This window comes from Hypanus sabinus, chromosome 4 (genome assembly GCF_030144855.1).
Source record: "Hypanus sabinus isolate sHypSab1 chromosome 4, sHypSab1.hap1, whole genome shotgun sequence".
Taxonomy (NCBI): domain Eukaryota; kingdom Metazoa; phylum Chordata; class Chondrichthyes; order Myliobatiformes; family Dasyatidae; genus Hypanus; species Hypanus sabinus.
In genome coordinates this window covers 16,234,051-16,522,408 of record NC_082709.1, presented here as the reverse complement: position 1 = coordinate 16,522,408, position 288,358 = coordinate 16,234,051, and the positions used below count along the sequence as shown (strand labels likewise).

The 288,358-nt window shown below is 41.2% G+C and overlaps 3 protein-coding genes across 4 annotated transcripts in view; all 3 read right to left on the bottom strand.

Annotated features, from left to right (window-relative positions):
- The window catches only part of marchf7 (membrane-associated ring finger (C3HC4) 7), a 57,623-nt gene extending 25,948 nt beyond the window's left edge, over positions 1-31,675 (bottom strand). Inside the window, exons 1-3 of the mRNA XM_059966474.1 lie at positions 31,524-31,675; positions 15,096-15,258; positions 13,279-13,423 (exon numbers count right to left, since the gene is read on the bottom strand). Coding sequence (XP_059822457.1) covers positions 13,279-13,423; positions 15,096-15,257 — 307 coding nt within the window. The 5' untranslated portion in view covers position 15,258; positions 31,524-31,675. The remainder of the gene's footprint in view (positions 1-13,278; positions 13,424-15,095; positions 15,259-31,523) is intronic.
- Positions 31,676-51,752: 20,077 nt separating this feature from the next.
- On the bottom strand, positions 51,753-86,932 carry LOC132392520 (CD302 antigen-like). 2 transcript variants are annotated; one of them, XM_059966472.1, is made up of 6 exons: positions 86,764-86,932; positions 80,150-80,257; positions 78,199-78,312; positions 62,465-62,641; positions 57,545-57,571; positions 51,753-52,356 (listed from the first exon to the last, which is right to left on the bottom strand). In XM_059966472.1, exons 1-6 carry the CDS (start codon positions 86,846-86,848, stop codon positions 52,157-52,159), a joined length of 711 nt encoding a protein of 236 aa, XP_059822455.1. In that variant the 5' UTR covers positions 86,849-86,932; the 3' UTR covers positions 51,753-52,156. The 2 variants fall into 2 exon arrangements, with proteins under 2 accessions (XP_059822455.1, XP_059822454.1); XM_059966471.1 differs by having other exon boundaries at positions 57,545-57,574; positions 86,764-86,930.
- A 17,476-nt stretch (positions 86,933-104,408) lies between these two features.
- Positions 104,409-262,162, bottom strand: ly75 (lymphocyte antigen 75). The gene is made up of 35 exons (XM_059966465.1): positions 261,981-262,162; positions 260,551-260,928; positions 232,749-232,919; positions 220,888-221,052; positions 220,546-220,656; positions 219,328-219,471; positions 215,281-215,469; positions 210,059-210,216; positions 202,360-202,473; positions 200,160-200,248; positions 194,853-195,022; positions 190,310-190,506; positions 188,487-188,629; positions 187,113-187,194; positions 184,458-184,529; positions 178,970-179,084; positions 176,465-176,500; positions 171,405-171,580; positions 167,452-167,516; positions 162,361-162,455; positions 158,185-158,327; positions 156,690-156,795; positions 149,429-149,583; positions 142,036-142,159; positions 139,902-140,128; positions 138,685-138,853; positions 137,870-138,037; positions 137,500-137,616; positions 131,691-131,888; positions 129,985-130,208; positions 124,552-124,726; positions 120,964-121,128; positions 113,733-113,855; positions 109,179-109,352; positions 104,409-107,264 (listed from the first exon to the last, which is right to left on the bottom strand). The coding sequence occupies exons 1-35, from the start codon at positions 262,075-262,077 to the stop codon at positions 107,059-107,061; spliced, it is 5,241 nt and encodes a 1,746-aa protein (XP_059822448.1). The 5' UTR covers positions 262,078-262,162; the 3' UTR covers positions 104,409-107,058.
- Positions 262,163-288,358: the final 26,196 nt, after the last annotated feature.

Genomic DNA, 288,358 nt, shown 5'->3' with positions numbered 1-288,358 from the left:
AACCCCCGGCCCAATGAACACTGGTGCTTCTACCACCAGCAGTGGGGCGCAGAAGCCCGCCGTTGTCGCCTGCCCTGCAAGTTCCCGGGAAACGCCAGGGCCAGCCGCCGCTGATGGCTACGGCGGCTGGCCATCGGGATAGCCTCCTGTATGTGTGGGACAGAAGGTCGGGACGCCGGTTTTTGGTCGACACTGGTGCCGAGATCAGCGTTTTACCTCCGACGAGTTACGACACCTGCAGCAGGGCACCCGGGCCCCCCCTGAGGGCCGTGAACGGCAGCACAGTAAGGACCTATGGCACCCGTCAGGTGCAGCTACAGTTCGGCTCCAGCCAGTTCACGTGGGACTTTACACCGGCTGCCGTAACCCAACCGCTTCTGGGTGCGGATTTTTTGCGGGCTCACAGCCTATTGGTCGACCTGCCCAGGAAGAGATTGGTACACGCCGAGACCTTTCAGACGTTCTCTCCCTGGGTGCAGCCCAGTTGCCAGCCCCTCACCTCGGCTCCATCACGCTGTCTGACAACGACTTCACCAGGGTCCTGGCGGATTTCCCATCGGTTCTGGCACCACAGTTCACAGCGGCCATGCCCCGACACGGCGTACAGCACCACATCCCTCCACGTCCGCGCTCGGCGGCTTCCCCCGGACAAGCTCCGACTGGCGAAGGAGGAGTTCCAGAGGATGGAGGAATTGGGGATCATCAGGCGGTCCGACAGCCCATGGGCCTCCTCCCTGCACATGGTGCCCAAAGCGATGGGAGGCTGGAGACCGTGCAGCGACTACCGCAGGCTGAACGAGGCTACCACACCGGACCGCTACCCTGTGCCGCATATTCAGGACTTTGCAGCAAACCTGCACGGCGCTCAGATCTTCACCAAGGTAGACCTCGTCCGAGGGTGCCATCAAATCCCGATGCATCCTGACGACGTCCCCAAAACGGCTCTCATCACCCCGTTTGGCCTTTTCGAGTTCCTCCGCATGCCGTTCGGCCTGAAGAATGCTGCACAGACATTCCAGCGGTTAATGGATGCGGTGGGACGGGACCTGGACTTCGCGTTCATCTATTTGGACGACATCCTCATAGCCAGCAGCAGTCGTCAGGAGCATCTGTCCCACCTCCGTCAACTCTGCGCCCAACTGAATGAGTACGGTCTTACAATCAACCCCGCCAAATGCCAGTTCGGACTCGATACCATTGACTTCCTGGGCCACAGGATTACTAAAGACGGGGCAACACCTCTGCCCGCTAAGGTAGATGCGGTCCACCACTTCCCCCGACCCACCACGATCAAAGGCCTTCAGGGATTCGTAGGACATTACCTGGGACGAGGAGTCTGCCACCGCTTTCGTTCAAACGAAGGAAGCTTTGGCGAACGCCGCAATGCTAGTACATCCCAGAATGGATGCCCCTACCGCCCTCACAGTGGACGCATCTAGCACGGCAGTCGGTGGGGTGCTGGAGCAACTCATCGCAGGTCGCTGGCAACCCCTGGTGTTTTTCAGCAAACACCTGCGGCCACCCGAGCTCAAGTACAGTGCTTTCAACCGAGAACTGTTGGCGCTCTACCTGGCAATCCGGCATTTCAGGTACTTCCTAGAAGGTCGGCCCTTCACCGCGTTCACGGACCACAAACCGCTTACCTTTGCGTTTACGAAAGCGTCTGACCCCTGGTCGTCCCGCCAGCAACGCCACCTGTCCTACATCTCTGAATACACGACGGATGTCCGGCACGTCTCGGGTAAGGACAATGTCGTGGCGGATGCACTCTCTCGCCCTACCGGTCATGCCTTTTCCCAAGGGGTAGACTTTGAGGCACTGGCAGAGGCACAGCAGGCAGATGAGGAGATTCCGAGTTACAGAACCGCAGTCTCCAGGTTGCAGCTCCAGGATCTCCCCGTAGGCCCGGGTGAGAGGACCCTACTCTGTGACGTCGCCACCGGCCAGCCCCGTCCCGTCCTCCCGACAGCCTGGCAGTGCCGTGTTTTCGACTCCATTCATAACTTGGCGCATCCCTCCATCCGGACGACTGTCCGGATGGTTTCCAGCAGGTTCGTTTGGCACGGACTCCGCAAACAGGTCAGTGAATGGGCCAAAACGTGCATGCACTGCCAGGCGGCCAAGGTGCAGCGGCACACCAAAGCCCCACCGCAGCAGTTCCATCCCGCCCACTGGCGTTTCGACCACATTCATGTGGATATTGTGGGCCCACTGCCAGTGTCGCGCGGAGCGCGGCACCTCCTGACTATCGTGGACCGGTTCACAAGATGGCCAGAGGCGGTCCCGCTCACCGACACCACCTCCAAATCTTGCGCCCGAGCCCTGATCACCACCTGGATATCTCGCTTTGGTGTACCGGCCCACATTACCTCCGACAGAGGCACCCAGTTCACCTCCAGCCTGTGGTCAGCTATGGCCAGCCTTTTGGGGACTCAGCTGCACCACACAACTGCCTACCACCCACAGTCGAACGGGCTAGTGGAGCGTTTCCACCGTCACCTGAAGTCGGCCCTCATGGCCCGCCTGCGAGGAGCCAACTGGGCGGATGAGCTTCCCTGGGTCCTACTCGGCATCCGCACAGCGCCCAAGGACGACCTGCACGCCTCGTCGGCCGAGTTGGTATACGGCGCGCCCCTGGTTGTCCCCGGGGAGTTCCTACCAGCCCCGCGGGGGCAAGAGGAAGATCCCGCAGCAGTCCTGGGCAGACTACACGAGAAGCTCGGTAACCTGGCCCCCATACCCACTTCACAGCACGGGCGGAACCCGACCTGCGTACCCAAATACCTGCAGAACTGTAAGTTTGTGTTTGTATGAAGGGGCGGGCATCGGCCACCGCTGCAGCGGCCATACGAGGGGCCGTTTATGGTGCTCCGGAACAACGGGTCCACGTTCGTGCTGGACGTTGGGGGGAAAGAGGAGGTTTTCACGGTGGACCGACTCAAACCGGCCCACGTGGACCTGGCGCAACCGGTCGAGTTTCCGGCACCTCGGCGCAGAGGCCAACCTCCCAAGCAGGTTCCGGCCCAGACTGTGGACATTGGGGGGTGTATCGCTGGTTCTGGGGGGGGGGGGGGGGGGGGTGTTATGTGGCGACCCATTTCCTGGCACATCCGAACCGGCTCACAATTAGCCAGCTTTCCGGCTAAGGGAGATAGCCTACGGGGGTTTGCGAGCACAGAGCTTTGGAGCCTCTGCGCCACGGGGGGCAGGTTGAGGGAGGCTTAAAAGTGAGGCTGAGGATTTCAAATAAAGTTTTTCCTTTGACTGCAGTTACCGACTCCGTGTCGTAATTTTAGCGCTGCATGTAGCACACCGCTACAATCTTGTACAATCTAAATAAATCGTTGTGGCGACCCCATTTCCTGGCACATCCGAACCGGCTCAAAATTAGCCACCGTTCCGGCTAAGGGAGATAGCCTACAGGGGTTTGTGAGTACGTGTCTTTTGGAGCATTCACGCCCACAGGGGGCGGGTTGAGGGAGGCTTTAAAGCAAGGCTGTTTCGTTCGAATAAAGTTATCTTTGACTGCAGTGTCGTTATTTTAGCGCTGCGTGTAGCACACCGTTACGTGTTTTTTTATCGCTATTAATATACATCACCACTGCCAATGCCTGACGCCCGCCAGTGCGCGATTTCTCTTAATTTTTCGATCCAAGGTAGGCTAACTATGGAGTAACCTTCAACCCAACGTCTTTTTTTCGGAGTTCAAAATGTTCTTGTTGCATGCAGAAATGTAATTTCATTTTCTCTGCAGGAGTTCATCAATTTCATAAATGCAACACATTATAGTTTGTTTATACATAGCATAAAGGCAAAAAAAAAAGCCTTGTGTGCAGTGTTATTTCATTTTAAATGTCAAACGGGTTTTGTGGCTCCCAGTGTTTTCTTTTCTGTGGGAAATGGGTCCCTATGGCTCTTTCAGTGGTAAAGGTTGCCGACCCCTGGCTCAGGGTGTCTGACACTCCGAGGGAGGAGTTGTAAACTTTGATGGCCACAGGCAGGAATGACTTCCTATGACGCTCAGTGTTACATCTCGGTGGAATGAGTCTCTGGCTGGATGTACTCCTGTGCCTAACCAGTACATTATGGTGGATGGGAGTCATTGTCCAAGATGGCATGCAACTTGGACAGCATCCACTTTTCAGACACCACCACCAGAGTCCAGTTCCACCCCCACATCATCACTGGCCTTACGAATGAGTTTGTTGATTCTGTTGGTGTCTGCTACCCTCAGCCTGCTGCCCCAGCACACAACAGCAAACATGATAGCACCGGCCACCACAGACTCGTAGAACATCCTCAGCATCGTCCAGCAGATGTTAAAGGACCTCAGTCTCCTCAGGAAATAGAGACGGCTCTGACCCTTCTTGTAGACAGCCTCAGTGTTCTTTGACCAGTCCAGCTTATTGTCCATTTGTATCCCCAGGTATTTGTAATCCACCACTATGTCCACACTGACCCCTTGGATGGAAACAGGGGTCACCAGTGCCTTAGCCCTCCTCAGGTACACCACCAGCTCCTTAGTCTTTTTCACATTAAGCTGCAGATGATTCTGCTCGCACCATATGACAAAGTTTCCCACCGTAGCCCTGTACTCAGCCTCATCTCCCTTGCTGATGCATCCAACTATGGCAGAGTCATCAGAAAACTTCTGAAGATGGGAAGTCTCTGTTTTGTAGTTGAAGTCTGAGGTGTAGATGGTGAAGAAAAAGGGAGACAGGACATAGATTGAGGAATCAGTTCAGTATTGGGGTGAGTGAAGTTATCCCCTCTGGTTCAAGAGCCTTATGACTGAGGGATACCGTAATACCTATTCCTGAATCTTATAATGTGGGACACAAGAGGCTCCTGTACTTAGCAAGGAGGTTAAGCAACGTTAAGTAATTATACAAATCCATAGTTCAAAATAGCTCCTTTTGTTAATGGTAACTGAAAGCATGAGACTGATGTACAAGCAAATTAATTAGTAGACTATTTTGTCATTTTTACTCTATCTCAACTCTACTTTCCATTTCCCTTTGCTATCAATATCACTTCTGCCTTTAAAGATTTTAATCCACTACTCTTCAGAAGGAAAGTGAACCAATGATGACTTTACCTCAGCTGCTTCAATGGGAAGGAAATCTACTATTCTTACCTGGCCTGGCCCATGTGACTCCAGACCCACCAATATGGATGACTTAGCTGCCTTCAGTTCAGAGCAATTAGGGAAAGACAATAAAATGCCAGCATTGTCAATGTTGTCAACATCCTGTGAACCAATATGGAATAAATTACCAACCAATTAGTCCAATACAATGCAGTTAAGTGATAAAAAGTATCAGTGCTATCAAGCTGAACATTCAAATAATCTGTTCAACCCTCTTAGCAGGTTTGCACACACTTTTCTTCTTGTCTCAGCTCTGGCCCACGGCAAGAATGACTGTCCTTTAACTCTAGATACATTTGATAAAGTACGGCACAATGCAACCCAAGTGTTCACTGACTGAGATCATACTTCACATAAGACTTGTAAGTTTTTCCAAGGTGATGCCCTAGGCCAAACAATTTTCAACTATTTCAAACGACTTTAATCCTAAGGGGAGCATCCAATGTTCAACTCTCTTCATTAACCTTTAGAAAATAAGGTAGCACATAACTGCATACAACATTTAGATAATTACTAGGCATGAATCACCTCCTCATGAAAACCTGCAGCTGAAATATCTCCAAATGCTCCACTATCAATATCCTGCAATTGAGGAGGGGTTGACTACTGAAATCTACAGTATTCTTGAGTAACTATCATACCACAAGAGCAGAGACTAAACTGGCAGCCTGCCATTTAAGAGCATGGGAATGCAAAATTACCCCTCAATTCTCAGCAAATGACTTCAGAATTATATTACCACATCCATTGTTGCCAAGACTATATCCGATAATTCTCCACCAAAAGAGTGTGTATATCTCCATCGGAAAGGCTCAAGCCTCTACAGCAGGGTTCCCAACCTTTTGTATGCCAAGGACCCCTGCCGTTAACTGACGGATTTGTGGACCCCAGGTTGGGAATCCCTGCTCAATGGCAATTCCAGAAAACAAATTCAGGCTTTGCTAGATTATGCTCAGCAGTCACTAGCGAATAAAGCATTTCAGAAGTAGATGCTGAAAACTCAGGCAAGTCATCGCTGAAGTTGTTTTGATGTTTCAGGTTAACAATTTTTAACCATAACTAGAAATGTTAACTAAACAAGTTTAAAGTTGAAGAATGTTGGAAAGATAACAAAAGCGAGATGATGGGAGTGGAGATTGGAAAGTAACAAGTATTGGTGGTGTTGGCTGAAAGTGGAGTAAAATGGAATCACTGAACAAAAACCATATTACAAGGTGAAAAATCACAATCACTTCTTGCCATTCATGCCCTCCCCTGCTCCATCATAGGCCCTCATTTCATTTTGCTCCTTTCTATTCTTCACCTTTCCACTTAACATCAAAAAATACAACAGATTTTTATCACTTTATTCCTTCTCCTAAAGACAGACAGCATTTCCAGAACGTGCAGTATTCTGCTTTGATACTCATCACTATTTTATATATTGTTGTGCAGTTTGTCAGAAAGAAACATCTTGTTCAGGGAAGCATAGAAGGATTTGAAACACAAGAGATTCTGCAGATGCAGATAATGCAGAATAACACACAAAATGATGGCAGAACTTAGGTCAGGCAACATCAATGGAAATGAGCAAACAGTTGATACTTTAGCCTGAGTTTCTTCACTAGACTGGAAACAAAGGGGGAAGAAGCCAGAGCAAGAAGGTGGGGGTGGGAATGAAGTAAGAAGCTGGGAGATAATAAATGGAAAAGTCAAAGGACTGGGGAAGGAAGAACTGAAAAGCAGGTTAAGGAGAAGAGGCAAGAAACCAGAGTGGGGAAATGAAGAGGAAATGAGGACAAATTCTTTTACCTGGAAGTTTGAGAAATCCATCAGATTGGAGGCAATCTAGACAGAATATGAAGTGTTGCTCCTCCAACCTGAAAAGTGGCCACATCATGGCAGAAGAGGCAGCCAACGTGTTGGAACGAGAATAGGGATAGGAATTGAAATGGTGGGCCACCAGGTGATTCTGCTTTTTGCAGATGGATCCAAGATGTTTGACAAAGTAGTCCCCCAATTTATGTCTGGTCTCACCAATGTAGGAGAGGCCACATCGAGTACTGGATACAGTAGACAACCCTAACAGATTCACAAATGTTACTTCACCAAGGACCATTTGGGACCCTGAATGGAGGGAGGGAGGTGGTGATTGGGCAGGGATAGTACTTCTGCTGTTTGCAGGGATTAGTGGGAAGGGATGAATACACAAGGGAATCAGAGGAGTGATACCTGTGGAAGGTAGAGTGGGGGGGGGGGGGGGGAAGGGTAAAGATGCGCTAGGTTAGTGATCACCAATCTTTTTAAGCCCAAGATCCCCTATCTCAGCCTTAGTGAAAGGCAAGATCAACTCCAAATCGAATAGTTACACGCATGCGCACTGGGGCAGAAAAGACCGGAAGTAAAACCCCCCGCAACCCGGGAGTAGAAATAATGTATGAACACCAGGGGTCACCAACCTTTTTTGCACCGTGGACCAGTTTAATATTGACAATATTCTTGCGGACCAGCCAACGGAGGTGGGGAGGGGAGGGTGTTAAACATGACGGGAATACAGCGATACTCGGAAGGGGGTTCCTTATGTTCAGTCTATTCCGCAATTTAGTTTACGTGGTTCTCAGCACTTAGCTTCTTTCTTTTTCCATCTTTTTATTCATTATTAATAACAAAATAAAATTGGTACATAGATAATGGGTTACAAACGTACATATTTCAACTAACTATAAAAGATTACAAAAACAATTACAGTATAAATGAGTATTCCCACATCGTAAAAGATACAATATACAAATAGATAAGACAAACCTAGGTTTATCATAATATAAAATAAAAAGAAAAAAAATAAAAAGGAAAAAGAAAAAAAATTCATTATGCAAAAACTAATCTAAAAATCTAATAACTAATAGAAGAAAAAAGAGAAAATAAAAAAAGAGAGAAGAAAAAGGGCTGTTTATAATATCTCACAAAAATACAAAATCATCAGTGTCGTCAACCCCGATCCTCTTGACATATATGAAAGCAAAACTGGAAAATCAAATAGGCCTGGAACAGGGTCCTATTACATCATATGAAAATATTGAATAAATGGTCTCCATATCTTTTCAAATTTAGTAGAAGTGTCAAATACACCACTTCTAATTTTTTCTAAACTTAAACATAACATAGTTTGAGAAAACCAATGAAATACAGGAGGAGGATTAATTTCCTTCCAATTCAACAAAATAGATCTTCTAGCCATTAGTGTAAGAAATGCAATCATTCGACAGGCGGAAGAAGATAAATGAAGTGAGTCCATCATTGGTAAAACAAAAATTGCGGTAATAGGATGAGGTTGTAAATTAATGTTCAATACCGCAGAGATAATACCAAAAATATCTTTCCAATATTTTTTCAAAAGCGGACAGGACACAGAACATATGAGTTAAAGGCGCTATTTCAGATTGACATCTATCACAAATAGGATTTATATAGGAATAAAAATGAGCCAATTTATCCTTGGACATATGGGCCCTATGTACGACCTTAAACTGTATTAAAGAATGTTTGGCACATATAGATGATATGAAGAATTAATTGAAGAATTCTATCCCAATTCTCAATAGGAATACTGTTAAGCTCTCTTTCCCAATCATTTTTTGTCTTATAAAGGGGCTCTGAACTTATCTTCATAATTATATTATAAAGTTTTGATATAAGCCCTTTCTGAAAGGGGTTTAATTCTCCAAAATACCTGAAGACACAAAATTTGGAAAAGTAGGAAGTACAGTATTTAAAAAATTCCTAATCTGTAAATATCTAAAAAAATGAAATCTAGGCAACTTATATTTATTAGATAATTGCTCAAAAGACATAAAACAATTATCCAAAAATAAATCAGAAAATCGTAATAATCCCTTAGTCTTCCAAGCCGAATAAGCTTGGTCTATAATTGAAGGGAGGAAAAAACAATTGGATACAATAGAAATATTTAAAACAAACTGAGTCAACCCAAAAAATTTCCGAAATTGAAACCATATACGTAAAGTATGTTTAACTATCGGGTTGTCAATTTGTTTCGGCAATTTAGAAAGAGCAAAAGGGAGAGAAGTCCCCAAAATAGAACCCAGCGCAAAATCTGGTACCGATTTAATTTCCAGGCTCACCCAATCAGGGCTAAAAGATCCATCCCAATCTTTCAACCAACATAACAAATATCTAATATTAACTGCCCAATAATAAAATCTAAAATTAGGCAATGCTAATCCACCTTCCTTCTTTGGAAGTATATTTTGGAAGTATATTTTACCTAACCTGGGATTTTTATTCTGCCATATATATGAGGAAATTTTTGAATCAACATTAGTAAAAAAAAGATTTCGGAATAAAAATTGGTACCGCTTGAAAAATATATAAGAACTTAGGTAAAATAACCATCTTAATAGTATTAATCCTACCTATCAGAGATAAAGATAATGGTGACCACTGAGTAAACAAGCATTTAATCTGATCAATTAAGGGTACAAAATTAACCTTAAATAAGTCTTTATGGTTTTTTGTAATTTTAATCCCCGAGTAAATAAAAGAGTCATTAACTAATTTAAAAGGTAAGTTTCCATAAATTGGGACCTGTCTATTTAAAGGAAACAATTCACTCTTATTAAGATTTAATTTGTACCCAGGAGAAATAGCACTTAGCTTCTGTCCCACTTGCTCATGTTTTTTCCTGTCGAAAAAACTCAACGTGTTTGTCTTTAAGTGCAGGGTGCTTGGACTCAAGGTACCAATGCAGCTTTGAGGGCTTCATTCCTCATTAGACAGCCTCCGAGCCCGAACTCCAGCCTTTTGCCCACCCGCCGCCAGATGCCTTGGCCAGGTGTGGCTGGTCGTGGGTGGGGTGAGAGGACAAGGTCAGGGCTGGAGGTCCCCATGCTGGGGCCGCAGCGGTCGCAGTCCAGAGAGGATGACCGATTGAACGAGGAGTGCGACAGTGTGCCCACCCGCCCCCCCCTTGTAGGATCTATCAGCCAACAAAAGTTTGGCTCGAGGGATCAGTAGATCGCAGCGAGGTAGTAGCTCTGCTACTTACAAAACCCTGAGCCCGAATTAGGTCTGCGAATATTTTAGCACCGGGTTCCCCGTGAACATTCGGTGTGGTAAACAAGTTTAGAGGCCCATCTGTCTGCGCTCCAGGCCAGTAGCATTGACACTTCCCGCCGGCCAGTTACCCGAGGCCAACCAGTGATCGCTGACGCGCTTGGGTAACGACCTCACGTGTATCCAAGTTCAATAGTGGGCACGACAGGGAATGAGGAAAGGAGCAGCTGACTCGTATCGTTTCCTTGCGGTCCAGTGGCTGGGGATCACTGAAGTATACTGTGTAGTACAGGGGAGCTATGCGCAAGCGCACTGGGCAGAAAGAATGGCACTAAAACCCCGCAACCCGGAAACAATCTTGCAACAGTATGTGTATTTATTTTTCCTTCCCCCCCCCCCAAGGATATACTGGGAACGTCTCAAAGATCAACCAGTCAATCGCAATCGATGGATTGGCGACCACAATGCTAGGTGGTAGGGTCCCATTGAAAATGACAAATGACAGAAATTGCTGAGAATGATGTTGGATGCTGAAGCTCATGGGGTGGTAGGTGAGGACAAGAGGAACTCTACCCCTGTTAGAGCGGTGGGAAGATGGGGTCAGCGTAGATGTCTGGAAATTGGAGGACCAGGTGTATAACAGAATGACTAACCCCCTAATCATAAGTGTATGCCTTCAGCAAAGCCTGGTCAAATGAGTTTTCTATTTTGAAAAAAAAGTAGTGATCTTAGTAGCTTACATTCACTAATTATTTTGTATATGGGAAACAAAATGGGAGTATGATGAAGAAACTAACGTGAAATTCAAGCAATGTGGAGGGGGAAGCCAGCAGCTCTCAGACAACTAAATGCTGGAAACCTTACCAATCAGAAATAGCCTATGATGGGAGTTTTCATTATACTTTGTGCTCCAAATGCAATTCAAGCTGTGATAATTGATTTGCATGTAACATTTCTGGTAGCACGACAATTTAAATGGAACACAATACACATGGTGTCACTATCCACTGGTTCAATTTGTGACCTTTTATGGATGAAAACAGATTAATCCTCACTAAAATTAACACCCCTGTCAGTGGCATTGTCAGAACAATTTCATGGTGAATCTTAGTGAAGACAGGTTGGATAGCCCACTTGTAGGTAGTAAAAACTCGTCTAATATGACAAGCCCACCCAAGTGTCAGAATATGGTGCATTAAAACCAAGAGGCAATTTAGATACTCATAAAATGTAGGATAAAACCTGCCTAAAAGCTATATGATCTTTAAGAGACCAGGTTAAACCACTAATTGCAGACAAGCAAGATAAAAATAAAAGCTGTCCACTGAGATCTGAACTGGTCTACCATTCAGCAAGATCTAAAGTGATCCATGTTGCAATTTTGCTTGCAGACATTCCATCCCAAATACCTTTAGTTAACAAATCTTTCACTTGTCAAATTAAACTGTGCCAACTGCCAATGAGCAAGCTACAAAATCTCTCTTAGTTGTGTCTCCCAACTTCCATTTTTAAAGGGCTTGGGTCTAATATTTTTTTGCCAAACATCCGGATATGGGGTTGCTGAACTTTCCAAAAAGGTTTATCAAACAAAAAAAAATCACTTCTAGTGCCCAAATTTCAGTGAACAGAATTCTAGTTTATTTAATTTCTCATTCAGAATCAGATTGTCACTGACACATCATGCAATTTTTTGTTTTGCAACAGCACTACAGTCCAAGACAAAAATTACAAGTTACAATAAATAAATGGCACAAAAGAGGCAATAGCAAAGTAGTGCTCACAGACTATTCAGAAATCTGCATGGGTCTTGAAGCTCCTGTACCTCCTCTCCAATTGTAGTAATGAGAAAAGGGCATGTTTCCAACAGCAAGGTCCCATAATAATGGAATTTAATCTTTGTCTCCAACTATTATTTAGGTTAACTTCTTGTCCTGCTTACATTACAACACTCTGGACAATAACCTAGTTGTTGACAAAGCTTCAGGGTTTAAGCACACCTTTTTTACAATATCTTACATTCTTAAATTTCATGTGTCACCTATTTGTCCATTTCACTAGACTGCGCATCTCTCTGAAAGATATTACTACCTTATACTTGCAAATTTTGCCTCTTCCACAAATTATATCCTGTATATCCGGGTTTTAAAGGGCATCAAGAAAAGCAGTAGCCTTGGGGTCAATCCCCAGGGAAGTGATTGTACACTCTCCTCTGCTTTAGTGTAGTGATTACAATGCTTTATAGTACCACCAACCCTGTTTCAATCCCCACCACTGCCTGGAAAAAGTCTGTATGTTCTCCCTGTGACTGGGTGTGTTTTCTCTGGGTGCTCTGGTTTTCTCCCACACTCCAAAGATGTACCGTTTGGTAGGTTAATTGGTCATTGTAAATTGTGCTGTGATTAGGGTAGGGTTAAGTTGGGGGATTGCTAGGCAGCACGTCTCAAGGGGCCTTTTACACACTGTATTTCAATGAAACAACAAGGAAAAACAATTTGCTGTTACCAAGTCCATTGTCTACTCATGTGGATATGGCTCTTATTTCATGACCTTCAACATTAATGGCAAACTTACTGTACAGCACTAGAAACACAAAGCAGTTAAATTAACTGATCTGTAGTTACTGGTCTTATTCATGTCATCATCATGTGTTGTTTATGATGTGTTTATGATCATGATGTTGTCTTTAACCTTTGTCTTTAATCTGACAAGTTCTAAAACTATTTACATTTTTTTAATCTGTCCATCCCTTTATGTAACTCACTGTAACATCATCAGGCAGCACCTGCAAATCTATAGATATTCATTAGACAGTGCTAAGCCTCTACAATTTCTTCTGCAAACTGGAATTCATGTTATTTAGGACAAGAGATTTATTCACTATATCAAAGCCATCTTTCTAGCATTGCCAACAATAATTAAACCCAATTTTGAACACTTTCTTCTTACAGTTTCTAGATCTGTTACCACCCAGTACTGCACTTCTAATCCCTGCCCTCAGGCAATTCAATGGTTTGCCTTTTAATTACATAGAGTACAGATTTAAAAAAAACAGGTGAGTGCAATTTTGAGGAAGATACCTGAACAATTGCTAAAGCAATTGGCATTATTGTTGGATGAACAAGATGATACAAGCTTAGGCCTCTTGTAATCGCTGTTCTCAGATGGATTAAAAAATCCTGAAGGCGCCCCTGGAAGTGTGTCTGCTTCATTATATAGAATAGGCTGCAAGAATGAAAATAAATGACAAGTTTCAGATATTGAAAACTATAATCAAAGAATAATGATTTTTCAGATCCACCAACTTAAGTGTAATTCACCCAGCATAAAGTGAATAAAATATTTCAGAGTTTCAGAATTTCTATCTTCTGCAAAACTGAAGCCACACACACATCATTTTACAGATGAAACCATACCCACAGATTTTTCAAGTTTTAAGTGTAAAATTGAGCAGACTAATACATCAATTCTAGCAAGCAACATACACCAAAATTCTTTCTTTCACCTCCTAATCTGAATCCTTGCAGATCCCACTGAAACTGACAGCTCAAACCTGTTGCTGGGCTCAAGTGTTCCAAATTTGCAAGGCCAGAACTTCTGCATTTGACAGCATGTGCTCAGAAGTCAGATATATTCCTGTTAATGAGCTAAAACACCAGCAATTCCAAAGAGATTTTGATTTTATTTAAATAAGCAAATTTGTCCTATACCTTTGATGCCTCTGCCATAAGCAAATTCAACTATACTGCTCAAGACTACGTTTACAGAATGCTTGCTAGTTTAAGCTCCAAATTAATGACACTTCTTTTAAGAAACAAACACAAGAAGAATACTTGGTTCATACTCTAGGACCTTAAAAGGGAATTACTTGTCAAGGGAATTACTTAGATAATTTTGTTCACTAAAAGGAAACAATGTGAACTTCAACGATGCAAATTTACTGAAGTCTGTGGGATGGGGGGGTGGAGTGGAAAGAGCATTGAAAAGCAAATCCACCGCACTTTGATGACAAAACATGTTACTATATTCACTTTAATGTACAGTTTTAAAAAGGGCAAATTAATGCTAGATTGTGCAAACAAGTTTCTGAATTATCATTTCCCTTACTACTCCATTATAATCACACAACTTAAAAAGAAAAAGACAGAATGGCATCATGGGCAGCTAAAAGCTGCATGAGGGATCACTTCTACCCATAACTTTGAGCCTTCATCAGTGGGCTCGAGTCTTAACTGCCAAAAAAAGTGTCATGGACCGCTATCCTGACTCAGGCAACTAGGATGGGTTTCAATGATACCCACATTTTAGAAACACACAAGTCTGACCTAGCATGGCTGTCTTTAGATTTAAACTAATAAAATAACACTTAATATCAAGAAATTGTATTAACATTTCCAATGACAAAAAGCCACAAATTCAACACCTTTACCAAATCCACTTTACTTAAAAGCCCATTAAGATCATAGCAAATATTAGCAACTTTCAAAAACTAGATTAAAAAGCCTTCACCAAGGTGGCCAATTTTTTAGCCCTTAAAAGACGTGTACAATTTATCATCAAACTTAATTGCAAGCAATTTTGTTTTCTCCTGTCATCAATTATGGTTGTTTTACCAATAACATTCTTTTTTTTTAAAAAAGTACAAACACACATACTACTCCTCCGTTATACCAGCACAACAGCAGCCACCACCTCTTCCCTTTTTGGAATTTCCAATATTTTGTCTGATATTACAAAATTGCCATAAAACATGTTGTCCAGTCATATCAAAAAAACTGGCACACTTCCATCCATTTTCTCTTCCTCCTCAGTACGCAACTTGTGCAGTTTTAATTAACAAGCATAATATAGCTATTTCACAGCTACAATAGACAAGAGTGACTGAAACAGCTGTTACCTGAAATTCAGCTTCTTGCTTTTCACCTTCCCTTGTTGCATAGAAGTCATCCAGGACATTCAACCTATCCTCATACAACATTTTTGCTTCTGATGAAGATGCAGAAGTATTATGCACTTCAGCCGATACTTTTCTGGGTATCCTCGAAGGTTTGGGATCCATCCTTAAAACACAACATCAAGAAGAGTTTCTATTTTTGGAAAAGGAATCAGACTTCCATTTAAATTTATTTTAATCCTTCATGCATTAAGACTGTAAAACAGATATTATGTTGCTTAAAATGTAACAAAGCTCTCATCTCATAATGATACTCCGATTAGGGGACAGATAATCTCATATTCAGCAGCCTTGAGAAAGAAAACTAAAGCGGAATTGTCAGTGTTTATTAATAAACCTACTGAAGACCTATATAAAGAAAGAGTCAAACTTCAATCACAGTATGATTTGCTTCTGACCTTTCCCATTGAACAGCAAATTTTTAAATCTAAAGGTTTATTTTATATACATGGGGAAAAATCTGCCAAACTTTTAGCGGGCCAGTTAAAGGCTAGGTCAAAAGACAGATTTTAAAAATTCGCCGACCAGACAGAACAGAAACTTTAGATCCTTATGAAATTAATAAGATATTTATGGACTTTTATTCTAATCTTTATAAATCTGAATTCTCTGATAGTAATATCACTATGAATAGATTTTTGCAAAGGTTAAACATACCTCAAATTTCGATTCAAGATGCTGATATGTTAGATGCATCTATTAAACAAGAGGAGATAGCCAAGGCTATCCTCTATGCAATTTGGTAAAGCTCCGGGACCTGATGGTTATACGGCAGAATTTTTTAAGACCTTTCACGAAACGCTTATACCACATCTTCAAACTTTCACTGATTCTACATCTTCTGGGAACCTTCCGAAAACTTTTTATGAAGCACTAATTTCATTGGTTCCAAAAAAAGGGAAAGACCCACTGGAATGTGTATCCTATAGACCTATTTCTTTGCTGAATATAGATTTTAAAATCCTCTCTAAGATTCCAGCAAATAGGCTTGAGAGTATCTTGCCTAATGTTATCTCAAATGATCAAACAGGATTTATTAAAAATAGGTACTCACATTTTAATATTCAAAGATGATTAAATATCATGTATTCCCCCTCAACCAAAGAATCTGAATGTATTGTATCTTTGGATGCAGAGAAAGCTTTTGATAGGGTGGAGTGGCCTTATCTATTTCAGGTTTTGAAGAGGTTCAATTTTGGTCCAGGATTTATCTCCTGGATTAAATTGATTTATCATGCCCACCGGGTTGATAAACTGCGGTAAAGCTGCAGTTCTCACTAATAACCAAAAGTCTCCTTACTTTAGATTATATAGAGGTACCCGTCAGGGCTGTCCCCTTAGCCCTTTATTATTTAATTTGGCGTTAGAACCACTTGCCATTGCTCTTAGGGATTCTAATTCTGTGCAGGGTATTAGGAGAGGGGATAAATTACATAAAGTTTCGTTATATGCAGATGATTTATTAGTGAAAATTTCAAATCCTAAGAAATCTATTCCTATGTTATCTATATTTATGGAATTTGGTACTTTTTCTGGATATAAACTTAATTTACAAAAGTGAATTTTCCTATTAATAATTATTCTGATTATTATGATCAAATACCTTTTAATTAAATTGCCAAAAACCATTTTACTTACCTTGGTATCAAAATTACAAAAAAATTTTAAAGACCTATATAGCTATAATTTCTTCCCTTTAGTTGAATATACTCAACAGGCGCTTTCCAAATGGTCACCTATGTCAATGTCATTGATAGGTCCAATAAATGCTATAAAAATGGTTATTCTATCAAAATTTTTATGTATATTTCAAGCAGTTCCCTCTTTTGTTCCAAAAGCATTTTTTGATAAATTAGACTCTCTGATTTTGTCTTATGTTTGGAATAATAAAAGCTCTAGAGTGAATAAACTTTTATTGCAAAAAACAAAAAAAGATGGAGGACTGGCTTTACCAAACTTTAGATTTTATTACTGGGCAATTAATATTCACTATATTACTTTTTGGATTTATGATATAGACGATCAAGATCGCCCTTCATGGTTACAGCTGGAGGAAAATTCAGTAATGGGGTTTTCGTTAGCTTCTTTATTAGGAGCTCCTCTTCCCTTTTCGTTCTCCAGAATAGGTAAACAAGCTCTTAACCCTATTGTTAAACATACTTTAAAAATTTGGTTTCAATTTCGTAGATTTTTTGAATTAAATGATTTTTTACTTTCTAGTAATATTTATTCTAATTTCTTTTTTAAACCATCAAATTTGGATAAGGCTTTTCTAACATGGAAAATTAAGGGAATAAAAACTCTTTTAGATTTGTTTTTACAAGACTTTAATGTCTTTTTCACAGTTAATGGATAAATATGATATCTCCAATACACCTTTTTTTCCCCAGGTATTTACAGGTTAGGAATTTCTTACGTGATTTTTTACCAAATTACCCCTTGATCTGCTCTTCAAATTTGACTTATGTTATTTTTCAGTTTAAACCTTTTCAAAAACAATTAATAGCTATCATTTCTAAACAGTTAATGAATGCTCACACATCGCCTAATGATAGGGTTCAACTGGGAAGTAGAACTTTAACATTTACTCTCAGATAACCAATGAAGTAAGATTTATTATTTAGTTAATAATTCATCTATCTGCACACGCCATATTTTATAGACAATAGGTGCAGAAGTAGACCATTTGGCCCTTTGAGCCTGCACCACCCTTCTGAAATCATGGCTGATCATCTACTATCAATACCTGGTTCCTGCCTTGTCCCCATATCCCTTGATTCCCCTATCCATAAGATACCCATCTAGCTCCTTCTTGAAAGCATCCAGAGAATTGGCCTCTACTACCTTCCGAGGCAGTGCATGCCACACCCCCACAACTCACTGGAAGAAGTAGTTTTTCCCTTAACTCTGTCCTAAATGACCTACCCCTTATTCTCAAACCATGCCCTCTGGTACTGGACTCTCCCAGCATCTGGAACATATTTCCTGCCTCTATCTCGTCCAATCCCTTAATAATCTTATATGTTGCAATCAGATCCCCTCTCAATCTCCTTAATTCCAGTGTGTACAAGCCCAGTCTCTCTAACCTCTCTGCCTAAGAGAGTCCGGACATCCCAGGAATTAACCTTGTGAATCTACGCTGCACTTCCTCTACAGCCAGGATGTCCTTCCTTAACCCTGGAAACCAAAACTTTACACAATTCTCCAGGTGTGGTCTCACCAGGGCCCTGTACAAATGCGAAAGGATTTCCTTGCTCTTGTACTCAATTCCCTTTGTAATAAAGGCCAACATTCCATTAGCCTTCTTCACTGCCTGCTGCACTTGCTCATTCACCTTCAGTGACTGATGAACAAGGACCCCTAGATCTCTTTGTATTTCTCCCTTACCTAACTCTACACCGCTCAGATAATAATCTGCCTTCCTGTTCTTACTCCCAAAATGGATAACCTCACACTTATTCACATTAAACTTCATCTGCCAAGTATCTGCCCACTCACTCAGCCTATCCAAGTCACCCTGAATTCTCCTAACATCCTCATCACAATTTTAATTCAATTTAAGATAGTACATAAGGCCCATATGTCCGAAGATAAATTGGCACATATTTTTCCTAATATATGCCCTATTTGTGATAGATGTAATGCAGAAGTGGCTACTCTAACCCATATGTTTTGGTCATGTGTAAGCTTAGATAATTTTTGGAGGGATGTGTTTGGAATATTATCTAAAGTTATAGATATGAATGTTCAACCTGATCCACTTACAGAAATTTTTGGGATTTTCCCAGAGGAAGCAAGCAAAGTGTCTGCCTCCGCCCAACATGTGATAGCTTTTTCAACTTTACTGGCTAGGAAAGCTATTTTGCTACACTGGAAAGAATCTAACTCACCCACTGTTTTCTACTGGCTCTCCTCCATCATGTCATGCTTAAGCTTGGAGAAAATTAGAAACCAGACATTTGATACACCTTTTGATTTTGAATAAGTCTGGCGACCCCTTATTCAATATTTTCACATGATTTAATTTATCTTTATTTATTTATTTTTCTTCATTCTCTTTGGAGAATATCCTTGTCCATGAAGGTTCGGAGATAACTGGGAAGATGTGTTTTTTTTCTTCTCTCTTTCTTTTTTAAGTTTATCCTCATTTGGACTGCCCAATTTTTCTTTTTCTTTCTTTCTCTCTTCTGTTTTAGTTTAGTTAGTGGGGTTTTTCTTTCTCTATCAATAAAATTTCCAATCTTTTTTTTACAATTGCTATGAGGAGTTGTAATTTCTCTCTGACCATTGTATATATAACAGCATAACATATTGCCCATTTGAGTTTGATATTATATGCTTTTTGTCTTTAATATTGCTGTTTATATGTCTTTTATATTATCTACTTGTTAAACTCCTCTTTCAATTTGTATTTCTATATTCTTTATTTGAAAATCAATAAAAAAGATTGAAAAATGAAATGAAAATGATACTCCGATGTTTTAAATTTGACCAGATCTTGCTGGCTGGTGGACTGATTTACAGAAAGCTCAGCTTTCCATTAAAATGCAACCAAATCCAAGCCACAGCAGATTACACTTTTCACAACTGAAACTCCAACACCAGAAACATTAAACAAAGTCTCCACCCTCAGTTTATCTACTGTCAAAGCAAATGTCTACGAATGCCCTTAAAATTTTAAACACTTCAAAAAAAATTGAATTAAAAATAGAAGAGACAAATAGCAATTATTCAATAGTAACTTTTCTGTCAGTGATTTTAAAAAAAGCATTGAACTTGCAATGTAATCAGTGGGCAGCTTAAATTCAGATTTTATGTTATTGCCTGGAAGTAGGTCCCGAATGCAAATGGATACAGCTTTCAGTGAGATGTATCAGTAGTTAAGTGCAAATGGATACAGCTTTATCACTGAGATGTATCAGCTAGTCAAGTGGTGTCACTACAATGTTGCACCAATGTCAATAAGACCAAGTAACTGATTGTGAACTTCAGAAAGGGTAAAACAAGGGAACAAACATCAATCCTTAGAGAGAACAGAAGTGGAAAGAGTGAGCAATTTCAGGTTCCTGGGTCTGGGAATCCATCCTGGACCCAACATATTGAAGATGTACGGTGAAGAGCATTCCAACTGGCTGCATCACCATCTATTATGGGTGGGGTGGGGGGGGGGCTACTGCACAGAATTGCAAGAAGCTACATAAAGTTGTGAACTCAGTCATCTTCACCATAGGCACTAGCCTTTGTAGAATGCAGGACATCAGGGAGCAATGCCTCCAGAAGGTGGCATCCATCATCTAGCACATGCCCTCTTCTCATTGTGACCACCAGGAAGCCTGAAGGCACACACATTGTGATTCAGGAACAGCTTCTACCCGTCTGCCATTCAACTTCAGAATGGGAATTGAACCCTGGAACACTACCTCACTTAATTAAAAAAAAACACACACACAAATAAAACAGTCAACATTTTGGATCTAAGACTTCTTGCCAGAATCCCAAACAAAATGATATCTTCCTGTTGGCAAAAAAGTTAATGAAACAGATACCCTTTGTTGATTCTCAACTTTACCAAGACCAGCTTTACATCTTATCAGCTTTTGTCTTAACGTCACCTCCTTTCTGTATTTACATTCAACACATTCTAACTTTAAGCAATCCAACAATTCTCTTTTTAAAATAAGCATTTTTACAAAATGCACATTCTAGCTACCATCCTTATCCAAGTAACCAACTTCCAATTCCCTTAATCATTCTGTCTACATTATTTTTCTTGCAGCCATCTCGTGCCTTTGCTTTCCTGGCCACTGACTACTCCTTTTCCATTTCTACCCCACGCCCACCGTGAAGCCATTCACCTACCAGGAAAGGATTAATCTACACAACCCCTAACCAAGGATGATAGGAGGAGGGAGGGAGGGAGAGAGAGTGAGAGAGCGAGAGAGAGAATAAGTTTTTAAAATCATAACAAGCAAATCCCTGCTGATTTCTCCACTGGTATGAGACATGAGACACTCTTCCCTGCACACCTCCCTTCAATGTATACTTTATTTTCAACAAGACACAAGGCAGCATCTTAGAGCTGCAAAATCACAAGGGACAGAGTGAATGCATACAGTCTTCGTCCCAGGGAAAGGGAAACAAAAACTAGAGGGGATAGATTTAAGGCAAGAAAGGAATAATTTAACAGGAACTCAAGGGGCAAATTTGTCACACAGAGGGTGGCGCACTTATAGAAAAAACTGCCAGAGGAAGTGGTTAAGGTAGTATGATAACACTTAAGACACTTGAACAGGAACAAGGTTTAGAGATACAGTGGCATGCAAAAGTTTGGGTACCCCAAGAGATTTGAGCTCTCAGATAACTTTTACCAAGGTCTCAGAACTTAATTACCTTGTTAGGGCTATGGATTGTTCACAGTCATTGTTAGGAAAGGCCAGGTGATGCAAAATTCAAAGCTTTATAAGTATGCTGACTCCTCAAACCCTGCCCCAACAATCAGCAGCCATGGGCTCCTCTAAGCAGCTGCCTAGCACTCTGAAAATTAAAATAAATGATGCCCACAAAGCAGGAGAAGGCTATAAGAAGGTAAAGTGTTTTCAGGTAGCTTTTTCCTCAATTTGTGATGTAATTCAGAAATGGTAGTTAACAGGAATGGTGGAGATCAAGTTAAAGTCTGGAAGACCAAGAAAACTTACGAAGAGAACTGCTTGTAGGATTGCTAGAAAGGCAAATCAGAACCCCCATTTGACTGCAAAGGGAAATCTTCAGGAAGATTTAGCAGATTCTGGAGTGGTGGTGCACTGTTTTACTGTGCAGCAACACCCGCACAAATATGACCTTCATGGAAGAGTCATCAGAAGAAAACCTTTAATGCACCCTCACCACAAATTTCAACATCAGAAGTTTGCAAAGGAACATCTAAACAAGCCTGATGCATTTTGGAAACGAGTCCTGTAGACTGATGAAGCTAAAATATAACTTTTTGGCTGCAATGAGCAAAGGTATGTTTGGAGAAAAAGGGTGCAAAATTTCATGAAAAGAACACCTCTCCAACTGTTAAGCATGGGGGTGGATCGATCATTCTTTGGGCTTGTGTTGGAGCCAGTGGCATGGGGAACATTTCACTGGTAGAGGGAAGAATGAATTCAAATACCAGCAAATTCTGGAATTTTTACCATCTGTAAAAAAGCTGAAGATGAAAAGAGGATGGCTTCTACAATGGGATAACAAGGAAGGATTGGTGAAAAATCTCCCAAACAGGAAGCTGGCTACAGAAAGTGTTTACAACCTGTGATACTTGCCAAAAGAGGTGTTACTAAGAACTGACCATGCAGGGTGCCCAAATTTTTGCTTCAGGTCCTTTTTCTTTTTTATTTTTAAATTGTAACAGATGGAAATAAAAAGTAATCTTGCTTAAAATATTAAAGAAATGTGTCATCTTTAACTTTATGCCTTCTGTAACTCAGGTCATCTTTTACTTGCTTAGCTATTCACAGTAACAGAAATTTTGACCAGGGAGTTGCCCAAACTTTTGCATGCCACTGTATATGGGCTACACACAAGCAAATGAGACAAGCTGGCAAAGTTGGGCCAAAGGGCCTGTTTTTAATGCTACAATACTCAATGACACCAGAAGCACATTCTTAATCCTGACTTGAGTGCCACCTGTGTAGAGTTTATATGCTCTCCTTGAGACCGACATCAGGTGCACTGGTTTCCTCCCACATCCCCAAATTTTGCAGGTTGGTAGGTTTATTGGCCATTACAAATCCCACAGTGTGTGGGCAAGAATATGGAACACTGACAGGAATGCAGGATAAAAATTGGTTTAACATAAAGTTATTGTAAACCAACACTTGGTGGTTGTTACACACTCAGTGGGCTAAACAGCCAGATACTCTAAAAACCTTAGTGGATAATTCATAATCTACAATTGCAATATCTCAGCCAAGGTCCATTCCTAATGCTTTTTAAAAATTTACCAAATTTCAAAGTATATTTATTATCAATGTACACATTATACAACCTTGCGATTCAAATCCTTACAGGTAGCCACAAAACAAGAAACCCAAAAGAACCCATAAATAAAAGAACAACCAACACCCAAAGTGCAGAGAGAAAAATCATGAAAACAAAAGTAAGCAAATAGCATTTGGAACACAAGTGAATCCTCAGACATGAAGCTTAGAGCAAACTACAGCCTCAGTTCAACACATAGTAGAGTAAACTTCACAGAGCCTGCAGACATTAAGCCCAGAGCAATTCACAGCCTCAGTGCAATGAAGAGTGGAGTAAACGTTGCAGAACAGCAAGCAGAATCAGCCCAACCCTCAATTTCCAGTCCTGACTCCCCACCCATTTAAATCACACCTGCACATAAAAGGAACCCAGCATCCTTTGGATTTCAAATCTCTTTTGGAGTTTAACAGCCTTCCATACCTTTAAACCTCCTCTTTCTTCCTATGTTTATGTTCTCCACCATTAGCTATCCTGGAAAAATATTAGATTAGTTTGTTCTTTAAATCTCCTTTTTCTCTTTGAACTCATTTACCTCGTGAACCCGTCCAGATAAACCCTCTGCTCTAAAATACTTCAATGACTTTGAAAACTTTTTTGGTCACTTTACTTAAGTGACACACCTGCAAATGACAAATCAACTCAATTAGCAAAATCTGCTTTTGATGGCCCTGGCCTTGAAAATGCTCATTCCCCTTAGAATAACCTCCACCTTAAGGTCACGAGACAGACTTGCATCTTTATACTTCGGACTGCAAAATCTGGGTGGATCAGCTCAAGTTCAAGCTTAATTATCATTCAACCATACACGGATGCCCATGAATACAGCTAAATTAAACAGCATTCTTCTGAGTCCAAAATGCAAAGCAAAATACAGTGCACAAGGCAAATACAGTACATGAGATAGCAGTAAGGATACAAACCCAAAAAAAATATATAGGTCAAGTCCCTGAGTGACAAGTCCAGCAGATTGATGGTGTATGGGTATTGTCGTCAAGAACAAGCAATTCTCAGCATTCTGTAGATGAGTATGTACACAATCCAGCCTGCCTTCCCTTGAGCGAATACTGGAAGCCAGCACCAAAAGGAAGGGCCAGCCCCCAATCCAGCATGAATATTGCTCCACACCACCTCCAGCATCTCCCCTTCTGGATGCTTACAATAGGGAAGCCAACAGCACGAGGCCTATTCTTCACTACAATGGAAGCCGTGCAGCTCCCCCGCCATCAGTCTCTCCAACAAATCAGTGAACCAGACTTGCAGTATTTTACATTACCAATGTCCAAAAGGGTCTTGCAATCACAAGAGAAACATCCAAGACAAATCACATACAGCCTTCATGCACAGACGCTTTTCTGTAGCAGACAGCAACACAGTCCATGCCAAGTCAGCTCCTCTGCCAATGAGCAATTTACTGATGGTGTTGTCCTGCAGTACCTGAGGTTCTCCAGTGACTCATACTCCAACCTCAACTGAAAAAATCATGAGTTCGCAATCACCCAAGAAAGAATTCCTGCTCATTTGCTCATCGTTTTGAGAGGCTTTTCTTCCTTGTCCAAAATGAATACCCCTGGAGTCCCACAAGATGCTGCCCCTAATTTTACTACTCAGGTAACTGGACCTTAAAAGGCAACCATTGAACGAGGTAGGATCTTTTCCTGATATTATTGAAACAGATTTGATTTATAAAAGTACCACTCATTACTGTCAGGCATTGAAAAGTAGTTTAAAGCTAAATTAAATGGAGAAAGAAACAGGAAGTCGCATAAAGAAGCTCATGTAATTAAACCAAGCAAATGAGAATATTTGAAAAATAGATCGTTCGACAAATTTGCTTGTTCTTTGAAGACAGAGAAGCTGAGATGATCAAGAGGAACCTGTAGCTGTAACGTAACTGGATTTTCAGATGATTTTTTTTAAAAGGAGTCACTCAAAAGCTGGTACACAAGCTATTAGGGGAACTATTATGGACTGGTCACCTATGCAATACATAAGAGGGATAGAATAAACATGTCATTAAGTCTGGGAAAAAAACAACCAATGGTGTAAACCAAGGTTCAGTCCTTATCCCTCATGTTAGTAACCTGTGACACCAAAAAAAGGTGTGAGGTTACACTACAATAAGGATATTAGGATCCTTCAACTTGATAGCAACAAGTTGAGTGTGTGGGCAAAATACTCGGCAAATGTTTAGTGGTAGAAAGCACGAGGTTATATACTTACTTAGAGGTATCCAAAGTCAGATTTAACTAAATGAAAAAAGCATTATAGATAACTGAAGAAAGATAAATCTAGCTACTCTTGTGCAGGGAAATTAGTAATCAAACACAGAAAGTGGTTAGGAAGACAAATGGCACATTGATCTCAATTGCACGCAGATCATAGTTTAGTCATAGGAAAATAATGTTACAATTATAAAGGAACCTGGCAAGACTACACTTGGATTACTGCACATAGTTTTGGTACTCTTATTTGACAATATACCAAGACTGGAGATAGTCCAGAATTGGTAATCGTGTACAGCAAAAAAGCCATTGTCTGCATGCCATTCAGACAGATCCTAACATGCAAGGGCCACTCTGAGGTGGATTGAGAGATCAAGAGTTCATCATTATAATAAAAGAGGAATGTTTAAGAGTCTTATAACAAAAGGATTTAACTGTCCTTAACCTGGTGGTATATGTTCTCATGCTTTTATATCTAGTGCCTGAGTGGAGAGGGAAGAGACAATGAAAGGGGCCAGGAGAGGTTCTTGATCATGTTGGCTTTCCCGAGGCAGTGGAAGAGTGGACAGAATCAAGGGAGGGGAAGTTGGTTTTCCAATGGACCAGTCTGTGTTCACATCTCTCTGCAATTACGAGGCTCACTAAACTAATTTCTGGAAAGTGAAGGTAGTCTCATCATAAGCTGCTGAAGAAATTAGGCCCATATTCTTTGGAGCTTTGAAGAATGAGGGATGATCTTATTCAAACACACAAGATCCTGGGGAAGGGTGTGGGAAGGCAGAACAGCTAGGTACACAAAGTGCTGGAGGAACTCAGCAGGCCAAACAGCATCTATGGAAACGAGTATAGTCGACATTTCTGGCCGAGACCCTTCATCAGGACTTGAGAAAAAAAGATGAGGAATCAAGAGTTAGGAGGTGTGGGGAAAGGAAGAAACAAGGTAATAGGTGAAAAGGTGAAAACTGGGAGGGGGAGGAGAGACAGGGGTGAAGTAAAGAGCTGGGAAGTTGATTAGTGAAAGAGATGCAGGACTGGAGAAGGGGGAATCTGATAGGAAAGGATGCAAGGTCATGGAAGAAAGAAAGAGTGAGGAGCACCAGACAAAGTTGGAGAGGGGATGCATTACTAGAAGTTCAGGAAATCGATGTTTAGGCCATAAAGTTGAAGGCTACCTAGACAGAATATAAGGTGCTACTCCTCCAACCATAGTGTGGCCTCATCATGATAGTACTGGTGGCTATGGACTGCCATGTCGGAATGGGAATGGGAAGTGGAATTAAAATGACTGGATGGCCACTCGGAGATCCCTCTTTTTCTGGCGGATGGATTTAAATATCCAGTTATAGGTCAGTGGGACTAGGCAGAAAAATGGTTCAGCACAGCCAAGAAGGGCCAAAAGGCCTGTTTCTGTGCTGTAATGTTCTATGGTAACCAGAGAAACTCAAATTAGGGGTGATGATCATGAGATTAGGACTATTATTGAGATTCCCAGAAATCCAACACAGAAACAGGCCTCTCAGGCCATCAAATTCACACCAACCAGCTCTTCATTTATTATTCTTGACAGTTCCACCAGTGAGCTGCACAATGTACAATTTACAGGGGCGAGTTAACCAATAAACCAACAGATGTTTGGGACATGGGAGAAAACCCATGCAGCTACAGTGAGCAAGCTCAAACTCCAGTCAGGTCTGAACAATGATCTGTAATGCTACGTCACCCATTAAAACTGAAGTGTACAGGAACTTCTCAAAGGTGACAAGTGTCTAAAATTAGCCACGATTAGCACTGCTAGGCAAGACAGTCTTTAGCAGCTGACTGACCAATTACTACTCCTATTTTTAAATGTATTTATATGGTAATATTCTTATAGCGCTGCTGCCAAATTAAATATAACCCTGCTACTAAAACAGCAATATCAGCCAGATGATGTTTTAGTGATGATATTTTAATAATAGCATAGAAGCCAAAGTTAACTCCCTTGCTCTTTATAACTACAAGCAGAACATTCTGATCAATAATGTTATCAGTGCCTAGTTGAACTTTCAAGAGGATACTTTAGCTTCATACTGCATAACAGAGCTCAACTAAACATGTGTGAGAGAGTGAGAGAGACCATGATAGAATTTCAAAGTCCTGACAAACCTGAAGTCAATGTGCATTGAGAGAAAAGTGATCCAATGGCTGCAGCCTTGACTTGCATGTACAAAGCAAGACTGCTTAGATTATCAGAAGTTTGGGATTTGAATACTTACATCAGAGCAGCATTTCTTCAGGTCTACATCCCAAGTCCCACCAACTTCAGCCACTTGATCAATAACACTGCACCAATGAAGTCAGAGGCAGACTTCAGGGCTAATTTCAATGGCAGTGATAAATACCATCTGCAATTCCTCAACAAATGAATCAGAGCATGGTAGCAGTGCCCAAACAACTTTCAAGGCTAGTCTAACATGTGGCATGATTGCACCGTAGCCAGAATAATCATCACCATCTGGCAGCACAGGGTCTTGGGTAACAGTCGATGCCTTTTAGAGTAATCATGACCCTAGGTGTCATCTATATGCAGTCTGCTTGTTCTTGTGATCACAAGGACTTTTCTCCAGTTTCTTTCCTACATCCTAAAGACATGTAGCTTTGTAGGACATTTGGCCACTCTAAACTGTCCCTGGTATGCAAGCTATCTTAAAATGGAAACGATTTACTCAGCAGGTCAGGCCTTTAAGCCACAAATATTAACCTGATTTCCTTTCCACCGATGTTACCTGAACTGCTGATAATTTCTAGCATTTTGTTTTTATTTCAGTTTTCCAACACCTGCATTTCTGTTCTGATTTTCATTTACTTGGAAAAGAAGTTAATGGATATGTTGGAAGGACAAAATGGGATTAGCAAAAGATTGGTTGAAGTAGGTAATTGAAGGTCAATATGGGCCCTTGGGCTGTAAGATATAGGAGCAGAATTAAGTTTTTTTGTGTTTTTTAAAATTTATTCATTTATAGGATGTGGGTATCGCCAGCCAAGTCAGCATCCCTAATTACCCATCCTTAGCTGCCCTTGAGAAGGTGGTGATAAGCTGCCTTCTTGAACCGCTGCAGTCTGAGGTGTAGGTACACCCACAGTACTGTTAGGGAAGGAATTACATGAATTTGACCCAGCGACAATGAAGGAACAGTAATATATTTCCAAGTCAGATTATTCAGTCCTTCAAGTCTGCTGTGCCATTTCATCATGTCTGATCCATTTCCCTTTCAACCCGTATCCTCCCTTCTACCCAAAAGAACTATCAACCTCCGCCTTAAATACACCCAATGATCTGACCTCCACAGCCACCTATGGTAACGAATTCCAGAGATTCACTATCTGACTAAAGAAATTCCTCATCTCCGTTTTAAAGGATGTCCCTCTAGTCCTAGACTCCCCCCACCATAGGAAACATCCTCTCCACATCCACCATCTAGGCTTTATAACATCCAATAGGTTTCACTGAGAACCCCACCACCCCCCTGCCCCATTTCTTCTAAATTTCAGTGAGTACAGGCTGAGGCCATCATTGCTCCTCATACAACAAGCCTTTGATTCCTGGAATCATTCTTGTGAACCTCCTCCAAATCCTCTCCAATGTCAGCACATCCTTTTTAAAGGAAAACTGCTCACAATACTTCGAGTGAGGCCTCACCAGTGCCTTATAAAGCCTCAGCACTTGATATGCACTTAGCTTTTATATTCTAGTCTAGTTTATATTGAACCTGTGAACACTACCTTGCTTTTTAAAAAAATTATGTTTTTGTACAATTTTTAATCTATTCAATATACATGTAATTGATTTATTTATTATTTCTTTCCTTCTACTATATTATGTATCGCAATGCACTGCTGCTGCTTAGTTAATAAATTTCATGACACTTGCCAGTGATAATAAACCTGATTCCGATTCCTTTTAGAATGAATGCTGACATTGTATTAGCTTTCCTCACCCAAGTTTAAGGTAAATTATCAAAGTTCATATGTCACAATATAAAACCTTGAGATTTATTTTCTTATGGACAGAATTATATAGAATAACAACAAAAACAGAATCAATGAAAGATTGTCCAACTTGGCTGATCAATCAGAGTGCCGAAGGCAAGAACTCTTGTCCTTGAAAGTGAGTCCATAGGTTGGGGAGCAGTTTAGTGGTGGGATGAGTGAAGTTGAATGAAGTTATCCCCTCTGGTTCAAGAGCCTGATGGTAACTGTTCCTGAACCTGGTGGTGTTAATCTTGAGTCTTTTGTATCTTCTTCCTGACGGCAGCAGCAAGAAGACAGCATATCCTGGTGGTGGGTCACTAAAGATGGATGCTGCTTTCTTGTGACAGCATTTCACGTAGATGTACTCAATGGCGGGGAACCCATGATGAACTGGGCTAGATCCACTACTTTTGTAGGATTTTCTGTTCAAGAGCATTGTACCAGGCTCTGTTACAGCCAGTCAATGTACTCTCCTCTACACAGCTATAGGAGTTTGTCAAAGTTTTAGATGTTATTCCAAATCAACTTGCAAATTAACCTTTAGGGCATCTTGCACGAGTGCTCCCAACTCCCCCAGCACCTCAGATTTTTGATCCCCCCGCCCCCCGCATTTAGAAAATAGGCTATGCTTTTATTCCTTCTACTAAAGTGCCTGACCATTGAATTCCAGACATTGTATTCAATTTGCCTAGTATCCTAATCTGTCCAAGTCCTTTTGCAGCCTACCTCCACCTCTCTTTGTATCTTCTGCAAAATTGGCCACAGCGCCAAAGATTCTGGTGTCCAAATAAATTATTGATGTACAGTGCAAAAAGCAGTCCCAGCACTGAACCCTGTGGAATACAGTAGCTACTAGCAGCCAATCAAAAAGGCTCCCTTTATTACCACTCTTTGCCACCTGCCAATCTTTCCTTTAATACCATGGACTCAGCAGGCTAGGCAGCATCTATGGAAAAAAGTACAGTGGACATTTTGGCAGCAAGGGTTTCAGCCTGAAATGTCAACTGTACTACTGTACTCTCCCCCCCCCCCCCCAAAGATGCTGCCTGGCATGCTCAGTTCCTCCAGCATTTTGTGTGTTTTGCTTGGATTTCCAGCATCTGCAGGTTTCTCTTAAGTGTCATCTTAAGCAGCTTCATTAGCAGCACCTTGTCAACAGCCTTCTGAAAATCCTTTATCTATCCTGCTTGTTATTTCCTCAAAGAATTCTAAAAGATTTGTCCCCTTAAGGAAATCATGCTGACTTTAGCTTATTTTACTATGTGCTTCCAAGTTCCCAAAAACCACATCCTTAACAATGGACTCCCAACATTTTCCCAACCACTGAGGTCAGGCTAACTTTCTTCAGTCTTCCTCCCTTCTTGAAGAGTGGAGTGACATTTGCAATTTTCCAGTCCAGAATCTATCTAGTGACCCTTGAAAGATCACTACTAGTACCTCCACAATCTCTTCAACAACCTCTAAGAATCCCCAGGGATTTAAGATTTAGATTTTAACATCCTCTCCAAACTGCCTGACATTTTCTAATTTTATTTCAAACTTTCAGCATCCATTTTTTACTTTAAGTAAAATGCTAGAACTCGCATAATGCAACTGAAAAATTAATCAAAGTTTTAACAAAATTTGAAAAAGCTCATTCTGGATTACAATATCTCAAACAGGCCTTCAGGAATTGCTTTCAAAATCAGAAAAAAAGACAAGCTGTTCGAAGACAATTTGCGTTCGATATTTCTGTTATTGATCTGCAGCACCGTTATAAAAATGGACTGAAGATCAGACAGAAAAATATCTAAAATGCGTTTTGAATTGCAACAAAAATTAATTTATGGTTACGAAAATTGGACGCAATTTTGCTGCTAACAGCAAATAAAAATGACACCTTCTCAAACAGTGCATTTTTCACGAAGGACAACGAATTGACTTTCCTACTTAAGCGACCTAAAATATGCAGCAACACTTAACTCAGCTGCGTACTTCTTTACCCCTGGCCCTGGCCCTGGCCCAATAGGAACATTTCAAAAACAATTTGGGCACGACCTTTACCGGATAAACGCCGTGAAAACATTAATATATGGTTTTCTTTTTAAAAAAAGACATAAGAAATGGAGGACACACTTACGTGGACTCGACCCACAGACAACCTATTCATAAAAGAGCCTGGAAATTAATCGGTGTGAGTACAAACCGCTCATTACACCGCCTTCATAATGGCGTCCATTGGTGGCTCCCCGGCACAGGCAACAGGAATCACGTGACGCCTTACTTCCGTTTACAGCCATTCTGAGGTCAGGGGGGCGGCGGCGCCCGCGGCCGTCCCGTCCCGTCCCGAGCGCGGGAGTCGGGCAGTTTCCCGGAGGGCCAGCGGTTCTCAGTCAGATATCGGAGCGGCCAGCGGTTCTCAGTCAGATTCCGGAGCGGCCAGCGGTTCTCAGTCAGATTCCGGAGCGGCCAGCGGTTCTCAGTCAGATTCCGGAGCGGCCAGCGGTTCTCAGTCAGATATCGGAGCGGCCAGCGGTTCTCAGTCAGATTCCGGAGTGTGAGCGGTTCTCAGTCAGATTCCGGAGCGGCCAGCGGTTCTCAGTCAGATTCCGGAGCGGCCAGCGGTTCTCAGTCAGATTCCGGAGCGGCCAGCGGTTCTCAGTCAGATTCCGGAGTGTGAGCGGTTCTCAGTCAGATTCCGGAGTGTGAGCGGTTCTCAGTCAGATTCCGGAGGGGTGAGCGGTTCTCAGTCAGATTCCGGAGTGTGAGCGGTTCTCAGTCAGATTCCGGAGGGGCGAGCGGTTCTCAGATTCCGGAGTGCAAGTGGTTCTCAGTCAGATTCCGGAGCGGCCAGCGGTTCTCAGTCAGATTCCGGATTGCGAGCGGTTCTCAGTCAGATTCCGGAGTGCGAGCGGTTCTCAGTCAGATTCCGGAGTGTGAGCGGTTCTCAGTCAGATTCCGGAGCGGCCAGCGGTTCTCAGTCAGATTCCGGAGTGTGAGCGGTTCTCAGTCAGATTCCGGAGGGGTGAGCGGTTCTCAGTCAGATTCCGGAGTGTGAGCGGTTCTCAGTCAGATTCCGGAGGGGCGAGCGGTTCTCAGATTCCGGAGTGCAAGTGGTTCTCAGTCAGATTCCGGAGCGGCGAGCGGTTCTCAGTCAGATATCGGAGTGTGAGCGGTTCTCAGTCAGATTCCGGAGTGTGAGCGGTTCTCAGTCAGATTCCGGAGTGTGAGCGGTTCTCAGTCAGATTCCGGAGTGTGAGCGGTTCTCAGTCAGATATCGGAGTGTGAGCGGTTCTCAGTCAGATATCGGAGGGGTGAACGGTTCTCAGTCAGATTCCGGAGGGGCGAGCGGTTCTCAGATTCCGGAGTGCCGAGCGGTTCTCAGTCAGATTCCGGAGGGGTGAGCGGTTCTCAGTCAGATTCCGGAGGGGCGAGAGTTTCTCAGTCAGATATCGGAGGGGCGAGCGGTTCTCAGTCAGATATCGGTGAGTGGTTCTCAGTCAGATATCGGAGGGTGAGCGGTTCTCAGTCAGATATCGGAGCAGTGAGCGGTTCTCAGTCAGATTTCGGAGTGTGAGAGTTTCTCAGTCAGATATCGGATTGTGAGAGTTTCTCAGTCAGATTCCGGAGTGTGAGTGGTTTGCAGTCAGATTACGGAGTGTGAGCGGTTCTCGGTCAGATATCGGAGTGTGAGTGGTTCTCGGTCAGATATCGGAGGGTGAGAGGTTCTCGGTCAGATATCGGAGGGTGAGAGTTTCTCGGTCAGATTCCGGAGTGTGAGCATTTCTCGGTCAGATATCGGAGTGTGAGCGGTTCTCGGTCAGATATCGGAGGGTGAGCGGTTCTCGGTCAGATTCCGGAGCGGCGAGCGGTTCTCGGTCAGATATCGGAGTGTGAGAGTTTCTCAGTCAGATATCGGATTGTGAGAGTTTCTCAGTCAGATTCCGGAGGGTGAGAGTTTCTCAGTCAGATTCTGGAGGGTGAGCGGTTCTCAGATATCGGAGGGTGAGAGGTTCTCAGTCAGATATCGGAGGGTGAGAAGTTCTCAGTCAGATTCTGGAGTGTGAGCGGTTCTCAGTCAGATATCAGAGGGGCGAGCGGTTCTCAGTCAGATTCCGGAGGGTGAGCGGTTCTCAGTCAGATTCCGGAGGGTGAGCGGTTCTCAGTCAGATTCCAGAGGGTGACCGGTTCTCAGTCAGATATCGGAGGGTGAGCGGTTCTCAGTCAGATTCCGGAGGGGCGAGCGGTCCTCAGTCAGATTCCGGAGGGGCGAGCGGTCCTCAGTCAGATATCGGATGGGCGAGCTGTTCTCAGTCAGATTCCGGAGGGGCGAGCGGTTCTCAGTTAGATTCTGGAGGGGCGAGCGGTCCTCAGTCAGATATCGGACGGGTGAGTGGTTCTCAGTCAGATATCGGAGGGGCAAGCGGTTCTCAGTCAGATATCGGACGGGCGAGCTGTTCTCAGTCAGATTCCGGAGGGGCGAGCGGTTCTCAGTCAGATATCGGAGGGGCGAGCGGTTCTCAGTCAGATATCGGACGGGCGAGCTGTTCTCAGTCAGATTCCGGAGGGGCGAGCGATTCTCAGTCAGATTCTGGAGGGGCGAGTGGTTCTAGTCAGATATCGGGATTGCTACCTGTGCCACGTGCGAGTGAGGCGAAGAATAGAATGATTATGCACATTAATACGAGGCTGAGAGCATGGTGCAGGAAGGAAGGGTTCAGGTTTTTGGATAATTGGTCTTTGTTCCAGGGACATTGGGATCTGTTTCGAAGGGATGGTCTATATCTGAACCGGAGGGGTACTAACATTCTTGCAGGAGTATTTGCCAGTGCTGCTCGGGGGGGTTTAAACTAGATGTGCAGGGGGCAGGGATCCAGATCCAGAGGGTTGGTCAGAAGGTGCATGGGGTTAAATGTGTACAAGGTTTGGGTGATCTTGAGAAGGTCATCAAAATTCAGGGTGCAATTTGCCCGATGGAAGTTCAAGGAGCTGGGTTAGGTACAGTAGACAGTGTTTTAAGCAAAGAGAGGAGGAATGGGCTAAGAATTCTATACTTGAATGCGCGTAGTGTCAGAAATAAGACAGATGAGCTTGAAGCTCAGATGAAAATGGGGAACTATGATATTGTTGGGATAACGGAGACATGGCTGCAAGGGGATCAGGCCTGGGAATTGAGTGTACCAGGGTATACGTGCTATCGTAGAGACAGAAATATGGGAAGAGGGGGTGGGGTGGCCCTGTTGGTGAGGAATGAGATTCAGTCCTTAGCAAGAGGTGACTTGGGAACAGGGGAAGTAGAGTCTGTGTGGATTGAGCTGAGGAACAGTAAGGGTAAAAAGACCCTAATGGGTGTTGTGTACAGGCCCCCAAACAGTAGCGTGGATATTGGGTATAAGTTGATTAGGGAGTTAACATTGGCATGTGCTAAAGGTAATGCAGTCGTTATGGGAGATTTCAACATGCAGGTGGACTGGGAGAATCAGGTAGGTGCTGGACCCCAGGATAGGGAGTTTGTGGAGTGTCTAAGGGATGTATTTTTGGAACAGCTTGTGCTTGAGCCAACCAGGAACGAGGCTATTTTGGACTTGGTGATGTGTAATGCACAGGAATTGATAAGTGATCTTGAAGTAAAGGAGCCATTAGGAAGTAGTGATCATAACATGATAAGTTTTTATCTACAATTTGAGAGGGATAGGGGCAGATCAGAGGTGTCAGTGTTGCAATTAAATAAAGGAGACTACGGAGCCATGAGGGAAGAGCTGGCCAAAGTTAAATGGGCGGATGCCCTGGCAGGAAAGACAGTGGATCAGCAGTGGCAGATATTCTTGGGCATAATACAAAAGATGCAAATGCAGTTCATTCCAATGAGAAGGAAGGATTCAAAGAGGGGGAAGGGGCCACAGTGGTTGACAAAGGAAGTCAGAGATTGTATAGCATTAAAGAAAAAAAAGTATGACAGGGCTAAGATGAGTGGGAATACAGATGATTGGGAAAGTTTTAAGGAACAGCAGATCTTAACTAAAAAAGCAATACGGAGAGAAAAAATCAGGTATGAGCTCAGTCTAGCCAGGAATATAAAAGGGGATAGCAAAAGCTTTTTTAGCTATGTGAAGAGAAAGAAGATAGTTAAGAACAATGTTGGCCCCTTGAAGAATGAATTGGGAGAAATTGTTATGGGAAACAGGGAAATGGCAACAGAATTTAATGCATACTTTAGATCTGTCTTCACCAGGGAGGACACAAACAATCTCCCAGATGTATGGATGGGCCAGGGTCATAAGATATCAGAGGAATTGAGACAGATTGACATTAGGAAAGAAACTGTGATGAGTAGACTGGTAGGACTGAAGGCTAATAAATCCCCGGGTCCAGATGGTCTGCATCCGAGGGTTCTAAAAGAGGTGGCTCAGGAAATTGCGGATGCATTGGTAATCATTTTCCAATGTTCCTTAGATTCAGGATCAGTTCCTGAAGATTGGAGAGTGGCTAATGTTGTCCCACTTTTCAAGAAGGGAGGGAAGGAGAAAACGGAGAACTATCACCCTGTTAGCCTAACGTCAATCGTGGGGAAGATGCTTGAGTCCATTATTAAGGACGAAATAGTGGCACATCTAGATGGCGGAAATAGGATTAGGCCGAGCCAGCATGGATTTACCAAGGGCAAATCATGCTTGACTAATCTGTTGGAGTTTTTTGAGGGTGTAACAAGGATGTTAGACGAGGGTAAGCCAGTAGATGTTGTGTACCTAGATTTTCAGAAGGCATTCGATAAGGTGCCACATAGGAGATTGGTGAGTAAAATCAGAGCTCATGGCATTGGGGACAGGGTTTCAACATGGATAGAAAAATGGTTGGCAGATAGAAAGCAAAGGGTAGCAGTGAATGGGTGTTTCTCAGACTGTCTGGAGGTGACTAGTGGGGTACCACAGGGCTCTGTATTGGGACCACAGCTCTTTACGATTTATGTCAATGATTTAGATGAGGGCATTGAAAACTATATCAGCAAGTTTGCTGACGATAGTAAACTGGGTGGCAGTGTGACATGCGAAGAGGACGTTAGGAGAATACAGGGAGACTTGGTTAGGCTGGGTGAGTGGGCAGATACTTGGCAGATGTCATTCAATGTGAATAAATGTGAAGTTATCCACTTTGGAAGCTGGAACAAGAGGGCAGAGTATTGTCTGAACGGTGTCGAGTTAGGTAAGGGAGAAATGCAAAGAGACCTAGGAGTCCTAGTTCACCAGTCAATGAAGGTGAATGAGCAAGTGCAACAGGCAGTGAAGAGGGCAAATGGAATGTTGGCCTTTGTTACAAGGGGAATTGAATACAAGAGTAAGGATGTTCTTTTGCATTTGTACAGGGCCCTGGTGAGACCACACCTGGAATATTGTGTACAGTTTTGGTCTCCAGGTTTAAGGAAGGACATCTTGAGGAAGTTAGGGTTAGGGTTAGGGTTAGGAAGTGCAGCGTAGATTCACTAGGTTGATTCCTGGGATGGCAGGGCTGTCTTACGCAGAGAGATTGGGCTTGTACACGCTGGAATTGAGGAGATTGAGAGGGGATCTGATTGAAACGTTTAAGATAATTAAAGGATTTGATAGGATTGAGGCAGGAAATATGTTCCAGATGTTGGGAGAGTCCAGTACCAGAGGGCATGGATTGAGAATAAGAGGTCAGTTATTTAAAACAGAGTTGAGGAAGAGCTTCTTCTCCCAGAGAGTTGTGGAGGTGTGGAATGCACTGCCTCGGAAGACGGTGGAGGCCAATTCTCTGGATGCTTTCAAGAAGGAGCTGGATAGATATCTGATGGATAGGGGAATCAAGGGATATGGGGACAAGGCAGGGACTGGGTATTGATAGTGAATGATCAGCCATGATCTCAGAATGGCGGTGCAGACTCGAGGGGCCGAATGGTCTACTTCTGCACCTATTGTCTATTGTCTATATCGGAGGGGCGAGCGGTTCTCAGTCAGATTCCGGAGGGGCGAGCGGTTCTCAGTCAGGTATCGGAGGGCCAGCAGTTCTCAGTCAGGTATCGGAGCGGTTCTCAGTCAGATATCGGACGGGCGAGTGGTTCCCCGTCAGATATCGGTTGGGCGAGCGGTTCCCCGTCAGATATCGGACGGGCGAGCGGTTCCCCGTCAGATATCGGACGGGCGAGCGGTTCCCCGTCAGATATCGGACGGGCGAGCGGTTCTCCGTCAGATATCGGACGGGCGAGTGGTTCTCAGTCAGATATTGGAGAGGCCGCAGTTCTCAGTCAGATATCGGAGGGGTGAGCTGTTCTCAGTCAGATATCGGAGGGGCGAGTGGTTTTCAGTCAGATATCGGTGGGATGAGCAGTTCTCAGATATCGAACAACTTTCAGAATACAAGTCACAAATTAACACATCGATATTTATAAGTTTAAAAGAAGCAGATGCTAGAAATGTGAATTAAAAGCAAACTGCATGGAAGAGTCAGCAGGTCTTGTTTGACAACATATGTGTATAAATGACAATAAATACTTGTTAAATGTCAATAAACTTGACTTTCAAACATTGATCATCCTACCAAATTTCCTCTCCCCCACCACGCTTCACATTTAGAATTGGAAGTGAGTAATTACACAATATTGGTTGGCGATACAGTACCGCTTTTCTTATCCAACTCTTTAAATTTTTGTTGTGAATCTAAATGAATACACCACAATTGTCACTGACTTTATCAAGACTGGGGGGGGGGGGGGGAAATGAGCGTGTGCCTTGGAGAACATACCAGACAAACCCAAACAAAAAGTTGTAGATGAACCGGGAGATTTGTAGTTTGCTGAGGGCTAGATCTGTGACAGAGGAATACAAGAAATCCAGATACGACCTACTGAAGGCTAGTTTAAGAGTGAACGAACAATTCAGATTGAGGTTAGAGATGGAATTGGATGCACGTCAGCTTTGGCAGAGTTTGCAGGCCATTACTTCCTTCAAAGCGAAACCCAACATGAGCGGCTGTGATGCTTCACTCCCAGATGAGCTCAATGTCTTTTATGTGCACTTTGAAAGGGGGAATAAAACTACACTGCAGCATCTGGTAACTCTAATCTTTGTCTCGGAGGTCAACCTCAGAACATCTTTCAAGAGGGTGAACTCTTACAAGGTGTCAGACCCTGATGGTGTATCTGGTAGGGGTCTGAAAACCTGTGCCAACCAATTAGCAGGAGTGTTCAAGCACATCTTCAATTTCTCATTTCTGCAGTCAAAGGTTCCCACCTGCTTCAAAAGGACAACAATTATATCAGTGCCCAAGAAGAGCAGTGTAAGCTGCCTGAATGGCTATCATCCAGTGTCACTCACATTTACTGTGCTTTGAGTGGTTGGTCATGGATCAGACTGAACTGGCAAAGCAAGGATCTGGAGTTATTGCATTTTGCCTATCACCATATAGGTCTACAGTAGATGCAATCTCACTGAGTCTCCACTTGGCCTAAGATCACCTGGACAATTTCATTACCTACATCAGGCTACAGATTACTTATTGCAGCTTAGAATTCAATACAATCATATCCTCAGTTCTAATCAACAAGCTCCAAAACCTGAGCCTCTGCACCTCCCTCAGTGTCCGGATCCTTGACTTCTCTTCAGGAGACCATAGTATGTGCAGATCAGAAGTAACATATCCTCCTCACTAATGATCAATATTGGGGCACCTCAAGGAATTGTACTTAGCTCACTGCTCTACTCTCTTTACACGCACGGCTGTTTGACTAGGCACAGCTCAAATGCTATCTAAATTTGCTGATGACACAACCATTGTTGGTAGAATTTCAGACGACAATGAGGAGGTATACAGGAATGAGATAGATCAGTCGGTTGAGTGGTGTTGCAACAGCAACCTTGCACTCAACATCAGTCAGACCAAGGAATTGATTGTGGACTTCATGAAGGGGAAGTTGAAGTAACACACAACAGTCCTCATCGAGGGACTAGCAATGGAAAAGGTGAGTAGTTTCAAGTTCCTGGTTTAAGCATCTCTGATAATCTACCTTAGGCCCACAATTATAAGGAAGGCAAGATAGGGGCTATATTTCATTAGAAGTTTGGAGAGATTTGGTATATCATCAAAAACTCTTACAAATTTCTACAAGATCTACAGTGGAGTACTGGTTGTATCTCTCTGCTATGGAGTGGCCATTGCACAGGATTAGAAAAAAAACTGCAGGAAATTGTAAACTTAGCCAGCTCCATTATGGGCACTAGCCTCTCCAGCATCAAGAGACACCTTCAAAATGCAATGCCTCCTTCATTCAGGATCCCCATCCACCAGGACATATCCTCTTCTCATTGCTACCATCAAGAAGGAGGTAGAGAAGCCTGAAGACACACACTCAACATTTCAGGAACAGCTTTTTCCTCTCCGCCATCAGATTTCTGAATGAACAATGAATCTACCTCACTTTCTTTTAGCCTATATTTAAGCACTATTTATTTAATTTTTTACATGTATACTTCTAATCGTAATTTATAGTGTTTTTATTATTATGAATTGCACTGTATTGCTGCTGCAAAACAACAAATTTCATGAAATGTACCAGTGATATTAAACCTGTTATTTGATCTTATTGGATTCATTTTGCTTCAGATTTTTTTTGATATACACATTATAAATGATCTTAACCTGATCATAATTTCAGTTAATAAATCATACAAACTGAGAAATGTAATGAAAGTTGCAAGGAATGTACTCTTCTGAGTTCTTAATATATGGACTTTGAAGTAATAGCAAAAAGTAGAACTCTGAAAAGGATGTCAGGTTTACCTCAGAATATAAATAGGAACAGGAAACTGCCAACTGCTTCCACTCCGATAAATTTATGGTATTTTTTTTCTTTTACCCCAGTGTCATTTTTCTGCAGTAACTTTATTTCCTTTGTTTCTCGTGTAAAATTTTTATCAACCTTTGTTGTGAATATATGTACACAGTGACTAAGCATCCATTGTCCACTTTAGGACAATTAATTCCATCGATTCACTGCCTCTGAAGAGATCTCATGCCTGTCTTGAATAACCACCCCTCATTTTAATTGTGTGATTTCAGTTTCTATACATCCTGTGAAAAGAAGTATTAACCCCATACATTTTATATATTTGAGATTCTTTTTAGACTGTTGAATATACACACATTGACAGCCACTTAATCAAGTATGTCACAAATATGTACATTCGACCATGAGATACAGGAGCAGAATCAGGCCATTTGATCCATTGAGTCTGCTCCACCATTCATTCATGGTTGATCCTTTTTTTCCCCTCCTCAGCCCCACTCTCTGGCCTTCTCCACATAACTTTTTATGCTGTTTCCAATTAAGAACATATTATGATCTGCCTGACCTCCACAGCTGCCTGTGATTACAAATTCCACAAATTCACCACCCTCTGGCTAAAGAAACTTTCTCCACATCTGTGTTTTAAATGGATGCTCCTCTATCCTGAAGCTGTGCTCTCTTGTCCTAGACTCCCCCACCATGGGAAACATCCTTTCCACATCTGTTCTTAGGCCTTTCAACATTCAAAAGGTTTCAATGAGATCCCCCTTCATCCTTCTAAAGTCCAGGGAGTACAGACCCAGAGCTATCAAAAGTTCCTCATATGATAACCCTTTCATTCATCTTTGTGAACCTCCTCTGAAAAAGCTTTTACTAACCACTTTGACGTGCTTTCATATTTCATCTTTGTTCTCCTAATGATTCTTTTAGTTGCACTCTGTGGGTTATTAAAAGCTTCCCAATCCTCTGTCTTCCCATTAATTTTTGCTTTGGTGTATGCCCTCTCTTTTGCTTTTACTGTAGCTTTGACTTCTCTTGTTAGTCATGGTTATACTATTTTGCTATTTGAGTATTTCTTCATTTTTGGAATACATCCATCCTGCACTTTACTCATTTTTCCCAGAAACTCACACTATTGATGCTCTGCTGTCATCCCTGCCAGCGTCTCCTTCCAATTTATTTTGGCCAACTCCTCTCTCATAGCACTGTCATTTTTCTTACTCCACTGAAATACTGCTATGTCAAACTTCACTTTCTCCCTTTCATATTTCAAGTTGAACTCAATCATCTTGTGATCACTGCCTCCTAAGGGTTCATCTACCTTAAGCTTCCTAATCACCTCTATTTCATTACTTAACACCCAATCCCCTAGTAGGTTCAACAACAAACTGCTCAAAAAAGCCATCTCGTAGGCATTCAATAAACTCACTCTCTTGAGATTCATTTCCAACATGATTTTTCCAATCAACTTGCATATTGAAATCTCCTATGACTATCACAACATTGCCATTTTGACACACTTTTTCCATTTTCTGTTGTAATCTGTTGTCCACATCCTAGCCACTGTTGGGAGGCCTGTATATAACTGCCATCAGGATCCTTTTACCCTTGCAGTTTCTTAACCTAACCCACAAGGATTCAACATCTAATCCTATGTCATATCTTTCTACTGATTTGATGTCATTCTTTACCAGCAGAGCCACACCACTCCCTCTGCCTACTTTCCTATCCATCCAATACAACATGTAACCTTGGACATTTAGCTCCCAACTGTGGTGATATCATGTGTCATGTATCAGAACATGATTAGAACGAGTTGTGAGCATGTGCAAAACTGACAGAATAATCTAGAAGCATGGCAGTGTTAAAACATGGTTGCTGTTTGCTGCTAAATAAAAGTTCTAGTTATGTTCTTCCAGAATATGGTTTGTTCTTAGTAACCCACGGCACATATCAAGAACACAACATGGTGTCAGAAGTCAGTCTGGAAGAATAATTTGTTTCGTTAACACAGGAGAAGTGAAGATAATCAAAAAAAAGCACAAACTTTTTCGTTGTTTAAGCTTTAAGAACAGAAATTTTGCAACCCCCATTGACACTTCAGCTGACTGGGAACGTAGCTGAAAACTGGAAAAGATTTATACAGTGTTTTGAAATTTATTTATTGGTGATCGGAGCAGAAAATAAAACGGAAAAAATGAAAGCTGCGTTCCTACTCCACGTGATTGGGGACAACGCAATTGAGGTATATGACCATTTTGATTTTGAGAATGGAGATAATTGGAATCTAAAAGTGATTATCAACAAGTTTGAAGCATTTTGTATATCAAAGCGCAATGTGACGTATGAACGGTATAAATTCTTTACATGCAAGCAGAAAGCTAGTCAAATGATTAACCAATCTGTTACGGAATTAAGAAACCACAGTAAAACTTGCAAGTTTGCAGAGCTGACGGACTCTCTCATTAAAGACAGAATTGTTTGCAGCATTCTGGATAATGCTCTGAGAGAAAGACTCTTAAGAGAACCAGACTTAAATTTGGAAAAAGCTTTGATTCTCTGCAAAGCCTCGGAAACCATAAAGTCGCAGGCTAAAGAGCTTTTTATTGAGAACTGCAGCGTACACACTGTGAATAACCGCGAACATGTTAGAAAAAATAATGAAGTGACTATGAAACCGACAGAGAGCAAGACGTCGTTTGAAAGAAAAAATCTTTGTGATCGCGTTGGGTGGGAGAACCGACCTAAAAAGTATCCAGCGTATCAGAAAATGTGCAACAACTGTGGTAAGGTTGATCATTTTTCATGCTGTTGCAGAAGTAGAAACAAAATGAAACAGTTAATGCAGTGCTTGAAAATGAATGTGAGGAGTTTTATATCAACGTGCTTTGTGAAAATATACAAAGTAAGACTGACTGGACTATGCCATTGCAAGTAAACCAAAACATTCTGTTTAAATTGGATACTGGAGCACAAGTAAATGTTCTTTTAATGCATTAAAGCCAAGACCAAAGTTACATCAGACAAATGTAGAAGTGACTGGGTATTCAATTGCAGACTTTCCAGTTAAAGGAAACACAAAGTATACTGCAGATGCTGTGGTCAAATCAACACGTACAAACAAGCTGGAGGAACTCAGCAGGTCCGGCAGCATCCGTGGAAACGAGCAGTCGACATTGACCGCCCATTTCCACGGATGCTGCCCAACCTGCTGAGTTCCTCCAGCTTGTTTGTACGTCCAGTTAAAGGAACATGTATGGCAAGAGTATCACACAAAAATATGGTTCACACGCTTTCATTTGTGGTCGTGCCTAGGAATGTACTGTCAATATTGGGTTTATCTGCCTGTGAGAAACTGAATTTGGTGAAAAGTCTTTGTCCTGGACAGTGACACAGAGTCAGAATACAGTGACTTGATGAAAGAGCGAGGGAGAACAGAATTTGATTCTAATGCAGCAAAAGTAGAAAAAAGTCATAAAGAAAGACCCCAGACCCATCCTTTGTTACCAAACTTGCCGGTACAGTACAATACTGATCTGACGCCAAAGAGTGACAAGAATCAGGATCCAATTGAAGAAGTGAAAGCACAAGTGAAGGAATTGAGAAGTTTTATTGAAATGATGAAGTCTCAGCATAAAAAAGAGATTACACAGTTAATGAATGAATTATGATTTCTTCGCAAAGACCTCAAGCAACCTCAGAGTTACCATTAACTGATGCAGACCAGACAAAACATTAAAAGAACAATGAAACACAAGAAGTATGTGAACCACTTAGAAGGTCTAATCATGTTCATAAACCCCCAGAGAGACTGATAGAGACATATTAAATTATGTATTTGGTTTGATTAATGTTGCTAATTGTTTTCTTTTTAAGCAAAGGAAGATGTGGTGATATCATATGTCATGTGTCAGAACATGATTGGACCGAGTTGTGAGCATGTGCAGAACTGACAGAATGACCTAGAAGCGTGACAGTGTTAAAATGTGTTTGCTGCTTGCTGTTAAATAAAAATTCTGGTTATGTCCTTCCAGAATATGGTTTGTTCTTAGTAACCCACGGCATGTATGAAGAACATAACACCAACTACAACCGTCCTTCAGCCACGATTCAGCGACAACTTCATACCTGAGAATCTGTAATAGTGCAAAATTTGTGGAGGGGTGGGTACTGCTGAGGAAGCAATGCAATTGCAGCAGGACTTGGACAAATTGGAAGAATGGGCAAAAAAGTGGCAGATGGAATACAGTGTTGGGAAATGTATGCATGTTGATGAAAGAAACAATGCTGCAGACTATTACCTAAATGGGGAGATAGTTCAAACATCAGAGGTGGAGAGGGACTTAGGAGTCCTTGTGCAAAACTCCCAGAAGATTGATTTACAATTTGAGTCTGTGGTAAAGAAGACAAATGCAATGTTGGCATTTATTTCAAGGGGAATAGAATATAAAAGCAAGGAGATAATGCTGAGCCTTTGTAAGATACAAATCAAAGCCGCACTTGGAGTATTGTCAACAGTTTTGGTCCCCATATCTCAGAAAGAAAGTGTTGTCATTGGAGAGAGTCCAGAGGAGGTTCACGAGGATGATTATGGGAATGAAGGGGTTAACATAGTTGGAGTATTTGGCAGCTTTGGGCCTACACTCAATGGAATTTAGAAGAATGTAGGCGGACCTCATTGAAACCTACCCTATGATGAAAGGACCAGATAAGGTGGATGTGGAAAGGATGTTTCCTATGGTGGGGATATCTAGAACTGGAGGGCATAGCCTCAAAATTGAGGGGTGACCATTTAGAACAGAGGTAAGGAGGAATTATTTTAGCCAGAGAGTAGTTAATCTGTGGAATGCTCTGCCACAGACTGCAGTAGAGGCCAAGTCCGTGTATATATTTAAGGCAGAAGTTGATAATTTCCTGTTTGCTCAGGGCATTAAAGGTTATGGAGAGAAGGCAGGTATATGGGATTGAGTGGGATCCAGGATCAGCCATGATGGAATGGCGGAGCAGATTCAATGTGCTGAATGGCCTAATTCTGCTCCTATGACTTTATGGTCTTATGGTCTTAATTCGTCAACTGAAGTACATGACCATACTCTCCTCGGCACTGTATTCCATCTACCATTTTTTTGTCTATTCTCCTAATCTGTCTAAGTACTTCTGTAGCATCTCTACTTCCTCAAAATTACCTGCTCCTCCGCCTTTCTTCATATCGTCTGCAAATGTTGCAGCAAAACCATCAATTCCATCATCCAAACCACTGACATACAACATAAAAAGAATCGGTCCCAACAGAGGCCCCTGTGGAACACCACTAGTCACCGTTAGCCAACCAGAAAAGGCTCCCTTTATTCCCAATCTTTGCTCTTGTCAATTAACCATGCTTTATCCATGCTAGAATCTTTGCTGTAATACCATGGGTTCATAGCTTATTAAGTAGCCTCATGTGTGGCACCTTGTCAAAAGCCTCCTGAAGATCCAAGTACACAACATCAACCAATTTTCTTTATCTATCCTGCCTGTTATTTATGAATATTTTAATACTAGATCATATTTTGAGTGCTAAATCACTTCAGACTTCTATCGTCTTCTCTGTCATTCATTCTCTGATATTTTTTTTCTCTCGCTTTTATGGATGTCTGCAAAGAGTAAGGATTTCAGGTTGTATACTGGACTCATTCTCTGACATTAAATGGAACCGTTGAATTCCAAGTTACCATATACTACCTTGAGGTTTATTTTTCATTCACAGATTCTCCTTTGTGACCCGACGAGATTCCTCCGGTCGCTGCAATTTTCTGCCAAATCACACAGCATTGTCAAGGATTCCTCCTATCCATCTCACAATCTTTTTGACCCCCTACCATCAAGTAGGAGATATCACAGTACTAAGGTAAGGACTGTTAAGATGGGAAACAGCTTCTTCCCCAAGCTGTAAGTCTATTGAACTCCCCGCCACCACCCAAATTTCATCACTTATGAAGCACCAATGGCATTATACTGTTAACCTTATAACTTGTGTAATATATGCACCTTATGTTAAATGTCAATCTTCTGGAATATATTTTATTATTTGTTAATTTATTTGTGATAATATTACTTTATGTGTTGCATGTGAGTTATATGTGCTGTGCAATGCACCCTGGTCTGGAGGAATGTTGTTTTATTTAGTGGTATACATGTATACAGTTGAACAACAATAAACTTGAATTAGAATCTGTGAACTAGTCACTGTAAATTGTCCCTGGTATGAGGATGTACAGAATAGGGAGGGGTTGATGAGAATGAAATGGGATTAAGGTAGGATGAGTGTAAAGGGATGGTTGATGATTGGCATAGACCTGGTGGCCACAGGACCTGTTCTCTACTGTATTTCTCAATGATTCTATGGTTATGACTCTCTAAAAATGTTTTTATTTTATTTTATATTGTTAATTTTGTTGAGATACAGTGCTGAATTGGCCCTTCAAGCCGTGCCACCCAGCAATCCCCTGATTTAAACCTAGCCTAATCACAGGACAATTTTTGAAGACCAGCTAACCTACTAACCAGTACATCTTTGGAATGTGGGAGGGAACTGGAGCAACTGGAGGAAACCTATGCAGTCACAGGGAGGACGTACAAACTCCTTACAGACAGCAGCAGAAATTGAACCTGTGTCGCTGGTACTGTAAAGCGTTGGGCTAACCACAAGTTTGTTTAAGTGGCAGAGAAGGTGCTAGAGGTGGGTGGGTGGAATAATGAATCTAATAGGTTGAAGGTGGATGACTTAATGTATCAGTTAAGAGGGCCTGCTTTGTCCTTTCTGTGTGTTTTATACCAATTAACAGGGCATTTAAGATCAGATTAACCTTTGTGTGAAGTGTTTCTAATGGTAAGGCTGTGGTACTGTAGTAAAAACTATACAAAATAAAGGGGTGAAAAATCCTGAACCAACCTGATAGTAGGCAGAAATAGTCAGTCCTGATCCCAGTTGAAAAATGAGCTCTCTAAAGATGTAGAGGGTTGTGGACATAGCTCTGCACATCATTGAAACCAGCCTCCCTTCCATGGATTCTGTTTACACTTCTCATTGCCTCAATAAAGCAGCCAGCTTAACCAGAGACTCCACCCACCCAGAGATCCCCTCTTCTCTCCCCTTTCACTGGGCAGAAAATACAAAGCCTTAAAGCACATACCATCAGGCTCAAGTACAACTTCTATGCCATTGTTGTAAGACCACTGAACAGTTATACTCCATCTGGGTACCCTCCAATCTGATGGTGTGAATATCAATTTCTCCTTCCAGTCAAAAAATCCCCCCCCCCCACTCCTCTATTCACCACTCTGACCTTTTAGTTCTTCTCACCTGCATATTACTTCTCCCTGTGTCCTCTTCTCCGTCCCTTTCTCCTATTGTTCCTCTCCTCTCCTATCAGATTTTTTATTCTCACAGCCCTTGACTTTTCTCAACCACCTGGCTTCACCTATCACCTTCCAGCTAGCCTCTTGCTTCCCCCCCCCCCCCTACATTTTATTCTGGTATCCTCCCCCTTCCTTCACAATCCTGAAGAAGGATCATGGCTCAAACCATTGAAAGTCTACTCTTTTCCATAGAGGCTATCTAACCTTCTGAGTTCCTCCTGCTTTTTGTGTGTGTTGCTTTGGATTTCCAGAATCTGCAGACTTTCTCATGTTTGGTATCTAGACCTCACAACCTACAGTAACTTGTTATCATCTTGTATCTTATTGTCTGTCTGTACTGCACTTTCTCAGTGACTGTAACACTTTGTTCTGCATTGTTATTGTTTTAACTTGCACTAACTCAATGCACTACTAATCTGTATGAAGAAGGCATGGTATAACCTCTACTTCTTTAGGAGTTTGTGGAGATTCGGCATGACATCTAAAACTTTGACAAACTTCAATGGATATGTAGCGGACAGCATATTGACTGTCTGCATCAGAGCCTGGTATGGAAACACCAATCTGCTTGAATGGTAAGTCCTACAAAAAATAGTGGATATGGCCCAGCCCATCACAGGTAAAGCCCTCCCAACCACTGAGCACATCTACATGAAATGCTGTTGCAGGAAAGCAGCATCCATCATCAAGGACTACCAACACCCAGGACTTGCTCTCTTTTTGCTGCTACTGTCAGGAAGAAGCTATAAGAGCCTCAAGACTTATAGAAACATAGAAAATAGGTGCAGGAGTAGGCCATTCGGCCCTTTGAGCCTGCTCCACCATTCAGTGTGATCATGGCTGATCATCCAACTCAGAACCCTGTACCTGCTTTCTCTCCATACCCCCTGATCCCTTTAGCCACAAGGGCTATATCTAACTCCCTCTTAAATATAGCCAATGAACTGGCCTCAACTGTTTCCTGTGGCAGAGAATTCCACAGATTCACCACTTTCTGTGTGAAGAAGTTTTTCCTCATCTCAGTCCTAAAAGGCTTCTCTTTTATCCTTAAACTGTGACCCCTCGTTCTGGACTCCCCCAAGATCGGTAACAATCTTCCTGCATCTAGCCTGTCCAATCCCTTTAGAATTTTAAACATTTCAATAAGATCCCCCCTCAATCTTCTAAATTCCAGCGAGTATAAGCCTAGTCGATCCAGTCTTTCTTCATATGAAAGTCCTGCTATCCCAGGAATCAATCTGGTGAACCTTCTTTGTACTCCCTCTATGGCACGAATGTCTTTCCTCAGATTAGGGGACCAAAACTGCACACAATACTCCAGCTGTGGTCTCACCGAGGCATTGTACAACTGCAGTAGAACCTCCCTGCTCCTGTACTTGAATCCTCTTGCTATGAATGCCAACATACCATTTGCCTTTTTCACCACCTGCTGTACCTACATGCCCACTTTCAATGACTGGTGTACAATGACACCCAGGTCTCGTTGCACCTCCCCTTTTCCTAATCGGCCACCATTCAGATAATAAGTCACACCACCAGGTTCAAGAACTGTTACTCCCCCTCAACCATCAGGCTCTTAAACCAAAGGAGATAACTTCACTCAACTTCACTGGCCTCATCATTGAAATGTTCCCACAACCAGTGGACTCACTTTCAAGAACTCTTCATCCCATGTTCTCAATATTTCTTGCTTATTTCTTTGTTCTTATTGTCCCTTCTTGTATTTGCACAGTTTGTTGTGTTCTCCACTCTGGTTGAACGCTGTCCAGTTGTGTAGTCTTTCATTGATTCTGGTATGGATATAATTCTATAAATTGAGTATGCCCTCAAGAAAATGAATGTCAGGGTTGTATATGCTAATATATTTGTACGTTGATAATAAAATTTACTTTGAACTTTGTTTTTTTGTTGTACCTTGGTACATTTGGCAATAATAAACTAATTTGCCACTAATACGTTTTATAGGCTGCCTTGTGTTCAGAAAGAAGATGAGGTGTTATTCTTTAAGCTTGCATTGGGCCTTGTTATAACATAGTCAAAAAGGTCAAAGTGTTTCTCCTGAAGTGTGAAGCCTGGAGGTTTGCCAGAAGTGAATCTGCACCAATTTCTATCTGTAAGAATGCATTCTAAAGGTTTGACGCAGCTTCATTTTGGGGAAGTGCCATTTTGCCCCTGGCCTTGATTTTAGAAAGAACACTGAAACTGGCGGATTTATTCAAAATTTTCTTCAGATTGCATATGTCTATACAATGATATAAATGTGATCCAATTAATGATTAGTTGTCCATTGTATCTGATGATAAGTTAGATTTGTGCAGATTTTAGTGAAATGCATTTTAGAAAACTGCAAAATAGTATTTTTAAAGTGGAAAAGCCATTGCATAGGGGCAATTCCATTCTCTTGACCTCAGAATTCAAGGTCCTGTGCTACAAGTAGTCATCACAACTGGGGTCTTCCTTGGTTACTGTAAATAGCAATGAATTCTTCTGTGCCTTATTATGCCCTTCAGTCCATAAAGCATTGTAGAACTGCCTTCCTGATTATTGGACCTCACTGTTGATTTCATCCACCCAGTCCACTGGAGCTAACTTTGCCTGCTAGGACAGGCATATCCTTATCTTACTGGAGTATGAAGTCTGCTGACGATCCTCACAGGTTTAGCCTGCGCATTGAAGTGATGAACCATTCCTTGGAGCCTCAGCTGAGACCTGATTGCCTGATGGGAACCAAAAGTAAGTGAGCTGCCTCAGAATGGACACAAGCCCCCTCAATAGAAGCTACCCATACATCCCAATACATCAGAGATAACATTTATGTTTCAACAAGAATTTCAGAAAGATGTAAAGTGGTGAGATTAAATTTAATATGAAGGATTGCACTTTGGTATGAAGAATGAAGAGGAGTAATGTAATCAAGATGATACCGTTTTAAAGCAGGTGTGACTGGTTTGTACAGCAGCCTAAATAATTCATAGCAATCTTCTGCAAAGCTTTGTAAAAAAAAACAAACAGGTATGGTATTAATTGAATAGCATTTTGAAAAACTTCGAAGTGTGATAATTTCAAAGGACTCCCATACATGTCCACCCAAGAGCAGTATTGGAATAAGCAAGACTTTCTCAGTGGAGTGCCCCAAGGATCAATCCCTGACCACTTTATCTTTATTAATGATTGGAAGAATGGCAGAGTTGAAGTATCCAAATTTGCTGGTAAATAAGACAAGTGGGAAGGCATGTTAAAATGAGGTTATTTGGATTTTGCAGCTGAATATATAAAAGGATGTAAAAAAAATGTAAAGGAGCAAACACCTGCTAAATGAAATTTACTTTTGAGTCATTGGAAGTGACACTAAAATCCCCCACCCAGAATGCATTTTGCACTGTGTAACTGTGCTTCTTCTAAATGTTGTTTAATATGGAGGATTGCCAATTATAAGTAGCAATGACAAGGATTCATTGCCCACATTTAATCTGATAACATGTGACTTGTTGGGATTTGAAATCAATGTTAAGGACTCTCATATATCTGATGGATTTCTTCTGCCCATGAGATACAATGTGCAAGTTTTCAGGTGGCTTTCACAAAGAGAATCTCACAAGATCAACTAGACTCGGAGTGACTCTGTGGTGTCTGAACTGTAGGGTTGAATTAATGCTACATAATACTTTTAATATAATTGAAAGGCTTACTGGGCCATTTCAGAGAGCAACACTGCAAAATTCTGGATGAATTCAGCAGGTCAGGCAGCATCCATGAAAGTAAATAGATAGTTAATGATTCAGGCTGAGACCCTTCTTCAGGACTGAGAAGGAAGGGAAAAGATGCCAGGATAAAAAAAAAGTGGGGGTGGAGGGGAAGGAGGCTAGCTGGATGATAGGCGAAGCCGGGTGGGTGGGAAAGGTCAAAAGCTAGAGAAACAGGGGACCTAGGGGGAAGTAATAGGCAGGTGAGAAGAGGTAAATGGTCAGGGTGGGTAATGGAGGATGGGAGGGATTTTTCAGTGAGCAATTAAAAAGTCAATCACATTGCTGATGATCAAGAATCACAAAGATCAGAAAACATCAGTAAACCAGATCAGTAAATATCTTCCTCTGAAGAATTGTAGTGCAGAGCTTTATAATAGCCAGAATTTCTTTAGAACATTAAACAAAAAAAACTACAATGGGTATATATTTTGAACAATCATTTTAATTAGGTCAAAAACAGTAAAAAATATATCAATAATCTTCAAAATTAATTGAAATGACTGACCTTAATAGCAGAACCCCATGCAGAACAAATAACTAGAATGAATCACATGCTGTTTCACATTCTTAATACTTTCCATTCATAGTTAACTCATAACAAAAAATCCTAAACTTGCTAAATTATTGAGTTAATTACTTTTTAAAATAGATTTTACATAAACTGCATTTTTTTTGCAGGTTTAAATGGTAACATTTGGTAAGCTTTGCGAAACCAGTTTGAAATTACAAAAAAAAGTCATATAAAAACTCTTTCAAAACATTAACCACTGCAACATGTTTCATCATTTATTGTACAATTTATATTTAATACCACATCTGATTAAAAGGCTATGCTTCATATTCCCTTTCTTCATTCTCTACCAATATGCTGTTGTCTGTAATTTGATCCGCTGCATTGTACAGAATAGAACTAAATCCATTCGCACAGAGATATTTCTTTTTGTACGCATACCATGTAACTAGTGAAATGACCATCAAAATCAATGCAACTGTGATGACTAATACTGTTGGTAAGATATTTTTGCCATCTGCAAAAAGAAAGAGAGATATTGGAAAAAGTTCAGGTCGAAAGAGAAAACAACATTTTAATAGTCTCTCTGATCCAAGAGGATAAGATTGTGTTATCATTATTACGTGATTGTTAATCAACGATAATTAAAGGACAATATATAAAAATGATGGAGGAGCTCAGCAGGTCGAGCAGCATCTGTGGGGGAAGGAATTATTGATGTTTTGGGCCAAGTACGAACGATATGGGACAAACACAGGTAAAAGCAGATAGATCACATCAGCAATGATTTCATTGAATGTCACAGAGCCAAAAAGATAACTTGCCTATTCAGGTTTCTATTTTTAAAAGCCATATGAAATAATGAAATGTCATGCATTCCTTAAGATTACATGGATATACTATGTAAAAAAGGACAGCATTTGCAATGTGAAAGCAAATCTGCTCCAAAAAGATGTTAGATATAAATAAATACCCTGTGACAGTGTAAAAGTGTGTATTCAAGTGAGACAGTGGAAAAGTGTGTATGGAACTGGAGGAGAGAGCAGAGGTACTTAATGAATACTTTGCTTCAGTATTCACTACAGAAAAGGATCTTGGCGATTGTAGGGATAACTTGCAGTGGACTGAAAAGCTTGAGAATGTAGATATTAAGGAAGAGGATGTGCTGGAGCTTTTGGAAAGCATCAAGTTGGATAAATCACCGGGACTGGATGGGATTTCCCCAGGCTACTGAAGAGAGGGAGGAGATTGCTGAGCTTCTGGCAATGATCTTTGCATAATCAGTGAGGACGGGAGAGATTCTGGAGGATTGGAGGGTTGCAGATGTTGTTCCCTTATTCAAGAAAGGGAGTAGAGATAGCCAGGATATTATAGGCCAGTGATTCTTACTTCAGTGGTTGGTAAGTTGATAGGGAAGATCCTGAGAAGCAGGATTTATGAACACTTGGAGAAGCATAATATGATTAGGAATAGTCAGCATGGCTTTGTCAAAGGCAGGTCGTGCCTTACGAGCCTGATTGAATTTTTTAAAGATGTGACTAAACACATTGCTGAAGGTAGAGCCGTAGATGTTGTGTATATGGATTTTAGCAAGGCATTTGAAAAGATACCCCATGCAAGGCTTATTGATAAAGTAAGGAGGCATGGGATCCAAGGGGACATTGCTTTGTGGATCCCAAACTGGTTTGTTCGCAGAAGGCAAAGAGTGGTTGTAGACGGGTCATATTCTGCATGGAGGCCGGTGAGAAGTGGTGTGCCTCAGGGACCTGTTCTGGGACTCCTACTCTTTGTGACTTTTATAAATGACCTGGATGAGGAAGTGGAGGGATGGGTTAGTAAATTTGCTGATGACACATAGGTTGGGGGTATTGTGGATAGTATGGAGGGCTGTCAGAGTTTACAACAGGACATTGACAGGATGCAATACTGGGCTGAGAAGTGGCAGATGGAGTTCAAACCAGGTAAGTGTGAGGTGACAACAACACACACAAAATGCTGGTGGAACACAGCAGGCCAGGCAGCATCTATAGCGAGAAGCGCTGTCGACGTTTTGGGCCAAGACCCTTCGTCAGGACTAAGTGTGAGGTGGTTCATTTTGGTAGGTCAAATATGATGGCAGAATATAGTATTAATGGTAAGACTCTTGGCAGTGTGGAGGATCAGTGGGATCCTGGGGTCTGAGTCCACAGGACACTCAAAGCAGTTGTGCAGGTTGACTCTGTGGTTAAGAAGGCATATGGTGTATTGGCCTCCATCAATTGTGGGACTGAGTTTAAGAGCCGAGAGGTAATGTTACAGCTATATAGGACCCTGGTCAGACTCCTCTTGGAGTACTGTGCTCAATTCTTGCCGCCTCACTACAGGAAGGACATGGAAACCATAGAAAGGGTGCAGAGGAGATTTACAAGGATGTTGCCTGGATTGGGGAGCATGCCTTATGAGAATGGGTTGAGTGAGCCTGGCCTTTTCTCCTTGGAGTGACAGAGGATGAGACATTACCTGATAGAGGTGTACAAAATTATAAGAAGCATTGATCGCATGGATAGTCAGAGGCTTTTCCTCAGGGCTGAAATGGCTAGCACAAAAGGGCATAGTTTTAAGGTGCTTGGAAGTAGGTACAGAGGAGATGTCAGGATAAGTTTTTTTTATGCAGAGAGTGGTGAGTGTGTGGAATTGGCTGCTGGTGGCAGTGGTGGAGGCAGAAACGATAGGGTCTATTAAGAGACTCCTGGTTAGGTACATGGAGCTTAGAAAAATAGAGGGCTATTGGTAAAGCCTAGGTAGTTCTAAGTTAGGGACATGTTCGGCTCAGTTTTGTGGGCTGAAGGGCCTGTGTTGTGCTGCAGGTATTCTGTGTTTCTATATTAAGAGCTGTTATTTCTCCCTGCTCATCCTACATAGTTTTATTGTAAATGCCAGGATAGATTTGGGGCCAAAAATACTGGGAAGGCAGTTCATTGTAATGACCATCACCTTTACATCACCTTATTTGTTTGATGGTGCTTATTTACAGACTATTTTAACACCTTTACTCGGGGCTGGTAATTAACATGATTTATATTCCTTATCAGATTCCTTAAGTTATTAAGGATCCAGAAAGGGTACAGTGAAGCAATGGAATTCCATTCTAGCAAGTAGTAAATTATTCTGTGATGTTTCTCATCTTTTAATAAGATGTTTTGGTGGTGTTTTATGCCATTTTTCTCACCTATGCAGTTATTTGGATAAGAAGCCAATATTTTAGTGAACATAAAGATGACAATAGGGTGGCAAGGTAGTATAGTGATTAGCACAATGTTTTACAGTACAGGTGACCCAGGTTCAATTCCCGTCACTGAATGCAAGTTCTCCCTGTGTCCGCATGGGCTTTCTCCAGTCCCCACCGCACCCCCCACCCCCACAATCCAGACATATACCGGTTGGTAGGCTCATTAGTTATTGTAAATAGCCCCATGATTAGGCTAGAGTTAAAGTGGTGTGGCTCAAAGGGTCAGAAGGGCCTACTCCCTGGTGTATCTCAATAAATAAACTCAAAAGATAGCAATCACTTATACATAAATGAGAGGTTTCATAAAGTAAATGCATAATTGTTATGTGTGTTGGATGTAATTATGAAAGAGAGTGATGACTTTGACCTCATTATTACTAAGGGTAGGTTGCACTAATAATCAATTACGTTTGAAATAGTGCCACTAGAAAATTGGCCTGGTCACATCCATACAGTAGTGTAAGCATGGACACTTACAGGCTGAAAGTGGATTTTTTAGTGACAGTATACAACCTTCTGACATTCACTGACTGGAAAAACCAGGAGTATATCGTGCAAGCAAGGAAAGTGAATCAGTAATCAGTAGGCTGTGCTATCACATCATTTTCTTCAACATGGCATCAGTCTGCCTCAAATTTCAGTAGAAAATACTGCTCTTTTCACTAGAAGAGTCTAGTCTCTATATGTATATTAATTCTGAAATATATCCTATAATCTCTGACTCTTTGATTATCTTGCACCTCAGTGGCTCAGTCTCAGTTGTAAAAATTGATTTGTTTTTATTACTTACATCCTTCATATACATGAGTAAAAATCTCTGTCTAAATGTGCAATTTATAGTAATTTATCATAAATAGTATGTACAACAATAACATAGAAATACTGTGGTGTCAGCGTCAATTAATCAGTCTGATGGCCTGGTGGAAGAAGCTGTCCCGGAGCCTGTTGGTTCTGGCTTTTCTGCTGCGGTACCATTTCCCAGATGGTAGCAGCTGGAACAGTTTATGGTTGGGATTCTATGGGGCTAGACTGTTGCAGGGAAGATGTCCAGACAAACCAAAGATTACCTTTTACTCCTCCCACAGATATTCCTTCAAGTCCCTGGTGACTTTCTGTGCAATTCTACAGTGGCTGCCACTGAAAAAACATCAGGGTTTCTAGAAGACAGGCAGTGGTAATTCAAGAGCTGTGCCTGTAGCTCCTGATGAGTACTACACAAGTTCCTTAAAAACCCCAAAATCCCCATGCAGAATGCAATCTTGCAGCTTTTTATGAACTTTCACTCAAGTTTGACTTTTTGTTTGTGAGATGACTATGGACAATAACATGATAAACATATATTTTGTATACCAAGACAGAGTGAAATTTCATTTCAAGGTAATGTTTCTTAAAGATTTCAAGTGCTAGAATTTGCCTCTATTGTATAATAATTGACAAAATCTAATATGACCAGTTAAGTATTTTAATTTGTATCTATCATCAATTGCTAGAACGTCACAGGTAATCTGTAAACAACTGTTTTCTATAATTTTAATTAAAATATTTTTCTTCTTAAAGAATTATTGCTCTGCATCTGTTAGTGTTACACTGTTCATGATGCATGGGTGCTAGATTAAAAGACTAGAATATTAGTACATTTTCACATATCTATGACCCATTAATGTGTCATCAAAACACATACCTTAAGATGAACCTTACTGTTCCAATTTAGAGCAATATAGCATGGATTTGGTTGGCAGGGTGGAGAAACATCTCTACCAAAGGAGATGCAAGTTGCTCCTCTCCCCTGTGAGCCTACTGGTCACCCAAGGTGTAGCACCTGCTTAGCCCCTGATCAGGGTCAAGTGAAGCCACGGGAGCAGGTGGTGGATCGTTATATGAGCAGCACTGCATATCACAAATTCCAGTTATGCGACCATTGATGCCAGGCAGACAGTCTCTGAAGTGTATTGATAATGGTCACCTGTCTTGTAAAGGCACTACTCAGAAGGTGGCAATGGCAAACCACCTCAGTAGAAAAATTTGCCAAGAACAATCACGGTCATAGACCATGATTGCCCACATCATAATGACGATGATGATAGTATGGAAATAGGCTCTTCAGCCAATTTGCCCGTGCTGAACATGGTGCCCACCAAACTAGTCCCATTTGCTGCATTTGACCCATATCCCTCTAAACCCTGCCTGCTGGTGTAATCCAAATACCTTTGAATGTTGTTTCTTTACCTGCCTGAACCACTTTCTTGGGCAGCTCATTTCATAAACATACCGTCTTCTGCATGAAGGAGCTGTCCATTAAGTCCTTACTAAATCACTAATGCAAGGACATTCATGTTAGGAGAGAAAGAAAATACAAATAATTTTAAGATACTACGCAAAGTAAGTATTCTCAGATTTGAAAAGATTCCAAGAAGTTGTTGGTCGTATATGTACTTACTTGTGCATTTTTCTCCATCAGGTATGGCTACTGAAAAAGAATGTAAAAAACTTAAGCTTATGTCCTACATTACATACTGAATGCAAAGTAGATTATATATTTTCCATGATTAAATTAACTAGTGGAACTCTAGCTTGTAAAGCTACATTATGACTGGTAATGCAGCCTAATGTGGATTTATATGTTATGATCTTTCAAGGCTTGATAATAAATATATTCTTACTTTCTTTCTTGGCATTCTGAAATTCCTAGATCAACTTAAAATAAATTCTTTTGCTCAGCAATAAATTAATGATATTTTGAAGGAGAAGATTTTGAAGTTTACAACTGCATTAAAGATTCATGAAATGGCTGAAGGAGCAGAGATCATAGCTCATGATTAACATCTAACCCTCAAGTTTGATTCACTGTGATGTTGCAGTATTGTGTAAAAAACCAAAAGGCACAACAGGGACATGCAAGATCTGTTTTTCAAATACCTGCAGGGAATGCAAAGCAAGTACCTGAAATCTGATGCTAGTGATACACAAAAGCCACAGAAGTGTCACTGAAATGCAGGGAACACTATAAAATTTTGTGTCCTTTACACATCTCAAATCCCGCCAGTCTCATAATCTCTGAACTGCATGAATATTCTAAAGGTACTATTTCAGCTCCCTAGGTTATCATGAAAATTTCTAATTTAATACCTCCTAGCCTTCTAAATTTCACAGACTACTGCCCTGGTTTCCATAATTCCTCACAGGTTTTATTCTAGTAAACTTAATCCTTCATACCACCAAATTGTTCTTCAGGTTTGGTAGCCAAAGTCATTCATAATATGCTGGTTACTGAAGTCCAATCATGGTTTTGAAAGATGTAACACAAGTTCTATGCCATGTGCTCCTCTACCCTACATACAAATGCCAGCATGACAATTGCCCCTTTGACCTCTTTAGACCATATTCTACAGGATTACCAACCTGGGGTCCACGTGAGATGGCTGAATGGAACTGGTCCATGGGAACCTCTGTTCTAAAAGGAAACCTCTCAACTCAGACACAGTACTTAACTACATTCATTCATTTTTCTAGCTTTGAGTTGCTTGTAAGCAGCATAGGAAAGACCTTATGACAAAATTAAATTTTACTTTTCTCCATTTATTGACTTAATAATCCAAGCCAGAAAATCCATCCAGGTTTCAGTATTTCTCTTAGATCTGCCAGAACTATTTCTTGGAATTTCTAACATTCAGTGCCAGCCTGGGCACATCCCAACGGCGGTTCTCATTCTCTTTTACTGCCTGTGTGAATGAGAGCCCATGCACCATGTCACGGACATTCACTTCTTCAGCCAGAAGGTCTCAAATTTTACCAAGCTCAGCTGTCTGAACACAGCAGATGCCACTTGTAAAATCAAACAGTTGTAAGTAAACTAGCAACTAACATTGTTTAGCTTTTGTTTGTAAATGGGAACCAGCCTTCATTTCTTAAAATGTAAATGGAAGCAGTAATCAGTTTGAAGTTTAAAACATAGCCTTGCAAACAAGCTCTGTTCAAGGAGTGGACTGCTAGCCCATAACATCTAGTTTATTGCTGCTGAAGAGGTGCAATAAAGTTATTTAACTTGGCTTCTTCAACGAGGGTGACCATTTTTAAATAGTAGCACCCACTCCAAGACTGCATAAGTTGCTGGCCACTTAATGTGGCTGTCATCAAAGTCAATGGAGAGACACTGAAGCTGGTGATATAAAAGTCTTTATTCATCATGACCAGCATGAGTTCTCTGCAGACATTTTTGGTTCAGTTCTCACAAACTTAAAAGTGCATCACATTTTTATACCATTAAGATTAATGGTAACAGTATGTGACACAATACAATTTCAATAGTTACAATGACATGTTTTACTTCAATATTTTGGATTGACAATGCTTGCTTTGAATTACATATCTACAGTGGGAAACACTTCTAATGTTCAAACACCCCTGCCTAGACAAACTAACTGACAAAAGTTTTCTAAGAACGTCTAAAGACATATATCCGGACACCCAAGGCTAGCATCTGTGTTAGCTGACTTTCTGAGTACACAATAGATCAGCTATTAATTGAAACTATAATGATGTGTCATGCTTGATATTCTAAGTGACAACACCAACCTACTCTGCCAGCTTGAACTCAAGTTACAATGGTGCAAATAATTTAGCCATGTTGTCTGGTTTGATGCAGGCCAATGAACACAATCCCATTATCTTAACATTTGGCTGATGTATATGTGAATGCTCATAGTCATCATTTTGCAAACCATATCTCTTAGTCTGTGCTGTTAACTTCAATCTACTGCTTACAATTTACAATACGAATGAAGACTGGTTCTTGCTTGAATTAATATTTGCTATATTCACATAACTCAAGAATACTCCCTGACATACCCTCCTCTTGTCCCTGGATATAAATCTATTCCAGCAAGGCCAAACTTTAACACGGATCTATCAAGTAGGGACAGAATTAGAACTATGATAAAGATTGTATATCTTTGAATACATATTGCTAGTGAAAATGTTAATTCTTGCACTTAACTTGAATTTTACAATATACAAAGAAATTTATTAGGCAGAACTAGAATGTTCCTACAATTGAACCAGTTTAAGCATTTTATTATGAGAGCTGCTTGTAATTTGCAGGGTTATGTAATTATGTCTATATTCATTTTAAGTATGGCAAAGAATTTTTATTCAAAAGCAATCAACATATGAAAGGTGGAACACAACAGGCCAGGCAGCATCTATAAGGAGAAGCACTGTTGACGTTTCGGGCCGAGACCCTTCGTCAGAACTAACTGAAAGGAAAGATACTAAGAGATTTGAAAGTAGTTGGGGGGAGAGGGAAATGCAAAATGATTGGAGAAGACCGGAGGGGGTAGGATGAAGCTAAGAGTTGGAAAGGTGATTGGCAAAAGTGATACTGAGCTGGAGAAGGGAAAGGATCATGGGACGGGAGGCCTCAGGAGAAAGAAAGGGGGAGGGGTGAGCACCAGAGGGAGATGGAGAACAGGCAGAGTGATGGGCAGAGAGAGAGAGAAAAAAAACAAACAACTCAGGTTGGAGGCTACCCAGCCGGTATATAAAGTGTTGTTCCTCCAACCTGAGTGTGGATTCATCTTGACAGTAGAGGAGGCCATGGATAGACTCTATCCATGCCAACCTGATGGCATGAACATTGACTTCTCTAACTTCCATTAATGCCCCTCCTCCCCTTCTTACCCCATCCCTGACATATTTAGTTGTTTGTTTTTTTTCCTCTCTCTCTGCCCATCACTCTGCTTGTTCTCCATCTCCCTCTGGTGCTCCCCCCTCCCCCTTTCTTTCTCCCGAGGCCTCCCGTCCCATGATTCTTTCCCTTCTCCAGCTCTGTATCACTTTCGCCAATCACCTTTCCAGCTCTTAGCTTCATCCCACCCCCTCCAGTCTTCTCCTATCATTTTGCATGAGATGGCAAGTCTGTCGGGACCCTGGGGACTTGTGGAAACTGTGTGGTGATTTCTTTTGAGCTTATAGTCCTTTAAAATCTTTGGACTATTTTTACTGTCCCCATGGTCTTTTTTTTTTAAATCAATTATGCTATTGTTCGCACTGTTGTAACTACGTGGTTTTGTGCAGGTCTTGTAGCTTTAGTTTTTGGTCTTGTTTGTCTGGTGGATTTGAAGCTCCTTTCTGGGAAACACGCTAAGATGGCAGCATGATATTAATATGTAGCAGCCTCTCCGGATTGGGGATTGCCAAACGTTATGTGGATTTTCTGGTGTAGTCTGTTTTGTCATTTGCTTTTGTGATATCATTCTGGAGGAACGTTGTCTCATTTTTTAAACTGCATTGCATTTGTGGTTTCTAAATGACAATAAACTGAATCTGAATCTGTATATGAAAGGTGGCACCTTGGAACTTTGAGTATGATTTTGATTAGGTAAAACAGTAAATTATCTCGACTGATTTATGTAACTATATACATTACAGTGCAAAGCTTCAGTTACTTTCTTAATTGAAGGCAGCATGACAAATAGAACTAATAAGTAACAGAAGACTTATGATGTAAATGATGGACACAATATTTGTTGGTTCAGATTATGAACATGACTTCAAATCTACTTCAGTCATTCAATCACCTCAATTACAGGCTCCCTGATCAGTATTGTCCATTTGTAGACTTGCGCATCTCATTGTTACAGTTGGAACAAAGAGTTTACAATAAATCATGGGTTTTGTGCTCCACACTCCCAGGATTCTGTCTGATCCCAATGTTATACTGCCATTCTTCAAATCTAAGACATTCCTACTTAGATAACTTCAATCTTTGTTGAATTAATTGAATCCATTTTGATCCGAAGTTAGCTCTCTTTTCCTACATAATTCTGAACCACTGATCTTTGGGAAGTCTGCTGTTTTTCTGAATTACTGATTTTGTTTTTAAAAAGAAACATGGATCTTTAAAAATCCATTATCAACTTTTCCTGGACATTTATTACTGTTCATAAATTTTGAACATTTCCTAAAATTAAAAAAAAAACATGTTTGAGAGGAGATGGACAAATTGTTGTCAATTTGTATTAAAGGAACCATGTTAAAATTGGCCAGATTCATTTTGGACAGGTTAAAAAAAACAGGCATATAAATGTAAACTTCTTTCAAAACAAAAATACACCAAAAATAGCCAATGCATTTTGATTTTAGAATTTATTACAACTTTGTTTATCTGGATAATGCATACAGCATCACTAATAATGCTCCTCAGAATCAGCAATAATTTGTTGACAATGCAAAAACAGCTTGCTAGAGAAATTGATACCACGTAAAGAATGGAACAGCAGTTACTAATATTTCACTCAAGAACTAGTAATCATGTGATGTAAAATATACAGTGCAAGAAAAAAAGAAAATTGTATCTTACATGTCGTTGTTTCACACATGACTGAGCTTCTAAACTCATCACACTTAACAGTTTTCCACTTTCCCGACTCTATGCCCATGACAGCGCATGTGTCAACATTACTTTCTTCTGTTGGCTCACCAGGATCCCAATTTGAGTAATTTACTGCAGACTGATCAAACCAAATGAAGGTATCAGCTGAAAAAGAAAGAAAACCATTTTTTGGTATAGAGCAGGAAGTAATCACCAGAGACACATTTATCTGAATAAAACTTCTTGATATTTCACTGCATGTTAACTCTCAACTTTTCATAATATCAACATTCTGTTCAATATGATTGTGCATGATCATAATATGGTTGTGTTCAACTTGAAATTTGATAGCGATAAAGTAAAGTCTGATGTAGCAGTATTTCAGTGGAGTAAGGGGAATTACAGAAGTATGAGAGAGGAGTTGGCCAAAGTAAATTGGAAGGAGCTGCTGGCAGGGTGTTGGCAAAGCAGCAATGGCGTGCATTTCTGGGAAAAATGAGGAAGGTGCAGGACATGTGTATTCCAAAAAATGAAGAAATAATCAAATGGTAAAATAGTATAATTGTGACTGACAAGGGAAGTCAAAGCTCTTGTAAAAGCAAAAGAAAGGGCGTACAACAGAACAAAAATTAGTGGGAAGATACAGGATTGGGAAGTTTTTAAAAACCTACAGAGAACAACTAAAAGAAGAGAAAAGATGAAATATGAAAGCAAGCTCGCAAATAATATCAAAGTGGAGAGTAAAAGTTTTATCAATTATGTTAAGAGAGATGCGAGTGGATATAGGACCATTAGAAAATGAGGCAGGAGAAATAATAACAGGGGACAAGGAGACAGCCGATGAACTAAATTGTTTATTTTGTGGCAGTCTTCACTGTGGAAGACATAAGCAGAATGCCTTATGTTGTAGTGTGTGTGAAGGAAGAGAAGTGGGTGCAGTTACTGTTACAAGGGAGAAGGTGCTCAAAAAGCTGAAAGACTTAAAGGTACATAAATCACCTGGACCAGAGGAACTGCACCCTAGGGTTCTGAAAGAGGTAGTGTTAGAGATTGTGGTGGCATTAGAAATGATCTTTCAAAACTCACTGGACTCTGGCATGCTGCCAGAGGGCTGGAAGATTGCAAATATTACTTCACGCTTTAAGAAAGAAGGAATTCAGCAGAAAGGAAATTAGACGTCAGATTCAATTGTTAAGGATGAAGTGATGGTGTACTTGGTGACACAAGATAGTACAACATTGGCATGGTTTCCTTCAGGGAAAATCCTGCCTGACAAACTTGTTGGAATTCTTTGAGGAGATTACAAGTAGGGAATGTGGTGATGTTGGGTATTTGAATTTTCAGAAGGCCCTTGACAAGGTGACACACATGAGGCTGCTTACTAAGTTAAAAGCCCATGGTATAACAGGAAAATTGCTAACATGGTTAGAGCATTGGCTGATTGGTAGGAGGCAGTGAGTGGGAATAAAAGGATCCTTTTCTGGTTGGCTGCCAGTGACTAGTGGTGTTCTGAAGGGGTCAGTGTTGGGACCACTTCTTTTTATGCTGCATACAAGTGATTTAGATGACGGAATAGATGGCTTGTTACAGTCAATGTTGTAACAGAGGAGACCCAGCAACTGGTTACCAAATAATCTCCACTCAGTGGCAACTTTATTAAGTACACCTTCTGATAAATGTGAAGATCTAATCAGCCAGTCATGTGGCAGCAACTCAATGCATAAAAGCATGCAGACATGGTCAAGTGGTTCAGTTCTTGTTCAGACCAAACATCAGAATGGAGAAGAAATGTGATCTACAGTGTCTGTAAAAAGCACTTACTCCCCTTGGAAGTTTCCATGTTTTATTGTTTTACAACATTGAATCACAGTGGATTTAATTTAGTTTCTTTCACTGATCAACAGAAAAAGACTATTTTGTGTCAAAGTGATTGAAATTAATTACAAATATAAATCACAAAATAATTGATTGCACAAGTATGCACCCCCTTCAAGTCAGTATTCAGTAGGTGCACTTTTGGTAGCAATTACAGCCTTGAGTCTCTGTGGATAGGTTTCTATCAGCTTTGCAGATTTCCCCCCATTCTCCTTTACAAAACTGCTCAAGCCCTGGACTCTAAAGTGGCCACTCTAGAACATTAACTTTATTGTTTTAAGCCATCATGTGTTGCTCTGGCTTTATGTTTGGGGTCACTGTCTTGCTGGAAAACAAATCACCTCCCAAGTCGCAGTTCTCTTGCATTAGGTTTTCCTCCAGGTTTTCCCTGTATTTTGCTGTGTTCATTTTACTCTCTAACTTCACAAACCTTCGAGGGCCTGCTGCAGTGAAACATCCCCAACAACATGATGTAGACACAACCATACTTCGTGGCAGGGATGGTGCGTTTTTGATGATGTTTGTTGTTTGGCTTATGCCAAACATTTATCAGAATGTAGAACTTTCTTCCAGCTGACATTAGAGTCTCCCATATGCCTTCTGGCAAACTCTAGCTGAGATTTCATGCAAGTTTTTCTTTTACAGTGATTTTCTCTTTGCCACTATCCCATAAAGATGCGACTGGTGAAGCACCTGGGTGACAGTTGTTGTATGCACAGTCTCTCCCATCTCTGCCACTGAAGCTTGTAACTCCTCCAAAGTTCTCATAGGTCTCTTGGTGGTCTCCCTCACGAGTCTCCTTCCTGCAAGGTCACTCAGTCTTTGTGGATGGCCTGCTCTCAGCAGATTTGCAGCTGTTCCACATTCTTTCCATTTCTCAATGATTGACTAAACTGCACTCCAAGAGATATTCAGCGACTTGGAAATTTTCTTGTATCCACTCCAACTTGTGCTTTTCAATAGCCTTTTCACAGGTGTTTTTTGTCTTCACGGTGTATATGGAGGTGCAGGTCGATAGGACTGGGACATTTAAATGGCTCAGCATGGTCTAGATAGGCTGAGGGGTCTGTTTCTATGCTGTACTCTACTATAACTCTATGGTCTCCATGACTCCTAACAGCTGTTATCATGATGAGATATTTTGTCTTCCCAGTATATGGACTCAACAGCAGGTGGACCTTCCAGATACAGGTGTATTTTCACCACAATCAATTGAAACATCTTGACAGATCTCTATTTAAAACACCAAAAATAGATCTCTATTTAACTAATTGTGTGACTTTTAAAACCAGTTGCCTGCACCAGTGATGATTTGGTGTGTTATTTTAAAAAGGGGGGGGGGAGATGAACACTTAATGCAATCAATTATTTTGTGTTTTATGTTTGTAATTACTGTATATCACTTTGTAGAGATATGATTTCACTTTGACATGAAAATGTTTTTCTGTTGATCAGTCTAAAAAAAGCCAAATTAAATCAACTGTGATTTAATGTTGCAAAACAATAAAACATGAAAACTTCCAAGGGAGGTGACACTGTAGTTCATAGACACTATAAATGCTTCAGCTGTAGAACAATTGTTTGTGCCAGACAGAGTGATTTGTGTATCTCAGAAACTGCTGAACTGGGATTTTCACACACAATAGTCTCTTGAGTTTACAGAGAATGGTGTGAGAAATGAAAAACATTCAGTGAGCAGCGTATCTGTGGGTGAAAATACCTTGTTAATGAGAGACATCAGAGGAAAATGGGAAGACTAGTTAAGGCTGACACGCAGGTAACAGTAACTCAAATAACCATGTTACAACAGTGGTGTGCAGAAGAGCATCTCTGAATGCAAAAGAAGTTGGTATTAAGTTGGATGGGCTACAGCAGAAGACCACACCGGGTTTCACTTCTATATTTAATAAAGTGGCCACTGAGTATAGTTTTATCATGATGAGATATTTATGTTTGCCATAGCTCGATAATTTATGCATTCATTGGATGTGCATTTTACAGGCTGGTCTGTTACTTATTACCAATCATCATTACATCATGAACTGAAGACATTTAGGAGTCTCTTAATTGGGGAAGGGAAGGGGTGTGTTAGGAGTCATGGAGACCATAGAGTTATAGTAGAGTACAGCATAGAAACAGACCCCTCAGCCTATCTAGACCATGCTGAGCCATTTAAATGTCCCAGTCCCATCGACCTGCACCTCCATACCCCTACCATCCATGCACCGATCTGAACTTCTCTTAAACGTTGAAATCCAGCTTGCATGCACTAGTGCAAGCAGCTCTTTCCACACTCTCATGGCCCTCTGAGTGAACAAGTTTCCCCTCATGTTCCAAGTAATGTATGGATCTATTTCTTTTAGAGCAATGAACCCCCCCCCCCCCCACCCCTGACTTAGCACTAAGTATAGATCTGTTGTCTGTGCAAGCACTGATGTCTACAAATGTGTATTGCTCGCTCTCTCTCTCTCTCACTGCACTGTGAATACACCAGTTAAAGCCATCACCACATGCTTTTATTTAACACATATATAGTTGTGCACAGACACAACAAATTGGCGAGAAGTATGAACCTGAATGTCAGAAAATATTATGAGCTGCACCAATAGTTATGGGACAAAACAGCAACAGTAAAATAGTACAGAGGCCATCACGGACACTAACAAAGGCATGAGTACAGTGCATTGTACACAATGAAATACGTGATGAATTTAAAGTGAAAATAACATGGTGATGGCTTCAGTTGGAAAAAATAATGAATTTGATAGTGCTAATGAAGGCTGGGAGTCATATCAAGAGGATTGAACTGTATTGTAATGTGAACAACGTAGAGGAGCAAAAGAAAGCCCCTACAATCCTTAGCTTAATGTGTGCAGGAACATACAGTCCCTTACGCAACCTAATAACCCTGAAAAGCCAGCAAGACATTTGATTTAATTGTTACAATTGTACAAAACCACTGGTATTAGCTGAGAGATTTAGATTTTACAAAAGGAACCAGTCAAAAGATGAAAGCATTTCTAAATACATCGCAGAACTGCATAAACTTTCCCAGTACTGTGACTTTAGAGATGGGCTTTCTGATGCATTAAGGGACAGGCTTGTATGTGACATGCATTGTCAAACACTCAAATGAGGCTACTGTCCAAAAGAGATCTAATTTTAGAACAGGCATTGACCTTTGCAATATCATTAGAGACTGCAGCAAACGATGCAGCAGAACTATGGAAAAGGAGTTTAGAATGTGAAACGCACAAAATGTCCCTGAATAGTAAGCCAAAGACATTATCGATGTGGCAAATCCTCCTATGATGCAAATGACAGTTGGTTCAAAGAAAAACTCTGCAGGAAGTGTCACAGACAAGGTCACAAAGAAAGAATTTGCAAGGCAGTCAAAAAGCACAACCTAGTGAAAAGTTTCAAACACTAAACTAAACAAATGCATAAAATTACCGAATGTAAAACAGAATCAGACAACATAGAGTCTGCCAAAGGTGAACTGTCATGCCTAGAATTGCACAGGAGAGCAGATCACAAAATCATCTGGATCACAATAGATGCGTCTAGTGTAAAACTGAAAACTGAGCTGGATACAGGGTCAGCTTTGTCCATGATTCCAGAGGCTGACTACAACAAACTGATTTCTAAGATACCATTAGAGAAAACCTTAGTTATGCTAAAGACTTACACAGGTGAAAAAGTATCTCCCAAAGGCAAACTGAAGGTAAATGTGACATATGGAGGCCAAACACAACAGTTAGAGATTTATGTATTGATCAGCACTCTTTGGATGTGAATGGTTGAGAAAAATCTAACTAGATTGGCACTCAAGCAAAGCTCTGTGTGATATCAATAGGTAATAGCAGCCAAAATGGTAGCACTAAGCAGAGGCTGTCACAGCTGCTTAATGCTAATAAGAAGGTGTTTGAGAAAGGGATTGGTAAAACTCAAAGGCATGAAGACCAGAATTGAACTAGATGAAACAGCAACACCAATATTCTATAAAGCTTGTCCAGTGCCTTACTCATTATGTCCTAAAGTTGATGCTGTACTTCAGAACCTGGAGGTGTCTGGAATCCCCTTCAAGGCTGAGTGGAGTGATTGGGCCATACCCATTATCCTGGTATTAATGAAAGGGAAGGCCAGAGCTGTTCACAAATGTGGGGATTTCAAGGTGAGCATCAGCCCGGTGCTGGGTGCTGTGCACTGTGCCGTAGCCCCTGCCACGAATTGAAGACATTTTTGCATCTTTGGCAGCCAAGGAGAGGTTTTCAAAGAATGACTTGTCACAAGCTTATCTGCAAATGGAGATTGAGAAGTCAAACAGGAAGTTCCTCCCAATTAACATTCACAAGGGACTGTTCCAGTATAACTGTCTCATCTTTGGCATTGCATCAGCTCCAGCAATTTGGCAAAGAACAATGGACCAAGTGCTCCAAGATATCCCAGGAACACAATGTTGCCTTATAACATTATCGTGAGTGGTGAAAGTGATGACAAGCACCTCCAGATCCTTGGTAAAGTGCTTACCAGGCTGAGTGAATATGGTCTGCATGCAAAGAGAGTGAAATGTGAGTTTTCAAGAATGAAATATCATATTGTGGACATGTCATTTACAAGCATGACTTACATAAGTCACAACAGAAGATGAAAGCAGTGATTTAGGCACCCAAGCCAGAAAATATGTCATGACTCCATATGACACAAGAACAGAATTAGACCATTTGGTCCATCAAGTCTGCTACGCCAGTCATTCACAACTCCCTCCTCAGCTCCACTTCCTGGCCTCCTCGTAACCTTTGATGCTGTGTCCAATCAAGAACCTATCAATCTCTGCCTTAAATACACCCAATAACCTGGCCTCCACAGCTGCTTGTGGTGATAAATTCCATAAATTCACCACTCTCTGGCAAAAGAAACTTCTAATCTCAGTTTAAAATGGATCCCCTCTACCCTGAGGCTCTGCCCTCTTGTCCTAGACTCTCCCACCATGGGAAATATTCTTTCCTCAACTACTCTGTCTAGGCCTTTCAACAACTGAAAGGTTTCAATGAGATCCCCCCATCCTTTTAAATTCCAGCGAGTACAGACCCAGAGCTATCAAATGTTCCTCATATGATAACACCTTCATCCCCAGAATCATCCTTGTGAACCTCCTCTGAACCCTCTCCAATGCCAGCCAGCACATCTTTTCTTAGATGAGGAGTTCACAATACCTCAGGTCATACTTGGACCTTGTAAACTATGACCACTGGTTTCTCCCAAAGATTGCTACAGTGCTGCATCCATTGAACACACAGTTGTAGACTGAAGCAAAGTGGGAATGGTCAGAAAGATGTGAAAGAGCATTCAAGGAAACAGAAACTAATAACATCCGATGAACTCTCACCCATTATGACGCAGCCCTGCCCATCAGGCTGGCATGCAATGCATCCCCTTATGGCATTGGAGAAGTACACAAGACAAAGGAGCAGAAGTAGGCCATTTGGCCCATTGTGTCTGCTCCGCCACTACACCATGAGCTAAACTATTCTCCCATCTAGTTCCAATTTCCGGCTTTTTCCCCATATCCCTTGATACCCTGACTAATTAGATACCTATCGATCTCCTCCTAAAACACTCTCAATGATTGGGCCTCCACAGCTGTGTGTGGCAACGAATTCCATAAATCCATGACCCTCTGGCTAAAAAAATTTCTCCTCATCTCTGTTTTAAATGGGTACCCTCTAATTCTAAGACTGTGACCTCTTGTCCTGGACTCACCCACCAAGGGAAACAGCCTTTCCACATCTACTCTGTCCAATCCTTTCAACATTAGAAATGTTTCTATGAGATCCCCTCTCATTCTTCTATTAATGAATACAATCCAAGAGCCGACAAACACTCCTCATATGTTAGTGCCTGCATTCCAGGAATCATCCTAGTGAATCTTCTCTGAACTCTCTCCAACATCAGCACATCCTTTCTAAGACAGGGGGCCCAAAACTGCACACAGTATTCCAAATGGGGTCTCACAAGTACCCCATAGAGCCTCATCAACACTTTCCTACTCTTATACACTATTCCTCTTCAAATGATGCCAACGTAGCATTCACTTTCCTTACTGCCGATCCAACCTGGTGGTTAACCTTTAGGGTATCCTGCACTAGGACCTCCAAGTCCCTTTGCACTTCCGATTTTTGAATTTTCTCCCCAGTTTTGTCACACATTATGAAAGATAGATCTGAACACCCAATTCCATTTGCTTCAAGATCACTAATGAATACAGAACACAACTAAGCAGATTGACTGTGAGTTGCTTCCTCTAGTCTGGGGAATAAAGTTGTTCCACCACTATGTCTATGGACAAAAGTTGATGCTAGTGACAGATCACCAGCCCCTTGTGTCCATTTTCCATCCCAGGAAGGAAATCCCAGTGATGACTGCTACCCAGTTACAACATTGTGCTCTGTTCCTAGGAGGCCACTCTTATGACATTGAGTTTCAGTGTACCAAGCACTAGAGCAATGCTGATAGCTTGTCACGCCTTCCACTATTGGCAACTGAAGAAGAAAAGACTTCTTACTGTGACCCAGCAGAAGTATTTCATGCTGCATTGGTTGACCAGTTGCTGGTAAAAAAAAATTCAAAATACAAATGGAAACAAGGAATGACCCAACATTGTCAGAAGTTTATGACATCACTATGCAAGGACGGGCAGCTCAGCGTAATCCTGTGGTTCCAGAGTTCTCAGCGAGTGGAGACCAACTGTCTTTATGTCAAAGAACTCTGTTGTGTGGATCTTGTGATGTGGTTCCATCTAAACTGCACACCAGAGCGCTAGAGAATCTGCATGAAGGAGGCCTGGGTATAGTCAAGATGAAGAATCTTGCCCGGAGCTACGTGTGGTGGCCGGGAATAAATAAACAGATTGGAGACTTGGCCAAAAGCTGTTTGAGATGCTACAAAGTTCAAAATGCACCTCCACAGGTGCATGGGAGTTACACCCATGGGAGTACAGTCAACACCATTGCAAAGAGTACATATCGACTTTGCTGGGATATTCACGGACTCCACGTTTCTGATTGCGGTGTATACCCATTTGAAGTGACTGGAGGTTATACCAATGAAGTCAACCACCTCAGAAAAGACTGTGTCTGCTCTGAGGACTATCTTCGCTAGAAATAGCTTACCAGAACAAAAACAGAGTGAGAACTGGACTACTGACGTACACAGTGGATGTTGACTATCAGACACAGAGACATCATGTGGACCAGATAAAAACACACCTGAGTCGATTGCATCCATCAAAATGGACACATCACAGTCACTGAACTTACCTCTCAATGATGATCATGTCACTGAGAGCAATGCGATACCAGAAACTGAGAATGTTGTCTTAGACAAGACACCTACCAAACCTGACACCACTCCACAGACCCAGAGGCGGAACGAGAACATTATCATTGACACCTGCCAAACCTCCACAGGTCCAGAGGCACTACCATTCTAAAGACTGAATCTTTAGAACTGTGAAGTTGGTTATGGACTCTCTTTGTGAAAGCATGTTTATTTGGAACATGGGTTTATGAAAGGGAAATTGAATGTTTTGTACATATACAGTTATATGTTGCACTAATCTAAAGGGAGAGGAAGTGTAATCTATGGATTTATTTCTTTTAGTGCAATGACACTCACCGAACTATGTACTGACTGTTGCCTGTGCATACACTTTTGCCTATGCATGCTCATTGCTCTCTCTGCAACGTGAATACATAAGTTAAAGCCACCACCCACGTTAGTGCTTTTATTTAATCGATATGCAGATGTGCACAACTTTTCACCTTCCATCCTTAACACATGATATTTAGTCATAGTCCCACCCAACCTCAGTGGAAAAAGCCTGTTTGCATTTACCCTATCTATATCCCTCACAGTTTTGTGTACCTTTATCAAATCTTCTCCGAACCTTTCACATTCCAAGGAATAAAATCCTAACCTATTCAATCTTTCTATATAACTCACTTTCTCCAGATCCAGCAACATTCTTGTAAATTTTCTCTGTACTCTTTCAACCTTATTTAAATCTTCCCTATAGGTAGGTGACCAAAACTGCACACAATACTCCAAATTAGGCCACACCAATGTCTTATAGAACTTCAACATAACATCCCATCTCCTGTCCTCAATGCATTGATTCATGACGGCCAATGTACCGAAACTTTCTTTACGACCGTATCTACCTGTGACACCACTTTCAATAAATTATGTACCAGTAGGTTCGGTAGATTTCATTCCCTGAAGGATGTTGGTTAGTGTAGAAGAGTCTTTAAAATAGTATGATAGTTTCATTTTCAATCAATATTGGCCTTTATTCCTTTTACATTATTTTGCAGTAGCAAAGTCTGACTACATGTGAAACAATTGCATTTTTATATTACATGAGTATTAGCTATTCCTGATTAAATCTGTAGCCCAAAGAATGTTTCTTTATCATAAATATCCATCAGCCTGCCATGCCCATGCTGTTCAGTGAATATGTAATTATGGGTTCTTTCTAGTTCTAGGTCCATAGTTTTCTCCATCATTGCAATTCAAGAACTCATCCTGAAATTTTGTGAGAACTTCTCATTCCACCATCTCTTCAAGCAATGTGGTCCAGATTTCAAACTGTCTCTCAGTTTGAAATCTGTTCCTTAGGTCCAATTTAGAACTTAACACCCAAACTTAAACTTCTTGTCGCTTGATTATACACCTCCACTATAAAGCAAAAAAAATAATTTACCATATTATTTTTATACATCTTTCAAAATTTGTATAGCTCAGACAGGTTTCCCCAACATCCTCTGTTATTAAATGTTATATTTATTGGTTTCTCCTATGCAGATTTAAACACACAAAAGATTATTGAGTGAAGTAAAGCACAGAAACATGACCTTTGGCTTATCTTATCTATGTCAAGCCATTTAAACTGTCAACCCCCATCTTCAAGTTTCTCAAACACTGAAGTAGAGCTCCCATGCACCACTTGTGCTGCCAGCTCATTCCACAACAGAGGACGAATCATCTCTGTACTGTTTTACAGTAGTATCTCTTCCTACTTTGCAACTGCTCCATTTCTTTTCAATTGTCATTATCAGCTTTCCATTTGCAGCAGTTTGCCAACATAGTTTTTGGGATGCCTTGCTGTGCATAAACTTGAATGATTTAACCAAGTTTTAACTATAGCTTGAGCAGTGATTCCCAATGGAGGTGGTTATTTGTGCTTAAGGGGGTGTTAGGGGAAATAGAAGTCGTCGAGGGGCATTCAGGATTCTTGGGTGAGGGAGCAGTAAGTGGCACCCTAACTTGAGGCACGAGACCTGATTGACCATTAGTAGAGCAGGCACTTCCAAAAAGAAAAAAGGATGAGGTACGAGAACACAGGAAGTGAACCTGCCGACCCAGAGGATTCCTCAAGATGTACAAAGTAACCTTGGCTTCATATGTGCAGTCCAGAACCATCTTGGGGATTATGAGACTTTACGTGATCGGTAAATTGCACTAACTGGAACAGTATAAAGGTAGCTTGCTGAACACCAGCTCTGTCCCAAATGACATTCAAATTCCAATCTGAATCCTTGTCAATGTAATTTTCGCTGCTGTGATCATTTCCATCTTCGTCTCCCCATTCCTTTGCGTGCCGCTACTGTCATTCCACCTGTGTCAACTTGCTGCTGTCGTCCACATCCGATAGGCATTCCCAGTTTGTGTTAATTTTTTATTTTAATTTAGCTCTGTTAACGTCGGATAAATACATACAGCATGATCACTGAGAGTCTGAAGGCAATGAAGCCTTGAATTCTAATCCTGCTAAGAAACTACAGAAGGTGTGTCAATATAATATACCTGCACTTCGGTTTTATTCCATTCCCATCAGATCTGCAACACTCCACATGTCTTATTTATAACACTGAACTGTCTAATGAAGCCATGAAACCTTCAAGATTGCAGGAACGCTTCTGTAAAAGACACCCTGAAAAGTCTATTTATGGTATTACTCAGTTCCAGAAGATAAAAGAAGCATTGCACACTCGAGTCATTTGGTTGAATTTTTGTCAAAGTCAAGAAGAGCTTGGGAAACAGGATTGAACTTCTATGTGGAGAAGTGGCATATCTAGCTGATCTGTATGACAAAATGAACATTCTAAAACATTCTAAATATGAAACTGCAAGGCAAGAATTTCAATTTAATCCAGGCAAAAAGTGCAGTATCCACTTTTATCAGAAAATTGGAAGTATTTAAGCAAAACATTGGGAGAGGAATGTTCTCACTGTTTCCCTGCATGGAAAATATGACACTCTCTTTCACAGATGGTGATTTGCAAGAGTGCTACTTACACCTGCAGTCAATGAGGATTTTCGGAATCAATTCAAGTAATCAAATGATTTGGAAATTCCAGATTGGGTAATTAACCCAATACTTTGCAAGGTGTTAAAACAGGAAGAGAGCTTGCAAGAAGAAATTATTGAAATTCAGAATGATAAAGAAGCAAAAATGCTTTTCAGAAATGTTAGCTTTTGTAGTACCTGGCTACACTTCATACAAAGTTTCTTGGGTTTTAGAGAAGAGCCAAACTGCACATCATTGGATTTCCAACCTCCTACCTTGCTGAAAGAGGCTTCATTGCAGGGAACCTCATAGTCACAAGAAACAGAAAATTGTCTTGCATAAGGACTTCTGGCTTTTGTTGTCACAACTTGACCCAGATATTTCAACTCTTGCAAAAAGCTCAAAGATCACATTAGTATTGAAGCTGCTGTACAATGCACAGATACTGAGTAAGCCAGGTTTAAAGACAAATAAAACTTTAAAGCAGAATCATTTTTCTCATGTTCGCATATGGTAGACATGTTTTTACACTTACGGGGTGCTGGAAAGTATATTGTGCCTAAGAGGGCATTGGCAAGTAGGAAGGAGTGGCAAATATGAAATTGCATTGGGGGAGGGGGGTGTTGAGCTAAAAAAGGTTGGGAAACACTGAGCTGGAGTAACATATTTTTACCATAATTAATGCACTACTGTTGAACTCAATTGAGAGTCTGGAGCTGGGCACCCACATGATATAACCACAATACCACAGTTGAGATGTTACATTTATTCAATGAGTCTTTGTGCACATCTTCACTTCTTTTCTGCCTCCATTTGGTGCTTTCTGCATACAACAGAGTTCCAAACTGTGTGTATGCTTTGGGCATCTATACATGGTTTAAAGAGCCTACTGTAGGCAGGCCAGACTTCAGAAGCATACAGGAGGAGAGGGATCACTCAGGAGTTCTAGAGTTCAGTTATCAAATTTGAGATCTTGATCTTCATCTATCTTCTGTCCATATTTACCAAATAATATATGGGTTCATTGTTGAAAGGGGAAACATACAAGAACCTACATGGCCCACTTGTGCTCTGATTTATATTTTTATGGTGCAAGTGCAAAAGGGAGGTGAGAGTTGATATTGGGCCACTGGAAAATAATGCTGGTGAGGTAGTAATGGGGGTAAAGAAATGGCAGATGAACTTAATGGGTACTCTGTATCTGTCTTCACTGTGGAGGACTCTAGGAGTATGCCAGAGGTCCATAAATGTCAGGGAGCAGGAGTGAGTGCCATTGCTACTACAAAGGAAGAAGTGCTAGGCAAATTCAAAGGTCTTAAGGTGGATAAATCACCTGGACCAGATTCCTGACAGAGGTTCCTGAAGAGATAACAAATGCATTAGTTGTGATCTTTCAAGAATCACATGATTCTGGCATGATCCCAGACGACTGGAAGATTGCAGATGTCACTCTTTGAGGGAGGAAGGCAAAAGAAAGGAAATTACAGGCCAGTTAGCCGAACCTCAGTGGTTGGGAAAGTGTTGGAGCCTTTATTAAGGATGAGGTTTCAGAGTACTTGGAGACTAATGATAAAATCAAAGTCAGCAAGATTTCTGTGAAGGCAAATTTTGCCTGACAAGTCCATTAGGGTTCTTCGAGGAAGTAACAAGTAGGGTGGACCAAAGAGAGGCAGTGGATGTCATTTACTGGGATTTTCAGAAGGCATTTGATAAGGTGCCACACATGAGGGTGCTTAACAAGATAAAATCCTATGGCATTACAGGAAAGATATGGGCATGGATAGAGGCATGTCTGACAGGCAGGAGGCAGCGACAGGGAATTCTTTGGTTTGCTGCCAGTGACTAGTGGTGTTCCTCAGGGGTCAGTACTGGGACCACTCCTTTTCACATTGTTTGTCAATGATTTGTGGCAAAGTTTGAGGATAATACAGAGATAGGCGGAGGGGTAGGTAGTGCTGTGGAAGCAAAGCGATTGCACCAGGACTTAGACAAATTGGAAGAATAGGCAAAAAACGGCAGATGGAATACAGTGTTGGGAAATGTGTGATAATGCACTTTGGTAAAAGGAACAATTGTGTAGATTATTATCTCAGTGGGAAGAAAATTCAAACATCAGAGATGCAGAGGGATTTCAGAGTTCTCGTGCAAGACTCCCAGAAGGTTAATTTACAGGTTGAGTCTGTGGTAAAGATGGCAAATGCAATGTTGATATTTATTTCAAGGGAAATGGAACATTAAAGCAAGGAGATAATGCTGAGCCTTTATAAGACACTAGTCAGGTCACAAACAAGGAGAAAATCCGCAGATGCTGGAGATTCGAGCAACACACCCAAAATGCTGGAGAAACTCAGCAGGCCCAAAACATCAACTGTACTTTTTTCCATAGATGCTGCCTGCCCTGCTGAGTTCCTCTAGCATCTTGGAATATTGTCAGCAGTTTTGGGCTCCATATCTCAGAAAGGATGTGTTGTCATTGGAGAGAGTCCAGAGGAGGTTCACAGGGATGACTGCAGGAATGAAGGGGTTAACATATGAGGGGCATTTGGCAGCTTTGGGCCTGTACTCACTGGAACTTAGAAGAATGTGTAGGGACCTCATTGAAACCTACCGAATGTTTAAAGGACTAAATAGGGTGGATGTGGAGAGAATATTTCCCATGATGGGGAATCCAGAACTTGAGGGTGCAGCCTCAAAATTGAGGGGTGACCTTTTAGAACAGAGGAAAGGAGGATTTTTTTAAGCCAGAGAGTAGAAAATCTGTGGAATGCTCTGCCACAGACTGAGGTGGAGGCCAAGTCTGTGGGTATGTTTAAGACTGAAGTTGATAGTTTCCTGATTGGTTGGGGCATTAAACATTATGGCGAGAAGGCAGGCGTATGGGGTTGAGTGGGATCCAGGATCAGCCATGATGAAATGGCAGCTCAGTCTGGATGGGGTGAATGGCCTAATTCTGCTCTTATGTCCTTATGGACCCTAGACCCACAGTGATATGGTTGACTGTTAACTACATCTTGTAAAAGCAAGATTCAGGGTAGATAGCAAGTAGCTCCTGTTAAGTTCTATAGCTTCAAAACATTAAACTAATTCAAAGGAAGATATGGGAGTCCAAAATGCGTGTCTAACTTCGAGCTTACTTTAAAAGTGGTATGCGTGTATCACATGGCAGCTGACGACGTAAGCAATTTACGTATTTATACATATAACTGAGAATGAATTGTTTAAAGGAACAAGAATGTGCAGATACTCAAGATTACTCGTATTACTAAAATATTAAACACATAAAAGATCACTTGACAACAGTTCCCAAAATAACAATTCTATGAAATACAAGAACTGTCAAACTCAACATTTTTGAGACTCACTCTGTTAAGCTTTAGTATTCTGTAGTTCCAAATACAGCAAGACACTTAGATCCTGACACAAAATCTTTGCAAAGACGTGTATAAATTCCCTTTTGTTTTGATAAGGACTAATTAACAAATAGACCAATACTTACTGTCTGTATCAAAAATCATGCCCAACCAAATGGTTTTAGACTGCATATTCTTTTTCAATTGATCAACAATGAATTTATTTTCAGTTTCACTAAGTACACTGACAATATTGGCACCTGGAACACAAAAGTAGATGTAATTTGTCAGAAATCAAATCAAATAAAATAAAGTTTGAATAACTTATTTCAAAACAAAACTTGCTTACTCTGAAACTGGACTTAATAAATGAGCTTGTCTGTATTCCTTAATATTTGTAGTTAACACGTCTTTCAAGACTGAAAAGTTAGAATGAACTAAAATCTGTGATTTTGTAATGAATTATATTTCCATACTTTAAGCAACACTTCAATTCAAAATGATGCACAGAGAATTGGCGTTATAGCTCAATGATTAATTTGAAAAACATGAAGTCAATCACATTGTAAACAAGACTTTTTACAAAAAAAGATTGAAAGATACTGACCTCAGTAAGGAGTACACAAACCACTGAAAGTTAAAAAATGGAATTAGGAAGGCAAACAGTGCAATGACTTTTATTTCAAGAGGATTCAGAAAAAGAGTAAAGATGTCCTACTGAAATTATGCAATGCAAATATTCCTGAATATATTTAGTTCTAATCTACAACTCAAGGAGGATAGATCTATGATGAAGAGGTTGTAACAAAGGCTCACCAGATTCCTGAGGTGAACAATATATCCTCTGAGGAGAGATTAATCCATATTCACTAGAGTTTAGAGGACTAAATGATGATCTCATTGAATAACACAAAATTCTTACCAGGAACAGAAACAAATTAAGGGATGATGTTTCCCCAGCCTGTGTGCCTAGAACAAGAGACTGTGGTCTTAAAATAAGCACTAGTCATTCTGAGACAAGAAGAAACTCCTTCAGCCTGAGGGTATTGAACATTTTAAACCCTCTAGCCACCACAGCTGTAGGGATCAAGATACAGAGCATCTTCAAGGTTGTGAATTGATAAACATTAGATAGGGAAATTAAAGGACATGAGATTGAAAAAGGAAAGTGGCACGGATATTAAAAATATGGACATTATCTTGTTGAATTGAAGAACAGGCTCAAAGAGTCAAATGGAATACCCCTGCTTTTATTTCTTATTTTCATTTCTGTTATTCAGGACTCAGAATCTTTAAGAAGTCCATTGACGATTTGTCATTTTATCCATTTCTGCCTCTGAAACCACTGGTGATGTTACTCTCTTAAGACTATGAGACCATAAGATATAGGAGCAGAATTAGGCCATTTGTCCCACCAGGTCTTCTCCAGCATTTCATTATGGCTGACCTATTTTCCCTCTCAGCCCCAGTCTCCTGCTTTCTCCCCGTATACGTTCATGCCCCGACTAATCAAAAACTTTTCAAACTGCCTTAAATATACAGAAAGAATCGGCCTCCAAAGCAGCCTCTATCAACAAATTCCCCAGGTTCACCACCTGCTGGCTAAAGAAATTCCTCCATTTCTGTTCTAAAAGGATGTCCCTGTATTCTGAGGCTGTGTCTTCGACTCCCCCCTCCCCCACCAAAGGAAACATCCTCTCCACATCTACTCTATTGAGGCCCTTCAACATTCGATAGGTTTCATGCTTCTGAATTCATTAAACATTCCTCAATCCTTTCAATCCCAGAATCATTTTTGTGAACCTCTTTTCAACCCTCTCCATTATCAGCAACTCCTTTCTGAGATAAGGGAGCCAAAACTTGTTACAATACTCCAAATGAGGCCTCACCAGTCCTTCATAAAGCCTCAATATTGCATCCTTGCTTTTATATTCTAGTCCTCTCAAAATGAAAGCTAACTGCATTTGCCTTCCTCTCCACTGACTAAATGTGCAGAAGAAATACAAGTTACCATTCAAATGGCAACCACATTTTAAACCTATTAAAAGTATTTTGCTTGATCATTCAAATGAGAATAAGGCTAAAAGAAATTTTTACCAATATCTTTGCAATACTCTTGTGCTTTTTCCATTTCATAGCCACTTCCTTGAGTTGGAAAAAAGGAGTACCATTTGTTTTCAAATGGAATCCACGTTACACCACAACCTTTAGAAAAGAAGAGAAAGATACGTATAGTCTGAGATTTCCAACATTAAATTTTGTGCATTTGAAACTTTTGTTGCAAGTCAGGATTCAAATTTCTTGTGATTGTAATGATATACTCATATCCTCCATTAACATGAATTAGGGTGACAATGAGGACATTACACTTAGTTCAGTAACTGCATTCCAAACCTACATTGCAGCAACCAGCAGTGCGCGGTACTATTAATCAACTAACTTCTTATTAGTGGCAGTGAATAACTCAGAGAACCATTAAAGTTGTTCTCAGGCAATTTCAAGTGATTATTGAATTATATTTTCTAAACTATTGGAATCACAGATGCTTACAGTAAAAAACGAAACCATGCAGCTTAGCAGGTTAAATCTGGGACTTTGCTCAGAGTCCAAAAGCAGTGCCAGTGTTCTGCTTTCTCTTACCGATCCTTGCTTCATGCGAATGTTAACTACCTCTGGTGGTAATCATTTTGTTTGATGAGTCTCAGCATTAAATCCAAGTTTCTTCCCCGGTCTTAATGAAAATTATAAAATTAATTTCCAATCTTCATATCCAACCTGAATTAATCTCAAAATATTTCATAAATTCAATTTCTGTATTGGACATGAAGTGGGATTGTGATGGTTACCAACTTTTCTCTGTTTTTTTTTTACAGCTGCACCAACCAAACATTACTCTGAGCAGGAAATTTTTATGTGGCCCGAAAACTGCTCTGCACTTTACATTAACATTATATGAAACAAAATTCTAGCTGCATGGCAACAAAGGCTATGTGCGCAGGAGCATTTCAGTAACTGCGGGGTCACATTCCCGTGCGGCTTAGAGTGAACTCTGTTGGAGACCCTAATGAATACAGAAAGCCTGTATTCAAATCCTACTACAGTAGCTGGAAATTCTAATTCTGTTAATTATAAAAGAATATTAAGTTATCAAGCCATCTCATTAATGGCAACTATTTAACTGCCACATTGTCGCAAAGATCCATCTGATTTACTAATATTGATTACAGAAGAGAATCTGCCCTCCTTGTCCAAAGAGTCCTTCAGTAGATTCCCAAGCTACAATGTTTGATTCCCAGCTGCTCAGTCTGTATGAAGATAAAGTCCTATCTACGAAATGAAGAACTGAGTACATCAAATTGTGCTCAGGAACAATCCACAAAACCAGGGATCCAATGGTAGCAATAAAAATAATCCAAAATCTATAACCTCATGACCTAACACTATATAATCAGTGTGGAAAGAGGCCAACCCTGAGTTCAGTGAGGTGGTGCAGAGTTCCAGGAAACATCTCAAATGATCTGCCAAGCTGGTATATCTTGTAAAACAGGAAAATATTGTATTTGGAACAACTAAGCAATTGAGTTGAAATAAATAATAGAAAGGTAAGGTTCACTTAATTATGTAAAAATAGAGCCTATTAGATTATCCTCATTTCCAAGCTCCTGCTCACTGCCTTTTTCTGCCCTCTCATCAGGCACAAAATAGAAAAGCCAGAAAACACATTCTACCAGGCTCAAGGACAGCTTCTATACCGCTGTTATAAGACTATTGAATGGTCCCCCAGTACAACAAACCAGACTCGTAAGATCACAATCTACCTTGTTATGACCTTGCACCTTACTGACTTGACTGCACTCTTTTACTGTAACTATGCATTCTGCCACCTTTTATTGTTTTCCCTTGAACTAAATGCACTGATGGGATGAAATGATCTGTATGGATAACTTGCCAAAGTTTTTCCACTGTACCTCAGTATATATGATAGCAAACTAATTTATCAGCAATGTCAGTCATGGCTCTTAAGTGGCCATCCAGCAGCTTTAAATCACTTGCCTTTTGAGTGGAAAATTCAGCTCAGCACTTCACAGGTAAAGCCCTCCCAACCATTGAGCACATCTACATGAAACATTGCAGTAGAAAAGCAGCATCCATCATCAAAGATCCTCACCACCCAGGCCACATTCTTTTCTCACTGCTGCCATCAGGTAGAAGGTACAAATGCCTCAGGACTTGCACCACCAGGTTCAAGAACAGTTACTACCCCTCAACCATCAGGTCCTTGAACAAAAGGGGAAAACCACAATCATTGTATTTCTGGTGTTCCCACAACAGATGGGGTCACTGTAAGGATGCTTTAACTTGTTATGTCATACTCAATATTCACTGCTATTTATTTATACTTGCATTTGCACAGTTTGTTGTCTATTGATCCTGTTTACAGTTACTGTTCTATAGATTTGCCAAGTATGCCCGCAGGAAAAAGAACCTTAGGGTTGTATGTGGTGATATGTACTTTGATAATAAATTTTACTTTGAACTTTTAGTTCTTTTTCTGTTTTTGCCTTACATTTATCTCTTATAAGGTTACAACATTAAAAACCTATTACACTAGTAACTGTTCCTTCAATGGTGTATTATTTCATTCTATCACAGAAATTCTCTTTGTTCTACCAATTGTACTCTGTACTGCATATATCAAATAGGTTTCTCTCTGTCTAATCTGACACTTCACTTGAGATGCCAATCTGTTTCTCTTCTCACAAATGCTGCTTGATCTGTGGAGTTTTTCTAAAATCATTTTGTCTTTTCACATGCTCCGACTCTGATTGACAAGAATAGGTGGTTAAATTTATCTCTTATTGCACATGGCGGCTGTATGGCACTTTTTTGGCACAAGTGTTACTTGCATTTGTCAGCACATGGCTGAATGTTCATTTGCTGTGGAACTGGACATTACATGGGTAACATCCCTGTTTCTCACCTGATAATGGAAGAAAGGATTCACAGAAGAAATTCAGTTAAAATAGATCCCCCACCATTAACATCCTAGGGTTCACCATTGATTAGAAACTTAACTGCACCAGCCACATGAATACCGTGAAGAGAAGAGCAGTTCAGTTTGTATCCTGCTGCGACTAAATAATCTACAAAGCGTTTCCATCACCTACACACCAAGAGTCACAAATGTTTTGAATCACCCTCTGCCAGTTAGCATTCTAACTGGCTGCAGCACCATCTGGTGGGGGGAGGGGGAGGGGGATTGGTCACTGATTGAAATAAGCTGAAGAAGGTTGTAAACTCACTCAGCTCCATCATGGGCACCAGCCTCCCCAACGTCCAGGTCATCTTCAAGGATGCCTCAAGAAGGTGGCATCTGTCAGTAAGGATCCCCATCCCCCAGGACATGCCCTCTTCTCATTACTACCATCAGGGAGGAGGTACAGGAGCCTGAAGGCACACACTCAACAATTCAGGAGCAGCTTCTTCCCCTCTGCCATCATATTTCATATATATAACAATAAATTTCATGACATATGCCACTGATATTAAACCTGCCTCTGATTCTTATGTAGATGATTACAATTACACACAAAGTAAATGCTTGAGGACAAAGAAACGTTTGATTTGTATGTATCGTTCAAAATAAAATAAAATTTGCTAAATGACAAGTATATGATGCCTTCAGTGTGTCGTGTCTAGAAAATGTACTGGTTTTTCACTCAAGCTGCTTGAAGTGTGTCTCCCACTTCACAACCTGTGGTGTGAAGAAGGTAGCAAGCACTCAAACACTACTCACTGCAGATCCCCCCAACCACCACACATTATCGTCCTTTGGCTTTATTGGACCTAAATCCCGATCCTTGCTCCAGACAATCGTGCGGAAGTATCTTCACCAGACGAACTGCAGGGTTTGAAGAAGGCATTTTACCACCACTTTCTCAAAGCAATTACAAATGGGTAACAGAGTTTGTCTTTGCCAGAAATGTTCTGATTCTATAAAAACACAACACCACCACCAGAGGAGTGCTGCCTTCTCCTCAATGCTTCTTTAAGCACTCCAAGGACGTTTTCCTGTGATTCCCTGGCCCTTTCTTCTATTTCCATTAATATTGAGGCCCCAATCTTCCCACAAGAAGAAATAACAGGCAGGATAGACAAAAGAGAGTCAGTGGGTGTTGTTTACTTGGATTTTCAGAAAGCCTTTGACAAGGTGCGGATAAACAAGATAATTAAAGCCCATGGTATTGCAGGAAGCATGCTAACATGAAAAGAAGATTGGATGACTGGCAGGAGACAAAGAGTGGGGATAAAAAGGGTCATTTTGGGTAGGCTGCTAGTGGCATTCCACAGGGGTTGGTGTTGGAACTGCTTCTTTTCACATTGTACATTGATGATTTGAATGATAGACTTGTTGGCTTTGTGGCCAAGCTTGCAGCCAATACAGAGATCATTGGAGGGGTAGGTAGTGTTGAGGAAGTAGGGAGTCTGCAGGGGGACTTGGATTAGGAGACTGGGCAAAGAAGTTGTAGATAGAATATAGTGGTAGGGATGTGAATGCTCATGTACTTTGGTAGAAGGAATAAAGGCACAGGTTATTTTCTAAACAGTGGAAAAAATTCATTAATCAGAAATGCAAAGGGACTTGGGAGCCTTCATACAGGATTCCATATAGGCTAACTTGTAGATTGAGTTACTGGTAGGAAGGCAAATGGGATAGCATTCATTTCGAGAGGACTAGAATATAAAAGCCAGGGTGTAATGCTGAGGCTTTATAAGGTATAGGTCAGGCCACAATTGGAATACAGTTTTGAGCCCGATCTCCAAGAAATGATGTACTGCCACTGGAGACAATCCAGAGGAAGTTCACGAGAATGATTCTGGGAATGAAAGGTTTAATGTATGATGAAAGTCTGAAGGCTCTGTTTCTGTACTTGCTGGAGTTGAGAAGAATGGGGGGGGGGAAATCTCACTGAAATCTATTGAATATTGAACAGCCTATACAAAGTGGATGTGGAGAGGATGTTTCCTATAGTGGGCATGTCTAGGACCAATGGGCACAGCTCAGTAAAAATGTCCATTTAGAACAGAGATGAGGAGGAATTTTGGTAGCTAGATGGTGGTGAATCTTTGGAATTCATTGCCACAGGCAGCTCTGGAGGCCAAGTCATTGGGTATATTTAAAGCGGTGCTTTACAGGTTTTTGATTAGTAAGGGCATCAAAGATTACAGGGAGAAGGCAGGAGAATGGGGTTGAGAGGGATAATAACATTGGCCATGAGGGAATAGCCAAACAGGCTTGATGGGCCAAATTCCCTAATTCTGCCCCTATGTCCCATGGTCTCCTGCCTCAATCCTCTCTTAGCTGGATCCATTTATCACCTTCCATACTTACCAGAGTTCAGTATTTGTATATCTTCAGCCTCCCTCTCTTTACAATCAATCAACTATCCCCTGGCTCCTCTACCACCCAACTCCACCCCATCCCCTGGATCGATTGGCCCCTCATATCTCACCCCACCTAACACCCCTCCCCCTCTTTCCTTCTCCCCTCATTGCCTGAAACATCGACTATCCCCTTCACTCCACAGATACTGGCTGAAAGAGACAAGAGTTCCTTTTTTTTTGTTTTGCACAGAGATAACGTCTCTACCAAAGGAGGTGTAAGGTGCTTCTTCCCTCCGTTAGCCTGCAGGTCACCTTTCGGCAGGGTGTAGCACCTGCTTAGCCCCCCACCCCCGATCAGTGTCACATGAAACCACGGGAGCAGGTCGTATGAGCAGCTGGTGTATATCACAAGTCCTGGTTACGCGACCACTAAGACCATGCAGACAGTCTCTGAAGAGTATTGATAATGGCAGAGTTCACTCATCTTGTAAAGGCTCTGCGCAGAAGGCAATAGCAAACCACTTCTGTAGAAAAGTTTGCCAAGAACTACCAGGGCTATGGAAAGACCACGATCGTCTGCATCTTGCGACATAACACACGACGAACGAACGAACCCCCCCATCTCTCTCGCAGCATCACTATAATTTGTTAGTCTCTCTGTTTCCATCCAATCACAGAACTTCCTCTAGCAGTGCCAATCTTTTCGCTTCCCTCCAAGCCCTAACACAGGGTCTCAGTCCAAAACATTTGGACAGAGTTTCAGCCTCTTTGTTTCAGATCCCAGTATCCACTGTATTATTTGTCCTCACTGATAATTGTTTAATCTCCGTAACTTTAAAACAGCTATTTTCTCCCCAGCTCCAACTGAAGTCATAGGCCTGAGACGCCGTTTCTCCCTCACCAGATGTGGCCTGACTGATGAATTCATGCAGACTTTTCTAATTCAACCGAATCTTTCACCGTTGGAGGGCGTCAAACACAGCAAGCGTCCCTGCTCCCAATTCCGCGTAATGTTTGCAATTGTAAACGCAATGACAACTGCCGCATCGTGACGTACGTTAGAAAACACGAACCTCTGTCTGAATGACTCGGAAATGTCTGAAAAAGCAGAGTAATTTTCAGTTGAGGACGGGTGGGTGGTCCGAACATAATTGCACAGACCAAACCACGAATCGCGACGGCAGCTTCTTAACTTTGCACAAGAGCCCGACTTCCAAAGGTTGGGGGGGGAGGGGGAGGGGGGGGGGGTGTTTGCTTTCGCAGCACGAATAGAGCACACAAAAATCCCGACGGAATAAGAGAACAAGTAAAAGTTAAGAATTTACCCGGTATGTTAGCGGAAGATGCGGAGAAAAGGCAGAACGCACTCAAAAAAACAATGCCAAAAGCTGCTAATGTTTTCACGTCCATAGTTCAATCTCCGGACTTTTCATGGGATCGGAAAAGTGCTGCACTGTGCCATAACCATGAACATTTGAACTTCAGACGCGTCATGTCTGCGTTGCTGTGTAATATTTTGCAAAACGCATCTGCGAAAAAAAAACCAAGTCATTGAGCGGAAATGCTGATTAATTAAACAAAATAGTGCTGGAATTTGAACAGATAAACACACCTTATTGGAAAAAGTTCAAATCTTTCCGTTAAATATTTTTTTCGTGCATGTTGATTTGTCTTTATGATGCCATTGGAAGTTGATCGAATAGTTTCCTAAATCCAAGAAGAGAATTAAACCCTCCGAATTTTACGGCGAGCTTTTCGTCTAAATACAAAAAATTTGTATTTAGCCAGTCCAAATTTGCAATAAATTAGAAGTACAAAATGGCAACCCGTTTCAAAAGGTGAAAATAATTGAACTGAGCAACTAGATAGAATTTGATTGGAAAAGAAACAGATGGGGATGAAAATATCTTTGAAAACATCCAGGGATATTCAATATTCAGGAGGGATAGACAGGAAAAAAAAAGGAGGTGGGGTAGCATTGCTGGTTAGAGAGATTAACGCAATAGAAAGGAAGGCCATTAGCCTAGAGGATGTGGAATCAATTACGGGTAGAGCTGCATAACACTAAGGGACAGAAAACGCTGGTGGGAGTTGTGTACAGGCCACCTAACAGTAGTAGTGAGGTTGGGGATGGCATTAAACAGGAAATTAGAAATGCGTGCAATGAAGGAACAGTAGTTATAATGGGTGACTTCAATCTACATATAGATTGGGTGAACCAAATTGGTAAGGGTGCTGAGGAAGAGGATTTCTTGGAATGTATGCGGGATGGTTTGAGGAACCAACTAGAGAGCAGGCCACTCTAGATTGGGTATTGAGCAATGAGGAAGGGTTAGTTAGCAATTTTGTCGTGCGAGGCCCCTTGGGTAAGAGTGACATAGTTAATTCAGAAAAAAAAGTTCTGTACTTAAAGAAGGGTAACTTTGAAGGTATGAGACATGAATTAGCTAAGATTGGCTGGCAAATGATACTTAAAGGGTTGACGGTGGATATGCAATGGCAAGCATTTAAAGATCGCATGGATGAGCTACAACAATTGTTCATCCCAGTTTGGCAAAAGAATAAATCAGGGAAGGTAGTGCACCCGTGGCTGACAAGGGAAATTAGGGATAGTATCAAGTCCAAAGAAGAAACATATAAATTAGCAAAAAAAATCAGCGCACCTGAGGACTGGGAGAAATTCAGAGACCAGCAGAGGAGGACAAAGGGCTTAATTAGGAAAGGGAAAAAAGATTATGAGAGAAAGCTGGCAGGGAACATAAAAACTGACTCTAAAAGCTTTTATAGATACATGAAAAGAAAAAGATTGGTCAAGACAAATGTAGGTCCTTTATAGTCAGAAACAGGTGAATTGATCATGGGGAGCAAAGACATGGCAGACCAATTGAATAACTACTTTGGTTCTGTCTTCACTAAGGAGGACACAAATAATCTTCCGGAAATAGTAAGGGACTGAGGGTCTAGTGAGATGGAGGAACTGAGGGAAATACATGTTAGTAGGGAAGTGGTGTTAGGTAAATTGAAGGGATTAAAGGCATATAAATCCCCAGGGCCAGATGGTCTGCATCCCAGAGTGCTTAAGGAAGTAGCCCAAGAAATAGTGGATGCATTAGTGATAATTTTTCAAAACTCCTTAGATTCTGGATTAGTTCCTGAGGATTGGAGGGTGGCTAATGTAACCCCACTTTTTAAAAAAGGAGGGAGAAAGAAACCGGGGAATTACAGACCGGATAGTTTGACATCGGTGGTGGGGAAAATGCTAGAGTCGGTTATCAAAGATGTGATAACAGCACATTTGGAAAGAGGTGAAATCATCGGACAAAGTCAGCATGGATTTGTGAAAGGAAAATCATGTCTGATGAGTTTTATAGAATTTTTTGAAGATGTAACTTGTAGAGTGGATAGGGGAGAGCCAGTGGATGTGGTATATTTAGATTTTCAAAAGGCCTTTGACAAGGTCCCACACAGGAGATTACTGTGCAAACTTAAAGCACACAGTATTGGGGGTATGGTATTGATGTGGATAGAGAATTGGTTGGCAGACAGGAAGCAAAGAGTGGGAATAAACGGGACCTTTTCAGAATGGCAGGCAGTGACTAGTGGGGTACCGCAAGGCTCAGTGCTGGGAACCCAGTTGTTTACAATTTATATTAATGATTTAGACGAGGGAATTAAATGCAGCATCTCCAAGTTTGCGGATGACACGAAGCTGGGCGGCGGTGTTAGCTGAGAGGAGGATGCTAAGAGGATGCAGGGTGACTTGGATAGGTTAGGTGAGTGGGCAAATTCATGGCAGATGCAATTTAATGTGGATAAATGTGAGGTTATCCACTTTGGTTGCAAGAACAGGAAAACAGATTATTATCTGAATGGTGGCCAATTAGGAAAAGGGGAGATGCAACGAGACCTGGGTGTCATTGTACACCAGTCATTGAAGGTGGGCATGCAGGTACAGCAGGTGGTGAAAAAGGCAAATGGTATGTTGGCATTCATAGCAAAAGGATTTGAGTACAGGAGCAGGGAGGTTCTACCGCAGTTGTGAAAGGCCTTGGGGAGACCGCATCTAGAATATTGTGTGCAGTTTTGGTCCCCTAATCTGAGGAAAGACATTCTTGCCATAGAGGGAGTACACAGAAGGTTCAACAGATTGATTCCTGGGATGGCAGGACTTTCATATGAAGAAAGACTGGATCGACTAGGCTTATACGCACTGAAATTTAGAAGATTGAGGGGGGATCTTATTGAAATGTATAAAATTCTAAAGGGATTGGACAGGCTAGATGCAGGAAGATTGTTTCCGATGTTGGGGAAGTCCAGAATGAGGGATCACAGTTTAAGGATAAAGGGGAATCCTTTTACGACCGAGATGAGGAAAAACTTCTTCACACAGAGAGTGGTGAATCTGTGGAATTCTCTGCCACAGGCAACAGTTGAGGCCAGTTCATTGGCTATATTTAAGAGGAAGTTAGATATGGCCCTTGTGGCTAAAGGGATCAGGGGGTATGGAGAGAAAGCAGGTACAGGGTTCTGAGTTGAATGATCAGCCATGATCATGCTGAATGGCGGTGCAGGCTCGAAGGCCGAATGGCCTACTCCTGCACCTATTTTCTATGTTTCTATGTTTCTATCTTGTTCCTGTCCATGTTTTTTCTAGCCTTTGTTTCCAACATTTCTGTCCAGAATGATTCAAAAAGAGTGTCAGAGTAAGGCAGGTCTCCCCATTACTGTGATCATCCAGTTTTCACAGGTAATAGTAGCCTGCCCATTCAGCTCAAACATGGAAAAAGCTTGTCTGGCTAAAGGTTTTCTCAAATACATAATCTAGAAATCTGAAGTAATGAACAGAAAGTACCAGTAATACTCAGGTCAGGCAGTACTTACAGTCACTGTTTTGGGTTCAGAATTAAATGTCCTGACATTACAGAAATTCTTCACCCCTGAAGAAAAAAGTGTAGCAATAGGCACTTGTTTTGGTCCCAGGTGGACCTACCCTTTTGTGGGAAACATGGAATTCGTCCTACTTGGGGCCAATTTGTCAGGTATAACTATCACTAAATGGGTGCTCTTTCCTGCTTTCATAAGCAACTCAAGTTTCATTACTTTCACAACAACTCTCACCTTCACCTTTCCACCTCTTCACTTTCTGGACCTCTGTGTCATCATCTCAGGAGAGTGGCCAACCACCAAAATCCATTACAAGCCCACTTCTCCACACCTAACTTAATTAAACCTCTTCCAAAGTTTTATCTTGCGAGGTCTCCATTGCATTTGCTCAGCCGTGCCGCTGGGCTGGAGCCGACCCAGGCAGAATGTGAGGTGTGTTCCTCCAGTCTTATCCTGGTAGTAGAGAAGGCTGACAATGTACAGATCAGTGGGGAATGGGAAGTGGAACCTAATGGCATCAATATGGAGATTTCCAATGTTAGGTTCCTTGCTCTCCCCATCTTCTATACTCCCATTTTTGCTTCCTTTCCTTCAGGCCCAACTGCTCCCCAAATTTGCCTTCACCTCTCCCTCCCGCTTCCATCCAACCACTCCACACACACAGACCCAGGCTCACCCACAGGTCCCCCTTCCCCTATCTGGTTCTGGTTCCAACCGCTATTCACCCCTCCACTAATAGCTCCCATTCTTCTCTCCATCACTGGTAACCATTTGTGTTTCTGCTTATCCCCCACTTCAGCCATCTCCAGTCGTCATGCTCACCTCTCTTAACCTTGCTCTGTCTGCCTCTCCATATTTATCTCTCTTTGCCTCCACCTATAACTCACCTGTATCAGTCCGTCAGCTCTACCCCTTCTCCCTCTCTCCTTCCGCTTTTTATACTGGTCATTTTGACTCTCCATTCTCAGTCCTGAAACATTGATGATTTCTTTCCTCTCACAGATGCTCCTGGACTCACCAAGTTCCTCCTGTCACTCAGATTTTCACATCTGTAGTCTCTTGTGTTAGTACTCCAGTGTTTCCTAATTCAAAGTACAGAAATTTCTTGTCAGCTCAGTTCAAACTGACTGCCCACTCATTGGGAGGCTGTGACCACTAATTTTAGCCTTGACAGCTAGGGAAAAATATAGACCTATAAGTTTCTACTGGGTAAAGTCTGCCACAACTTGTATATCTTTTAATGAAATGATCTTATGTGGCTTGACAGGACAGATGCAGAATTGATTTTCTCCATGGTTGGTCTGTGTAGATCCTGGGTGCAAGTTTCAAAATGACATGTCATCTAGTCAGAACAGAGATGAAATTATTGGAAAACTCTACCCGAGAGGGCACCAGAGTTTCACCAGCTGAGTATGTTCAAGATAGATTAATATATTTTTAGATAGTGAAGGAATTGTATGCAAAGTTAGTACTGGCAACAGATGTGAGGTAAATGATTAGATGTGATCTTTCTGAGCGATAGAACACACATGTGGAGAAGGGGTTAAATGGCCCGTTGGTGCTTATGTTCACATTCCCAGTTGTGACAATCCCGATTGTAACTCCTAAATCTGTAGCCTGTCTAGACTAGTCATTTACTACTCGCCCAGTTCCTAATGCAAATCAGTTGACATTCCTACCAATAGGCTTATGGCAAAACCTTATTAAATGTCTTTTGAAGTACGTTAAGATAACATCCATAAACACAAACTATCACAATTATACAGAATATTTAACTGGACAAGATTTGTGAGAGAAACTCTCTATAACTTAAAAAAATGTTTTCTCACTTAACTTCAATGATTCCATTTAATGTCAGAGATTGTATACAGTATGCGACTTGAAATTCTTTCTCTTCACAGGCATCCATGAAACAGAAGAAAACCCCCAAGAATGAATGACTGAAAAACTTTCGAGCTCCAAAGCTTGACGAGGGATGGAGGACCTGAGTAATAAGGAAAGATTGAACAGGTTAGGACTTTATTCCTTGGAGCATAGAAGATCGAGGGGAGATTTGATAGAGGTATACAAAATTATGATAAATTATTATAAATAATAAATTATGATAAATGGTAAGGGTTAATGCAAGCAGGATTGTTCTACTGAGATTGGGTGGGATGACAAATGGAGGTCATAGATTAAGGGTGAAAGGTGAAAAGTTTAAGGGGAACATGAATGGAAACTTCTTCACTCAGAAGGTCATGAGAGTGTGGAATGAGCAGCCAGCACAAATTGTGTGTATGAGCTTGATTTCAATGTCTAAGAAAAGTTTTGATAGGTACTTGGATGGCAAGGCAATGGAGGGCTATGGTCCTGGTGCAGGTCAATGGGAGTAGACAAGTAAAATGGTTCGGCATGCACTAGATGGGCCGAATGGCCGGTTTCTGTGCTGTACTTTTCTATGACTCTATGACACTACATGTTGACTCTTTCCTTCCCCGTGATGCTGCATGACCTGCTGAGTGCTTCCAGAACTTTGAATTTTTTATTTAGCATTGATTGTAAACAGAATATAACATATTAGAAACACACAAGGTGAAGTATGATGGTCAATTCAAAGGACAGTGCATACTGAAAAGAGTATACCGAAGCAGAATTAGGGTTTAAATTACTGAAGGACAGAATTCCATTTCAGAATACCACTGTCTTTGAAGCAGTCGTGAATTCCCAACCAAACCGGTACTGTACATTTAAATCTATCCAGGAAGGTACTAACAAATTATAAACATTTTAACCAGTATATCAATGCCACAGAGCTAGAGGAGTTAAAGCTTACAAGGACCAGGCCTGAGAAGCAGATGACATTAGTAACTGGCTGCCGGACTGTAGCGCCAGAGTTGCAGAGTAGCTCATTCGGTGAGGATGCTAGGAATAGTTCAATCTCCGACAGACGAAATGGGGATTGCAGCAAAACAAAAACTGCAATTTTCCAGGGAAAGGTAGTTCAGGAAATGAGTACGTAGCATGCAAGTTCATATAAAAATAACATTTCATATTGAGAGAAACTGACTGATACAAGGAAAAGAACCTGCAGTAAACAGTACACAGTGAAAGAAAGTATACAGTGCAGTATTCACTCATACAATGATACTTTGAGTTTAGAAGAACACAGCTGTGACTGTAACTTCCATTCTCTTCTCTGTTTCCGTACCAACATTGCTGTCTCCACTTTGCTGAGTTAGAAGATGGAACAAAGTGCAGCACCAGAACAGGCCTGTCTGTCCACCATACCTACACCAACCATGATGCCAATCTGACTAATCCCATTGGCCCATATCACTTTATTCTCTGCCAGTTCATACGTCTATATAGGCAGTCGTATCCACATCTGCCATCTCCCCGGTAGCATTATGAACACTTCCTAAAAAAAAAACTTGCTTGCACATTTCCTTTAACCTTTCCCTCTCTCATTTGGCATACTCAGTCTGGGAAAAAGATGTTGACTATTGCCCTAACATTGCCTTTCACAGTCTGAAATGTTCCCATTTCTCAGGCTTACAGCTCTTTTTAGTAATATTGCAAGCTGCCCTTTGATCTGACTTCAGCTCATGTTTTGACCACTTCTCAGTTGAGTTTTTATTCCTTTGGAAGGATATATATTTATTCCAGACTGCTTCCCCAATATTGAGTATGACTTGCTTTCAATACATTTTATGGGTTCTGAGGTGACCCATGAGGGAACTTCAGAATCTTTTAGATCGGCAAAAGGAAGTTAATGGGCAACCAGTGAGTAGTTTCTGAAGTGCTGTTCTCCTTGCACTGTTTACACATGTGTGCTCTCAATGAATGGTCAAGATGCTGAACACCACTCCCAATATCCTTTGCCATCTCAAACCCACATTTAAATCTGACATACATAGAAGCAGGGATCTTAAATCTGAAATAGATTATTTAGAAATAATCAAAAAGAAAACAGTGGTAGTTGAACCATGAAAGTGTTATCACTAAATATTGTGGATGATGTATGAACTAAAATCTCAAGGCTATGTAACAATATCAAGTGAAACAAAAGCATGGGCATACAAAATTACAGTTCAAGCCAACTATAATCCAACTGAATGATGGTACTGACATAAGGTCAAGCATGAGAAACACCATAAAATCTGCAGAAGCTGGAAATCCAAGCAACACACACAAACATTGGTATTTGTACCCAGCTGGAAGCCTGAGAAGAATTTATTTGTCATATATGCCAGGAAAACTGGGTGGCAGTGTGAAATGTCAGGAAGGATGTTATAAGAATGCAGGGTGACTTGGACAGGTTGGGTGAGTGGGCAAATGTATGGCAGATGCAGTTTAATGTGGATAAATGTGAGGTTATCCACTTTGGTGGCAAGAACAGGAAGGCAGATGACTATCTAAATGGAGTCAAGTTAGGAAAAGGGGAAGTACAATGAGATCTAGGTGATTGAACCATATAAGATTATTAAGGGATTGGACACACTGGAGGCCGGAAGCATGTTCCTGTTGATGGGCGAGTCCAGAACTAGAGGCCACAGTTTAAGAATAAGGGGTAGGCCATTTAGAACAGAGATGCGGAAAAACTTTTTCTCCCGGAGAGTGGTGGATATGGGGAATGCCCCAGAAGGCAGTGGAGACCAAGTCTCTGGATGCATTCAAGAGAGAGTTAGATAGAGCTCTTATAGATAGCGGGTTCAAGGGATATGGGGAGAGGGCAGGAACGGGGTACTGATTGTGTATGATCAGCCATGATCACAGTGAATGGCGGTGCTGGCTAGAAGGGCCGAATGGCCTACTCCTGCGTCTACTGTCTATTGTTTATTGAAAGCACCAGCTCTTTTCGGACTCTCACAAAATGCTGGAGGAACTCAGCATCTATGGAAAAGTGTAAGTAGTCAACGTTTCTGGCCAAGGTCCTTCATCAGAGCTGGAAAAAAAGATGTGAAGTCAGAGTAGGAAAGAGGGGGGAAGGCTCGGCCTGAAATGACGACTGTTTACTCTTTTCCATCGATGCTGCCTGGCTTGCTGTGTTCCTCCAGCATTTTGCATCTGTTGCAAGGTCAAGTATGGTACATTTCTCTGAAGGCTATTTTGAGTGACGTCTTTAAAAATAACAATAAATTGAAGAAACTTGAGTCAAATGATGTTCTTTTGTACAGAATATGATTTGACTATCATGTTGAAATAAATTAAAGGCAACAGTTTTGATCGAAAACAGCAAATCTAACATTGATTTCTCGGCAAAGTAATTGCAAATTATGGAACAAACCACAAAAGGACCCGCAAAGTCATTAGTTCCATTTATGGGGCTTGCAAAGCCTCAAATTTTGCTATGCTTTTAATTATAAATTGAGATTTTTTGAAATAAGCCTTTCACCACTTGAGCTGTGATTTTTTACACTAAAGATAAACATTATATTTCCATTTTGCTCTTCAGCTACATATTCCCATTTAAAAGAAAACTTCTTCTGTCCACAGAGAAACACCTCACCAATTCATCGCTCACCAGATGAACTGGTGACAGGTGGCTTGCTTCCAGGCATCTGCAGTGATGTTCCGTAGCTGTCTGCCAGGATATGTGTGAGAAGAGTCTAGGGAAATTAGCACGAGTTACAGCCGTTTATTTCACTTAAAAGCTTTAATGAGGTGTCATGAAAATAATTGCAATGTGCCTTCAGGGTGAGCAGTGCTTTTCCAGTTTAATAAATAACCTTGGGCATCATTTATATAATTACCATTTTATATTCAATATTATTAATACCATTTCTCCTTTACTTTATTTTGAGACTCTATTCAAAACTGCTTTTCCTCCAGACTAACTGTAGTTAAAATTAAAACGTTCTTCAGAAACAAACATGAACAGACAAGTTTAATGGTGTTATTTGTGCGTCAGTGCTTTATTAATATAACATATATTCAGCTTTCATAAAACAGTTGTGGAAACTTGTAGGCCAACTTTATTTCCAGAAGGAAGGCCTTTTGAAAGAGATCTTTAACATACATTATGACATTACCAATAAAAATTGACACATGGAGAAATTGAATGGTGCCAAAAGTAGAATATTAAACATACATTACAATCTGCATTTCATTTCATGCCCACCATCTTTTTAATACTGATCATATTACAGCTTTTTGTGATGTCATTTCTGAACCTTTTGAAGTCTTCAAACCTGGACTTCCAATGCTACCAGTAAGCACTCTTGGAAGCAGTAAGGAGCAGAGCACATACTGGTCTTTGAATCCAAAATAAAGTTGAAAAGGGGTTCATAAAGAAAGCATTCCTAAAGTAGGGTCTTGGCCTGAAACATGGGCTGTTTTTTCATTTCCATAGATGCTGTCTGCCCTGCTGAGTTCTTTTAGCATTTTGTGTGTGTTCAGCTGAATTCTCTTCTTTGATTCTAACTGCTATTGGTGGTAGAAGTGACACATAAAAATCTTACGTACTCTTACCTGTCCCATATTTTTGAAGTTAGCAGACAAGCAATGAGACAGCTGTGTGTTCACAAACAAGAAATTAAGTTTCCTTTTTTTGTGACCTTTCCCTCATTCTCCACTTGTTGACTTATTGTTTAAATAATTCCATTGTTACTGGTCTCATACGAATATTCTTCATTTGGATGCTTCATTGACCTGCATTTTGTTTATACCAACATACTTCCAAACACAATATTCTATGTTTTTCCTTGGCTTAGTCAAACTGAGAACTGTTGTCATACTGGTACCATTACTTGGACTGAAAACAAATTGGCAATAAGCTGAACAAAGTGCATAAAATACATTTACAATGATGCATATTCCATTTTACTTCCTTATCTCTTTGTCAGATGCAAATTTGAAGCACTGGTTCTTATAGAATGAATGCACTGCATTTTCATTATGTTGGTGAAAGCGAAATTGGAGATAGACTCTAATGGTAGATATATCAGTTAAGTATAATATTCAGTTCTGGTTATCGACAGAATAAATACACCTCAACAGGTGTTAAGTATTTAACACTGATGTTGCCAAGCCTTCTTAATGGAAGATTTTCAGGGAGTAACAAGTGAGCTGTTAGTTGTAGAGAAAGCAATCTTTGCCTTAGCATCTTAGTTTTATTGTGGGTAAATCTACTTGCACATCTGGTTAATTTAGGCTCTAGACATGCTTATATGAGAAACACAACATTAATGCAATTTGATATCAAAGAGAAGATATACATTACCAATTAGATAGCAGTCACATGGCATGCATATGGGTCAGCTGATACCTGATATTATGCTATAGGCAAGCTTGAGCTGGTACAATATGGAGAAATTATGGCTGAAGCTTAATATTGTAGAACTGTCAACATAATCTCAACCTTGTGACAATGAGATCATTAATAACCAGCCAAAGCGAGTCTGCTGCTTGCTGCAGGAAGGTTCTGATGCTTCCATCCTTAAATGCTGGTGGTAAATGCAGGCAACAACGTGGAAAAGTTGGCAAATTGGTTTATTGTTGTCACAATAACTGAGATACAGTGAAAAAATTGTCTTGCATACCATTTATACCAGTAAATCATTGCAACAGTACATTGAAATAGTACAAGGTAAAACAATAACAGAATGCAGAATAACACACACAACATGCTGGAGTAATTCAACAGGTCAGGCATCATCTAAGAAAAGAGTACTGTTGATATTTCGGGCCGAAACCCTCTGCCAGGACCAGAATGCAGAATAAAGTGTTACAGAAAGTGCAGTGAAGGTAGACAATAAGATGCAAGGTCACAACAAGGTTGAATGTGAGGTCCACCTTATCATACCAGGGAACTATTCAATAGTCTTATAACAGTCCATGTTCCACCTGTTGGTACATGCTTTCAGGCTTTTGTATCTCCTACCTGATGGGAGGGGTAAGAAGAGAGAATGTCCAGGTTGGGTGGGGTTCTCTGATAATCCTGACAGCAAGTGGCATAGGCAGAGTCCCTGGAGGGAAGACTGGTTTCTCTGATGCAGGGAGCTGTGATCACAACTCTCTGTAGTTTCTAGCGGTCTCAGCACAGCAGTGGCCATACCAAGCCGTGATGCGCCTGGATTGGATATTTTCTACGGCACATTGATAAAAATTGATGAGAATCAAAAGGGACATGGCAAATCTCTTTGATGAAGACAGGGGCATGTGCACCGCCCCACTTCCTGAAGTCAATGACTAGCTCTTTTGTTTTGCTGACATTGGAGGAAAAATTGTTGTCATGTCTCCAATCTCTCTATCTCCTTCATGGTACACTGACAAAAATTGGTGAGAATCAAAAGGGACATGCCAAACCTCTTTAGCTTCCTAAGGAAGAGGCACAGGTGAGTATTTTTTGGACAAGGCATCAATATGGTTAGAACAAAATGGGCTATTGCTGATGTTCACTCCAAGGAACTTGAAGCTCTCAACCCTCTTGACCTCAACAACATTGGTATGGGCAATATTTGAGATTTTGCTCACTTTATTGGTAGCATCTACAAACCTGTCACTGGAGTTGGAATGGAATCTTGCCATGCAGTAATGAGTGTACAGGGAGTAGAGTTGTGGGCTGCGGACACCACCTTGTGGAGCACCATTGTTGAAGATGATTGTGGAGGAAGCCTATCCTTATTGATTATGGTCTGCTGGTCTGGAAGTCAAGGATCCATTTGCAAAGGGAGGTTTTGAGATGCAGGTCTAGGAATTGAGAGATGGGATTGCTTGGAATTATAGTGTTGAAGGTGGAGCTGTAGCAAATAAATAGTCTAACATAGGTGTCTTTACTATCAAGATGCCCAGAGATGACTAGGGCTTGGGGAAAAGCATCTGAGTGTAGTGGTGGACTGTAGGACACACCCAACAAGCTAGAATCAAAGTCTTTGATTCAGCATTCCATTTCCACTCTACTTTTCTGTCTGTGTCCTCCTGCTCAATTAAAATGTGATCCAATATAGATACTTAATCTTCCATCTGGGCACTTTGCAGCTTTTCCAACTTAAAGTAACTCATTCTTCCTACTTGTCTCTGGCACAACTATTTCTGCCACTCCTCATCCACAGATCAGAGTGTACTCTGTGCTTTAGCCTCCCTCTGGATTCTCTCCACATAACAAAAATCAAGATGATGAAGACCGACATATAGTTGTGGGGTGGGAGGTAAGGGAAGGGAGACTGAAAATGTTTAGGATGTTTGGGTTTCATGGCCTCACAAGATGTAGGATAGTGTTTGTCTTGCCAGTGAGATGCGGTCACATGTGGTCACAACAATCTGGAATGATTGCTGATAGATTTTCAGAATAATTATATTTGGTTGATGATGGTCTGTGTTACACATTTGTGAGAAAGTTGAGTAGACTGGATAGGGAGTGAGGAAGGTTAAGTCGCATCTATTTTAATACAAGCAGCCTGATGTGAAATCCAAGTGAACTTTAGGCATGGATAGGCACATGGGATTGTTATATTAAAGAAATGTGATTGAAGAGTGGTGGGGCTGGCAGTTTGATGTTCCAGGGTACTGATGCCACAAGGTATGATAGAGGTGGAGGTAACAAAGGAGGGGGAGTTATGATTTTGATTTGTGAGAAAATAACAGTAATTAGAAAGGGTATTTATGGGGGAGTGTCCAGTGTGATTGTATTACAGGTTCCCAATAACAGCAGGGCTCAGTAAAGCAAATATGCAGAGCAATCACAGATAGGTATAGGAGTAACAGAGTTGTATCTGTAAGCATTTTAAACTGGCTGAATATTGACTGGACAGCCATAGAGCTGAGTGATTTGGGAGGCTGAACTTATTAAGCATGCACAGGAAAGTTTGCTGAAGAAATGCACAGATGTCCTAAAGAGAGAAGGCATCACTCAGCCAACTCTTGGGGAAAACAAGGCTGAACAAATTCCTTATGTGTCGTTGGAGGAGCATTCTGGGACTAGTGACCATAATCTTATCCTATAAGATAGACTTGGAAGAAGGGCTGGTCCTCAAGTTGAAATCTAAATTTGGATTAAGATTAGAGGAGAGAACTTGTCAGTGTTGGTTGGGAGAGCTGCTAGTAGTAAAGGGATGCTTGCAAGGCTTTTAAAAAGAAAGGGGCAGCTCAAGATCTCCATGTTTCTGTTAGAGTAAATGCCCAGGTTGGCAGGATTAGGGAGTCTGGTTGACAAAGGCTATTGAGGCTGTGGTATGGAAAATGAAGGAGGCATATGTGAGTTATAGGCAACTGGGATCAAGCGAGTTCCTCGGGAGTACAAGGAATATAGCATTACACCATGAAGGAAATCAAGTGGGCAAAAGGGTGGTATGAATATTCTTGGCAGATAAGGTAAAAGGATAATCCTAAAGGATTGAATTAGTATATTAAGAGCAAAAGGATAACTAGGTAGACGGTAGGCCCCCTTAAGGATCAGTGCCGTCATCTATATGTGGAACCACAGGAGATGGGTGAGGTCTTAAATGAATACTTCTCAATGTGGAGAAATCATGGGAACTCGGGAGTTCTGAGAAGAAAGCAATGTTCTGAAACATATCAACAATACAAAAGAGGAGGCACATAAAGGTAGATAAAGTTTACAAGAGACATAAAAATTGTTGGCAAAGTGGCAAGTGAAGAAGAATGCCTAAGGTTGCAACATGATCTAGATGGGAAGAGTAATGGCAGTTGGAATTTAACTTAGACGAGTGTGAAATGATGCAATTTGGATAGTCAAGGGGTGGAACATGCACAGTGATTGGCAGGGCCCTGGGATGTGTTTTAGAGCTGAGGACCAGGCTGCACAGGTAGACAGTATGCTGAAGGTGGTGTATGACATGCTTACTTTCATCATTTGGGTCACTGAGTACAAGAGTAGGGGTGGGATGTTACTGTTCTACATGATGTTGAATGATTGCAGACATTTTCCCATGGTGGATGAGGCATGGATTTCAGCTGCGAAGGGAAAGACTTAAAAGGGGTTTCTGAGGGGCAAGGTTTTCCACATAGAGGGTGATTGGTAAATTGAATGAGCTACCAGAGGAAGGAGTAAAGGCAGGTATAATTACACTATTTCAAAGATACCTGGCCAGGTAAAAGTATAAGAAAGACCAAACAGAGGTTAATGGGACCTGCTCAGGTGAGCAATTTTGTTGCTGTGGATGAATTGTGCTGAAAGGTCTGTTTATGCACTATGTCTCAGATTGTCCTTCTAACTCTCTCTGTGTTCTTGTTGGCACCTCTGTATCTTTTGTTTATTTCCTCATTACATTCTGAAGCATTCTCCCCTAGAATGTGGCCCTTACCTATTCAAGTTGGTGTGGTTCATGGTCTTCCTCCCCGTGCTGGCTGTTTCTAAAGCACTTTCTTCTCTGTTTTCAAATCCACTTCCTCTCCCTTTCACTTTCACGCTATCTCTACTCCATTTACAAAGGTACGCTACTTAGTGGCTATTCCGGTGATAATTGGGAAAACTAATCGAACCAAAGCAGTGTTCCACATTCTCAGCAGCAAGAAAAGCATTCAATTTTTTCATCAGATATTTAATATTAACAAATTTCACATCACATGCTGGTGATAATAAACCTGATTCTGATTCTAAATTCATGTATCTAAGTAGGATTACTCAATAAAAATGGAATAAAGTATTTTTAACTGGCTGTACCATCATATTCCAAAACAATCCAGCTTTTTCCATAAAAGGAAAGAAATGACAGCCTTTAACAGATCATAGTTGTAACACACATGAAGCAACAGTTAGCACTAAAGTAATTAATTTACTAACATTGACTTTTTCCTCACAGGTTATTTCACACCTTCCAATGAAAGCAAAATAACAACAAATAAATCCATTTGAATAATTTTTTGACATCAAAAATATCTGCTTTGGAGAAGAATAATTTTGCATTTATATCAATCTACACTTTCTGAATATGGAGGATTCCAGAAAATTGGGCCATTGGTTAATCAGGGCAGCCAATTACTTGGGACAACTCCTAATAAACAAAAATTCAAATTGAGAAAATAGCTGGGATTCCCTTTGTTTATTTGGGACACTGTGCCACTTAACTGGGACTGTTACTTAACAGTTTCTAACTAGTGTAAGTATCCACTTGTAAGACTCTACACAAACTATTTTAAAATAACATCAGTTACATGTGCTTGCTTAAAACAGTACTGATTTTTATAATTGAAATTTGGCAAGAAATAAGCAGGAAGACAATTGAGAACCGATTCACCTACTGTGGTTTCAAGCGTTCAGGCTTGGAGATGGCAGAAACGGCCAGGAGTGAAAATGAACCAGTAACAAAACTTCTGTAGTCCATCATCCCACTAGGTGTCTGCGCTAATTCTGTTCATTTACAGTCAATCGAAACAACATGGCAGCATGTTGGTTGTCCATGTATCCAACAACAACAGTGAGTTTTTAAAAGTGGGAAAGCAGTTACATTGGGGCTGTTCCACCCTCTTGACCTCAGAAGTCCAGATTCAGCGGTACGAGTAGTTACAGAAACTGGGGTCTTCCTTGGTTGCAGTGGATAACCATGACTTCTTTTATGCCTTATCATACCCTTCGCTCTCCACAAAGAGTTGCAAGACCACCTTCTTGGCTGTTGGATCTCACTGTTGGTCTCATACACCCAGTCTGCTGAAGCTGACTTCACATGTTAGGTCAGGCATGTCCCTATCTCACTTGTGTATACGGTCTGCTGGCTACCCTCATTTGGTTGAGCCCACCTGTGTACTGGGGTGTGACCACTGTCACATGTAAACAGCTACCTGGAGCCACAGGTAAGAGGTGAGGTTGGAACCAAAGGTGAGCGAGCTTCCCAAGAATGAGCACAACAAACCCCTTCACTTGAGGTGCCACCCCTCCCTGGACACACTATCTCTGGCAGTCTACACCCAATGAATTGCTCCATTGATAACTGATAGGAACTAACACACAGACTTATAGTACTGAGGTAGCATTGGTAGTGTTCTAATTTGTTCTGTATTTCATTTAAATACTCAGTTAAACAGTAGTTTGTCTTTTGTTACACCTCCAATTATTTCCATAAAACTTCAGCTAATTGGGACAGCTGCTTAACTGGGCCAAAGTGCACTGGTCCTGATGTACTGTACGTGCTGACCTGCTGTGGCTCTAATCCCCACTGATAAAGATATCTCCATTATAAATTCCTCAATGACAAGAAAAAGATTTCTGTAACTTCAACATGAAAGAAAAGAACAAATTATCTGGCGAATTTTAGTGCTCACCCAACCCTCCCTCCCAAAGCTATATTAGTCCTGATGAAGGGTCTAGGCCTGAAACGTTGACTGCTCATTTCCACGGATGCTGCCCGACATGCTGAGTTCATCCAGCTTGTTTGTTTGTGTTGATTTGACCACAGCATCTGCAGTGTACTTTGTGTTTGCTATATTGCACAAGACCTTACCAGAAGGCAGAGACTTCAATTTCAAGTTAACTTGAAAGGCAAGATCTTAAGGTAGACCTGGAATAAATCTACTCCATGACCACCATCAATCTGTACCATAGCATGGAGAGGAAATAAGCTGAACCACAAAATACAGGACATGCTCAATTCTTGAATCGCAAACTAGTATCTATTTGGGATCTTATAACAAGCTGCATCTCTTTTAAAGTGTCGCGAAGTCCTTTTATCGCAGAATCTTAATATCACCTCTACGCACAAGTGCAAAAAGACAAGAAAGTAACAGCTCGGCAACAACTGCATAACTCTGAAGATATCCTAACATACATAACTGTGAATCTGTAGCACTAATGGTGCAAAACAACTAAAACAGCCCTTCCCTTTCTTCCATGATCTTCTGTCCTCCCCTATCAGACTCCCTCTTCTCCAGCCCTTTATCCCGATCAACTTCAAAGTTCTGTACTTCACCCCTTCCTCCTCTCCCATACCTGCCATCTTGTACTTCTTCTTCCCTTCTTACTCTGACTTTTCTTCCATTCTAGTCCTGATGAAGGGTCTTGGCTCAAAATGTCAACTGTTTACTCTTTTCTGTAGATGCTGCCTAGCCTGCTGAGTTTCTCCAGCATTTTGTGTATGTCACTAAAATTGAAATTTAAAGCAGACTGCATTTTAAATTATTATTTTTTTTTTTTTACACACAAGAGAAAATACTTTAATATTTTTACTAATTTACATGTAAATTATGAGAGAAGAATAATCAGGTGAAGTGAATGAAACATTTTCATTCATTCATGGGAACGTCATACTACAGCTGAGAACTTGAGCTTTTGCAACAAAATCTTATATTACAAAATTACACAAAATCTTGCCCATTCAAATACTGAGTAATTATGTTTAATTTTCCATAGAACAATTACTGAATTTGTTTGCCAGTACTTAAAAATACTCAAGTTTATTCCACAATATCATCAGTCTGGTATTTCTACAACTTTTTGGTTTTCACACTTTGTAAATACACTCTCATTCAAAAACAGCATTATGGCATTCACTAAATTGACAGCAGTATAATTATAGGTAGACCAATGCTCTTCAATTAGAGCTGCTTCTGTCAAATCCCCCAATTAAAAATAATTACAGTAATTAATCTCTACTGTTAAGTTTTTAATAGTTGCAGCTTTATAAATATGCATAAATAGCACAGCAGAACCTCAAAAATGATGCTTAGAATATCCATATAGTTTAAAGACTGCAATTTTCCAAATCAGAACAAGTGGCCTTATTGAAAACAACAATTTCTTTATTGCATATACTCTTTTAAAAGGAGTATTTTATAGAAATAAACCCAGATCCTCCAGAAAAGAACTTATAAGATAATATGATTATTATTGTGATCTATTAACATATTATCACTTTGGAACAGTTGATAATTTCAGAGCAATAATCCTCAGTTTGAGGTTCAGCTACAAGGAGGAAGTTACAAGGCACTGACAAAGGAGATAGGATGATTTTGTAGACAAGAACAATTTTCCCCAGTTTACACATCTTATCTCAAACCCATACCTATATTCTGGTCTTTGATACTTCTTAAAATATGCAGATTTCATGTTTAGTAGCTAATGGCTTAATGCACAAAGAAATCAATAAACACCATCCATAAAGCAAATGCATTACATTGTAACACATAATTGGTGAAAAAAATTGCACAGTTTTTTGTAGTTCATTCTCTGCATATATTATGATTTTGTCAAACATTGGAATGTTTACATAATATAGTATAAAAATAAGTTTTTAAAGCAAATACTTATAAAGAACACAATCTCTACAAACTGCTACAGTGATAACCCCAAAGAATAAGTAGTGCAAATCAGGAAATACTTAACACAACTGCAAGATTATTCAGATGACGTAATTGATGGGGCAGATTTGCTGGCAGTTTTGTACAGCACTGGCAGTATATAGCTGTGCAGACTGTACCTAGTCTGGGATTTACTCAGGACTTACAATTGCAAATCTGATAATAAGCTCCATCAAAATTCCCTAAAAGATTCTTTGTCATGTTAACCTATTGCAGGATCTGAGACCCCACTGCTTCTAATGGATATTTTGGAGGTTTAGATTCGGAAGAATGCAGAAAGATAAATTTCTTTCCAAATTACTTTTTTCTTAAGTTTAATGTTGTTTGATTACACTGGACAACAAAGATTTTGCTTCCTGAACACTTTTGGGTGTATTGTATGGGTTTTGAGCTACTGATCTTGAAAATAACCATGAACTTGCCCTATGGTGCAAATTTTTTTTTGAAATCACCTATATTTGTTATTTCAATTTATAATTCAAGTCAGAATAATTGATGCTAAGATCAAGGAAGGCATTTTTGTTGGTCCACAAATCAAACAGGTCATCAAGGACAGGCAATCTGAAGAACTTCCAGTGTGACCAGAAAGAAATCGCATGGAAGGCATTCAAGGTCATTGTTGAAAATTTTCTTGGCAACTACTGAGCACCAAACTATGTGCAGCTGGTTGACAACACACTTCAAGCATACAAAACCATGAAGTGCAACATGTTACTAAAAATTCATTTTTCTCATTCCCATTTAGACAACTTGTCTGCAAATCTTTGTGCTGTCAGTGACAAGTATGGTGAAAAGTTTCATCAGGACATTGCAGTCATGGAGAAATGGTTATTGTAATCCATCAATGCTGGCTGATTATTGTTGGATACTTAAGCCAGAAGCCTCAGACTCTGAGTACAAATGAAAACCTTCAGCATTTTTAGCTTAGTTGAACTATTGCAAAGCGTCAGCACTGTTATGCAATTAAATGCAATAAAAGTTAATTTCTTGTTTCTCCAAAGTCTTATGTGATACAAATAATCTGAAATTATATTTGTGTTCAGCTTCAAATGGTCTACCATAAACATAAGAAAAAATACTGTGGAAACAACACTTCAGAAAAAAATTGTTGTCCAGTGTTATTTTTATTTACAGTTAAGTTTGCTTTCAAAATATCCTCAATGATTATTTACTTAATTTTTAATAGTTTTAATGTCTCTGGATGTTTGAGACATTCAAAAAATATTGAAAAGAAGCTCTTGAAGTTTTTATAGCTGACAAAGTTGGGGTTGGGGCTTTGATTTAGCCGAAAAAGACTGACAAACATTTTAGAGAAAGCCCCTCTTCAACAGTCACCAGAGGATGTTTTAGCACACAAGCCATGCCACAGGATTATAATAGCCCCCTGCAACTAAATGAATTTAGCATGGGATTTGGAGCAGGTGGGGTGCATGAGTTCAAGGCTATCATGATCTGGCTCAATCTTAGAAATGTTTCAAGCAGTTTGGTGATAAAACCACAAAGTTTCATTCATGGAACTCCTCAAGTTCTGTTATCATAACTGTACTATCATTATCTGTGGGATCATTATAACTACGCTCATAATGCACAGTCCCAAAAAAGTTAGCCCATCGCCATTTATTCTTTTTATATAAAATCCACACTGTTCCACTGATCAGAACCAGGATGAAAATCATTGTAACCACCAAAGCTGCAATTCTGTGATTGGATTCTGGAAGGAAACATAAGATAACAGAATGTCAAATTAAAAGGTAAACCGAAGTCAATGAATAATCAGCAGCTCTTTATCTAGTATATTAAAAATTAAAATTTAACATGTAAAAATATGTGGATCCCATATACTAGGCATGCATGACCAAGTGTAACGGTAGCAATCTCAATGACAGAAGGTATCAACAAACACTGCTTGCACATTTTTGTATGTGTTTCCCAAAACACTACTGTTATGGCACCTGTTCAGTTGCACACAAGGACTGGAATTTGTTCATGATCTGTAATTGCAACTCTGATAATAAACTTCATCAAAATTCCTGAAATGATTCTTTGCCAGGTTAGAACTGTTGCAGGATCCAAGTCATTGCTGATTTCAATGGAAATTATAGAGCTTCTATTTATAAAGCTTGCCCAAAATCTAAGGCAGGTACCTAATACCTTCAATTGACACCAACTGTTTAAGACCATAATAATAAGATATAGGAGCAGGTAGGCAAATTGGCCCATTGAAGCACCGAGAAACATTCTGTAATGATCAATAAACAGTTTGGAATCAAATGGCTTTGCCTGATGTTTCAAGGCTGAGTATGTCTGCACCTGCATTAACCCCTGCCCCTGGCACGCCCTTCTCTGCCACCTGTCCCACACCCCTCCCACAGTGCTTCACCCTCACCACTCCCAATATCCCCTGCTCCTGCTAGATTTACAAACTTGCTCTCCACTCCACGTTGACAAATAAAATTCTGTGCAGAAGTCTTAGGCAATCTAGCTATAGATATGTGCATAGACTTTTGTACAGTTCTGTATGTGGAAAGAACATGGATCACTTGAGGGAAAGGTGAGACTGTGCAAACACCACATAAACATCACTCAAGGTTAATAGTGAGCCCAGGTTACTAGAGCTGTGAGACAGCAGCACCACCATATTGCCACATTCACAACTTCAAGAGGAGCTAGATTTTCTAATGCAATGTTAGTTCACCATGTTCATTATGCCAGTTGTGTGGTACACCAGCTGCTTGAATTATTTTTTCAATGCTCTCTAGACAGTCTTTACATTATTATCACAGACATCTAATTCAAAAACTTACATACATTGTCCATGTCTTAAACTAATGTGATCATATTTGCAAATCTTGCCAATAGCTAAATACTACAACATTAGGTAAAATACAGTTCACTTATGCAGACCCTCACAATGTTTTAAGTCTTAATTTCTGACATGCAAATTCAAATTTCTGTTTCATATATCCACAAATCTGTAACACAAAATCAATGAAATCTGCATTAAGCCTGGGTCAATAGTCAACTGGTATTTTCTACCAACATTATTCTATCCTCACAGAGGGATCAGAAGTGGGAGAAAGGTGAGAAATTTAAAGTTCCTGGGTGTCAATATCTCTGAGTATCTATCTTGGGCCCAACATATTGATGCAGCTACGAAGAATACATGATAGTGGCTGTATTTCATTTGGAGTTTGAGGACATGTGGTACATCACCAAAGACACCCTCAAATTTCTACAGATGTACTGTGGAGAGCATTCAATCTGGCTGCATCAACATCTGGTAGGGGGGGGGGGGGTGGTGTTGGCACAGGATTGAAATAAGTTTCAGAGAGTTGTAAATTTAGCTCCATCATGGGCACTAGCCTCCGTAGCATCCAGGACATCATCAAGGAACGATGCCTCAAAAAGGCAATATCCATCATTAAGAAAACCCATCACCCAGGAATGCCCTGCTTTCATATTTTCTCTATTATCATGTATAGCATTGTGCTGCTGCCACAAAGTTAACAAACTCTGATCCTATGCTGCAACATACATATTTTCTGCTATTATGGCAACCACTGAAGTGAGCGGTCATTAAGATTTAGTTTAATAAAAGACTTGCTGAGCCATGTTTTAAACTTACGTAGTGGAGCCTTGCACACTAGTCTGCTATGCCTCTCTGAACAGTTGGTTTGAATCCACAATCCAGTTTTTGAAGATATAACAGCACATATATCTTGAGTTGAATTTGGGAGGCTTGTATTCATCCAGTTAGCATAAGAAATCGTTGAACCATCAGGCCACTGAAAGGATTTATCTGTGTAGAAACACAAAAGTAATTAGATAAATACAATGGAACCTTAATCAGGGATGGGCATGTAGATGTGATTGCAATTTGTATTGGAGATCACTCTGCTATCAAGTTGGCCGGGACCCAGCAGGTACTAGAAGCCAGCGCAACAGCCGGATAATTAGAACAAAGAGTTTGGCCAACATAAGCATGAGCATTCGGCAGAAACAACACTCAATTGTGAAGCAACACACACAAAATGTTGGTAGAGGTCAACAGGCCAGGCAGTATCTATGGAAAAGAGTAAACAGTTGATGTTTTGGGTTGAGAGCCTTCATCAGAATTGGAAAGAAAGAGGTCAGAATAAGGAGGTGGGGGAAAAGCAGTGTCCCAAACAGTCGTTCCAGGTGAGATGGCACTTCACCTGCAGACCTGTTGGGGGTCATCTACTGTATCTGGTACTGCTGGTATGGCTTCCTATATATTGATGAGACCCAACGTAGATTGGGAGACCACTTTGCCGAGTACTTACACGCCATCCGTCAGAAAAAGCAGAATCTCCCAGTAGCCATCCATTTCAACTCCACTTCCCATTCCCATTCTGACGTGTCCGCCCTCGGCCTCTTCTACTGCCACAATGAAGCCACACTCAGAATGGTGGAGCACCATCTTATATTCCATCTAGGTAGCCTCCAACCTGATGGCATGAACATTGACATCCCAAACTTCCGGTAACTGAACCACTTCTCTTTCAACATTCGGCATTCCTGTTTCCCTCTCTCACCTTATCTCCTGACCTGCTCATCACCTCCCTCTGATGCTCCTGCTCCTTCTCTTCTTCTGTTGTCTTCTATCCTCTCCTATCAGATTCTCCCTTCTCCAGCCCTTTATCACTTTCACAATCAACCTCAGCTCTTTACTTTGCTCCTGACCTCCCCAACTCAGAGTTTCACCTATCACCTCCACCTTGTACTTCTTCCTCCCCTTCCTCTACCTCTTTATTCTGACTTTCGCCTTCTTTTCAGTCCTGAGAAAGGATCTCAGCCCGCAACATTACTGTTTACTCTTCTCTGTAGATGCTGCCAGATCTGCTGAGTTTCTCCAGCACTTCGTGTGTGTTGCTCTGAATTTCCAGTATCTACAGAACCTTTTGTGTTTGTAACACTCAGCTACACACTGATAATGTCACCTTTAACTGGTGACAAAACGTTTGTGACCTAACCTCCAAGCTTGGGGAACAACCCTGCAAACAAGCAGCCAACCCAAGCTGCCAATCTTCTCTATTATATCAAACATTTTGTTATTGGCTAACTTACATTTCCCAGCCTCCTAGATTAAAAATTACAATTTCTGTAGGTGCCATTCTGCATTTTGTTAGTTTAACTAAGTTGGACAAAACTTGTTTTGGTCTGAGTATATGGCACAGATATTGATGGACTGGTGGCTTAGCAACAGGAGACTATTTTACATTGTTTAGCCACACCTCCTAACTCCACGATGTTTCCACCATTATGTTTATTGTCATAACAGACTTAGTCAATTTAATGGAATTTGCAAATACAAGCAACAACATACAATGGATTTCCTCCACCACACACTTCTCTCCAGAAGCCAAGAGGAAGCTTCATAGTCACAGAATGGGGTCAGCAAGAAGGAGACCAGAGGCCCTTTATGTCCGTGCCAATGCTTTATCAGGGCGGTCTCCAGCTATATCCATTAACCCTTAATTTGCAACCTCGCAATATTTTCTGCCATACGTTTTTCAACTCCTCCTTGAAAGCAGTAAGAACTGGTCCCCACTGGAGTTGTGGGCAGAGCATTCCAGATTCCATCCACACTGATGTTCTTTCCCCATCTGTTTCTCTTAATCTGGTTTCCCCTTTGCTGGATACCCAGACTATTTGTCATCAAGACCTCCAGCAAAGTAAAGAGACTCCCATGATACACCTTGTCAGACCCCTCATCATTTTTATACATTTATTAAATCTCCTCTTAACCTTCTTCCAAGGAAGCAATCCCTGTCTCTTTATCCTATCCGGGCGGGGGAAGGGGGAAGCTTTGCCGGCTGCTTGTGTGAAGGGAGGAGCTTCAGGGCTTCAATATTTCTATCATTCATTTTATGGGGTTTCTTTGTTTCATGGATGTCTGTGAAGAGGACGAATTTCAGGTTGTATATTGTATACCTATTCTGCTATTAAGTGTATCTTTTAACTTTTTGAACCTTGCAATTGGACCTCATCCCAGAAATGATTCTCAAAAGTCAGCTTTAATGCTTTGAATCAGAATTAAACACAATACTCGTGGAACCCAGATCAGTTTTATATTAAGGTTCAGTCCAACTTACCTACTTTTATAAACAATACCTCTACCTTAATTAGAACTGTGTAGGATTATTGACCATTTTCTCAAGGTGTTCTTGTCTCTTTGAATGATTTCATGCACAAAACTTGTTAGATTCTAATTTGTCATAATAGAGAAAACTCTACTGTTTATACTTTTTAAAAACAAGTACTTTGGTACAAGCATAGGAGTTACAAAGCAAGAAAACAGCAACTCATCCACGCTGACCAAGGTGCCTCCCTAAGTTAGTCCCCTTTGCCTGCATTGAGTCTCTATCCTTGAGAATCATTCCTGTCCATGAACCTGTCCATATGTCTTTTAAATATCATTAATGGCACCTGCCCCTATCACTTCCACTGACAGTTCAGTCCATATAACCACTACCAAAATCTTACCTTCAGGTTCCCTTTGAAATCTTTTCTCTCTTACTTTGCACATATGCCCTCTGGTTTTCAATTCCTCTACCATATGGAAAAGACTGTCACCATCCACTTTAGCTATGTATATCCATTGTGATTTACTAGATTCTTCAAGATCACCCCTGAGCCTCCATCGCTCCAGGCAAATCAGCTGCAGCCAGTCCCTTTTCAAGCCCTACAGTTCTGGCAAACATCCTTGTGACTCTTTATTGCTGCCTCTCTCACTCAATCACATCCTTCATATAGTACGGCGACCAGAACTGCACACAATATTCCAGATGTGGTCTCACTAAACATGTGTACAGTTGTAAACATGATGCCCCAACTCTTGTGCTCTTTGGTGAAAGCAAACTTGCCATATGCATTATTCACCACCTTGTCTCCTTACACGGCCACTTTCAAGGAACCATTTCCTTGTATTGCTAAGACTCTGTTCTACAACTCCCCAGGGTTCTGTGTAATTCCTGCCCCATTTTAACTTTCCTAAGTGCATCACTTGTTAGAGTTTAGCTTTATCTTCTGGTTCTATCTGCTATTCCTGTGTCCACTTTCCCAGTTGAACAAGATGCCATTGTAATCATATACAACTTCCTTTACTGTCCACGACATCACCATTTTTGTTGCCTTTCGCAAACTTATTGATCATGTGACCTATGCACTCATCCAAATAGTTAATATGTTTAATGTGAGAACAAAAGAAATTGAAGCAGGAATACATTATATGGCTCAATAAGATCTTGGTTCAGCCTGTGCTTCAAAGTCCACATTCTTGCCTGATCCCTTTGCAAAAAAAGAAATAGTCCATCTTGGACATACCTAGGGCTTTAACTGATAAAAACCGCACTGAAACATCACCTGAAATTCCAAACTAGAATTTAAAACAAATCCACACTGGCAATAAAATGAAACAATTCAGATTTCACACTTTATTTTGCTTTAAGATGGTTGCATAAAGCTGACAAATTCATATACAAACAGCTAATCAATCCTATTTGATTTTTTATGATCCCTCTAACTGATGAAATGGCAGAGCAGACGATGGGCTGAATGGTCTAATTCTGATCCTATATCTTATAGTCTTATTATATAACTGATGGCATTCTGAAAATCTAAAGACTACTATTGGAGATCCTACTCCAAGACCTAACGATATCAATTAATTAATTATTTATAGCCATCTAATGCTATTTTCTTGTTGTTTGTGGGAAATGTGCAAAATGTCTCAAATTAGTTTAGTAAAAAAGTGTAATTCAACACGAAGAGCTTCCAGACAATGTTGAAGGTGGTGAAAGAATCTAGACAAATAAAGTTTTAGGTTGTATTTTAATAAACTACAATTGCATGTTGGAGCAAAAATGCAAAGTGCCACTTGGTGTACAGATGCGCTTTCCATCTATCAACAGTAAAACCGAAGAAGCACAATACAGAGCAAGCAGGGAGAGATGAGAACTGAAACCAAATTTCTGAATAAAACTGGTAGTTAATCTATTGACTACACAATATGTTTCAGGATAAAGCAGCAGAAAGGCAATAAATATGAAAATGTCAAAAAGAAATGTAACAAAACTTTGCCCATGGTACAATTATATAATATTTGCAGCTCAACATGTATCAAGGCTCTTTTTATTTCTCAGCAATCTTTCCTTACCTTTCATATTTTGAACAATTCCCAGCCAGACCTGTCCGGTGATTCCCTGATCTTCCTTTATTTGTCTGGTTACAAAATCATTTTCTTCTCTATCTTTTATGCTCAAGATAGTAGCAGAAGAATCTAGATTTTAAAATATTTGCATTTTGTTACAAACAAGATCATTAAAAATATATAGAAGTAAGATATTCAAATTCTCCTGCCAGGCTGGCATTCTATCAAATTGGTTCATCTTTTACCTTTCTGCAGTTTACCTGCCATAATTACACATCCGTTAATATACAAAGATCTAATGAATATACATGGCCACCAAACCTTCATATGCCTCTTGAATAACAATTCACTACTTACAGGGTGAAATAAAGCTTCTTTTCATCACTATCCAGTTTAACTAACTATTTATTTTGAGAATAGGATCCATGGTCCCAGACACCCCATCCAAGGAAAACATCTGTGAGAATTTTGGATGATAACCTCTCATCCTTCTAAATACAAGAAACTATAGTTTCAACCTTCTCAATCTTCACACATAACAAACCCACCATCCCTTAGACCAATCTGCTGAACTTGAGATGCACTCATTTTGTTGAAGTAGATAGAAGCAGAGGGAGACAATAGCCCAGGTAGTCTCACTGGGATCCTACATAATCAGAGTAAGGTACATCCAACTTTGTACTCAAATCATCTTGTAATCAAGACTGCTATAATCATTTATTGAATCTATCTTGATATTGCTTTCAGTGTTCTGTGTACAAGGACATCCAAGTCTCTCAAAACACCAACTCTGTTCGATCTCTTCCCATTTATAAAATGCTCCACCTTCCTATTTTTCCCTCTTCAAGCGGATAATCTTTAATTTTCCTTCAATATCTTTCACCTGCCACATCCATACCTATTCATTTAGACCACAAGCCAATGAAATATAGGGGCAGAATTAGGCTATTTGGCCCATCAGGATTGCTCTACCATTTCATCATGGCTGAATCATTTTCCTTCTCAGCCCCACTCTCTTCCCATATCCCTTCATGGCCTGACAGATCAAGTGTCTATCAACCTCTGCCTTAAAGGTACCCAATGACCTGACCTCTATAGCTGCCAGTGGCAATGAATTGCACAGATTCACCACTGTTTGGCTAAAGAAATGCCTCCTCATCTTCGTTCTATTCTGAGGGTGTGTTCTCTGGTCTTAGACTCCACCAGCAGAGGAAACATCCTCTGTTGATGCCTTACAACATTCGATAGGTTTCACCCCTCGTTCTTCTGAATTTCAGTGAATAGAGGCCCAGAGCCATTAATCGCTCCTCAATTCTGGAATCATTTTCATGAACCTTCCCTGAATCCTCTCCAACACTAGCACATCTTCTCTAAAATAAGAGGCCCAAAACTGTTCACAATATTCCAAGTGAGGTCTCACCCGTGCTTTATAAAGGCTCAATATTATATCCTTGTTTTTATAGTCTAGTCCTCTTAAAATGAATGCTAACATCACATTTGCCTTCCTCACTATCAACGCAACCTACAAATGGACCTTTTGGGAATCCTGCACAAAGGCTCCCATGTCCCTTTGAAACTCAGATTTTTGAATTTTCTCTCCTTTTAGAAAAATAGTCCACACTTTTATTTCTTCTACCAAAGTGCATGATTATACGCTACCCAACACTATAGCCTATTTGCCACTTCTTTGCCCATTCTCTTAATCTTTTTGTAGCCTCTCTGGTTCCTCAAAACTAATTCCACCTACCTTCGTATTGTCCATAAACCTGGCTACAAAGTCATCAATTCTGTTGGCCAAATCATTAATGTAAAAAAGAAACGGTCCTAACACAGTCCCCTATGGAGCATCACTAGTCACCAGCAGAAAAGACTCCTTTCATTTCCACCCTTTACCACACAAACTCCTTACAGGCAGCAATGGGAATTGAACCTTAGTAGCTGGTATTGTAAAGCATTGTGCTAACCATTATGCTACCATGCTGCTACTAATTTGTAGAGCACATCTTTACTACTGTTTGGAGATCTGTATGTAACTGACATCAGGGTCTTGTTACTCCAGCAGTTTCTTATTTCCACAGTGATTCTACACCTTCTGATCGTGTGTCACATCCTTTTAATTATTTGATCTCACTTTTTACCAACAGAGTCACCCCACCCCCCGCCAACCTGATGGTCCTTTTGAAACAATGTGTATCCTTGGACGTTAAGCACCCAGCTACAATCTTCTTTCAGCCATGATTCAGTTTGCCAACAATGTCATACACTGTCGTACACAGATGAACTCTGCTGCAAGTTTTGTAAACCAATTATCCCATCTTCAGCACTATCACTCTGGTTCCCATCCTCCTGCCAAATTAATTTAAACTCTCCTGAATAGCTCTAGCAAATCTGATATTGGTCCCCTTTGGGTTCAGTTTTAACCTGTTCCTTTTGCACAGGTCATATCTTCCGTAGAAGAGATCCCAAAGGTCCATACATCTGAAACCCTTCTTCCTGAACCATTTCCTCAGCCACATATTCACCTGCCAAATGCTCCTATTCTTACCCTCAGAGGCAGAAATCCGGCAATTACTACTCCGGCTGTCCTGCTGTTCAGCTTTCTACCTAGCTCTCTAAAATCTCTCTTCTGGACCTCCTCACCTTTCCTATCTATGTAATTGGTGCCACTATGTACCAAGACATCTGGCTGTTCACAGACCCCCTTTAGAATGCCATGGACCAGATCTGAGACATCCCTGACCTTGGCACCTGGGAGACAACATGCCACCTGGGTGTCTCTACTGCGCTCACCAAATCTCCTATCAGCACTGTAGGCCTGTTCACCTCTGAGCCACAGAGCCAGACTCAGTTGCTATGGCTGCTCCTGGCAGGTCATCCCCATCAACAGTATCCAAAACTTATTATTGAGGGGAACGGCCACAGGGGTAGTCTGCACTGGCTGCTCATTTCCCTTCTTTCTCCTGACAGTCACCCATTTACCGGCCTCCTGTAACCTAGGGGTGACTACCTCCTTGTAGCTCCTGTCTATCTATCACTTCCTCGGTCACCCTTTTGAGCCAAAGTTAATCGAGCTGTAGCTCCAGTTCCTTAACACATTCTCCAAGGAGCTGCAGCTCGGTGCAACTGGTGCAGATGTGGTTATTCGGGAGGCTGGAGGTCTCCCAGTATTCCCACATTTCACACAGAACAAAACACTGCCCCGGAGCCATTCTCACTGCACTAACCGTGCCCTGACCAATGAGGAATGACGAATAAAGACGAAACTTACCAGATAGCTACCTCACCCAACCCGAACGAGCCAAAGTCTCCTCACTCTAACACTAGTCCACTCACAACAATTATCGCTCCGACAATGGCCACATCCGCTTGCTGCTGCCTTATTTTTTTATTCATCCTTTTTAATGGATCCCCTCACTGATTGGGTGGCATCAAAATCTGAAGAACTGCCACGAAGCACTACCTTTTTAATCTTGAGAGTGAACCTAAGTGAAAATGTAGTACTCTTCTTGCGCTCCCACTCACTGAGTGCAGTCCAAATCTGGAAAACTGCCATAAAGCACTGCCTTTTTAATCCTGAGTGTAAATCTATATGAAAACATTCCTCGCATCTTGTGTCCCCACTCCCTGATTAGGCTCAGTCCAAATCCAAATTTAGTCAGTCTGCATCCCACTGAAATCCCTCTGTACCCAGCTTTGAATCATAATCAGATTTCACTTGGATCTACTAAAATTAATCCTTTCATTCATATCATTAATATAGACTATGCATAGCAAGACTCCCACTGGTCATTGTAACAAATTAATGATCTTTTGTGATTAACTATTCTCTCTATTACAACCTGAAAAAATAGATCTACCCAACGTAATTTCATTTTCATAAATCTATTTTACTGTCCAATTCTGGAATTACTTTTTGAGTGCCCTGTTACCACACAGTCTAAAGATTCTAGCATTTTCCATACAACTGTCGGGTGGCACAGTAGTGCGGTGGTTCACACAACACTTTACAGTACCAGAGACCAGGGTTCAATTCCCTCTAAGGAGTTTGCATGTTCTCCCCATGACTGTGTGGGTTTCCTCCCGCAGTCCAAAGAAACACCAGTTGGTAGGTTAATTGGTCATTATAAATTATCTCAGGATTAGATGAGGATTAAATTGGGGAAATATTGGCTCAAAGGACCAGAAGGGCCCATTCCGTGCTGTATCTCAAAAATAAACAAAATAAATTAAGTAAATGATATCAAGTGTATTTTATTTAACATTAACAGTTACTAAACGTGAACATTTTCAATTGCATTGAGTCTTGTATAAATACTATTGGAAATATGGTATGGGGAATTTAATTTAAAGAAAAATATGTGGCTTTGAAAGAGATGCTATAGAAAATTACCAGATCACTGACATGGCTGAGATTTTAAAGACTTTTTTTTAATATTCTCCTCTTTAGCATAGATTGACTTGGTGTTTAAAATATTTTAAAAATACATAAGGCAGGTAAGGCAAAACAATCACCTCTGATAAGGGAAAAAGAACAGGAAATAAAAAAAGACGTCAAAAGGACAATGTTATGATAGTCATGGGAGATTTTAACATGCAGGCAGATTGAGAAAATTAGGTTGGTAACGGATCTCAAGAGTGAATTTGTTTAACGCCTATGAGATGGCTTTTTAGAGCATTTTGTCAATTGAGCCTACTAGGGGATCAACTGTACTGGATTGGATGTTATGTAATGAATTGGAGGTGATTAGGGAGCTTATGGTAAAGGAACTCTTTGGAGACAGTGATCACATTATGATGAATTCAACCTGAAATTTGGTTGAAAGGTTGAAAGTAAAATCTGACATAGCAGTATTTCAGCTGAGTAAAGGAAATTACAGTTATATGAAAGGGGAGTTGGCCAAAGTAAACTGGAAGGATAAGCTGACAGGAATGACAGCAGAACAGCAATGGCATGAGTTTCTGGGAAAAATGAGGAAGGGGCAGGATAGCTGTACTCCAAAAATGAAGTAATACTCAAATGGCAAAACAGTACAACTGTGGCTGACAAGGCAAGTCAAAGCTAACATAAAAGCAAAGGAGAGGGCATACAACAAAGCAAAAATTTGCAGGAAGAGAGACAATTAGGAAGCTTTTAAAAACCTACAGAGAGCAATTAAAATTATTATTATTAGGGAAAAGATGAAATATGAAAGCAAGCAAGCAAAGAATATCAAAGCTTTATCAAGTATGTTAAAATAAAATTAGAGAGATGAGAGTGGATATAAGACCGCTTGAAAGTGAGACCGGAGGGATAATAACAGGGGACAAGGAGTTGAAAAATGAACTAAATGAGTACTCTGCATCAGTCGTCACTGTGGAAAACACAAGCAGTCGACCAGGTGTTGAAGAGTATGAGGGGAGAGACATGAATGCAGTTACTATTACTAGTAACGGTGAAGGTGTTCAAAAAGCTGAAAGACTTAAAGGTACATAAGACACCTGGACCAGATGAACTGCACCCCAGGGTTCTGAAAGAGGTAGCGGTAGAGATTGTGGAGGCATTAGTAATGATCTTTCAAGAATCATTGGACTCTGGCATGGTTCTAGAGGACTGGAAAATTGCAAGTGTCATTCCACTCTTTAAGAAAGAAGGGAGGCAGCAGAAAGGGAATTATAGACCAGTTAGCCTGACCTCAGTGGTTGGGAAGATGTTGAAGTGAATTGTTAAGGGTGAGGTTGTGGAGTACTTGGTGACTCAGCACCAGATAGAACCAAGTTAGCATGGATTACTTAAGGGAAACTCTTGCCTGATGAAACTGATGGAGATTACATGTGGGATAAATAAAGAGAATGCAGTGGCTGTTGCATATTTGGACTTTCAGAAGGCTTTTGACAAGGTGCCACACGAGGCTGCTTACTAAGTTAAGATATCATGGTTTTACAGGAAAGTTACTGGCATGGTTACTGCATTGGCCGATTGGTAGGAGGCAGTGAGTGGGAATAAAACAATTCTTTTCCGGTTGGCTGCTAGTGACTAGTGGTGTTCCGTAGGGGTCGGTATTCAGACTCTTATTTTTTTATGCTGTATATCAATAATTTAGATAATGAAATAGATGGCTTTGTTTGCAGATGATATGAAGATTGCTGAGGTGGGGGGGGGGAAGTAGTGTTGAGGAAACTGGAAGGCTGCAGAAGGATTTAGACAAATTGGAAGAATGGGCAGGAAAGTGGCAAAACAGGGAGAAAATCAAAAAATCTGGGATGCATGGGGACTTGGGAGTCCTTGTGCAGAACACCCTAAAGGTCAACTTGCAAGTGGAGTCGGTGGTGAGGAAGGGAAATGCAATGTTAACATTCATTTCAAGACCACAGCAGCAAAGATGGTTTGCTGAGGCTTTATAAGGCACTGGTGAGGATTATGAACAGTTTTAGGCTCTTTATCTCAGAAGAGATGAGCTGGCTTTGGAGCCGGTTCAGAGAAGATTCCAGGTATGAAAGAGTTACTATATGAGAAACGCTTCATGGCTCTGGGCCTGTACCTTCTGGCATTTAGAAGGATGAGGGGGGAACTCATTGAAACCTTTTGAATATTGAAAAGCTTAGACAGAGTAGATGTGGAAAGGATGCTTCCCTCAGTGGGGGAGTCTGGGACAAAAGGGTACAACCTCATGACAGAGGGGCATCCATTTAAAATAGAGATGCCGAGAAATTCCTTTAGCTAGGTCATCGGGTGCTTTTAAGGCAGAGATTGACAGGTTCTTGATTGGCCATGGTATAAAAGGTTATGTGGAGAAGGCCGGGGAGTGGGGCTGAGGAGGGGGAAAAAGGTTTAGCCATGACTGAATGGCAGAGCTGACTCGATGGGCCAAATGGCCTAATTCTGCTCCTACATCTTATGGTTTTATCGTCTATAGAACCACCCAACGTCAGTGGAAAAAGCCTGCTTATGTTTACCATATCTATACTCCTCATAATTTTGTACATCTCTATCAAAACTCCCCTCAATCTTAATCTGATACATTTCCACATACAAGATCATGTACAAGTCCTTTAAAGATTTTACAGAGATGATTAGTTAGGTGCACAGATGGTTGTATTATTGTCCAAGCACATTATAATGTCAGAGAATAAATCTACATGAGCAATAACTGTAATTAATCAAAGATTAATTTAAAACATTTTAAAAACCAATGCAGGTGTTTCCTGTAGTTCTACCAAGAGCTACTCTAGTTGCTTCAAAGATGAAAATGGAACATACCTAGCTCGTGGCAAACTGATTTAGTTTCGTCTATGGTAAATACAGACCAATTGTATAATCCCATATCAAATGCATAGCAGTGGTCTTTGTATCTGATCCATGATGATTGTCCATCTTTCTTGGGGCAGAACATTGAACTTCCTTCCTGATCATTAGAGGATGTAGCTGCAAAAATATATTTTCAGTTATATTTCCCTTAAAAAGTTTTAAAATGTAGATTAGAATAAGTAAGATTAATAGATGACACGTAGGTTGAAAAGATTTTCTTAGTTAGAACTCACTGTAAGCAGCATAGTGACAGTGCTCAGTTTTAACACAGTTGCATTTGCATAAGTCTTGCAATCACATTTCTCTTACCTCTTCCATAATAAGAATTTCCCAGAAAGAAGAAAGGGAAGGAAAATCACAGAGGACAAAATCACACTTCGGAAGTTTCTGCTACCATCTGAATGTACGTTACTGAATGAATTGATGATGGAAATTTCATTTTCCCCCACCCCACCTTCAAGTGTCATAAATAAATTAAACACCAAAGACCAAGTTGTGAAGCACAATAAGACAGCTTATTGATTTTCAACACTGCCTGACTGTTCAAATTTCAAAGTAAGTTTATTTTCAAAGTATGATACCGTATACCATCTTGAGATTCGTTTTATTTTATTGCAGGCATTTACAGGAAAATGAACTACAACAGGATTTTACAAAAAAAAACCTGTATTTACAGACAAACACCATGCAGAAAAAAAACTACACAGATTAAAATAATACTGAAAACATGAGTTATAAACTAAGCTGGATTTTACAACTCATTTCTTATTTTTCTCATCAATTCCATTTCATCACTCTTTCCCTGTACCCTATTCTCGCACATATCCATGAACACCTGCTGTTGCTCTGTGTTGTGGTGTATTAAATGTTGTAAAAATATTAGGTGGAAGTCTGAACAATTCCAAGTGACACTTTAACTCTTTGTGAGCTCACAGCATGTAAGGTTTGTTAAATGTTTGCTAATAGCAGCTGGGTACTTACACCGTACGTTTTGTTAAATGTTTGTTAGTAGTGGATTCTTTCCTCACCTCAAGGCACCAATGGCATGCGACCAAATAGTTTGTTTGTGCCTGTGTGTCTCGCTATGCTTGTGGATTGAACCCTTATTTATTGACGTACCTACGCTTGGTTCCTGAGACTTCACCTAGACTGGGGGATCGTGATCGTTTTTGATGGAACCAGGGTGATCTCACAAGTTGGAATTCCAACAACAGCAAAAATCTTTTGGGTCTGATCAACCCAGCCCATTACATCCTCTTACTAATTACCAACCCCTAAAACAGCCAATTAACTTAGTGTCCAGGATATCTTTGTTATGTGTAAGGGAAACAAGGCAGTAGGGCAAACCCATGCACTTTGAGTGAGATCGCCCAAAATGCTTACTTAAAATATTCATTAATCAGTAATCTGCACATAGTTTGGCAAAATTCTGAAAATGAAACAATATCCATAATAACACATCCATCAAAATAGTTTGAAAGACAAAGAATAGTATAGACTTGCTAGTACTATCCGATTATTGTATTCACATAATTATGGAGCAGGTTAGCTTCAAGAATTCCTACATAGTTAGGAAGAAGTTTCAGGTCTCACACCGCCAGGTTCAGGAACAGTTACTAGCCCTCAACCATCAGGCTCTCAAACCTTACTCAACTTAATCATTGAAATGTTCCAACAACCAAAGGACTCACTTTCAAGGGCTTTTCATCTCATATTCTCGATGCTTATTTATTATTATTATTACTTATTTCTTTTTGTATTTGTACAGTCTGTTGTCTTTCCACATGGCCAAGTGGTGCAGTCTTTCACTGGTTCTGTTAAGGTTATTATTCTATGGATTATTGAGTGTGCTTGCAGGAAAGTGAATCCCAGGGTTGTATATGGTGACATATGTACTTGGACAATAAATTTACTTTGAACTTTGAATTTAAACTCAATTGGGCAAAAATTCTCTACAAAGTGTTAAGTAAAACATATTTTTTCATATAAGATAGCATAACCATATTCATAGAGACAGAAGCAAAATGACAGATGCTGGAAATCTGGAGCAACATACAAAGTGCTGCAAGAACTCAGAAGGACAGGAAAGGAAATGGATAGTTGATGTTCTGGGTTGAGACCCTCCATGAAGACTGGAAAGGAAGAGGGAAGAAGCCCTCAGTATAAAAGGGTTGAAGTAGGTGCTGGAGCAAGCACAGGTAGATGGTAGGTGTTTCCCGGAAAGAGGAGGAGGATAGGCAGATGGGAAGGAGGAGAGTGAGAAAGAAATAAGTGACAAAGGGTAGAAAAAGGTGAGGAAGGAAAATGGAGGGAGGAATGCATGGGTGAAGGGCAGATTGAGAGGTTGTGGGAGAGTAAAGAGAAGGGTGATGGGACTGTGCGATAGGGGAAAAAGGGGTGGTTACCAAAAATTAGAAAAATCGATACCCTTGTCATCAGGTTGGATACTACCTCAGTGGAATACAAGGTCAATGTTGGAGTGGAAAGTGGAATTAAAACCTCTCTGTGACTCTATTGCTGCTCATCTCTCCCTACTGGTCCTGTCCAGGTGCTCATTCCTGCAATCTGCTGCTACAGCTCCCCTCCCTCACCACCATTAAGGGACCCAATAAGTGAACTTATCCGGATCATTTATTCTTGTAGTGTTTCCTGAGTGGCCTTCTCAGCAAGATCCAATGCAGATTAGGAGAATACTTCTTGTCGAGCACCTTTGCTCCTTCTGCTGTAAAAGCCAGGATCTCCTGGTGGCCAGCCTTTTTACTTCTTCTTCCCAAGTTGAGCTAGGTGTAAATTATGGGAACAGCACCTCATACTTCCAAGTGCTGATGAAGGGTCTCAACCCAAAACATCTACTGTCTATGAAGCAACACAGACAAAACGCTGGAGGAACTCAGCAGGTCAGGCAGCAACTACGGAAAACAGTCAACATTTTGGGCTGAGACCTTTCTTCAGGAGGGGAAAGGAAGGGGGAAGACTCTAGAACAAGAAGTGGGGTGGGGTGGGGAAGGAGAGTAACTAGAATCTGATAGGTGAAGCTGGGTAGGAGGGAAAGGTAAAGGGCTGGAGAAGAAGGAATCTGATAGTTGAGGAGAGTGAAACTAGGAGAAAGGGAAGGAGGAGGGGACCCAGGGGAGGATATAGGTAGGTGTCATTGTCTGTCTATGAATGTGTTCATATCAATTGGAAACTGTGTCTAATTTGCCAGAGACAGAGTAGTCAGGGTGTTAGTGATGGAATTAAGATATCAATAAGATAAAGCTTACAATAGTCACATGTTCTGGTGAAAATGAACAAGTTAAAAATATGAAAAGTTCCCAATAATTTTGGCAAATTAATAATTCACCAGCTGATTTCTAATAGACATCGGATGGCTTAGAGAATCTTTGAACTTTTCTTCTGTGTTTGACATCTGTATCTTACAAGTAATACTTTGTTACAATCTTAAAATAAAGTTCCAAAGTTTTTGATGTGACATCAGTTTACTTGCACTATCTTAATAACAGGAAAGAGCATATTATGTTGTCTAAATTAGAATCATACCTTCATTCTGTGAAACATAACATATAGCCCCATCTGCTTCTGCGCTACAGCTAGTGCGGTTCCAGAAGCCCTTTGTGTCCATGTACACACAATTGCCCTTTGAATTAAGATGAGAGTACTCCCAAGGTCTGTAATCTGCATTGCTTCCATCTGACCATTCAAATGTTGATCCTCCCTAGTGCAAATAAAGGAAAATTAATATTAAATGAACAATTGCAATGAAATAATTATTAATAAGAGTGCATTCTCAGCAGTGACATTGAACTAAATCCACATCTTCAACAGTGGAAGATATTAATTTCTTACATCAATCATTAGCAATTAATTTTTCCCAGGACTTTACTGTGCTTATTAAAAGGCTGTTTATATAACATGACTCATCGTTAACTACCACAGCTTGGTTGATATAGTTTTTTCTACTTTTAAATGAAAATAGCATTTTTCTCATACAGATCTGACCATATTGCTACTCGTAGTAAATCAGAAAATTTACATTTTTTGTTTCTCTTCAAAGCTTTTACCCAAATATTGAGCAGTCGTCAAGATGTATGTTTTGATCTCTTCATTTTTTAAAATCTCTGATATTTGCAACTTAAAACTTCAATCTTCCTTATCAAATGTGATAAGGTAATGCCTGTCTTTGACTCTGTCTGAATCGCTGTACATGTTCGACAGGCCGATCTGACTTACTCAAGCACAGAGAGTAGGTTTTGAGATACTACCAAGCGGGTGATTGCACCTTGATGCATTTCTTTCCCAGTTTGGATTTCTTACATTTATCTTCTAGTAAGAATGGATTAAAAGAACAAAATTCCAGAATAGGGCAGCAAAGGAATCCATGTGTATACTTACTAAAATTGCCCACAAAGGTTAATGAGGGCATTATATTCAACTGTGCAAAAGTCTTAGGCACATATATATAGCTAGGGTGCCTAATATTTTTGCACAGTACAGGTTGACCACCACAAATCCAGAATGACTGGGACCTGTGTAGTGCCAGATTAGTGATTTTGTTGAATCACAGGTGGTTAGGTTCATAGGCCAATATAAGGCAAATTAATCTGCACCGTAGTTCTGCTCAAGACTTCCATTTTCAAAAGAAACTAACTCAGCAGCTGTTCCCTTGTCAGCTGTCTGATTTTCACCACACACTGCACAAAATGTTATGCCAGGTTGCTGCTCGAAACGCTGAAGCCTCTCTTCACTGTAATCACAATCATAATCCTAGTTCTTCAGTAAATAATTTCACTTGTTCCTTCACCATCTCTCCTGACAGTTCTATACCTTCACTGATAAACCACTTTGAGAATGTTATCTAGTTGTGAACATCTTCCATCTTTCATTGTTTTCCTTATGCACATCTGGGCTTTTTGATTCGCTGTCAGCAAAGAAATAGAGCAACTTTTCTTTTTGTTTCATTAACTGTGGAAAAGCCAATGTTATTCAAATTGCAAATGCTTTTCAAAGACACTGTCGAGTTTTTTCAGAACTTTCACCTTATCTTGTACAGTTAACATAAGGTTAACACCACAAGAAGCTTTACACCACAAGAAGCATTTTCTTTATTCAATGAAGACATGACTGGGGCTAGATAAGAAACACAATTTATAAAAATAAATGTATAACAACACAGAGGAACAACTTGCCTCTTTTAAAAACCATGCCACCACACTTCTATCCATTAGCTGGTTCTGCTAATGGCACCAACAAAAAGTGGTGATGGTGGGGGGGGGGGGGTGGGGGGACATGGGAAATTTGAAATTAGGCTAGTGAAAATTATTTCTGAACTAGCAGAGGGACTAGACTACTGATTGAAAGATTCATAGTGGTCGAACTATACTGTAGTTATGGTTGTGCATTTAATATTTCAGTAGTATCTCAGTGTGTGTGTGTGTGTGTATGTGTGTGTGTGTGTGTGTGTGTGTGTGTGTGTGTGTGTGTGTGTGTGTGTGTGTGTGTGTGTGTGTGTGTGTGTGTGTGTGTGTGTGTGTGTGTGTGTGTGTGTGTGTATATATATATATATAAAAGTAGTTGATTAATCATTCTTGTTCATTTACCTTAAATAAATCATTGTGGATTATATGTACAAATATGTGAATATCCACGTGATGTGTGTGCACCTTGCTTAAAGTAAACATGAAGTTAGACCCGCATTCCCGGACCTTGGTGTCTTCCTTTGAACTAGTTTAATGTTTTGAAGCTACAAAATATAATAGTAATTTTATGTATTGTGCTGTATTGCTACAATTGCTTTCTTCTGTTCCTTGACCAGTATTACAGTATTAAGGGGCAATAGTTTAGGGGTAACATGAGGGGGAACTTCTTTACTCAGAGAGTGGTAGCTGTGTGGAATGAGCTTCTGGTAGAAGTGGTAGAGACAGGTTCAATTTTGTCATTTAAAAAAAAGGATAGGTATATGGACAGGAAAGGAATGGAGGGTTATGGGCTGAGTGCAGGTAGGTGTGACTAGGTGAGAGTAAGCATTCGGCACGGACTAGAAGAGCCAAGATGGCCTGTTTCCGTGCTGTAATTGTTATATGGTTACATGGTTATAGTATGTCTGGTGGTTTGGCTTGTACCTCCTTATCAGTCTGATTTTGGAAGTCCCACAGGATCTTAGCTCTAATTATTTCCACTACCTTCCTGGGTGTTTCCCATTTGGACCTGCAAGTGTCCGATCCATACTCAGTGCAGATGTTCCTGTACATAATTCCTGCAACTTTGTTGTGTCATTCAGTGTGCGCTGTCCCTGTCTGCATCTTGCACCCTGCTGCTATGTGCTGGGTGGTTTCAGCAGATTCCCTGCATAGTCTATATCTTGGGTCTTGTCTGGTGTGAGAGACCCCTGCTTCCATTGCTCTTGTGCTCAGTGCCAGTTCCTGTGTGGCTATGATCAGTGCCTCTGTGCTGTTCCTCAGCCCCGCCATTTCCAGCCATTGGTAGGACTTTTTTTATGTCAGTCACCTCTGATATCCGGAGATGGCACAGCCCCTGCAGTAGCTTGTCCTGGCATGATCTCTAGTCCTCGAGTTTTTCATCCACTTCAAATTCCATATCCCCCGCCTGCCGTCTGAGGTATTCTCCTAGCAGGTTGTTGTTAGGGGCCATCTTCCTGGCATACTCATGAATGTTTCGCATTTCTTCCAGGACTGTGGCTGTGACACTTCCAACCCTCTGTCCTCCTTTATTCCAGTGGGTGTAGAGCCATTTGACGTTGGACTTTGGATGGAACCTCCGAGTATTGTTCTTGGTTTCCAAGTCTTGATGTCAGTGGCTTACAGTTCACTCCTTGGCCAGCACAATATTGTGGCTGGGTACCTGATGACTGGTAGGGTGAATGTGTTGATGGCTCTGATCTCACTCTACCCATTCATCTGGCTTTTTAGGACCCGGCTCACTCTTTGGATGTTGCAGCTTTCCTTGTGTCCTCATCGTGGCTTCCAAGCACCTGCAGGATCCCCAGGTATTTGTAGCTGTCCTGTACATCTGGTATGTGGCCTTCAGTTAACTTGACTCCAATGGTCAAGATGAGTTTGCCCCTTTTCACCACTGTCTTGCTGCACTTTTCTAGTCCAAATGACATTCCAATGTCTCTGCTGTACACCCTTGTCAGGTGGATTAGTGAGTCAATGTCTCCTTCATTTCTGGAAAATGTCATCCATGTACAGGATGTGGCCAATGGTCACTCCACTCTCCAACCTGTGCCCATGTCCACTCTCTGAGATGAGCTGGCTGAGGGGGTTCAAGCCCATGCAGAACAGCAGTGGGGAGAGTGCATCACCCTGGTATATTCCACATCTGTTGCTCACTTGTGCTACTGACTCTGAGTTAACTTCTCACACTGTCCTCCAGCGGCTCACTGAGCTCTCGAAGAAGGTCCTCGGTGTCTTTTTGGCCTTGTATATGGACAGGCATTCCAGGATCCATGAGTTGTATGCTTTCTGGTAGTTGATCCAGCCTGTGCTTCGGTTGGGTTGTCTGGTCTTGGAGTCTTGCATGACTGCTTTGTCTACCAGTAGTCGGTGCCTGGACCCTCTGGTTCCATTACCAATCACCCACTGAGCAGGGCTCAGGAATTTACAAATATGTTCCATCAGCTTCGTGGCTATGATGCCTGATAGCCTCCATGTTGTTGACAGGCAGTTTACAGGCCAGTAGTTTGATGGTGTTTGCTCCTTCGTGAGGATCCTTCATTCTAAGTACTGGCCTTCCCTGAGTTAGCCAGTCAGGGTGGGAGCCTGCTTCAGGCAGCTGGTTCACTTGAGCTGCCAGCCGTGTAAGTAATGCTGTTAGTTTCTTCAGCCAATGGGTGTGGATCATAAGACATAGGAGAATTAGGCCATTTGGCCCATCCGGTCTGCTCCACCGCTTAATCATAGCTGATCATTTATTTTCCCCCTCCTCAACCTCACTACCCGGCCTTCCCTCCGTAACCTTTGATGCCATGGCATCAAGAACCTATCGATCTCTGCCTTAAATACAACCAATGACCTGGCCTCCACAGCTGCCTGTGGTAACAAATTCCGCAAATTTACCACCCTCTGGCTAAAGAAATTACTCCGCACCTCTGTTTTAAATGAATGCTCCTCTATCTTGAGGCTGGGCCCTTTTGTCCTAGACTTCCCCACCAGTGGAAACATCCTTTGTACATCTACTCTGTCTAGGTCTTTCAACATTCGAAAGGTTTCAATGAAATCCCGAACTTCTAAATTCCAGCAAATACAAGCCCAGAGCCATCAAATGTTTCTCAAATGATAACCCTTTCATTCCCTGAATCATTGCTGTGAACCTCCTCTGGATCCTCTCCAATGCCAGTATATCTTTTCTTAGATAAGGAGTCGAAAATTGTTCCCAATAGTCAAGGTGAGGCATCAGTGGTGCCTTATAAAACCTCAGCATTACATCCCTGCTCTTGTATTCTAGATCTCTTGAAATGAATGCTAACATTGCATTTGCCTTCTTTACCACCAACTTAACCTGCATGTCAGGCCCTGGTGATATCCAGTTCTCCATACTTACCACCCATTGCTGGGTATCTACTACTGTGATGGTGACGGGTTCTTCCTCTGGGAGACTACAGAGGCTTGCTTGTAGGTCTTTCAGCCATTGTGCACTGGTGTTATTCTTTCTCCCACAGAGGTGCATACATACACTTACTGCAATTCACATTTTTTCTATTATTATGTATTGCATTGTACTGTTGCCATAAAGAGAACAAATTTTGATATATGCCTGATCCTGAATGAACAGGTAAACTTTCTGTCCTCACTTGAGTAATTGCAAAGGCATATTATAATATAAAGCTAAGTTCTCTCAAAAACTTTTAAATACTTGCATGGATTAGATATAATGTCTAAGCTGATGTTTGGTTGATATCTATTAGGGCTATATAGTTAAGATGGGTAACATGCTCTTTTGTTTTTGAAAACTTACATCTTGGCTGAACAGACCAATCCAGAGAGGAAAACCATCTGACTTCACCAAATTCTTCAGGAAAACATGCTGAGATTCATCATAGACACTGACAAGTTGATATCGGGACTTTTTGCATTGTTGCAGTGCATTATACCAAGTTGTCTTCTTCCGAATTAACATATAAGTGTGGTTTCCATACTGCACTTTTTCAGGAGGATGTTCAAAATGACTTGGATCAGGGTCTTAAGAAGAAAAAAAGATGCTAATTTAGAACAATTTTAATTAAGTTCAATGGAACTAAATATTTAGAGAAGTGTAATGTGGAATTAATTGTACGTTGAAAATGTAGTACATGCACAGAAGAATATACTGAAAAATTTATTCACAATTTGTCAAATGTTGCGCAGATGAAGGGAGGGCAGAGCTTAGTATGAATGGCCATTTTAAAGGAGGTAGGAACAAATTGCCAGAAGAACTCAATGGGTCAGGCAAATGTTTGTAGGGCTGAGTTCATCCAGCATTTTGTCTGTTGCTTCAGCTTCCAGCATTTGCAGCTTCTTGTGCCTCCATTTTACAGGAGGAATTTAATTCAATCATTTCTGTAGGTATTCAAATGATGTATCTTAAGGCCCTGTTTGTCTGAGAGGCATTCTCCACACAGATTTGCTATCTGGATGATCCCAATAACAATGATTATCCAAACTGGAAGTGTAAAATCTATCTCACTGGTTCCCTGAACCCTGGTCTGGGATGCTTGGTCATCTGTGAAACTCCCATGATAGCCAATAGCTAGTTTCTGCCCATTACACTGCTGGTGTTTAGAGCAGTAATGAGGGTCTTCTATCTCTGTCTGTCCTTGGCCATTAACCTTTGCACACAGTTACACAAGGATTTTTCATTGCTGTTTCAGTAACAATTTTTTTTTGACCAGTGAGGTTTGTTAGCCCCGAGCTGAACCCCAAACCCTGGAGTACTATGGACCACTCTTCATCTGGCCCCTACCCTTTGACCTGTTTGGCATGAGTGACCTTATCAAGAGCCAAAACATAAAGCCCTGACTCCAGCCAACATAGCTCTCCAGGTCATTGAGCTACGCAAGCTCTAAACCCTACGTCAGGGCTCTTGCAGGGTGATAACCAATGATGGGAGGCAAATCCGTGTTGGAGGCTTTCATTTTCTCAAAGATGCCATTGTTTTTAAATTGTTTTAAATATGGTCTTTGACACCCAGACATTTAAAATCTATTAAGTAAATCTATTAAGTAAATAATTAACTGTATTAAAAAAAAACAAAAGTTGTACTAACACAAAAACATTTGCATGTTCACTTTTGAACTGAGGCAACCAGACCTGTTCAACTTTGAAATGGAAGTTAAAGAAATGGCAATTATTGAAGCAGCTTTAAAACTGATGTATTCTGTTGAAGTTTCAAATTCTGACTCTCCTCCAAAGTAGCACTGGTGAGCTTACAAGTTAAACTCTTTCTGTATCTGTATTTTTAAGACTGCACATTAAAGTACTTAGTTTGATAAAATTCATGGATTTGTAAATCAGTGCACTCTTCACTGGTATAGCATCAATATCTACAGATATTCAAATAAATAAGATTGTTTTCAGCACCATTTCAACAAAATGACATTTGGATGCTCACAACAAGGTCACTGAATATTCAGATTCAGCAACAGATTCTAAGCACTGTTAACTGACAGAGATTGGTAGTCTTACCATTTTCAATTTTACAGACAAAGGCACACTGAAGTGACAATCTTGTCTGGTAGTAAGGATGGCTAGTCAAATGCCAAAATCCAAATACATCTAGGACAGCCACAAGGAAATGTTCATGTGTGTTAACAAAGCCGGGCCTTCTAGATTGCCACTTGGAAAAATACACGTAGGAACCATCATACCACATCATATGCTTTCCTAAAACCAAAACAAACACAGTTAATGTGGTTTCTAGAATAAAAGCATAGCTTATTAGACAAAATTATAATATATTAACTCAATAAGAAAACAAATCAGATTGTCTTTGAAGAGTCTGAAACTTTGAAAGGCTTTCAATGTAAGAAAATCCGACTGCTGTATATTATTATAGGAGAACTTTTCCTATCAACACCTATATCAGAGTTACAAATGCTGAGTTTCAATTAATCTGTCACTTACCAGTTAATTGCACAACAAATGATTACTGAAAATGTTTACCAAAATGAAACGGAAGAAAGTTTAATGGTATAAACAAAGGGAGAACTTAACCTCGAACATAGAAAAGCACAGAACAGTACAGACCATTTTGCCCATGATGCTGTGACCTACTCGAAGGTCAATCTTACCGTTCCCTCTCACATAGCTCTCTGTTTTTCCTTCATTCATGCATCTAAGAGCTTTTAAGAACTTTTCTAATGTACCTGCCTCTACCACCAGCCTGGCAGCACGTTCCATGCACCCACCATATTCTGTGTTTTAAAAAAAAACTACCTCCGATGTCCTCTTATACTCTTTTCCAATCACCTTAAAGAATGCCCTGGTATTAGCCATTTCCATTCTGGAAAATAAGTCACTGTTGTTTCCTGTTATCATCTTGTAAAACTTTATCAAGTCATTTCTCCTTTTCTTTTGTTACAAAACTAAAAGCTCTAGCTCACTCAAACTATCCTCATAAGACATGCTGTTCTATCCAGGCAGCACCCTGCTTCATCTCCTTTGTGCCCTCTCTAAAGTTTCCACATCTTTTCTATAATGAGGTGACTAAAATTGAACACAATATTTCACGTGTTCTAACCAAAGTTATATGGAGCTACAACATTACCTCATGGCTCTTGTACTCAATCCCCAAAGTAATGAAGGTTAACGCTGCTCTAATGAAGCGCTATGATGATGCTTGACAGTGACTCCTTCAAGTACATCTGTGGAAACAGCTTAATTTCTACATTTAATGACTCTCTTTTTGCTTTTTGAGCTGGATGGGGCTCTGTCGAAGACCCTGGCCGAGTTACTCTCAGTTTTTGGTTCTTTGGGGCTGTGGGATCAACTTCCAGAGCTCATCTACTGGCCATTTTTTGATATTCCAAGGATGAGTGCACCTTCGGGGTTCTAAGAGTTTGTGGCCTTGTGGACGTAACCGATTTTATGCCGGTTTCACTGACTGAGGCGCCATGAGAGGAAACGGAACATCAGTTCAGCTGTCGGGGGCTCTGTATCTGGCCAATCACCTGCTTTCTCTTTCTCTCATTGGAGGGAGAGTGTTGCCAATTCTTGAGTTGGAGAACTTGGGGGGAGAAAAGCGACGTGGCAGAGTCACTGTGAAAGGATGACATCTCTTTGTCCCTTTACTGGGGAGAGAGAGAGTCTGTGGCATGTCGAACTGTCGGGGCAAACAATTAGTTTTTATTGTATTGCAGATCGTGGTCTTTCTTGGGGGCTTTGCTATTGCTTGCTTGGTAGGTGGAGGGTACTGATGCTTTTTTTTGCTGAAGTAAGCGAGGGAGGGAGCAGGGAGGGCTTTGGGTTTCTAACGTTGTTACCGTCACTCACTCTTTGGAGCACTCTTTTGTTTTCGTGGATGTTTGTGAAGAACAAGAATTTTGTGTTGCATATTGTATACATACTACGATATTAAATGGAACTATTGAACTATTGAACCATAGGCTTTCTTAACCACCCTATCAACTTGCGTGACAACTTTGAGAGATGTATGGACATGGACCCCAAGATCCCTTTGATCTTCCATAATATGAATCCTGCCTTTGACTCTGTACTCTGCCTTCAAGTTCCAACTTTCAAAGTGTATCACTTCACACTTTCCCTGATTGAACTCCACCTGCCATTTCTCAGCCCAGTTCTGCATCCTATTAATGACCTTCTGTAGGCTATGACAACTTCTACACTATCCACAACACCACCAACCTTCGTGCCATCTGCAAACGTATCTCATCTATCTCATCCAAGCCAATTATAAAAATCACAAACAGCAAGGGTCCCAGAACAGATCCCTGCCAAACCAGGCAGAATATACTCCATCTATTACCACCCTCTACCTTCTGGCAAATCAGACTAAGCTTCTTCAAATACTCATAAATCCTGTCTCTGAGAATCTTCTCCAATAGTTTGTTCAACATTGGTGTAAGGCTTGCTGCTCTATAGCTCATATTCTTTGACCTTTGGAAGAATGAGTGGGCACATGACTATGTAGTTGTTGGGATGTACCCATGTGGAAGAGACTCAAACGATAAGATTGGTTGGCGGGGAGGAGGTACTGTACATCTGTACCAAAGGAGGTGTAAGGTGTTCCTTCTCTCCGCTAGCCTGCAAATCACCCTTGGGCAAAGTGAACCACCTGCTTAGGGTCACGTGAAGCCATGAGAACAGACAGCGGATGAGCAGCTGGTGCACATCACAAGACCTGGTTATGAAACCACTGACGCCAGGCAAACAACTTCTGAAGAGTGTTGATAATAATTGGGGTCACCTGTCTTGTAAAGACACTGCCCAGAAGAAGGCAATGGCAAACTACTTATGTAGAAAAATTTGCCAAGGACCATCATGGTCACGTCACATGGCATGGCACATGATGATGATGTCAGATAAGAACATAGGACAGTACAGTAATTCCTATGTTTTTTTATACACAATTTCTGTACCAACCAAGATGCAATTTAACTGATCCCATCCATCAGTACATGTCCTGACATCATCCCATTCCCTCCCTGCTCATGGGTTTGTCTAAAGTGTCTTAAAATGCTGCTATCATATTTGCTTCCACCACTTCCCCTGACAGGCTACAAACAAGTGCTGGAGGAACTTAATAGGCCAGGCAGCATCTGTGGAAAAGAGTAAACCTGAAACTTCGACTATTAACTCTTTTCAATAGATGCTGCCTGATCTGCTGAGTTCTTCCAACATTTTGTGTGTTGCTTGGATTTCCAGCATCTGCAGACTTTCTCATCTTTGTTCTATTTACTCTGACAGCACGTCACAGGCACTGATCACTCTGTGTAAATCTCCTTGTACTCTGTGTAAACCCAGACATGGTTTGTACATTTCCTTCAACTTCTCCCCATCTCACCTGAAAGCTATGCCATCTAGTAATTGACATTTCCACTTGGAAAAAATACTGACTATCTCACTATTTATCCTTTGCACAATTTTAGCAAGGTGCTCCGGAGGCGGCGGCTTTACAGGAGTGATAAATAGATAGGCTGGTTGAGTGGTTTTACAGTAGCAACCACACACTCAACATCAGCAAGACTGAGAAAATAACTGTGGACTTCAAGAAGGGGAAATCAGGAGAAGATGCCACAGTTCTGATTGAAGGATCAGCAGTACAAAACATAAGCAGTTTCAAGTATGTCACCAAATACACTTGCAGATTTCTGCAGATGTACTGTGGAGCATTCTAACTGGCTGTATCACCATATGGGGCAGGCGGTGGGGGCTACTGCACAGGATTGAAATATGCTGCAGAGAGTTGTAAACTCAGTCAGCTCCATCATGTACACCAATAGGACATCGTCAAAGAGCGATCTGCAAAAAGGCAGCATCCATCTTTAAGGACCCTCATCACCCAGGACAGGCCCTCTTTTCATTGCTACTATCAGGGGGTGAGATACAGGAGTCTGAAGGCATACACTCAATGATTTAGGAAAGGTTTCTTCTCCTCTGTCATCAGATTTCTGAAGAGACATTGAACTCATGAACACTACATTTTTTGCCCAACTTTGTTACTTTGCTCTACTTACTGATTTAGATGAAGGGATTAAAAGTAACATTAGCTAATGGTTTAGATGAAGGGGTGAAAAGTAACATTAGCAAATTTGCTGATGACACAAAGCTGGGTGGCAGTGTAAGATGTCAGGAGGATGTTATGAGAATGCAGGGTGACTTGGACAGGTTGGGTGAGTGGGCAAACGTATGGCAGATGCAGTTTAATGTGGATAAATGCGAGGTTATCCACTTTGGTGGCAAGAACAGGAAGGCAGATTACTATCTAAATGGAGTCAAGTTAGGAAAAGGGGAAGTTCAATGACATCTAGGTGTTCTTGTACATCAGTCAATGAAAGCAAGCATGCAGGTACAGCAGACAGTGAAGAAAGCTAATGGCATGCTGGCCTTTATAACACGAGGAATTGAGTATAGGAGTAAAGAGGTCCTTCTGCAGCTGTACAGGGCCCTGGTGAGACCCCACCAAGAGTATTGTGTGCAGTTTTGGTGTCCAAATTCAAGGAAGGACATTCTTGCTATTGAGGGAGTGCAGCATAGGTTCACAAGGTTAATTCCCAGAATGGCGGGACTATCATATGTTGAAAGATTAGAGCGACTGGGCTTGTATACACTGGAATTTAGAAGGATGAGAGGGGATCTGATTGAAACACATAAGATTGTTAAGGGATTGGACATGCTGGAGGCAGGAAGCATGTTCCCACTGATGGGTGAGTCCAGAACTAGAGGCCACAGTTTAAGAATAAGGGGTAAGCCATTTAGAACAGAGATGCGGAAAAACTTTTTCACCCAGAGAGTGGTGGATACGTGGAATGCTCTGCCCCAGAAGGCAGTGGAGGCCAAGTCTCTGGACGCATTCAAGAGAGAGTTAGATGGAGCTCTTAGAGATAGTGGGGTCAAGGGATATGGGGAGAGGGCAGGAACGGGATACTGATTGTGTATGATCAGCCATGATCACAGTGAATGGCGGTGCTAGCTAGAAGGGCCAAATGGCCTACTGCACCTACTGTCTATTACTTATTTAACTTTTTAATATATATTTCTTACTACAGAGTTTTACTATTTCTTACACAGTTTTTATTGTTATGTATTGCATTGCACTGATGCTGTACAACAACAAATTCCATGACATATGCCAGTGATAGTAAACTTGATTCTGATGTACATCGAAACATGCAGTGAAATGCACATTTTGTGTCATCAACCGGCACAGTACAAAGATGTGCTGGGAGCATTCCACAGGCGTCACCATACTTCTGACACCAACATTTCATGTCCACAACTTACCAACCCTAACCTGTACATCTTTGGAATGTAGAGGGAACTGGAGGACACAGATGAAATCCATGTGGTCACAGGGGAGAACGTACAAACTCTTCACAGACAGTGGTGGCAATCAAACCCTGATAGGTGATTGCCAGTGCTGTAGAGCATTGCACAAACCACTACGCTATTGTGCCGCCCCAATAAACCTGATTCTGAATTCTGAAGTTTGAGCCTGATGGGATATGTTTTTTTTTAAATGGCTGGAATTAGTGTTTGCCAAATGTTTTTGTTTTGCATCCTTGGACCATGCAACATGCAGGGTCTAACTGTGATGGATCAGATAATACACTACTGCAAGTTCCCATAATGAGTCCCAATTTTATTGGCTGAGCAATGTATGAAAAATCTGCGCATTATTTGCCAAAACACCCAGCCGTGCAGACAACGAAGATCACTGCTCAAAGATCTACAATCATTGATCTATAATCAACTGAAACACCAGAAATAAATTATTACAACAAATAACAGGAGAAAGATATCATGCATTACTTACCATTATTTATAATATTCAGCCACACCAATTTGTATAGGTATCTGTGAACTTTAAGTTGCTCACTGATAAAATTATTTTCTTCTTCACTCCTAATAGTCAATGTTGTGGCTTGTGGATCTGTTTGACAAAGATCTTTGAGTAAGTTCTACTTTTCACTAAGTCAAAATGCCTCAATTAGAAAGGACGAAAGATTTAAAAATGTGACAACAGGGATCAGATAAGCAACTGGTTACTCCATTCTTCAGTATAAACATCAGAATAATTATTCAAACTATAAATAGATTTTTAGCACACCTGATGTAAAGCGGCAATCAATTTCTTCAAACATATACCTGTTAGAATAACAGGCGCCATTCACAATAGCTCTTACCTAAATCCTTGCACTTAGAGTGGACAGTGCTCTCCTGGAAAACACCAGTCTTTTCAGGATGACTTAGAAAAGCGTAACAATTATTTCTGAATGGAATCCATATTGCTCCTTGAATCTTATGAGGGCACCTCACAGTTTCAGTCTTAGTTGGTTCTTGTTCTTGTTCATCTGTCACGTTAAAATATTTATTTTAAAACATGCAAAGTACTAGTTTTACCCTTAGCAGATTATGAAAGTGGAGATAAAATATCCCATTTACACAATTAATGTCCCACTTTGGAGATTTTAGAAACTATGTCCCAAAGATCCCTGAGGCCACACCTTTAAAACCAACCCTGGCCTTTTGTCTCATTACAATATTTTGATGCTCTAACTTAGAATATTTGCATATCACATCCTATGTTATAGCCTGCCACCTCTCCTATGTTCTATGTCTCTGACACTGAAAGTTGTTTGGTGATCGATCCCAAGAAACAAATAGGAACTTATATTTATCAAGTTTTCTTCATGTTCTCAGAATAGCCCAAGATACCTTACACATATTCAATATTAATTAAGTGTGGTTTCTTGTGTAATTTAGGGGCACATGACAGCCAATTTGCAGAAGAAATAAATGTTCAGATAAATCTTGGTGATAGGTCAGAGATAAATATCAGAAATATTGCAACTCCATTTGAACTCCCTCACTTTTGTTTGAACAGCGCTACCACCAAATTAGACTCCATTTGGAGTATTATAACTAATTTGAAGGATGGCACCCATCTCCCCTTGGAAAATATTTGTTACACTTCCTTCAAAAAAACTGGCATACTTACTTTGTTGAAGATGGCAAATAGCCCCTTTTAATACTGAATTACAACTCAAAGTTTTCCAGTACCCATCAACATCCATGTATACACAGTTATCAGTGGCTTCTGAATGGTCCATACTCCAATGACTATATGTCAAGTGTCTTCCATCAGACCAGCGAAAGTATAATCCATCCTGGAATTGAAAATAAAACATAATAATCAGAATCAGGTTTACTATCACTGGCATGTGATGTGAAATTTGTTAACCTAGTAGAGGCAATTCAATGCAATACATAATATAGAAGACAAAAAAAAATAATAATATTAAATCAATCAATCATCACATTCTACAAAATCGAACACACTAAAAGGACAGTTTCTTGGATTTATACATGCATCAATGTCATCTATCTAAATAGAAATTGGTATAGGCACTACACAAAATGCACATTTAACAACAGCCTTCCCCAATTCTGGAAATGTTAATCAATAATTAGAGTATGATTCACTAAACAGTAGAGAATGAACTGAAGAATCTTAGATCTTCATCGAGGTATCTGTAAACAACAGAATACGAGGTGGGAAAAATGGAACAATAGCTTTTTACTTCGAGATCTGAAAAGTGAGCATTTCATGGCAGTCATTAAACTCATGAAGATTCACCAACTTTGCAAGCTTGTTACAATATTTCCAAGAAATGCCAAGTAGTCCACTAACAGCCAAATTGACCAAAGGAGTTATTATGTAGTAGACAGACAATTTTAATTGTACTGAACCATGGAACAGTAGTGTATACCAAGATATTTTCAAATAAAAAAGATGATGTTGAGTTTCCAATTATTTAGAAATATAGAAAATATTGGTTGAAGTTTCCATGAGATAGGAAGAAAGCAGAAAAGTAAGATGTAATGAAGCTAGTACTTATATTTTTGAAGAAAACTTTTCTCATCATTCCCTCCCTCCCGCCCCTGGACTTGTTGGAATAATTATCACATTAACAATGATTCATGACATCTGCTAACATTACTGCTGCACTAAAGAAATAAATATTTCAATTTAGAAATTAATTTTCTTCTGCTCTTTTTGGTTGAAGCTGATCAATTAACAATCAATTGTCATTGAAATTTTAAGAGCTTTCATTATAATCCATCTCCATTAAAAAAAAAGATGCTTCTATATATTCATCTTCCCTTTCCCATTGGATAACATAACAATTTGGATATGACGCAACAGGTACTCACATCTTGGCTGTAGAGTCCGATCCACACTGGATATCCAAGTGCATTGACAGTAACTGTGAGGAAGCCTTGATGATAGGCTTCACTGATGCTAACCAATTTGTAACCATTCTTCTGACATTCTGTTAGCGATTCTTCCCAAGTTAGGTTCTTCCTGATTATTATGTATGTATGGTTTAGAAAATTCAAGGTGTCATTTAAAACCTGAGTGACTGTCCCATTGACAGAACCTTCCAAAAGAAAATATGAAAAATTGACAGTGACTGCTCATAAAATGATGGGTGATATTCGAAGCATCTCTGTTAAAGCCAGTTTTCAGAAATAAACATTAAAACTATGTTGCTGCATACCAGACCCTAATAAACTAGACTTCAACATTCCAAAGTGGCAATTTATTTCAATAATGATTCACCTCGATTAATCTCAAACACAAGAAAATCTGCAGATGCTGGAATTCCAAAGCAACATACAAATAACGATGGAGGACCTCAGCAGGCCAGGCAGCATCTAAGGAAAAGAGTAAAAAGTCAACATTTCAGGCTGAGGCACTTCTTCAGGACTGGAAGGAAGAGGAAAAGGGGAAACTTCTCCCCTTCCTATCTAGTCCTGAAGAAGTTCTCGCCCTAAAACATCGACTGTTTATTCAGTTCCTCAGATGCTGCCTGGTCTGTTGAGTTCCTCTGGCATTTTGTGCCTGTCACCTTGATTAATGGTCTTATTCCTCTGAATTATGCCAAACATGCACATACCTTTTATGTCATGGTATTCGTTTGACTGTTAAACAAATAAAATCTGATCAGGCATATTCATTCACCTCTAGCTCTCTGGAGAACTAAATATAAAATACATTACCCTCAGAGAGGCGCTTCTGCGCTGAATACATTTTATTTTCTAAAACTAACGAGGTTGGTAACTCTTGTAGGGCAATCCAAAGTTAAAGTAACTATTGTGTCAACTCTCCCTCTGCTCTCCATTTTCCTGTGCTCTTCCTAGGTCCAGACTGCTTCCAACCAAAGAGGGAGTTGGGCAATTCCAACTTTCTACCTGGCAACAATGTTTGAAAAGTGGATCATCCTCAAACTGTAGCTTCAAAAAGGTGTTGCTAGAACTGTGGAAGTTGGAGCCCTGAAGAAGATTTAAACATGTAAAATATAAATATTAATTTGCAGCAGTGGGAACAGGCTAGGGACTGTAGTGGCTGAAGTTTTTTCTCAAAGGCAGCAGGAGAAAGTACCTGCTGACACAGATGACATCAGGAGTCCTATTATTGGATTGTGTATGACCCACTGGATTACTATCTCCAAGAGGACCACAATCTTGCCATAGGGTTTGGAGGCTTGAGTGCCTCAGTGACCCAGAGAGCTATGTTGCCTGGAGTCGGGGCTTTATGCTTTGGCTCTTGGTAGGGTCACCCATGCCAAACAGATCAAAGGATAGTGGCCAGACTAAGGATGTTCCACCGGTCCTCCAGGTTTGTGGGGGGGGGGGGGGTTTCAGCTCAGAGCTAAAATCCTGACTGGCAAAACAAAACTGTTCCAGAAACAGCAATGGAGAATCCTTCTACATCTGAGCGCGACGGTATTCCTGAGTTTCCACCCGGGATTTGAATGACTGACAGCAGTGAAAATGGATCTACTGACACGATGCAGGAAGCTTTGAACATCACCAGAGATGGAGGACACTTACTGCTGCCCTAAGCACCAGTGGCATATTGAGCAGTCTTCTTCGACTAGATTAGCCTGAAATAGTGGGTTGGGGGAAATCACATCAGTGGTGATCAAGGGAGTGAGGGCTCCTGCATTCATGCCACTCAGATGTAATCGCATAATCAGCTTTTCATTATATGTTTAATACCTTTAACAGATGCAGTGATTTAAGCAATTTCTTGGCAAACTAAAACCTGTACTTTCCAAGCTTTTAATACAAGTGTGCCAACTGAAGTTATCTGGAAGGAAATCATCTTAATTTGTCCTCAATACACTGTACAGAGATATTCATTTGGCTGACCCACACCACATCATCTTACTCTCATTTACACTCCCAGCCAATAATTTGAAAACATGCTGAAATACAGTTTCAATATTTAAGCATTTAAGATAATTTGAAACTATTATAAGAAATAAAACTAAGTTATTACCTTTATGTTTCTGGCACACTGCAGTAAACTGTTGATCATCACAAGGTACAACATCCCATCTTCCAATAAATGGACTGTTTGGTTCATTTATTAGGATAGCACATTCATTTTTGATATTAAAGAACTGAGAATAAAAACAAATGAACAAACATAAAATTGCAGTTTCTGATCTTCTGTTGTAAGTGATTCACTTGTTTAAAGTACCCCCCCCATTTCTTGAACTAGCTTGCACCAATTTTAGCAGAAATATATATCAAGTTCAGTGTTAGAAAACTGACAGACAAGAAGTTGAAAGGTCCAAGACTTGAAATATTTATTCACCTTTCCTCTTCAAAGATGTGGGTTTCAGAATGGTATCTTACTGTTGAAGTTCGGTTGATGCAGTTGTTGTAAGTCATTCTAACGCTTACAGTACAGTCCTCATTGAAGGCAGAAGTGTTTTAGGTGACATACCAAAACTAACTGGCTACATCACCCTCTGGTTTGGGGGTGGGGGGGCGGGGAGGGGTTGCTGCACAGGATCGAGGTAAGCTTCAGAGAGTTATAAACTTAATCAGCTCCATCAGTAGTATCCAGGACATCTTCAACGAGCGATGCCTCAAAAAGGTGGCATCCATTATTAAGGATCCCCATCACCCAGGACATGCCCTCTTCTCATTGTTACTATCAGGAAGGAGGGACAGAAGCCTGAAGGCACACACTCAATGATTCAGGAATAACTTCTTCCCCTCTGCCATTTGATTTCTGAATGGACAATGAATCCATGAACATGACCTCACTATTTTTTAATCTCTTTTTTTTGCATTACTTATTTAATTTAACTATTTAAAATATATACAGTATCTATAAAATTATTAGCCCTCTTCTTGGAAGTTTTCATGTTTTATTGTTCTAGAACATAGAATGTTCTATGCTGTGCCGACCTTCAAACCCTGCCTCCCATATAACCCCCCACCTTAAATTCCTCCATATACCTGTCTAGTAGTCTCTTAAACTTCACTTGTGTATCTGCCTCCGCCACTGAGTCAGGCAGTGCATTCCACACACCAACCACTCTCTGAGTGATAAACCTTCCTCTAATATCCCCCTTGAACTTCCCTCCCCTTACCTTAAAGCCATGTCCTCTTGTACTGAGCAGTGGTGACCTGGGGAAGAGGCGCTGGCTGTCCACTCTGTCTATTCCTCTTAATATCTTGTACACCTCTATCATGTCTCCTCTCATCCTCCTTCTCTCCAAAGAGTAAAGCCCTAGCTCCCTTAATATCTGATCATAATCCATACTCTCTAAACTAGGCAGCATCCTGGTAAATCTCCTCTGTACCCTTTCCAACGCTTCCACATCCTTCCTATACTGAGGCGACCAGAACTGGACACAGTACTCCAAGTGTGGCCTAACTAGAGTTTTATACAGCTGCATCATTACATCGCGACTCTTAAACTCTATCCCTCAACTTATGAAAGCTAACACCCCATAAGCTTTCTTAACTTCCCTATATACCTGTGAGGCAACTTTCAGGGATCTGTGGACATGTACCCCAGATCCCTCTGCTCCTCCACACTACCAAGTATTCTGCCGTTTACTTTGTACTCTGCCTTGGAGTTTGTCCTTCTAAAGTGTACCACCTCACACTTCTCTGGGTTGAACTCCATCTGCCACTTCTCAGCCCACTTCTGCATCCTATCAATGTCTCTCTGCAATCTTCGACAATCCTCTACACTATCTACAACACCACCAACCTTTGTGTCGTCTGCAAACTTGCCAACTCACCCTTCTACCCCCACATCCAGGTCATTAATAAAAATCACAAAAAGTAGAGTTCCCAGAACAGATCCTTGTGGGACACCACTAGTCACAACCCTCCAATCTGAATGTATTCCCTCCACCACGACCCTCTGCCTTCTGCAGGCAAGCCAATTCTGAATCCACCTGGCCAAACTTCCCTGGATCCCATGCCTTTTGACTTTCTGAATAAGCCTACTGCATGGAACCTTGTCAAATGCCTTACTAAAATCCATGTAGATCACATCCACTGTACTACCCTCATCTATATGCCTGGTCACCTCCTCAAAGAACTCTATCAGGCTTGTTAGGCACGATCTGCCCTTCACAAAGCCATGCTGACTGTCCCTGATCAGACCATGATTCTCTAAATGCCCATAGATCCTATCTCTAAGAATCTTTTCCAACAGCTTTCCCACCACAAACGTAAGGCTCACTGGTCTATAATTACCTGGACTATCCCTACTACCTTTTTTGAACAATGGGACAACATTCACCTCCTTCCAATCCTCCGTTACCATTCCCGTGGACAACAAGGACATAAAGACCCTAGCCAGAGGTTCAGCAATCTCTTCCCTTGCCTCGTGGAGCAGCCTGGGGAATATTCCATCAGGCCCCGGGGACTTATCCGTGCTAATGTATTTTAACAATTCCAACACCTCCTCTCCCTTAATATTAACATGCCCCAGAACATTAACCTCACTCATATTGTCCTCACCGTCATCAAGTTCCCTCTCAGTGGTGAATACTGAAGATAAGTATTCATTGAGGACCTCGCTCACTTCTACAGCCTCCAGGCACATCTTCCCACTTTTATCTCTAATCGGTCCTACCTTCACTCCTGTCATCCTTTTGTTCTTCACATAATTGAAGAATGCCTTGGGGTTTTCCTTTACCCTACTCACCAAGGCCTTCTCATGCCCCCTTCTTGCTCTTCTCAGCCCCTTCTTAAGCTCCTTTCTTGCTACCCTATATTCCTCAATAGACTCATCTAATCCTTGCTTCCTAAACCTCGTGTATGCTGTCGCCTTCCACCTGACTAGATTTTCCACTTCACTTGTCACCCATGCTTCCTTCACCCTACCATTCTTTATCTTCCTCACTAGGACAAATTTATCCCTAATATCCTTCAAGAGATCCCTAAACATCGACCACTTGTCCATAGTACATTTTCCTGCAAAAACATCATCCCAATTCACACCTGCAAGTTCTAGCCTTATAGCCTCATAATTTGCACTTCCCCAATTAAAAATTTTCCTGTCCTCTCTGATTCTATCCTTTTCCATGATAATGCTAAAGGCCAGGGAGCGGTGATCACTGTCCCCCAGATGCTCACCCACTGACAGATCTGTGACCTGACCCTGTTCATTACCTAATACTAGATCTGGTATGGCATTCCCCCTGGTCGGCCTGTCAACATACTGTGACAGGAATCCATCCTGGACACACTTAACAAACTCTGCCCCATCTAAACCCTTGGAACTAATCAGGTGCCAATCAATATTAGGGAAGTTACAGTCACCCATGATAACAACCCTGTTATTTTTGCACTTTTCCAAAATCTGCCTCCCAATCTGCTCCTCGGTATCTCTGCTGCTACCAGGGGGCCTATAAAATACCCCCAGTAGAGTAACTGCTGCCTTCTTGTTCCTGACTTCCACCCATACTGACTCAAAAGAGTATCCTGCTACATTACCCACCCTTTCTGCAGCTGTAATTGTATCCCTGACCAGTAATGCCACCCCTCCTCCCCTTTTCCCCCCCTCTATCCCTTTTAAAGCACTGAAATCCAGAAATATTGGGAATCCATTCCTGCCCTTGTGCCAGCCAAGTCTCTGTAATGGCCACTACATCATAATTCCATGTATGTATTCAAGCTCTCAGTTCATCACCTTTGTTCCTGATGCTTCTTGCATTGAAGTACAGACACTTTAGCCCTTCTACCTTACTACCTTTACACCCTTTATTCTGCTGCTCTTTCCTCAAAGCCTCTCTATATATTAGATCTGGCTTTACTCCATGCACTTCTTTCACTGCTCTATCGCTCCAGGTCCCATCCCCCTTGCAAATTAGTTTAAACCGTCCCGAACCATGCTAGCAAACTGACCTGCAAGGATATTGCTCCCCCTCGAGTTCAGGTGCAACCTATCCAATCTGTACAGGTCCCACCTTCCCCAGAAGAGGTCCCAATGATCCAAAAATCTAAAACCCTGCGCCTTGCACCAACTCCTCAGCCACGCATTCAACTGCCATCTCCTCCAATTCTTACCATCACTACCACGTGGTACTGGCAGCAATCCTGAGAATGCCACCCTTGATGTCCTGTTCTTCAGCCTTCTGCCTAGTTCCTGAAACTCACACTTCAGGACCTCATCCCTCTTCCTGCCTATGTCGTTGGTCCCAACATGTATCACGACTTCTGGTTGCTTTCCCTCTCATACCAGGAAGTCATGTACCCAGTCAGAGACATCCCGGACCCTGGCACCCTGGAGGCAACAAACCATGTGGGTTTCCTTCTCCCATCCACAAAATCTCCTGTCTGCTCCCCTGACTACAGATTCTCCAATGACGACAGCTCTCCTCTTCTCCGTCCCATCCTTCTGCACCACAGGGTCAGACTCAGTGCCAGAGGCCCTGCCACCGTGGCTCACACCTGGTCGGTCATCCTCACCAACAGCATCCAGGACGGTAAACTTATTATTCAGGGGAATGGCTACAGGGGTGCTCTGCACTACCTGTCTACTCTCCTTCACTTTCCCCCCTCTGACTGTCACCCAATGACCTGTTTCCAGCAGCCTAGGTGTGACTACCTCCCTGTAGCTCTCATCTATGACTGCCTCATAAGGGAGAATGAGGTCAAAGGTCATCCAGCTGCTGCTCCACATTTCTCACACGGTCTTCCAGATCACCCAGCTGCAAGCACTTCTTGCAGATGTGACTCTGCGGGAGAGGGGAGCTCCCCCAAGATTGCCACATCTCACAGGAGAGGCACATCACCGTCTCAGAAGGCATTGTAAAGACTAACTGGGAACAAGCTCGTCCTCCGCCTCTTCTCATCAAAGCCTCTCGAGTCAAATCTCCACTCCTTCACGGGCCCATTCACTCACTGGCCGCTTTCCAATGTTGAACATTGAACAATGTTTTACAACATTGAATCACAGTGGATTTAAATTGGCTTTTTTTGACACAGATCAACAGAAAAAGACTCGTTCGTGTCAAAGTGAAAACATATCCCAACAAAGTGATCGAAATTAATTACAAATATAAAACACAAATAATTGATTGCATAAGTATTCACCCCCTTCAAGTCAGTATTTAGTAGATGTACCTTTGGCACCAATTACAGCCTCGAGTCTGTTTGGATCGGTCTCCATCCACTGTGCTCTCCGTTTAGCTCTCTGCTCCTCAAACTGACTCAGGATCACTCTTTCGCCTTGCTTTAGGTGTTACTGAAGAGTACCTCGTTATTTGATTACATAATTACATAATGGCCTTCTTCAGAGAGTACTGTATTTAGTAGATGCACCTTTGGTAGCAATTACAGCCTTGAATCTATGTGTTTAGATCTCTATCAGCTTTGCACATCTAGACACCGCAATTTTTCCCCATTATTCTTACAAAACTGCTCAAGCTGTCAGATTGCATGGGGATTGTGAGTGAATGTCCCTTTTCAAGCCACAAATTCTCAATTGGATTGAGGTATAGACTCTGACTTAGCCACTCCACAACATTAACTTTGTTGTTTATAAGCCATTCCTGTGGAGCTTTGGCTTTATGCTTGGTGTCATTGATTTGTTGGAAACAAATCTTTTCCCAAGTCGCAGTTCTCTCGCAGACTACATCAGGTTTTCCTCCAGGATTTCCCTGTATTTTGCTGCATTCATTTTACCCTCTACCTTCACAAGCCTTCCAGGGCCTGCTGCAGTGAAGCATCCCCACAGCATGATACAGCCACCACTATGCTGTGGTGTGTTTTTGATGGTGTGTGGTGTTTGACTTATGGCAGACATAGCATTTTGTCTGATGGCTAAAAAGATTAGTTTTGGTTTTATCAGGCAACAGAACCTTCATCCAGCTGACTTCAAAGTCTGCTACATGCCTTCTGGTAAACTCTAGCCGCGATTTTATGTCAGTTTTTTCAAGAGTGGTTTTCTCTTTGCCACTCTCCCATAAAGCTGCAATTGGTGAAGCAGCGGTTGTCTCCCATCTCAGCCTCTGAGCTTGTAACTCCTCCAGAACTGTCATAGGTCTCTTAATGGCCTTTCTCACTAGTCCCCTTTCTAGACAGTCTCTCAGTATTTGACGATGGCCTGCTCTAGGCAGATTTACAGCTGTGCCAAATCATTCCATTTCTTGATGATTAACTTAACTGTACTCCAAGGGATATTCAGTGACTTGGCAATTTTCTTGTATCCTTCTTCTGACTTGTCCTTTTCAACTGTCTTTTTGCTGAGTTGCTTGGAGTGTTCTTTTGTCCTCATTTGCCAGGACACTGACTCACCAGCAGGTGGACCTTCCAGATACAGGAGTATTTTTACTGCAGCCAGTTGAAACACCTTAACTATACACAGGTCTCCACAAACGTATCTCCATTTAACTAATTATGTGACCTCTAAAACCAATTGGCTGCACCAGTGATGAATTGGTGTGTTATTTTTAAAAAAGGGAGGGGGGGGGGAAACTTATGCAATCAATTATTTTCAGTTTTTTAAAATTTATAATTAATTTAGATCACTTTGTAGAGATCTGTTTTCACTTTGACACAAAAGAGTCTTTTTCTGTTGATCATTGTGTCAAAAAAGCCAAATCAAATTCACTGTGATTCAATGTTGTAAAACAATAAAATATGAAAACTTCCAAGGGGGATGATAACTCTCAAAGGGCACTGTACTGTAATTCATGGTATTTAAAATATTATCATGTACTGCATTGTACTGCTGACGCAAAATTATTAAATTTCATGACGCATGCTGGTGATATTAAACCTGACTCTGAAGTACAATACTCTGACCAATTAAAACTGCCTATCTGCAATTGATTGAAATATGACAATTTACCTACCTGCATTGAATATTCTTCCACCCTCTGAAACCTAACTACTGGGTATTGGAGTTGGGGATGGATTGATTGACCTACTGAGAGTAGTCTGATGTAGTAAGAGTGAATTTTGTTCCATTAATGTGGTATATAAAACATTCAATAGACAGTATCGCTCATAAGGCACAATGCAGATTAGAGATAAAATATCGATAGACATCATGGCAAATTTGCATTAACTTTGTTCAGATGTTGGTGAGAGCTGCCAGTGTAAGAGGTGGATGTGATTTCGATATCAATGTTTAAAAGAAGTTTGGAGAGGGAAGTGGACAGTTGGAATGTGGTCCCGGTGCAGGTCGATGAGAATAGCAGTTTAAATGGTTTGGAATAGAGTAGATGAGCTGAAGAGACTGTTTCTGTGCTGTACTTCTCCATGACTAAGTTGGAAGCTGTAATTGGCAAGACATACTTGAATGATAGCCATGATCAGAAGTAGCTCTGTTCAATCTCAAATACGCATTTTTTTGGAGAGGCGCTACTTTATACTCTGCAGAATTTATTAGGCATTTTACTTACATTTACGCTTATTTCCTGATTTACTTCAAATGATGGTAGCCAATTTGCATAGTCAATTGGTCTTCCAGTCACCCATTTGTACTCAATTCCATCTGAAGATCGGATACCAAGCCAGAATTTTTGTGACAGCCAAGGTAAACGGGATACAATAAAGTCTGTTTGTAAAAAGATGCATCAGATTTAAGATGTGAATTTCAGTCAACAGAAACAAGACAAGTTTTATAAACGGTGGTAGTCCACGCATCTCCCCTTTCCTTCTCCTAAAGTGTGTTTTATCAACTGGACTGCTTTTGGCACGTTCAGAAGCATGTTGAAACTTTGTGATTGCCAACTGACAGAATATCTAATTTTGAGATACTAATACTACCCAAGTATACAAGTGTTGTACCTCTTAAAGACACATACCAAGACTGTCCCCTGCTGGCTGAGATTAACTATTCAGCCGTCTTCTTTTCAGTAAACAAGATACATATAATATGTACATATGAGAAATAAAGCTAATTTGGGTTTCAGAAAGGTACCTTTTTGTTGAAGTTCAGTTTGTGCAATTGCAGTAAATCATTCAAACACTTAAAGTTCAGTGAAATCAGATAAAAACAGCATGATTTGCGCTGTCTGCAGCACCAACACAACATTCCCACAAGTCACTAATCCTAACCACGTGTCTTTGGAATGTGAGGTGCCCAGAGGAAACCCACATAGTCACAGGGTGAATGTACAAACCCCTTACAGACAGCAGTGGCAATCTGCTGACCATACAGCTGGCACTGTAAAACATTGTGTTAACCACTACGCTACTGTGTCACTCCACGGTACTTAAAGACATTTGGTGCATTTGACGGAACAGGTTGCACTTGAATCTGAGGGGGATCAGTATTCTTGCAGGCAGGTTTACTAGAGTTGTTGGGAGTGGTTTAAACAAACATGGCAGGGGTATGGGAACCAGTACGATAGAGCTGAGGATGAAGAAGCAGATTTACAAATAGATGATGGATGCAATATGAACACAAGGAAGGACAAACCAATGACTGGTACAAATGCAGACAGAGCAAAGAGTTAAATTGTGCCACAGAAGCAAATTTCAAAAGGACGAAGAATGCAGGACTGAAGGTGCTGTATATAGATGCACGCAGCATTCAAAATAAGGTGGACAAACTTGTGGTGGAATTGGAGGTTCGTTGGTATGACATTGTGGGCATCGCTGAGTCGTGCCTGAAAGAAGGCCATAGTTTGACATCAAAGGCATAGGCAGTGGTGTGGCATTATTGAAATTACATCTTTAGAAAGAGGTGACATAGGGTCAGAGAATGTTGAATCTTTGTGGGTGGAGTTAAAAAACTGCAAGGTAAAAAAAACATTATGTGAACCATATATAGGGCTCCAAATAATAGCCAATAATTGGGGATGAGATTGCAAAGGGAGGTGGAAAAGGCATGTAATAAGGGGAATGAGACTATTGTAATGGGGACTTCAATATGCAAGGGGACTGAGATAATAAAGTTGGTGCCAGATCACAAGAGAGGGAATTTGTAGAATGCCTATGAAATAGCTTTTTAGAGCTTGAGCCTACCCAGGGAAAGGCTACCTTAGATTGGGTGTAATAACCTATATCTTATTAGGGAGTTTAATGTAAGGGAACCCTTAGGAGACAGTGATCATAATATGATTGAATTAATACTGCAAGAAGTTCTCAAATGGCACGGATAGGCAACCATGGCTGACAAAGGAAGTTAAGGATTACATAAAAGCCAAGGAAAGGGCACATAAGGAAGCAAAAGTGTGAGGGAAGTTGATGATTGGGAAGCTTCTAAAAATCTAAAAGAAGGGAAAAGATGAAATAGGAGGGCAAACTAGCCAGTAATATAAAGCAGGATACCAAAAGTGTTTTTCAGTTATATATGGAGTAAATGGAAGGTGAGAACTGATGTGGACCACTGGAAAGTGATGTTGGTGAGGTAGTAAAAGGGACAAAGAACTGGCAGATAAACTTAATGGGTATTTTGCATCTGTCTTCACTGTGGAAGACACCAGCAGTGTGCCAGAGATCCGTGAGGGTCAGGGAGCAGGAATGAGTGCCAATGCTACTACAAAGGAAAACGTTCTAGGCAAATTTAAAGGCCTTAAGGTGGATAAGTCACTTGGCCCAGATGGACTACATCCCAGAGTTCTGAGAGTGGTTGCTGAAGAATTAACGGATGCATTGGTAATGATCTTTCAAGAATCACTTGATACTGGCATGGTCCCAGAGGACTGGATGATTGCAAATGTCACTCCATTCTTTAATAAGGGAGGAAGGCAAAAGAAAGGAAATTATAGGCCAGTTAGCCTAACCTCAGTGGTTGGGAAAGTGTAGGAGTCTATTATCAAGGATGAGGTTTCCGGGTACTTGGAGACTAATGATAAAATAAGACAAAGTCAGCATGGTTTCTGTGAAGGGAAATCTTGCCTGACAAATTAGTTAGTGTCCTTCAAGGAAGTAATAAGCAGGGTGGACACAGGAGAGGCAGTAGATGTCATTTACTTGGATTTTCATAAGGTATTTGATAAGGTGCCACACGTGAGGCTGCTTAACACGATAAAATCCAATGGTCTTACAGAAAGGATACTGGCATGGATAGAGGAATGGCTGACAGGCAAAAGGCAGCCAGTGGAAATAAAAGGGGACTTTTCTGGTTGGCTGCCGATGACTAGTGGTGTTCTTCAGGGATTGCCACTTTTCACTTTGTTTGTCAATGATTTAGATAATGAAATTGATGACTTTGTGGCCAAGTTTATGGATGATTCCTATGGCGGGGGTATCCAGAACTAGAGGGCACAGCCTGAGAGTTAAGCAGTGACCCTTTAGAGAAGAGGTAAGGAGTACTTTTTTTTTTTAGCCAGAGAGTAGTGAATCTGTAGAAGACTCTGCCACAGACTATGGTAGAGGCCAAGTCTGTGGGTATATTTAAGGCAGAAGTTGATTGTTTCCTGATCGGTCTGGGCATCAATGGATACGGTGAGAAGGCAGGTGTATGGGGTTGAGGGGGATCCAGGATCAGCCATGATAGAATGGTGGAACAGACTCAATGGGCTGAATGGTCTAATTCTGCTCCTATGTCTTATGCTCTTGTCTTTAATTCTTGTTACTTTTCTGCTGAAGCCACCTGTTCAGTACTTTGGAAAGCACACTAGAAGTATTAGCTCAACTGCATATCCATGTTAATTTTACTCTACTTCTCCAAAACAAACCATGTGTCTTCACTTCAGCTGGGATATCTTTGTATAATCATAAACAGCAGTCTGATTTAACTGGCCACACAAACTTCATTCTATTCTTCAGTAATTGCTGTTGGAGAATCTGTGCTAAAAAAAGTTAGAAATTACTAACATGGAACCAAAGCCAACACAAAGAAATGCAGTAAACTTAGATGTGTTGCATTAATTCCTATCTTGCTCTACTCTGAAAATGTCAAGCAGAATTAACATTCACTGAAGTGATTTCATTGCCGGGATATGATGCAAATTTCACAGATCGCGCTGGATGCAATTACTGCATCATTGTGAACATGTGCCAGTGAGGTAAGAACTTGAAGCTGCCAAAGCCAATTCATTTCAGAGCCTCAGGGGGAAAAAGACTATGAAATGGGGGCAGTCATACCATTAATCTGGCTGGATTTAAAAATATTACAGAACTAAAGTAATGCCTTCTACATAATCAGCACTGCCAGGTAGCAGGTGATTACTCAATAAAATGAGCATTATACACAATGGTTCAAGTATTCTCTTCAGACCTCACTTGGCTCTGAATTACTCCCATGCTGCACCACTATCCACTGCCTGCCCTCCAGCAAAATCTTTTGCTGATCCCCCATCACTGATATCACTGCCCAGCCATCTTAGAATCACTGATCATTGTGGAGTTGTAGCCATAGATTACACTGCTGAAAATACAGTTGGGTCTCAGGGCAATATAAACTACTGTGCAAAGTAGTATCGTTTTTCAGTACATCAAAGTTTCCCTCCACCCCCACACACATACAAGATCAACAGAGTCCTGATGAAGGGTCCCGGCTTGAAATGTCGACTGTTTACCCTTTTCCATAGATGCTGCCTGACCTGCTGAGTTCCTCTAACGTTTTGTGTGTGTTGGTTCAACTTCAGAAGAAATTGGGCAAACAAGAATTGTTTGATATTCAATATTATAAAACACATGTCCCATGGAAGGACTAATGTAGATTGCTGTAGTTTGCTTCCTCTTCAGTATCATTGATGAAGAATTATCTTAAATATACATCCTCACTTTATCACCACATAATTCTTCCTACGCCATCCCTCTGGATGCTGGACTGTTGAATTCCCACAATAATGGATTGCCTTTACTCCAGGCTTTGTGAAGCTTGGCCCCATCTTTCCTCAGGCCCCCGGGGATCTTTGAAACATTTAACCATGGCCAGAGAGGTACTGCATCAACTCTTGACACTGTAAGGCTGTCCATATGAGGTACCTGCTTCTGCACTAGTGCAACGGACAGCACTTGGTAAACCCAGTTCTTACACAAGTGCATTTACAACACACACACACACACACACTTCCTTGTCATTCTGCTGTCGTGTTAAGTATGTGCACTTCAATGTCTTCCCTGATATATTCTCATAATGGGTCATAAGTTGAGCTGATGCACTTGGGTTGGCTTTAAGCTACCTTTCCCACCTTACAGGGCAGAATATTCCATCTCTTTAGTAACGAGGATGTGTATACAGTGTGTTGATTGGACACTGCATTTAAGGTCGAAACTTCCGTTTATTCTGTATTCAAATTCCAATTCATCTGTAGTCTTAAGTTAATTTTGTTGGTAATTTGAAAAGATGATATGTGCGAATAAAAAGGAGCTCATAGCTCTCAGAGAGACAGAGAGGGATATTAGGGCTGCCAGGAGTTCACACTGGGCAAAGTGCAAAGGCATTGTAGTGTTTTCTGATAGATATACAGTATTTTTGTAAATATTGATACTTTTCACTATTTTTAATAAGTTTGACTTTCGATGCACCTAATAAACACCACTGTGCTGAAGAGCAAAGCGACTCCAGCCATTTTTCCTTTGGTCAGAACCCACACAACTAATGAGTGGAATTTGCGGGGGATCAGTTTAAGAGCAATGGGCAGCCCAGCCGGCACAGTGAAAGTCAGCACTGCTGTCGATGCTGCCCTCAGGTTCTCCTCATGTTAGACAACACCTGGAGCAGTTCTGATTACCATCCTCTAGGAAGACTATCATCAAGGGACAGAACAGATACACAAGGATGTCACCAGAACTGTAAGGCGTGAGTTATAAAGGATAGACTGACTAGTCTTGGGCTTCATCCCCTGGAGGGGTGGAGGCTAAGGGGTGATCGTTGAAATATATAATGTCATGAGGGCCTATTGTAAGTAGGTTGTAGTAGTCATTTTCAAAGGAGAGAGGAGTTTAAAAGGAGAGAGCATAAATCTATGGTGAAAAGGGAACCATTCAAAGAGGGACATGAGGGAGCAGGTTTTTCACACGGATTTTTATGGTTGTGGGTAAATGGAATGCACCGCTTGAGGAAATGATTAGAGGCAAGAAGAATTGCAATGTTCAGAAGGAACTTAGACAGGTACATAGATACAAAACATTTGAGGGGCATATAGACCAAACACAGGCAAACAGAAACAGTTCGGGTCAGTAAGTTAGTTGGAATGGATGGAGGCCCTGCTTCTAAGCTCCATGACTATGACTCACCTGAGACAATGTGATTCAATTCCTTAAAAGACATTGTGGCTAGCAATAACACCGGGAAATCAATGTTGGTTAGTGATGTATGGTAACAATTAAGGAATGCTTGTCAATGCAGCTACCAAGAAGGCGCAACACTGGCTATACTTCATTCAGAGATTGAGGAGATCTGGTATGTCACCAAAGACATTCTCAAATTTCTACAGGAATACCGTGGAGAGCATTCTAACTGGCTGCATCACCGTCTGGTATTGGGGGGAGTGGTGCGGTGGGGGCTACTGCACTGGATCAAAATAAGCTGCAGAGAGTTGTAAACAGTCAACTCTGTCATGGGCACCAGCCTCCATTGTATCCAGGACATCTTCAAGGAGTGATGCCTCAAAAAAGCAGCATCCATCTTTAAAGACCTCCATCAGCCAGGTTATGCCTTGTTCTCATTCCTACCATCAGGAAGGAGGTACAGAAGCACAAAGACACACACTCAGCAATTCAGGAACAGTTTCTTCCCCATTGCCATTCGATTTTTGAATAGATTTTGAACCCATGAACACTACCTCATTACTTTTTTAATTTCTATTTTTGCACTACTTATTTAATTCTGTAAACAGTAATTGTAACTGTAATTCTCAGTCTTTTTCCTATGATTACCTATTGCATTGTCCTGCTGCCGCAAAGACAACAAATGTTTATGACATATGCTGGTGATATTAAACCTAATTCTGATGAAGTAATTAAGGAAGCGTCAACCCAAGTTGCATGAGAAACACAAAACTGTGTTTGATACGAGCCGGCAAGTTAGATGTTGATGAAAATTTGCCCCATGAGGGAATCTAGAACAAAACATCATTTCAAAATAAAAGGTCACTTATTTTAAAATGAGATTCGTAATAAAAAGTTCACAGGATCTTTGGAACACAAGATAAATGCGAAGGCTGAGTCATTGAATGCATTCAATGCTTAGAGGAGTAGAGTTTTGAACTGCAGGGAAAGGCAAGGAAGTGATGCTGAGGTTAAGATTAGATCAGTCATTACCCCAAAAAGCAAAGCAAATGCGAAGGGCTAAATGATCTACTCTTTTTGGATGTTTTATAGATCTTACAATGGTACCAGGATCTTAGCTCTTTCCAGTGCTACATTCAGAAAAATATACTAAGTACTTAACTTATTGGCTGAATTGTGCAGCTGTCTTCACAGGTTGTAGCTAGACAGAATGTTCTATGCAGCGGTGTTCTGTGCAACTGAATATCTTGTTGTCAGATGAATATTAGGTCACTGATTTCACATATATTTTATGAATTGTTTTGTCTTCAGTTATAAGTTAATTTGCAATAACTTCACACTTCAAGCCCACCAGACCTGAAGATGTGTTTAATTACCTGACCAAAAAAACTTCCAGGTGGCACTCAAAATGCTAGACTACATTGCTAAAATAATACATTAAAAATTGCTGCAAATCTTCTGTAAAGGAAACAAAACACAATGCTTTAGAAATTGCAAATATTTTACAATATTATTGAACTAATAACATACCTTGCTCTACTGAATTATCTATCGTTAGCATGTCACCACCAATGCTTTGACAGAAACGTCGTCCTGCTTTCCATGAAAGGTATCGTGGCTTTATAAAGTTATAGCACTAAGATCAAATTAGATAAACATCATTATCAATATAATTTTGCTACTCCAAAAAAACAGTCAAGAGACACAACAAGATTTTTGACTGGGGCACCCTCCTCTGGCCTGAAAAGTAAAATGTCCCCGGGACTGCACTGCACACCAGAAGCAAGACTCAACAACTTGACCAAGTTTATTCAAAATTACTTTTCAAACCCATGATCTTTAAGTTGTAGGCAGCAAGCAAGATCCCCTGTCCTAGTCACACAGCATCTTAATTTGGAAATCCATCCTTCTCTGTCATCACTGGTGCCAAGATCTAGGAACAGACTTACTTAACAATACAGGAGAAGTACTTTATCCAAGGTAGGTGTTAAATCAAGAAGTTAGTTTGCTATCAACCTCAAAGATAGTTTGGATAATGACTACTAATAATGCTATTATTTTGAACAAAGAATTTTAAAATAGTATTGGAACCTTTTGATATTTACTTTTTTTTTGGAAGTGACTGTTTTGATCAGAGTCATGAATAATTTGGAAAAAAAAGACTCCTTTCACAAAGTAGCATATTTTTACAACTTTGCAATCCTGGTATCAAAACCTTAAATCAGAAACATTTGTGAGTGATCTGCAATAATGAAAAGGTTTAGCATATACCAAATAAAAAAAAAACAAAAACACATAATGTATCTGGAGAATACAAAACATAACTTCCCTACTTTTCTCTATTTTATTTATTGAGATGCAGCAAGGAATGGTCCTTTTGGCCCTCTCAGCCATGCCACCCAGCACCCCCCAATTTAACTATAGCCTAATCACGGGGTAATTTACAATGACAAATTAACCTACCAACTGGAACTTCTTTGGACTGTGGGAGGAACCTGGTGCACCCAGAGGAAACCCACACGGTCATGGGGAGAAGGTACAAACTCCTTACAGACAAGGCAGATGTTCAGGATTACAATACAGTTCAATTTTTGCAAATTGTCAATTTCCCAATTGTCAGATGCTGAACAGCTGGTATGCTAGCCTGTGCTGTGCTTGTTTCACTGTCGGAGGCAATGCACTGAACCAGTCACAAGTAAAGAGATAACGTCATGAAAAAGCATAAAAGAAAATCAGGAAAATTCAGACTTCCTTACTGGAGACTTTGCAAACACAAGAGTAATCTGCACCCAAAACAACACTGAGAAAAGGAGGTAAAGGTCAGATCATTCTGGACTGGTGCCAGCCAATTGAATCAAACTCTTCTTATCGTTTCTTAATTCTGTCTTTTGTGATGCATCATACTAAACATTACTTTTCAGTATCTTACAAAACTGCATGAAAATTCCATTAAAATTAGAAATTCTATGGAGTAAGAGGTCCTTATTGCTAAAGTTAGAAGTGATATATAGGTGTCCTGACTTACTTTATCTCCAAAAGGAATCCAATCACCTGTACATGGACTATTGTTATCACTGGTTTCATTAGACCATGGCTCCAGAGAAGATATGTTTATCTTCTGACAAATAAATGGAAGACGTCTGAAACAATCAATATCTTTGTAATTTTCTGTGGGGGAGGGAGGGAGGGGGGGAAACACCGAAACATTAAAGGCACAAAGGTCTAGAAATCTGTTCCCCTACACTAAAATAAAACAGTGCTATGTTTTTGAAAATTCAGATTAACCCACATACATCTGGATGACTTGGCACCCCACCTCCCTGGGAAACATCTGATATTTTTAGTCTCCCCAACACTTTTTTTCTGTTTGAAACCACCACCCTCCCACTCCAAACAACATCAAGTGTACTGCAGCATCCAAAATTCTTCAAAAGCACTTGAAAGGCTGGGCCAATGCCAATGGTATTGGAGGAAGGGTGAGCATGGGTTGAAAACTTGCTGTCACAGAAACATGGAATTGGGATAAATGGGTCCTTAACGAGAAGAGAATCCTGGAGACTGGTTCTTGACTCTCAATTGTTTATTATTTACATTAATGATCTGGAAGAGGGATGAAATAAAAGATTTCCAAGTTTGCCAATGATGTAAGATTAAGTGGAAGGACACATGGTGATGAGGATGTAATGATTCTGCAATTGGATTTGAGATAGATTTAGTGATGGAGCAATAACTGTGTAATGTGTTGAAGTAGGAGTTCCTGCAGTTGGGTAACAGGTATGTGAATTGTTATACAAATGTTGAAAGATTGAGAAAGAGTTAAGCCCTGAGGATCCAGGTGATTCAGTGCACTAAACATACATAGTTAGTTGGCAGGTCCAACAGGTAGTTGAGAAGGGAGATGACATACATTTATTGGTCTTCATTGTGAAGGAGAGAATTAAGAATGGTGTAGGAAATCATGGGAAAACTCTTAGAGAGGGCTATGGGTAACCCTAGGTAATTTCTAAAGTACGTACATATTCAGCACAGCTTTGTGGGCCAAAGGGCCTGTATTGTGCTGTAGGTTTTCTATGTTTCTATGTTTATAGATTTATGGACTGTGGACTGCAGCTCAAATTGGTCTCTTTCAACTTTACCTTTTTTATATTCTGTGTTTTCTTTTTGCCATTTAGCGTGATTTGTTAGTTTTTTTATGTAAGTTTGGGGGTTGATATTCGTGGCATTTGCATGATCTGTTTTTATGTGTGGGAAAGGGTAAATGTTTTTGTTGCTGTCTGTGCAATTTTTTCCCATGTGTGTGAGGAAGGGGTTGCTGATGATCACATTGTTCTTTATTTCATGGTTATCTGGAGAAGATGAATCTCAGAGTTGTATCCTGCATACATACTTTGATAATAAATGAATCTCTGAATCTTTTGAACCCTAATGAAAGGAAGCATCTGTTAGGGAACTCAGAGGAAACTACAGAAAGAGGCCTGAGTTTCCCACCACATAATTGGTTAAGGCAAGTATAGTGAAATTACATTTAAGGTGAGGTTAGAAAAGCATGTAAAGGAGGAAGGAATATAGAGTTTAATAGGAAATATTGGGAGAAACCTTGAGCATAATGATATTGTAGATCTGTTGGGCTAAATGAACTGCTTTGGTCCAACACAGCATATGATACATAATTCTGTGAAAAATATCAGGAAAAGGATGAGACAGGAAAGAAGGGTTCCAAAAGTGCGACGAGAGGCTGAGGTAAGGATGATAAGGACCCAAGTGCTCGCATAACAGGGACTAGAATTGAGACATGATTTCAGGACTGAGATGAGAACAGGGTTCTTGACTAGAGATGAGACGAGAACCTGATGCAACTAGACAAGAACCCAAACAGGACAGAAATCCTAAATGTGTTTGCAGACTGAACCAAAGTTGAGTTGATGACTGAGCACCAACCTGGGTTCAGGTGCTCTTTAAATGTCCAAATGTTGGCACCAAAACATGAATCTTTAAAGATGAATAGAAGCAGCTATTTGTATTCTGGAGAATCGGAGCCTCTAAAACCCTGGAGGCTGATGCGGTCGCACCATAACAGAAAGATTTTATTAGAGACTGTGTGTGTAAGCAGCAGCTTGAATGCACTAATGTATAAAGGAAATTCAAGCTGAAAAGCCTTTTGAGAAAATAATTAGAAAAAAATTACCCTGGTCAATGAAGGATAGGGAGAAGGCAGATTGATGTTACCTTTACACAGTGGAAAAGTGGCAAACTAACACAATTAAAATCACACACATTCCATTGATCTGTCTATAAGCCCAAACATGATCGGCATTTCACATGGTTATCAACGATGATCCAAAAATAATTATCATCAGGAAATTCAGCAGCATGGAGAGAAATCAAATGAAAAAGGGAGAAACAACTGATTGAGTAGGATAGCTGATGACACTTAGACCAGTACAATTGCAGAAGATTGTATATTAATTTTTGGCTTGATATTGCGGCCTTCACTGAGCTTGGCAATTAGCTTGCAGACATATCATCACCAGTTGGGGTGACATCCTCAGTGTACAGTTGTTGGTGTTTCTGTTTGGTAGTGCTAACATTTATATAGCCCCCCACCCCCATTCACTTGACTTGGTCCTGAATGACTACCCCTTCAATTGACTTTTGAATTCTAATTTTTGTCTCTTAGGGGGTTCATGAAAGGTGTTTATTTCTATATGTTTGCTTATGGAGTTATCAGAAGAGAACCATGCTTCTAAACATTTTCATGCCTGTTTCAGGTTTGCCAGCGGCAGAACCTCCAGAACGTCACAGTTAACGTGGTGTCCTCCTTGGTCTTCATTTACCGAGATCAACAACAGTGGATCATGGTTAGGTACCATCAGTCTGTGTTCCTGTAAATGAGTTGTGGGTTTGTGTCCTGTCTGTCCGACTTAGTTCTTGTTGCAGCCTCCACAGGTGATCCTGTGCACCACATTGCAGTTATCGGCTGTCTTTACTGGTACCTTGGTTCTTGAGACAAGCTCCTTAAAGTTGCTGTTGATTTATGAGCAATTGTGATGCTGAGAGGTTTGAGCTGTTGAGCTGTCATTTCTGAGATAATTTTGATGTAGGACAAGGTCACACATTCACTATGCGTTGAGTAAGGTCTGTACGACTTTCTCTCCTTGGTAAGCATCTTCTGCTGAAATACCCTGGGTAATTGTGGCTCTGAAGCACTTTGTGTAAGCGCTTCTCTTCCCTGGCTCGAAGTTTGGTGGTGCTGGGGTGTATTAGTACTCTCTCAAATAGGGTGTGAATGCTTTTCTTGTGGCAGGCTAGGTAGTTGCTATGGTATTTGTTATGGTAGTTCAATACCCAGTCTTCCAGTAGACGGATGTCTCTAATGTACTGTCCGTCCTTCTTGTGACAAGTATGTCCAGGAACGTGAGCCAATTGCTACTTTGGCTTTCCGTTGTAAACAATGTCCCTGAATATGTTGTTGACTTGGTTAAAGCTATCCACTATTTCATTTTGTTTGATTATGACAAAGGTATCAGCTATATACCACACCCCAGAGTTTTGGTTTGAAGTCTGGAAGCACTGTCCTTTCTAGCCTTTGCATAACTGCCTTGGCAACGAAGTGGATATCAGTAATTCCATCGACATTCCTTTGAGTTGTTTATAAATCTGCCCTTCAAATTTGAAATATGGAATTGAAAGGCTAGAAAAGATAGCACTGTCACTGATCTTGGTACACGAGACACATGAGGGCACCACATGAACTGGAACATTGTGGAGTTCTGGCGCAGGCAAACACAAGGCAGGCATGAGAATTTTTAGAAGTGTGGTTCTCTTCTGGTAACTCCATAAACAAGCACATAGAAATAGATGCCATCTACGAACCCCTAACAGTAAAAAAAATGTGAGCCAATAGAATTCAAAGGTCAATTGAAGGGGTAGCCAGTCAGGATCAAGGTAAATGAATGGTGGCCTAAAGAAATGAAATCACTCCCAGAGAGAAATACCAACAATTGCGTACTGAGGATGTCACCTCGACTAATGATGAAATGTCTGTTAAGCCAACTGCCAAACTCAGCGAACGCCACCACATCACATGCCTCAACCTGAGCCTCCAATATTCACCACCATCCTAAACACTATATTTCTATCAATGAGAACAATGAACCAGTAAGCTGAATCATAACTGAAATATCACACACAGGTTACTTACCTCTCCATCTGATATAATTAGAAGTTATAAACCAACAATTCCAGTACTGGTTGTGGTAGGAGAAAAACCGATTGTAAAAGTCATAAGGATTTATACTAGAAAGGAAGAAAATATGTACAGTCACAGTAAAAATATAGGTATAATTGCTAGTTTTTAAAAAATCGGTTCTTGGTTAAGATTATATATATAAAATATACAATAACATATACATATATAAAAGAGAAAGAGGAAAAAAATGGGTAGGTAGCCCAAAGGGAAATATTGTAAGAAGCAAATAATGAAGAGGATTTTAAGGAGGATCTCAAAAGAGGAGTTAGGAGAATGGCAAGAGATTCAGAAAACACATTCTAGAGCATGGGGTAAGTGAATGATTGTCCATTCGCCGAAGAGGGGGAAAGGGAAGGAAGTATGTCAAGGAGCAGATAGAATGCACAAACTATATCTCAGTGTACTTTTGAAGGATATTTAGAGATGTCTAACCAAGAGGACAAAACTTTCAAATCTGAGGATCTGCAGGTCTGGAAGTCAATGAAATTCAGCAAAGGCTGTGTTGGATATTCACTTCCTGGGCCAGGGGCCTCCTGTTTTGCCAACTTTGGCTTTCTAAACACAGCAGCTCTCACTTGTAAGATCAAACAGTTGTAGGTTAAGCCCAACTTTGTTTAACTTCTGATTGTAAGCGAGAGTTACTCTTTAATTCTGAAAATGAACATGGCAAGCAGTAGTCAGCTTAAAGTTTGAAAACACAACTTTGCAAACAAGCTCTGTATATAGCAGATGCATTGTCTGTAGAAAGTAGGATGTTGGTTACTGCACCAGGTACTTTGCTGTTCAAAAGGTAAAGTATAATGCCTTGTTTAATTTGGCTTGTTTCAAAACAGACAAGCTGACTAAGTTGCTTAATGGAAGAAAGCTTGCAGATTCCGACTCCCATTCCCATTTCGAAGTGTTGATCCATGGCCTCTTCTTGTGCCAAGATGAGGCCACCCTCAGGGTGCAGGAGCAATACCTTATATCCTGCCTGGGTACCCTCCAACCTGATGGCATGAATATCAACCCTTCAGTCCTGCTGAAGGGTCTAACCCGAAATGTTGACTGCATTCTTTTCCATAGAACCTGTCTGGCCAGCTGAGATCCTCAAGCATTTTGTGTGTCTTGGAGTACTCAGGTGTTTTGAAAAGGCCCACACACAGGGTCTTTGGTGCTCTACACCACTGGGTATTTAGAGAACATTCCAATTTGCTCCTGATTTGCATCTTTTAGATGGTAGAAAGACATTCGGGTGTTATTTGTGTTTGTGATAGGAATTCCAGTCTCTAAACTGATTTTGTCATGACAAAATTTATGTGGCTTTTCTAATTGAGTTTCTGGCCATTGACTATCTCAGGATATTAACGGCAGTGGTCTTGATGACAGTTAAGACTCTCTTGTTAACTATGGCTATTGCCTTTTACTTAAGTGGTAAATGAAATGTGCACCACAGATCTGACCACATTTGAATGTTGCCTAGGCACTGCTTTATCCAAGCATTTGCTGAGGATTTAGAAATGTAACTGAGCTCGTGTAACTATCAATCAATATTCCCACTTCCGACCTTATTCCGGAAGAACACACACTGATGAAAATGGCTGGACCTAGGTTGCCACTCTTAAGAAGGTTAATTGTTTGCAATGATGGCCTGGGACTGGGATAATTAACTTCCAATAATCTCAGCAATCTTCCTTTGTGCAAGATATCACTCCATGGCATGGATTAGCTTGGAACTCTTTCGTGTTCCTATCACCTACACAAGAAAGTCTGCAGATGTTGGAACACACAACACACACAAAATACTGGAAGAACTCAGCAGGTCAGGCAGCATCTATGGAAATGAATAAACAGTCGACGTTTCGAGCTGAGACCCTTCTTCAGGACTGAAAAGGAAGGGGGAAGACAGCAGAAAAAAAAGGTAATGGGAGGGGAAGGAGGAAAGCTAGAATATGATGAGCGAAGCAAATGAAGAGCTGGAGAAGAAGGGATTTGATAGGAGAGGAGATGGATCATTGGTGAAATGGAAGAGGGTGGGGACCCGGGGGAGATGATAGGTAGGTGAGAAGAGGTAAGAGGCTAGAGTGGGAGTAGAAAAGGGGAGGGGGAGGTTATTTATTTTCAGCAGAATGAGAAATTGATGTTCATGTCATCAGGTTGGAGGGTACTCAGACAGTATTTTAGGTAATGCTCCCCTACTCTGAGGGTTGCCTCATCTTGGAATAAGAGGAGGCCATGGACCAACATGTTGGAACAGGAATGAAAATTGGAACTAAAATGTTTGGCCACTGGAAAGTTCTGTTTATGACAGATGGAGCAGAGTTGCTCGATGAAGTTGTCTTCCAATTTATGGATGGTCTCACTGGTTAGAGGAGGCTGCATCCGGAAGACTGGACACAATAGATGACCCCAGCTGATTCCCAGGTGAAGTCTTGCCTCACCTGGAAGGTCTGTTTGGGGCCCTGAATGGAGGAAAGGGAGGAGGTGCATGGGCAGTTGTAGCACTTGCAGGAATAAGTGCCGGGAGAGATGAATAGACCAGGGAATCATGGAGAGAGCGGTTCCCATAGAAAGCAGACAGAGGAGGGGAGGTAAGGGCACATTTAGTGTTAGGATCCCTTTGGGGATGGCAGAAGTTGCAGAGGATGATGTGTTCGATGTGGAGGCACATTGGGTGGTAGGTAAGGACAGAGGAACTCTCTTTGCAAAGACGTTGCAAAATAGGGTGAGCGTAGATGTTCCGGAAATGGAAGAGATGCAGGTGAGGGCATCACCAACAGAGGAGGAAGGGAAACCACATTCTTTGAAGGAGGAGGACATCTTTGATGTCTTGCAAACAGAATCTACATCCTGGGAACAGATGCGTTGGAGGTGAATGAACTGATGAAAGAAAAAAGCATTTTTCCAGAAGATAGGGTCGGAAGAGGTATAGTCAAGATAACAGTGGGAATCAGTAGCTTTATAAAAGATGTCGGTTGACAGTTTGTCCCCAGAGATGGAGACAAAAAGTTTGAGAAAGGCAAGGAAGGTGTCAGAAATGGACTGAGTGAACTTAAGTACAGGGTGAAAGTTGGAGGTAAAGTTAATGAAATTAATGAGCTTAGCATGGGTGTGTGAAGCAGCACCAATGCAGTCATCAACGTGGTGGAAGAAGAGATGGGGAGCATTACCTGGGAAAGCTTGGAATATGGACTGTTCTACCTAGCCAGCAAAGAGGCAAACATAGCAGGAAACCATATGGGTGCTCATGGTAACCTCTCGAGTCTGGGGAAAGTGCAAGGAGCCCAAGGAAAAATTGTTGAGGGCAAGGATCAGTTCAGCCCAACAGAGGAGGTTGGTGGTGGAGGGAATGTGGTTGATTCTTTCATTGATAAAGAAGCGGAGAGCTTTGAGGCCTTCTTGATGTGTAATAGAAGAGAATTGGATCCGGACATCTATGGTGAAGGTGAGGCCGTCAGGGCCAGGAAACTGAAAATTACTGAGGAGATTGTGAGCATGAGGAACATTGCTGAGGTAGATGGGAAAGGACTGAACCAAGGGAGATAGAATGGAGTCAAGGTATGAGGAAACAAGTTCAGCGGGGCAGGAGCAAGCAGGGACTTTAAGCCTACTTGGACAGTCAGCCTATCAGCTAAATTGTCTACAATATGTAACTGGCTCAAGTGTTAATGTAATTAAGTAGGTAATATGGTTTCATTGCTTTGGAAATGTTGAAGTTTATTAAGGGCAGAGAATTGCAAGGTAACCTGGAAGTACTGAACTAACTATGACTCAAAGTAACAGAAAAATATTGGAATGTTTCAGTACCAACTAGAATGAGGCAGTTTTCCCTTGAATGCTGAGTACATTTACAGATGGTAATTATCAAACTTGAAGATGGTTACAGGGTTGAAGGTTATTCACTGTTTTGGGTTCTCAGCAATGTTGACAAGGCTAACATTTCTTTCCCATTCTTTATCACTTTTGTGAAGGTGATGGCAAGCTGTCTTCTTGAATCATTCTGACAAACATACTCCCAGAATGCTGCAGGGCAGCCAGTGCTGGGATACAGACCCACCAGTGTAAAAGAATCAGTGAAATATTTCCAAATCTAGACAATGCACAGCTCAGTGGGGAGCATGCAGGTGGTCCAGTTCCAAACAGTTTTTAAAGAGTTGATCCATACAAAGACTGCTTTAGAGAGCTCAGACAGGGACTACTCTTGAACCATTATGCATCACATTGTCCACTAACATGATTCTGCCCCCCCCCCCCAGTCCAGGTGGAAGCCATGGAAATTCAGCTGGAGAAGAGCCAGAAAGTCAGTTCCAATCTAGTTATCATATCAGTTCCAAGTTCCAAACTTTGCAAGATGGAGATATAGACAACAAAAGCTTGCTGAATATTTCTATCATCCTGAGTTTTTATTTTGTGCTTCCAGCAATGGAAGTTCCTATGGTTTGATGAGTTGCCTTTGAAAAAAAGAAATAACTTTTTTTTTGTTTAAGAAGCTATTTATGATAACAAATAAAGTATTTTATATTTAAAATTGATCCTAGTGAGCAAAGAGTGTTGGATTTACTAGTTGTTGATCACTATCTCAATGAACTAAACACTTGTTCTTATATAGATCAGCAATAAATGTTACAAGAATAAATCCTCAGCTAATATCAACACTTGCACATTTACTTCTGGAATTGGATTACTGGATAATAACCAATAACTTACTTCCAATCATTTTCAGTAAGGTCAAATAGATCAATAACTACATGTGGAGATGTTATGGATTTCCTGTGCACAGAAGTACTTAATTAAGCTACTAGGTAGCACTCTAAAGCATAGGGCTTCTGTGTTGAAACTGCCATTTCCATTACAAGATAATATTATACAAATACAACATATATTGCATTTGAAGTAGATTTTCACAAAGATGAAAGAATAGAGAAAAGAGTAAGAATATTTCAATAAACTACATTTCTGAAGATCAGATGTGTCAATTCCACTGCATTGTGGAAACAATTTGTAAACTAACTGAAAGGAACACAATAAGCAGTAAAGTTATGCAAATAATATTTATATACTTACAAATGACTATATGTTCTATTGTAATTGATTTTCTTTATCCACCACTTTGTCAATGAAGGGAAGTGCTGTGAGGAATGGGGATGAGGAAAGGAAATAATAAAAACGAAATATTCATTCAATGCAGCTTCAAGCTGAACGTTATTTTCTTCCAATTCTATTTCTCTGTTTGATAAAAATAACTCATCATCTCAATATTCCTTCCCATTTTGGGAGATTGGTGATGTGCTTTGCCTCTTGACATGATATCTCTCTCTGACTCATAGGGAAGCTCTTTTTCCTTAACTTGGTCCAGCATTTTCATTATTCCAGATGAGCCTATATGTAATCTGGTGATCCTAACCCAAATGCAGACATAAATATTAGCAAATGGTGTTTTTGAAGAGAGGTCAATGATTCATTTTTCCGAATTCAATAGGTACATTATGCCATAAAAATTTAGGTAACACAGTCCTTCTTCCACTCAATTATGTGAATTCTAACTGCCTGAACATTTAAAAAGACTATTTCAGCAGTTATGTCATTAGTAGCTGTAGGCATAATGGGCCAGATGATCAAGTTGTATGTGGTAATTTGCAATTTAATATACATCAGCATAGAGAACATTGGTAACAACAACACAAGATAAAATAGCAAAGGGTTTGGAAAAAACCTGACATCATTGAAATTGCATGTCAAGTCAAGTTCATTGTCATATACATGTACACCATCAAAATGAGTCAACGTTTCTCCAAACCACAGTGTAAAGGACTGTAGTATGCATATTACACATTAACACATAATAACTTATGAAGGATGAAATCTACACGAGTTATACATAAGCAAACTAAAATGCACAAATTAAATATTGTAGGGTACAGAACAGATTAACTAGTGACACTTTGAATGTCATGTGGTAGGGAGTCCAGAAGCCTAATGGCCTGGGGGAAGAAACTGTTTCCTATTCTAACTATTTATGCATTAGAGTCTCCTTCCTGATGGTAGACAGTCAAAGAGGCTGCTGGATAGAAGGGTGGGGTACATAATAATACTAAAGGTCCTGTGTCTGCAGCACTCCTGATAAATGTCCTTGATGGATGGTAGGAAGACCCCAATGATCCTTTCCATTCCAATGCTCGGCTGCTCAGATACCAGATGGAGATGCAACTTGTCAGGACACTCTCAATCGCACTCCTATAGAATGCAACTGATGGTGGGGGGAGAGCCTCACTTTCCTCAATCCCCTTATTGAGGAAACTGGAGGCGCTGCTGTGACACGTTATTCAGGGAGGTGATGTTGAGGGACCAGATGATCTGAACTCCCAGGAACTTGGTGCACTCAACTCTCTCTACGGAGGACCCATGTATTCACAAAGGGGGATGGTTCATCTACACCTTCCTGAAGTCCACAATGATGTTCCTTGAGAATCACAGATATAAAAAGGCTAAATATTTTAATTAATACTTTATTAGAACCTTAAAGTTCACACATCCGGGATTACATAGCATTTTGTACTCTTGGCTGAGAGGAAAGACTGTTCCCCTTTATGATTCAATCTTTAGGATAACAATCAAACTATTGGCTGAGAATCAACAATCTGGGTGAACTGGTAAATAATACTGTACATTGTACTTGAGGAAAATTAGTGTCGTAGTTAAAATGGGATGAATACTTTTTCAGTGTCACAATTCTGGTTTATAATTTTTAGCGGATTGTTGACTAGTTTTGGAATTCTTCTTTTGATTTGACAGGATGCACAATGTTTTGCAGATCAGCTTAAAAAATCCTACTTCAATATATTTTAACTTCAGAAATGAGTCAGTAGGATATGAAAATAGTTGAGGGGGCTGAATACTTTTTCCAAGGAAGTACCTCACCCACATCTTTGGATACCAAGCATAAATTTCCTCCTTAATCCTTAAGTAGTCCTTCAATCCTCACTCATAATCTTTTTTGTTTTTAATGGAAGTATAAAATGGTTTGGGATTATCTTCACCCTTACTTACCAAGAACATTTCATGGACCCTTTTAGTCTTTCTAATCCTCTGCTTGAGCTACTTTCTGCTATCCCCTCTGTTCTTTAAAGACTCTGACTGATGTTAAATTTCTTAATCTTGCATACACTTCCTTTTTATTTTTGATCAAATTCAAAGCCTCTCTTGTCATTCAAATTCCTGCTGCTCTGCCATTGTCATCCTTCCTCCTTACTGGGACATGCTGGCACTGAGTTTGATCAGCTGGTCTTTAAACAACACCCACAACATGTTTACTAAGTTAAGAGCCCATAGTATTACAGGAAAGTGACTGGCTATGGTTAGAGCATTGGCTGATTGGTAGGATGCAACGAGTGGGAATAAAAGAATCCTTGTCTAGTTGGTTGTTAGTGACTAGTGGTGTTCTGCAGGGATCAGTGTTGTGACCACTTCTTTTTATGCTGTATATCAATGATTTAGATGATGGAATAGATGGCTTTGTTGCCAAGTTTGCAAGTGACATGAAGATTGGTGAAAGGGCAGCTAGTGTTGAGGAAAAAGGTAGGATGCAGAAGGACTTAGACAGATTAGGAGAATGGGCAAGAGAGTGGCAAATGAAATACAATGCTGGAAAATGCATGGTCACACACTTTGGTAGTAGAAATAAATGTGCAGACTATTTTCTAAATGAGGAGAAAATCAAAAAATCTGAGATGCAAAGGGACTTGGGAGTCCTTGTGCAGAACACCCTGAAGGGTAACTTGCAGGTAGGGTCAGTGGTGAGGAAGGCAAACATAATGTTAGTATTCATTTCAAGAGGCCTAGAATACGAGAGCAGAGATGTGAGGCCAAGGCTTTATAAGGCACCGGTAAGGCCTCAGGTTGAGTATTGTGAACAGTTTTGGGCTCCTCATCTAAGAAAAGATGTGCTGGCATTGGAGAGGGTTCAGGAGGTTCACAAGGAAGATTCTGGGAATGAAAGGGTTATCATTCGAGGAATGTTTGATAACTTTGGGTCTGTACTCACTGAAATTTAGAAGGATGAGGAGAGATCTCATTGAAGCCTTTCGAATGTTGAAAGGCCTAAACAGAATGGATGTGGAAAGGATGTTTCCCATGGTGGGGGGGGTCCAGGACAAGAGGGCACAGTCTCAGGACAGAGGGGTGTCCATTTAAAACAGATGCGGGAAATTTCTTGGGCCAGAGGGTGGTGAATTTGTGGAATTTATTACCACAGGCAGCTGTGGAGGTCAGTTTGTCAGGTATATCTAAGGCAGAGTTTGGTAGGTCTTGATTGGACAAGGCATCAAAGTTACAGGAAGGAGGCTGGGGAGTGGTGCTGAGGAGGGGAAAAAAGGATCAGCCATGATTGAATGGTGGAGCAGACTTGATGGGCCAAAGGGCCTAATTATGCTCCTACATCTTATGGTCTTAAATCAGACGACAACTTATCTGATAACAGCCGCTCCCAGTTTACTCCCCCAGCTCCTATCTAATAATATCAACGTTTGCCAACCTCCATTTTTGTATTTTCCCCACAAAATCCAAACATATTCACCACCCAGGTCTGGTTCTCTTTCTTGTTACTATCATCACGTAGAAGGTATGGGAGCCTCAGAACTCGCACCGCCAGTTGCAAGACCAGTTACTGCCCCTCAAACATTAGGCTCTTGAACAGAAGGGGGTAACTACACTCACTTGCCCCATCATTGAAATGTTCCTACAATCAATGGTCTCACTTTAAGGACTCGCTTTATCTCACGCTCTCATTACTTATTGCTATTTATTTATATTTGCATTTTCACAGTCTGCTGTCTTCTGCACTCTTTCAGTGATCCTGTTATAATGACTATTCTATAGATTTGCTAAGCATGCCCACAGGAAAACAAATCTCATGGTTGTATATGATGACATATACGCACTTTGATAATAAAATTTACTTTGATCTTCCTAACTGTCTCATCTTGTCCTAACGTGGGAAAGTCAAGGGAAATGCAACTTACCTTTTGAAGATGAGTCTTGATCATTTTTATTGCAGGTCTGGATGTTATAGAAGCCAATTTGCTGTCATTTCTTGAGCAATACAGATCTGCTTCTTGGTAATTTAGCATAGTATTGTTCACAAACCAATACTCATTATTATCAATAACAACTGTGGGTCCATGAATACTCTCTCCATCTAAAGAAATGCAAACAATGAAATGGTGCCACAATTACAAAAAGAGAATCTCAGTATTAGATTTTTTTGTAAAAGCAGAATGACACCCTGATGCACCATCAATAACTCTCGGAGACTGGAAGTGAACGATAGGCTTTTATTAGCAGCAAACGGGAGCACGGCATCTCGAAGACTGAGAGAGGAGCAGTGCCCCAATCGCCTTTTTACAGGGGTCTGTGGGAGGAGCCACAGGAGCAGTCAGCAGAGGGGTGTGTCCAGACAGGTATACATAAGTTTACCACACACCCTTTTAGTTCAACATACTACATTTCACTTTGAGTTTGTTGTTAAACTTCTGCCAGGTTCTTGTTTGCAAAAACAAGAAAATGCAAACTGTGGGGCCCAGGCCCACAGCGTATTGATGTGACAGGGCCCAGGTCCAGGCCTACAGTGTATCGATGTGACAGGGCCTGGGTCCAGGCCCACAACGTATTGATGTGACAGGGCCCAGGTCCAGGCCTACAGTGTATTGATGTGACAGGGCCCGGGTCCTAGCACAAGGAATGACCCAGTGTTTGGACAATTTAAGTGCTAGGTAGGATGGATTGATAAGGTTAGTTTACGGGACTGGAGGTGAGAGTCAGGCCAGTTCTGCTCACTGCTCCACTGTAAGCCTGCTCCAGCTGCCCCGGGCTTCGTGTCTGCAAGCTCGGTTTTGCTCTGCTGTGTGATGAACTTAGGCAGAGCATGTAAGCCTGCTTTGAGCTTCGTGGCAATGTACTCACTTTAGTTCTGAATGCTGCAGCTTGCACAATTTGTGGTTTTTACTCTCTCTGCACATCGGGAGTTTGTTAGACTTTTTTCTTAATGGGTTCTTTTGTTTTTTTTCTTTTGTGGCTGCCACTTAGGAGATGAAGCTTAAGGCTGTATCATTTATAAATACTTTGATCAGAAATGTACTTTGACTTTTGAAGTAATTCAGATTATTTTTGTTTCCCTCTCCAGCCAGAAGACAATGACTTTCACCCTGGTAGGCATATGGAAAAGTGAAAAAAGTACAGGCACTTAAGCAACGCTTCATCAGTTTCTGCACTGTTACATTATTCCTTAAAAATTACACATTGTATAATAAACATCACTTAATTGGAACATTTCAAGTTAAGAGAGACAGCAGGCTAGATTTCCACACTTCTGGTTACATGTGAGATTGGGTTATTAGTCAGAGTTGATCTGCCTCCCACCCTGAAGTTGGAAGCATCTTCTGAAAATAATGGCAGATGCTGCAAGTGACTAGGCACAAAGCAGGAATTATTCAATACACCTTACTTATTAATCCCAATTTAATGCAAGAAAACAGCAATACTATTACATTTCAAAATAAGAACAATGGAAACACTTAGTGATTCAGACAACACCGAAAGAGAAGGAAGAGCAGTCACTCAAAGAAACTTCACAAGCGAATGGCTGTGGGTGGCAGAAACAATGACTGTTATTTCTCTGAGCAAATGTCTGCAGGTTCAAGGTAGCCTGACAAAGTTCAAAGTAAACTTTATTGTCAAAGTACATATATGTCACCATCACAACCCTGATTCCATTTTCTTGTAGGCATGCTCAACTCATCTATAGGATATTAACTACAACAGAACAAATGAAAAGACCACCCAACTAGGGCATTCAACCATAGTGTAGAAGACTACTAACAGTGCAAATGCAAATATAAATAAATAGCAATAAATATTGAGAACATGAGATGAAGAGTCCTTGAAAGTGTTGTGGGAACATATCATTGATGGGACGAGTGAAGTTAAGTGAAACCCTTGGTTTCAGGAGCTGATGTCTGAGGGGTAGTAACTGTTCCTGAACCTAGTGGTGCAAGTCCTGAGGCGCCTGTGCCTGACTTCTTGCTGGTAGCAGTGAGAAGATGTATCCAAGCATGTGTCCAAATGTTTGTCTGTACTCTGTGCTAGGCGAATGCTACACCCAAGGGTTTCAGCAGCACAGTGCATATTGTGGCAACTCTGCAGCATTTTGGCTGGAAAATCTGCTTCAACAATTTATGCTCGGTGGCTTTAAAGCAAATCTCTGTGTGTACATAGAGATAATTTTTCATTGCTTTTTTTCCTTGAGATTGCATATTAAAACTTTTTTCCTGAAATATCTTTAATTAGTTCTGAAGGTTTTTGAATATCAAATAAAAATTGGCTTTGACAGTCTGATAAGCTTGTGTACACTAAGCTTAGCTGGCTGACGAAGTTCTTCCAGCAGTATTGTTGGTTCCTTCCCCCCTTCAACCCACTACCCCAAATCTCCCCAATAACAGGACTTGTGTGTGGAGCACACTATACCAGCTCAAGGTATCACCGCTGAGGCTGGAGGTGGCTTTGCCAGGAAGTTCTTAATGGGCAAAGCACAAAAAGTAAATAGCAACTGAGACAAATGATCAGAGAAGATGCACTGATGTGACAACATTTCAATAGAAATCAAAGCCCTGAAATACAACATCTGTGTCTACAAAAGTACCCAATCTTCCTGATAATCCCAGAATTTTCTGTTTTTTAATTCCAGTATTTGCAGTGTTTTGCTTTTGTGTTAGTCACTGTATTTCAAAATTGTTGAAGAGGAGGAGGAGTTGGTTGGCATTTTAAACAGTGCATGACTATTGCAAAGCCTAAAAAAATATTACACATCTTTTCAAGCACTCTGAGGCAATGATAGGACAACTCTTTAGTAAACAGCCAAGCAATGTCCCACATATCTATTATTTGTAAAAAATCTGACACAGTAAAATCCTCTAAATTTAGAGTTAAGAGACATGGGTGGACAGGATGTACGGATGACAATTAGCACTTGTTTAAGGGGAAAATCTAGCAGAACACTGGGGTGATAAGAATATTGGGTGTGTCTTTCATTTTTTGTCAGACTTATTTTGCATCTTTAAACCCCCAAATATTGACACTACAGTGAGTCCTGTTAACATGGAGTGTACCTTATGAATTTGTTGTGTCAAATACATTGCAACTGAATTCAGCCTCAGCAGATTACAAAACCAGCAGTAACAGTTCCGCCACTCATAAGCAATGTATTAAAACTTTCCATTGAAATCAAAGGAAGAGAAAGTCAGGGAAGTAAATAATGGGTGGCTGATCCAATAAGAGATCCTGAAGTTACATTTTGCTCCTTATTGAGTTGTTCAATACATACTCTTTAATTGTTTTTTGTCAGCAATAAGATTATGTCTGAAATCCTTGTTTTTGGAGCTGCAGTATCTGACACCTTTCCTAGATTTGCAACTTGACCCTGATAAAACAACCAAAGATACCATGAATATCAGAAGATTACTTGGATTTGATTTTACTTGGATGGGGTTGGTTTGAAAAAAACATGTCATTATGATTAAGTAAAATTTCTTCTTGCTGCTGCCATTGGTAAGAGGATAGAGGAGCCTCAGGGCTCACACCACTGGGTTCAAGAACAGCTATTACCCCTCAACCATCAAGGCTCTTGACCCAGATGGGATAACTTCTCTTGCCCCATCATTGAAACATTCTCACAACCTACTGACTCACTTTCAAAAACTCTTTATCTCATGTTCTTGATATTTATCATCTATTTATTTATAATTATTATTAGTTTTCTTTCTTAGTGTATTTTACACACTAATTGTCTGCCCTGTTTGTGCGGCCTTTCTTTGACACCATTCTGTTTATTGTATTTATAAAGTATGCTAGCAAGAAAATGAACCTCAGGGTTGTATATGGTGACATATGTGTATTTTGATAATAAGTTTACTTTGAACTTTGAACAATAACTTTTATAATATTCAAATTTATTTTGCTCATAATAATGTAACAATCTGAAAAAAATGATTTGCTTATCATTTGCAAAATCATGCCCTGTTAACTACTTAAACTTATTTTCCTCTTTGTCTTGCACGCACTAGATCTGTGGAGATATATTTATAAATTTAGTGAGTGAAGGCACTAAATTTGCAAGTATGTTGATTATTTCAAAGCTATTAAACATGCACCGAGAACAGGATATGAAGACACCTTCCATTTTTGAACATTGTATGCAGGGACATAATTGTCTTCTTAGATATTACTGCACTAGTGAAATCTGCTGTATATATATGACTTCTTTGCAACATATACAGTTGTTAAATTGTCATTTTATAAGCAAAATAGATTTGAAAATATTTAAAGATATTGTTCAAACCTCCAAGAGGATCACAACCTTGTTGAAGGGTTTAGAGGCTTGCGTGTCTCAATGGTCTGTAGAGCTATGTTGGCTGGAGTCAGGGCTGTATACTTTGGCTCTTGATAGGGCCATCCATGTAAGTGGTCAAAACATGGAGGACAGAATAAGAGCAGTCAGCCAGGTTTGGGGGTTCAGCTCAGGGCTAACAACCCTGACTGCTAAAACAAAATCATTATGGAAACAGCAATGAAGAATCCTTCTACATCTGAGTGCAACGGTATTCCTGAGTCTCTCCCTGGGACTTGCACGATTGACAGTAGTGAAACTGAGAGGAAGTTAGTGACACGATGAAACCCTGAACATCAGCAGACGTCGAGGAACTTCATTGTTGCCCTGAACGCCAGCAGCGTAACAGGCAGCAAATAAGTATTGTTCAAACTTCAAAGTAAATTTATTTAGTTAACATCTGCATTGACTAAAATTGTTCAGGTGGGAATTTGCTATAAATCATGCAATGGCTATTTCCTTTGATTGGTACTAATCTACGCTCAGGGTCTGGTGAATTTAATTTAAATGTTCTTATATTTTGTCTGCATATGTATCTTGTCCAGGAGACTGTGAGAAACAGCACGGAATAACATCTCACATCATATTTTGTTGATCAAAATACATGCAGATCTCAATTGGGTTCTTGGCAAATTAACTTACCAGGAATATACCAGTCTGGAGTTTTCAGTTCAACACCTGCCAAAGAAAGAGTGTAATACATTACATCGTGGCAATGTTTTATTTCAACTTCTGAAGCATGGATTTAATAAAAAGGTATCACTATATCAAAGGTCAAATTGTATTTCATTATCATTTCTCTATATCCCTCTCTGTTACCTAGGCAAAATTCCTTAAGAATACATATAAGTGTTTTTGCATGGCCACTTCGGCTGCCAATCTTCCCTCAAGTACCAAAATATTTGGGGAAGAACCCATGGATGCTCCCAGGACATCTATTCTAATATCAGCGCTCTTTAACAGAATTTGTAATTAATCCTGCTACAATTCCTTTCCCCAGACCACTTCAACCAATAAAAAGAACATTTTTTTAAAAAAAAGGATTAAATAAGTCATAAATTTTCTTCATATTTGCAGTATTTGACAACCCCAGTATTAACTATGATAGAATTATGTAGAAGGTATAAAGGCTACAGAAATAATAACATTCATTTTGAGAGAATTGTAGCCAGTTTGTAGAAAGCCAAGGTAAGGGGCAGTTCTGGACAATGAACACTGACAATGGACAAGAGGCATTTTAATGCATGCAATTGTGACTTAATGCAGCAATGGAAATTGACAAAGATACATGGATTAAATGTTCTTAATCATTTTGGGGAATACAAAATTTTGCAAAACTGAGGTGTGATATGTAAAGAAAATTGCTGGAAACATTACGTAAAAAATCAAGCTGGAGAAAGTAAGGTTTAGGTAAATAAGTGTGTGAAAAACAAATATAGCATCTCCTAAACGTCACAGAATATAATGTGGTACAAAAGAGAAGCTTACATCATATGCTGAGAACTCAATATGCAGAAATACATGGGCAGCATGAAACAATTAGGAACAAAATTACAAACAGGTGTTTGGGGGAAAAAGAGAAAAAACTGCAAGTAAAATTAAGGACATTTTACAAATACATTAAAAACAAATGGATACCTTTGGAAAGAAAAAATATCTATCAGAGATCACCTTAGCATTTTATTCATGAAGGGCAAAGACTTGCATGCGATTCTTTATGACTTCTCAAAAGGGGGAACGGCAGTGCAAATTTTGTAATTAAGGAGAATAGATTGAGCAGTGAAAGAAGAATTTAACAAATTTGAGGGACGATAATCTGCCAGACGCTGATGAAATGAATTTTAGGTTATTAAGTGAAATTAAGGAGAAAATGACAAGGGCACTTGTAATCTTATCCTTCCTGGCAACAGGTTTGATACTGAGGGATTCTTAATATCATACTGTTACTTAAAAGGTAAATAAGTGTTCAAACAAGTAATTGTGATTATTCTGGACAACCTCAGCAGTAGTCAAACTAATGGAAAAAATAAAATAACAAGGTAAATAACTAAGAATTAGAAATCCATGGATTATTCCAGGATAACCAAAGTATATTCCTTCTGGATGGTCTTGCCTGACCAATTTGACTTATCTTTTTGGGGTTAATATCCTAATGCATGTGGCACTTTATAAGAGACTTCCACAAGGCCTCACATGGTTGAAAGTAAGAGGACCATGGGATCTGAAGAAAGTGGTAAATCAAATCCAAATTGCCCTCGCAAAGGCTGTTGGTCAAGGAGTGCCACTGTGTCCATCTTCAATGCCTTGTATAATTCGTAATCTGGATGTTGTCTGAAACTATGTGCCTGTAATGCTATTGTAAGCAAGTCTTCCACTGCACCTGTGCATCCCCCACTTGTGCACATGACAATAAACTTGACTTGCCTTGAAATTACTGAAGAGGAGTTCACAGTGCTAATTAACAGACAACCTGCTTAATTGTGGTGAATGAATTCTGAGCAGAAACATTATCTGTTTCTATTTTCACAGATACTACTTGACTTGCAAAGCACATGCAGAATTTTCTGTCTTTACTTCAGATTTCAAGTGTGTGCAGTTTTGCTAATTTTCATATATTATTAAGAGGTTTGACAGTAATAGGTCAAGTACATTTCAGGAAGAAAGCAAGTTGGACACTGTAGGGTGTTACCAATGGATTAAACAGAGAAGCAGAAGAGACAAGTAACATTCAAATCCAGGGAAGTGGGTGGTTATGCACAGAAAAAACAGACTTTTTTTTCCTTTTGCTGCAGGAGAGGTGTGGATAAAAAATTTCATCTAGACTTGTGGAAATTTGGAAATTGCATTTTCATTGTGATAGAGACAGAATCCATTATCATTCAGCATAAGGGTATGCACACAAACTATATAACTTGCCTTAATCAGTAAAGTTGTGAACCAAGAGATGGAAAAGAGTTAAGCCAAATGACTTCTTGAAGTCAGGCTGTAAATGATGGGCTGAAAAGTTCTCCAGTGCCGTACATTTCTATAGTGAAACAGGATCTGCAGCACTAAATGTTCAGTAATTAAAAGTTGCAAAAAATATGGCAGTAACCTCATTGAAGTGCAGTGAATAAAATAAGTTTACTAAGGTAAATAATTAATTACCTTTTGGTATCTGGCACACCCATTCAAGTTTAATACCACAGTGGAAAGGCATCAAGTGATAATCAAATTTCCTTTTGTTGTCATACATAAAATAGTGCCACAAAGGCTTCTGAGTCTGTGAAAATACATATAAGAGAAGTTTGAGATAATGTTCCATTTCATCTGGAAAGTTTGTATTACATTTGATACTTCTAATTGATGCCAGTCAACAGCTGGCAACTCCCAACAGCAAAGGAGCCAAAAAAGAGAGACACTGTTGCTGTATGTGCTCATTTCACGTTCTACTAATAATGAATTCTACCAAAAAGTAGTCAAACTTACTTCATTGCAGATTTGTCAAGTATGAGCTTAAACAGTTGCTACTCAGGTCTAAGGTTACAGTCCCTTTGTGACCCATTCCATAATCATAAACAGTTTAATTAACGTTATCTTTAGAAACTAAACCAGTTTTCAGCAAACCCGCCTGTACCTCACATTAAGATTCAATGATTGAAAATGGGAGACACTTGGGAACAAGAAGCTGTATGGCTCTGATGCCTAATGTCCACCTGTGCCTTCCTTACTGGGACTGATCTCCCCTGCCTCTTTCCCAAAGTGCCAAAGTACTGAAATTGACCATTTTCCAGAAACCATTTGTGTGAGCATCAAAAATGCACGTCGTCTAACACTATTCATTTCTGGTAGATGGCAACCAAAGTTGGGGCTAGAAATCAAAAACATTGGTTTTAGCTCTAAATACTGACGGACAAATATTGTGGTCTTGGTGAGTAGTTAACCCTGTACCAGAAGCTAGCCAAAATCCTACAGGAAATAACTGCTTAGAAGAAATCACTGCCCAATTATCATCAGCATATCACCTACAGCACCAGGGGTCCCAACACACTCAAACACTGCTACACGACCAGAAGGAATACCTATCATTCCATCCCTAAACTGCATTTCAGGAAATCTGATCATCTGCTGGCCCTCCTCCTACCTCTGTACAGGTCTCGCTGAACATCACGGCGCCAGAGGTGAGGACAACAAAGATGCGGTCATGGGAGGCAGAGGAGCAGCTGTGGGATTGCTTTGAGTTGACGGACTCGGGATTTGAATGAATATATGTACTCTGTGACTTTGAACTTTGATCTTCAAGGAGTGGAGCCTTAGGAAAGTGGCATCCATCATTAAGGATCCCTCCCACCCAGGAAATGCCCTCTTCACACTGTTACCATTAGGAAGGAGATACAGGAGCCTGAAGGCACACACTCAGAGATTCAAGAACAGCTTTTTTCCCTCTGCCATCAGATTTCTAAATCGACATTGAACCCGTGAACAGTACATCACTACTTTTTTACTAGTCCGTTTTGTACTACTTAACTTAACTATTTAACAGACATATGTATACTTTATGTAATTAAGTTTTTTCTCTATATTTATCATGTATTTTATTGTACTGCTGTCGTAAAGTTAACAAATCTTATGATGATGATGATATTAAATCTGATTCTGATACTAATACTAAGCTAATTACAAAGTTGAGGGAGCTTTCCTATAGGAAGATTCAAGGGGATGGTCCAATACACACTGGAATTTGGAAGGATAAGATATGCAGACTTTAAGCTGAACAAGACTGGGACAGACAGTGCAAATGCTGAGACCATTTACTCTAGTTGGAATGATTAGAGCTGAGGGGCAGAGCTTCAAGATAAAATAATATAAAATGATACTGAGATTATTCTTACTCCTGGAAATTATTTTTTTGCTAAGAAGCAGTACATGATCAGCATTTGATTATATACAAGGACAAAACAGATTTATGTTTAATTAGGAAATCAGGTGAATGGGCACGGTATTATGGACTAGTTTTAAATTAACTAAATGGCAGTGGATGCCAAAGAAGCCAAGAGGGACACTTGTGTTTCTGTTTATCACATTTAATGTTGAAGAGGCTTGTTGAAATTTACTTGATTGACCCAGCTTTTGGTCACCTCCCTTGTTATAACCCCCTTTAAAACCTCTAGAGACAGATTTCTACATCAAGCCACAAGATAAATACATTTATTGCAATTGGGAATGATGATTAAAGTGTTTATAATGGCACATAATTTATCAATCATCTGTTTGAAATGTATGTGGGTAGCACATCAAGTGCTGTTGCAATACCAACCTAGAATTAACTGAAGATGCACTCTCTGATTTCCATCAGTCGCATAATTTTGCTTTTAAATTTTCTTTAGTTTGAGGTTCGGAACTCACACAATTCACCTCCAAGAGGACCAAAACCTTGTTGTGGTTTGGAGGCTGGTGTGCCTCAATGACCTGAAGAGCTCTGTTGGCTGGAATCAGGGCTTTATGCTTTGCCTCATGGAAGGATCATGCCTCATGCCAAAATGGTCAAAGGGCAGAAGCCAGACTAAGAGTGTCCACTGGTCTTCTAGGTTTGTGGGGTTCAGCTCTGGGCTGACAACCCTGACCGGTAAAACAAAATTGTTACAGAAACAGCAATGAAGAATCCATCTACATCTGAGTGTGATGGTATTCCTGAGTCTCCCCCTGGGATGACTGACAGTAGTGAAAATTGAGAGGACACTACTGACTTGATGAAGGAAGCCCTGAACGCTGTCAGAGATGGATGACCTTCATTGCTGCCCTAAATGCCAGTGGCATAATGAGCAGTAATATCTAATCACACAATTCACTGACTTTTGCAATGATATATAATTTTTTCAATGCAGACATATGATCATAAGCTGACAGCGCTCACACACACAATTGTCTGACAACAGCAGTTGTGAACAACCAAAGGGCTAACCATTTCCTTGGACTGTTTTACAAAGAAATGCAATTTTATCAAAAACAAGAGAAAATCTTCAGCAATGACAGGATGCTGAACTGGACTGGACTAGTCACATCATTACGTGCTTTCAAAAGCAGGTTACAGAGTGCAACTCAGCCATTCAAATGCTCTCCACTTTCAAGGTTCAAAGTAAATTTTAATATCACAGTAGATATATATAAATATATCAGCCCAAATAACCCAGAGATTCATTTCCCTGCGGGCATACTCATCAAATCTATAGAAGAGTAACTATAACAAGATCAATCTAAGATCAGCCAGAGTGCAGAAGATAACAGACTGTGCAAATGTAGATTTTAATAAATAGCAATAAGTAACAAGAATACAAGAATATGAAATAACAAGATAAAGAGACTTAAAGTGAGATCATTGGCTGTGGGAACATCTCAATGCTTGGACAAATGAGTGTAGTTATCCCTTTTGTTCAAGAACCTGATGATGGTGAGGTAGTAATTGCTCTTGAACCTGGTGGTGTGAGTCCTGAGGCTCCTGTACTTTCTACCTGATGGCAGTAGCAAGAAAAGAGAATGGCCTGGGTGGTGAGGATCTCTGATGATGGATGCTGCTTTTATATGACAGAGTTTCCCACAGATGTGCTCAATGGCTAGGAGGGCTTTACCTGTGATGTACTGGGCTGAATCCACTAGATTCAGAAATGAAATGAAATCTTCACTGCTGACCTGATTTCACCACTATAAAACACTCAAAAAACAACCCTATTAAGAATTGGGCAATGTGCTGGATTTATTTCGCTGTCTCAGCATTGATAAGTATTCTCTCAACTCTAAGTGCACTCTGGGTTACATAATGTATGGGAGGACCGTTCTTACTCAGGAGCACCTCCGAGTCTTGCGAACTTCACAATAAGGACAACAGATAACAACATTACTCGTTTGTTCATTATTTGCCGTGCTGTACGACGTGGGTGACCATGCTCTTTCCAGGACCATGATTACTCCTGGCAAATTTTTCTAGAGAAGTAGTTTACCATTGCCTTCTTCTGGGTGACAGGTGACCCCCTCCACCCCCACCAAGTCACTTCAATACTCTTCAGAGATTATCTGCCTGGCATCACTAGTTGGATAACCAGGAATTGTGATATGCACCAGCTGCTCAACTAACTAACCACCACCTGTTTCCGTGGCTTCACGTGACCCTGATCTGGGGCTAAGCAGGTGCTACACCTTGTCCAAGGGTGACCTGTGGGTTAGCGGCGGGAAAGTGCCTTGCACCTCCTTTGGTAGAGATGTACCTCTACCCTACTGCCCATAACAATATTATAGGAACACAATTGTGTTATGAAATGTCAGCACAGGTGAAATTTACCATCTTATCAGAACATATGACACTAGGTAACAAACCTGCCTTCAGCATAGACATGGAAGCTCAACAAAAATGACATCCAGAAAATAAGATTGGAGACTTGAGCAAAAAGCCTGGAAGCTCAGCAGGTTGAGCAGGGTCTGACTGAGGCAAAGGATTGTCCATGCCCTCCTCCATCATGACTGAGACTGTGGAAGAAGGATGTTTGATACAAGGAGATCAGAGGGAGGGGTAAGACAAGAGCTGGTAAGCGATAGATGAAACCAAATTAAATAGAATAATGGACCGTGTTGAAGTGGAGAAGGGAATATGAAGACATACAAGCTGGAGGGCGATAGGTGAGAACAGAACAGGAAAAATCAAAACCTATGCAGTAGGCAGATGGAGTTACGTGGGGGTGATTGAGTAAAGTATCTGTCTGGGTAGCATCCGACCTGATAGCATGTATATTGATATTTCCTTTTGGTATAAGAAAAATCCCTTCCCAATTCCTTTTTCTTCTATTCTCCAATCTGGCCTTTTACCATTTCTTACCTGCCTATCTCCTCCCCCAGCCACTCCCCTCTCCAGGCCCTTACCTTTTCCACCCACCTGGCTTCACCTATCACCTTCTAGCTCGGCTCCTACCCTTCCCCCACCTTTTTATTCTGGCGTCTTCTCCCTTCCTTTTTGGTCCTGAAGAAAGATCTCGGCCTGAAATGTTGACTGTTTATTTATCTCCATAAATGCTGTCTGACATCGTTATGTGTGTGTTGCTGCAGGTGGAGACAGAGGCTGGAAGCTGCTAATGCAGGGATGGTGTGCAGATGGAAATGGAAAAAGCGAACAAAGGTGTAAGAAGGTGCCAGGAAAAGGACATAAGGAAAAGGCACCGAAGCATTTGGACTCTCACAACCAGACTATGTAACAGTTTCTTCCCCCAAGCTATCAGAGTCCTCAATACCCAGAGTCTGGACTGACACCTTACTTCCCTATTGTCTTGTTTATTATTTATTGCAATTCCTGCACTGCTTTGTGCACTTTACGCAGTCCTGGGTGGGTCTGAAGTCTAGTGTAGTTTTTTTTTCAGTGTGGTTTTTGTACTGTGTCATGTAACACCATGGTCCTGAAAAACGTTGTCTCATTTTACCATGTACTCTTTACTAGGAACTGTACATAGTTACGGTCGAAATGACAATAAAAGTGACTTGACTTGAAAAAAGCTAGGTGGATTGGTAAGAGTAGAAAAAGAATACTGGGGCTGCTAGTTACCTGAAATTTGTAAATTCAGTGTTTATATCAAGTGGAATACAAGGTGTTGCTCAACTAATAAGACTGGAGACTTACCTGAAATGCACCACAATCTCGAACAGCATAAGAGTCTTCTTTAAATTCAACAGGCAAGACAACCAAGGAAACCTAAAAAATAGTAAAGTATTAGTACACAGATGATATAGGTAAGAGCTTAAACATTTTTGTAAAGAACTGTACAAAAGTATGAAGCACATATATACAGTTAGGGTGTCTAACACTTTTGCACAGTACTATATTTGTCAACACAAGTGAATCTGTAGATGCTGGAAATAAATAAAAACACAAAATGCTGGCAGAACTCAGCAGGTGATGAAGGGTTTCGGCCCGAAACGTCGTCACTACCTCCTCCCGTAGATGCTGTCTGGCCTGCTGAGTTCTGCCAGCATTTTGTGTTTTTACTGTATTTGTCAACATGGAGCAGAGAACAAGTTTGCAAATCTGATGCGAGCAGAGGATGTTGGGAATGGCGAGGTGCTGGAAGGGTGTGGCACAGGTGCAGGCACGCAGCCCTGAGACACGAGGCAAGGTCATTTGATCCTAAACAATTGGCTTATTGATCATTACAGAAGGTCTCTCTGGTTTCCGCTTCTTCCCCCTCCCTTCCCCTTTTCCCAACCATGATTCCCCTCTCCCTGCCCCCTTCCCACTCTCAGTCCACAATAGAGACCCGTATCAGAATCAGGTTTATCATCACTCACATATGTTGTGAAGCTTATTTTTTCTTGTGGCAGCAGTACAGTGCAATACATAAAATGACTAGAGTACTGTGCAAAAATCTTGGGCACCCTAGCAACGTACTGTAAAATGCCAATACTTCAGGACTTCTGGGGATAGCTGTGTAATTTTGGAAGGGACATTTGGTTGTTATTGTTATCCTCACTGTGTTTGGACAACGGACTTCTCACAAACTGTAGAGTGCAAGGACTCCATACTTTTCCAACACTTAGACTGATAGATCTGGGCTGCCATGGTAGCTCAGGGTGTCGGTGTTCCGAGTCTATTTCCAAAGCTGTCTGTAAGAGGTTTCTATGACTTTCCTGTCAGTGCAAAGATTTCCTCCGGGTGCTCTGGTTCCTTCCCACATTCCAAAAATATACCACTTAGTGTGTCAAATAGTCATTGTAATTTGTGCTGTGATTGGGCTTGTGTTTAATAGGTGGGTAGTTGGGTGCTGTTACCTGTTGGGCCAAGAGGGCCACGCTATATTTCTAAATTTTAAAAAAATCTGCCAAATTAAACTGGATCCAAATTCAACAACAACATTCACTTCAATGGAAAGGGATTAAAAGGGACAGTGGCAAGTGCAGGCATGTTTAAAATTAACTAATTACACTTAAACACAAATAATTTTCCAGTGTAATAACTTTTAATTTAGAAGAAGTGTTCTTGAAGTAGTGTAATAGTAACTTGTAATAGTTCTTGGATATTTATGAATAGCAGCTGCACTTACAAACTTTCAAGTTCTTGTAATTACAAAGAACCCCAAGCCATTTTACAAGTACGTGAAGAGCAAGAGGATGAGACGTGAGAGAACAGGACCAATCAAGTGTGACAGTGGGAAAGTGTGTATGGAACCGGAGGAGATAGCAGAGATACTTAATGAGTACTTTGCTTTAGTATTCACTACTGAAAAGGATGTTGGCATTGTAGGGATGACTTACAGCAGTTTAATATCACTGTCATATGTCCTGGAATTTGTTGTTATGCAGCAGCAGTACATTACAATGCATAATAATAAAACCATTATTATTACTGTAAATTATAAGTACATATTAAAAAAAATTATAGATAGGGAAAATGCAAACAGGCTTTTTCCACCAAGGTGGGGTGAGACTACAACTAAAGGACTTGGGTTAAGGGTAAAGGGTGAAAAGTTTAAGGGGAACATGATGGGAAACCTCTTTGCACAGAGGGTCGTGAGAATGTGGAACAAGCTGCCAGCTCGATTTCAACACTTAAAACAAGCTTGAATCAGTACATAGATGGTAAGTTTATGAAGGGCTAAGGTCCCAGTGCAGGTGATGGGAGTAAGCAGTTTAAGTGGATCAGCACAGTTTAGATGGGCTGAAGGGCCTGCATCTGTGCTGTACTTTTCTATGACTCTAAATAAGTAGCGTAAAAAGAGGGGGGATAAGTAGTGAGGTGGTGTTCATGGGTTCAATGTCCAGAAATTGGATGGCAGAGAGGAAGAAGCTGTTCCTGAAATGTCGAGTGTATGCCTTCAGGTTTCTGTATCTCCTTCCTGATGGGGGCCCTTAATGATGGATGCTGCATTTTGGAGGTGTCACTCCGTAAAGATGTCCTGGATGCTGGGGAGGCCAGTGCCCTTGATGGAGCTGACTGAGTTTACAACTTTAAGAGTTAAGATCCACCTCAGATACTTGAGCACAAGACAGACACTCCAGGGCAGTACTGAAGGAATACTTCACTCTTAGGTGACAGATTTGACTGAGGTGTTAAATCACTGGCTGCTCCCCCTAGAATTCGTCACTTCATGAAGAAGAGCAGATGTCCTGTTCAATGTTCATCATTAAAGAAAGACACAATCACCAGGGGAGTAAATCATGAGTACGCACGTGCTTATGACACACAACCACTGAAAATGAAATAGTTTGGCATAAAGATGGACTTCCACAAAGCTTCTATCAACAAACAGAATCTGTTAAACTTCATAAGAGATAGATTTACCGGCCTGCCGTCACTCCATTCCCAAGCGCCTTTGGAATCTGGATTTCTCTTATTTAATCCGACCCAAAACCAACGTTCATCACTGCAAAGGATGGAATGAACAGAAGTTTAAAAACACAAGACAGGCTATTTAGTCCATCAAAGTTGCTAAGTCTATGAGGCAGTAGTTGATCTATCATTCATTTGTTATGTGCTGTTTTATATTGACGTAGGTGATCACGATGACTATGATTTCTCTTGGCAATTTTTCTTTACAGAAGTGATTTGCCATTGCCTTCTTCTAGGCAGTGTCTTTACAGGGCGGATGAGCCTCCCGGCCATTATCAACAGTCTTCAGAGATTGTCTGCCTGGCATTGATGGTCTCTTAATGAGGACTTGCAATGTGTAACAGCTGCTCATACGACTGTCTACCACCTTCTCCCATGGCTTCACTTGACCCTGACTGGGGATGGTAAGCAGGCTAGTGGAGGGAAGGAGTGCCTTACACCTCCTTTGGTTGAGGTGATATCTCTAGCCCCCCACCCAAGCTGATCTACAGCCCGAATAAATTTAAAATGAAGCAAGAAATATGGGGAATACAGGGCAGTTTATGTGCACCTGGTGATCACAAATAACTGTGGTGTTTCCCACATTGCAATGACACAACATTTCAAAAATTCTGATGTAAATTGGAATACCAAAAAGCAAATTGCAAAGTTTAAACTGAGTACTCGGACAAAATAGGCCACTGCCCACTTAAACCTCCAGACACAAGAGAATGCAGATGCTGGGATCTGGAGAAAATAGCAAGCCAAAAGATCTACCATTAATCTTAATCCAAAAGATCTATCATCCCTTTCCCACCAGAAGTGCTGCTTGAGTTCCTCCAGCAGATTGGCTTTTTTGCCCACTTAAGCTTCACTGAGTTTTAAACCAGCAATACCCAAAAAATTTCATCTTCAAGATGCTGATATCTTAATAGTATGAAATGTAACATCCTGACATGTGCGTTGTGAATGCATAAGCTGTGTGCAATATAGAAATTCAATGTGCTTTTCTACCATTAATTGCAATTTCACCATTACAGTTTAAGGCAAATTCTTGACTTTGGGGATGACTTGTGCAAATGGATAGCAGAAGTACGATGGGCTGGGTGCAGGTTTATGGGAGTAGGCAGTTTAAATGGCCTGTCATGGACTAGATGGGCTGAATGGCCTGTTCCTGCACTGTCCTTTTCTATGACTCTAAATAATTTGGCAAACATTGTCACCAGTCAATATCCAACTTCCATTCTGCTTCATGTGAAACAGTTTTAAAGTTACAGTTTATAAACAGTAAAAGCTAATTGAAGTAAAAGTAATTAGAGGTACACATATTTTTATGGCTTTACTCACGTAATAGTTTTTCTCAGCAAGTTGTGAAGATATACCATCTCATTACTATGACTGAAACTTGGTAAATGGGCTCCTAATCCCTCACAGAATCGCTCAGCTTCTTCCCATGTTCTCTTCCTTGCCACTCTCTCATGATGAAATATCTACAAATGTAATTTGGGGTAATCATTATTTCTTTGACATGGACAAACAATATATCGCAGAATTTAGAAATTCAAAATAGAAACATAGAAAACCTACCGCAATATACAGGCCCTTTGGCCCACAAAACTGTGCTGAACATGTCTTTACCTTTAAAATTACCTAGGGTTACCCATAACCCTCTATTTTTCTAAGCTTCCTGTACCTATCCAGGAATCTCTTAAAAGACCCTATCGTATCTGCCTCCACCACCATCGCAGGCAGCCCATTCCATGCACTCACTACTCTCTGCGTAAAAAACTTAACCCTGACATCTCCTTTGTACCTACTTTCAAGCACCTTAAAACTGTGCCCTCTCATGCTAGCCATTTCAGCCCTGGGAAACAGCCTCTGACTATCCACACAATCAATGCCTCTCATCATCTTATACCCCTCTTATCAGGTCACCTCTCATCCTCCGTCGCTCCAAGTCAAGTTCAACCTATTCTCATAAAGCATTCTCCCCAATCCAGGCAACACCCTTGTAAATCTCCTCTGCACCCTTTCAATGGCTTCCACATCCTTCCTATAGTGAGGCGACCAGAACTGAGCACAGTACTCCAAGTGAGGTCTGACCAGGGTCCAATATAGCTGCAACAATACCTCTCGGCTCCTAAACTCAGTCCCACGATTGATGAAGGCCAATGCACCATATGCCTTCTTAACCACAGAGTCAACCTGCGCGGTAGCTTTAAGTGTCCTATGGACTTGGACCCCAAGATCCCTCTGATCCTCCAGCAAACTGTGTCATCAAGTTATAAAAGGCACATGAATATAGCAGGAGTGCCTCAGTTTGTTCCACTATACTGCTGTTGCAAAGAAAAAACAAATTTCATGACATGTGAGTGATGATAAACCTGATTCTTTTATGGGTCTCTATTGTGGACTGTGTGTGGAAAAGGGGCAGGGAGAGGGGAATCATGGTTGGGAAAGGGGGAGGGGAGGGAGCACGAAGCACCAGAGACATTCTGTAATGATCAATAAACCAATTGTTTGGAATCAAAGACTTTGTCTGGTGTCTCAGGTCTGGGTGTGTCTGCATCGGTACCACTCTGTATGCTGGCAGTCCTTCTCTGTCACCTGTCCCACAACCCTCCAACTGTGCTCTAGCCTTGCCTTTCCCAATATCTTTTGCTCCACCAGATTTACAAACTTGCTCTCTGCTCCATGTTGACAAATACAGTGTTGTGCAAGTCCCTTAGCCACCCTAGTTGTATACAGCACGTGCCTAAGTAATTTGCACGATACTGTATGTTCATCTTGAAGGAGTAAATAGGAATATCAAATGTCTGATGTTTCCTTTCTTATTCCACTTTGTATCTCGAGGAATAATAGAATGATTAATTTTACAGTTGCAGGGGACTGTTGGGAGGGCATGCATCCATTGCTTCAAAAGCTTCAATTTATTTTTAGAATACTGTATATAGGACTGTAAAATGCAGATCCTATGGAACTGCATTTTAATTATATGTTCCCCACAGAAGGATGTTACTAAAACCTTTCATAAACATGTCATGTGGTAGCACGTTTGACTCTTTCACCCTTTAATGCTCAGACATAAGTAACCATCAGCTGTGTACAGTGGCTATTACTCACTTTCCCCCACATGCATACATCATACAGTTGGCTTTCCAGTTACTGACCTTGTAGCAGTTAGCAATTTCTGCATGAGTCTGCCAACCAACTGGGCAAGAGCCAGTCGGGGGTGTGTCTTCAGTTTCTGTCTCATTGCCAATCTTCTTCTTACAAATGGACATTGCCTTTGTTGTCGCACAGTTTCGAACCTCCCACCGTCCAAGAGCTTTTCCTGTGGCCATAACAACACATCCACCCGGATGCTCTGAAACAAATAAAGAGCTCCTGTAAATAACCTTATTATAACTTTAATCGTTTATTTATTTCAAATTAATTTCAAAATGGTTTCTTATATTTTTGAAAACTATTGTATTTTTGATTACATGATGCTTAAAGAGTGCAAAGACATTTATTTTCTACATGCTTACTTATTGACATACATTGCAGGATGGCTACACTGCCCACCAATGCCTGATTTAATCCTAGCCTAATCTCAGGACGATTTACAATGACCAATTAGCCTACCAACCATTACACCCAGAGAAAAGCCACACAGTCACGGGGAGAACATGCTCCTTACAGGCAGGGGTGGGAGATGAAGCTGGGTCACCTGTACTGTAAAGCATTGTGCTAACCACTACGCTACCAAGCTCTGTAGATGACTCGTCGACTCAAGCGTGAGACCTGCAGGTCTATCAAATCTGTTAACATGTCGTGCAGCTGGGAAGAAGCCACCTCAATGGCCAGTTATTGCATCAGTTAGAATCACTGCTGTTATCGTGAGGAAGGAGGGAGTGAGCTTGTGCTGAGTAAGCCTCAAACACAGATCTCAAGACTGTTTCATGTTTTCAATTCCAGCCGGAATTCCGTTATCATTTTTTACCATTGGAACCATACATCAGCAACATTTATATTTATCTAGGGAAGGGCACAGTGACAGAGAGAGTGCCTTCTCCAGCAATTTGTATAAGAACCATTCTGGGAATTGCTGTAATGTAGGTGATTATTACCGCTCTGGGATTCGAATCTGGAAGTAAGGCCCTCTGGAATTGTGACTTTCTGGTGTAGAATCCAGTACAGCTGAATGAGGGAAAATTGCCAAAGTATGGCCACTTCTTTCTGCCACAGTCTCCTTTTGTTTAGTCACGAATGTAGTGAGGGTGAAGATCACAGTCATTTGAGGAAAATTTGCTTCATGTCAGTCCCAGTGAGAGACGTCATAAATGATTTCATCAGCATGCAACCTCAAAGAAATTGCTACTAGAAACAGAAGCACATTTTTTTCTATTTCTTTCTATTATAAATGTTGAAAAGTTCACTTCATAACACTAATGCAGATCCTGGTAACTACTCAATTGTGTGACGATGAAAAATTGATTTGACTACTTTGGATGGTACTTAGTTTGATATCTACTCGCTCTGCTCATTTGCTTGATATTCTTAAAGAATATCAATACTTAAAGCTTTGTCATATTATTTAATAATAGTATATGGAACTTATAAAGAATAAAATACTATTTGCTGATAACGGTCACATTGAACAAACAATAATTGACACTTAGGAGCCAGGTCTCAAGATGCAAGTGGTTTAGTCACATGCATGTGGAGAAACTGCTCCAAAGGCTTTACCATCAATTTACAAATTGTCAGGGCTTTTTATGCAGTAGAGCTACGTGCCCATATGAATGATTGGCCTTTGATACACTTGTCACTGATGTTCACACTTGCTGTGCAGTGCTGGGTCATACAATTGCTCAAGCAGTTCCTTTTCATTGTAATCGCATGCTTTTATTGTTTGGCAAGTGGTTTCATAACTGATAGTGTATCCTTTGTCTTTCATTTGTCAATAATTGCCCATTATACTGCTGGTATTTAGGGCAGCAATGAAAGTCCTCTATGTCTGTCTGTCCTTGGCCACATAGCAATTCTTCATTGCTGTTTCCGTAACAATTCTTTTTTGACCAGTTAGGGTTGGTAACACTGAACACCTGAACCTGGAGGGTCTGGTGGACCACTCTTAGTCTGGCCTCTGCCCTTTGACCCTTTGTTTGGTATAGGTGACGCTACCAAGAGCCGAAGCATAACACCCTGATTCCAGACAGCATACTCTACAGCTCATTGAGGCACCCAAGCCTCCAAACCACAACAAGCTTACAGCCCTCTTGGAGGGTTCTGTCTGACTAGTTCAAAGAGCACCAGCCCTTCATATACTTATATTGACACACTGCTCTGTTAATCCCTTTAGCCTGTTTAGACAATCACACACAGCTTGTCGATTCTTCCATTTTTCTCCTCTCTCATTAATGAATACAATTAAGCTCCTGTATTAAATACTTGTGAGGATGCTCGGGAAGTGAGTTGAACTGTTGGACTGATAGGTATCAAAATCAAACCTAATGCTATTCTCAATTGATGACCATCATCAGCCAGTAATCAAAGGAAAAAATCATAAATAGTTTTATTTTACTGTTTTTAAGTACCTAGACAACAGCACAGCATATGTGATTCTGCTGTTTATCGATTAGAGTTTAGCGTTCAATATCAGCATTCCCTCAGCATTAGTGATCAAGTTTCTAAGCCTGGGCCTCTGTACCTCCCTCTGCAATCTCCTTACTGGGAGAGCACAGCCAGTACACTACTGTGGTAACATCTCCTCCTTGTGGGCAATGAACACAGGTGCACATGAAGGATGTGTGCTTATCCCACTGCTCTGCTCTCTCTACACTCATTATTGTGTGGCTAACCACAGCTCAAACACCATCTATAAATTCACAGATGACACCACCATTGCTGGTAAAATCTCAGATGGCAAAAAAAGAGGTGTTCAGGACTGAGTGAGGTAGATTGGCTGGTTGAGTGGTGTCACAAAAACTTAATACTAAACGTGATCAAGGCCAAAGAACTGATTTTGGACTTCAGGAAGGGGAAGCTGGGAGGAGATAGTCCTCACTGAGGGGTCAGCTGTGAAAAGGGAAAGCAGCTTTAAGCCCTTGGCCGTTAACTTCTCTGAGGATCTGTCCCGTGTCCAACAGATTGATGCAATCCCAAAGAAAGCATGTTAGTCCTCTACATTGTTAGGAGGTTGAGGATATTTGGTATGTCATCAAGCGTCTTCCAAATTTCTATAGATGTACAGTGGACAGCATTCTGTCTGGTTGTAGCACAACCTGGTACAGAGGCTTCACAGGATGGCAAGAGGCTACTGTTACATCCCCTGTGGGTATCTTGTGACTCTCACATGACTGTGATGTAATTGAGTCTCTGCTGAGCGTGATGTAATGGTCTTGTGATGGTGGAGTGATGTAATTTCCCACCAGTGTGAGGTCACATGATGTAATTTTCCCGCCAGTGAGAGGTCACGTGATGGCCTGTTTCAACAGGTATAAAAAGGGGAAAGCCTTGCTGTGACGCAGGTCAGTTCGTGGTTTAATTTGTCAGTGACTCTGTTATGCTGCGAGTTCGTCCCGTGATGCAGTTTTGTTTTAAAGTGGAGTTTTACTTTCTATCTTAAGTCTCAAAGGTTATTGCCGGCAGTCTCACCAAACGCTGCCAGTTTAGTCCAGTCAGAGAGTGAAGAATTTATTGAAGCATGGTAAACCCAAAGGATCGAGTAAAGTTGGTGTTGTCATCAGTAAAACAGGATCAACCTTATTGAATCCTCATTCGGAAGAGATAGTAACCTGCATCTGAGATAGTCCCTGCTATAAGAGCAGGAAGGATTGGAGCAGGGTTATTCGCCAAGGAAAAGATCAGTGCCTTTAAGCTGTTTTATTTCCTTTGTCGTAAATTCTTCGGGCAAGGCATATTTTGGCTGGGATCAGCAGTAACGTCACGTCATCAAGGAACTCATTACTTCAGGAAAGTCTCTCCTAATTGACTGTGTAAATCATTTGGACTTTTGCACTTATTGCTTTAAGAACTGTGTTCGCCTTTATTGCTTTAAGAACTGTTCCAGTTGCCGTATAGCAGTTAACTTCCAGTTAAGTTAGTTGTTCATTTACTTCTCATTTCTTATTGAGCAATGTTTAATAAATGTTTTATTTGTTTATAAAAAAAACCCGTCTCAATTCTATATTCATTGTTGCTGTATCATAACACTACAGAGGCTGGCAGATTCAACAAGCTCCATCTTGGGCACACCATTTTCACCATCAAAGTGGTGCCTCGAGAGGACAGCACCCATCATAAAGGGCCCTCACTATCTAATACATGTACCTCATCAGGGAGGAGGTGCAGGAATCCGAAGACACACACTCACTGATTTAGGGGCAGCTTCTTCCCACTATCTTTGGCCTTCTGAGTGGTCCCTGAACACCACCTCATTATTTCTTTGTTGTTGCTCTACTTTTTCTGTAATTCATAACAATTTTGTGCTTCTGCACTGTACTGCCGCTGCAAAGCGACAACTTTCATATTAAATATGGCAGTGATAATAAACATGACTCTGCCTCGATCACAGCTCGGAAGCCACTGAGCCATATGTAGCTTTCACTACTCAGGTTATGGCTCCGCTCCAGATTTGGCAGAAAATAAGCCTATCGTACCTTCTCTGTTTTGAACACAAACACAAGAGTGATCAAGGGCTTTATCAGAAATACTCATTGTACCTACCTGGTTGATACGCATTCCAGTTTGTGTATGTTACGGGTTCTTTCTTCTTATTTATAACCGACCATGTATATTCTCCTGTTCCATTTTTATCCTGTAAGCTTGTCCAGAAGTACTTGTCGCTTTCCGTTGTATATTTTGCAATTAAACTATTAATGAATTCTTGCTCAAACCTGTAATTCAGGGAAAACATATATTTATTTGACATACAACTGTATGTTTCTCGTTGCACAAAATAACAACCTTTCAATGGCTGTGATGACAAGGAACACATGTACAGAGGAGCTAACTATTCTGCTGCTAGCATGTAAATTATTTGTGGTTACATCAAAGGAAGTTTGTGTCCTACCATATGGCGCTAAGCGATGTGTTTGTTCAGTTTGGATAAGTTCTCACTCAAAATTGCATTAAGGTTGAAGGGTGGGACTTCACCACAACAGAAAATGAAGGCAAATTATACAGCTAAACATGCTGTGATATATTTACGAACTACTAAAAAAATCAGTTGTTATAGCCGGGGGCGGTAATGGGAATAAGCTCTCACTACCTATTGAATGCTGCCATTGGCGTGCATCTTAAATAACCCCTGACAACTAAGTACAGCTCCTGGCTTTCACATGTGGGTTAGCTACTGAGCCCAAAAGAACTGTTTCTTTTAAAATAAGGGGCAAAGACAAGTTAGTGGTGCCTTGAAACCAGTCTCTCCGGGCAGATGGGGCTTGTTAGCCGCGATTGGCAGCTCATCAAGGGAAGCAAAACTGCTATCAAACCTCTGCTGCCTTGCGGCTATCCCCACTCATGGAGAAGTGCTTCGGGAGTAAACCCAGAGGGAAAACTCTGGAGCTGGAGACCCTAAGTTAGTCCAATGTGGAGTTAACTCTGACTGGCGACTCCTGTGATACTGCTGGTGCCAAACTGCATCAGTCTCTGTGTTCCTTTTGGGTTCAACAGATGCGTGGAGAGGTGGAGCTTGCTACATGGGCAACAGCTTTCCTTCTATATTGTTCTGACCGGACTTGCATAGCTAGATAGCTACAAGGCCTCAGACTCAGACCAAAAAATCCATACAACAGCAGCAAGGTACAATTCCAGAAAGAAATCTCAGACAGCCTGAGAGTAGAAATACTTAAATATTTTTTACATTACCGGGTGTATACAATTACCCATTCCAACATTTAAAATAACCATCATTTGATAAATCTCCTATCTACCTTTGAAACATCAGTCCATCATAACTGAAAGAGCATTCTTCAAATGAAGTAAACAGAAAAGGGCATGTCATGTCCTGCAATGAGCTTCCAACAAAGAATCCACTTGGTCTCACTTTTGAAGAGAAACAAGTGCTGAAAATCTAAAGAGACTTTCAGGAACAATTAGTCCTTAATTAATGATCAAGAAATGCAAGGTATGTAAAGGTATAATCCAATATTTTTAAAATTGGCAAATTCTAATAAGGTTTAAATTAAGAAGAATAAAAGGCATTCAAATACAATGCGCAATATTTGTGAAAAGGCAAGACCATTCCAACAACTTATTACAACAGTATTCAAGGCTATGAAGTCATAGAATAGCACATTACACAAACAGGCTCTACTATTCCATAGAGACCAAAGTGCCACCTGTCTGCATTTGACTGACAACATTCCAATCTTTTCCTATCCATGAATTTATCTAAATCACTTTTAAACATTGCAATAGTGCATACATCTACCACATCCTCGAGCAGCCAATTCTACCCTCCCACTATCTTCAGTTTCAAAACTTTTCCCTCATGTTCCCTTTAAGTCCTTCCCTTTTCAACTTAAACATTCCCTTGGTTTTAGACTCCCTCTACCCTGGGTAGCAAGATGGAGATATGCTTCTATCAAAGGAGGAGTAAGGCGCTCCTTCCCTCCGCTAGCCTACAGGTCACCCTTGGACAAGGCGTAGCAGCTGCTTAGCTCCCGATCAGGGTCGCGTGAAGCTGTGGGAGCAGGTGGTGGATGGTCATATGAGCAGCTGGTGCATATCACAAGTCTTACTTATCTGACTCCTGAAGCCATACAGACAATCTCTGAAGAGTGTTGACAATCCAGAGACTTACCGGGTAGGTTAACTGATCATTGTAAGTTGTACCGTGATTAGGTTCAGGTTAATTGGGTTTGATGGAGCAGTGTGGCTCGAAAGGGCCAGTAAAGGCCTACTACCCTTTATTATACCCTTTATTTATTTTGCTGTATCACAATATAAATAAATAAATGAATTTGTTATGTTTTGATAACAGCATCACTGTAAGATATCACCAGTAAGTGGTGGAATGAGAGAAACTTGGCTAATGTCCGATACTTGAGGTGTTGTTGGGGTAGTCTTTCTGTAAGCTAGTTTGTGGGAACATTGTTGTAAGAAAAGATTTGATTCTTCCTTAGTACATGTTAAAATGTGTAACACAAAATAGAAGCTTTTAAAGACAAAATGGTGTCAGCTTGGAATGCGGTAATAATTTAGAGCTGTGCGTGAACATACATCTTTGAGATGAGATACTGGTGAAGACTGTTCTCCTTATTGTCAAGTGTTTCTTGGTTTATTTATTGATTAATTGAGATACAGCACAGAGTAGCGTCTTCTGGCCCTTTGAGTCATGCTGCCCAGCAACCCAATTTAACCCTAACCTAGTCACGGGATAATTTACACCAATCAATGGAGGAAACCAGAGTACTTGGAGGAAACCCATGTGGTCATGGGGCGAACGTACAAACTCCTTACAGACAGCTGTGGGAATTGAACCCTAGCCACTTATACTATAAAGCATTCTGCCAAATACGTTACTGTGCTGCCCTGTTATGTGCCTAGGCTAAAAGTTGTAAGAGTTAAGTACAGGCCAGTACCACTAAGGGTTGGAAAAGTACTGGGGTAAAAGTTATATTAGATTTTTGAAGGCATCTTGAAAAGGTATAAAAAGGGGACAATTTCTTTAAGTGGGAATCTTCTCTTAGCTGTGTCACAACTAGTCTCAAGAGAGCGAGAGAGTGAGACAGACAGACACCAGGAGGGAAGGAAGACTGGAAAAACTGATGGGCACCTGCAGTTCCCTCTGAGAGTTTATTGCGTGGCATGGCTTAGTCATTGGTTGATAAATGTCATCTTGTCTCTTTTACTGATTTATTAACCATTTTTTCTTTCTTTCTATATTTTTAGAGTTTATTACATAACTCTAATAAAGTAATTTCTTATCACCTTAGTGACCCAGAGAGCGATGTTGGTTGGAGTCAGAACTTTATGCTTTGGCTCTTAGTAGGGTCACCCATGTCAAACAGGTCAAAGGGTAGAGGAAAGACTAAGAGTGGTCCACCGGTTCTCCAGGTTCAGGGGTTCAGCTCAGGGCTAACAACCCTGACTGGTCAAATAAGATTGTTATGGAAACAGTAATGAAGAATCCTTCAACATTTGAGTGGCTAATGGCACACAGAGATAGAGGACCTTAATTCCTGCCCTAAATGCCAACGGCATAATGGGAGGCAAGTTATAACCTTAATACATGTTCAGAGCCTCCTTTGTTTGCCGAGACCTTTTGATGCTGAATTAGAAAAGAACAAGGAAGAAATTTCAAAAAATTTTCATTTACAAATGTTCAACAGAATAACACTACCAGAATTTGACTACCTTCTGTAGAGTTATATGTGCTGTGATCTGTGCAATTCTCTGCCCACTGAAACAGAGGAGGTTAACTCAGTAACTATATTTAAGACAAGATTGGACAGATTTTTGTAGAGTAGGGAAATTAAAGGTTATGGGAAAAAGTCAGGAAGGTGGAGATGAGTCCATGGCCAGATCAGCCATGATCTTATTGAATGGTGGAGCAGGCTCGACGGGCCAGATGGCCTTCTGCTGCTTCTGTTCTTATGTTCTTATCCAAATCCAAGTTGAATAATAATGCAGAGTGGCTTTGCTGAGCATTGGTACATTAGTCCTATGGAGTACAGTTCAACTAGAAGATGGTACCATTAAGACATGTTGATCTGAGTTTGTAACAAAGCATGCATCATCCTCCTCTGGTGCAAGTGCTTCCTGGAGTCCAGCAGACTCTTGTCAATATACAAAACCATATGTACAGTCAAGAATACATCTCCTTTTTTCATTACAAGTATAAAGCCTGGCTGCATCACAGAAACACCAATGTCTTTGAACAGAAAATCTTACAAAAAGTATTGGGCACGGCCCAAGCCAGCATGGGTAAAGCTCTCAGCACCACTGAGCAGTACATGCAACACTGTTGCAGGAAAGCAGCATCTATCATCAAGGACCCCCACCACCCAGAATGTGCTCTCTTCTCACTGCTGCCTTTGGGAAGCGGTGCCTCAGAACTCACATCACTAGGTTCAGGAACAGCTACTACCCCTGAACCATCAGGCTCTGAATTCAAAGGGGATAACTTCACTTGCCCATCATTGAAGTGTTCCTACAACCAATGGACTTACTTTCAAGCACACTTCATCCCAAGTTCATGATACTTATTTATTATTATTATTTCTTTGTTTTTGTATTTGCACAGTTTGTTGTCTTCTGCACTCTGGTTGAACGCCCAAGTTAGGTGGTCTTTCATTGACTCTGTAATGGTTATTATTCAACAGGCTTAATGAGTATGCCCACAAGAACATAAATCTCAGGGTTGTACATGTTGACATATGTACTTTGATAATAAATTTACTTGGAGATTTGAAAGACCTGAAGAGCAGAGATTTGAATTACGTTTTCAGCTACCTACGAGTGGGGGATGCAAGTTTGTAAGCATCTGCACACATGAAAACAATCATGTGATTACAGCAATATTCCAGATTCACTAGAGAAGCTGACAGCTGACCTCCATTAAGGTTGGGAAAATTGCATGCCTTACAGCTTCAAGCACCTAAAAACTAGTGAGTTGCTGGCATTAGTGTACATATGCAATCATATTGACTCACCACAATTGTAATATTTGGTACTTTTGCATAAGCAGAATTAAACGCCACCACAATAGAAAAAAAACAAAGTAGTAATCTGTTTTAGGTTTAAACCCATCAAGCTAAATTTTGGTCTGCTGATTGTTCTGAAAGCATATTATTACTGTCCAAGTTTTGGTTTCTATTATTTCACAAAAAGTGCATAAAAGAATGCATCAATATGGACCCCCCCCCCCCATGTACAAAAACAGGGCTTTTCAGAAAACACTGGCTAAAATACAAATTAATGTCCAGGCTACAAGAGTCATATTTTTACATAAAAATGTTGTGTCTGAATGAAAATTTTTTAAAAATGTAAACATTTTCAAAAAATAAATTGCCAAGTCTTGTATACCTGTTTTGTATTGTTAGGTGACATGTGGATTCAAATTTGACCTTTGTTGAATTAAGTTTGTAGCAGTAATCTCCATGCCTTCTCCAGTCCTTTAAAAAAAGAGGAAGAAAATAAAATTTTCAACCTTCAAAAATTAAACAGGTTATAACTTTTTAAATTTTACAGGTTTATGTTTTTCTGCCTCTTGAACTAAAGTTAATTTAAGTAGGCAAACTTCATACTTTTTACATAAACCTCATAACTACATACACTCAGTAGCCACTTTATTAGGCACACCTATAAACCTGGTCATTAATACAAATATCTAATCAGCCAATCATGTGGCAGCGTAAACGCATGCAGACATGATCAACAGGTTCAACCGTTGTTCAGACTAAACATCAGAATGTGGAAGGAATGGAATCTAAGTTACTTCGACTGTGGAAAATGGGATGGTTTGAGCATCTTAGAGAAGGCTTGTCTCCTGGAATTTCCACACATGGGAGTCTCTAGAGTTTGCACAGAATGGTGCAAAAATAACCAAAAGACATTCAGTGAGTGACAGTTCTGTGAGTGAAAGCATCACAGAACTGAGATGTCATAGGAGAATTGCAAAACTGATTCAAGCTGACAGCAACTCAGATAACCACATGTTCAAACTTGTAGTGGATGGGCCACAACAGCACAAGACAAGGAACATGCACTCAGTGGCCACTTTATTAGGCACAGGAGGTATCTGAGTGCATACAGGATGTTTAAAATCAGAAACTCCTGCAAACACCTTGGTCAGGCAGTGTCTGTGGGTGAAGGTGCGTGGTTGATGTCACAAGTCGAGAGTCTACATTAGAGTTGGGAAAATGTAATACAAGTTGGCTTAGAGTTGCAGAGAAGGTGGGAGAAGAATGGAGAGGACAAAGACTTTCCAATACCTGTTTTGCCTGCTGGGCATTTCCAACTTTCTCCTTCCCTCTTCAGTTCTTTGCAATGGCTCTAACCTGTGTTTCATCCTCGCTGCATCTTAAATTGAACTGCTTTCCCATTCCTGCTGAAGAACCTTTGATCTGAAACGCTACTCGTTTCTCCCACAGAAACTGACTGATCTGTTGAGTGTTTTCAGTTTTACATTCTCCCACCCCCCCCCAATATTTCTGCAGATTTCTGATTTTTCATTTAAAATATCAATGCTGCATTTTTTGAAGGTCCCTCCCCAATCCAACTGCTTGCTGTGTATTACTTCCTTGACTGTAGCTTGGTAGCAAGAATGACTTGATCCATTCAATGTGTGATGGTTGAGCAGACAAGCATGGGTTGGGGTATGCCATTTTGGGGGTAATACACTCCTTCCAACATTCACACTGGAGTTGTCTGTGCTCCTGACAAACAGATCAAATATTTCAACGTCACCCAATACTCCTTTTCCATTTTGAACAGTGATGGTCCAGGGATTCCTACAATTTGAAAAAATGCACCATCCCCAAGGATACTTTTGAGAAGATTCTTGAATCAACTCCTGTTTTAAAAAAAAAACTAAGAACAGGGTGGCTAGTCATGAATCTGTAGATAATGAGATTTGTGTCAATTAATGGCAAAAACTGTACTCATTCACTTATGGTGATGATAAATGGCATTAACATCTCACCTTCATTGAGAGGTTCTGAGATATGATAAATGATTCACAATTTCTGGGTCTTATCATACTTTTATTGTCAGGAAATCGCATAGACCAAAGTTGGGTAGAGGACATTTGCTTTATTGAATGCAAAAGTGAGGCCTATTCCCTTGTCCGGATGAATCAAGATTAGCCTTGCTTCAAACATACTAGACTTGTGTTGCAATTCCCTTTAAAATTAACCTGATACAAATCAACCTTTTTCCATGGGATGTTCGAAAATGACATAACTAAGATCATCAGTGAAATTGCAGGCATAAGTTCTTAGTTTATTAGCCTGTAGAACAGGATGCTATAATAGAAACACAGAAAAATAGCACAGCAGAAAATACCTATTTGCAGTAGAAGGAAGGTGTCACCAAATAAGACAATATTCTAAATACCACTGAGTGAATATAGTGAAAATAACACCCATGTGACATTTAATTGTTAGCTGAGAAGCTGTTTGCAAGGGGTTTCTTTTTGGGTATATTTAGAGATGTAAGCTGAACAAATATTCTAAAGCCAAGTTAAAAGAATCAGCAATGCACTTTTGAAGGTTGTAATAATTACCTTGTTCTGAGGGCACCCTACATCAAAGAGGCTGGATTCATTCTTAATCTTCCCTGCCTTTTTACAAACAAATGACAGCTTGTTGTCACATTTTTTATACTTCCATCGACCCAACTGCAAAATATAAAAGTGTTTAAAAGTTTAATGGATAAATTATTCATTTTTATTGAATGCAATGACCTACATATATCTAAGGAAATCTATGTGCACTCAGCGGTCACTTTATCAGGTACAACTGCCTGGTAATACAATCAGCCAATCCTGTGGCAGCAACTCAATGCGTGAAATCATGCAGACATGGTCATGATGTTCAGTTGTTGTTCAGACTAAACATCAGAATGGGGAAGAAATGTGATTTAAGTGACTTTGACTGATCATTGGTGCCAGATGGGGTGGTTTGAGTATCTCAGAAACTGCTGATTTTCTCGGATTTTCACAGACAAGTGTCTAAAGTTTATAGAGAATAGTAAGAAAAACAAAAGACATCCAGTGAGTGGCATTTCTGTGGTCAAAAATGCCTTGATAATGAGAGACAGAGAAGAAAGGCTAGACATGTTCGAGTTGGCAGGAAATAGACAGCAACTCAAATAATCATGCAATACAACAACTGTGTGCAGAACAGCATCTCTAAATGGCCAACATATTGAACCTTGAAGTGTATGGGCACCCAGTGGCCACCTTATTTGGTACAGGAGGTACCTAACAAAGTGGCCTTTGAGTGTACATTGCACTTTAAGACTCAGCCTGTTCCAAATGGTTTCATTAGTCACTGAAGTTTTGAAATGGGACCAGTGTTGCAATGGAGAAAATATGGCTGCTGATTTGCACAAAATTCCTTTAAATTTCTCCTCGGGATCAAAACAAAATTACTTCCTATTCAAATTGACGGTTCTTGAGTGGCTCAAGAACTAGCAGGTGGGTAATTTGTAAGCTTGCCGACTCTTGTTACTATGTATGGTTCCAATTCTTGACTTCATGATTCTCAATACCTTCTCACTAGCTTCTTTTAGACTGAGTGATCATGGGCCAGAGGATTTTAAGGAGGCAGTGGGAAGCTCACATTTCTTCAGAGGCTTGGAACATATTCTTGAAATTTTTCCCATCTGCCTCATTTCTCTTTCCATGATAGAACTTGGAGCAGAACATCTACTTTAGGAGTCTGGCATGAGCATTACAAACAACTTTGCCTACCCAATGTAACTCATCAATTGTCACATGGCCTGGGAGAAGATACGAATGTTCATAGTCCTTCCAATGAACGTGAAGGATTCTGCTAAAGCATAATTAAGATTCCACTCAAAATGCAATGAGATTGTGTTCAACTAATCTGCTTTAGTAATGGAAAGATTTTGCCAGTTGACCATGAGGATTCTTGTGTTCTTTCTTTATGTCACAGTGGTTTTCACAACTATTTAAGAATTCATCCATATATCACCAGCCCTGCCTTGGCAGCCCACATGAATCTTCTTGTGCTCTGGAGATGGCGTTAAAAGCACTTGAATTGCAACTGACGGAAAAAAGAACTCAAATCACTTTATTAATTAGAACATAATACATGACCAATGAAAAAATGAATAATTTGTCTCCTTGTAGTTTTTAACTAAGAAAAATGATCCCTTTTGTTCAGGAACAGTTTTTAGAATCAGGATTCCATAGATTTACTAAAGAGGTGGACACAGAGTCTATAGAAGTGAGGCAAAGTGGCATCAACTTCATCAATCCTATGCAGATTATAGAGGAGGTGTTGTCTGCAGTTCTAAGGCAGGCTAAGGTAGATAAATCCCCAAGCCCTGACAAGGTGCTCTCTTGGACTGTACAGGAGGCAAGAGCAGAAACTGCTGGGACCCAAGCAAGAATATTTAAATCATCCCTAGTGACAGGTAAGGTAACAGAGGATCGAATGATAGTCAATGTTGTTCTATTGTTTAAGAAAGGCCCTAAAAGTAAACCAGGGAATTATAGGCTGGTGAGCCTGATATCAGTAGTGGGGAAGTTATTGGAAGGTACTCTAAGGGACCGGATATACAAGTATTTGGATAGAAATGGACTGATTAAGAACAGTGTGCATTGTAGGTCATGCCTAACCAATCTTGAGTTTGAGTAAATTTCCAGGCAAGTGGATGAAGGCAAGACAGTGGATGTTCTCTACATGTACTTTTGCAAGTCATTTGACAAGGTCCCGCATGGGATTTGGGCAAGAGGTTCAGTTGCTTGGCATTCACGATGAGATAGTAAATTGGATTAGACTTTGGCTTTGTGGAAGCAGCCAGAGAGTGGTGGTAGATGGTGGACTATCTGACTGGAGGCCTGTGACCAGTGGAGTGCCACAGTGCTAGTGCTAGGTCTGTCATTATTTGTCACTGATCTGGATGATAACGTGATTAACTGGATCAGCAAATTTGTGGATGACACTAAAATCTTGGGGGGGGGGGTGGGTAGTGGACAGCAAGGAAGACTATCAGAGCTTGTAGCTTGAAAAATGGCAAGAAGGAATTTAATGCAGACAAGTGTGATGTGGTGCACATTGGTAGGGCCAACCAGAATAGGTCTTATACAGTGAACAGCAGAGCACTGAGGAGTGCAGTAGGACAAAAAACAAAGGCCCATAATGCATTGAAAGTGGTATAGCAGGGACAGTGGCCTTCATAAATCAAATTATTGAGTATGGAAGATGGGGCGTTATGTTGAAGTCGTACAAGACGTTGGTGAGGCCCGATTTAGAATATCGTATGCAGTTTTGGTCACCAACCGACAGAAAAGGCGTAAAATTTAAAGAGTACAGAGAAAATTTACAAGGATGTTGCCATGTCTGAGTTGTAAGTTTGAATATAATTTTATTCCTTGGAATGTAGAAGATTGAGAGGAAATTTGACAGAGGTATACAAAATTATGAGGAGTTATAGATAAGGACACAAAGAGAAACTTCTTCAGTCAGAGGGTCGTGAGAGTATAGAGTGAGCTGCCAGCACAAATTGTGCATGTAAGCTCAATTTTGATGTTTTAAGAGAGGTTTAGATAGGTACGTGGATGGTATGGGTATGGAGATCTATGGTTTTGGTGATGTCGATTGGAGTAGGCTGCTTAAATAGTTTGGCACAGACTATATGGGTTGAAGGGTCTGTGTCTATGCTGTACTTTTCTATGACTCTATTGAAAGATTAGGAATCACACAAGATGGCTTCCTTTCAGTGTCCATTAGTGCACGATAGATTGCAAAGCAATGAAAAGTGCCTTCACTGGGATGTGCACGGTTACATAAATTTTTAGAGCCACCAAACTCTGTTACATTGCATTACATACATCTCAAAAATGGTATCAGAATCAGGTTTAATATCATTGGCATATGATACTTGTTGTCTTTGTAGCTGTAGTACAAAGCAATACATAATAATAGAGGAAAACATGAATTACAGTTAATATATACATGCAGAAATATATATACATTTATACATACATATTTACATATAGTAAACAGCTGAATTAAATAAGTTGTGCAAAAATAAACATAAAAAAGTAGTGAGGTAACATTCATGGGTTCAATGTCCATTCAGAAATTGGATGACAGAGGGGAAGAAGCAGTTCCCGAATTGTTGAGTGTGTGCCTTCAGGCATCTCTATTTCCTTCTTGATGGCAGCATCAAGAAAAAGGCATGACCTGGGTGAGTATCATACTGAGAGTTTTGGTGAGGGTTGTGTGCCCTTCTGCAGGTGTGGTCTTTAAAAAAATCCAACAGCGGGACACAATCGCACATTCAGTGCAGAGGTATTTATGGTGTGCCAGAAGTGAAAAACTCTTAAGTGCAAATATATTTCCAGTGCAAAAGATAGCGAAATGACACAAAGAGAAAATGTAGGTATATACCATCAGTCCTCTAGGACAACAGCTCCAAAATAGCAGTCTGAAGTAATATACCTCACCTTACTTCAACCAAACCCTCTCTCCCTCTTCAACTTAGACCAAATGAGCCTTTTAGGAAGGATCTCCTTACTCGAGGAGAAAAGGGATAGTCCAGTCCTTTGAATACAAGGGGAGTTGTTACCATGAGCCTGAACATTTACACAAGAGCCCTTCCAGGTACTCCTTCGGAGCTGTCACCTTGTGAGGGTTCACTCCCTTGAAAGACGTCGGCCTCAAAGACAGAGGTCAAAGGGTCACTGGGTGTAGAAGGGATCATCCGAGCTGTAGTTTTATTCTCCCATTCAAAGTGAGCATAAAAGGAGTTCAGCACATCTGGGAGTGAATCACCACTGCTATTCATTACATTGGCTTTCATTTTGTAGTAAGTAATGGCCTGCAAACCCTGCCAAAGTTGACATGCGTCTAATTCCACTTCTAACCTCGCTCGGAATTGCTCTTTTGCTCAAGATGGTCCTCCTCAAGGCACACCTGGTTTTCTCGTACAGACCTGGGTCGCCCGACTTGAATGTCACAGAGCTAGCCCTCAGCAGTCTACAGATCTCCTGGTTCATCCACAGCTTTTGATTTGGCTATGCATAGCATGTTCTCATATGCACACACTCACCCACTCAGGTTTTAATGAAGTCAGTGACAGCTGTTGTGTACTCATTCAAGCACTCCTGCATCTCCGGTTCTTGATCCTCGCTACTATGGTCTCTGCCTATACTCAGGGAATAGAAGTACTGCCAGGTGATCAGGCTTTCCAAAGCATGGGTGTGGGCTAATACGGTAAGCAGTCGAGATGGTGGTGTAACAGTGGTCCAGCATGTTGATTCCTCTGGTACCACAAGCAATTTGTTGGTGATTATTATTTAGAGACTTTTTCAAGCTGGCTTGGTTGAAGTTCCCCCAGATGATGGGAAAGGCCCCAGGATGTGCTGTTTCATGCCTGTTTATTAAGTTGCTCAGTTCGTCTGGAGGCTGTTTGACACTGGCCTGAAGTGAGATGTACACCACTACCATGATGATCGTTGAAACCTCCCATGGCAGATAAAATGGACGACACTTGATCGTGAGATATTCCAGGTTGGATGAGCAGGACTGGGGTAGCACCAGAACAGGTCAATCCTGAAGTAAACTCCACTTCCTTTGCCTTTGAAAGACTCAGCAGTCCTATATTGGTGGTATATTATGAAACTGTCAAGCTACACTGCTTCATCCAGAATGGCATGGGATAACCTAGATACCACGAGTCGCCTTCTTGATGGTGCCCCGGAAGTGATCATGGACAATCATAAACACAGGAGATGCTGCAAATGCAGGTATGCATTGCACAGGAATCATTTTTGCCAGTTAGTTCGAAGAATTAATATATGATAACCTACTCTGAACTACAATTACAAGTTAAAAAAAAAAGTCCATGCATCATTGTTTCCATTAATCCAGGAGTTCCTAACCTTTTATATGTCATGTCCTAGAACCATTAAGCAGGTGGCTTTGCAGATTAAATTTTCAGGACTACATTTCAGTTGAAGTAGGGAATAACACCCAGGGAGGAAATAATGGGCACCTACCAACTATTGAAGTTGAGACTACCACTGAAAGCATCAATTTTTTCCCAGGATCATCCATTGGGCAACCCAAATGACCTCTCAAGAATGAGAAGAAAGCTCATTTAAAATGTTAATGTAGTTTCATGACACCTGACTGAATTGTCTAGAATATTCAAGGTACAACCAAGAATTGCAGTGCACTTGGAAGGCAGGTCGCTTTTTAGTTAGGAGAGATTTAAAGAAGTTCTCTTCATAAACCCAAAGGGGCCATGGACACTCAAATAGCCATGCTTCACATACATCTATAAAAAGAGACATGGAATTCTTCCATCTCAGTGTTTGACTGCTGTTCCAATAAGTCTCAAAAAACATCTTGAAAAATGCAGTCTGCTCAATCTCATCCATTATCCTAAACATTAATTCCTTCTGTTGATGGGAACTGTCCTGAATGACATCTAAAAAAAACTGTAAGACCATACCATACAGGAGCAGAATTAGGCCATTTGGCCCATTGAGTCTGCTCCACCATTTTGTCATGGCTGATCCAATCTCCTGTCTTCTCCCCATATCCCTTCATACCCTGACCAATCAAGAATCTATCAACCTCTGCCTTAATTATTCATAAAGACCTGACATCCACAGCTGCCTGTGGCAAAGAATTCCATAGATTCACCATCCTCTGGCTAAAGAAATTCTTCAGCTCAATTCTAAAAAAGGCATCCCTCTATTCCAAGGCTGTGTCCTCTGGTCTTAGACTCTCGCACCATCTGAAACATCTTCTCCACATGCACTTTATCAAGGCCTTTCACCATTTGATAGATTTTAATGAGGTCACCCCTCATCCTTCTGAATTCTAGTGAATACAGGCCCAGTGCCAAACGCTCTTCATATAACAAGCCATTCAATGCTGGAATAATTTTCACGAATCTCCTTTGAACACTCTCCAGTAAGAGTGCTTTATGAAGCACTGGTGAAGCCACACTTAGAGCATTTCAGCAGGTCTGGGCCCCTTATCTTAGAAAGGATGAGCATCTCACCTTCTTCTTGCAAAAGGCAAATGAGGATGGACAACAAATCCAGACCTTGGATGATAATGTCTGCATTCCAATTCACCTTAGCAAGTTTGAGGTTGTTGCAGCTATCCCATATTCAAGTTGCTGACTGCATTGGAGCACTTGAATACCAGCCATAGCCCAACACTGTGCCAACTGAACTCAGCCCTTTAAACTCACAAGGGTATCTAAAATAAACAGGAACTATTGCCTAGTTGCTTGCTACTATTTACCTAAAGCCACAACAAAAAGAGCAGAGCATCCGAAGAAAATAAGTGGAATATTATTTCCAAGTTTTATAATCTTCAAGTGCAATACCCTAAAATAATTAAGTTGGCTGACCCCAACCATTATGAACAATCCTCAGATATCGTCTGCCTGGCTTTAGTGTTCACATAACCAGGACTTGTGATCTGTACCAGCTACCCATACGACCATCCACCATGGGCTTATGTGACCTTGACTGGGGGCCTAAGCAGGCACTACACCTTGCCCAAGGGTGGCCTGCAGGGAATGAAAAGGCTACCTTTCAGCTCCTCTGGCAGAGACATATCCCCACCCCACCACCCTCCAATGTCATCAACTAATTGATTAAAAAAGCACCACTGAAATGTTCCCACAAGCTAATAACTTACTTTCAAGGACTCTTCATCTCACGTTCTTGATATATATTGCTTATTTATTTCTTCTTATTATTTACTTCTTTTGGATTTGCACAGTTCATTGTATTTTACACTCTGGTTGAACGCCCAAGCTGGTGCAGTCTTTCATTGATTCTATTATAGTTATGATTCTATTATGGAGTTATTGAGTATACTTGCAAGCAAATGAATCTCAAGGTTGTATATGGTAACATATGTACTTTGATATTAAATTTATTTTGAACTTTGAACATTAGAAGAACACAGAACTAGTCAAAATGAAAAGAATTTTAAATTCTACTCCTCAAGATCTTTTGTCCCAACAATTATGGAAGGGCAGTCCATTCAGAATGCTGAAAGGGATGACAGGTGAAATTGTGAGGATTTTTAATAGTCAACCAAGTGTTGGATAAGCTAAATGTTCTTGGGCCTCATTTTCCCTGAATCAGATCTGTCGATTATTTCCCCAAGTAAAATTAAGTCTGATCATGCAGTAACAAATGGAGTAGATTATATCAGAAAAAATATTTTTTAAAAAATCACCAGAGAACTTGCCTTTGTTGAATAGGATACACAGTGTGCTGTGGTGTTAAAGGGTATATTGGGTTCAGCCTGGTCCCAGTAAGTGATTGTCACTTTTGATCCATCTGACCAATGAAACAAAGCCGGGAAACTATTACTTCTTAATCCAGTCCACACATCCGAACTGCCAGCTGCAGAACAAATAACAATGGTTAAGAAAATAAATCATGATTAATTTGTTAAGATAAATTCATCATTTTAAAACTTAAATAAATTACAGGAGCAAAGATGTAGCATATTAAGGGTTTCTATTTCAGCCTTTGGTCAGATTACTCAAGAAAATCTGGTTTACCAATACAATTCTCATCCCAGATGATTAGCCTCAGCTAATGTGATGAGAATAAAATGACAACTCCTCTTCCTATGATTTTTTTCCTCTTTGAAGGAGAACCTTCAGTTTCCATTCCTTTGATCCTCATTTGTTTGTGAATACAATGAAATCATGATGAGTATTCTGGGCCTGTACTTGGAAGAATGGGGTGGGGGTGGGGTGGGATCTCATTGAAACATCAAATATTGAGAAGTCTAGATAGAGTGGATGTGGAGAGGGTGTTTCCTATAGTGGGGGGGGGTCTAGGACCAGAGGGCTCAGATAGAGTGGATGTGGAGAGGGTGTTTCCTGTAGTGGGGGAGTCTAGGACCAGAGGACACAGATAGAGTGGATGTGGAGAGGGTGTTTCCTATAGTGGGGGAGTCTAGGACCAGAGGGCACAGATAGAGTGGATGTGGAGAGGGTGTTTCCTATAGCGGGGGAGTCTAGGACCAGAGGACACAGATAGAGTGGATGTGGAGAGGGTGTTTCCTATAGTGAGGGAGTCTAGGACCAGAGGACACAGATAGAGTGGATGTGGAGAGGGTGTTTCCTATAGTGGGGGAGTCTAGGACCAGAGGACACAGATAGAGTGGATGTGGGGAGGATGTTTCCTATAGTGGGAGAGTCTAGGACCAGAGGACACAGATAGAGTGGATGTGGAGAGGGTGTTTCCTATAGTGGGAGAGTCTAGGACCAGAGGACACAGATAGAGTGGATGTGGAGAGGGTGTTTCCTATAGTGGGGGAGTCTAGGACCAGAGGACACAGATAGAGTGGATGTGGAGAGGGTGTTTCCTATAGTGGGGGAGTCTAGGACCAGAGGACACCGATAGAGTGGATGTGGAGAGGATGTTTCCTATAGTGGGGGAGTCTGGGACCAGAGGGCACAGATAGGGTGGATGTGGAGAGGGTGTTTCCTATAGTGGGGGAGTCTAGGACCAGAGGACACAGATAGAGTGGATGTGGAGAGGGTGTTTCCTATAGTGGGGGAGTCTAGGACCAGAGGACACCGATAGGGTGGATGTGGAGAGGATGTTTCCTATAGTGGGGGAGTCTGGGACCAGAGGGCACAGATAGGGTGGATGTGGAGAGGGTGTTTCCTATAGTGGGGGAGTCTAGGACCAGAGGACACCGATAGAGTGGATGTGGAGAGGATGTTTCCTATAGTGGGGGAGTCTGGGACCAGAGGGCACAGATAGGGTGGATGTGGAGAGGGTGTTTCCTATAGTGGGGGAGTCTAGGACCAGAGGACACAGATAGAGTGGATGTGGAGAGGATGTTTCCTATAGTGGGGGAGTCTAGGACCAGAGGACACAGATAGAGTGGATGTGGAGAGGATGTTTCCTATAGTGGGGGAGTCTAGGACCAGAGGGACATTCATTTAGAACAGGGATGAGGAGGAATTTATTTGGCCAGAGGGTGGTGAATCTGTGAGATTCATTGCCACAGACATCTATGGAGGCCAAATTGTTGGATATATTTAAAGTGGAGTATGGTAGGTTCATTATTAGTAAGGGTGTCAAAGATAATTGGGATAAGTTAGGAGAACAAGGTTGAGAGGGATAATAAATTAGTCATAATAAAACGGCAGAGCAGACTCAATGAGCCAAATGGCCCAATTCTGCTTAACGGTCTTATGACTTAAACGTACTAGTTCTGAATTACCATTTTGCTGCTGCTGTTACTCTACACAGTATACTGAGCCACACTCAAATCACATTACTTTAGTTCCTTGCCCTGCAAACTCCAAAGACCCTGCTCTTCAGCCCAAATGAAAGAAAGCTCAATCTCTGACTTGCAGTCCCCAAAAGCTCTCATATGCACAGAGCCCCAAACTTTGGTTTGTTCCAAGTCTTTCCATTCTACATTAATGTTTTTCACCTTTGCCTCAGACAACCAGACCTTTATCTGACCACCTGGAAGAGGACAGATCTTAGTGTGATGTCACTGTGTCAATGTTACCAAGCTGGAAGTTTGTCCACAGCTGGTGATGTTATGGAACAGGAGAAATTGAATGTTACTGCAGTTTAAAACTGGAGGAATTAAATATATTGTTTGGTTCTTAGCAGTGGTACCAGGAGATAAAGATTTGTTTCGAAGAAACACTCAAGCAACCTTTAAGAGGCTGCAAGCCAAGACAGGGTGGAAGGTAGGGCTGAACATAATGCAGTGGTAAAAAGGAGAAGTCAGGTGGAAAGTAGTCTGCAGTGACGAGGAAGGTGAGAGTGCAGGTTCTGGATGTAATGCTTCAGCGAGTGGCATAAAAAGAGGTAGCATTAACTGAGAGATTAAAGGCAGGAAAATGTGACCGTTGGTTGGGTCTAAGGAAGTTCCAGCAGACAGTGCTGGATCCAGTTTCATGAATGCATTCTGAAATTGGTGGAGAGAATTTTCAGCTTTTGAAACCAATGCCTCTAATTTTCAAAAAAGCCACTATGGCAAACTAAACCCCACAAGTGACAGAAATGAAGAAAAATCATTAATTTAAAATATTACATCTATCACTCAAAAAATATTAATTTAAACATTAAAAGTATTGGATCTACTGACAGAAGAAGGGGCAAGGGTGGGTTACTAGTACCTTAATACCAGTTGTTTCAGGCAGATAGGGCTCATCAAGGGAGTTGGCAGCTCATCTAGGAGGGAAACTCTGATCTCAAACCTCCCCTGCCTTGTGACTGTATCTACTCACAGGGAATGCTTTGGGAGTAAGGAAGTCCTACGTTGAGTGCAACGCTGACTGGCAACTCCTGAAATGCCAGTTATGTCAAACTATATCGGTCTCTCTCATTCTTTTGGATTCATCAGCTGCGTAGAGAGGGGGAGCCTGCTACAGGGGCAAAAGCTTGCTCTCCGTATCATACTGCCCTGGCTTGCACACTGTCTTGTGTATCATGTAGCCAGCTGGGATGCAGTAGCCATAGTAAACCACAACCAATGGAGGGTCCCAAAGATCTATTATGGAAGTTGCAATGCTTACAGTTGAGAAAGAAACATGCTAAAATTCTGTTTCTTTATAGCAGAGCCCATAGCCCACAGAAAGACAGCACTGTTCTACTGACATTTGAATTTCCCTCCATGTGCACAATTTTCTGGAAAACAGGTACTTTGTGAAATGCAATCTGTATTCAAAGTACTCTTGGACAAAGAAATGGTCCAAGCTACTGACAGGAAATTTTAAACTGAAAACTCCAGCAAAATGATTATATATCTGTCTAGTAAAGAAAAGGATGTACAAAGGACATTCTTCTCAAATTTCAAAGGGGAGTAGAATAGCATCAAAGGAGGCAACCATTTTTGTTACATTTTTTATCTGACATTTTCTGAAATCACAAGCTTTTAATACAGGTCATTATTGGCACCTCATTTCCTTGGTGACTGTCATCATATTTGACATTGTGAGATTGTTCTTGAACCAAAGGGGATAAACTTCACTTGCCCCATCAATGAAATGCTCCCAAACCAATGGACTCATTTTCAAGCACTCTTCATCTCATCTTTTTTGATATTTATTGTATATTTCTTTTTTATTATTGAAGTGATAGAAGTGATAGACCAACACAGCACAGATACAGGCCCTTTGGCCCAACCAGTCCATGCCATCCACAGTTCCCTCCCAGCTAGTCCCAATTTGCTGCATTCAGACCACATTCCTCCAAGCCCCACCACTCCATGTGCTTATATTTTCAGTCGGCACCCCAATTGATGGAAGAACTCGTCTATGGAGTAGAGTAAACAGTTGACTTTCAGGCCGAAACCTTTTATCAGAAGTGAAAAGGAAGAAGTCAGAAGCCAGGACAAGAAGGTTGAGGTGGGAGGGGAGAGTGAAAGGTGATAGGTGTGGGTGGCAGAGGAGGGTAGGTGGGGTAAGATTTGGCCTGAAATGTTGACTGTTCATTCCTTTTGGATTCTGATGTTTTAATCCAAGATTCTTTCAGAAGTTGGAAAGAGGCACAAAACATGCTGCTTCATGATCATTTTAATAAGTGTTAATAGAACAAAGAGTTGAAAATTAACAGTGATAGAGGTTTACTAGTTGAAGAGAGCGTATTTCAAAAGATCTCAGATGGCACTGACTCATAGTGCAGCTTTTTACACTACAGGTATATAGAAAAGGAAAATGTCATTCAAATTTATAGATTTAACCAATGAGAAAGCTCTTATTCAAATAATGCATCACCAAGAGAAGATTCCAGAACTTTCCAGAATTACACTATAATAACAACTAGCGAACACATTGAATAACTGCATATACATACTGTGGCCATTAGGAAGCTTAATAAACATGTATATAAAATACAAGCAAACAATTAATTGTTAAACTGCAAAGAAAATAACAGTTAAACAGCCTAATCTTAAGAATTAAACAGTTGGGTCCAACATTACCCTCCATTGATGCTGCCTGACTTGCTGAGTTCCTGTAGCAGTTTGTGTGTATTGCTCAATTCTTTCATTCATTTTGAATTTGCATAGTTTGTGGTCTTTTGAACTCTGGTTAAACACCCAAGTTGGAGCTGTCTTTCATTGATTCTGTTATGGTCATTATTTTATGGATTTATTGACTATACGCACAAGAAAATGAATCCCAGAGTTACAGTTTATATGGCAACATATATGTACTTTGATAATAAACGACTTGGTTTCCTCAAGGGTTTCTGGTTTCCTCCCACTGTCCAAAGATGTACCATTGGTAGGTTAATTGTTCATCGTAAATTGTCTTGTGATTGGGCTAGGATTAAATTGGAGGACTGCTGGGTGGTGTGACTTGAAAGGCCTATTCCACACTATGTATCAATAAATCTTTTAAAAAATTACTTTGAAATTTTCAGGAAGCATATATTTTAAACCATATTCAGGATTGACTCGACTGTGCCAAATCTTACCTCTCTGAAGCTCGGTGACAACCAGCTCTACGTCTGCCAATGAATGTATACTGATGAGTTCACTTTTATTGGATTTACAGAAGCTATTTGCAGTATCCCAATTCAACACTTCCTTAGGCATATAGAAGCAGAAGCCATTGTATGCAAGCCAGTTGGCTTCACATTCTGTACTGGAGTACTTCCAAGAATCTGTTACAAACCAAAGTATATGTTAACAATTTCTATATTATATAATTTTCCTCCTGTAGAGCAATTTAGTAAAAGAAAGACATTTATATGATAACATTTTACTTTGGTTACACAAATATTTCAGTCAGATTAAACTGCTCACCCAAGACTGAAAACAAAGGGACCATTCACATGTCAGTGTATGCTGACCTATGAGCTTATATTAATATATAACCATATAACAATTACAGCACAGAAACAGGCCATCTCAGCCTTTCTAGACTGTGCCAAACGCTTACTCTCACCTAGACCCACTGGCCCGCACTCAGCCCATAACCCTCCATTCCTTTCCTGTCCATATACCTATCCAATTTTACTTTAAGTGACAATACCGAACATGCCTCCACCACTTCTACTGGAAGCACGTTCCACACAGCTACCACTCTCTGAGTAAAAAAGTTCCCCCTTGTGTTACCCCTAAACTTTTGCCCCTCATCTCTCAACTCACGTCCTCTTGTTTAAATCTCCCCTACTCTCAATGGAAAAAGCCTATCCACGTCAACTCTATCTATCCCCCTCATAATTTTAAATACCTCTATCAAGTCCCCCCTCAACCTTCTACACTTCAAAGAATAAAGACCTAACTTTTTCAACCTTTCTCTGTAACTTAGGTGCTGAAACCCAAGTAACATTCTAGTAAATCTCCTCTGTACTCCCTCTATTTTGAAGCATTTAATTTCTTTTCAGATACTCGTATCAGGAAATGAACTACCCCAAGAAGGTCTACATGGGTGAATTTTCGAAATTGCAATCTGGTCATCCAAATAATTGTCATGAGAAAGGAAAGTGAGCTGACTCAGTTGGTCAGGAGGTGTAGGCCTGCAGCTTTGATACTTTTAATGATCCACTGCGAGCCCTAAGAATCACCACCTGAAAGCAGCTCTACGCTTCCAAGATCCATTCAAGAGCCAATTACTGGTTGAGGCAGCCTGTGCTAAGTAAGTGCAGCTCGGTGACTAATATTTTGTGGTTCCCTTTCTTGCTTTTCATTTGGGGACCTTGAGGTTTTCAATATTTCCAAGAAATTCAAAGCAGAAGAGCTGATGAACAAAGTAAATTTCACAAACAGTTCAGCTTTTAACATACAAATTTTACAAAATTGATGTAATTAATCTTCCAGCTAGCCTACTTACCCCCCCGCCACCCCCAACAACCTTTCTATTCTGGCATCTTTCCCCTTCCTTCTCAATCCTGAAGAGTCTCAGCTCAAGACATCGACCACCTATTCATTTCCATAGATGCTGCCTGACCAGCTGAGTTCCTCCAGCATTTTGTGTGTGTTGCTCAGATTTCCAGCATCTGCAGATTTTCTTGTGTTTACGCTCTCATTCAAGTGATTCTTTCCCTGGCTAAATTATAAATGTAACCTTTAAAGATTAAAAAAAATGTACAGCAGTTGTAAAATGCTGAGATTTCAAAATAACGATGAAAAATATCAAATGGCTCATATCCTATTGCAACTTTAAATTCTAACTACTTCCTATTTAAAAAAAATCTGTATTTAGGGTTTGTGCTTTAAATAGCCCAATAGAGATGCACATTAGAATGAGTGAAACTGAGTGAGTGAGTGAGTGGGAGGTGGAGCTAGTTATTGCATGGATAGCGGAGACTAAGACACGTTTGTTCTTCAGCACTGCTGGTATCATCCAAGATACAAGCACACGTGCACTCAAGAATAGAGGTGAATGTGTGAAGCCGAGAGGAAGTCAGCAGGGTGGATTTTTGGTGGTCAGAGACTTGATATGACGAGACACCTGTTTCCATACTGTATCTCTCTATGACTCTATTTTGAGAGCCTTCCATCATTTCCACGGGTGTATGTTTCTCCATCTCACAGCAGTTCACCTGGATCAGTCTTACTGCCATTCCTGACCATTCCAGTAATCAAAACCAGTCTCAGGACAAGACAGCATCCCTATTGATAGTCTAAAACTGGCAGTGAACTGCTTCAGACACAAGTCCATCGTCCCAATGACAGCAGAAGATACATTTCAGTCCTCAGTGAAGTTACAATCATGATCACTTTCTAGTGAATGTCTAGCTCTGGTAACCACACCTTCCTCCAGTCTGTCTGCACACAGAAATTAATCATTATCATTTTAAATAAGCTTTATAGCAGTATGCAAATCATATCCGAAGTGTTATCAGTGATGATTACTGTTAAGCAAGATTTCCTTGCTGCACCTCCAGCAAAACACCCACAGAAATCACCAGAACAAATGTGAAACTGTTTCACTTAACAGTCACCGAGCAACTACATTTTCAGAATCAGAATCAGACTTTAATCGCCAAGTACCTGTACACATACAAGGAATTTACTTCCGGCAGATGTTGTCTCTCTGCTCATAACAATAATAATGATAATATAAATGAAAATATAGATTATACATACAAGTAGAACCAAAGCTGCTTCAACTTCAGTAGTCAAGCCACACTTTGCAAATGCTTGTGGTTGTGTGCATTCCCAGAGACAATTGTGCTACATAAACACTATTATAAAAACTATCTCCATACCTTGCAGGCTGCAAGCTCAGTAATGCAGATCATTACAGTTGTACTTCAGGAGCTAAAGGTAATGGAAGTTAGGCAGCAAAATAATGAAGTCTGACCTTTTTACACCCTGTTTTGCAAGCAGACCAGCATCAACATGCTGTCTGTTAGTTAACCTGATTGCAATGTATTAGCTGAGCCAATGGATTCTTGAGTAACTGTGATTTGTTTTTCTTTGTATCACAACTATTTCTTTGTTTTGGCATCTGTGTGGTACCCCCAAACATGTACAGAATGTTGCACCCACAGATGAAAGCAATCCAGCTGGTCTCCGAACGAGTGAAGACTGGAGGGCAGCACTGACAGGATGGGCCAGCCTCCAACCCAGTGGCACAGAGCCAGCTCTGATGTCTTCTTCCTAGGCGATGCAGAGGCGCCAATGAGGCCTGGCTCAAGCCACAACCGAGGCCACGTAGCTCCCCCACCATTGGTCTCACCAAGACCCAGAGACTTGGATTCATAGTACTCTGCATTACCAATGTCCAAAAAGGTCTTGTGGTAATGAAAAAAAAATGTCCAAGACGATCACCCCCATCTGTTAGATTGCGCTCCTGTGCTGACACCTTCTTGCTTGGGTGACTGAAGCAGTATGCAATAGATCTGGCTCTATTGTCACCCAGCAAATCGCTCAATGGGTAGACCTGCAATTCTTGAAGTTCTTAATGCCCAGCAGTGTCTTGCAATTGTGAAATCAGACAAAGGATGAGCAATCACACCTTTGGGTGGATCCAAAAAGGCCAGTGTGTCCAATTGCACCGCTATCTTACCAGAATCTTTTATTCCCTTCTATCCAGGGCCATTTACAACCGTTTCTATTCACGTGCAGCACTGCAACCTTCAGGGTCATCCAAAAAGTCTTTGTTCCCTCCCCCCTCCACCCCCCCAAAGTATCCTCCTCTGCTTTGTATCTACATACTGCCTTTTGGCAGCATCAGAAAACATTGCATTTCATTTCCACATGTGTCATACAACCAGTTCTACTTCAATAATGACTTGTTCAATCTTCTCAGATCTTTATATTGTAAAAATACTGCAATAACCAGATTTGCCTTAAAACCAAATAATGCAAAAACCAAAGTCATCATCACACCAACTCTTCCCTAGCTGGAAGCTAGCTCAGATATTCACTTGGGTGAAGAAAGAAAAAGCTACGGAAACCAGGAAGGAGAAAATTAAAACCTTAAGTTCTAAAGAAGTTTAAAACAGAATCACTGGTACATTAAGCTTTGTTCCATGGATTTTAGAAAAAGGAAACAATATTATACCTACCAGCATTCTCCAAGTGTGTTTGCTTTAATGATTTCTTGCATATATATGGTAGGGCAGCTTCGCAAGGGCTTATTTGCCAGTAACCAGAATCAGAGTTCATTACAGCACAGCTGGATTCCTCAGGGTGAAATAACCCAAGCAAACCTAAATTTAAATTGTAACACTTAAGATGAAAAACTTTTAGTAATTATTAGATAAATTAACATTAAAGGCATGTTTGCATCTTCCATAAAAAGATCAACTCCAACTAACTCATTAAAACAAGCAGGCAGGATGGAGGAATTATACGTGAAAGAATCTGTAGAAATGAAGTCCCATCATCATCATGAGCTGTGTTGTATTTCGTAGGCGATTACGGATTTGCAAACATGATTGTTCTTGGCAAAATGTTTCTACAGAAGTGGTTTGCCATTGCCTTTTTCTGGGCAGTGTCCTTACAAGATAGGTGACCTCAGCCATTATCAATAGAAATAGAGATTGTTGGCCTGGTTGCAAAACCAGGAATGGTGACATGTACCAGCTGTTTAAACAAGCATCCACCACCTACTCCCATGGACCCTAATCGGGGGGGGGGGGGGAGAAGGGGGAGGGGCTAAGCAGGTGCCACACCTTGCTCAAGGGTGACCTGCAGGCTGGCGGAGGAAAGGAGCATCTTACACCTCCTTCGGGAGAGACACATCTCCACTCAACCACCCAAAATAAAATGTAACACGCATAAATTCGCTCTGAGGGAAATGGACCTCTGAATGTTGGCAAAGCCAGATCATTAGGTATATTAAGGTGAAGATAATAAATAATTAGAGAATTGAGTACTATAAAAACTGGCACAGAAAAGGAGTTGAGGCCAGCATAGATCTGCCATGATGATAATGAAATAAGGGGGCAAGTGGCTTATTCTGGCCCCATTTTAAGCTTTTGTGAAAGAAACAAGATCATGAAATTAACTAGAATTAAAAAAAAACAAATATAAAAGACCTTGATAACTAAGGAGCTTCCAGCAGGCAGTGTTAGAATAAAAATAAAAGGACACCAGAAAATGACCTTCATCAGGTTACTATCCAAACTACACTACTCAACTGTATATTTTTTAAGAAGTATTATTTTGTTGTGACCGTAAAGTGTCCTGATTGTCGGAAACAACATCTCTTTTGTTACACATCACGTATTTTAACCCAAATATATATAATTCAAGCTTGTATCTGTAAAGTACTTATTTACCATCATTCCAATTGACAAATACTAAAGGTGTTCCATCTGACCACTGCCAGCCTCCTGCAATGTTCAGCTGATTCAGACCAATCCATACTTTTGGTGGAATATTTGGTTGCTCTGTTTAAAAAAAAAAATACAAGAGATGTATTGAATTGTATTAAATAATTTAAAGTACTATTTAAAAGTGCTGGATACCAGTCTTCAGTTGAAACTGAAATATGTTCAGGTTGGTATCAGATTACATACAGTTTATACATGATTGGAAAGTGACACTAATGTATTTACTATGACAATAGAGTATTGGCTTCTTTTAAGGGATGAGTCTCCCCATTTGATATTTTAACTCACCAGCAAGGTACTTCTGAATTTGTGGATCAGGAACACTCAATAAATCTCCTCCCTGTCTCTGACAGGAAAGACGAGCCTCATTCCAAGAAAGAAAAGACTGAAAGTTAAACTGGTAGCAAGTCTGTCCTGAATTATCTATATCCCATAAGGTTTTGCATCCAGGATCTGAAAAACAATAAGTAATATGATAATCTTAATCATGCTGAATAAGTGTAAACAGTATTACAATCTATGGGTTTAGTTAGTGATATTAGTAAAGGGAAAGTAATGCAAAAGACTGCTTTCAAGACAATTTTCTGCCTGAAGCAGCTTTGGATAAAAAAAAATGCAGACTTCCAGTACCAGTTTTATAATAATGAAGTTTCGTAATTACAAAAATATAGCAAATACTGTACTTCTGGTCAAGAGATAGCATACTTCCAGTAAACATGGCACCAGTGAGCAATGATTCCTTGGGTGACATCTGCCAGATAGCAAATCTTTCCAATTATTCCACTCTTTCTACGCCTTCTGCTTGTTCTTTTTGTTTTGTTTGTGTTACAGAAACTGCTGGTGCCAAAGATGTACAGTTTGAATCTCGATCAAAGGATACAGCACTGTGCTGTGTCCAGAGAGCTGCCTTGTGGAGATCAGATACGGTGCAGGGAGGCTGAAAAGGTCCCAGAACACAAGCTGACTCATGGAAAAGACCAGAGACGAGGTCCAGGTCATGAAAGACTCCATCTTGAAGCATCGAGGTAAAAGTGGAGGGGTTCAGTGATAGCTTGGCACGAGACAGTCGTCAACCAGATTAGTGCATTGAACCTCGGGTTAGCGGCATTCGGACCTCAGATTGGCAGTCACTCTTTACGGAACGAATGAGTTCATGCAGCTGCTCTCTGTGTATGCAGTAATAAGACGTTTCCCACATTCTGAGATTTATGTGATTATTGGACTGTATATTGGTTTCCTTCAGTTTCTTGCTATTTTCTTCTGAACAATTGGTGGGTGGGTGATCTGTTAATTTTTTTGTGTGAAGAGGGGGATTGGGGGTTTGATGCTACTGATGCTGTTCTTTTCTGCGAGTGATAGGGTTGGGGATTGTTATGTGTAGACTGTTGTTGACCGTTATTGTGGCTGTTTTTTGCTGTGGGCGAGGAGGGTGATTTTGGGATTTGTGAGTTTTGTTTTGTTTCTTTTCTTTTTAGTGTCTGTTGGGGGGAGACATCCATGGTCATCAACTTCCATGGTCTTTCTGTATTTAACAGCTGTTTGAAGTAGACAAACATCAGAGATGCATCATACATGCATACTTTGACAATAAAACGAACCTTTACAGGATAAACAAGTTTGTTAGTACTGTAATAACAAACTGCGAAGGAGTTGAATAACTGCAAAGGAGGCCTGGGAAGGCGGGAAGATATAAAAAGGAGAGACTGAGTGAGGTAGTTCTCTTTTGAAAGAAGACAGCAAGGCTTTGAGAGGAAGTGCAGCGGTGGCCATTTTCAAATTGCTTCTCAGATCGGAGTTCTGAGAGGCGGGACTGCGCAGGCGCGTGAAGGAGGCCTGGGAAGGAGGGAAGATATAAAAAGAACGCAGCCTTAAGAAGCGGGCAGCGGAGTGCGCCGGGAGCAGAGTGTAGGGCTTGGGCTCAGAGGGCTTAGGCGGAAGAGGGCACAGTAGGCTTATCTTTTAGTTCTCCTTGTTATTTTTCAGTTATTCGGGAAGTATGAGTGTGAGGGCAGCTTGTTGTTCTCAGTGTCAGATGTGGGAGATCCTGGAGTCTCCGAGGCTCCCGGACGTCCACATCTGCGCCAGGTGCGCCGAACTGCAGCTTCTGAGGGACCGAGTTAGGGAACTGGAGCTGAAGCTCGATGACCTTCGCCTGGTCAGGGAGAGTGAGGAGGTGATAGAGAGGAGTTACAGGCAGGTGGTCACTCCGGGGCCACGGGAGGCAGATAGGTGGGTCACGGTCAGGAAGGGGAAGAGGCAGGTACTAGAGAGTACCCCAGTGGCTGTACCCCTTGACAATAAGTACTCATGTTTGAGTACTGTTGGGGAGGACAGCCTACCTGGAGGAAGTGACAGTGGCCGGGCCTCCAGCACAGAGGACGGCCCTGTAGCTCAGAAGGGTAGGGATAGAAGAAAGAGGACCATACTGATAGGGGACTCAATAGTCAGGGGTTCAGACAGGCGGTTCTGTGGAGGTGATCGAGAGTCCCGGATGGTAATTTGCCTCCCTGGTGCCAAGGTTCGGGATGTTTCTGATTGCGTCCAAGATATCCTGAAGTGGGAGGGTGAGGAGCCAGAGGTCATGGTACATGTAGGTACCAATGACATAGGTAGGAAAGGGGAAGAGGTCCTGAAACGAGAGTACAGGGAGTTAGGAAGGCAGTTAAGAAGAAGGACCGCAAAGGTAGTAATCTCGGGATTACTGCCTGTGCCACGCGACAGTGAGAGTAGGAATGGAATTAGGTGGAGGATCAATGCATGGCTGAGGGATTGGAGCAGGGGGCAGGGATTCAAGTTTCTGGGTCATTGGGACCTCTTCTGGGGCAGGCGTGACCTGTTCAAGAAGGACGGGTTACACTTGAATCCTGGAGGGACCAATATCCTAGCGGGGAGGTTTGCTAGGGCTACAGGGCAGACTTTAAACTAGTAAGATGGGGGGGGGGCGGGAATCAATTTGAGGAAACTATGGGAGAGGAGGTTAGTTCACCAGTAGAGCAAGTAAGTAGACTGTGCATGAAGGAGGAAAGGCAGGTGATGGAGAAGGGATGCGCTCAGCCCAAAGATGTAGGGGAGAAGAAAGAAAAGGATAATAAATTTGAATGCATTGTTAGGGATGAAAAGAGAGGAGGAGTTGGAGAGTATCTTAAATGTATCTATTTTAATGCTAGGAGCATTGTAAGAAAGGTGGATGAGCTTAAAGCGTGGATTGCTACCTGGAATTATGATGTTGTAGCTATTAGTGAAACATGGTTGCAGGAAGGGTGTGATTGGCAACTAAATATTCCTGGATTTAGTTGCTTCAGGTGTGATAGAGTAGGAGGGGCCAGAGGAGGAGGTGTTGCATTGCTTGTCTGAGAAAATCTTATGGCAGTGCTTTGGAAGGATAGATTAGAGAGCTCCTCTAGGTAGGCCATTTGGGTGGAATTGAGGAATGGGAAAGGTATAGTGACACTGATAGGAGTGTTTTATAGGCCACCTAATGGGGAGCGTGAGTTGGAAGAGCAAATGTGTAAGGAGATAGTAGATATTTGTAGTAAACACAAGGTGGTGATAGTGGGAGATTTTAATTTTCCACATGTAGATTGGGAAGCTCATTCTGTAAAAGGGCTGGATGGTTTAGAGTTTGTGAAATGTGTGCAGGATAGTTTTTTGCAACAATACATAGAAGTACCGACTAGAGATGGGGCAGTGTTGGATCTCCTGTTAGGGAATGAGATAGGTCAGCTGACAGATGTATGTATTGGGGAGCACTTCAGGTTCAGTGATCATAATAGCATTAGCTTCAATATAATTATGGAAATGGACAACACTGGACCTAGAGTTGAGATTTTTGATTGGAGAAAGGCTAACTTTGATGAGATGTGAAGGGATTTAGAGAGTGTGGATTGGGTCAAGTTGTTTTATAGGAAGGATGTAATAGAGAAATAGAGGTCATTTAAGGGTGACATTATGAGGGTACAGAATCTTTATGTTCCTGTTAGGTTGAAAGGAAAGGTTAAAGGTTTGAAAGCACTGTGGGTTTTCAAGGGATATTAGAAATTTGGTTCGGAAAAAGAGGGATGTCTACAATAGATATAGGCAGCTTGGAGTAAAGGAATTGCTCGAGGAGTATAAAGAATGTAAAAGGAATCTTAAGAAAGAGATTAGAAAAGCTAAAAGAAGATACGAGGTTGGTTTGGCAAATAAGGTGAAAGTAAATCCGAAAGGTTTCTACAGTTATATTAAAAGCAAGAGGATAGTGAGGGATAAAATTGGCCCCTTAGAATCAGAGTGGTCAGCTATGTGTGGAGCCGAGGGAGATGGAAGAGATTTTGAATGATTTCTTCTCTTCGGTATTCACTAAGGAGAAGGATATTAAATTGTGTAAGGTGTGGGAAACAAGTAAGGAAGTTATGGAACCTATGACAATTAAAGAGGTGGAAGTACTGGTGCTTTTAAGAAATTTAAAAGTGGATAAATCTCCGGGTCCTGACAGGATATTCCCCGGGACCTTGAGGGAAGTTTGTGTAGAGATAGCAGGAGCTCTGACGGAGATCTTTCAGATGTCATTAGAAACGGGGATTGTGCCGGAGGATTGGCGTATTGCTCATGTGGTTCCATTGTTTAAAAAGGGTTCTAGGAGTAAGCCTAGCAATTATAGACCTGTCAGTTTGACATCAGTGGTGGGTAAATTAATGGAAAGTATTCTTAGAGATAGTATTTATAATTATCTGGATAGACAGGATCTGATTAGGAGTAGCCAGCATGGATTTGTGCATGGAAGGTCATGTTTGACAAACCTTATTGAATTTTTTGAAGTAGTTACGAGGAATGTTGACGAGGGTAAGGCAATGGATGTAGTCTATATGGACTTCAGCAATGCCTTTGACAAAGTTCCACATGGAAGGTTAGTTAAGAAGGTTCAGTCGTTAGGTATTAATGCTGGAGTAATAAAATGGATTCAATAGTGGCTAGGTGGGAGATGCCAGAGAGTAGTGGTGGATAATTGTTTATCGGGATGGAGGCCAGTGACTAGCGGGGTGCCTCAGGGATCTGTTTTGGGCCCAATGTTGTTTGTAATATACATAAATGATCTGGATGATGGGGTGGTAATTTGGATTAGTAAATATGCCCATGATACTAAGGTAGGAGGTGTTGTGGATAATGAGGTGGGTTTTCAAAGCTTGCAGGGAGATTTATGCCGGTTAGAAGAATGGGCTGAACGTTGGCAGACGGAGTTTAATGCTGAGAAGTGTGAGTTTCTGCATTTTGGCAGGAATAATCCAAATAGAACATACAGGGTAAATGGTAGGGCATTGAGGAATGCAGTGGAACAGAGAGATCTAGGAATAACAGTGCATAGTTCCCTGAAGGTGGAGTCTCATGTAGATAGGGTGGTGAAGAAGGCTTTTGGAATGCTGGCCTTTATAATTCAGAGCATTGAGTACAGAAGTTGGGATGTAATGTTAAAATTGTACAAGGCATTGGTAAGGCCAAATTTGGAATATTGTGTACAGTTCTGGTCACCGAATTATAGGAAAGATATCAATAAATTAGAGAGAGTGCAGAGACGATTTACTAGGATGTTACCTGGGTTTCAGCACTTAAGTTACACAGGAAGGTTGAACAAGTTAGGTCTCTATTCATTGGAGCATAGAAGGTTGAGGGGGATTTGATCGAGGTATTTAAAATTTTGAGAGGGATAGATAGAGTTGACATGAATAGGCTGTTTCAATTGAGAGTAGGGGAGATTCAAATGAGAGGACATGATTTGAGAGTTAGGGGGCAGAAGTTTAAGGGAAACACGAGGGGGTATTTCTTTACTCAAAGAGTGATAGCTATGTGGAATGAGCTTCCTGTAGAAGTAGTAGAGGCCAGTTCAGTTGTGTCATTTAAGGTAAAATTGGATAGGTATATGGACAGGAAAGGAGTGGAGGGTTATGGGCTGAGTGCAGGTAGGTGGGACTAGGTGAGATTAAGAGTTCGGCATTGACTAGGAGGGCCGAGATGGCCTGTTTCCGTGCTGTGATTGTTATATGGTTATATAATATAATATAAAAAACAAAATACAGCTGACATTAGAAATTTGTAAAACAGAAAATCCAAGCTTGGAACCTCAGAGATAACTCTTATTGTCACAGGAAGAGTATTCACCCTCCTTAGAAATTTCATGTTTTATTATTGTTTTACAACATTGAATCAAAGTGGATTTAATTTGGCTTTTTTCAATACTGATCAAAAGAAAGACACCTACGACAAACTCTGGAGGAATTACAAACTTCAGTGGCTGAGATGAGAGAGACTACGCATACAACAACTGTTGCCCAGGAGCTTCACCAGTCACAGCTTTATCACAAAGGGGAAAAGAGAAAGCCACTGTTGAAAAAAACTCACATGAAATCTCAGCTAGAGTTTGCCAGAAGACATGTAGGAGACTCTGAAGTCAGCTGGAAGAAGGTTCTATGGTCTGATGAAACCAAAATTGAGCTTTCTGGCCATCAGACTAAATGCTATGTTACGTGCAAGCCAAAGAAATGCACATCATCAAAAACACACCAACCCCACCGTGAAACATGGTGGTGGCTGCATCATGCTGTGGGGATGCTTCACTGCAGCAGGCCCTGGAAGGCTTGTGAAGGTAGAGGGCAAAATGAATGCAGCAAAATACAGGGAAATCCTGGAGGAAAACCTGATGTAGTCTGCAAGAGAACTGCGACTTGGAAGAAGATTTATTTTCCAGCAAGACAATGACCCCAAGCGTAAAGCCAAAACAACACAGGAATTCCTTAAAAACAACAAAGTTAATAATCCTGGAGTGGCCAAATCAAAGTCCAGACGTCAATCCAATTGAGAATTTGTGGCTGGACTTAAAAAGAGCTGTTCACTCATGATCCCCATGCATTCTGACAGAGATTGAGCAGTTTTGTAAAAAAGAATGGGGAAAAATTGTGCAATTTTTCCAGATGTGCAAAGTTGACAGAGACCGATCCACAGTCTCAAGGCTGTAATTGCTGCCAAAGATGCAGCTACTAGCTACTGATTTGAAGGGGTGAATATTTGAGCAATCAAAATTTTGTGTTTTATATTTGTAATGAATTTAGATCACTCTGTAGAGATCTGTTTTTACTTTGACACAAGAGATTTTTTCTGTTGATCAGTGTCAAAAAAGACAAATTACATTCACTGTGACTCAATGTTGTAAAATAACATGAAAACTTCTGGGGGGGGGGAATTTCTTTTTATAGGCACTGTTTTTATATAACAGATCACGAAATTCTCTATGGGCACAGAGCTAACTCCTGAGTATCCAGAAGTCATCTCCACAGTAACCAGAGGCCCAAGCTAAGCTAGAACAAGGACTTGACATGGGCATGCAAACACAAGTAAAATATACTGTAAGGCAATAAGACAAACTTCTGATCTCAATAAATGCAGGAAATGGAGATACAAGGTAGGCTCTGGAGGAAACTGGTAGATCACAAGTAATGTACCTGCCGGGTATCACCAGGGTCTAATTGAACAAAGATACGCTTTAGACAAACAACTACCAGACTCCCAAACCCACCCCACCCCCCATAAAAGGCAGGGCTTTCCAAAATATATGATGATCATGCAAGGAAGGCAATGTCAGGAGCAACCAAAGATGTGCCTTTTCACCCGGGGTTGGTTAAGAAATGATAACTGAATACTGGGGAATAATGCTGCATCTTACTTCTATAATGTGTGTAAAATGCCACCTTTTAGACAACTGTACAGTAAGTGGCTTTTCTTCCTCTGCAAATGATTAATTAGTCAATACATTCTTCATTCTTTGACCCAATTCCGTACTTGTACAAGTGATTCTATTGTTTTGATAAATGGCCTTTCAGAATGTTCAGCAAGCGGTCTTCAGAAAGAAAATAAATACAAAGTGTTGAAGTTGTGATGATGAAGAATCTTCAACCTGTAGAGTCAACTCCAATTCCTGATGAGTGGTTTGAAATTTTATTTTTGCATAGAAAATAGAAATCTACAGCACATTGCAGGCCCTCTGGCCCAAAATGTTGTGCCAACCATGTAACCTACTTTCGAATCTGCCTAGAATTTCCCTAGTGCATAGCCCTCTATTTTTCTAAGCTGCACCTATCTGAGGCTCTTAAAAGACAGTATTGTATCCACCTCTACCACAGCCGCTAGCAGTGCTTTGTCTGTTTGTTTTTAATTTCAGAATCAGGCCCTCTGCAGTATTTTTGATTTTCAATTAGAATTTTCAGATTTTCTACAACAGCTTATAAATAATCTCCTATTCCAAATTCAACTCAACATTTTTTCTCCATTATACTAAGATGAGATATAAAAGATGACCTCGTTTCCAGTTAAATTAATTGACAGTAATTTAAATTCATGGAAGTATCCTTATACTTGGGCCTTCTGTTTCTGCTCTCTTTAGTTCCCAAATTTTCATCCATTAAAATTACTTGGTGGGGGGGTACAAGGGAGGAAACAACAGGAAGTACACACAAACATCTATGAACATCAAAACCTTTCTGCAAAATTAAAATACAGTCTAATGTACCAGTATTTTAACTTCCATTTCAAATTTTCAAGATCATGCAGATGTAAAGTATTAATGCCATGAATGACATCATGTGACCAAAAGCTTCCATCATCCAAGTGCCAACAATATAATGTTGGCTCTTGAAGGGGATAACTTCACTTGCATCATCACCGAGATGTTGCCACAACAAATGGACTGCCTTTCAAGGACTAAACATTCTTCATATTTATTGTTTTTTTTATTATTATTCTCTATTTGTATTTGCATAGTTTGTTGCCTTCTGCATACTTGTTGAAAACCTGAGTTGGTGTGGTCTTTCGTTGATTCTATTGTGGTTAAAATAGACAATGTGCTAGGGAAATTCTAGGCAGTCTCTAGAGTAGGTTTACATGGGTGGCACAACATTGTGGGCCAAACTGCCTGCAATGTGCCGTAGATTTCTGTTATTATTCTATTATCAATTTATTGAGTATGCCCACAAGAAAATGAATCTCAGGTTTTTAATATGCTGACATATATGTACTTTGACAATAAATTTACTTTGAACTTTGAATGTTAGTGTCCTGTATATTGCCCCTTCTCAGACACCTGCTTCTAAATCTTAGAGATTACTAATTTAATTGGTTTTCAGAAAAATAGGCCATTGATTTGTAAAAATAGCTGTAAGCAAACTAAACCTTAGGCTAATGGGTGGGGGAAAATCAACACAATGTTGAACAGCCTTATGGTTGTCAAATGTTGTAATATCCTTGTCAGAGCACCAGGTTCTGGTCGCAGCTTAAGAATATATTCAAGAGCAGGGATCAGTGCAGGGAAGACCAAGTAATGGGCTTAGTAAAGATGGAAAACAAGGACAGTGCGGGCTGAAAAGCCTATTTCTGTGCTGTGCACTCTGACTCCAATAGTAAAAAGCTGTCTCAAAAGGTCTGACTTGAAGAAAAATCCTGGGTACTGTATCCTGCAGAAGATGATGTGGATTTTTAAGACCAAACTATGGTTTATCAGGTGGCTAATAAGATGTGATAGAGGAGTGGCCCAGGCAACTTGTCATTAAAACAAACAGCATCTTGCAGGAAGTAAATCTCCAGGGTTTAAAATCACTGGAAGTCACTGATAGTTTTCAAAATGCTTCAATAATTCAACATCGCCTCTTTCTCTCTCCACCCAGCACTAAAAAAGATCTATTTAAGATCTCTGGGAGATCATTTTCTACAGCTTTATAATGGTTACTTAAAAAGAAAACAAAATTTGTGAAGTATGTGAAGAGCAAGAGGATAAGACGTGAGAGAATAGGACCAATCGAATGTGATAGTGGAAAGTGTGTATGGAACCAGAAAAGGTAGTGGAGGTATTTAATGAGTACTTTGCTTCAGTATTCACAACAGAAAAGGACCTTGGCAATTTTAGGGATGACTTACAATGGACTGAAAAGTTTGAGCATCCAATCATTAAGGGGATGTCCTGGAGCTTCTGGAAATCATCAAGTTGTATAAGTCACTGGGACCTGATGAGATGTACCCCAGGCTACTGTTGGAGGTGAGAGAGTAATTGCTGAGCCTCTGGCAATAATCTTTGCATCATCAATGAGGATGGGAGAGGTTCCGGAATGTTGGAGGGTTGAAGATGTTCCATTATTCAAGAAAGGTAGCCCATAAATTATAGACAAATGCGTCTTACCTCAGTGGTTGGTAAGTTGATGGAGAAGATCCTGAGAGGCAGGATTTATGAACATTTGGTGAGGTATAATATGATTAGGAGTAGTCAGCATGTCTTTGTCAAGGATAGGTTGTGACTAAGGAGCCTGATTGAATTTTTTGAGGATGTGACTAAACAGATTGATGAAGGAAGAGCAGTAGATGTAGTGTATATGGATTTCAGCAAGGCACTTGATAAGGTACCCCATATGCAAGGCTTATTGAGAAAGTAAGGAGGCATGGGATCCAAGGGGACGTTGCTTTGTGGATCTAGAACTGGTTTGCCCACAGAAGGCAAAGAATGGTTGTAGATGGGTCATATTCTGCACGGAGGTCGGTGACCAGTGGTGTGCCTCAGGAATCTGTTCTGGGACCCCGACACATTGTGATTTTTTTTTAATAAATGACCTGGATGAGGAAGTGGAGGGACAGGTTAGTAAACGTGCTAATAACACAAAGGTTGGAGGTGTTGTGGATAGTGTGGAGGGCTATCAGATGTTATGGTGGGACATTGATAGGATGCAAAACTGGGCTGAGAAGTGTCAGATGGAGTTCAACCCAGAAAAGTGAGGGGTAGTTCTTTTTGATAGGTCAAATATGATGGCAGAATATAGTATTAATGGTAAGACTCTTGGCAGTGTGGAGGATCAGAGGGATCTTGAGGTCTGAGTCCACAGGACACTCAAAGCAGCTGCAAAGGCTGACTCTGTGGTTAAGAGGGCATACAGTGCATTGGCCTCCATCAATTGTGGAATTGGATTTAGGAGCCGAGGGGTAATGTTGCAGTTATATAGGACTCTGGTCAGACCCCACTTGGAGTACTGTGCTCAGCTCTGGTCGCCTCACTACAGGAAGGATGTGGAAACTACAAAAAGGTACGCTGGTAGAGGCTTTTAATAGAGTCTTTTAAGTGACTCCTGGATAGGTACATGGAGCTTAGAAAAATAGAGGGCTATGGGTAATCTTAGGTAATTTCTAAATAAATACATGTTCGGCACAGCATTGTGGGCTGAAAGACCTGTTTTGTGCAATAGGTTTTCTATGTTACAATTTAATTAATTTAAGAGTAGCACATAGGGAAGACAAGTTAAAGCAGTTAAATTTTAGAATCATAGAAAAGTACAGGCCCCTCGGCCCATCTTGTCCACACTGAACCACTTAAACTGCTTACTCCCGCCCATCGACTTGCACTGGGACCTTAGCTCTCCATACCCCTCCCATTGGTGTACCTATCCAAACTTCTCTTAAACGATGGAATCGAGCTAATCTAGACCACTTGTGCTGGCACCTCATTCCACACTTGCATGGCCCTCTGAATGAAGACATTCCCCTGGAACTTTTCACCTTTTAACCCATGGTCTTTAAATGTAGTCCTAACCAACCTCAGTGGGAAAAGCCTCCTTGCATTTACTCTTTCTACACCCTGCCTTTCTTAAGCAGCAGATCAACACCGGCCATCCTCCAATCTTCCGGCACCTCATTTGTTGCCAAGGATGATTTAAATATTTCTGCTGGGGCACAGGCAGCTTTTGCGCTTGCCTCCCGCTGGATCCAATGGAACACCCTTGTTGGGCCCTGGACATTTATTTACCATAATCTGCCTCAGGACAGCAAACATCTGGAACCTGTATATTAAATTAGGGTTGATATCATGCAGGGTGGTGATCATTTGGAATGAGTATCTAAATGGCTTGATAGGTGTGAACAGAAAACAGATGCAGAGCTATAGACTTAGCATTGAACAAGTGTGATTAAACGGCTTTCCCAAGCCATAACTTGGACATTATTGACACAGCAAGTAGTTTTTTAAAATCCTGCACTCACTTTGCAGAATTCATTTAAAAACAAGTACCACAGAATATATACAAACAAGTTGACATAACCTTGTCAATACATTTTAAACAGCTAATGTGTACGTAGACCGCGAATTTGTTACTTGCCTAGTTTCAAGCACTTCCCCCACTTTTTGTCTCTATCATAGTTATCAGTCGTAGCACACCATTCCACATTTTCGTTTCCTTCCGTGGTACATTCAGAATACCACTTATTCTTGTACTTAAAAGGGAAATCACAGGGCTTTCCGAAGGCAGTCCCTTCAGTCGTGTAAATTTCTGCAGCAAGAAAAATCATTTAAATGAATAAAGTGCAAGGATATAAAGAGATACATTAACTTAGTTCTAAGCATTTGTTAATACTACACATAAATACAAATTTTAGGGCCTTTTAAGTGAAGGCACTGCACAATTTTATATCAGAGAGAGTCCTCCAGCATTCCTTAACTATGTATGGAGAGAGAGCGAGAGAGAGAAAGAGAGAGAGAGAGCACGCGCACGCGCTGGGGTGCCCAAGACTTTTGTGCAGTACTGCAGTAATTTTATGTATTGCACTGTACTGCTACCGCAGAAAAAAAACCAAACAAATTTCATAATATACACGAGTGATTATACAGTGGCATGTAAAAGTTTGGGCACCCCTGGTCAAAATTTCCGTTACTGTGAATAGCTCGGCGAGTAAAAGATGACCTGATTTCCAAAAGGCATAAAGTTAAAGACACATTTCTTTAATATTTTAAGCAAGATTACTGTTTCATTTCCATCTTTTACAGTTTCAAAATAACAAAAAAGGAAAAGAGCCCGGGGCAAAAGTTTGTGACCCTGCATGGTCAGTACTTAGTAAAAGCCCCTTTGGCAAGAATCACAGGTTGTAAACGCTTTCTGTTGCCAGCTAAGAGTCTTTCAATTCTTGTTTGGGGGATTTTCGCCCATTCTTTCTTGCGAAAGGTTTCTAATTCTGTGAGATTCTTGGGATGTCTTGCATGCACTGCTCTTTTGAGGTCTATCCACAGATTTTCGATGATGTTTAGGTCGGGGGACTGTGAGGGCCATGGCAAAACCCTCAGCTTGAGCATCTTGAGGTAGTCCATTGTGGATTTTGAGATGTGTTTAGTATCATCCTGTTGTAGAAGGCATCCTCTTTTCATCTTCAGCTTTTTTTTAAAACAGATGGTGTGATGTTTGCTTCCAGAATTTGCTGGTATTTAATTGAATTCATTCTTCCCTCTACCAGTGAAATGTTCCCCGTGCCACCGGCTGCAACACAAGCCCAAAGAATGATCGATCCACCCCCCCGTGCTTAACAGGTGGAGAGGTGTTCTTTTCATGAAATTCTGCACCCTTTTTTCTCCAAACATACCTTTGCTCATTGTGGCCAAAAGGTTCTATTTTAACTTCATCAGTCCACAGGTTTCAAAAATGCATCAGGCTTGTTTAGATGTTCCTTTGCAAACTTCTGACACTGAATCTTGTGGTGAGGATGCAGGAAAGGTTTTCTTCTGATGACTCTTCCATGAAGGTCACATTTGTGCAGGTGTCGCTGCACAGTAGAACAGTGCACCACCACTCCAGAGTCTGCTAAATCTTCCTGAATGTCCTTTGCAGTCAAATGGGGGTTTTGATTTGCCTTTCTAGCAATCCTACGAGCAGTTCTCTCAGAAAGTTTACTTGGTCTTCCAGACCTCAACTTGACCTCCACTGTTCCTATTAACTGCCATTTCTTAATTACATTACGAACTGAGGAAACGGCTACCTGAAAATGCTTTGCTATCTTCTTATAGCCTTCTCCTGCTCTGTGGGGATCATTTATTTTAATTTTCAGAGTGCTAGACAGCTGCTTAGAGGAGCCCATGGCTGCTGATTGTTGGGACAAGGTTTGAGGAGTCAGGGTATTTATAAAGCTTTGAAATTTGCATCACGGGCCATTCCTAACGATGACTGTGAACAAGCCATAGCCCTAACAAGCTAATTAAGGTCTGAGACCTTGGTAAAAGTTATCTGAGAGCTCAAATCTCTTGGGATGCCCAAACTTTTGCACACCACTGTAAATCTGATTCTGATATGGGCCTCTGTTGTAGAATGACAGTGGGAAGGCAGCAGGGAGAGTTGAGACATTCTGCAATGATCAATAAACCAATTAATTGGACTCAAATGACTTTGCCTGGTGTCTCAGGGCTGGGTGTGTCTGCACCCATGCCACGCAACCTCCCCCGGCACTCCATCACCACCTTTCCCACACACTTTTGGCAGCACCCCACTCTCACCAGTCCCAACATTGCTTTCTCCTGCCAGATTTACAAACTCACTCTCTGCTTCACATCGACAAACACAGTACTATGCAAAAGACTTAGTCACCCGAGCTGTATATATGTGCCCAAAAACTTTTGCACTGTACTGGATTTATTTTACAAATACATTGATTGTATTTATTTTACAAATACAAAATGGTGATTGTCACCTCAAGGACATCCAAGCCTGTTTCAATGATAGTTGTAATGAACTGTAAAAATCATAAATAACTTCCATATATACAAAGAATTTAAAAAGATAAACACACACAATACGGCGTTAAAAAGATTCAAGGTTGTTTAATGTTATTTCCAGCACACAAGTGTAAGGGAGAATGAAACAAATGTTACTCCAGATCCGATGCAGCACCAAAAAAATCCACAATAATATACAAGAGCACAATAATTTAAAAAAAAACACACAAGAAATATAAAATATAAGAGGTACTGAAGATGCTGGATATCTGGAGCAATGCATACAATGTGCTGGAGGAGCTCAGCAGGTCAGGCAGCATCTATGGATGGGAATAAACGGTCAACATTTCTGGCAGAGGCCTTTCAACAGGACAATAGATATAAGATAGCTTGTAGACACAGATTGATTGTACGTTAATAAAGTGACACTAGGCACTGAAGTGTCTTTTCTCAAGGTGACTGACAGGAAATGATAAATTAGTGTGGAGCTATGGGTTAGTTGTCAGAGGTGTCGATCAGCCTTGCTGCTTAAGGAAGGCAACTGTTTTAGAGTATGGTGGTACTGGCATGGATGCTACGTAACCTCCTCTCTGATGGAGGAGGAGAAACAGCCCTGAGCAAGGTGGGTGGGATCCTTCATGATGTTATTGGTCTTTACCCCACACCTTTCTGTCCCCATATCCTTGATGGTGGGTAGGCTGGTACCAGTGATGCACTGGGCAGTTTAACAACCCATTGTAGAGACTTGCTGACCGCCACAGTGCAGTTTCTGTACTATGCGGCAATGCAGTTTGTTAGATGCTCTCTATGGCCAAGGACGTGTATAGATGTGCATAGTCCAGCTCTCTACAGCCTTCACAGAGAGTAGAGGCATTGGTGAGCTTTCCTGATGGTGTAGGAAGCGTTCTGGGACCATAAGATATTGTGCAGCTTTTTAAAGCTGCTTGCAGTTTCCACTGCTGTGCCGCCAATGTCTTGTTGACACTGAGGAAGAGATCATTTGCCAGGCCTCAATCTCTTCCACCACCTCTCACTGTTGTTGGTGATGAGACCCACCACTGTCGTGTCATTGGCGAACTTGACAAAGTGATTACTCAAGTGTTTGGACATGCAGTCACGTGAAGGAGAATGAAGAGCACACAGCCCTGGAGAGCACCTGTGCTGATGATGATGAGGAGGGAGCAGAAGGTATGCATGCTGACTATGATGAAGTTTTAAGGAAATTGGGGGATGTAAGAAATGGTTCTCGGATTCTTGTAAATAACAGGTTAAAGTTAAGTGCCAGCTTTTATGTGCTCTGTTCTGGGTAGTGTGCAGAGTTTGTCCCTCGCTGAGAAATCTGCCTTCAGCTTGTTTAGATTAAGAACTCACAGCTGTCCCTTTGGGAACAGTATGGGGGCTGGGTTCACACAGGTCACACACACCATGCCTTATGGTTTCACACCACTGAACTAAGTTCCCTCCTTTTTATAATGAAAGGGAATAACTGATAAGAATTGAACAGAACATTCATTTGTAATTAAAACTTTGATTTAATGGACTCTCTCATCTAAGTAATTAAGTTTTGCTCCAACAGACCTTGGTAAGAATACCAGTTTCTCTAAAGTGCTCTTCGTTTCGCTGGTTCCATAAATTGTAACGTTTCTGCATGTTAGACAGAAGCTCGTCACGAGCCGCCAGAAAGAGAGAGAAAGAAGTATCTTGTCTCTTTGATGCTTGGCTCCGAGCTTCTCACTGGCTGAATTCGAACAAATAAACCCGTGAAAGGATAAAGTGAAGAGCTGTTTGTGGTGTGGTTATTTTGGTCTGGCGAATTTAGGCTTACAACTATCTGAGGTCTGTTGGTTAGGAAGACCAACACCTTGTTGCATGGTGGTGTATTTAGACCAAGGTGTAGGAATTTGCTCACCATGGTCTGTGGGACATTAGTGTTGAATGCTGAACTGAAATCCAGAAACAACATTCTGATACAAGAGTCCTTGCTTTCTAGGTGTATCAGAGCCAGGTGCATGCAGATGGTATGGCATCTGTTGCAGTGTGGTTCTGGTGGTAAGCATATTGTTGACAGCAGATCAAACAGAATATATGAAAACTACAGAGACTGAAACAAAATTGCTCTTGAACTGCACTTCCTGATGACAGCTCTGTGCCACTGTGGGCATATAGAAATATTTACACTAACTGGTGTGGATTAATTGGCTCACTGACAGGCAAGCTCCCCATCCAAAATGAGGAGGCTTTATGCAGCAGTTGGGACTTATGTCATAATGTGGCATCATGAGGAGGTCAAAATAAATTTAATCCAAAGCATGATTGAATAAACCAACATTCAAACCTGTGTCTTTTCAGTAAAACCAGAAGATAAAGAAACAGAATTAAGCCATTTTCCCATCGTAGGCTCCGTTATTTCATCATGGCTGATCCATTTTCCCTCTCAGCCCCAATCTCCTGCCTTCTCCCCATATCCCTTCATGCCCTGACCAATCAAGAATCTATTAACCTCTGCCTTAAATATACCCAATGACCTGGCTTCCACAATGAATTCCTCAGTTTCATCACTCTGGCTAAAATTCCTCCTAAAAGGACATCCCTTTATATTTAGGCTGTGTCCTCTGATTTTGGACTCCCCCACTATAGGAAACATCTTCTCCACGTCCATTTCTATTGAAATCTTTAATATACATTTTTGAACAAGAAATGTATTTCAAAGAAATATCTTTAAAAAAAAATAAAAGACCTAAAAAGCTTTGTCTGACCATCACTGGAAAAAGCCTCTGTACCTCTCGATTAGACAGAATTAATTGGCTGACTTTCCTATTCCTGATCATTGCTCTACAGAATTTCACTGCGAGAGCACAAATCGGTGTGGACAGGTTAGGGATTAAATTGCAACACTGCACAAGCTTGGAGTTGGAAACAGATGCACATCAATGCTGGCAGGGTTTGTACTTACTAAAATTCACAGTTTTTATTATTATATATTGAATTGTACTGCTGCCACAAAAGCAAAAAATTTCACAACATATGCCAGTGATTCTTCTGTTGGGAGTTTCATGGAACGTGAAAGTGTAGATACTGAGAAGATGGTGTGGATATTAACACGATAAGCTAATAGTGGTACAGTTAGTAGAGATGTTCCTCACTGCTAAAGCAACTCAGCATCAGTCATAACTTGAGCTGCTCTGCGTGCAGTTTGCATGCTCTCCTTGTGACTGCACAGGCATCCTCTGTGTGTTCCAGTTTCATCCCACATCCCTTTGGAATCATGCGAATAACTAACTCTAATGCAACATTAATGTCTTTTATGTTTTAACTTTACTTTCTAAGACCATGAAAACTTGCTTTATTTGTCAATAGACAATAGACAATAGGTGCAGAAGTAGACCATTCGGCCCCTCGAGTCTGCACCGCCATTCTGAGATCATGGCTGATCATTCACTATCAATACCCAGTCCCTGCCTTGTCCCCATATCCCTTGATTCCCCTATCCATCAGATATCTATCCAGCTCCTTCTTGAAAGCATCCAGAGAATTGGCCTCCACCGTCTTCCGAGGCAGTGCATTCCACACCTCCACAACTCTCTGGGAGAAGAAGCTCTTCCTCAACTCTGTTTTAAATAACTGACCTCTTATTCTCAATCCATGCCCTCTGGTACTGGACTCTCCCAACATCTGGAACATATTTCCTGCCTCAATCCTATCAAATCCTTTAATTATCTTAAACGTTTCGATCAGATCCCCTCTCAATCTCCTCAATTCCAGCGTGTACAAGCCCAATCTCTCCAATCTCTCTGCGTAAGACAGCCCTGCCATCCCAGGAATCAACCTAGTGAATCTACGCTGCACTTCCTCAATTGCCAGAATGTCCTTCCTTAAACCTGGAGACCAAAACTGTACACAATATTCCAGGTGTGGTCTCACCAGGGCCCTGTACAAATGCAAAAGAACATCCTTGCTCTTGTATTCAATTCCCCTTGTAACAAAGGCCAACATTCCATTTGCCCTCTTCACTGCCTGTTGCACTTGCTCATTCACCTTCATTGACTGGTGAACTAGGACTCCTAGGTCTCTTTGCATTTCTCCCTTACCTAACTCGACACCGTTCAGACAATACTCTGCCCTCTTGTTCCAGCTTCCAAAGTTGATAACTTCACATTTATTCACATTGAATGACATCTGCCAAGTATCTGCCCACTCACTCAGCCTATCCAAGTCTCCCTGTATTCTCCTAACGTCCTCTTCGCATGTCACACTGCCACCCAGTTTAGTATCGTCAGCAAACTTGCTGATATACTTTTCAATGCCCTCATCTAAATCATTGACATAAATCATAAAGAGCTGTGGTCCCAATACAGAGCCCTGTGGTACCCCACTAGTCACCTCCAGACAGTCTGAGAAACACCCATTCACTGCTACCCTTTGCTTTCTATCTGCCAACCAGTTTTCTATCCATGTTGAAACCCTGCCCCCAATGCCATGAGCTCTGATTTTACTCACCAATCTCCTATGTGGCACCTTATCGAATGCCTTCCGAAAATCTAGGTACACAACATCCACTGGCATACCCTCGTCTAACATCCTTGTTACACCCTCAAAAAACTCCAACAGATTAGTCAAGCATGATTTGCCCTTGGTAAATCCATGCTGGCTCCGCCTAATCCTATTTCTGCCATCTAGATGTGCCACTATTTCGTCCTTAATAATGGACTCAAGCATCTTCCCCACGACTGACGTGAGGCTAACAGGGCGATAGTTCTCCGTTTTCTCCTTCCCTCCCTTCTTGAAAAGTGGGACAACATTAGCCACTCGCCAGTCTTCAGGAACTGATCCTGAATCTAAGGAACATTGGAAAATGATTACCAATGCATCTGCAATTTCCTGAGCCACCTCTTTTAGAACCCTCGGATGCAGACCATCTGGACCCGGGGATTTATTAGCCTTCAGTCCTACCAGTCTACTCATCACAGTTTCTTTCCTAATGTCAATCTGTCTCAATTCCTCTGATATCTTATGACCCTGGCTCATCCATACATCTGGGAGATTGCTTGTGTCCTCCCTGGTGAAGACAGATCTAAAGTACGCATTAAATTCTGTTGCCATTTCCCTGTTTCCCATAACAATTTTTCCCAATTCATTCTTCAAGGGGCCAACATTGTTCTTAACTATCTTCTTTCTCTTCACATAGCTAAAAAAGCTTTTGCTATCCCCTTTTATATTCCTGGCTAGACTGAGCTCATACCTGATTTTTTCTCTCTGTATTGCTTTTTTAGTTAAGATCTGCTGTTCTTTAAAACTTTCCCAATCATCTGTATTCCCACTCATCTTAGCCCTGTCATACTTCTTTTTCTTTAATGCTATACAATCTCTGACTTCCTTTGTCAACCACTGTGGCCCCTTCCCCCTCTTTGAATCCTTCCTTCTCATTGGAATGAACTGCTTTTGCATCTTTTGTATTATGCCCAAGAATATCTGCCACTGCTGATCCACTGTCTTTCCTGCCAGGGCATCCGCCCATTTAACTTTGGCCAGCTCTTTCCTCATGGCTCCGTAGTCTCCTTTATTTAATTGCAACACTGACACCTCTGATCTGCCCTTATCCCTCTCAAATTGTAGATAAAAACTTATCATGTTATGATCACTACTTCCTAATGGCTCCTTTACTTCAAGATCACTTATCAATTCCTGTTCATTACACATCACCAAGTCCAAAATAGCCTCGTTCCTGGTTGGCTCAAGCACAAGCTGTTCCAAAAATACATCCCTTAGACACTCCACAAACTCCCTATCCTGGGGTCCAGCACCTACCTGATTCTCCCAGTTCACCTGCATGTTGAAATCTCCCAATCTAAACAATCTAAAGATTGTTCAATGAATGTTAAAATCCAGCATTTTGAGATGGAAGCCAATGACTCCAAACAAGACAGACACAAACCAATGTGGAAATCCAGAAAAATAATTCCTGTATTCAGGAGTGGAAGAACTATGTTTACAACAAATAGCACAGATGTGTGAAAGAGATTAAATGAGCATCAAAAGGCGTCTGCAAGGTGTTTGAGTCGCTAAAATGAACACCAAGCAGAAAAAACAGAAGGTCATTCTGATAAGGCCCGATGAAAGTTAGCATCAGAATCATGCATCCATGCACACATTTGAAGTACAATTTGTCAGGTACTTTGGCAGTAAATCTATCCAGATGTGCAATGTTCACTTCTAAAAGTTTACAGCGTTTATTTTCCACTCAAACTTTATTTTTGTAACTCTGTCCTTTGCCTAATTTGTTATGCGTGTCTGCACGAGTACTGCATATTTTCATTTCCTTAGCTTTATTAGTTTTAGCCGCTTCTCACAAGACATCACCCAGGTCATGCCTTGGGTTCATTGCAAACATCAGGGAGGAGATACAGGAGCCTGAAGGCATACACTCAACGATTCAAAAATGGCTTCTTCCCCTTGGCTATCTGATTTCTGGATTGACTATGAACCCATGAATACTTCATTTATTTTTATTTTTGCACAAATTATTTAGCTATTTATTATATATACTTACTGTAATTCATGTATTTTCTAATATGTATTGTATTATTGCTGCGAACACAACACATTTCACAACATTGCTGGTGATATTAAACCTGATTCTCATGGTATTCCATTTTCATCTGAGACAAATGAAACAACACACACAAACAACAGTGTTGACAGCAGTGGAATAGATGGAGCTAAACGTGTTCTGAAACCTGAATCAAACTCCAAAGCTGGTAAAACAGATTGAATGAGGAAATTTACAAATGCAAAACATGAGGTAGTCATAGCAAACCGGTCATTTACGGAGAGAAAAAAAAAATCGAATACCTGTGGGATAATAGGGTAACTGACTAATTATTTGATGCATGTGGGCTCAAGGAGATAATTCACCATTGAGACATCAAGGTCTGTGGATCAGAGGCATCGATAACAACTTCACTTTAGTTTAGGGGAGAAAGAACACAAAAGCAGGCCCCAGTTAATGAGGAGAGCCCTCAAAGTTGGCCTTTTTGGAACATTCAGGAACGTTCAGAGTAAAATTATTATCAGAGTACATGTATGTCACCACATACAACCCTGAGATCCATTTTCCTGCGGGCATACTCAGTAAATCTATAGAATGGTAACTATAAACAGGATCAATGAAAGAGCAGGTAGAGCACAGAAGACAACAAATGGTGCAAATGCAAAAATAAATAAATAGCAATAAATAATGAGACCATGAAATAACAAGATATAGAGTCTTTAAACTGATATCCCATGACAGTGTTTCATGTAGATGTGCTCAGTGGTTGGGGGTTACCCTGGATGTACTGGGCTGAATCCACTACCTTTTATAGTATTTTCTGTTCAAAGGCATACAACATTTTGTTCCTCTGGTTCTCTAATGCCAAAAGAGGCTTCTCTCTGTTGCTTATTACAAACGCAATGCCCTCATTAATCCCAACTTCTCTCCTTATTAATTGTTGTTCTTTTTCTATTCATTCAGTGCCAACAAAGTTGTAAAAGGCATGATTGGGATCTGGTTTAAACTTGTTAGTATTTCTACATTACACTCTTGCTAAAAGTAAATAATTTAAACAACCAGTCAACTACTTCAAGGCCCATTTCTGGCCTTTCCAGGTGACGTAACCTTTGGGGATTTTCCTCAGATGGATGTGAGATTTCTGCACAACAGCACTCATTGTAAACACTGTTTAGAAAATAATTTTGTAAAATTCCCCAGAACAGAAGAGTTCAGAAACTTACATTTCTCTGTCAAAAGTATTCCTGTTGTTGTCCCTTGCCCTTTCACCTTGCCCAATAAAATTGAACAAGACTTTCAATAAACTAACATTAAAAGATTTATGAAAAGCACAGTCCATCATGGGTAAAGCTCTCCCCACCATTGAGCACATCTACACGGAGTGTTGTTGCAGGAAAGCAGCATCCATCATCAGGGACCCCCACCATCACCCAAGTCATGCTCTCTTCTCATCAGGAAGAAATTACAGGAGCCTCAGGACCCACAACCACCAGGTTCAGGAACAGTTATTTTTCCTCAAACATCAAGGTCCTGAACCAAAAAAGGATAACTTCACCTAGCAGCTTTGAGCAGCCCCTAATTGGAGAGATTGGAAGCCTGAGAAGACGTAGTTTGTCTAGTGGCTGTTTGGAGCTTTGAACAGTGCTCAACTGGAGAGATCAGAAGCCCGAGTTAGTTCAGGGAACAGAAAGAAGGCTCTATGGACAAGAATGAGATTCCCCAATAGCATGCTGCCTCCTAATGCCGGAGCCCATGGCATCTCGAATCCAGTGCTCGGCGTTCTAAAGTGAACAGTCTGAGGTCATGGTCCATGTGGCTACCAATGCCATACAACTGGGGGCAGGTGTCAATTTTAACTGATGATTTGATGACAAACTCCACTATCTTCATCAGGTATGATGCTTAGGCATGTCTAATTCAGTGGTATATATACCCCCATTATCTGTCCTTCCTGATTGGCTAGTCTTCAACCAATCAGGTTTCCACTGTCCCACGTTGTTTTAAAAAGATCACATTCCTGTTCTTCCTTAGAGCAAGACCTTTATCTTTGTTGAAGTTCTAATTCTCCAGTCTTATTTCACTGGCTTCCTTCACCAGGTGGTCCCAAAAACCACTGGTACAGCGCAGTAGTCCTGTGTCAAAGTCAATCCTGGTCATTGCCTATGCAATGCTTTGCTATTGACGATTTCTCCAGGCAATCCACAAACCCATAAGGAAACTGTAATCAATGCAACACAAAAAATTCTGAAGGAGCTTAACAGGCCAGGCAGCATCGATGCAAAGGAGTACAGTTGACGTTTTGGGCCAAAACCCTTCCTCAGGACTCAGATAGCAGATGCTGTCTGACCTGTTACGTTCCTCCAGCATTTTGTGTGCGTTGATTGGATTTCCAGCGCCTGCAGATTTTCTCTCATTTGTGATAGGAAGCTCAATTCCCAGCTTATGTGGGTCAAAGATGACCTAGGACTCAGGACCCCTGCCCTGTGAATACAGAGCAGTGTCTATTGGCCAGATGGGTGCACAGTGGAAATCTACATCAAGGAGCGTAGGAGGTGCATCTGTTTGGGTTACCTGGAGAAATCAATGCTAGCAGAACATTGCACTTGCAATGATCACGTTTCACATCGATGACACAATCCATCATAGGTTAAGCCCTCCCCACCACTGAGCACATCTACGTGAAACGCTGCCGCAAGAAAGCAGTATCCATTATCAGGGATGCCCAACATGCAGGACATGCTCTCTTTCTCACTGTTGACATCAGTTTTTACCCCACAACCATCAGGCTCTTGAACCCAAGGGGGTAAACGTCACTCACGCATCACTGAACTGTTCCCACAACATGTGGGCTCACTTTCAAGGGCTCTCCAGCTCATGTTTGATATTTATTACATGTTTATTATTTTATTTCTTTTTTCCCTTTTTCTATCTGCACAGTTTGATGTTTTTTGCACGCTGGTTATCTGCCCTGTTAGTTCAACTTTCATTGATTCTATTGAGGTTATTGGATTTACTGAGTATGCCTGCAAGAAAATTAATCTCAATGTTGTATATGGTGACATATATGTACTTGATAATAAACTTACTTTGAACTTTGATACTAAATGCACCCTAATTATTTTTTCCAAAGAGATTAGCAAACCAGTCAAAGGATCAAAACCAGAAAGTGGACACAGTCAAGCAGCATCTGTGGGGGAGAGCAAGAGTCAAATAAAACATATCATTCCCTCAATAGTAATCACCAATCCCCAAGTTTGGACCTTAGCAAACAAGGGAGATAAAAATCTGGAAAGAACAAAAGAGAGATAGAAGTGTAAAGTAGCAAGAAACAAAAATGGACTGAAGAAGTTTGAGTGTGTAATTCAAATTGAAAGTAAGCATCGAACGTGGGTCCCATGTAAGTAAATAAAGAAATATTTATGATAGACAAAAGGAATTAACTAGCTACTTTGTATCAGTCTTCAAAGAAGACACATAAAACCTGCCAGAGACATGACAGAAACAAGAAACTGAAGGGAATAAGCACACTAAAAAAGTAGTGTGAGAGGAGTTAGTGTGATAAAAACTAATAAATTCCAAGGACTTAGTTGTCTATATCTGTTAGAGAAAGTGAATTTTCTATTTCCCATTTTCCAAAAACACAGTTTCTGGAATTGTGCCTGTGGAAAGTGGAAGCAAAAACAGGGAAAAATTGACCTACAGCCTAACATCAGAAGCAGGAAAAATACTGGAGTCTCTATTAAATGACATAATGGGGACATGTGGGAACAGCGGTGCGAAAACCAGTGGACATAGTTTCAGAGGCTGACAAGTTTAGTTAACACAAGATCCCACAGAAAAGTTTGGTCAGTAAGGATTCAGCATAACAATTTGAGGGTAACATTGACAAGGATTTAGAAATGACTGGTAGACAAAAAGCTACGAGTGAGATAAACAGGTCTCTCTCAAGTTGATAGACTGTGACTAGTGGGTACAATTGATGTTAGTGCTTGAGTCCCAACAATTGTGCATAGCTATCAGTCATTTGACTGGAGGGCCAAGTTCATATTTCAAGTTTTCTGGTGATATGAAACCAAATAGGATTGCACATGTTGAGGAGACAATAGACAATAGGTGCAGAAGTAGACCGTTCGGCCCTTCGAGCTTGCACCGCCATTCTGAGATCATGGCTGATCACCTACTATCAATACCCGGTTCCTGCCTTGTCCCCGTATCCTTTGATTCCCCTATCCATAAGATACCTATCTAGCTCTTTCTTGAAAGCATCCAAAGAATTGGCCTCCACTGCCTTCCAAGGCAGTGCATTCCAGATCCCCACAACTCTCCGGGAGAAGAAGTTTTTCCTTAACTCTGTCCTAAATGACCTACCCCTTATTCTCAAACCATGCCCTCTGGTACTGGACTCTCCCAGTATCTGGAACATATTTCCTGCCTCTATCTTGTCCAATCCCTTAATAATCTTATATGTTGCAATCAGATCCCCTCTCAATCTCCTTAATTCCAGCGTGTACAAGCCCAGTCTCTCTAACCTCTCTGCGTAAGACAGTCCGGACATCCCAGGAATTAACCTTCTGAATCTACGCTGCACTTCCTCTACAGCCAGGATGTCCTTCCTTAACCCTGGAGACCAAAACTGTACACAATACTCCAGGTGTGGTCTCACCAGGGCCCTGTACAAATGCAAAAGGATTTCCTTGCTCTTGTACTCAATTCCCTTTGTAATAAAGGCCAACATTCCATTAGCCTTCTTCACTGCCTGCCGCACTTGCTCATTCACCTTCAGTGACTGATGAACAAGGACTCCTAGATTTCTTTGTATTTCTCCCTTACCTAACTCTACATCATTCAGATAATCTGCCTTCCTGTTCTTCCTCCCAAAGTGGATAACCTCACACTTATTCACATTAAACGTCATCTGCCAAGTATCTGCCCACCCATTCAGCCTATCCGAGTCACCCTGAATTCTCCTAACATCCTCATCACATGTCACACTGCCACCCAGCTTAGTATCGTTGTAAACAGCTGTGGTCCAGATACCGAGCCCTGTGGCACCCCACAAGTCACCACCTGCCATTCCGAGAAACACCCATTCACCGTTACCCTTTGCTTTCTATCTGCCAACCAGTTTTCTATCCATGTCAATATCTTCCCCCCAATGCCATGAGCTTTGATTTTACCCACCAATCTCCTATGTGGGACCTTATCAAATGACTTCTGAAAATCGAGGTACACTACATCCACTGGATCTCCCTTGTCTAACTTCCTGGTTACATCCTCGAAAAACTCCAATAGATTAGTCAAGCATGATTTGCCCTTGGTAAATCCATGCTGGCTCGGCCCAATCCTATCACTGCTATCTAGATATGCCACTATTTCATCTTTAATAATGGATTCTAGCATCTTCCCCACTACTGATGTTAGGCTGACAGGACGATAGTTCTCTGGTTTCTCCCTCCCTCCTTTCTTAAAAAATGATGTAAAGGAGGATGTAAAGAGGTTATAACATGGCAGTTGCAGCAATACAAGGTTATTCTTTTTGGTGCAGAGAATCTATTCTTTGAAAAGCAGGGTGAGATGACAGTTTATGTTGATTTTCAAAGGGACAAGTCACTGAACGGCAACATGCAGGTTGTGCAGGTGCACAGGCAGAGAGGAAGTCAAGTTTTTTTCCCTCTATTATGTATTGCACTGTACTACTGCCAGAAAGTCAACAAATTTCACAACATGTGCTGGTGAGAGTAAAACCTGATGCCGATCAAAGCTTAAAAGTAATAATTATATTAAAAATCAGCAGTCATAGAGGACTGTGTCACAGCAAAGATGTGGGGGGGGGGTGTGGGAAAAGGGAAAAACAAATTGAAATAGAAAGGTTGTGGCACATTTGTCAGACCAGTGGTGGTGGGGGTGGGAGAAATGGAGGAGAAAAGAGTTAACTCACAATTCAGTATTTAGCCACAAGTGTGCCACCTCTTTGAGGCGTTGCCTTCTGAATATGTCCTTGATGCCGGGTCAGGCCAATGCCCATGACGGAGCTGGCCGAGTTTACAACTTCCTGTGGTTTTTCCAACGTTGTCCAGTGGCCTTTCCATACCAGATGGTGTTGCACCCACTTAGAATGCTCTCCACGGTACATCTGTAGAAAATTGTGTGCATCATTGGTGGCGTACCAAATCCCCACAAACTCCAAGTACAGCTTTTTGGATCCTTCTTTATAATTGCATCAATATATTAGGCCTTGATAGATCTTTAAAAAGTTGACATCCAGGAACGTGAATCTGCTCACCCTTTCTTTCCACTGCTGATCCTTGATGGTGTGTGTTCCCTCGACCTCCCCTTCCTGAAGTCCACAATCTCTTGGCCTTACTGACATTGAGTGCAAGGTTGTTGTTGCAACACCACTCAACCAGCTGATCTATCACACTCCTGTACATCTCTTCATCACCATCTGAAACTCTGCCAACAACAGTTAAGTCAAAAGCAAATTTACAGATGGCATTTGAGCTGTGCCTAGCCACAGTCATGGATGTAGAGAGTAGAGCAGAGGGCTAAGCACACATCCCTGAGGTGTGCCAGTGCGGATTGCCAGTGAAGAGATGCTATTTCCAATCAGCAAGACTGTGGTCACCCAATGAGGAAGATGCAGAGTGAGGTACAGAAGTCCTGGTATTGGAGTTTCTAGATTAAAAATGAGGGTATGATTGTGTTGCACACTGAGCTGTAATCAATAAGTAGCAACTTGATGTAGGTATTACAATTGTCCAAGGCAGAGTTGAGAGCCAGTGAGATTGCATTCACTGTAGACCTATTGTGACGAAAGGCAAACTTCAGCTGGTCCAGGTCCTTGCTTAGGCAGGGGTTAATACTGGCCATGACCAACCTCTCAAAGGACTTTGTCACAGTAGATGTGAGTGCAACTGGGTGATAGTCATTGAGGCAGCTCACCCTGCTCTTCTTGATTGTTATCTATTTGAAGCAGGTAGGAACCCTTGCCTGCAGTAGTGGGACATTGAAGCTATCCTCGAGTGTCCACCAGTTGGTTGGCACAGATTTTTAAGAACACGACCAGGTACACCACAACGGCTTGATGTCATGTGGAAAGTGTTAGGAAGAGATGGTGGCAGGTACATTACTTAGCAGAAACAGAACAACAGGTCCACAGCAGATGCCAACTCATTGACATCTCACTCAACTATGGAACATCTAGGCAGCGAAGATGCATCTATCAGGATGTTATTTATCGTCTACAGTTCAGCATTCAAGAGCGTCATCCTCCCAAAACTAATCAATAAGCTCCAAAGCCCCAGGCTTAATAAATCTTTATGCAATTGGATCAGCAATTTTTAATTTTTCAATATTATTATTTTGGAGGGCTGATCCTGAGCCCAGCACATAAGTGCAATAATGAAGAAAGCACAGCAGCACCTCTACTTCCTTAGGGATTTGCAGAGATTTGGCATGACATCTTAAAACTTTAACAACCTTTTATGGATGTGTAGTGGAGAGTTCATTGACCTGGACACATCACAGCGTGCTATGGAAACCCCAAATCTCTTGAATGGGAAATCCTACAAAAAGTAGTATATATGGTCCAGTCCATCATGGGCAATGCTCTCCCCACCATTGAGCACATCTACATGAAACAGTTGCAGGAAAGGAGCATCCATCATCAGGCACCCCCACCACGCAGGTCATGCTCTCTTCTCACTACTGCTATTAGGAAGGTGGTATAGGAGCCTCAGGACTCACACCACCAGGTTCAGGAACAGTTATTACCCCTCAACCATCAGGTTCTTGAACCAAAGGGGAAAGTTTCACTCAACCTCACTTGCCTCATTATTGAAATGTTCTCACAGCCAATGGATTCACTTTCAATGGCTCTTCATCTCATGTTCTCCATATTTATTGTTTATTTATTATTATTTCTTTCTTTTTGTATTTGCACAGTTTGTTCTCTTCTACACTCTGGTTTAACGTCCAAACTGGGTGGGCTTTCAATGATTCTGTTATGGTTGTTATTCTACAGATCTATTGAGTATCACAAGAAAACAAAACTCAGGGTTGGAAAATTAACATATACATACATTGATAATAACATGACTGGCCATAAAAGAATACAAGTTGAAGCAAGAAATATTAATTACAATTGCCATAACTTAATGATGAGTAACAAGGCATGTTTCTTTGAGTAATACCAAGCCACTAACAGTATAGACAGAAAAAAAACACTAACATAAAGTGAATGGCTAACAACATGAGGCATATATGAGGTAATCTAGGACATCTTATACTGGTCCCCCTCCCTCCACCTTCTTATTCTGGTTTCCATTCTAATTATGATAAAAGGGCTTGGCCTGAAATGCCAAGGGCTTATTTCTCTCTGTAGATGCTGCCTGTCCTGCCAAGTTGCCCCAGAATGTATTCTTATGTTGCTCAAGATTTTCAGCATCTGCAGAAACTCTTGTATCCACAGTACTTTTGAAACAAAGATAGCAGGATCAACAACAAGATGACAAAAATAATTAAAATATAGTAAATCTAGCTATGGAAATTACAACAGTGTTAATTGTGTACATGCCCTTTTACCATGAGGTTACCATGCATCTACTAAATGTCAGGGTTAAAATAGAATCTGTGAGCTGCACGACGTACCTTTTATTTGGAAAGGTACATTTCTTAGAGGCCAATTTCAGAACAACACTATGGTGCCATGAATTGAGAAGTCAGAGGAAAAAAAAACCAAACCAACTAACCTTAAATTCTTTGGAATGATCATCATCATTATGTGTTGTGCTGTATGACACTGGCGATCATGGTTCCATGACCATGTGAGTTCTTGGAATTTTTTCTTAAAAAACAGAAGTGGTTTGCCATTGCCTTCTTCTAGTCAGTGTCTTTACAAGACTGGTGACCCCAGAGCCATTACAAACATACTTCAGAGATTGCGTGCCTGGTGTCAGTGGTTGCATAACCATGCACATGACTTGTGATGTGCACCAGCTGCTCATATGGCTTCACGTGACCCTGATCAGGGGGCTAAGCAGATACTACACCTTGCCCAAGGGTGACCTGCAGGCTAGCAGAGGGAAAGAACACCTTGTATCTCCTTTGGTAGAGATGTACTGCCACCCTGACCCCACCACAGCCAGGATAATTTGTAATAAAAATATTTCTTCCCAAATTTAGCAATACCCTGGGGCTTAGACAGCATCTTGTAAACGGCAATAGCATTTGTATTGTAGCTTATTGCCAAAGTACATCCCAAATTATTTTTTTTAAAAGCAAAAGACGAAAAAATAGCCAGAGGGTAGTGAATGTGTGGAATTTGTTACCACAGGGAGCTGTGGAGGTCAGGTCGTTGGGTGTATTTAAGGCAGAGCTCGATAGGTTCTTGATTGGACATGGCATCGAATGTTACAGGGAGAAGGCTGGGAGTGCGGCTGAGGAGGGGAAGAAAAAGGATCAGCCATGATTGAATAGTGGAGCAGACTCGATGGGCCAAATGGCCTAATTTATGTTTATGTCTTATGGTCTAATAGGTGGATTTTGCAGACATCCCACCTCTCGCGGAAGTTCTGGGAGTCTCCCACTTATTGATAACGTTTCCCTGATGCCTGCAAATTATATACGATATCCCAGAAATCAATTTTTTTTGAGCAAGAGAGCATCCTGATTGGTCTCTTTTTGTGATAAGTAGACCAATCAGTTTTCTCCGTGGGCGGGCTTTACAGTCGATCTCTCTCCTTCTTTCGCTGTCCATCAATTCAGTTTAGTGTCCTACAGCACCGTGGCAGAGTGTTCCGAAAAAAGAAAATATAAAACGTACTTCACTATATATGGAGCTAGCAGGGTGGGATGTCTGTAATTGCCTGAAAAGTGGGTTTAAGGAGAAAAGTGTTAATGTTATGCCCATGTGACTAAGGTCCTCTTTGCTATCAGTATCAAAAAAGGATCTGATGCTAGAATCAAAGAAAGAACTCTTTCTGCCTGATCTACATGAATTTAGATAAAGGTTATATAGATAAAGGAAGAACAACACTGTACTTCAGATAAGGAACCAAGCATCACACCGTGTCAGCTGTACACCACGAGAAAGAATTCCTTGTACAATAATTGTTTGAATACTGCTGTAGAAATTTGTTCATAATGTCATGAAGCATCGTTTGTTCAGGACTCTCAAGGCAACTATAATGTGGATGGACTAGGCCAGCAGTGTGGAATAGGCCATTCTAGTCCTTCGAGCCACACTGCCCAGAAACCCCCTGACTTAGTCCTAGCCTAATGACAGAACAATCGACAACAACCAATCAACCTACCAAACTGTACGTCTTTGGAGTGTGGAAGGAAACAGGAGCACCTTGGAGGACACCCAAGGTTACAGTTTCTGTTACTTATTCTGAAAGTTGCCCTTGTCCAATCCACTGAATGGCAAATATTGCAAACTCTGAACAGCCCTTCTGTCTTCACGGCCAACCCCCTCCCACCCCCCATCACTCAAACCAATGCTGCCCTACACTAAGAAATATCTAACCAGCCATAAACCCTCACTCTGACAGTGGTTGGATCCCCGATTTACTGGCTCTGGACCCCAAATTCTCAGGCCTGAACAATACTTTCTTTACAAGCTTCACAGTATGAAGGCAATTCCTGAAATGATTATTGGTGCAATATCTCGAGAATGCACTGATTAAACTGCACAATAGTTATTAGGTCTACATTTTCCTGTTCTGTGACATGTTGAAACCAGTCTTTAACTTCAAATTAGAACTGTCAGAAATAAATTCTACAACAAGAAAAGATTTTCCTCTTGACCAGGAATAAATTTAAATGCTTATTAATCAACATTAAAACACAGAAGTCTGTAAACACATCTGAATAACTATTTTATCATAATTAAGTCACGGTTTCATTCCAATTTAAAATATTCAAAAAAAAAAATCAGGAATTACAAAAAACAAACCACAATGAATTCTGTTTATTGTAAACTTCACAGAGGCAAGGAATTTTGTTAACCCTTAGTGTACATGACCACAAACAATAGGGCAAGTTTGCCCTAGCAGGATTGTATAGCGGCTAGCCCTGTTATTATATTATGGTGAGGATTTGGTCCATAATGACAGACAAGGAAGCTCGTTAACTCAACAACCCATTTTATTGTGATAAGGTGATAAACACAAAAAAGACCGGGCACCATGACCCAGAGAGTGAACCCAACCAGTCCTACACAGACAGGTGAGGTGACCATCACTCACCCCGGTGACAGTTAGGGTGACCCACAAATAAACAAGCAAATAGCTGTATAACCCAAGTTAAACTCTAAACAATATATGAACTGGAACTTCCCCCCCACCCCCCCCCCCATAATCCCACAGAAGCATTTTAACACAAGAACAATAAACAGTATTGGTCATTAGAAAAGCAGGGCAGACTGTTGAACATGCACCCCCCCATCCCACAGCATCACACTGCCTCACCTGAGGGGGTCAGCCATTCCCGGCAACCCCAGAGTACGTAGCAAGGTCCAAGAGTTCTAGTGGACATTGACACTGCCACCGGTTTGTGTGAGGCAAGAGATGAGCACCCGGAATGTCACGCCTCGCTGCGTTAAGGCTGATTTATACTTGTGTGTACGGGCTACGCCGCAGCCAACGCTGCAGCCCTGATTTTCAGTTCTCTGTAGGCTCTACGCTGTAGCGAACATGCGTCGGTGTGCGCCAAAACGCTAGTTGGCGGCGGGGTTTCTACGCCATTGTGTTGAGTTTCTTTGTGAGAGACATGGACAAGGAAATGCACTTCAAACATTTGCGCGTGTCAGCAGGTAGATTTGATGATTTTGGTTCACCTATTTCACATCGGCGTACAGACATGGCGGAGAAGAAGCAACCGGAAATGCATAGGAGGAAATGCGATGCTACCAAGCGGACCAATCACAGTTGTTGCGGTCTACATCGCCGCGACGCGTGAGCGAGTTTTTTGAGGAGGTGCACATCACCCTACGGTGTAGGGTACGCGGTACCTAAGACATAGATGCGATGCACAAGTATAAATCAGCCTTTAGTGGTGGCCAAGGGCTGGCACAGTCCCAGCCAGTCCCGGTGCAGCACGACTGTCTTCCACACCCAATATACCACATCAGAGATGTGGTCGAGCACTTCTCCCTGCCCCTTCCAGTGGCTTCCAAGCCTGGGGGATAGTCCCTTCTTCTGGGAGGGGCAGTAGACCCACACTGGGGCCCCCCACCATGTACTGCTGCATTGGCTCCCCAGACTGGCGGCCCCTCCCTTTCTGGGACCTGCAAGCACGGCAGCAGTGCACAAACAGCTCCACGTCCTGCCTGTACCCAGGCCAGTAGAAGCGTTCGTGCAGCCCGCCCAGCGCCTTTGCCACTTGGAGATGACTGGCCCCCACCAGCCTGTGCACCGACCGCAGACCCGGAGGACAAGCTGCAAGAGATGTTTGCACCATCGGACAACTGCCGTCGCGCGCCTCCAGCGTTCCCCACTGCGAGTATAGGGCCTTGGTCTCTGGGTCCAGGGCCTCTACCTACTCCGGCCGGTGTCCCACACTCACCCAGGCCATTACGGGATCACTCACCTATTTACTGTGCGGCCGCTCGTGGTCCAGAGTTTGGGGGGGGGGGGGGGGGTTTGTTGCTGGCTGTCACTGCCGCTTGCCCGCGGTTCAGCGCTGTCGCACGGGGCCGCAGCCGGGCATTCTGCAATGCCGTGGGCCGCTGTGAAACCGGTGGTGGTTGCTGGGAACACTTCCTGGAGCTGCCCTGCCGGAGAGCCACGGCATCAGCACTGAGGTAGAGTGTTGCCCTCGACGCATCCACACGGACCCCCTGTGGGACAGCAGGTCCAGGCCGAGGATGCAGGACTCCCGGATGTCCACGAGCCACACCTCGTGCTCCACTGCGTCTTTCCGCACTGCGATGTGCAGCCTCCTCTTCCCTCGCATTGCCGCAGTCACCGGTAATTGTAGCCAGCCGGACCGCTGTCATTGTCCACCCAGGCAGGGATGCTGGTCCGTGTTCGGGAGAACACCGGGGCGGATGATGGTGATGGTTGACCCCGTGTTCACCAACGCATGGCATCTGATGCCCTCCCCCACGCAGTCCATGTATAAGTCTCGCTCTTCACCCAAATGGCCCACTCAAAGGGGCAACAATGGAGGGTTTCTGCCGGAGGATTCGGACGGTGCCGCCCGCTCGGATTTTCCCATTGGCTGCACTGAGCTCTGGCCTGGTGCCAGTGCAGGACACCCCGGACCAAATGACCAGCCTCACTGCACCAGTAGCAGAGATCGTCTCACGGATAATCTTCATCAGCTTCCTCCTCTGCCTTGGTGACCCAAGCCCAGGCTCGTGGCATGCAAGATGGTGCTGGAATACCTTGGGGGGCCAAAATAGTTTTTGCCCTCTCTGCCTCGGCCAACGCCTTGCCCAGCGACGATGGTGATGTCAGGCGAACCTGCTGCCAAAGGCACTCCGGCGTCAGCACCTTTACAAAGGCGTGAAGGGCAAGTTCTTCCTGGGCCGCAGGAGGGAACTGGGGGGGAGCCATGCCGAGCACAGTGGTGAAGATTAGCTGCCAATGCCCAGACTTTCTCCCATACGGCACCATCTGCTGCCCAGTTCTTCCCTCATTGCTTCCACCTACAGCCTCTGCTCGAAACGCCACTCCATCGAGGGCCCTGCAGTCACACTACTCTGCCGGTGTTGAGTCAAAGAGGGCCCGCAGGGCATCTCCCGCCAGTGCCAGGGCAAGGTGCCACTGCTGTCTGGGTGGGACTCCATCCGTTGTGCCATGTGGCAAGTCTGACTTGTTCCAGGTGGCTGGTAATGTTGTACCTGGGGAGCTTCAGGGTAGACCTTGAGGTGCAAATCATCGAACTTCCTCTTGCTCCGGTGGCAACAGCCATGGTGACCATCTCCCCTATGGCTACGGTGTCTTGGGTTCCCTGGTGCGGGTCACTACGGAGGCCAGCGATGCGCTCCGCTCTGTCCTCTGGGTTGGGGAGCCTGGGCAAGCTCGCTCTGTCGGGGCTCTTTGGAAAGGCACAGTGCTCGGTTCCCAGGTCCTCCCTCCAGGTCTCATCTTCATGAGCACTGCCCGTGCGTGCGAAGGAGGTATACTGCTCCATCCTTCATCTTATTCCCTGGGTCTTAAGGCACTCCGTCCGACATCGTAGCTCTTCAATCTTATTGTCGATCTCACCTCCCACTCCTGACACCAATGTGGCGAGCATTTGGTCCATAATGACAGACATTAACAGAAGCTCATTAACTCAACAGCCGTTTCATTGTGATAAACACAAAACAGACTAGGCACCATGATCTGGAAAGAGAACCCAACCAGACGGGGTGGGGGGGGGGGGTGACCATCACACACACCCTGGTTACAGTTAGGGTGACCCAGAAATACACAAGTGGGTAGCTGTATAACCCAAGCTAAAATGTAACAACAAATGAACTGAAACTTCCCACCATGATCCCACAAAAGCATTTTAACACAAGAACAATACACAGTACTGGTCATTAGAAAAGCAGGGCGCCACAATACCTTTTATGCTATGCAGGCATACAAGAGGATAGAAAGCTATGGAATGGTCATCAATGGAGATGAAACATTAGATGAAGAAAGCACCATCACTGATATTTAAACCTCAGTTTTAGTATTAGCAAGTTAAGTTTGTTTGTTATGTTATATACTGTGTCATGTGATGTAGGCAATCATGGTAGATGGAATATAGCATAGCGAAATGTGGGGTCTTGAACAATTGTAGGAAGAATAAAGGGAGAAAATTTGGAAATCAAAATTGCAAAGAGACTTGAGCCCTAGTTCAGGATTCTCTGAAAGATAACTTCCAGGTTAAGACAGTAATTCATTTGTGATGTGCCATTTTGTGCAATGTAGGTGATCACGGTCTTTCCATGACCATGACTGTTCTTGGCAAATTTTTCTACAGAAATGGTTTGCCATTGCCTTCTTCTGGGCGGTGTCTTTACAAGATGGGTGACATCAACCGCACATACGGCCATTCACCATGTGCTCCCATGGCTTCATGTGGCCGTGCAAAAGCTCAACATGCTGGAGGAACTCAGCAGGTCGGGCAGCGTCTGTGGAAACGAACAGTCAACATTTGACTGTTTGCTTCCACGGATGCTGCCTGACCTGCTGAGTTCCTCCCGCGTGTTGCTTTGACTCCAGCATCTGCAGAGTATTGTGTGTTTATGGCAAAAGCTGCAGGCTAGTGGAGGGAAAGAGTGCCTTACACCTCCTTGTATGTCCACCTTGCTAGCCAAACAAATTAGTTAACAAATATAATTGAGACAATATAAACAAACTAAACATCTACCATGAATTTGTGGGAATTTCCCCTAGTGTTAGTAGACTGCAAATGATCTCACCATCTTGTCAAAATGTGAGATGAAACTCTCTAACCCTTCTGGGTAATTTGTACTGTCTCTGACATCCTGACCTACACTGTATGATTTAATGTATAGGGGATAAATAAGTAAAAATGAAACCTGATTAGAGTTTTCAAGAAACTGTGATGATGAAACTGGAAAAGCAGGGGGAAAAAGATGGAAGTGAAAGGAACGTTCAGTATAGAAAGATCAAGAAAAACAAAGCAATAAGAGGGATTGAAAAAACAGAAGATGATTAAACAACAGAAAATCTGCAGTTGCTGTAAATCCAATGCAGCATACACAAAATACTGGAGGAACTCAACAGTCAACATTTTGGGCCAAGACTTCTTCAGGAGAAATGACTCAGCCCAAAACATCGACTGTCTACCCTTTTTCATAGATCCTGCCTGACCTGTTGAGTTACTCCAGGGTGTGGGTGTGGGGGAGGATGAGGACAAGGTGTGTGTGTGGACACACATGTACATATGTATGTACTGTAGGAACAAGTTTAATAGCAAGAGGAATAGAGTCTACAGTGTCCATTGAACAGATTTTTTGTGCTGGAGAAGTACAAAATTTGAGGGACATGCAGCATATGAAATTATGATAGTGGAAAAAAGTTACAAAAAAATAATAAAAAGCCAAATGGTCACCATTCAATGCCTGCCTGCCCAACCCCCAACCCTCATTTTACTGTTGGCTGGGAAATGTACAGCAAACTTCAAGTTCAACTTTCAAGTTAGAGTTAAGAGTTTAATTATCATTCAATCATACACAAATACAGCTCAACAAAGTAGCATTCCCCTGGGGCCAAGTTGCAAACCACAGAATCACACTCACATATAATTATGACAGCAAAAGACGGTTATAAAGAAATATTTAAAAGATGTAATATTATAGCCCAAGTCCCTGAGTGTCATGGCCTGTAGATCGAATGAGGGCCTGGCCTGCACCACAAGTCAGGTCTCACTATTAAATTCCAGTTGCTTTCACTTTCTATGATTTGAATCAACAACTTAAATGGAGAAACTTCCAGCAAAGTCTTGGTCAAAGTTCAAACTCCAAAGAATTTAATCTGTGATCTAATCTAGAAGTTCTACATTCTCATAGTTAAGAACTACACACCCACCGTCTTTAGTGAATAGTAAAATTAGTTCATTATAATTCATCCACATTTTGAAATTAAGTGTTAGGTGTATGATTATTCATATGCAGACTAAAGAAAGGCACCAAGCTACCGTCATGTCCCCACCTCACTTAAATCTACGAGACAAATGGAAGGAAAATCACATTGAGCAAACAGTATAGATAAAGTGGCTATCAAATATTGATGAAGTCCTAAAGCTGTAGATTTACTAACTCATAAACTGAATAATTTTCTTGCCGTTTACTGATGTCGGGATGTTGTTTCCTACAGCTTAGAACTAAGACCATTACCAGGAACGTTTCCACTTCTGATTGATTAATTACTAGCATTTAACAGCAAGATTTGATCTTTACATTTCTCACCTGTGCACAAAACAAGCCTACCTCCACACTCCACCCACCATTTAAAATAAACTGCTGTAGGAATATGGCTGCAAAAGGTGCATGTTCTTCGAGTTAACATGACAACTTGAAATCTGTGCGCAGCCTGGAATTCAAAATGACCACATCTAGATGAATAGAGGCTATAAATTTATAGCCTCTATTAAATTGGTTTAACCTCTCCTTTCAGTTACCTTAAGACTTATATAATACCATGGAGAGTATTCTAGCTGGCTGCATCACCGTTTGGGATGGGGGCTGGGGGCTACTGCAGAGGATCAAAATAAGCTGCAGAGACTTGTAAACTTAGTCAGATCTATAGCGGGTACTAGCATCTGTAGTATCCAGTACACCTTCAAGGATGGCTTAAAAAGGATCCCTGATCACCCAGGGCATGGCCTGTTCCCATTGCACAATACAGTAGAGGTGACTCAGGTTCAATTCCTGCCACTTCTCTAAGGAGCTTGTACGTTCTCCCTGTGACCACATTGGTTTCCTCTGGGTGCTCCGGTTTCCTCCCACAGTCCAAAGGGACATACCGGAAGGTAACTAGGCAAAGCTTCCAAAGCTCTGGACCATAGTAACTTTTAATACATTCAAATTCATTTTGGTCATAACATAACAATTTAACTACTATTTGAAAAATAAAAAGGGATTTACTCATCTTTTGCAAAAACCATATGCTCTGTTAAATTCTCCAAGCTTTCATGTACACTTCTTATAATCCACAAAAGCCTCATTTGTTCCATGCTACCTATACCTGCTATGCACTTCCTCCTCCTTAAATATGCCTGAATATCCCTCAAAGAATCCCTAAACTTGTTCATTTTGCTTTTTGTTCTAACAGTAACATACAAATTCTGTACTCTCAAAATTTCACCTTTGAAGGCCTCTCATTTATCAAGTACACCTTTGCCAGAAAGCACCATATCCCAAACCACACTTGCCAGATCCTTTCCAATTACATCGAAATTGGCCTTTCTCCAATTTAGAATTTCAACCAGCGGGCCAGGTCCCATCCTCCTCCATAATTATCTTGAAACTAATGGAATTATGATCTCTTGGTGGAAGTGATCTCCTACACACACTTGTCACTTGCACTGTCTTGTTCCCCAATAGGAGATTCAGTATTGCACTCTCTCTGGTTGAGACTTCCATATATTGACTAAGGAAACTTTCTTGAACACTTTGACAAACTCTTTCCAATCCAGTTGTTTTACAGTACGGGGGTCCCAGTCATTGTGTAGAAGGTTAAAATTGCCTAATCTCACAATCTTCTCCTTCTCCCTACAAATTTGTTCCCCTAAAAGGAAGAGTAGTCTGGTACAGGCCAGACTAAAAGTCGTCCATCAGTCCTCCAAGTTCGGGAGTTCAGCTCACAGCCAACAACCTTGACTAGTAAAACAAATTTGCTATGGAAATAGTAATGAAGAATTCTTCTACATCTGATGTGACAGTATTTCCCAGTCTCCATCCGGGACTTGCCTGACTGACAGTAGTGAAAACCAAGGATGAAGACCTGAACACCATTAGAGATGGTGCCCTAAAAACCAGTGGCATATCAGACTGTAGGTAAGAAAATGGTCTCACTCTATATGACAGTTTCTGAACTACTAAAAAGATTTACACATATAAGAGACCAGAACTAGGGCATATTTTCCTTAAATTTCACCTACTATCTGGCAAGGATGCAGAGAAGTTTGTGGAATTCTGACAAGAATAAGACTTAGATATGCATCTTCAGGATGCACAGCTGAATCCAAATTCTGCCTAAATTTTCCTAAAATAGGAATATTTCACAATCTTCTAGAAAACTTATTAACAATGTTATTCAAATATGCAGTTAATTTTTTCCCCAAAATGTTATTGTTCAATGTAAATAAGCTGATTTGTACAACATTCTTCATATCATTACGAACTTAAAATTTCACTATTACTTACCCTCATAAGCCTGCTCGCAAACGTCGTTGTCTGAGCTGCTTTGTCTCCACTTATCAATTGCATCAATGCTCACTGTTGGATATCTGTTTTTAATAGTCAGTTTATTGGAGGAGCGGCTATATACTGTTCCATCTTTGCATCGCCACCACAAAGCTATACCTTCTGCATCACATTCAAATACTTTCAATGGTTCTGCTTTGTTGGAAGTATCAAGACCAAGGCATTTTTTAACTCCAATGTTAAACAGCCGGTGCCTGGATACCCACTTCCATTGCTGAAGCTCCTCTTGTTGATTGCATACATCCATTATAATTCCAGAAGAATTTACTTTGAGGCATCTTGTAGTATTTTGGTGCTGGATAGTAAAGTTGCCATTACCTACGGGGCAAGAGGAAAATTAGAAATACGAAAAACTAAAACAATTAACAAAAAGTTTGATAAAATCATAATAAATAATATCTTTAGGTGAAACATGTTATTTCACAAGACAGGAAGTTCCTCACTAGAGGAAGTAAAAATTAATGTTGTAATTAATTCAGAAAAGCTCAAGGCTTCACTAGTCTTCTGCAATCAGGATGAAATACAATGAAACAGCACCCTGATCAAAATGAATTTAATGGCAAGTGTGATTTGAAGAAAAAGCGAGTTTGAAGCTTTACTTTCAACTGCTACTTGTCAACTGGGAGCAGGTCACAGATGCTTAGCACACGTTGACAGCCACTGAAAAGGTTTATCAGTGAGAATGTCATTTGAAGTACTAAATAACAAGCTTGGAGCAGTTCATGGTATTGTCCATTTCCAAATGTATCACGTGCTGCATAAAGATGCAAGATTTATGTCTTGCGTGATAGTTATAAAGCTGTCTGGAATTTAGATATTTTAAGCTCAGCTATCTAAACTAGAACAGGTTCAAAACAACAAGGGGCAAACAAAGTCCAAATCTTAAACGTTAAAATCATAAAACTGCAGATAACCTTAATATCCAACAGGTGAGGCAGCGTCTATAGAGAGGGAAACAGAATAAAGATCTAAACCGAGAAACTGAGTAGTTGTTACAACTGCAAAGTACAAACTCTCCCCCCCCCCAAAAAAAAAGCTTCAGGTGGATGTAGACAGAGTCTAACTTCCAGTTAAGACTCAGTATTCAGAAAATCATCACAAGCCACCCTAACAAGAAACCAGCTGCAAGTAAACAGCCGGGCGAATTCTTTCTTCACCCATACTCTGAAATTGTTGGAATTAAGCCAAGGACTATAACGCCACTGGAGAAACAAATGTTTATTCTTCTTCATTATCTTTGTACACATATTATTAGCATACCACGTAAAACACGTTAACGCGATGACTATTTTTTAAAAAATCTATAACGTTACTAAAAATACTAGAGCAGCAAAACGCACATATAATTTTCACACTAAACTTAACCGCACCTGTAGTCTGAGAAGCCGTTACAAAACGACACGCAAGAAAGAGGTCAAATATTAGAACAAAATAAAAAGAAATCTGTCCGGTACACCAGCTCTTCATGCCTACGCGATTTCCAGAATATTTCTGGTGCTCCCACTGTGATGCCGGCAGAATATAAAATTAACTGAGCCCATCCTCGCCTCTCTCTTGCTCCTCACAAGCAACGCCACCGTTGATTGGTGGATGCAGAAAGTATTTCTGCCAACATGCTCTCATTGGTTAACCGCTTGACATCGCGTTCAGCAGACTAACTCGAAAGCGAAAGCCATTGCCGTCCAAATTTCCCCTAGAATTTCTGTAAAGCTCTTTGAACTATACAATTTACATGAGAAGTGCTCTATGAATAAACTTATTATTGTTGCTATTGTATGTTTTATTTTTTCTCTCAGTTCAAGCTGTGCTTCAGGCATAACCAAACACACATAGCCAGGCGATCTCTGTTTGAATTGAGCAAATACTGAGCTTTTATATCTGGGATGAGACCTCACTCCGTGCCTAGGCTTTAACGAAACTGAAAAATCCAACAACGTGTTTTCATCCCGATGTTAATGACGCAATTAATATGAAAAAAAACTTAAATAAGACCAAAATAATAAAGTTAGTTTTGAGAGGATGAGAATGTAGGTTAGATATTCTATAACAATATTATGGGCAAAAGGGTGGACAGGGAATGAAAGGGTTGGTCCTTTAAGGATCAGTGTTGTCGTCAATGTTTGTAAGCTCAGGAAATAGGAGAGGGAGTACATGAATACACCAAGTCTGTATTAGTTCAAAGTACGTTTATCATGGAAGCATGTATACTATATACAACCTTGAGGTCCATCTCCTTACAAATGAATTAATGAATGAGACAGCTCTACCATGGCACTATTACTACTACTACTGCTTAATTACGTCCAGTCTGTACTTACAGTCAAGAACGTCCACAAGGGATCTAGGATGAGCCAGCAAATTCAATACAAAATTGGCTGAGTGTTAGTGAAAGGCTGCTTTTCAAGTTGATGGCACATGACTAGTTGTATGCTAAAGGGATCAGTGCTGGGCACTTCATAAACACAAAAAAAGTCTGCAGTTGCTGGAAATACAAGTCAACTCACACAAAAACTCTGCAGGTCAGGCAGCATCTATGGAAATGAACAAACAGTCGACATATCGGGCCAAAACTCTTTTTCAGGACCTTTTCCATTAATGATTTGGATGAGAACAGTGGTGGATTGATTATTAATTTTTGCAGATGACACCATAATTGGACAGTGAAGAAGATTGTCTAAGTTTACAGCAGGACATAGACCAACTGGGAAAGTTGTAATAATGATTGGCAGGTGGAATTTAATTCAGGCAAGTGCAAATTGATGTATTTTGGGTTAAACTAGGAAAGGATAGTGAATGGCAGCACCATGGGGAGTGCGGTTGAACAGAAAACCCTTGGGTACATGTACATACCTCCCTGGAAATGGGAACACATGCAGACGAGGTGATGAGAAGATGTATTGCATGCCTGTCTTCATCAGCTAAGGCACTGGGTTTTTGTCATTTCACAGTTGTGCAAGCCATTGGTTCTGAGTATTTACAACCTTGATCACAAGGTGAGGATCACAACCTTGTCAAAGGGGTTGGAGGCTTATGTGCCTAAATGACCAAGAGAGTTATGTTGGCTTGGGCTCTGGGGTGGTCTCCCATAGCAAACAGGTCAAAGGGTAGAGGCCAGACTGAGCATGCTCCAGGTTTGGGGGTTCAGCTCAGGGCTAACAATCTTGACAGGTTAAAGACATATAGTTACAGAAACAGCAATGAAGAATCCTTCTTTAACTGTGTGCGACAGTATGGATAGATGGAGATGGAGGGCTTTCATTGCTGCACTAAATGCTAGTGTCAGAACCAGCCAGTAAGTAAGTAAGTATTGTCTGCAGTTCTAGTCACCAAACTATAGGAAGGACGACCATCACAAAAGTGACTATAGAAATTATCTAGAGAGGGTGCAGAAAAATCACAAAGATGTTACCCTGGATTGGATTATATGGTAGCATTGTGGTCAGCACAACTCTACAGTCAAGAGAAAGTCTGCAGATGCCGGAAATCCAAGCAACACACCCAAAATGCTGGAGGAACTCAGCAGGCCAGGCAGCATCTAGGAAAAGAGTACAGTCAATGTTTTGGGCTGAAACCCTTTGGCTTTTGGCCTGAAATGTTGACTGAACTCTTTTCCTAGATGCTGCCTGGCCTGCTGAGTTCCTCCAGCATTATGTGTGTGTTGCTCACAACACTTTACGGTACCAGTGATCTGGGTTCAATTCCCACTGCTGTATGTAAGGAACTTGTGCGTTCTCCATGTGACCGCATAGGTTTCCTCTGGGTGCTCCAGTTTCCTCCTACTGCCCAAAGATGTACCGGTTGGTGGGTTAATTGGCCGTTGTAAATTGTCCTGTGATTAGGCTAGGATTAGATTGGAGGATTGCTGGGTGGCACAGCCTGAAGGGCCAGAAGGGCCTATTCTGTGATGGTAACAAATGTCTGTTTCCAAAACTAGCGGGTTCAGGCTCAAAGTGAAAGAGAGGAATTTTAACGGGACCTGAGCAGTAAATCAAAACCCAACATCTTGAATGGCAGTGATGCTTCACTACCAGACGAGCTCAATGCCTTTTATGCTCATTTGAAAGGGAAGAATAAAACCACAGCTAAGAAGATTCCTGCAGCATCCAGTGATCCTGCGATCTCTGTCTCAGAGGCCAATGTCAGGCTGCCTTTCAGAGGGTGAACCCACGCAAGGTGGCAGGCCCGATGGAGTACCTGGTAAGGCTTTAGAAACCTATGTCACCCAACGAGCGGGGGTATTCAAAGACATTTTCAATCTCTCGCTGCTACAGTTGGAAGTTTCCACCTGCTCCAAAAGAGCAATAATTCGACAAGTTGCCCATGAAGAGCAGTGTGAGCCGCCTCAATGACTACCGTTGAGTAGAACTCACATCAATGGTGGTGAAATGCTTGAAGAGGTTGGTAATGGCCAAAATCAACCCCTGACTCAGGAAAGACCTGGACCCACTGCAATTGGCCTATCGCCACAATAGGTCTACAGCAGATGTGTTCTCAATGGCTCTCTGCGTGGCCTTGGATTTTCTGGTCAATGCAAATACCTATGTCAGGAGCCTGTTCATTGATTATAGTTCAGCGTTTAACTCCGTTATTCTATTGTCCTGATTAAAAAGCTACAGAACTTGGCCTCTGTACCTCCCTCTGCAACTGGATCCTCAGCTTCCTAACAAAAGACTACAATCTGTATGGATTGGTGATAACATCTCCACCTCATTGACTATCAGCACTGGCGCACCCCAGGGATGTGTGCTTGGCCCACTGCTCTACTTGCTCTGTACTCAAGATTAACTGTGTAGCTAGGCATAGCTCAAATGCCACTTATAAATTTGCTGATGATAAAACCATTGTTGGCAGAACCTAGATGGTGATGAGAGAGTGTTCAGGAGTAAGATATACCAACTAGTCAGGTAGTGTCGCAGCAACAACATTGCACCAAAGAGCTGACAGTGGACTTCAGAAAGGGCAGACGAGGGAATACAAGCCAAACCTTATAGAGGAATCAGAAATGGAGAGTGAGGGAAAACTCAAGTTCCTGGGTGTCAATATTTCTGAGGATCTAACCTAATCCAAACAGATTGTTGCAGCTACAAAGAAGGCAAGACAGTGGCTATATTTCATTCAGAGTCTGAGGAGATTTGGTTTGTCATCTAAAACACTCGGTAACTTAAGTACTGTGGAGAGCAGTCTGACTGGCCGCATCACCATCTGGTATGGGGGGTGCACAGGATCGAAGTAAGCTGCAGGGAGTTGTAAAATTGCTCAGCTCTGTCATGGGTATCAGCCTGTAAGGTATCAAAGCCATCTTCAAGGTGGCAGTACCAATGATCTGGGTTCAATTCCCTCTGCTGTCTCTAAGGAGGTTGGGTACGTTCTCCATGTGACCGCATAGGTTGCTGCTGGGTGCCTCAGAAAAGCGGCTACCCTCATCAAGGATCCCCATCACCTAGGACATACCCTCTTCTCAGTGTTACCATCAGGAAGGAGGTACAGAAACCTGAAGGCATATGCTCAGTGATTCAGGAACAGCTTCTTTCCCTCTGCTAGCTGACTCCTAAATGGACATTGAACCCAAGAACACTACCTCACTACTTTTTTGTCTGTTTTGCAATACTTAATTTAACTATTTTATATATCAAAGCCATCTTCAGTTAATTCAGTTTTTTCTTTATTTCTGTATTTATCATGTATTGCATTGTACTGCTGTTGCAAAGTTAACTAATTTCATGACATATGCTGGTGATATTAAACTTGATTCTGATCTGAGACAGATGTTTCCCAGAATAAATGATGCCAAAATTAAGGAAGGCATTTTGTTGGTCCGCAAATCAAACAGGTCATCAAAGACCAGGAAATCTATTGGGACTGGAGAAAATTGGATAGCAGGTTTTCAAGGATGTTGCTGAAAATTTTCTTGGCAACTAAAGAGCGCCAAATCACGTGCAACTGGTTGACAACACGCTTCAAGCATACAAAACCTTGAAATGCAATATGCCACTAAAGATTCACTTTCTGCAGTTCCATTTAGATTTTTTCCCTGCAAGTCTTGGTGCTGTCAGTGACGAGCGTGGTGAAAGGTTTCACCAGGTCATTGCAGTCATGGAGAAACAGTATCAGGGCAACTGGAATTCATCAATCCTGGCTGAATATTGTTGGACACTTAAGCAAGAAACCTCAGACAGTGAGTATGAATGAAAATCATCAACAAAACATTTTTAGCTTAGTTAATCTATTGCAAAGCATCAGCACCACCATGCAATAAAATGCATTATATTCAATAAAAGATAATTTCTTGTAACTTCAAAGTCCTACACGAGACGAGTAGCCTGAAATTATATTTGTATTCGGCTTCAAGCAGTCTATCGCAAACAAATAAATTTCTGAGGAAGCAACACTCTTAAAAAAAATTATTGACCAGTGATATTGAGAATATGAGATTTTAGATCTTAGACATCAGAACAAAGGGCTTATTCCTATGATGCACTGCTCTGGTTTACAGTTCATCTGTCATGGCCCTGCACCCATATCTTGTCTTTAAGATTGTCATAGCCAGGGGATTTAGTGGGAATAAGCTTTCAATAGCTATAAAATGCTCCCAATGGCATGTGCCTCAAATAACCTCTGACAGCCAAGTCCAGCTCTTGGCCTTCACGTGTGGCTTTGCTACAAAGTCCAGCCGAACCATTCTTACTGACAAGAGAAGGGGCAGAACCGGGTTACTAGCTCCCTAAAACCATTCGCATTGGGCAGATAGGTCTCCTCAGCCATGGCTGGGACCTCAACTAGGAGAAGAAAAGCTCTGATCTCAAACTTCTGCTGCCTTGTGGATATACCTACTCATGGGGAAGGCTTCAGGAGTAAACCTCGAGGAAAATTCTGGAGCTGGAGTTCCTGAGGCAGTTCTATGTTGAGTTCAATGCTGACTGGCAACTTCTGTGATGTCGCTGGTACCAAACTGTATAGGTCTCTGCCATTCCTTTTGATTTATCAGCTGTGTGGAGAGGGGGAGCCTGCTGTGTGGACAACAACTTGCTCTCCATATCACATTGCCCTGGCTTTTGTATCATGTAGACAGCTAGGATGCAATATTCATGGTTGGGCCCAACCAATGGAGGGCTTCAATATTACCTTGAAGCCATTCCACATCACCTTCAGAACCAAGCTTTTAATCATAGAGGAATACAGCTTTGGACAGGCCATTCAGCTCACAATGTTGTGCCAGGCTTGATATCGACTTATACTACGTCCAGTTCAAAGTATCATCCATTTCCCTGCATTCCTTTCATATTCACTAGGCTCTCCCAAAGCCTCTGGAACTCCACCAAGCTGCCTGCCCACAGTGGTATCCCAACAACCCATTTCTGGCACTTATAAAGCTTTGCATAAAAACAACCTGCCCCTCACAACCCCACCGTACCTTACAACCCTTTGTTTTGCCTGAAGCCATTCCGAGCCTTAATTGGAGGAGGTGGGCAGCTCTGGGTCTACAATGACCAGGCGTAGAGGTGGTCTTTTCAGCTCAAACAAACAAACATCATCACTGACCCCACTGACCTGCAGAGGGGGACTGTACGTCTTCTCAGCCAGGTCTACTGCAAGGATTCGTTGAGAGAAATGCCCCCTATTCTAAATAGGTCAGTGGCTGGTAGAATCTCTGTAATGCTACAAAGCCAAACAGCTAAATTCCCAGTAATAGACAGTGGGGGCGGGGGGCGATGGTGTGCCCCAGTGATTGGCTGTCTGGAGGATGATGCACTCCAGTAACCAGCAGTGTGAGAGACTGTGCTCCCCAGTGACTGATTATGTGGGGGCATTGCACCCCAGTGACTGGGTGTGTGGGGAACAGTAAACCCCAGTGACTGAGTGTGTGGGGGGCAGTGCACCTCATTGATTTGATGTGTGGGGAACAGCGCATCCTAGTCATTAGCAAACATGGAAGTAATATGTATGCTCTTTCATCCAGTTAAGATGAACAAATGGGGCCTTGCACTGTTCCCTGCAGTACATCATCAATCAGTCTGCCAATGTGAAAATAACCCATTTGTTCCGATTGACCATCTACTGTTCATTAATCAATTCTCTCTGCACATTAGAGTATCCCTCCAATCCCCAATGATGGATTTTTATTTAATAATTTCTGCGTGCATCTGATATAATGCCTTCTGAAAGTCCAATTGCCCCTTACTAATGATCTACTCTGATTGCTATAATTTCAGAAGAGTTGAACAGATTTGTCAAATATGATTTCTCTTCCATGTCACCCACCTAGCCTTGTTATTATTTGTAAGTTACTCTTCTCCAGCATTTTCCCAGTCACAGATGTCAAGCAAATGGATCTGTGATTCTTCGATTTCCCTCTTCCTACTTTCTGGATTATGGGATTTTTTCAAAAAATATTCTAATACTTTTAGGGTAGTTGTTTCCTTCTGATCTCTGAGAACTGCTGAAGAATGCATGGAATTAGGGAAAAGACATCCAGTTCTTTCTTTATCTTTAGATCCATCTCTTACAATATATTGGAATACAGGTAATTGTGTGGGTCTATTGGTTTTTGACCAATCCATATATTTGCTTTTTTTAAACAAACACGTTTATTTCAGCTCCTCGTATACTGTAGATCTGATTTACTCCATCAATTCCGGAAGGTTTCTACCTTCTTCCTTTAAACTGTTTCTATCGCTTCTTTTGCATCTTCTTTTTCTTTTAAATGTGATTCTGCTACTGTTGGAGCCTGTGATCTATGGTTCCATGGTGGTTTTCGAGCTGTGAGTGTTTTCACAAAGAGGAGGGGTCCCAGAACAGATCCCTGTGGAACATCACTGGTCATTCTCCTCCATGCAGAATACGAACCACCTACAACCACCCTTTGCCTTCTGTGGGCAAGCCAATAGCAAGGTCTCCTTGTATGCCATGTCTCATTACTTTCTGAAGGAGCCTTGCATGGGGAACCTTAGCAAATGCCTTACTGAAATCCATACAGACTACATCCACTGCTCTACCTTCATCGATGTGTTGTGTTACATCCTCAAAGAATTCAATCAGGTTCATAAGGAATGACCTGCCCTTGACAAAGCCATATTGACTATCCCTAATCAGATTATGTCTCTCCAAATGCTCATAAATCCTGCCTCTCAGGATCTCCTCCAAAAACTTGCCCACCACTGAGTAAGATTCACAGGTCTATAATTTCCTGTTGTTATCTCTACTCCCTTTCTTAAACAAGGGAGCAACATTTGCAACCTTCCAATCCTCTGGTACTTCTCCTGCTCCTATTGGTGATGCAAGGATCATCACCAGAGGCTCAGCAATCTCCTCCCTCGCTTCCCACAGTAGTCTGGGTATATCTTGTCCAGTCCCAGTGGCTTATCTAATTTAGCACCTTTCTAAAGCTCCAGCACATACTCTTTCTTAATGTCTACACACTCAAGTGTATCAGACCGCTGTAAATCATCCCCACAATTGCCAAGGTCCTTTCCACTGGTGAATACTGAAGCAAGGTATTCATTAAGTACCTCCCCTACCTCCTCTAGCTCCATGCACATGTTTCCACTCTTGCTCCTGATTGGTCCTATTCTCACACGGCTCATCCTCATGCTCTTCACATACTTGTAGAATGCCTTTGAGTTTTTTCTTAATCCTGCTTCCCAAAGCCTTCTCATGGCCCCTTCTAGAGCCTGAGCTCCCTCCTAGCACCCTTGTAATTTTCTAGAGCTCTAACAATATCTAGTTTCTTGAATCTTTTGTAAGCTTTTCTTTTCTTCTTAACTAGATTTTCCACAGCCTTTGTAAACCATGGTTCTTTTACCCTACTATCCTTTCCCTGCCTCAATGGAACATACCTATGCAGAACTCCATGCAAACATTTGCCACATTTCTGCCATGCATTTCCCTGAGAACATATGTTCCTAAGTTCCTGCTTAATAGCATCATATTTCCCCCTAATTGAATTAAATGTTTTCCCAAGTTGTCTGCTCCTATCCCTCTCCAGCGCTATGGCAAAGGAGAGAGAGCTGTGATTTCTTCCATTGAGAGCTCTGATACCTGACCGGGTTCATTTCCGAATACCAGATCAAGTACAGCCACTCCTCAAGTTGGTTTATCTACATATTGTGTCAGAAAACCTTCCTGAACACAGGTAACAAACTCCTCCCCATTTAACCCCCTTGCTCTAAGGAGATAACAGACAATATTAGGAAAGTTAAAATCACCCATTACAACAATCTTATTATTATTGCAACGTTCCAGAATCTGCCTCCCTATCTGCTCCTTGATGTCTCTGTTACTATTGGCGGGCCTATAAAAAGCACCCAGTAGAGTTATTGCCCCCTTCCTGTTTCTGACTGCTACTCACACTGACTCAGTAGACAATCCCTCCATGACTTCCTCCTTTTCTGCAGCCGTGATGCTTTCCTTGATTAGCAATGCACTCCCCCACCTCTTCTGCTTCCTTCCCTGTCCCTTTTGAAACATGTATTATTCTCCACTTCCTGATAACTTTCTATACACTGTTACAGCTTCCTTTAATCCATAGACTGCACTATTGTATGTTCAAAGTTCAAAGTATATTTATTATGAAAGTAGGCATAAATTATACAACATGGAGATTCATCAACTAACCCCCAATGCACAGAGGGAGGGAGGGAGGGAGGGAGGGAGGGAGAGAGAGAGAGAGAGAGAGAGAGAGAGAGAGAGAGAGAGAGAGGGAGAGAGAGAGTGAGAGAGAGTGAGGTATTGTGCAAACAATAAACACAATTAACAGCATTCAGAACTACAGTGAGTGCATAGGCCCAAAGCTCGGAGCAGACGCTTAGCCTCAGTTCATCACAAAGCGGGGCAAATCGTAGCGAGGCTTTACACACAAAGCTCATGGTAGCTGTTGCAGGACACAACCTCTGCCTCAGCGTCATGGAGCAGTGGGCAGATCGGTCCGACCCTCGCCTCTGGTCTCGACATCCTGCTTTTTCAATTTATCTGGCCTGGTGTTCAAATTGCCCAAACACCACATCATCCAGGACCTGTGCCTGCCACATGGATATGCTTTGGGCATCATAAATAAGGCCAAAAAAGCATCAAAAACTAGCTGACATTGAATGAAGGTCATTGACAAAAGAGTCTAGTGACATGGGGACTGGATTACACTGCAGGGGTTGCAATGGAGTAATTTTAAATTATTAATGTACCACAAAAAACTGATCAATAGATTTCAACAGAAATAAAAAGAATCACTTGCCTGGATCTTGTGAATATTGATGTTCCGGATGGAATTATCAGCCTTTACCTTCTTGATAAAGAAGTATGTCTGGGAATTCTTTGCACACATCTGCAAAGGTATGTGCTTAACCTACAGTCAGCTTCAGAATACTAACTGTGAATTTTGTTTTGCTCCTGAATTCCTGATGGAGTCCGAGAGCAGAGATTCTCACTGTTAAGATTCCCCGGCTTTTATAGAACATAGAAACATGGAAATTTATGTTGAGGAATCATCTCCTGGAGGAAACCAGGAAACTTTATGGTTTATTATTTTTTCAGTAAAATGCTGAATAGATTTTAATATTGAAATTATTTCTTTAATTTGTCAGATAATAAAAACTGTTACAAGTTCTCGGCAGCTCTAACATTCACCAGATCTGGGTAGGGATTTTGGTGTTTGGCAAAATTTTCAAATGGGTCTCCCTCAGTGTGATGAGAGAAACCGTGGCACTGCTTAGGCCTGACTTCTGGAGTCTGGTGTATTCACATCATCAAGATAGCACCTCCACCTCATGAGGAAGAGATTGGTGGCTGTGGAAAGTAGATATAGTCCAGAAAAATTATGTGACGGGAGACCGAGGTAAGGATGGTTAGGACCCAAGTGTTGGAGTGTCCAAGACTGGAGTTGAAACACAAAATGAAGATGAAACAAGGACTGGGTTCTAAGCTAGATGCTAGGTGAAAATTGAAGTAGAGCAGATGATTGAGCACTGCGCCACAGTTCAGGGACTCTTTAAGTACTAAAACCCTGGTGCCAAAACATGGCCGCCAATTATTGTGGCGGCCCTGAATCTTTAAAGGAGCCACTCCAGCTATCCATTTTCCAGAAAGTTAGCAACTAAATCCCGGAAGCTGGTGCGGTAGGGTGTGCGTCATAACAAATTAACCATCATGAATGAATAAAGCACAAAGTACAGAAGAGTGTGGGACCTATGCTAAATACTTTTCATTCATGCAGTTATTTTTTGAGGTAGAGGGTATGGGCTTAGAAGTTGCTATTGGAGTAACCTTGAGGATAATTGCAGTGTATGTTTTAGATGGTACTGCATATGAGGTCAAAAATGAGTATTGCTTACTACGGAGAAGCCACGAAAGCGTAAGAATTCGGAAAGAGAATGATGATGTCTAGAAATCTATCCACATTATAAAAGAGGAGCTGCTAAAAATTTTGAAGTGCATATTGAATCCCCAGGCCTGATCAGATCTATCCCAGGATATTATGGGAAGATATCCATCCTGAAGAAGGCTCCGCAGCGGATGTACTTCCTGCGACTCTTGAGGAAATATGGTCTGCCTCAGGAATTGTTTGCTGCAGTTCTACACTGCAGTCATTGAGTCTGTCCCGTGCACCTCCATCACTGTGTGGTTTGGAGCCGCCACCAAGCAGGATAGAACCAGACTACAGCGCACAGTGAGGACTGCCGAGCACATCATTGGAGCCTCCCTGCCCTCTATTGTGGACCTGTACTCTTCCAGGTTGAAGAAGAGGGCGGGGAACATCATAAAGGACTCCTTCCATCCCGCGCACGGACTGTTTGAACTGCTTCTGTCTGGTAGGCGCTTCAGATCCCTCCAGACTAAGACTAATAGGCACTGGAGAAGTTTTTTCCCTACTGTGGTCACTTTGCTGAACAGTTAACTGCCGGTTAACTGTTACTTGGATTGCACTACTTGTATGTATAATCTATATTTTCATCTATATTTATCATTATTATTGTTATGAGCAGAGAGACAACATCTGCCGGAAGTAAATTCCTTGTATGTGCACAGGTACTTGGCGATTAAAGTCTGATTCTGATTCTGATAAGGAAAAAAATTGCTGGGGACCAGGCAAAGTTATTTGTGACATAATTATCCACAGGTGAGGTACCTGTAGACTGAAGACTGGCTAATGTTATGCCTTTGGTACAGAAGAGCTGCAGGTCTACGTCAATGGTGGAAAAATTAATGAGGTAGGATCTATCTGTAGTTGGAGAAATGAAGACTGATTAAAAACATGAGAAAATCTGTTGGAAATCCAAAGCAACATACACAAAATGCTGGAGGAACTCATTAGGTCAGGCAGCATCTCTGGAAAGGAGTAAACAGTCATTGGTATTTTTCATTAGTGTTTGTGTCTTTTTACTTGAAGATTATGTATTACTACTTTAAATGTTGGTCAGTGTTCTTTCGCTGTCAAAACCTTTAATGCAGTTTCCAAATTCACCATAACTATTTGCTGTGCATTTAAACAGAAACCCTTCATGTCACATTTACAATCACCTTCATTCCATGTTTTCTAGCTGTTAACCTCTGCAGCAGTAGAACTGGTTTGGTCTCTCCAGACTTTTGTTTTTGTAAGTTACAATGCCATTCATTCCATTGCCTGCGCTGCTGTGTGTTCATAGTACATTTATTATGAAAGTAAATTGAAATTAAGCAACCTTGATATTCGTCTGCTTACAGGCAGCAGCAAAACAAGAAACCCAAAGGAAACCAAATTAAAATAATTTCCACATTTCCACTGAAAACGTGGAAAATGTGTCCTGTACTGAAGGTCTATATAATATTAGGCTCAATAAATATAAGAAGTAGTGGTCTTAGTACAAAACACTGCAGAATTACACTATACACTACTCATTAATATGAAGCAATAAATGATATTTCATTATTATTCTGCAGTTCCTGATAACTTTCTATCCAGTCTGTTACAATGCCATTCATTCCATTGCCTGCACTGCTGTGTGTTCATAGTACATTTATTATGAAAGTAAATTGAAATTAAGCAACCTTGATATTCGTCTGCTTACAGGCAGCAGCAAAGCAAGAAACCCAAAGGAAACCAAATTAAAATAAAGACCAACCTCAATGTGCAGAGAGAGGAAGAAGGAAAAACACAAATCATGCAAGCAATGAACACAAGCAGCATCATTCAGAACGAAAGAGACCCAAAGACTGGAGCAGACCCACAGCCTCAGCCTCAGTTTATCACACAGTGGAGCAAATTGTAGTGAAGCAGCCATAGCAGGACATAGCCTTAGCGTTAGGGAGTAGACAGCAGAATCGGCCCGACCCTCGCTTCCGGTCCTGACACCACACCTTTCCAGTCCACCTGGCCCGGTATTTAAATTGTCCAAACAATTTAGCTTGGGCTCAGGTCCTAGGTTGTCCCCCTAGGATCTGGGCCCTGCCACATCGATATGCTCCTGGCATCATAAAGGAAGCCAAAAAACAGCATTAGCTGACATTGAACGGAGGTCATTGACAAAAGAGTCTAGTGACATGGGGACTGGGTTGCACTGACAAGGTTTGCAATGGAGTCATTTTAAATTATTAATGTACCACAAAAAAATTGTCAGTAGATTCCAACAGAAATAAAAAGAATCACTTGCCTGTATCTTGTGAATATTGATGTTCTGGATGGAATTGTCAGCCTTTACCTTCTTGATAAAGAAGTATGTCTGGGAATTCTATGTATACAAGTGCAAAGGTATGTGCTTAACCTACAGACAGCTTCAGAATACTATCTGTAATTTTTGTTTTGTCTCTGAATTCCTGATGGGGTCCTAGAGCAGAGTTCCTCACTGTTGAGATTCCCCGGCATTTATGTTGAGGAATCATCTCCTGAGGAAACCAGGAAACTTTCTGACTTCTTTTTTTCAGTAAAATGCCGAATAGATTTTAATTTTGAAATTATTTCCTTAATTTGTCAGACAATAAAATCTATTAAAAGTTCTCGGCAGCTCTAATGTTAAACAGATCTGGGGTAGGATTTTGGTGGCTGGCAAAGTTTTCAACTGAGTCTCCCTCGGTGTGATGAGAGAAACCCTGGCACTGCTTAGGCCTGACTTCTGGAGTCTGGCATATTCACATCATCAAGATAGCACCTCCACCTCATGAGGAAGAGATTGGTGGCTGTGGAAAGTAGATATAGTTCAGAAAAATAATGTGATGAGAGACTGAGGCAAGGATGGTTAGGGCCAAGTGCTGGTCTCTTTGGGACCGGAATCCCACAGGGGTTGATGTTGGGACTGCTGCTTTTTACGATGTATGTTAATGATTTGGACTGTGGGGTTAATGGATTAAATTTGTCGATGATACAAAGATAGGTGGAGGAGCGGGTAGTGTTGAGGAAACATAGAGCCTGCAGAGAAACTTAGATAGTTTAGGAGAATGGGCAAAGAAGTGAAAATGAAATACAATGTTGGAAAGTGTACGATCATGCGCTTTGGTGGATGAAATAAATGGGCAGACTATTACTTAGATGCGGAGAGAATTCAAAATGCAGAGATGCAAAGGGACTTGGGTGTCCTCGAGCAGGATACCCTAAAGTTAACCTCCAGGTTGAGTCTGTGGTGAAGAGGGTGAATGCAATGTTGACATTCATTTCTGGAGGTATAGAATATAAGAGCGGGGATGTGATGTTGAGGATCTATAAGGCACTCATGAGACCACACTTGGAGTATTGTGGAGTATTGTATCCTTTTTGAAAGGATATATTGATGTTAGAGAGGGTTCAGAGAAGATTCACGTGAATGATTCCAGGAATGAAAGGGTTACTATATGAGGAACGTCTGGCAGCTCTTGGGCTGTATTCCCTGGAGTTCAGGAGAATGAGGGGGGATCTCATGGAAACATTCTGAATGTTAAAAGGCCTGAACAGATTAGATATGGCAAAGTTATTTCCCATGGTAGGGGATTGTAGGACAAGAGGGCACGACTTCAGGTTTGAAGGACACCTATTTAGAACTGAGATGCGGAGAAATTACTTTAGTCAGAGGGTGGTTAATCTGTGGAATTTGTTGTCATGAGTGGCTGTGGAGGCCAAGTCATTGGGTGCATTTAAGGCAGAGATAGATAGGTTCTTGATTAGCCAGGGCATAAAGGGTATGGGGAGGAGGCAGGGGAGTGGGGATGACTGGAGGAGTTGGATCAGCCCATGATTGAATGGCAGAGCAGACTCGATTGGCTGAATGTCCTACTTCTGCTCCTATATCTTATGGTCTTAATTGAGACATGAAATGTGGATGAAACGAGGAAAGGGTTCTAAAATAGATGCTAGGTGAAAATCTGAAGTAGAGCTGATGATTGAGCATTGAACTTTGGTTCAGGAGCTCTTTAAATAGTAAAATCATGGCACCAAAACATAGCCACCAATTAGCGGGACTGATCTGAATCTTTAAAAACACTGTGCCAGCTATCCATATTCTGGAGAGTTAGAGTGTCTGAACCCTGGAAGCTAGTGTGATTGGGTGGATGTCTTACAAATTATCCATCATGAATGAATAACGCACTGAGTACAGAAGAGTGTGAGACCTACGCTAAATGCTTTTCATTAATGTAGTTGTTTTTTGAGGTAGAGGATATGGGCTTGTAATTTGCTACTGGAGTAATCTGGATGGTAATTGCAGTATATGTTTTAGGTGGTACTGTGTGTACTGCAGTTGCAATGTACGGGTAGGAACTCACAACGAGAGAAGTTAGGAGGAGAAACTAGGGGACAGGAGGTAGCTTTGACACGTAAGGAAAAGGACAACGTGGTAGGGAAGTGTTCAGCACACTTTACAGCACCAGCGATCACCAGTTGGAGTTTGATTCACGCCACTGTAAATAAATGCTGCGGCTTCCTCCCACATTCAAAAGATTTACAGTTAGGGTTAATAAGTTGTGGCAATGCTATGTTGGTGCTGGAAGCATGATGATATTTGTGGGCTGCCCCAATGCAATCCTCGCTGATCTGATTTGATGCAAACAATGTCTGTTTTCAGTGTAATTTTGACAAATAATTCTAATCATTAATCTTTAAATCATATAAATATATCATATAAAAACAAAAGAGAAACAAAGGAGAGAGTTGGTCCCCGTAAGGATCAATGTAGTTGTCTCTACATGGAAACACAGGAGATGGACAAAGTCAAAAATTAGCATTTCTGGTTAGGAGTTACAGTGAAAGCTTAAGGGTTCAGGGAAGAGAATGACAAAGTCTTGAAATCTATCCACATTATAATGGAGGAGCTGATAGAGGCCTTAAAGTGAATATTGGTGGATGAATCCCCAGGGCGTGATCAAATGTATCCTAGGATATTATTACTAAGGAAAAAATTGCTGGGGACCAGGCAGAGATATTTGTGACATAATTAACCACAGGTGAGGTGCCTGTAGACTGAAAACTGGCTAATGTTATGCCCGTGGTTCAGAAGAGCTGCAGGTCTACGTCAATGGTGGAAATCTTTCTGAGGTAGGATCTGTCTGCATTTGGAAAAACGAGAACAGATTAGAAACATGAGAAAATCTGCAGATACTGGGAATCCAAAGCAACACATATGAAATGCTGGAGGAACTCAGCAGGTCAGGCAGCATCAATGGAAATGAACAAACAGTCAGTGTTTGAGGCCAAGGCCCTTCATCAGGACTGATTAGAAATTGTTAACTTGGCTTTGTGGTTAGCTGTGCCTCACAAATTTGATTGAATTTTTTGAGGAAGTGACCAAGAGGTTTGAGGATGTTAGAGCAGTAAAAGTTGCCTAAATAGAATTCAGCAAGGATTTTGACAAGGTCTAGAAGATCCGGGAGTCAGAGTGAGCTAGCCAAGAGGAGACAAAATTGGCTTGAAGGAGTCAGAGTGTGGTAATAGAGGGTTGTATTACAGAGTGGAGGCATGTGACGAGTGGTGTGCCACAGAGATCACCTTTGGGTCCCCAGTTGTTTGACGTCAATATCACTGACTTGGATGAAACATGGTTGGCATGAATGATAATTTTACAAATGACACCAAACCCTAGGTCAAATGGGAAATCCTCTCATTCTCTCTCTCTCTCTCCCTCCCTCCCTCCCTCCCTCCCTCCCTCCCTGTTTTGAGATTTTGAGGCATATGAGGAAGGTTGAGCAGGCAAATAGAGCTATCTTATGTAGGTAACTTGGCTGCTATGGATAAATTGAGTTGAACAGTCTGCTTCCTTGCTGTATAACTCGATGACTCTATGACTATCAAGTAAAAAGGAATTATGGTACAAGATTAAATGGTCAAGAAATTCTATGTAATTTAAAATGTAAATCATCATTAGGAGATCATATTTGATATACTGTATATTCCCAAAAGTGCATGTTGACAGAGTGTTTAGTAAAATTAAAAAAATCTAGGTATAAAATTGGTGAGTGTTGTATTGTGAGTATTATTAAAAGTAAGTTAATACTAATTGAGAAGCTGGTGGTAGCAAGAGACGGGATCTGGGGTTGGCGGGGTCTTCTGCTCTTTTTACTCCCAGTATGCATCATATATAATTCCTCCACCCATGCCGCACGAGGTACCTGGAAGCCTCTGTATTGTAGATATAATTTGCCGTCCCAGATAAAGATGCTCTTTTGGCCATAAAATTGTCGAGTGGTCTTTTGTAAAGTAGAAGTTACCACAGTGAGGATGAAACAAAATAAAACATTTGAATGCCCCAGTTGTAGCAATGTGTCTAATTCCAGTCACCTAACTTTAGAATGGTTTTGAAGCTCCTGGAGAGATACAAGAAAATAAAACTGGAATGGTTTCAAGAAACTGGCATCATTCTACTTGGAGTAAAATGAAGTTTGAGAAGATATCTGACATAAGTAAGTGCAAGACTGTGGATGGTTTACATAGGATAGACAGGCAAGCACTTCCCCTGTTCCAAGGGTAGGGTACATAGTTATAAAAATTACAGCAAATGTACAAGGGCTTGGGAAGTAAACATTTTTAAGTAGCTGATTTCTGGAATTCACTGTGCAGCAGTGGTGGAAACAGATTTATTTAATGCTTTGGATGAACGCTTAAAAGAGACAAATTTGAAAGGTGATGGGAAAGAGCAGGGAAAATGGGGCTAACAAATGGAAACTTAGCAGGATAAATTATATCATATTATGCTGCAAAAATTAATGATTCAACAATATCATTCATACTTTTAAAAAGGAACACCCAGTATTTCCATGGACACCAAAAAAATCATAGTCTCCTCCTCTTAAATTATAGGAAAATTAATGAAATCTACACAAAAATGTAATAGAAAATAAACATCAGAGCTGAATACGTAATGCAGGAATTGACTTAGATTACAGAATGGATAATTATAGTTACATATTTGAAGTTCCAGAAAGAATGGACAAGGGTAATGTAGAATATGTGATACATTTGCATTTGCAAGAAACACAGCACATTAGGCTTATAATCGAGTTTAGTGAACATGGGGATGGGAATTAGTAATGGAACAGAGAGCAAACTAGATGCATTCATATCAACAATTTATCTGCCTCCAGTACAACCAGTGATTGAACAGTAACATTTGTTGAGGGAACTTTCAAGATTATAACTCACTTGAAAAGTGATACCATGCCCTCATGGAGTCCGACCTATTTTGAACCAGGCGGCTAGTTGCCTTCCGTATTAACCTTTGTGGCAGGAAAGAGATGAAGTGACTGCTACCATAACTTCTTTTCGCTGTAGTCAGCTGCGAATTGCCTTCAAGCTTCTGACTGAGAAAGGCTTAAGCACCAGCTAGTACGGCTCTCCCACTGATTCTGAGCCTGCTGAGTACAGACTTTTGTCCCTAATAGAATATATAATTACTCATTTTGTGTTACAACTGCTGAATCAAAGAAAGGGTAAAATTCTTGTAAGCAATGGTCAGATATAGTCGTTATACACAGTTCCTAAGGTGCATGATTAATTCCTGCCAAAACTTAGTGTTTTTTTTCATTCTTTGACTTATTTATCTGACTTGATTAATAACAAACAATATGGCTCATCACTCATTAGGTTCTTTTTTCATAGGTTTCATAATTTTCCTTAATAGACTTGTTGGTTTCTGTTAATGCTTTTCAGACATGGATAAGTGGCACATTAAAGGATGAGTTGGTTAAGTATGAGGAATAGAAGTGGAAATGGTATGATGGTCAATAATGAAGGGAAAGTAAGACTGGAACTATCATTGGGTGGAGGATTCTGTTGTGTTTTCCTGCTGACTTGGTCATGGATTCCTTTGTCAGTAAATTGCTGTTAGTTTCCCATCCTCACATAAAATGGGGGGCAGGTGGGGGGGGGGGCAGGAGTCTTGGATCTTGGGCAAGGTTTGATTGGCGTGGTTTGTGATTTGACTTACTTAATTTTTTGGGAGGCTCTGCAGTTCATGTTGTACGTGTTTCTGATTTCTGGTTACTCCGTTTTTTTATTGTTATTTTGTGCAATTTTGATCGGGGTGGACTGGCTGTGTCATCCTGCAGTCAGCAGATGACTCAGCACTAAACTGAACAGAACTGGACTAAAATGAACATTCCTAGACTCTTTCTGGGTTTCTGTGGTTTGACGATTGATATTCTGTGTGCTGTTCACTTGCTTTACGCCATTTTCACAATTTGTTCTTTATTTGCGAGTTGGTTGTTGATGTTTTCTTTGAATGGGCCCCATGGTTTTCTTTATTTTTAGCTTTCTAAAACATAGAACATAGAAATTAACAGCACATTACAGGCCCTTCGGCCCACACTGTTGTGCCAACCATTCAACCTACTCTAGAAACTGCCTAGAATCTCCCTAGTGCATAGACCTCTATTTTTTTTAAGCTCCATGTACATATCTAAGAGGCTCTTAAAAGACTCCATTGTATCCATTTCCACCACCGATGCTGGCTGTGCATTCCACACACCCACCACTCTCTGTGTGAAAAACTTACCCCTGCCATCCCCTCGGTACCTATTTCCAAGCACCTTAAAATTATGTCCTCTCGTGTAAGCCATTTCAACCCTGGGAAAAAGCCTCTGGCTATCCACACAATCAATGCCCCTGCGAAAATCTGCAGATGCTGGAAATCAAAGTTATACACACAAAATGCTGGAGGGATTCTGCAGGCCAGGCAGCATCTATGGAAAAGAGTAGATGTTTCAGGCCGAGAATCATCATCAGGACTTTGCATCAAGGACGGAAAGAAGGGTTGCCATTATTTTTATGGAATTTCTTTTCTTGGACCCAGTTCCCTTTTTCTGGTCTCCAAACTATCTTGTCAGGTTCTTTTGCTTTCACTTGAATTCCGATAAACTCTCTCAATTTTTTGAGGATGGATATATTAGGTATAGGTGATGGCTGGCCTGAGTAGATATCAGGGTGGATTGAGGTAGACATTGTACATTAAGAAATTAGGTGTAAGGTTCTTGTGTACTCCCAGGAAGTTGAGCAAGTCATTTAACTCTTCTATTTTGCAGTGTTGAGGAGGGCAGAAGATTAAACAAACTACCTGTATATTTTGTGTATATATATATAATGTATGTCAGTGATTTTCTGTCGGCTGCAGGAAATTGTATCAGTTTTCCGCTTAAATATGCTCCTTTTGAATCTACTTTCACTTCAATCTGCAGCAGGTAGATTTCCTCTTGACAATGAACTATGAATTTACATCAATGATTGTCAGATGTCACATCTGACGGTAATATGCGGAGCAGTTAAGCACGGCAGCTTTAAGTGTCAACGCTGTGGCCGAAAACGCAGCAGGAGAGAAGAGTTTCAAACCAGGCTGAAGCAGAAAGGGATGAGGCCTCCTCTTCCAAGCTTCTTGTTGGTGAATATACACTCACTTGAAAATAAAGGAGGCAACTTTAACCAGGCCTGTCTGAGGAAAGCCCTGCCCAATTATCACCAGCATGTAACCTGTTGTGCTGGGGATCCCAACACACTAGACCACTGCCACACTGCCTATTTGTTCCTTCCAGAGACTACATTTTGGCAGGTCAGATCATTTGGCTTGTCTCCTACTACCTGCATACAGACAGAGTCTAAGGAGCAAGGCTCCAGAGATCAAAACAACTAAGAGTTGGTTGTGGGAGGCTGAGGAACAGTGACAAGATTGCCTTGAGTCAGTGGACTGGGCCATGTTCGAGAACTCATCTGTGGACCTGAATGACTACACCAGGGTTGTTACAGACTTTATTAAAACAAACGTAGGTGAGTGTGGTCCCATTAAGTTGTTCAGGGTTCTCCCCGATCAGAGGCCCTGGATGAACAATGGAACTCAGAACTTGCTGAGAGTCAGATCAGAGGCATTCAAGTCTGGAGATCAAAAATGCTGCAAGATCTGCAGGTATGATCTCCCGGAAGCCATCTCTCAGGCAAAGTGCAAATTCTGGACGAGACTGGAATCAACGAGGGATGTTCAACAGCTCCGTCAGGGCTTGAATGCCATAACCTCCTACAAACCTAAATCTTGCGAGCTTCACTTCCAGATGAGCTCAATGCCTTCTCTGCTTGCTTTGAGCACCAGAACAGAGAGGAACCATTGTGCACCACACGTCTCCCAACGATCCTTTGGTCTCAGTAGTTGAAGCTGATGAGCAGGCTGCCTTCAAGAAAGTGAATCGCAGGAAAGCATCCAGGCTGGATGAAGACCTGAAGGCCTGTGCCAACCAACTGGCTGGTGTATTCACAGATATCTCCAACCTCTTGCAACAGCAGTGCGTGGTACCCACCTGCTTCAATAATACCAGTGCCCAAGAAGAGCATGGTAACCTGTCTAAGTGACTATCACCTAAGTGGCACTTACAGTGATGAAGTGTTTTGAGAGGCTGGTGTCGAAGCATATCAGCTCCTGTTTGAACGGTGACTTGAATCCACTCCAATTCACCTACCCAAGCAATAAGCCTACAGCAGATGCCATCTTGTTGGCTCTTCACACAACTTTACCCATGAGTCTTTACCCGTGATGAACTCTGGAACATCTGGACAGAAAGATACATACATCAGGATGCTCTTTATCCTTTACAGCTTGACATTTACCACCATCGTCCCCTCAAAACTGATCAGTAAACTCCAGGACATGGGCCTCAAGACCCACTTGAGCAATTGAATCCTGGATTTCCTCGCTTGTAGACCCCAGTCAGTTTGGATTGGCAGAAACATCTCCTCCACAATCTCTATCAGGACAGGAGCACCAGAGGGATGTGTGCTTAGCCCCCTGCTCTACTCACTTTACACCAATGACTATGTGGCTAAGCACAGTTCCAACACCATATACAAATTTGATGATGACACAACTGTTGTGAGCTGTATCAAAGGGGATGATGAATCAGCATACAGGAGTGAGATTGAAAACTTGGCTAAGTGGTGTAATAGAAATACATTCAAATCAGCGTGAGTTAATCAGTCTGATGGCCTGGCGGAAGAAGCTGTCCCGGGGCCTGTTGGTCCTGGCTTTTATGCTGCAGTACCCTTTCTGAGATGGTAGCAGCTGAAGTAGATTGTGGTAGGGGTGTCTCGGGTCTGCGATGATCCTTTGAGCCCTTTTTTCATGGCTGTGCATGTTGAACTGTGTCTTACTTGAACAGAAGCATTAGATATTTTGTGTCCAATTCTCACCTTGATTAACTCTGTTTGCCATTATTAATTAAGGTAAATACCAGCCAAGCAACATGTCATTGCTCAATATCTGTAAGGCAGCTAATTGTAATTGTAATTAGGCCCCAGTAATCTTTCCGGGTGGGACTCACCCGTGAGTCTGTTGGGGTTATCGACTGTAACTGGTGCTCCTGATGCGGCCTCCTGTACATCAGTGTGACCTGACGTAGATTGGGAGACCGCTTCACCGAGCACCTATGCTCCGCCTGTCACAAAAAGTGGGATTTCCTGTTAGCCATCCATTTCAATTCTACTTCCCATTCCCATTCCAACGTGTTAGTCCATGGTCTCCTCTACAGCAGTGATGGCGCCACATTCAGGTTAGAGGAGCAGCACCTTATATTCCATCAGAGTAGTTTCCAAACTCATGGCATGAATGTCAATTTCTCAAACTTCCCCCCTCCTCTCCCCCATTCTTGTTTTCCTCTCACACTTTCTCTCCTTACCCACCCATCATCTTCCTCTGGTGCTCCTCCCCCTTCCCTTTCTTCCATGGTCTTCTGTCATCTTCTATCAGATTCACCCTTCACCAGCCTGTTATCTTTTTCACCAATCAGCTTTGCAACTCTACTTCACCCCTTCCCCCTCTCCCGGTCTCACCTATCACCTATCACCTTGTGCTTCTTCCTTCCCTCCCTGTACCTTCTTACTCTGTCTTTTCCACTTTCTTTCCAATCCTGATGAAACCTTGACTGTTAACTCTTTTCCATTGATGCTGCCCGGCCTACTGAGTTCCTCCAGCACTTTGTGTGCGCTGGCTTGGACTTCCAGCCTCTGAAGATTTTCTCGTGTTTGCAATTGTAATACCATTCTATATTTTACTGAGCAGCAAGGGATGGAAGTAACTATTGATAGGGATGTGCAATTTGTCAGTGAAAAGAATGATAGGTTATTATTCTTGATGTGTTATAGCTGACATGATTTTAAAAGGTTTATTTACAGTAATTTTTCTTATGCTCGGCAACCTAATTGTTGAAGACATTCATTTGGAATCATACTTACCTAATCAACTGTATCCCAAGGTGGTTATACAAAGCTGTTTTGGAAGAGAAGAAAATTTAGGATTAATTAGTTCTGATTGATTCTGCATGGAAGAAATTGGATTGTTATACATATTTTCATGACCTTAGGGAATTGCAAAGCATTTTGCAGCAAATGGAGCTCTGCGCAAGTGTTATGATGTTGGCTAATGTTGAACTTAATGGATATGTGGTGAATTAAATGGCCTGATAATATGTGATATTGGTTGAGGATAATTGCCATCTAAGGCACTTAAAAGGACTCCACTGCCCTTCAAATTCCATTTTCTTTATCTTCTGTAGAAGCCACACTGCATTATTTTTTTCAGGTGGATGCTGTAGCCTACCAAATTTGGTCATTTATGCCTCCTCATTCGTCCAGAAAGTATGGGCAATATTGTTAAATATTCACTTCTGTGCTTTGAGTGGAAACTTCATTTGTCCAGTTCTAAACACCTCCTGGGCAGAGAGTATTAATGACATACTGAATAATGCATATCAGAAGCAAAAAATCACACACTCAGCGCAAAGCTCCCATTTCAGGCCTCAAATAGTTCCAAGCTTCAATGAGTAAGCCGGAACCTATTCACAAAACTTAATTGGCTCTTTACATTCCACGCTAACAAAATTATGTCACCCATCTCATGTTGCTTTTCCCCGTGTGACTGGGATTGTGGAACAGATGTCAGCTGATCACTTACTTCTGACAAGGCAGCATGTTAATTAAGTATTGAAGAAGGATATTAATAGTCATGTGGGTAGACAATAAGGAGCAATGCTGTCCACTTACAATTGCTTGTCGGCAGATTTAGTTTTCTGTATTTTTGTGAGGAAGGGAAAAGCTGCATATGCTGAGAATCTGAAACAAGAACAGAGCAGGATATCTTAATCTGAGATTCCATGGCATTTGTATCAGGTGGAGGAGCAGTTAAATTCTACAGCTGATATCAGTTGAAACTCAGCGTGAACCTACAAACTTTTGGATTTAACCTAAGCTAATCAAAAAACTGTTGCAATCTAAACTTGGAGAAGTTGGTTGCAAGTTTAACTACTGTATGTTAATTGCTCTTTACGAGCATGTTTTCCTCTACTGTTTTTGAATTTAATCCATGATTTGTTAAACTCTGCAAAGCGCAGTGCATGAAGAGCTGACAACTTAATGTGCTAATCAATGGTCCTGTTGCCTTGAGTACATGTTAGAAAGGTTTCTTCACCAGAAATGGTGTTTAGAAAATGTTTTAAGAGGATTATTGCTAATTTATCAGCCTTGCTTTTCAGATTCAACACTTTCAGACCTGCCCACTTGGCTTCTGTGGAAAGTTTCACATCAGAGGGTAACTGAAAAACTGGTGCTCTCACCCACTGATGTGAAGAAACATCACAACATCTCCTACTTATTCTCAGTTCATTGTGAATTTAACTACTAGCCTAGAAATCGTTCAGGAAGCCAGGTAGAATCTACAGAGAGAGGACAAAAATTAACATTTTTGGAGATATATTACTTCTTAACATGACCAATAATGTAACAACCATCCTCTTTTATTTGCTCACAGACGAATGTCACTGCCATTCCCAATTGCTTTCTTGGCTACTTTAGAGGCAAGTTGCATCAGCCACATTTGGTGTTTGGACATCATGCAGCAGCATGCATCGGAATCACCAGGAATCTGATTTATGTATTTTGGCATTTGTAAGGCTGAGATGACAAAGAGGAAAATTAATGGGAATTTTAGTCATTTAGAATCATGGAACCAGAGAAAAGTACAGCACAGATGCAGACCCTTTGGCCCATCTAGTCAATGCCAAACCATTTAAACTGCCTACTCCCATCGACCTACACCAGGAACATAACCCTCCATACCCTTACCATCTATGTGCCTATCCAAACTTCCCTGAAATGTTGAAAGTGAGTTCCTATGTATCACTTGCGCTGGCAGCTTGATCCACACTCTCACGACCCTCTGAATGAAGAAAATTCCCCTCATGTTGCTTGCAAACTTTTCACCTTTCACCCTTAACTTATGACCTCTGGGTACAGTCCCACCCAACCTCAGTGGAAAAAGCACGTATGCATTTACCCAATCTATACCCTTCATAATTTTGCAATTTATACAGTGTTAGAAAGTAGCCAACTTGATTCACACTGGCTGATATCAATGAACAACTGAGATCCAGGGTTGCAGGATCATGCAACCTTCCAGCCATTGCATTGGTGATTGGCTCTCTAAAGCCAACTGTTGCTTTAGTCAAACTGATTCAGTATGGCTACAACACTGATATCAACCCAAAAGCGAGAAAATGTGCCTAGGCTTGGCCTGTCCTGAAACTGCAGGGCAAATCCTATTCAATCAATTACAAACCAATGTAGACTAGTATCAGCATCAGTCAATTTGAGCAGCAGCTACTTCAGAGTCAAATTCAGATTCATTTATTTATCATATGTACATCAAAACATACAGTGAAATTAGTCCAGTACTTGTCCATACCGTGCTCAACAGAGTTTTACTGGGCTATTCTGCTTATCACAGTCTTGCTTCAAATGTGGATCAAGGAAATGAAAGACCAGAGAGTTGAGGTAAATGTGGCTGCATCAGGACAGCATTTGACAAAATGTGGTATTAAGGTTAAACTCAATGGCCATCAAAGGGGTAACACTGGCATAGTTGAATAAAGCAGATAAAAAGGAAGATACCTGATTGTTGGAGGTTAATCATCTCAATGCCAGGACATTGTTAAAGATTTCCTGAGGGCAATACTTGAAGGTCAACTATTTTCATCGCTTTATCAAATACTCTCCTTCCATACTCAGATTTGTTTATTACATGTACATGGGAAAATACTGTGAAGTATGGTATATGCATTAACAACCAATACACCCAAGGGTATGCTGTTGCCACACATTACTGTGCCAACATACCATACCCATAATGTTCAACAAAACAATACAAGTAGTAACAGCAACAGCAGAACAAAATAAGACAAAAACAGCAAAACAAGACTCTTTCCCACCCACTCAAGCCCTCACACACACTGACAGGCCTCCAACCTCAGGACAGGCCACATATGGGCCTCCAGTCCTTGGGCCTGGCTCTCAGAGTTGCACACATCA

What these genes read in the sequence shown, in the direction of transcription:
- LOC132392520 (XM_059966471.1), bottom strand. Translation starts at nt 86,848, where the DNA reads ATGGACGTGAAAACATTAGCAGCTTTTGGCATTGTTTTTTTGAGTGCG. An exon ending in CATGTGTGAAACAACGACAT is followed by an intron (nt 57,575 to 62,464) that starts GTAAGATACAAT and finishes ATTCTTTTTCAG; the next exon opens with TAGCCATACCTGATGGAGAA. An exon ending in TGATGGAGAAAAATGCACAA is followed by an intron (nt 52,357 to 57,544) that starts GTAAGTACATAT and finishes TTCTTTTTGCAG; the next exon opens with ATGGCAAAAATATCTTACCA.
- ly75 (XM_059966465.1), bottom strand. Translation starts at nt 262,077, where the DNA reads ATGAAGAGCTGGTGTACCGGACAGATTTCTTTTTATTTTGTTCTAATA. An exon ending in AAATTGCTAACTGCTACAAG is followed by an intron (nt 188,630 to 190,309) that starts GTCAGTAACTGG and finishes TTACATTTGTAG; the next exon opens with ATATTTCATCATGAGAGAGT. An exon ending in AGATAATTCAGTAGAGCAAG is followed by an intron (nt 149,584 to 156,689) that starts GTATGTTATTAG and finishes TTTTACAAACAG; the next exon opens with ACTTTATTGTATCCCGTTTA.